Source organism: Apis florea, unplaced genomic scaffold, assembly GCF_048593485.1.
Source record: "Apis florea isolate Af1SG1 unplaced genomic scaffold, ASM4859348v1 contig_3325_pilon, whole genome shotgun sequence".
Classification (NCBI taxonomy): domain Eukaryota; kingdom Metazoa; phylum Arthropoda; class Insecta; order Hymenoptera; family Apidae; genus Apis; species Apis florea.
Window position 1 is genome coordinate 801,786 of NW_028256738.1, and position 239,676 is coordinate 1,041,461.

The 239,676-nt window shown below is 38.1% G+C and overlaps 15 protein-coding genes and 1 long non-coding RNA gene across 60 annotated transcripts; 6 read left to right on the forward strand and 10 right to left on the reverse strand.

Annotated features, from left to right (window-relative positions):
• Positions 1-1,588: 1,588 nt before the first annotated feature.
• LOC100863350 (ELAV-like protein 2) lies at positions 1,589-38,391 on the reverse strand. Of its 12 annotated transcripts, none has more exons than XM_086911565.1 (8): positions 37,716-38,391; positions 14,278-14,513; positions 12,930-13,033; positions 11,958-12,111; positions 9,918-9,956; positions 8,116-8,371; positions 5,509-5,550; positions 1,589-2,059 (listed from the first exon to the last, which is right to left on the reverse strand). In XM_086911565.1, the coding sequence occupies exons 2-8, from the start codon at positions 14,471-14,473 to the stop codon at positions 1,735-1,737; spliced, it is 1,116 nt and encodes a 371-aa protein (XP_086767691.1). In that variant the 5' UTR covers positions 14,474-14,513; positions 37,716-38,391; the 3' UTR covers positions 1,589-1,734. The 12 variants fall into 12 exon arrangements, with proteins under 12 accessions (XP_086767691.1, XP_086767692.1, XP_086767693.1 ...); XM_086911566.1 differs by lacking the exon at positions 37,716-38,391 and adding an exon at positions 24,808-25,763; XM_086911567.1 differs by lacking the exon at positions 37,716-38,391 and adding an exon at positions 24,808-24,925 and having other exon boundaries at positions 8,143-8,371.
• Positions 33,749-36,911, forward strand: LOC100866901 (cytosolic carboxypeptidase 6). The gene is made up of 6 exons (XM_086911606.1): positions 33,749-34,349; positions 34,434-34,870; positions 34,945-35,148; positions 35,274-35,497; positions 36,014-36,209; positions 36,452-36,911. The coding sequence occupies exons 1-6, from the start codon at positions 33,789-33,791 to the stop codon at positions 36,753-36,755; spliced, it is 1,926 nt and encodes a 641-aa protein (XP_086767732.1). The 5' UTR covers positions 33,749-33,788; the 3' UTR covers positions 36,756-36,911.
• Positions 38,392-41,366: 2,975 nt separating the features above from the next.
• On the forward strand, positions 41,367-48,334 carry LOC100863910 (RNA-binding protein 5). The gene is made up of 8 exons (XM_012491455.3): positions 41,367-41,482; positions 42,319-42,918; positions 43,016-43,085; positions 44,093-44,166; positions 45,104-45,217; positions 45,295-46,042; positions 46,121-46,284; positions 46,363-48,334. The coding sequence occupies exons 2-8, from the start codon at positions 42,334-42,336 to the stop codon at positions 47,380-47,382; spliced, it is 2,775 nt and encodes a 924-aa protein (XP_012346909.1). The 5' UTR covers positions 41,367-41,482; positions 42,319-42,333; the 3' UTR covers positions 47,383-48,334.
• Positions 43,125-51,406, reverse strand: LOC100864142 (beta1,4-N-acetylgalactosaminyltransferase B). 3 transcript variants are annotated; one of them, XM_003697216.4, is made up of 3 exons: positions 50,029-51,406; positions 49,754-49,953; positions 43,125-44,286 (listed from the first exon to the last, which is right to left on the reverse strand). In XM_003697216.4, the coding sequence occupies exons 1-2, from the start codon at positions 50,821-50,823 to the stop codon at positions 49,759-49,761; spliced, it is 990 nt and encodes a 329-aa protein (XP_003697264.1). In that variant the 5' UTR covers positions 50,824-51,406; the 3' UTR covers positions 43,125-44,286; positions 49,754-49,758. The 3 variants fall into 3 exon arrangements, with proteins under 3 accessions (XP_003697264.1, XP_086767719.1, XP_086767720.1); XM_086911593.1 differs by lacking the exon at positions 43,125-44,286 and adding an exon at positions 44,527-45,182; XM_086911594.1 differs by lacking the exon at positions 43,125-44,286 and adding an exon at positions 44,527-48,898.
• Positions 51,407-51,717: 311 nt separating this feature from the next.
• On the reverse strand, positions 51,718-56,241 carry LOC100867140 (uncharacterized). Of its 4 annotated transcripts, XM_086911581.1 has the most exons (9): positions 55,945-56,241; positions 55,652-55,760; positions 53,835-55,574; positions 53,691-53,705; positions 53,200-53,560; positions 52,827-53,116; positions 52,647-52,758; positions 52,416-52,568; positions 51,718-51,924 (listed from the first exon to the last, which is right to left on the reverse strand). In XM_086911581.1, the coding sequence occupies exons 1-8, from the start codon at positions 55,955-55,957 to the stop codon at positions 52,446-52,448; spliced, it is 2,763 nt and encodes a 920-aa protein (XP_086767707.1). In that variant the 5' UTR covers positions 55,958-56,241; the 3' UTR covers positions 51,718-51,924; positions 52,416-52,445. The 4 variants fall into 4 exon arrangements, with proteins under 4 accessions (XP_086767707.1, XP_086767709.1, XP_031774814.2 ...); XM_086911583.1 differs by lacking the exon at positions 53,691-53,705 and having other exon boundaries at positions 55,945-56,240; XM_031918954.2 differs by lacking the exon at positions 51,718-51,924 and having other exon boundaries at positions 52,307-52,568.
• Positions 56,242-56,467: 226 nt separating this feature from the next.
• On the forward strand, positions 56,468-69,008 carry Smox (Smad on X). Of its 6 annotated transcripts, none has more exons than XR_015293162.1 (7): positions 56,468-56,940; positions 62,822-63,030; positions 63,339-63,562; positions 63,653-63,876; positions 64,023-64,336; positions 64,420-65,847; positions 67,637-69,008. XR_015293162.1 is itself a non-coding variant. In XM_086911588.1 (7 exons), exons 2-7 carry the CDS (start codon positions 62,357-62,359, stop codon positions 64,686-64,688), a joined length of 1,302 nt encoding a protein of 433 aa, XP_086767714.1. In that variant the 5' UTR covers positions 56,519-56,940; positions 62,324-62,356; the 3' UTR covers positions 64,689-69,008. The 6 variants fall into 6 exon arrangements, 4 of the variants coding, with proteins under 4 accessions (XP_086767714.1, XP_003697263.1, XP_012346915.1 ...); XM_086911588.1 differs by adding an exon at positions 62,324-62,418 and having other exon boundaries at positions 56,519-56,940; positions 64,420-69,008; XM_003697215.4 differs by having other exon boundaries at positions 56,519-56,940; positions 64,420-64,689.
• Positions 57,868-61,122, reverse strand: LOC147657075 (uncharacterized). Its single transcript, XR_015293164.1, has 2 exons — positions 60,934-61,122; positions 57,868-60,735 (listed from the first exon to the last, which is right to left on the reverse strand). It is a non-coding gene; the product is annotated as an uncharacterized LOC147657075 (long non-coding RNA).
• A 229-nt stretch (positions 69,009-69,237) lies between the features above and the next one.
• On the reverse strand, positions 69,238-71,999 carry LOC116415026 (uncharacterized). Of its 3 annotated transcripts, none has more exons than XM_031918933.2 (3): positions 71,848-71,999; positions 70,248-70,325; positions 69,238-70,097 (listed from the first exon to the last, which is right to left on the reverse strand). In XM_031918933.2, exons 2-3 carry the CDS (start codon positions 70,296-70,298, stop codon positions 69,954-69,956), a joined length of 195 nt encoding a protein of 64 aa, XP_031774793.2. In that variant the 5' UTR covers positions 70,299-70,325; positions 71,848-71,999; the 3' UTR covers positions 69,238-69,953. The 3 variants fall into 3 exon arrangements, with proteins under 3 accessions (XP_031774793.2, XP_086767722.1, XP_086767721.1); XM_086911596.1 differs by having other exon boundaries at positions 71,415-71,923; XM_086911595.1 differs by having other exon boundaries at positions 70,707-71,864.
• A 371-nt stretch (positions 72,000-72,370) lies between these two features.
• LOC100867256 (integrin beta-PS) lies at positions 72,371-159,998 on the forward strand. Of its 6 annotated transcripts, none has more exons than XM_086911587.1 (15): positions 72,371-72,568; positions 72,660-72,864; positions 72,947-73,175; positions 73,255-73,357; positions 73,422-73,592; positions 73,679-73,777; positions 73,856-74,020; positions 74,109-74,267; positions 74,368-74,499; positions 74,603-74,902; positions 75,256-75,477; positions 75,548-75,667; positions 75,751-75,943; positions 76,007-76,146; positions 76,238-76,500. In XM_086911587.1, exons 1-15 carry the CDS (start codon positions 72,422-72,424, stop codon positions 76,310-76,312), a joined length of 2,460 nt encoding a protein of 819 aa, XP_086767713.1. In that variant the 5' UTR covers positions 72,371-72,421; the 3' UTR covers positions 76,313-76,500. The 6 variants fall into 6 exon arrangements, 1 of the variants encoding a protein (XP_086767713.1); XR_015293159.1 differs by lacking the exons at positions 72,371-72,568; positions 72,660-72,864 and adding exons at positions 79,848-80,162; positions 81,036-81,402 and having other exon boundaries at positions 72,896-73,175; positions 76,238-76,556; XR_015293160.1 differs by lacking the exons at positions 72,371-72,568; positions 72,660-72,864 and adding exons at positions 79,848-80,162; positions 81,036-81,402 and having other exon boundaries at positions 72,896-73,175; positions 74,112-74,267; positions 76,238-76,556.
• On the reverse strand, positions 94,701-163,053 carry LOC105736026 (aristaless-related homeobox protein A). Of its 2 annotated transcripts, XM_086911590.1 has the most exons (4): positions 161,291-163,053; positions 107,131-107,518; positions 99,216-99,261; positions 94,701-95,632 (listed from the first exon to the last, which is right to left on the reverse strand). In XM_086911590.1, exons 1-4 carry the CDS (start codon positions 161,439-161,441, stop codon positions 95,045-95,047), a joined length of 1,173 nt encoding a protein of 390 aa, XP_086767716.1. In that variant the 5' UTR covers positions 161,442-163,053; the 3' UTR covers positions 94,701-95,044. The 2 variants fall into 2 exon arrangements, with proteins under 2 accessions (XP_086767716.1, XP_086767718.1); XM_086911592.1 differs by lacking the exon at positions 99,216-99,261.
• Positions 163,054-163,173: 120 nt separating this feature from the next.
• On the reverse strand, positions 163,174-189,559 carry Lrch (Leucine-rich-repeats and calponin homology domain protein). Of its 4 annotated transcripts, XM_086911584.1 has the most exons (14): positions 189,151-189,559; positions 176,123-176,267; positions 175,794-176,026; positions 175,425-175,561; positions 175,114-175,329; positions 174,635-174,796; positions 174,144-174,265; positions 173,874-174,014; positions 173,378-173,778; positions 173,112-173,263; positions 172,876-173,013; positions 172,714-172,791; positions 171,585-171,726; positions 166,341-167,862 (listed from the first exon to the last, which is right to left on the reverse strand). In XM_086911584.1, exons 1-14 carry the CDS (start codon positions 189,335-189,337, stop codon positions 167,669-167,671), a joined length of 2,448 nt encoding a protein of 815 aa, XP_086767710.1. In that variant the 5' UTR covers positions 189,338-189,559; the 3' UTR covers positions 166,341-167,668. The 4 variants fall into 4 exon arrangements, with proteins under 4 accessions (XP_012344652.1, XP_086767710.1, XP_086767711.1 ...); XM_012489198.2 differs by lacking the exons at positions 166,341-167,862; positions 171,585-171,726 and adding an exon at positions 163,174-166,109; XM_086911585.1 differs by lacking the exon at positions 171,585-171,726 and having other exon boundaries at positions 167,732-167,862.
• A 126-nt stretch (positions 189,560-189,685) lies between these two features.
• mEFG1 (mitochondrial translation elongation factor G 1) lies at positions 189,686-193,239 on the reverse strand. The gene is made up of 9 exons (XM_012489167.3): positions 193,050-193,239; positions 192,803-192,961; positions 192,216-192,714; positions 191,747-192,008; positions 191,481-191,652; positions 191,125-191,415; positions 190,837-191,040; positions 190,438-190,749; positions 189,686-190,351 (listed from the first exon to the last, which is right to left on the reverse strand). Exons 1-9 carry the CDS (start codon positions 193,122-193,124, stop codon positions 190,088-190,090), a joined length of 2,238 nt encoding a protein of 745 aa, XP_012344621.1. The 5' UTR covers positions 193,125-193,239; the 3' UTR covers positions 189,686-190,087.
• A 95-nt stretch (positions 193,240-193,334) lies between these two features.
• On the reverse strand, positions 193,335-198,764 carry wit (kinase protein wishful thinking). 3 transcript variants are annotated; one of them, XM_086911578.1, is made up of 11 exons: positions 198,567-198,764; positions 197,723-198,470; positions 197,544-197,646; positions 197,259-197,456; positions 196,939-197,175; positions 196,682-196,837; positions 196,416-196,598; positions 196,174-196,343; positions 195,697-196,093; positions 195,389-195,610; positions 193,335-195,314 (listed from the first exon to the last, which is right to left on the reverse strand). In XM_086911578.1, the coding sequence occupies exons 2-11, from the start codon at positions 197,900-197,902 to the stop codon at positions 194,284-194,286; spliced, it is 2,877 nt and encodes a 958-aa protein (XP_086767704.1). In that variant the 5' UTR covers positions 197,903-198,470; positions 198,567-198,764; the 3' UTR covers positions 193,335-194,283. The 3 variants fall into 3 exon arrangements, with proteins under 3 accessions (XP_086767704.1, XP_086767706.1, XP_012344613.3); XM_086911580.1 differs by having other exon boundaries at positions 197,723-197,992; positions 198,567-198,752; XM_012489159.3 differs by having other exon boundaries at positions 197,723-198,021; positions 198,567-198,752.
• A 429-nt stretch (positions 198,765-199,193) lies between these two features.
• Positions 199,194-204,252, forward strand: Jasper (JIL-1 anchoring and stabilizing protein). The gene is made up of 12 exons (XM_012489153.2): positions 199,194-199,498; positions 199,921-199,991; positions 200,066-200,223; positions 200,345-200,484; positions 200,767-200,968; positions 201,037-201,126; positions 201,208-201,556; positions 201,621-201,795; positions 201,883-201,936; positions 202,018-202,083; positions 202,235-202,367; positions 202,559-204,252. Exons 1-12 carry the CDS (start codon positions 199,418-199,420, stop codon positions 202,684-202,686), a joined length of 1,647 nt encoding a protein of 548 aa, XP_012344607.2. The 5' UTR covers positions 199,194-199,417; the 3' UTR covers positions 202,687-204,252.
• Positions 204,253-204,637: 385 nt separating this feature from the next.
• Positions 204,638-230,426, reverse strand: Ndae1 (Na[+]-driven anion exchanger 1). 10 transcript variants are annotated; one of them, XM_086911605.1, is made up of 24 exons: positions 227,134-227,511; positions 222,590-222,720; positions 221,997-222,131; positions 220,518-220,583; positions 219,023-219,161; positions 218,717-218,936; positions 218,474-218,597; positions 217,879-218,052; positions 217,491-217,553; positions 216,493-216,588; positions 215,668-215,771; positions 215,420-215,605; positions 214,761-214,967; positions 214,288-214,700; positions 214,054-214,219; positions 213,519-213,677; positions 213,240-213,389; positions 212,898-213,173; positions 212,421-212,810; positions 212,240-212,347; positions 211,967-212,101; positions 209,904-210,082; positions 209,695-209,818; positions 204,638-208,980 (listed from the first exon to the last, which is right to left on the reverse strand). In XM_086911605.1, exons 1-24 carry the CDS (start codon positions 227,163-227,165, stop codon positions 208,903-208,905), a joined length of 3,855 nt encoding a protein of 1,284 aa, XP_086767731.1. In that variant the 5' UTR covers positions 227,166-227,511; the 3' UTR covers positions 204,638-208,902. The 10 variants fall into 10 exon arrangements, 8 of the variants coding, with proteins under 8 accessions (XP_086767731.1, XP_086767727.1, XP_086767725.1 ...); XM_086911601.1 differs by lacking the exons at positions 216,493-216,588; positions 217,491-217,553; positions 220,518-220,583; positions 227,134-227,511 and adding exons at positions 229,122-229,353; positions 230,315-230,426; XM_086911599.1 differs by lacking the exons at positions 217,879-218,052; positions 220,518-220,583 and having other exon boundaries at positions 227,134-227,510.
• Positions 204,728-206,799, forward strand: LOC105736038 (uncharacterized). 2 transcript variants are annotated; one of them, XM_012489182.3, is made up of 4 exons: positions 204,728-205,711; positions 205,794-205,862; positions 205,933-206,022; positions 206,109-206,799. In XM_012489182.3, exons 1-4 carry the CDS (start codon positions 204,728-204,730, stop codon positions 206,202-206,204), a joined length of 1,239 nt encoding a protein of 412 aa, XP_012344636.3. In that variant the 3' UTR covers positions 206,205-206,799. The 2 variants fall into 2 exon arrangements, 1 of the variants encoding a protein (XP_012344636.3); XR_015293167.1 differs by having other exon boundaries at positions 204,728-206,022.
• Positions 230,427-239,676: the final 9,250 nt, after the last annotated feature.

Here is a 239,676-nt window from a genome sequence, read left to right on the forward strand (position 1 = left end):
TCCTTTCCTCCATCGTAATCGATATAAGTAAGCCAATCTAATTAGGAAAACGCGAGATACCATCCTGTTCTCTCTCTCTCTCTCTCTCTCTCTCTTCGTCCTCTCGTGATTTGATCTCGAGATTTTGGGAAAAAATTCCATCAGGTCCTGCCTTTTCTTAAATTTCACATCAATCTCGTAGCATTGACTTGTCGTTGTGACATCTTTTTTTTGATCAGAGCAGAGAGAAGACGGAGCCCTCCCTTCAAGCATTTTTTCACTTGACACAAATGCGGTTGATTCAATTGATCAGAGATTCACTCTTCTCTCCAGATTCGGAAATATTCGCCAACTCGCATGGCTCGTGCACTCGCGGTACATATACATAAATTGGCAAAACATATGTACAATATTCGCAGCGGTCGCACGAGCCACGCTTCATCGGCCACGAACATTCCTTTCTCTCTTCATTCTCTGTTTATTTTTAATTTCCAGGGATTGAGCGGAATTACAGTTAACGAATTCCTCGTCGAGAAACGAGACAGGATCCCGCGTTATCCTTTCGTCATGGACGACCAATAAGTGGGAGAAAAGAAACGAGCGAGCAGAGATGAGGAGAGAGGGAGAGGGTAAAAAAATGTAAAGAAGCGAAGAAAGGAAGGAAAGAAGGAAGGAAGGAAAGAAGGAAGGAAGGAAGGAAGGAAGGAAGGAAGGAAGGAAGGAAGGAAGGAAGGAAGGAAAGAAAGAAAGAAGGAAAGAAAAAGGCGAGACGACTTCTCCTCTCTCTCTCTCTCTCTCTCTCTCTCCTCTTCCCCTTTCGATCCAACACGCCCGCTTACGCAGTTACGATAATCGAACGACTGGAACACATCATCACGACCTACCTCTCTCCATCTTCGCCACCTCTTCCTCCTCGTCTCTCCGCATCCCTCCCCCGCTCTCAGCCACGCGCACCTACTACACACGCAACGTACAGACGCACGTATACACGCACCACACGCGCACGAGACTATCCCTTATCATTCTCCCCTTTCTTCTATCTCTCACTCTCCATTCTTTCCTCTATATATATTTTTTTTTTATTTTTTTTTTCTCCCCCTCTCTCGACCGAGCTTTTCTCCAGGGAGCTCTCAGCATCCTTCTCATTTATTCTACTTGTATTCGTCATTCGTGGTTCTCGTAATCGTATCTGCCGCCCCAACGACATCTCTTCGACGAGGCCGTACCCCTAATTATCATTTCATAGCCGGACATCGAGTTGTAACCTTTCAACGGATGATACTGGTTAAGTAACTGTTGATGGTAGTTATGGTGGTGATGGTGGTGGTGGTGGTGATGGTGGTGGTGGTGGTGGTGGTAGTGGTGGTGGTGGTGATTACGATGGTTCTCTCCGCGGTCACGACTGTTGAGGATGTCGATCACGGAATCAATGGGGAGATGGTGGTGGTGGTCGATCTTCTTAGTGGAAGCATAGGCAGTCGCGAGCGCTTGGACGGTCGCGGGCGTGACCAGAGCCGCGGCCGCAGCCGCAGCGGCGGCGGTCGCTGTGGCGGCGACCACCGCGGCTGCCGCGGTCGTTGAGCCGAGGATGACCTTGGTGGCGGTCGCTCGACCGATCATGGCCGCCACAGCCGGCGTCGTGGCTGCTGCTACCGCCGCCGCTGCTGCCGCTGTCCCCGCTGCCCGACGATGGTGGTGGTGGTGGTGGTGGTGGTGGTTGTGGTGGTGGTGATCGTGATGCTGTTGCTTGTCGTCCTACGCCGCCTTGCTCTTGTTCGTCTTGAAGCTCACTTGGAGAACCCGGTTACCGAGCGTGTAACCGTTCAAGCTCTGGATGGCGACCACCGCCTCGTCATAGTTGGTCATCGTCACGAAACCGAAGCCTTTGCACTTGTTCGTCTGCAGGTCGCGGATCACTTTGACCGATTGGACGGCGCCGAACGGACCGAATAACTGCCACAGCACGTTCTCCTCGGTCTCTGGGGCGAGATTATACACGAAGATACACCAGCCGGAACCATTCATCGCGTTCCCGGGTAGCATCGAGTTTGCCAAGAGATCGCCTGCCAGCGGGCTGTACCTGAAACAGTTCCATTCGTCGCGTGAAAACGTTACACCCGATCTCCCACTAATTTTCGCATTGCGCGCCGATCCTTGTCGTTCTATCGTCGTTTCAATCCCCCTCCCCGCGTTTTCACGATACAACAAGGCAAGAAAAACGTTCTGCGTTTTGCGTGCTACGGCGTTTTGTCGTCGATTCGTCGAAACGAAAAACGATGAAGTTGAAGAAAATTGAAATTGTTCCGGGTTGTCGATTAATTTCGCGAATTTATTATTTTCCCCCGTTTCGATCGATTTTTACTAGAAAGAATTTCTCTATGCCTGCTATGATTATTTTTTACTGTTCGAATTAAAAAAAAAAAAAAAAAAAAAGAAACAACGGACGAGACTTTCATTGTTGACTGATTGATCGTGCACACATTGCCAATTAATAATTTATGAACAAATAATAAAAAATTCGAATAAACTCGACCGAAAAAGATTTTCTTTCGCAATACATCCTTTTGATCTTGTTATTGTAAAAAAAAAAAAAAAAAAAAAAAAAAAGAAAAGAAAAGAAAAGAAAAATATCACATGGACAAATTAAAGTCGTGCACAAACATTGTAAACATATAATAAAGTTACTCGCATTAAAAAAGAAAAAAAAAATCATCGTTAAATCGTGCTTGAAATTCGGTGAAAAAAAAAAAAAATGGCACAAACAGACCGTTACGAGTTAACCGAACGAGATTAATTATCGCGTTGCAAAAAAAGAGAGAAAAAAAAAAAAAAAGAAGAAAGAAATCGTAATTTCGCTTTCGTTGAAATTAACGTCGACAAGAGACTCTTGGGAGAAGAGTTGCGCAACACTGCATGCAATTCTACGGTAAAAGCGTTCTAAACGAACTAGGCGCGGCTCGATGCTAACTACTTGACTTGAAATTTTTCAATTTTTATTATTAATTAAAAACGAGAACGAAGAACGGAACAAGGAATGAAAAAGTAGAGGGTAGAATCAGTAAATGAGAATCGAGGGGGAGGAAGTCAGTCGCATGCACGCGGCGGGGGGACATCGTTAAATCGGCATGCTGAAAAATTACGAATTGAATGCGAGGGGAACGAAAAAGAGGGAAAACACGTTTACGAGGTGGGGTATTATTTACAGAGATGTAAAAATGTAATCTACGTACCTACTTGACGTCACAAGCCGCGTTAAAACAGGGCACATCTCAGTGAGTATTCATTATAGGGCCGAGGTGACAGTAATTACGCAATGGCGCATTCGTTACGAACGAACGCTCATTAGGAATCGCGTTTTCTTTTTCTTTTTTTTTTTTTCTCTATATACGCACGCGTATATATATATGTACAACGCGTCTTTGGGATGTGGTTTTTTTTTTCTTTAACGACGAACCCTCGAACGACGAACCCTAAACTCGATTCATCTGTTTCATCTCTTCGTTTTATTTTCATTCCTCTTTTCTTTCTTTCTTTTTTTATTATTGTTATTATTAATTATTATCGTTCATCGAAACACGATATCTTTGATATTTGATATTAAAGGAAAAGAAGTGAAATGGAACGATCGAGTTAAAGGTTCAAGTTGGGTCGAGTTGTTCAATAGAAGCGAGGCGTTCTCTCGTGAAAGAAGAATCCACGTGTTTCGTTCAACTATCCGATATATATATATATATATACACTCGTTCGACTATCGTTTAGTTAACTTTATATATTTGTAGAAACGTTCGATCGGAAATGTATCTAATTTCTCAGGAATCGGAATCTAAAACCGGGATCCACAACGTCGAAAGAAACGAAAAATTTATTTATTATCGACGATCGATCGTTTCAATTACGAAAGTCGACACATCGGTGCATTGTTCTCTAACGATAATCAAGTGCGATTCTCTTGCATTGGTGTGTGCCAACAAAAATACATATATCTATATATGTATATATATATGTATGTATGTATATCTATGGTTCACGTGAATTCACGTGATTGCTTTTTCAGAGATCGTGCACCTAACGTTGTTCTCAGCTCTACACCAATAATCTAAATGAACCATCTTTCAATAAATATCGCTACTAGTATCTATTAGATAGATGCTCTACCACCATTAAACCGTTGATCGCTCGATGCAAAGCGATTCGTGTTTTTTTTTTTTTTTTTTCTTTTTCGTATTTTTATCTATATCATCAAATCGAACGTTAATATCCTTCGTTAATTTTTGAAAATTCACCGATTGATCGTCGGTGGAGAGGCCGAGATATCGCAGGTGCACAGTCTTGAGTCGAACACGACCGATGAAGGCAAAGAATCAAAGAAAAGAAATAGTGAAGAAGGAGAAGAAAATGCGAGCCTGTCGAGGAACGTTGATTCGAGTCTCTATTTGCAATTTTTTTCTATTTTTCTCCTTTTCTTTTTTTTTTTTTTTTTTTTTTTAGGCATAACGATCTGTAGTTTCGCGAGAACGATTTTAGAATCTATGATTTTCATTCGATTTTTCATTCTTCTTTCGACAACGATTGAAAAATCGGTCGAAATCCGTCTGTACAGTCCGTACATGTTTGACTAACTATATATTATTCTCTTAGTCAGGATATTAGATCAGAAGCTTGAAAGCTAACAGGTTAAAAGAAAAAAAGAAAATTCTACGGTTGTATATTGAAATATCGATAAATCAGAGTGAAACTTATATACTCGAAACTCGCGAAACTGAGAATAAAGTAACAGTTTTTTAATTCTCCGATATAGAACGTAGAGATGATTAGAAAAAAAAGAAACGAGGTAATCGAAAAAAGAGAGTAGAGGCATGTTTCGTCCTTTTTTCTTTCTCTTCCGAGTATATATACCAAAGGAAATGTGAAAAATTATGAAATCGTGAAATTGCAAACCCGAATCGATTCGCATTCTCGAGAAAGCGGTAAGATATATATGCTTTGTGACGTTTTGTGGGTAGAGAAGCGTTTGAAGGATGACAATTAAACGAAACGAAAGAAGGCAACGAAGAAGGCAAAGAAGAGAAAGAGAAAGTAGAATAGTGTGAGTCGAGGGGGGAAGAGAGAAAGGCCTTAAAAATTTCATATAAGACATTTGTTATATTGAAAAAAAAGAAAAGCAACCGAAAAATAAATTTCGATTAATTTCGATAAAATGTAATACTTCGAACAATGAACAATCGAATTATGAACCGCATTATTAAAATATGTATATGCAACGTAAAATATTTCGAACGTATATAATTTACGAGGGAAAAAGAAAAAAAAAGAAAAAGAAAGGAAAAAAAAAAAAATAAGATGAAAAGAATCTTGGTTCAAATTGAGAAAAAAAAAAAAAAAAAAAAAAAAGATCGCACCATATGAAATTTTTAACGCGGAGCGTGTGTGAAAAGTAAGAGAACGAAGCCACGCAAGAATAGAAATCAATTATCGAAAAAATGAAAAACCGGGAGGGAACGTAGTGGTAGTAACGAAAAAAATACTGACCTCTGTAAGCCTTTGTTAATGGCAAGCATGGCCTTGCCAGTGCTAAAACAAAACACAAAAAGAACAACGTAAGAAGAGAGATACTCCGGGAACGAGCCAATAAAAATCGGGATAAGAGTCAGTCGCTTCCTTGTGCTTCCATTTTCTTTTCATTATTTTTCTTTCTTTCTTTTTTCTCTCACGGAACTACCATCTATGGTGCCTCTCCGTTTTCTTTTCTCACCATGGATAACGCAATAGAAAAGGATAGAAATAGAGACAGAACAAAGATAAAAGAAAATAAAGAAGATAAAAGAAAGAGAAAGAGAGAAAGAGAGAGAGAAAGAGAAAAAATGGTTAACAAAATTCGAACAGAGAAGAAGTAAGAAAGATAGAAAATGGAAAATTCTGGGAAAATTTTTTCCTTTTGGTTTTTTTTTTTTTTTTTTTTTTAAAGGAAAGGAGAGACGAGGAAGCGTATAAAGTCCAAGGTTGCGGCGACGCGATATCGATTCGAAAGGAAATGAAAAAATACGGAATAGAGGCAAGCGAAAAAGCGAAGCGTATTATCAATCTACTATATCTCTTTTTTTTTTTTCTTTCTTAAACTTTTTTTCTTAATTGAGATACCAATTCGAATCGTCGAATCCACGTATTCGATTCGAACGATCGAACGAGTTTTAAACGAGTCTTAACGAGTTTCTCAATTTTTCTCGCGTTCGACTGACATGGACATACAGACGGACCTGAAGTATTTGCGTACAACAATCCGGATTTTTCGTTAAATAATAATAATGCTCGAAAAAGACACAAGGGAAAGTTTTAATCGTCATCTTCGTTCGTTATATCATGTCTTGGAATGATAATTTTTTTTTTTTTTTTTCTGTCTTTCTTTTCTTTTCACGCGTCTTTTTTGCAGAGGCACGGAACGAAGGACGAGACGAGAAATTATACGTATTTCTAGTCTGTTCGCTATCGACGTTTCTCAACTCCATTTTAATTGAATTCGTCGTCAGCCTCGCATCCACGGTAATGTTTCCGAGGACCAGAAATTCCGTCCTCCCGATTTCTACGAATGAAAAATTATTCAAACAACAATTTTCATGTTCACATAATTATCATTCAAATGAATATGTCATTCGTGCTAGAAAAAAAGAGAGAAAAAAAAAAAGAGAGAGAGTGTAAAATCATATCGACGAGCCAGCTTACCGTGGATCGCGAAGACAAAAAATCAAGAAAACTTACAGAAATAACAGAACGTTTGTATGTGCCTTGCTCCTCCATGTTTCCAGAGTGGTCAAGGATCAGTCTTCTGTGTTTGCACGCGCAATTAAATGCGATTCTTTCTCGTATGTATATTAAATTCGACTTACATCTAAATAATTAGTAATTATTCTTTAAAAAGACCACCTTGTACCACTCGTTTATCGGGAAAGGGAGATCGGATGGGTGATCTTTGAAGGGATGGAGTTTAAAAAAAAAAAAAAAAGAATCAAGTAAAAGATATAAGAAAATCAAAGAAATAAATTGATCGATGTTGAAGCGATGCGTCGAAGAAAGGTCGAATTACCGAACGTTTACCTTTTTAAACATATATCAGTGATTCATCGGGTATCTTGGATTTCGATTGGATTAAACCTTGACACATGCATACGGCGAACACATGTTGAAATATTGATATCGAAACATCGATTCCACGGTCGATCGAAAGGTTTCTAACCGAATATTCGAGCGTGACACTTGTTCGAACCGCAATTTTTCCAACGTATACTTGTTTCGGATCCTTTTTATTACATCTCTCATATCTTCTAAACTCGTCACGAGTTTATATTCGATTTTTCAGTAGTTATCGAATTCGATCGTTTTTTTTTTTTTTTCTCCACAACTCTCTACGACACGTAACATCGTAACAACGACCATTCTTCAACGATTCGATTGAAAAAAGATTGATGCCTCGAATAGAAATGTGCGCTCGTCAAAGATAGATCGAGCAACGTGAAACTTTAACCGCGGCGAAACGTGCTCGTTGCGTAAATGAATACCGAATCGGCGACGAATTTGAGACGAAAAGAAAGAAAAAGATAAAGGAAAAGAAAATAAAAATGATCGAAGATGAGGTAATAGATCATATGGCAAGATGAGGTGCAGAAGGAGGAGCCTGCAGTGTACTCAGGTACTCAAACGGTGAGTGCGTAAACAAAGAGAAAGGTACAGACGATTCTAGTAGATCGATCGATCGATCCTTTTTTTTTTTTTTTTTTTTTACCAACCGATTTAAATTTCTTTCATCGTTAAAACCGATCATCGATCGATCCATGCGATCTGCACGAAAAACCATAAAAAAAAAAAGAAAGAAAGAAAGAAAGAAAGAAGGAAAGAAAAATATCTAAAAAAAAAAGAAAAAAAAATGGAAAAGAGAAAACACAATTGAAAAGCAGAACAGAATCGAACTAAAGAGAAGAAGAAGTAGAAGAAGAAACAAAAAAAGAAGAAGAAGAAGAAGAAGAAGAAAAAGATATAGAAGAAAACAAAAGAGAAAATGATAAGAGAGAAGAAGAGAGAAAGAGAGAAAGAGAAAGAGAGAGAGAGAGAGATCTTTGGGTAGAGCGAGTAGAGGCGAGTAGGTACCTGGATAGTGGCGACAGTGGAATGTACCTGAAGCGGCCGGTCGGATGGTGGATTGGGCCGCCGTATCGTCGGGTCGCCTGCGGCGTCAGATAGGCCAACGGCGGTATCGCCTTGTTGTTGTTGCTCGGATTGTTGGCGAACTTGACGGTGATCGGCTCGGACGAGCCCTTCGGAATGGTACCGTTTAATTCTTGGATCGCCCTCTCGGCCTCGACCCGCTGGTCGAACCTTATGAAACCGACCCCTTTCGACAATCCTGTCGGTAATCGGTTCAAGTTATTCAACGGATCCATCCTCTCTGTGAATTTTTGTTGGACGAATATATCGGGCAACGAAGCGAGAACATTGCCAGATTCCTCGTTGACTGTTGAGTGACTACGCGTACACGCGTGCGTAGGTTCTTGGTGTAGGTTGTAAGGATAAGTTATTTTCCCAAGATGATCCAAGATGTTCCGGTTAAATCGGAAAGCAATTGATCGTTTTCGAATATAAAAAAGAATGTATTATATTGGATTTGAGTTGGAACGAATGTGGCGTGATATAATAAAATGGCTGAAGAGAATTGCGGCGCATCGTCACTCAGGCGCAATGAAAATGGGTGATTTTATATTATATTATTATACAAGGGAAGTTGTTATACGAGGAAAACACTCGTGAATCCAGATTAATGTTAGTTGTATCTTCTATATATATATATGTACATATATATATATACATATATAAAAGATAACGGTGCAATTTAGTAGGAAAATCTTGGAACACTTAAAAAAACGTTAATAACAAGGAGACAATCCTTTTACATCGCATTGCGATTAATAATAATAGAATAGAAATCCAATTCGTCGAAGAAAGTTGCCTTTGCATTAACGATAATTCCCGATTTCTAATAAATCGATCGTGAATGCTAAACGAACCTTCTTCTTGCAAACATTTTCCACCCCGTGATCAACGACGAATTCTGTGTGGAATGCAATCGTCAAGTGCATTCGAACGAGTGGCTCGGTGCGCGCAGATTCGTTTCTTTACACCGATGTCGTGTGTTCTCGAGTGAGTCGATCATGTTTTCTTCCACCAAGCTGAATGAGTTTGATAACGCGCTAAAAGAGGGGGGGGGGAGGGCGAAAAGGTGTATTTATGCGTGTGTACGTGTATGTGTGTGTGTGTGTGTGTGTATATGTGTTTTGCGTGTGTAAGTGTGTACCATGTGAGTCGAGGGCACGGTCGCAAAATAATAATAATAATAACAATAATAATAATAATAATAATAATAATAATAATAATAATAATAATAATAATAATAATAATAATAACAATAATAATAATAATAATAATCATAACGAACGACAAAAAGCGTAAAGAAACAAAAACGGCGCTCAGGAGGAAAAGTTCGGTTTTGTAACTGTTGCGGTCACGTGAACAAAGCAGCCAGTAAAAAAAAAATAAAGAGAAAAAAAATATATATATATAGTAAAATTGAAAAAAAAGAAAAAACAGAAAGCGGTATTTATTCCTTTTTTTTGGATCGTAAGTAGTCGATCGTTCGACCACTCGCGAAACGATGATAACTACTTGAAGAAGAAAAAAATATTGGTATGCTCGTCTCTAATTTTCTTTCTGTTAAACGTATTAAACATGGGTGACAATCTAATTGTTTCGCGAGTTGAACAAAAATTAAAATATAAGAAAAGAAAATGAAAAAAAAAAAAAAAAAAGGGTAAAAATTAAAAGAGAGAAAAACGGCTGCTTTTGTTTGAGCTGGACGTAATAAGGGAAAAGAAAAAAGAGTTGTATGAGTTACGTACCGGGCAAATAGTCTCCGCCGCCGGTCACAAACTGTCGTACTAAACAGAAACGGAAAAAATCATATCACGTTAACAGTCAACTGATAGCATAAGCGATTCGCTCGCCCCTGATTCGTCCTCAGATGGGAGGATATGTAATAATAATAATAATAATAATAATAATAATAATAATAATAATAATAATAATAACAATAACAATAATAACAATAATAATAATAATAATAATAATAATAATAATAACAATAATAACGAATAGTCAGAAGAAAGAATAAAAATTAACGATTAAAAAAAATGAATAAATAAATAGATAAAAAAAAAAGTGTAAAGAAAGTAAAGACAGAACGTTTTTTTTCTCGGAAAGTATTGAATCATGATTGACTCATGATTAATCGGAGGGAAAAAAAAAAAAAAAAAGAGGAAGAAATAAATAAATTGAATATGGATTCAACACTGGCAAAGAGAAAAAATTCGTTCGTTTTTTGTAATTAAATATCATAACGTTTCTCATATATGATTTTCGATTTTTTTCATAATGTTTAAATAATTAAAATAATTGGTATATAATCGGTGTTTGGAAAAAAATAATAAAACAAAATTGGTCGCAATGAGATGAATAAGGGGCGAGCGATCTTTCTGTTGAAAAATTTTACGCTATTCTTTTTCTTTCTTTCTTTTTTTTTTTTTTTGTATTTTTTTGTCCTTAAATATGCAAAAAAGTTTCAGTTTCATTTCTCAGTTGTTTCAAACGCAAAGAAGCAAACAATTCTCGAAGATGAACTAAGAAAAAATGCAAGGAAAAGAAACGCAACAATAACGAAAAAACATAAATTGACCGTTCGAGTCGAGGATCGCACTGTGGACCGAATGTAATAAAAGCAAGCCAGGAACGAAGGAAGTAACAGAGGAAGGTTTCACACGTGTCCTGGCACTGAAACCAATGTCTCAACGTATTGAAAAAAAAAAAAAAAAAAAAATCAAACGAAATCAATGGAATCGTAGTAAACATTAATGGGATCAATCAAAAATCAATCAAACGATAATTATATTACGAATAAAGGAGAAGAAAGAAAAAAAAAAACGAAAAAATAGAATTCATTAATTCAGCGAACGATGGTATCGATACAAGATACATATATATGTATATATATATATATATATATATATATAAAACTCGAAGGAATATAATAACAAAAATAGCCAATGTGGATATAAAAGAAATATAACGGTATAAGGGTGGCATAGGCCATGAGGCTGTGCGTGAAACTGGGGATGCAAATAGAATGCACTGCTAACAAAAATATAAGCTGAGAACGTAAACAATAACGAGCGAAAAAAAGACAAAAAAGTATGGAATCAAAAACGAGAGTTTGCGATCGTGTGTCCTCTCGAATGATCTCGAATACAAAGTGTCCTCTTGTTCGATTATGCAATAGTATCTAACGACAGTAGTAGGAAAGACAAATAGTTGAACGATAAAAGGACGAAGAAAAAAAAAAGAAGAGAGAGACAGAGAGAGAGAGAGAGAGAAAAAAAGGAAAAAAAAAAACAAATAAGAGGAAAGAATTAACATCGATCGGAATGAAAAGATGCGTAAACGAGATCACGCAGCTCCGAGACGACATCGACCAACATCGAAAAGTGTGTAAGTACAGCGTTCACGTCCGCTGGCTAAAATTTAATCAAAATATTCGTCACTCGTTCACCACGATCGTGTCCGTTCTCGCTCTGATTGCAGGCGCACCGATCCACCCCACAATACGACTAGAACCCCATGGCCTACTCTTTTTTCTTTTTTTCTTTCTTTTTTTTTCCTTTAATCCTTGAGATCACCACCAGAAGCTTTCTACTAACCAATCTTCTACTCAACAGGCACGAGTCTGACTCGTGCGATCCCAATCTACTTTGCTCTCGGAACAAAGTGAGAGAAGAGTACGCTGTTTCCCCTACAATTCCCGTATTCCATGGCCTTCCACAGGGCACGCGACATACAACTACTGGCCGATACGATCCTCGTCAGTTGTCGGGAATTTAACAACTTACCGGTGATGTTGTCGCAAAGTATCCGCGACGTGATGATTCTGCCGTACGGGCTGAATAGATTCTCCAGATCTTGTTGCGTCATGTTCTTCGGCAAACCGCTCACGTACAAGTTTGCGCCTTTGATCGCCTCGCTGCTCGGTCTCGCGTACGATACCTGTTCAAGGTATGATAATAATCGTTAATCGCGACAATCGAGAAAATTTCCCTATTGTGCAACTCTCTTCTGCGATTTTTTTGAATTTTTTTTTCTTTTTTTTTCCTTCCTTCCCTCTACCAAAATTCGATGGTGGTGCATCGACAAAATTCGAGATGTTCAACGATTTGAAAGTTTGGTGGTAGTCGGTTTCTCTTTTTCGACGAGATTCACATCACGTTACGTGAAAAACGTGGGGAAGAATTTTGACTCTTTCTCGTACAGTTAATAAATAGCAGATGCGATAATGTCTTTGAATTCACGCCAATCTATTTCGATCATTGCAACACTGTGGCGTATCGTGCGTAATCTCACTTGAGACACATTTTCTGAAAATTCTTCTTCGATAAAAACCGATTCGAAAGCGTACCCACTACTATTCCGTAAACAAAAAGCGATACGAATAGAAATCTTTTCGCGAGATTTCTTTCCGAGTCACGGCCAATTTGTTTTTACTAACTATTGTAAATATTTTAACCATAACAATTTGTTATAAAACTAACTTGCGCGAAATCCAAGCACGAATTAACGAAATACTCTGGAGTAGAAGTTAATCCAAGAAATTGAATTGAACAATGAAAGTATCGCTAAAGTGTTTTGCTTATAAATAGCTGACAGAGATCGTTACGAACTTTTGACTCTCGAATCTTTCACGAAAACTCTAGATATCGTGCTCGCTCGCGTGCGCGCGCGATTCAGTATTTACTTCCAAATGCTAATCTAGAAGGATCCTTATAAATAGATAGTTCACTATGTTCATCCAACTAGGGAGAACGAACCTTGATCGTTTTATTTTGCAGACGAAGACCGTTGAGCGTGTTTATCGCCTTCTCAGCATCCTCAGGCCGGTGATAGTTAACGAAACCGTAACCTAAACTCTGACCTGCAACACACAAAACAAAATACCATCGAATTAAACGATTTTGCGCTTAAAAGAAAGAAAGAAAAAAAAAGGAGAAAAAAGAGAAAAAAAAGAAAAGAACCTCCTTCTCTCGTAGACCTTTTAATTTCCACTTATAATAAATAATAAATTGATCGACGAGAGAGTGGGAGTGAGGACGGTTCTCTCTCTCTCTCGAGAGAGAGAGAGAGAGAGAGAGAAAATTCGCGAACGATAAACGTGTCTGAACGTGTCCGTTCATTGAGTAAACAGATACGGCGACAGCGGCGAGTGTTTTTCGAAAACAGGAAACGCAGACGGTGCAATACGGCCCTGAGATCGCGCGGCGAGGTCGAATATAAAGCGGCAGAGGCTCAAACCAAACGACGCCCCCGCTACTCCGACGCTCGAAATAGCGTCGCGACGTCCACGCACGTGCTCTCCACTAACGCACGGAATTCAGAGGCGCGAGTACGCCAGCCCGAAATTACGCTGGATTACGCGCACTCGAATGGTCACTCGGCATGGGGAGAAAAAATCCCTCGACGATGGGAACGCAACGTTGCGTAATCGCTCTCCCTTCCCCTCGATCTTCCACGCTTGGCCCGTGAGTAATCGAAAAATCGATGACGAAAAACACGCGTTCTTTCCTCCCAAAACTTTCCAACGAGACGAAGTTATTGGAAGTTGGAGAAAAAAATTCTTTCCGATCGGTCGATGGAGTGTCGCTCGTTCTACGCGATTTTTGCGTTTCGAATATCGCGATAAGAATGGGCTGGTGAGTGGAAAAACGATAACACCACAGGCGTACGTAACACGAATTATTGAATTCTCATTTTTCCTCTCCCGTGCCCTCCAACTCCCCCCTCCCCCGACTTTGTATCTTTAACAGATTCTATTTGGTTTCCAAAGATTCTCTATCTCTTTCTATCCCCCTCAAATAAGGCTGATACAAAATAAACAGGCAGCAGACGAATCGATGCCGACTACTCAACCAAGACTAAACACCCGTTCCTCGGTAACGTCTAGAAATCGATAAACAAATGAACTGTGTAGAAAGACTTATTCTTTCGTTCCACACCTGTCCGTGTATTAACTGTAATAACAGGTTTCCATGAAAATTATCATAACAATACAAAACGCTATCTATTCGGTCAAACACGAAAGAAACGTATGGCCGGGCTTCGTGATAATTTATTGTTTAGCTTGTTAGCTATGATAATGAATGAAGAGAACGTTCGACTTACCGGTGAGTTTATCACGAATCAACTTGCAACTCTCAACCTCGCCGATGCTCGAGAACAGGGATCGAATCTCATCCTGTGTCATACTCTGTGGCAAATAATTTACTATGAGATTCGTCTTCGACTCTTCCTGCGAAGCCTGTCCGAGGGTGGATCCACCATTTTGTTGTACGACTGTGTCCATTCCGTTCGCCATCATTGCACTCTTCAACCGGGTCCTTTCTAACTACGTACGAAATCTGAAACGAGAAAGCGTCCTTTTATTATCACGTAACAACGGGCAACCGATTATATTTCGCCTTTAACTTTTATCTTAGTTAGAACAGTTTCGTCTTCTAGTTATTCTCGATTATTTTTCTTTTCGATCAACATCGACCGTAATCTCCTTCTAAACCTTTTTATTGAATGGGTGGCGTAATCGATCGCCCAATTTGTAAAAGTTTCGTTGTAAAAGGAAAGAAGAGAGATATTACTGGAAACGCAAGGAACGCAAGCCGACGCTCAACCATTGCAACTTCCTTCGAATATTTTTCCAAATATATAATATATTCCTGTGTTTTTCGATTCAATGATTCGTAACTCCTTTTTCATAATTACTTTTTTGTTTTTTTTTTTTGGTTTTTTTTTTTTTTTTGGTTTTTTTTTTCGAGGGAATAAATATTCAAATGATAAGAAAATTTCGATCGTTGGAGATTCTCAAGATACTCGAACGACACGTTGAAATTTATCGAAACAATCGGTCGACGAGAATATATGTAGAAGAATATATATAGGAAGTAACAGACAAGTATAAACACGGGCCAAGCAAGAACTTCTGTGTCGACAGAATTTTGAAGGACGTAAAAACGTGTTAATCAACACGTCGTACACATGTCGATGCACATGTTCACAGAGAACACAAGTTCGAAAAGAAAATCAGTTTTTGCTTATTTCTGTATAAATATTCGCGTGGCAACAACAAGTATAGTTTTTGAGAAAACCAGAGAAAACAAAATATTCTGTGATTAGATATTTCGTAATGGTCGGAATTATTCAAACCTGTTTCGCCCATATTGGAGAAAGTTTTTATAGTTTCAAAAAGATTTTGTTACGTTTAAATACGACGAAGAAGATCATTATCTATTCCATACATTAAATTACAAGCAGCTGGACGCGGGCAGGGCGCGTGGCTTGATTATGGACAACGAAATGCGAAAAATTCATGGTTCGCGCAACTGGATGCTGACGTAATCTGACAATGACTTTCAAAATACAGCGTGAAAAGAACAGGCGGAGGTGGTAGTTGGTAGGGAACGAGGGTAAGATCCAATAGAAACGCGGATTTAAAGGGGCGACGACCCCCCCCCCCTTTCTGGTTTAAAGAGCTCGCCTCCCTCGTGCCTCTTCCCTTTTTCTTTCTGGCAAAACCACCGTGTTCGATACGTTTACAGGGTGTTCAATATCGATCATATCGCTTTATACTCTCTTTAAAAATTTTCCAAATTTTCCTTTCCTCTCCAAGATACGATAGCCTTTTTTTTTTTTCTTATTATCCAATTATCCATAACTCATAATTTTAAAAATAAATTCTAATCGAATTACACAATACACAACAACTGAGAGAAGGTTAATTTCTAATTTTCTCTGCTGGAGTTCAGAGTTGCTGGTAGTTTCGATCGATTAGAAAAGAGGATCTAAATTTCTCACGAATATATCTATTAATCTTTTCTATGCGCGTGCGTGGAAGAAATTAAATAATTTTATTCGGGACACCCGGTATGTGGTCGCACATGCCTCGAGCGAAAGGGACGAAAACCGAGCAAAATAGGAGAAGGAGAAGAAAAGGGAAGAGAGAAAGGGGAATTATACGCGATGGCCGTAGGGTGCCGATAGCGTTCATGGTTAAGGCTTATACACACAGCTGCCACGACACATATATCAAGCAGGCACGAGCTACCACTGGTGTACATTTTAATTCTCTCTTTCCCCTTCCGCCTCCTCCTCGTCCCTGTCAGTTGTTCAACGTAGTCATCAGCTGTCCTTAGGACCACCCCACACGGGGAGAGACTTCGAGTTTCATGACTGCGGTCACCCCACGATCCAACTGACCACGTCCTCTCTTGAGATACCTTTTATTACATGCGATAGATAGCTTTTATTATATGCATCAAATGTGCCAGGGCCCACGATATGAAATAAACGTAGTGGGGAAATAAACGGGGACAATGAACAACTATAAATTCCAATTTTTTACATTAAACTCCTTTTATATCCTATCTTCCCTAAAACTTTTCAATGGCAACAATTTATTATTATTACCATTATTATTATCATTATTAAAGAAGAAGAAGAAGAAGAAGAATATATCCCTCTCAGCTCAAAATGGATGAATCTTACAGAAGAATCTTAACTCACAATGGATGACGCTACGAGATCTATCTCCCTTGTATCTGTATTTATAATATATTTTATATATATATATATATATATAGTATCGATAATTTTATGTTGTAAAAACGAGTTTTCCGCGTGTAACGTAACAAGATCGAACTTGTCGACGCTATTTTTCATCAACGAATCGTTCGGTGTTTACGAACGAGGCGAAGAAAACAGGCGCGTTCAGCAGTCGGAGAAAATGTCGGAGCCAGCAGTTATCGTAGCCCCGCATCTTCCGTAGTTATCGATCCATCCTCTCCCTGTCTCTCTCTCTCTCTTTCTGCTCGGCATCGCGATATTTTAGGACGGCACAATGGAAGCCGAGAGACCCCATTGTCGGGCGAGGAGAAGAGTAACGCATCGGAAAAGTATCGTTCGCCGTTGACTTCGAAACGCGACTCCTGTGCCACCGTCATTATCCAACGACAATGGACGTTACGCATGGCTGCGTATACGCGCAAACTGGGGTTATCCGCGACACAATGCGGAAAGCCACCCCTTTTCGCCAGACCCGGGGTTCGCAAAAGTCGATCTCTGTCTGACCGACCATCTTCCAGGGAATCGCGCCGCGACAAACGTTTACGTAGCACGCTTTCTACTTTGATTTTTGATTGCTTCTAATTAAGGAAGAAGAAGAAGAAGAAGAATAATTTAAATTTAAATCCAATATCTCGAAAACAAAAGAAACTCGATTTGAAAATCTATATTATACTCTGCCGTTAGATATGAGAATATTATATAAGATAGAGACATGAAAATGTTATTGATGCGATCTGAAATATAACGTATAAACGTAATAACGGAACGAAGTGAAAAAAATTATTGGCGAAATAAATTGAAATATATTGCTCGGTTTCGGGTTAGAGATAATTAAAGATTTCCACGAAGACAATATAAATTTGCAACGAAGGTTAGCAGGTGGGTCAAGCCGAGGGTTAAAGTTTGATTTTTACGTACGCTTGGCAGATACGATCTTCGGCCGGTGGCCAGGTGGCCATGGCGACGGATCGTGAAAATCGCGTGGCCGGGACCGATCAATACGAGCGCGACTCCTCGGTCTCTGCCTCGCTCGTTCTCCCCTACCACCCCTTCTCTCGCTCATTCTCGCTCGCTCGCTCGCTCGCTCGTGTCCAGGAGCTCTCTCTCTCTCTCTCTCTCTCTCTCTCTCTCTCTCTCTCTCTCTCTCTCTCTCTCCCTTTTTCTCTCCGTTGCGCACACGAGACTCTCTCTCTTTCTCTACTCTGGCTACGATTCCAAGGGAATCCCCTCCCGCGCCCTTCAAGTACGCCCCTTTCCTCGCGAGAAAACACACACACACTCACACACACACACACACACACACACACGCACGCACGCACGCACGCACGCACACACGAAAACGTACACGCGACACGGGAAAACGCAATAAGTCGTTCTGTTATCGAAAAGAAATAGCGAAGCGGCGGTAGAGGAGAAAGGGGTGAAGAGCGAAGGCAAGTGGCAGTCGCAGCGGAGGTGGGAGGAGTGGAGGAGGGGAAGGGTGGCGTGGAAAAAGAAAGACGACGACGACGACGACGACGAAAGCACGCAGGAAGCAAAGGGTGAGAATGAGAATGTGTCACGAAACTCGCAAGGCACGTGCTCTGAAACCTCCTTGAAGGACGTTACTGCTCCGCGTACAACATCTGTGTGTATATCATTCGACCGAAATGTTTTTGTGACTCAACTCGAGCTTACCTTTTCTCCACTGTCTTTACAGGATCCACCTTTTTATCGATGCACGCGAGGGCACACGACACACATCCACACAATAAACACAGAAAACACCTTTTCTTTCTTTTTTCCCGAGACGCGACACTCTCTCTTCCCGTACTTCTTTTCTCTCCCTCTCTCCACGTTACTTTTCCTCTTTTCTTTTCCTTCCTTCGAAAACTCTTTTCAATCGCACGCGAAACCGAGCAACGTGCAACTATTACACGACTGGTCGATGAATCGTGCCGGTCCCTGCTCTTCTCTCTGACTCTCTCTTTACGTGCACCTACTATCACGCTCTCGCACCGCCGCCCGGAACAGAAGGGGAAATCAATGAAAGAAAAGTACGACGCGAGCGCTCGTAAATCGGCATTTATGCTCGCCTCCTGGTCGACAGTCCTTTGGTTTCACTTTGACGAGCACATATGTGTGAGTGTACGTGTAAATGTACGAGCGGCGAGCCGAAAATTATTCACGTCCGATATCGTCGAAAAACGAGATCACCAAATTTCCTCGATCGTGAAAAAGAAAACGAGGGAGTACATACAGTGTGTGTAACGTGTGTATGTGTGCGTGTGTGTATGTGTGTGTGTATATATGTGTGTGAAAGAGAGCGCGCGGATTTAAAGAATAGAATGCAATATACGCGTATATATGTGTATGTATATATGTGTGAATGTGTGTAGAGGGTTACGCGAGACTAGAAATTAAAGCGTTAAACACTATACTAAGGAAACGGAAATAACGATATAACACGGGCGGAGGCTGCCTAGAGACTGGACACACCAGCCGCTTTCAAGCGGCTTGCACAGCCCGACGAGCTCGATCGGCCGAACTCGGCCTAGCTCGGGCGCGGTCGCGCACCCTCGGCTAAGCTCGTTGCCAACCCACTGCAAACCCCTCGTTATTACGTATCTCCTCCTACCTACTCGCACGTATGTACTCGTATGATGCGAGGGGTTGCCGATCGAACTAATAAGAGACGTATGCGCGTTCTTAAATAAACTGTGACCTCCCATCGTCGATCGAACTGGCTCCCCTGCCCTCCCTCCCCTTCATCCTTTTCTCCTTTGTCGAATTTTAATAAATCTCGAATCTCCACCACGTTATACTTTATCCTAAGATTTTAAATTTTTCTCCTTTTACTCCCTCGTATCCTCGCAATTGTTGCTTAAGGGTTGAGTAAACGCGTCGCGATTTTTTTTTTTTTTTGCTTATTCCGGTGTTAAAACGATTAAAAAAAAAAAAAAAAAAATAACACCTGTCATTTTGTTTAAATTGCATCCAGTTAACAAGAGGGGTGACAAGCTAGGGGCCGTTCACGCGCAATATTTCAGTATCCCCCTCAAGATATTTGCAGGGGTTTGTTCGTTAGGAAATGTTTGCAACATGGCTCCCTGGCATTACGAGGCAGAAGGTATGCCGCCCTCTTGCCTCCCTCTCGCCGCTTGCATCACCCCTTGCATCAGATCATGACCACCCCTTCACGGTTTTTGACCCCCGTCGTCTCAGCGCGCTATCGCGTCGATACAAGAGTCCTTTTACCCCTTACGAGGCCGCACTCGATCGGTAGTGAACTCGAAACCATGAATTACATCGTCGAAACTTATTGGTGGCCATTTGCCAAAGACCATGAAATTGAATCTTTCTCGAAGAGAGAAAAAAATACACAACTTCAGCGAGAGTCAAAGTCCAATGATGAAAAATCTCGAGGATAAAAGTCGATGAACTCGTCTGAATCTACCGCTTCGCCATCTCATTTCAATCGTTCCCCTTCGATTTATGCATCGCTTCTTCCTACATCGCACGTTTCTCCTAAATTTATTGAATTTATCTAATGAAGTTGACGCAAATTTCATTTCGTTCGTTATTCGTGTGGATAATTCATTCGAATCATTTTCTACAAAAACAAAAAAAAAAAAAAAGATGCATGTGAATACGAGTGAACATCCAAGCTGCATCCCTGACCTTACCTTGGCTTTATCTTCGAAGATCGAGAGAAGGCAGTCTCTAAAATGACGGCGAGCCAAAATTATGCGATGCTGACGAAACAAGCCGAGCAACACTTGGCGGTCGTGCCAATAACCGCGAGTTCGTGTTTTCGGAAATTCGTTTCCCTTGTATTACATCATCATACAGAATGAACTATTTTGTCAGAACTTCCTGAAGAACTCCATTGTATAATGTACTTTCACTTTAAAATTCGTCTAATTAAAACTTAACGCACAGCGGCGTTCAGATGAATTCTTCTTCAATAATTTGTTGTTGTTCTTCTTTAAAAAGATACCGAGAAGTCATTGTCAGTCATCGATTCAAAACCACGAATACATTGCACTATCACTAAAATTAAAATTAAAATTAAATATGTTCACGTATAAATACGAAGAAATATCTATCATCGATCCATTCAATCGAATTTCATAGATCCAAGTATATAATTTGTACTTCACCGACCCTATATTTCTTATTCTAATCGCTGCAAAAAAAAAAAAAAAATCAATCTTTGCATATCCGCTAATCCTCGTAATCAAAGGAACGATCTTTTCGATTGACTTCCTGCTTTTGTTAGACACGAACGATTGACCAGGTTCTTTGCATATTACGTACATGACCGGACCTAACATCGACCAAAGAAAGAGAAAGAGGGAGCAAGCCTGTATTGTATCTTGCCGCATGAGAAAAAAGGGAACGAAACTGGGCACAGGACTTGCAACAGATGCGAAACGGTATGCAAAAAAAAAAAAGAAAAAAAAAATAGGGACATAGTGGACGCATATGTGAACGTGTTCCATTATGCTCGGTGGCTTTAAAACCGGCCACACGGTGCGACAGGAAGTTGTCACCGCATTACCGTTGGAATTATGAAAGTTTGCCGGCCTCTGATCGCCTTAACGACAACGAACAGCGAAACAATATTCAGACCATCGAACCGAGAGGGAAATTTATTCAAAATCATTCTAATCGCTGCTTCGATCGTCCATACGTGAATCAATCCTCCGTAATTTTCACTAAGTCGTATATATTTTCCGATGCGTTTAGAGAATGCGGAGAATAGCACGTGCCAACGACGATTGACGATTTACCATTTTCCGGTACAGGATCAAAGCCATTTATGAAGAGACATAAATTGTGAATCATTCGTCGAGACTACAAAACGTAGTATCGAACAACCCTCCTCTTTCGTTCCTGGTTATGATCCAGCTGTCGAAGCAACGTTTTTGGGGTTTGGCCCCACCTTCATCATCGATCCGCCAGTACGCTCGTGCACGAGCATAATTCCACCCAGCTCCGCCACGGGAGTAATAATTCTGCCCGTGAAGTTTTTCCACAGTCGCTGAACCCTTGACGAGATTCGTCGATAATCTATCGACCATCCTATTCCTCTATCCTATCGATATTCTCACGAATCCTATTAATGGGATCCTATTCGAGGCGTGACAAAGGCACGAGTTTCGAGCCAATGGAACTAACAGGAGGATCAATGGCAAACGTTAGTGAAAATAGCTCCCTAAATATGCGAGTTAAATATGCAAGGGGACAAAATAATTATAAGGGGCTTATAAATAATTTCTATCCTAGGAGGAAATCCTTCGATGAGATCGATATATTTGGATATGTTTCGTTAGAAAATAGGGTATCGTTGGAATATAGGAATGATTAACAAACATTTGCGTCAAAATGGACGAACCAACCCCACCTAGGAAATATAACGAAGATCGATCAAACGAGCATCGCCGTGCTAATTAAGGTGCAACCGATCGATTTGTTTTTCCTTGTAGTAGCTCTTCATTTTTTTTTTTTTTCCTCCCCGTTTCCTCGTAAAATAAATATGCATCGATTCGTGATCAGTTTCTCTCTCGTCAGGGAATGATCGCATCACTAAATATTCAGGGAAACCTTACGACGTCTTCTCGAAGTCCACAAAGGGTGATTACGTAAAGTAAACATAAATGTGGAGAGGAAAGAAATGTTGGTTCGGTCGTGATGAAATAATATCGTGACTTTCGTGCATCTCGAACTAATGAAAATTTCAATCTATTGAAATGATATGGATGATATCACCGACATCCACGAACTCTGATACGCATGATGATTGACGCAGAAAGAAAAAAGGAAATTAATTGGAGACTCACGCGCAATCTTTCCTCGCAGAATGAAATTCGAATGAAATTAGCGATAAAAATGACCGATTAATATCAAACGAAGCAGAACAATTTTTGCGATATTTTTCTCGTTGACGACATTATTCGTTCAAAGGCCAAGGATAAAGTTAATAGGCGAGCGGTAACGATTACCTCCGCAACCCTATATATTCTTATCGTTATCGTCCTCGAGAACTCGTTAGGAGAATTAGCATTGGCTCTATTTAAACTCGAACGAACGAAGTTTCGACGGATTATCGGTACGTACGGGATCCGTAAGGGTGGGATTGGACACTCGCCGTTGTCAAGTATTAATACCGTAAATCCGTGAAGGGGGACGATGCGTGTGTGCGATATTACGTATGATGGACGAAGAATCGCGGAAAATCGAGAGAAAAAGAATGACGAATGGACGGAGGGAGAGGGAAAGAGAGGAAACAGGGTGAGACACAGAGGTAGAGAAGCTCCATTGATTGGTCGGTGGCATGGTAGAACGTTGCAGTTGCCCTGGGGGTATATGAACCCCGGCACGGCTCTCTCTGTCCCTCTCCGCTTCTCACTCTTTCCCACCCTCCTTCCCACAGTTTACCCTCGCTACGATTCTACCCCACGGCAAAACGCAGGCGCGTCACATGGACCCAGAAACGATCAATACGAGCTTCCCCAACTAGACCTAGTCTCTCTCTCTCTCTCTCTCCCACTCTCTGTTTTTCTCTATCCTTCTTTCTCGCATATACATTCTGCTCTATCATCCTCCTACCCGGGCTCGCAACCCTCGGTCAATCTTTGATATCGCGTTAGTCGGTTGAGAATTTTCATTGGAAAATATCTGAAAGAGAAGAACATTATTAGTATCCATAGACAGATACTCGAAATTAATATCGTTTCTCTCATTTTTCTTTTCTTCTCGCTATATAATTATTAATTTTCTTTCCTTCCCTTGGTACAAATAATGAAATGAAATAATTTCACGAGCGAAACGGCTAAACAAAAGATGGCTCCCAGAAAAAGAACGGAACGGAAATAGTTAGAACGAAACATAGGAAGCGATAAGACCGTATTCTTTGAAAACGTTCATTGGCACACTATCTAACACCCCTTTATCCCTCTCACGCACCATTGTGATCGAGGCCATCGCGGACGGAAGTGTCCCTCTCGAGACTTCCTGCTTGTCCTCGACGAGGACCCGCAGTGCCAGTTGCTCCATCCTGGATCTGCTTGATCCTTCATGCACACTCTCGCCGTTTTCCATCACTTGTTATACCGAATATATTCAACGTGTTTCGCTCGAACGAAGTGTTTTTTTTTTTTTTTAAGATGTCTTTCTCTCTCTCTCTCTCTCTCTCTTTCGTTTTTCGTTTCTCGTCTTTCTTTTTTCCTCGTTTAATTACGACGCTTTTTTTTCTTTTGATTTCTTTTTTTTTTTTTTTTTCCGTTTTTTTTTTCTCTCGCCGGTTGCTCCGCAAGTCAAAAGAAGGATTCGAACTGAAAGTTGGCCGGAGAATTGTGGGTTTGGAGGCTGCGTTCGCGTTCTCCTGGCCACGTTGCTTTCGGCTGCCACGCCCAAACTTCTCTGGCCCGTGATAATGCGCCGTAGCTGAACGGTCAGCTGTTACACGCTGATATTTTCACCATATTTTCACGGATAAACGTTTTATATTGTTCTTATCGTAATTGAGAAACATTAGCCGCAATGATCAATCGGTTTCTATAACGAATTAATATTTTAACTTTTTTTTTTTTTTTATTTCGGGTAGATTTTTTTTTCTTTCTTCTTCTTTTTTTTTTTTTTTTTTTTTTTATCTGATAGAATAACGATAAATTTAAATCAATTTGAATTTGAAAAAATGAATCTGAAACGAATTAAAAAATTTGTAAAATACTTTTCTACTGAAGCAAATAACAACAGAGGGGGGAAAAACAACCCCTTGATCGGCCAAGAGAACGCGATAAAAATAAGTTCGATAAAAGGAGGAATGATCGTGGACTGCCGGAAGGATCCTTCGATTGGTCCTGTATAAAGGATGTTCCGGCAAAGGGGGTTACAAACATATATTATAATGAATCGGCACCTGATAGTGCCCTACCAAAACACATAGATCGGTATACATAGAGATCGATAATAATGTAATTATAACGGTAATAATAACAACAATAATAACAAGATAAGAATAGAACGATAATAATAATAATTCGAACGTCGGAATCACAGAAGCAACAAAAGTAAAGAAACAAATGAACATACCGGTTAACGATGAAAATCAGTGGTTGGAGGATGCCGATATCTGGGCGTAGAACGAAACGACGGTGGGTTAAATGTTTTTTTTTTTTTTTTCGTTTTAATTAGCTTTTTTTTTTCTTTCTTTAACGGAGAGTTATTTCTTTTTTTTTTTTCTTTCTTTCTTTTATATTAATATTATCTATATCGCTAGATTTTCATTTCGTTGTTATCTCGTTTTGATGCCCGTTTCTTTGTTCTATTCCGTTTTTAATTTTTGTTTCTTTTAAACGACGTGTGCGTGTTTCGTTTTCCCGTTTTTTTATCTTTTTTTTTTTTTTTTGTTTTGTTCGAACCGTGTTTATGCGTTTTATCCGTGTTTTATCCGTTTAATTTTATTAACACGATCAATTTTATCAAACGGTCGAGTTTACCGAATTACCAAGACGAAGTTTTACGTTTTTAAGTTTTCCTCGAGATTTTTTTTGCACTTTCTCCGATTGATTACGATGGATTACAGTCTATATTTTATGAAAAAAAACCTTTGGGATACACGTATGTACGACACTTAATTTCTTAATGTATCGACGAAACGAAAGGAAAAAAGAGGGCGAAGAAAACCCGCGGAACACACCCTCGAGTGTCTCTCTTTCACTCCCACCGGCCAACACTGTTATATCTGTTTCTCTCCTCCCTCTATCTCTGCTTTTCTCGTCCGAACGTTTGCCTTTTCCTTTTCTTTTCTTTTTTTTTTTTTCTTTTTTCTCTTTCACTCTTCCGTCGAATAAAGAATCTTCCAGATGACGATTGACGATTGCCTCGATATTATTATACACCAATCTCGTTAATGATTATGCACTGAATTTATCTTCGTGGAGAACCGGCGACGTTGCGTTCAATTATCTCTTTCCTCTTTCCCTTTTTCTCTTTCTTTATTCTTTTTTCCTTTTTTTTTCCTTTTTTAAGCGAAGTTAGAATGGGAACCGCGTGCGCGTCGATCAAGATCAATCTTCGAGAAGCTGACTGTTCCAGGGGGTGAAAGGAGATAATAGAGTAAGGTTTCGGGAAGGACGGTCGAAATGGACGAACGAAACCATAAGATCCCCGCCGAAGACGCACGTGAAGAAACGTGGCACGACAATCCAAGTATATATATATATATATGTGTGTGTATATATATATATATATATATATATTCTTGAAGAAATTTCTTCCTCTGTTGACGACCGATCGATTCGTACTTCGATTATTTCGTTTTTTTTTTTTTACTTCGTAGCTTCTATTACTTCGTTTCGATTACTTTTTCTTTTTTTTTTTTGTTGCTCTTCGATTATTCTTTATTTTAGTTTCTTTTTTTTTTTTTTCCTCGTGTATTTATTATTAAACCCGGATCGAAGATGCGTTGTGCGTGGACACACACGACGATTTTTTTTTCTCTCGATTAAAATGTTTTTCGTTGACACGTGGGCGGGATAAAGCAAGAATGATTAATCGGTGAGGACGATTCTTATATATATAGATATATATATATATATGTATGTATGTATGTATCAACGATACGAACGTATTTGTCGAATTAAAGGGTCAGAAATGAAGATATACAAGCAAATAGTAAGAATGTTGCGGGTATAACGGTGTCTACAACGCAATGCCTTTATGTGGTGCGGTAACTAAACTGACGGAGCCAGGCCCTGCCGCCAATCGCTGCACCCTCTGCTGCCCGCTACCACCACCGCCCCCGACGCTACTAGTTCTGCCTAGGCTAGAGGGGTGGGAGCTGCGAGGAGGATAGAGGTCGAAAGAAACGATCAAGGAAAACCCGTTGAACAGAGCAGGAGCGACGAGCGTGGCGGAATGTACGCAGGCGCCGAAAAGAGGCAATGACTGCACCCTCTCCCTTGGATCGCTACCACCGAGCTATCTCGTGGCACGCCACCTTTCGTTGGGGAGGGGTTGCGATGGCGGCGAATACGCGCCGGCAGAGGGGGAGAGGGAGGAGGAGGAGGAGGTGGAAGAAACGGTTAAGAAAAAAAAAAAGAAGAAGAAGGATAAAGTCGAAAGTATAAATAATAACGGGGGGAGGGGTGGAAGTCGAGGGGAAGGAAAGAAAGGAGAAGGCGTGCGAATGAAACTCGAATAAAACAACTCGAGAAACGGTATCTTCTCCAGACCCTGGCCGAGTGCTCGTCGACGCGATTCGGGAGATGGAAAAACCGGGGCACGAAGAGTGGCGAGAGAGAGAGAGAGAGAGAGAGAGGCGGAGAAAAACGCGCGAGGGGGCGGAATCTACGCAGGCGTCGAATAACGGAGAAGCGAGTAATCCCTTGCTTCGAAATCGTCGTGACGTTAACTCGTTAAGTGTGAAAAGTCGCAGGGATGTAACCACGGATTCATGGATTCATTATTTCGTCACAGACAAAATTCCTGGAAGATAGAATTTATATTTTTTTTTATGAGGAATTTATTAATTATTATTATTATTATTATGCAAATATAAATTCTTCTAGACACAATTTTCAAAAGTTTGATAATTTGAAAACAATTATGTATCGAAAAATTCGTTTCCGACGAAAGAAGAAGATTAGAAAGTTGGCAGATAGAAGCGTATCCGCATCGGACAGAGATAGAAAAATGAGAAGACTACTCTTTGAAATCTCTGGATCATTACGATCGCTGTACGAAGACTGTAAAGACAAAGAAGTAGAAAAAGAGAGAAAAAACGAAATCGAGGGTAGTTGCGAGGCACGCAGGCGCTGCGGAAGGGTCGTGAACAATGGCTGCTCCCTCCGGAGATCCTCTGGACCTTGCAACCATCGATACTGATTGAAAGAAAACTCTCAAATGGTGTATGTGCAAGGGAGAAAGAAAGAGACGAATAAGAAGATTGAAATCCAGTTAATGGACAGCTGTTGATCGAACCATTACGAGTGAAACGAAAATTTTGAAAGAAAAAGGGAAAAAAAAAAGACTATTTGGCCTAAAATAATAGGATAATTTGCATAGAGATGACAGAAAAAAAAGGTAAGAGTGAAACGAAAATTTTGAAAGAAAAAGGAAAAAAAAAAAAAAAGACTATTTGGCCTAAAATAATAGGATAATTTGCATACAGATGACAGAAAAAAGGGTAAAAGATTGAAATCAGTTTGAAAAAGCAAGCCAGATGATCCGAAAAAAAGATATTAATTGCGAACTCGAGTGAAACCTGATGATTCTCTCGTAGACAAGATTCTTTCTCGAATCACAATGTTCGTACAAAAACCTGCTAAAAAGTGATAAAAAAATGAAAGATAATAGAAAAGAAAGAAGGAAAAGAAAAATATTAACACGTTTCTATAGATGGATAGAGTTCGAAAAACGATGAAAACTTTGTCGTAAAAATATATTTGAATATTTCGTGGGAGAAGTTTGTCTCGCTGTCGCGCTTCGAGAGACAGGGGTTGAATTCGAAGGGGGAAAAGAAAAAATGGCCAGACGTGCGGGGGAGGGCACGTGCGCAAGCGCTGCACTCGAGGGATAGAGAAGAAGGGGTGGATATTCAGGGTCCACGAGCAAGAGAAAGAAAGAAAGAAGTGGAGTGGAGGCTTGAAAAGGAGAAACGAGTGGGGGAGAGAGGGTTGGTGGAGCCCGTGCAGAGCTCGAGAACGCAGGCGCCACGTTGAAAATGGAAACCGTCGTCCCAGGGGTTGACCTCCCTCTTGTGCGAGAGAGCTTTTCGACCGTGCGAATGCGGCCAAATTTCGCCGTGCCTTTACCACATAGTTCATCCCCATTCCCCCCCTTTTAACCATCCCCCCTCCCCTCTTTTTAACGTGCACGGATATTCAACAAATTTTCCAGAAAGTTAAACTCGAACCGAGATTCGATATTCAAAATCCGACAATTCGCTTTTTTTTTGTCCCCCCTCCCCCCCTCCCTCCCTCGTTCCCTCGTTGAATATAATATAATCGTTTTAACTTCTCGACTTCTCTGTGTTTACCCCCGTCCTTTGCCTCCTCTTTTTTTCTTACCTCTTTTTCGTTGTAGACACAAGATATTAGAGGCCTCGAATTGAATCCCCCCCTCTTTTCTTTTTTTTTCTGGGAACCCTAGCTACCTGGAGGAGCATTCATCACGGGATATTGTAACGTTACCCCCGGTGGAATCTTGAGAAGACACGTGCTGCATAAATGAATCCACGTGCCTCAGGTATCGGTTAGTCATACAATAGGTGCACCGATAATGAAACTTTAACGAAAAAATAAAAATCGAATAAAACGCTTTTCTATTAAAACGCTTCTTTCCTCTCAATTTCTACTTAAATAAACGATATTATTATAATATAATAAAAAAAAAAAAAAAGAAAACTATCAGAAGGAGAACGTAAATATGCACAATGTATAAAACGTCTCCTTTCCCTTTTTAAACGAGCCGAATCATAATGTGCACTTGATCGACGTTTATCTTATCTAGGATCGAGTCTAAACGAGGAAAGGTATCAATCGATAAGGGACGCGGTAGTATGCAACGCGAATATCATTCTCACTCGAACGACGCGGTAGTCGATGTTAATGAACACCCTTGCAAAGACTCGTTCGCTAATGACTCGGCCACTCCGGAATTACGAACGTCGAATCGATCATCGCGGTGGAAATAATTGGTTTGCTCGTCGCCGCCCGTTACATTTGCAACGCGAGATACGAGATACGTGGATGAAAAAAAAAAAAAAAAAAGTGTTGCGCTGAGAAAAGAGCCGCCCAGAAGGGGACGAAAGAAAGCACGAATGCGGCGAAGTAGGGGAGAGACGAAAAAATGAGGGGGATGATAATCTAATGGTAAATAGCATGCATACGAGGGCAGGCAGCAGCGTAGACTGCGAAAAATTCTATTCTATCCTTCTCTCCGATCGAATCCCGGGAGAGAAGTTTTTCCAATCATAATTTTATTAAAAATCTTAATTCTCGATCCGAGGAATTGAAACATCTATCCATCTATCCAAAGAATGAACGAATAATAAATAAATAAATAAATAACAAGAAATAATACTCGTAATATCGTAATTCTACGTACCGAAATCGATGTGAGAGTAAGAAAATTGAAATTAAAACATTATCTCGGGGTTGGATGAAAATTCGATGAGAGCATAAAAGAGAAAAATAGGCAGACAGAAACGGGGGAGACGGCAGCATCGCCTAACTCCCGAATCTCGTCTCGGCCAATTTATAACGCTCCTCCTCTTTGTCCCAAACTTCCGTTTGTCGAGTATCCTGGGAACAGGCATTCTGGTACGTAGTCCAATTGCCCCCCCCTTGCTACGCCATTGGGCGTGGGGTGGCGAGAGGAGCTCGGTGCCCAACGGCACAGGGGTTTCGAATATCGATCTCTCGCGTTCTCCTAGTCATTCACTCTCTCTTCCACACTTCCACCGCTCTCTCTTTCTCCTCGTTTCCCTCCCTCCCTCCCTCCCACCACCTCGGCACACAGCTCGGCTGCGAACAGCTCTGAGGGGAGGGGGTGGGAAGGAGGGGAGGCAGGGAGGGACGAGGAAGGGTTCACCAGGAAGTCCCAGCCAAAGCCCAGGAGCGGAGGACATTCACCAGTCGAACAAACACACGCACATGCACCTACCACCGATTCGAAACTTTGCCCGGACCGCAGCCCCTCCACAACCTTCAAATTTCACCATTTTTCCCCATTCTTTTGATTCCGCGGTTTCGCCCAGCTCCAATTTCGGAAATATGCGATTCTCTCTTCGTTGAGAGATGTGTTTCTCGACGCACGTTTGTTCGTAAGATCGTGCGAGATGCTTCGAAAATTCGACGAAAATGATAGAACGATAAGCATGCTCCTCTCCCTGTCGAATCGTGAATCTTGGAGGAATCACCTTTCGAGAAGTTTACACGGTAAATCTCATCGAATATGGGAGCAAAAGTTTCCAATATTATATCTGAAAATTATGCAAGTTCGTTGATTGATTACACAGTTAACATACAGTAGTTATTTGCATTTGTTGGAGAATTATCCGATAGAAAGATAATTCTTTTAGGATGTGGTTCGCGAGCTTCCATAATTCTATCCCCTCTCTTCTCGATGACGCGCCATATTTGCTCGGCCGGGAGCCGGGTCAAAGATAAATATGCGTGACTTAAGCCCGTTTTGCATGTTGCACGAAATCCGTATATCCGGGAACGAGGTTGCACACGTGCAAGGGAGGCTGCATCTATGCGCCTTCTTGATAATCGAGCTGCGGTTGCGTATGCGGATTACGTAGCTCCACCACTCCCGCGTGCAACCGCCGCGTTCCACCCTCGCGTTTAATCCGCGCTCGTTCCCAAATCGCGGATCTTTCGTTTCGCAAGAACGAGACGAAATTATCTATTATTCCAGGATAATGCAGTTCGAATGGATATTTAAAAAATGATTCTTACTCGATTATATACGAAGAAAAGAAAAAAAGAACAAACATTTGCGACGGAAGAGAGCGGTCGATCTTCCTGCTATCATCGGTTGATGGATTGTGTTTCAAGGGGGGGGGGAGGGGTAAAATCCTCAGCTTTTATCCAACTGAAACATAACACCGCGTGTTACAACTGACTCTTTGTGTCCTTCTTTGTATCCTCTTCCCCGTATCTTTCTCATGTTCGTAAAAAAAAAAACTCGTGCATTAGTTCCATTTCGAATTTTCGAACGTTGGAACGTGATCAAGGTTAAGACACGCGAGACACGAGTCGAAGGGAAAAAAAGGAAAAGAAACGGGTGCAGGGACATCGTATCGATTCAACAAACCAAGGAAACCGACGCGTGTGGATTCGCCACTACTAGTGTCGTCCAGTCGGGCAGGCAAGAGGTTGAGGATCGTGTGGACCAGTTAATGGAATAAATTCAATCATTTTCCTCCGCAATGTCCGACGCCGAAGAGACAGGTACGTGCCATGTATACGCCCGATTCGTCTTCGAGAGTTTACTGCTAATAAGCTCGAAATTCGGTTCCGTGACTGGAGCGCGAGACACGTGAACATCGTGCCGCACCGTCTATCTGCGTGATCGCACCTTCACACAACACCACCGTTTTATGCATCAACGTGTATGTATTCCCTATATCCATCCATTTCCCAATGGATCTTGTGCGATCCGTCAAATCGATCGAATCTCCGACTTAAGAAACAGTCACGCAACAACCTCGACTCGCTTATTGCACTTTGACATTTGCCAAGTGTTCCTCTTTAAAGATCAAGTCAAGCTCATGGAACGTATAGATCGCCGGAGGAATAATTCTTCGCTGCTTTGAAATTCGTAGCTACCTATATTCTTTCCATTACCCACTTCGAGGGTATTTCTTTCTCTCTTTCTTTTGATCTAACTTCCGTTTTCCACGTCACAAAAAATAGGAGAAATCTTGTTTATAACGTCGTAGACATTTAATTAGGTCGCTTCGCAAAAATCAAAATTGACTCTCCTTGTTATTTTTTTTTTTTTTCTTTCTTTCTTATTACTGAAAGATTTAATAGAAATTCAACGGTGCGTGTTACAGTGTGTCCTTATTCCTTGATCGTTCCACGCTTTTCTACTCTTTGGTCTCTTTGTCCTCGCTTCTAATTGCTCTTCTCGACCATCAGTTCTAGCAGCGTCCTCAGACCTCTTTTCCCTCCAATTTCCCAGGAATTTTCTCTCTCTTTTTCTCTTACTTGCCTGACCGTAATTGCGGCGTGGCAATATGCCACAGACATTTGTCCAAATTATACGAAGCTTTCCTTTGGAGAGAAAGATGAAAATTATTCCGATCTCGGACGTTGTAATATTACCGTTTTATCATCGATATCCAATTTTGAGAAAAAGCGATTTCCGACACGAAAAAAACCAACGATCGGAAATCGTTTTCGATGAATTTTCCAAGAAACGAGAATTTCTCGTTAATTTTTATCTTCTTGGAACGTTAATCGTGTCGCTGTCAGTCACTAACCATTGACTGATTACACAAAGTTCACGTGACAATACAACACGTCGCGACGAGTTCTGCGTCGATCGGTGAATCATTGATAACGAAATCGCGCAATGGAAAGTCACTATAAGCCCGATCGACAGCCTCTAATTTTCCTTTTTTCCTTCCTACCTTCCGGCTATAGGCGCGCAACTTTTCGACGTGTCATTTACCACAGGCATCGTGCGGACTGCACGGAAATAGATATCGAACAATCCTGATTTAGAAATCCGCACGCGACGCGTTATATGCACCCTCTCCCCCCCTCCTCTCACTGATAAAGAATAATGCATAAGAGAACGGAGTTGAGCTTCGGATACGGCGACGCGACGTGGTACACGTCGAAGACGTGACGTGTACCTTTCCGCCTCTGCTTCTTCCGTCTTCGTGCACGCGCCACGTGGATAAAGTCTTCGATGGTAACGACAAATTCTTCTTCGATATTTCCACCTCGAATCGTTGATAATCGAGAGGAAAACGGAGAGCAGGAAAGGAAGGAAGGAAATGGAAGTTTTGGGAAAAGCGTTGGCGTTTGAAATCGGTTCGATTCGGGGTTTCGTGACGGGGAGCAACAGCTCTTTCACCATCGTTCGTTCCCACGAACGGAAAATTGCGATGAGCGAAAGATTATTCCGTTTTTAGAAAAGGATCAGCGGTTCGCAAATTTGCGGGCATCAACATCAAAAGTAAATTGCCGGTGGACTGACTCTCCTCTTCATTTAGATTTCGATCAACTAGCATCTCGTGACCGCAAACGACTTGGATCGTTTCGCTAAACCCCGTTCTAGAGATCTCTGACGCGTGGCAGCCACGCGAATTCCCGCCAATCTCGTTCGATTGAACCGCGCGAAATCACGAACACGAGAGATTCCTCGCACGAGAACCGACACGGGAATTAACCTAACGTGCTGATCCATAAGGCACGATCAGGCCTTATTCACGTAGGTGGTAACACCCGCCATAAAAGGTAGCTAAACTTTCCAAAGGGAGGTCAGTCTGTTCCCGCGTCTTCTGCTTGCTGGATCTGTTCCGCGTTGTTCTCTTCAGGACGAGGATGGATCCGTTGGAGCATACTAGCCTTTATCAAAGAGCTGGTTGTCACGTCGTTTCTTTCTTTCTTCTTTCCTTCCTTTTTTATTTATATCTTGAATCGAAATTCGTTCCTTTTATCGCTTGTTGCATCGGATTTTTCGAAAATCTTTTCGGATCGTCAAAGGGGAAATTCAAAGGGATCATTTGTCATTGCGCAGAGAGCGAAGACAGCGATGCGGAAGGAGGGTTGGGCAACGTGAACAAGATGATAATACGACCGCCAGGCCATAGCGGGAAGGCGAAGAAAGGACACATCTGCTTCGACGCCTCGTTCGAGACTGGCAACTTGGGCAGGGTGGACCTTATCTCGGAATTCGAGTACGATCTGTTCATCAGGCCGGACACTTGCAACCCCCGACTTCGTTTGTGGTTCAACTTCACCGTGGACAACGTGAAGGCTGACCAACGAGTGATCTTCAACATAGTTAACATATCAAAAAGCGCGAATCTGTTTCGAAATGGGATGACACCGTTGGTAAAGAGTAGCAGTAGATCGAAATGGCAAAGGATACCCAGAGACCATGTGAGTCATCGTGGCGGAGCAAAAAAAAAAAATACGTATATCGTATACGAATTATTTTCCAAAAGTGTAAAATTTTTATCCTAGGTTTTCTACTACAAATCGGCGCAACATCAAAACCATTACGTCCTCAGCTTCGCATTTTCTTTCGACCGTGAGGAGGACGTATATCAATTCGCCTTGACGTATCCGTACTCGTACAGCCGTTACTTGGCGCATCTGGATAATCTTTGCACCAGGTTAACGTGTACGAAGAGAGAAACTATAGCCACGTCGATACAAAAGAGGAAGATCGAGCTGGTGACGATAACTTCGAATCTGGACGACGTTCAAGATCGTTCGAGAAAGGTGGTGGTTGTCCTCGCGAGGGTGTATCCAGGCGAATCACCCTCTTCGTTCGTTTGCCAAGGTCTAATGGACTTTCTGGTCAGTTCTCACCCCATCGCCCAAGTGTTGAGGAATTACGTCGTTTTCAAGATAGTGCCAATGTTGAATCCCGATGGTGTGTTCCTTGGTAATTATAGGTAAATATATAGAGAATTTTCTGCCGAGGAGATATAAGATATGACGGTGAAAGTGATGCTTATCCTTGTTGAAGATCCACCTTAATAGGGGCCGACTTGAATCGCTCGTGGAACAAAATATCCGAATGGCTTCATCCTGCATTGGTGGCGATTAAACCGATATTGAAGAATCTCGATAAGAATTCCCGCACGCCGTTAGACTGCGTCTTGGATTTGCACGCTCATACCAACGCAACAGGGATTTTCGTTTACGGAAACACGTACGACGATGTGTACAGGTACGTTCTTCTTTACGTTCTTACGTTCTTTTGATTTTTTCCTTTTTTAAATAGAATCCTGTGTTTATGAACGTACGTTTCATTCATGTATGACACTATCTAATCAATGGCTGCCAGCCTCTCAGGTACGAAAGGCACATCGTGTTACCAAAATTATTGGCGCAGCACGTTGAAGACTATGAAATAGGAAACACGATGTACAATCAGGATCCTCATAAGGCTGGAACTGCGCGACGTTATCTGTGTTCTATTCTGAAGGAGCACGTGAATTGCTACAGCATCGAGGTATCGATGTACGGATACAATAGGAAAGCGATACCTGGAATATTCCCATACACCGAGGAAGGATGTATCCTTCGATATATACCTCCACGAGTAGATTATTTTCCGTATAAACAACTTTTTTTCTATATATAAACGAAAAGCTTTCCCGTTTCGAAGAATTCCTATCTTAAGAGATCGTGGTAATTTAACATTCGATGAAATTGTAGAATCTGGAATAATACAAAAAAAAGTTGAAACATCATGTTCGATGATAATAAACCGACAGATACGGTTGAAACTAGGTAACCAACCAACCAAATTTAGAGTGCCACAAAGTCTTGACAAAGATAATTAATCGAAAAACAAGCCGTCTTAAGAGTCCTTCTTCGCGAATGGAGAACCGCTGTTAACCCGGCCGTTTATTCTGCCCCTTCGTCCCGTTTTTCGAAGGAAATTAAGCAAAGTGCCGTTGAATAATTTATATCACGTTCAATTAAAGCTAAAGGCTCGCGTTAAAAAGTTTTAACTCAGTCAATCGATTATCTCAACGTAGGCCCGGCTGGAAATCAATCGATGACTTGACTAGCCAATTAAATCACAGATTACAGATTAGGCCGTAATCTGGCCCGCGTCTTCTTAGAATATTACAAATTAATGGGCATCATCCCGACCGGCCTTCCCGATCAACCGTCCACCAAACGACAGAGACAGTCACGGCCAAGGCATCGCATTCTTAGAGAGCCTAGGCCAAAGACCTGCAGGAAACCAGCGCCTATACATCTTGCCAGCATTCACGAGTAATTTAAATCGCATTGCTTTTCTTTTTCATCGTCCAATACGTAGAGAATTCACCGTTTCTTTCCTTTCCTTTCGATTCACCTTTATCTTAAGAAAACTTTCAACCTCTGATTTTCGATTAAACCGTAACGCAAGAGCATCGAACATTGCCGCTAATTCTACCATTCTTTTCACTCTTCAAGATTCACGATTTCGAGTAAAAAATGAACGAGTTAGATGACACGCGAAATGTGACTGGCAGGTACTTTCAAGAGGAGACGGAGATGGCCGCGAGCGGCGGTTGTCGATCGATGAGCGGCACGCGGATGAGCCAGCTTGGGACCGGAACTGGAAGTGGAACGGGCGTCGGCGGGTGCAGGAACCGGAGCTACAGGTTCCGGAGCCCCGGGGCACCGCTCGACAGGGTGCAGGCCCTGTCCAGACATCCCGCCGAGCCGAGGCTCACCATTATCGATTTCAATCAGCTGACAAGGGGCGGTTTGGAACTTGCTACCAGCAAGAACAGGGCAAAGGTCGCTCGAAAACCCGTGAAATCGAACAGATAGCGATCTTCCATGCGCTTATTCTACGCGCTAATGCGATGAGATAAACTAAGATTCTTCGAAACAATTTGATTCCGTTCGTAAAAATTTTCGTAACAATATTCTCGAAATTTTTAAATGATTCCTAGAAAAAAAAAAAAAAAAAAGAAGAAGAATAAAGGAATGAAATAAAGGAAGCGTGTGTAATGTGAGCTCGTAATCGACGTAATCGTATAAATTTCGTGAAAAAAGTTTCTTTACGCGGTTATATAGGTTAACAACTATCTCCGTATAAAAATAAAATTGATAGATAGCGATATAAAAAGTCGGTAATGGCAACAACGATATGATCCAATGATTCAAGCGCGCGATATCAAATCATAAAGGATTGATTTGTAGGGTTGTTACGTTCTTCTGATGCCATACACGCGTTCATTTTTTTTACGTATTTTTCAGAATACCCCCTTGATTTTATTCATCAAGGATAATTTTTATAAACATGTTTACGCTTTCTTAATTTAAAAATAATAATAAATAATAATAATAATAGTAATAATAATAATAATAATAATCGAGGATCGTATTATAATTTAAAAATTATCACTATAAAATAAATGTATAAACGTTAAGAAATAAAAGAATGAAAAACATGCACAATCTCTTTTAGTTTCTGTTATATTAATTACATGAAAACAATACCCCTAAACGAGACACATTTTATTCTATTCGCTAACCATAATTTGATTTCCTGTTTCTTAAAACGAAAATCTCGCAAAAGAAAGTAAAATATTCAAATAAAATTTCTTATGTTATGATGATAATGGTGCAAATAAAATCAGATAAAACGGTAATCTCGTCTAAGGGTTTTTCCACATCCACTCGTCTCTATTATTGAGAGTTTCGTGGAGGAAATCACGAAAACGACAAATAGAATGCAAAAGCAACAGCTTTTGCAGATCACATAATAGAAATTTGTTCACGTACCTGAATGCGAGAATTACTTTTCCTAAAACTCAAGTAACCCGCGGGCTTGTTGCACGCGCATTGGATGGACAGAAGACGCAGGTACTACGGGATCTGTACACTTAATCAGGTACGGATCTAAATATACGCTAACTGATCGCGATTGTATCCGTACATTGAGCATATGACAAACAGGAAAGCCGGGATAATGATTATCGAACGTGTTATTCGTCAATCACAACAAACCAATCAACGAATGATTCCTTTTTTTTCTTTTATATACGGATTTCTTTCGTTTCTTTTATCTTTCTTTTTTTTTTTCCTTTTCTATACGTGACCAAATTATATATTCAAAAAATGTTATCCGTTGTACGCGCTCGCGCACGCTTCTGTATACGTTTGTATACGTGTAATATGCGTGTATATGCAGGTGTATGCGTGACGGGAATTAACGTGATCACGTACATATATGTTGTATGTATCACCGGTGTATGAATGTGTCGCGCGCAACCTTTTTATAATATATTATTATGCATGTATATATGTGTATGTGTGTACTCGTGTATGTATGTGTATCAACGTGTCAATCAATCGGAACTGAAGAATGAACTAAAACGGAAAGAAATGAAACTATAGCGAAAGAAGGGAGCAGATAAGCGGCCAGTAGCTCTTCTACTCCTGGGCTCGAGACGGAACTGGCCCGTGGGCCGTTCCGCTCAACACCACTTCGACTCTTCTCCCTCTACAACCTCCCCGGCTAACCCATTCCCTAAACTTCCCCACTCCAATCCCCCAGAACCCCCTACCTTCGTTTCAACCTCCTCCACTCCCCTAATCTAGTATCCAGTGCGACCACCGAGCCGTCCGGTACTTCGGGGTTGGATGATACTAGGGCGGTGGTCGTTGAACCAAGTATATAGACGAGCTGTCTGCGTCGTACTGGTTGCGCAGGGAAGCTTGTTTGTCTCTTTCTCTATCCCTTTTTTTGTATCTTCGTTCTATCCCTCGTTTCAGTTTGCTTCGCACCCCCAGCTCGTAATTTGCATTTTCCTATCTCTTCCTCAATTTCCTTTCTTTCTCTTTCCATTATTTTCCCCTCTTTACCCTCTGTTTCACCAATCTCATTCCCAATATACTGCCACTCTATTTCTGTCTTTTTTCTTCTCCACAATTCACTATTCTTTATTTTTTTATACTTGTTTTTTCAATTTCATTCCTAGCATTTTTTTTTTTTTTTTTTTACTTTCTTTTTTCTTCTCTTTCAATATCTTCAAACTTCTCTCACTCATTCTCTCTCGGTCTCTCGTTCATTTTCATTTATCTCTCACACTCTTTCGATCAGGCATACATTCAAATATTCTTCGTCTTCTCCATCTTCGTGCAATCTTGAACATGTCCCCAGGTATAACTAGCGACCTCTATAAAACCGAATAAACGCAAGCGGATTGCGACGAGGAGCTACTATTACGCTTGTGAACTAATAATGGAGTAATTCTGGATCATATGTTGAAATTAGAGAAATCCTTTGCAAAAAATCTTGTTTCTTGATTTTTTATTAACCATTGTGTTTTTCATGAATCGTATATTGTTAGATGTTATCATTTCTTTTTTCATGAGTTATGATATATAATTGAAAAGTACTCAAACTTTCAAATATCAAATATAAAAATTTGAACAAAATAGAATTTATATATATTATCATATAAATTGATCGAAATTTTATTTAGTTATGATCTAAAAATCTTAACATTATGTATTATACGATATATTTTGTTTATATTTCTATAAATATTTATGAGATATCTACAATTTTTATTTAAAAAACACAAACAATTTGTAAAATTTAGAAAAATAATAGAATACAATTACAATAAGTATATTGCTAAATTTATAAAATGTGGTATTATATATGAAATCAGACATACTGTGAAATAGCAACCACCTACCGAGTAAAGCCGAATTTTCACGAAATCGCGCGATCAGAATAGGTATAATGTGGACAGAAGCCGACCCTGATTATCTAAACTTAACCCTTTTGCAAATATTTTTCATATGTTGCATACAACAAAGAATTCTATTATTTGAAAGAGAAGCTATATTGTTATAAAAAAAATTCAATTGAATATCTTGTATAAATAATAGAAATTTTATAAACATATCATAAATGTAAAAAATTTAATTTGGATAACCTATCTAATGTGTATATATTTCGTATAATCAATAAAAGAAAGAGATCGGAACTAGTTGCATTCATAAAAATTGATTGGCTTATTGTTATAAATTTCTTTAGTTTTGAAATAATTATTATTAATATTATTATTAATAAATTTTCATTCAAAATACTCTTTCTACATTTTAGAGACAAAAATCAATTTTTAATTATGAATAAAAATAATTTGTTTAAATTTCAATAACAATGAATAAAATATATATGTATATATTATATTAATATGAAATTTTTCTATATATACTCACCGAATACAGCTACGTTATACATTTTCTTCAAGATGAAACTATTAACTTCATTTGATTGGCGATTTGAACCTTTGAACGTTTTTACTACTTGTTTGATTGTATCTCTTAGTGATAGATTTTAATACAATGCACCGATACATTGACCGTTAAATTTTTTAATACGTTATTTGAGGTTATATTTTACAAAATTATTTACACCGTAGATTGAATAACGATTATACACTTTTGTAATTAAAATTTATATTTAAATTAAAAAAACATTTTATGTATACGTTTTTATATCTATTCGACGAAGATAACTATCAACAATTTTAAAAAATGATAGTTGAACGCAATAACACATTATTGACAACGTTTTTTGTCTGAATATTAACTTCTTTAATCTCATTGAATAATATTCATTGAATTAACAATATATATATATATATATATATTATAACAACACTCTTATAAAAAATAAGCACATTTCGAAATGTATAAAAAACTAATTTTTATGAATATAATATATCATATTACAGCAGTTAACAGAACAAATGTTCAAATTTTTTATAAATGATCACAACAAAAAATTACTATTTTGTCAACAGAATATTTATCGTAAAAACGAATAAACTTGAAAATTAATTGAAAGTTTAGATTTATTCAATCATACACAACGACTTTATTATACACTCTAGTTGTTCAATTTCAACATCTTAACGCGGGAAATCGACATAGTCTACTGACGCCATCTTGCGTTCTTCTTACTAAAGTTTCCTTTTTTGGAAAATTTAAATTTATTTTTAACTATATATATTTATGCGATAAAATTATCTTTCTAAATTTATAACTTTTAAGTTTTTTAAATTTATATAATTTAATAATATAATGTATGTTTATTCGCGAAAATCATTCTATATTTATATATCATATTATTTTTTGCGATATTTTCATGAAAACTGCTTAAAAACTGAATTTGAACTACTTCACATCTATAAAGTATAATTATAATCCTATTAAATACAATATTTAAAGTATTATAAGTGATATATGAATATTTAATTTACAAAATTAAAATTATTTGATCTCTATAAATATTGAACTGATTTTAATAAAATTCTAAAATAAAATTTCTCCTTTTAATAAAATAAAACGTTATTGAATGAATTAAAGCGCCATCTGGAAAATATTTCTAGATAGAAAATATTTCTTGAACACGTAATGGGTTCGTCTTTCACATATGACGCCATATTGTTCAAGAGGAACAGAAGGTGTAACCACGCCATTGTGCACATCATATTAATTTTCGACTATTTGCGTAAATAAGAAGTAAAGTAAGTGAAAAAGAAATTCATGTAGATTTGCTAGAGCATAAAATTCATTTGATTAAAAATCAAATATATTTAAAAAGATTTGTGATATCAATCTCATGATATTTCGTTCGTCTTTGCAAATCAAAGTTCGATATTTTTGCTTTATTGTTTTTTATTTTATTTTTTAATAGAATCTTATTATACAATTTTTATCTTGCTAGAAATAATAATAAAATTCATATTTCTACGTTTCATATCATTACGTTTTTTCATCGTAAAAATGCTTTTAATATTTTAAGAGAAATCTGTCATGTTAATTTAAAATGATCGCGCACAATATATTATTTTTTGTTAGAAACAAACTTAGCTATTCTTTAAATCTATTTCTAAAAAATAATACATATATTTTTTTTAAATTTAATATTTTTACGAATAATTTGATTTCGTTGAATATATATTAAATGTACTATATATATATACATGCATATACATACATACATATATATAATATATGCATATACATACATACATACATATATATATATATACATTCAGCGCACACAAGCGCGCTCATGTGCGCATATTTAACTTGAATAAAATTAATTTATTTTCATTTAAAATACTTTGTTTTACATCATAAAATTATAAATTACATATATATATATATTTAATATTTTTTTGATCTTGTAATTTAATATAATATTATATGTTACCATCTTTAATTTAATGAATTATACTAATTATTACTATTTATTATTAGTAATTTTCTGAATTTCATAGTAATATGTAAATTAATTAAATTTATATTTCTTACTTTTTAATATATATAACTGTAACTAAAATTTGATTTGTTTCAGAAATTAATCGAGTACATGGATAACATGTACAGTAATAATATTGACCCCTGGGAACCAGGTTATGGTCCTGAAAGAAGAGGCCATAATTCAGATTATGATTATCGTAATGACTATGGAAGTAGTAGATCACCAGAGTATGGAGAACATCGTGAAAATGATCATAGAGATAGAGATCATCGTAGTCCAGAATATAGAAATCATAGAGGTCGAGATAGAGACCGCGAAAGAGATCGTTCAAGGGATAGAAGGGATCGTAGCAGAGATGACAGAGATCGTAATTATAGAGACAGAGAAGATCGTTACGGAAGGCAAAGAGACAGAGATTCTGTAGAAAGAGAGAGAGATCGGGATCGCGATCGCGATAGAGATAGAGATCGTTCTAGAAGAGACAGAGATAGAGAAAGAGATCGAGATCGTAGAGGGAAACGCGAGGAAAGAGATCGGGATCGCGATGACGATCATAGCCGTGAAAGTATGGATTTTGAGCATGACCATGGACGTACTTATGGTTCGTCCATGGAAGGCATCCACTACAAATCTCAATCTCCAAACAACACCATAATGATTCGTGGGCTTGCTCAGCACATTACAGAAAATGACGTAGGTTGTCAACTTAGCGGCCCAACATAATTGGCCACTCGTGAGCCAGCATTTGCAAGCATACATCACTATTATTATTATGATGTGTGTATCACAGGTGCGGCAAGACATCCTCAACTGTGGTCTCATGCCCAAGGACATCAGGCTAATTCGTAAAAAGGATACAGGTAATTATCTTCATTTTTATAAATCAATTTCCCCTAAAATTAATATGCAAATTAGTGAATTGCTTTTTATTTAAGCAAATTACATTAGATCTGTGTAGCATAAGTTATTATTGTATTTTTATGATCATTTTAAAAAATTGTTTGAAATTGTTAATAATAGAATGTCTTTTGATCAAAAAAAATTTCAAACAATTTTTTATAATAGTATTCAAACATTGATATTAGTATTATATCGGTACCAATCATACATACCCCAAAATTATTACAAAATAATCAATATAATAGCTGTCAATTGAATATCATTCATTAATTAATTTGTTGATCTTAAAATCAGGTAAGTTTATACCAAGAACAGAATTTGTTACATAGGAAGAATATTTTGAGGGAAATCAAATCATCATTATTCATCTTACAAGGGTGATATAAAATATTTCTGAAAATTGTTAAAATTTTATATTTAAAATAATTGGAAAATGAGATTACCAACCAATTCTATATAAATTTCTAATTTTAAAATATAATGAAAATCATTGAGATTTTTATATTCTATTGTATAAAATAGATATAATAGAATATGTGACCCTTTTTAACAAAATATAGCTGTATTTTTGTATGAAATATCAAATTTACTTTTTATAATACTATTAACAATTGTATAATATAGAAATTATTGGGAAGAAAAGTATTTTCTATACAATTCTTATTATATCTTTGATCTATTCACGATTGCGAAAAAAAAGGAGATTAAAAGATTTTAGTAGGTTTATCATTAAAGTAAACTAAAGTTCGCGTAAAGATACCAAAGAAATCGTCTGTCACCCGTGTAGAATTCATTCTGCTGAGCTTTAGGCAAATGGAAATGAAAGCAAGCGACGAAGCGAAGAAAATACTTCGTTCAAAACTCAGTCTGTCAATGGTTGGTGCTGTGATTGCCTGCCCTCTCAGAGTAGAGACTCCCAGGCAAAACGTGGATTAACTTTGGATATGTGTGTATTTGCTCTGTATAGGTGCTTCGCGAGGTTTTGCATTCGTCGAGTTTAACGCGACTCAGGAGGCCGCACGGTGGATGGAGATGAAACAGGTAGAAAGAAGTTCAGTCCAGATACCCAACCGATGCGTTGTACGCGTGCCACCGACGCCCCGTGGCGGCAAGGCACGGTAACGCAGCCCTTTGGCCTTCCCCATGGCCATGGCTGTGCACCTATCAAAAAAGGCTACTTCAATCTACCGTACCTAATTATTTATCTAGGAGTCCCCATATACTTTGCAGATTTTTCTTATAACTCGCTCGCAATTCCGTCTATTGGATTATAAAATTACATTATATTGAAAGGTCGCGTCGCGAGCTTTTTACCTATCCTCTATCTATCATAAAAGTTTGTGGACTAACAATGAAGATTGGAGGAGGGTCATTCCAATCGTCTTATCTTCATACAATGTATATATTCTATTCGGCATGATTTATTTTAAAAATTATATTTTGCTACGTTTATAATATTACATAAAATGCTTCTTTTTTATTATATTTAAGTCTGCTTTTACTATTTTAATTTTATTCTTTTGATGCAGTTATTCATTGATTAAGCATTTTAAAAGAATGAAAATTTTGATGCACGATTTTTTTCTTGTTTACATAAATTTATATGCAAACAAATTATTGTATGTTTGCTTCTTTTCATAAATTCGATTTTTTGATCGAAAAAAATTTTCGCGCATGTACATATATATATATATATATATATATATATATATATATATATGTATGTATGTATGTATGTATTTATATATAAAATATATATATATATACACACACACATACTATGTAATCGGTCCGCAAGTCGTGTGGAATGGCCCACATTATAAAACCAAGACATTTTCTTTATTGTTCATTCGAGACGGAAAGCTATGAAGTAGAAAAAAAAAAACTATAATTTCGTCAACCAAGAAGAAAGTTTACGGGATAAACAACTGCTTTGGGAGGATATTGGACGGGATAACACTGAAATTCTCTGTTTCAGGGAGTACTGATGCTGCAGGACCAATATCGTGCCTTGATGCAGTACAGTATACCAAAAGATTGCCATGTAGATAAACCACCTGCAAAAAATACACAAGATTGGCATTGTGTTAAGGTAAATTTATTTATATGATTTATTTTATTACTTATCTAATAGAATGTAAATTTTACAATACTATATTTTTGTTATAGTGTGGTGCACATAATTTTAAGAGGCGTGAAACATGTTTCAAGTGTTCTGCCTCTCGAGCAGAGAGTGAAGAAGGTGGAGAGGGTAGTGATGAAATTAGTCCTCATCCTACGAATACAGTTCTTCTTCGTGGATTGGATGTATTGACGACCGAAGATTCAGTTTTACAAGCTATGAAAAATCTTTCATCAATGCCGATACGTAGCATCCGTATTGGACGTGATTCACTTACAAATACATCAAGAGGTGTTTGTTACTTGGAAATGGGCAATGTTGTTGACGCTATGTATTTGCACACTGCTCTTACAAAACAAGGATTGGTAGTAGATGGCAGAAAAGTGGAAATTACTTATTGTAAACTTCATCAAATAAATAATACCAATACATGGAAAGGAAATGATAATCAACCACAAAGATATACTTTAGACGATGTTGCTCAATTAGCAGAATATAGCGCTAATTTATACGCTAAAACACCTGCACAGAAAGCTCACTATCTTCAGTATTATACGCAATATTACCAAAATCAAATAATGCAAGGATCTGCTATTACTTTGCCATCTTTAAATCAGACTGATCGAGTAAATGCAGCTGCAGCTGTAGCACAATCTGCCATACAACAATTACAAGCCTCCAGAAAATTAGGAGATTCTGAAGAAATGAAAAATAGACCAACACCTACAGCACCTACTAGTACTGCTTTAGCAACTGGAAGAGTGCCCGCACATGGTAGCGATGGTAAAATATATTGTTAGTTTCGATTTAATAACACAATTTCAAATAAATTAATTATGATATGAATTTTTGTAACATTTATATTTTTTACAGCTGTACCAGATGTTAGCACTTATCATTATGATGAATCATCAGGTTATTATTACGATCCAAGTACAGGATTATATTATGATCCTAATTCACAATATTATTATAATAGTCATACGCAACAATTTTTATATTGGGATGCTGAATCATTTTCATATCAACCAGCAAAAGTAATTAAAAACTATATTTTTTTACTATATATAATTATTATTAAAGTTTTTAAATCTTAAATTATTTTTTATATGCAGACTGCTACAACTGTAGCTCAAGCAACAGGAACTACATCTAGTGGAACTACAATAACTGCGACAGCTAGTAATACTGATTCAACAAACACAATTACGAATCAAGCAACAACTTCGTCAGTTACTACTGTGACTCAAGAAATTTCAAAAGAAGATGAAAATAAAAAGAAAGATAGCAAACAGGATAAAGTTAAAGTGGCAAAGAAAATAGCAAAGGATATGGAACGTTGGGCAAAGACTTTGAATCAAAAGAAAGAAAATGCAAAAAGTAATTGGAATTCTGAATTTGCTGGTGGTGATGGCAATCAAGGTGTTGGAAGTGGAGCTGCGGATGCAGGATATGCGATATTAGAGAAAAAATCTCTTGCAAATTCTTATCATGAAGATGAAGATCAGAGTGGAAATAATGGTTTGGTTGCTGCTTATGGTGGCGGTAGCGATACAGAAGAAGAAATAGAAGATGTGCAACAAGAAGAAAGACAACATACAGATTGGAGTAAATTAGCATGTTTATTATGTAAACGACAATTTCCAAGCAAAGAAGCATTGCTTCGTCATCAACAACTATCTGATCTTCACAAACAAAATTTGGAGAATTGGTATCAAGTACGCGGTTTGGATCCAAACGATCCACAACAAAGAAACAATAAATATCGCGATCGAGCTAAGGAAAGGAGAGCGAAGTATGGTGAGCCAGAACCTCCACAGCCAAATAAACTTAAAGAAAAATATTTAAAAACTAGAGTTGAAGAAATACCAGTATCGTACGAAGAACCAACAAGAGCTGGTATTGGTTCAGATAATGTTGGTAATAAGCTTTTACAAAAAATGGGATGGAGCGAAGGTATGGGACTTGGCAAGTCAAATCAAGGTAGGACAAGTATTATCGAAGCGGAAAGAAGGGTTCCTACAGCTGGTTTAGGAGCGAAATCATCTTCATATAGTGCATTACCGGGAGATACATATAAAGATTGCGTAAAGAAAATGATGTATGCGCGTTATCAAGAATTATCTGATACATAATATCTTGAGATCATTGAAAATAGATTTTATATATAAATAATACTTGTACTCAATTTTTCATAGATAAATAGGTATATATATATGCATTATCTGAATATGCTGGTTGTATCTGGTAATTAAAGCGTGATAATCCATTCTTAGGAATACATAGAATTTTTTTATTATCTTTTTTTCTTTTACATTTTGGTATTATATTTTATCATTTTAGGATTTTTGAAGACAACAAAGAATAATTATGTTATTAGATATATTTTTTGCATTGAACCTTAATATGTTATCTTATGAGCTGGCAGAAAAAATACAATGTTTTGACACTTTATTCATATGACTTTTGAAGTTTATGATATAATAATATGCAATATGTTTCTTTATTTAAAAAAAATTATATATACTTAAAAAATATATACCTAAGAATGTATCACAAGTACCAGTAACTAAATAATAATTCTCTCACTCAGCGATTTTTGTCTAACTATTTGTGCACAATATAGTACTTTTCGTACTTTATACTGAAGCATTATGAAATATTTAACGAGAATTAATTTATATCATTCCATTTAAATTTCGTAATGCTTATTAAATAAAAATTAATTCACATACTTATGATTCAGTACAATTAAATTCACCACTAGTGTATCGTATATTTATTAATTATACTGATTTACATTAAATTTCATGATTTATGATGTAATTATGTCAATTTTACGTGCATACATATATATGTATATATATATAAGAAGATAGTTATATTTATACTCTTACATATATATTTCATATTTCTTTTTATTATGATTTATTCCGTATTTTTGGAGATCACACAATCTTCACTATACATACACATTTCTACAGTCATTCATACATTTTATCGTTATTTTTTTAAATTACACATGCTAAACCCATGTAATAAATAACAAGTTGAAAGATAATAAAAATAAGGCGTTATTGCTTAAAATACACTCCTATTTATCTTTAAATAATCAAAAATATTTTGTTTTAGTAATTAAAATTTAAATATTAGATTTACAAAAAATAGCGTATTTTTTAATGTTCAATTAATTATACTTATATTATATTCTTCAAAATCAAAAAATTATTCATTAAAATATATAACTTTAAATGCTTTGAAGAAAAATTATATATTATTTTCTAAACAAATCTTACAACCTTATTTTTACATTTCTTTTTTGAAACATATTCTAATATCCACTAGGCAATTGTTCAAATATTTTCAACAATGTAAAATTTTTAATTTAATCATACTAGACATAAGCTCTAAATCTTATTCTTCTTTACATATATATATATACATAAATTTATCACATTATTTATTCAAAAATTAGTTTAATAAGTAATATTTATAAACTCAAATATTACTTAAAATATATCTATTATTATATTTCAAATTTATAATTATTCAAATTAATAACTTAATGTATCTTAGATTTTCATTCAATATTTGCATTGATTGATGGCATTATAATAATACTAGTTTTTTTCTGTTGATATAAATATAATACTAAAAAAGTAATATTAAAAATTTAAATTAATATTAATATACTAGAAATAATATATAATTCACATTAGAAATATCATTATTATTATATTATTATTATATCACTATTACTTCGATTTTTTAAAATTATTAGAGAAACAAATTGCAATTTATTTATATAATGAATTTTCATATTATTAAATCTGCATTTGCTTCCAAAAAAATTACTTTCATAAAATATTACATATCTATATAATACATTCTTTAAATATATTATATAGTATTTGGAAAATTATATTATAAAAATTTTGTATCTAAACTGAATTTTAATATCATATTACAATATTAATGATTAATTAACTATTATCTTGATTAATAGTTTGTCTGCTTAATTATATACTTGCAACTTATTTCCTAATATTACTATGATATCTTTTGTTTGATTTACATTATGATGAAATGTCAAAGAATTTATATTTTCTAAATTGCAAAATTAATAAAATATTATGTATTAACATAAAAATCATATGTAAATTTCAAGAAAATTTAATGACTTTAATTAAAATAATGAAATTACCAACTAAATTTTTACAAAATTTTTTCATATAATAATTCATAAAAATTATTACAAATTTTTAAATGGAAATAATATGGAAATAAATTCTATTATTTTAATAAAATAAAAATAATAAAAATATAATTAATAAAATATTATATTATATATAATATTAAATATTATATTTATTTTATTAGTAATAATAATAAAATAAATATTATATTTATTTTATTAGTAATAATAAAATAAATATTATATTTATTTTATTAGTAATAATAAAAAATAGCTAATAATAATGTAACAATAGAAAAGAAAATACAAACCAAAACTAAACATCTGCTAAAATCCAAGAATACAATGGCCTTAGTTGATGATTCAGAACTCTGTATTCTAAATTACTAATTCCATCAGTATCATATCTTTTAGCGCTATTTTCAAGATTTTCAAACCTAGCACTACTTGGAGATTCTTTTTTGTGTACTAACATATAATACTGAGCAATATCAGGTCCAAAACGTGTAACCTAAAATTTAATTTAAATAGAAACAATTTAATATTTTTATGATATTATAATTAATGATATTGATTACTAACGTACTTGAAGACCTTTTGATTGTAAACGGCTATAAAAATCATCATCTTCTCCACCCCATCCATAGAAAACATTTGAAAATCCATTAACTCTTTCAAATTGTTTTCGAGTTAATGCTATTGCACCTCCAAATAAACCACTATATGGTAAATTGTAACGAAATGTATTTACACTTGAACTCATATGTCTGGGCATCTTAGTGCAAGCATAAATGTTATCAGGATTCTGAGGTATGAGATCTACATCTTGAAAGATGAAACAATGAAAGTCATTTACTTTAGTTGCTTCTGCATATCCAACATTGAAAAGTTTAGCACGATTAAATTCACGCATTGGACTTTGTTCTATCACAAATATTCTATAATCAAGATTTTGGGCTTGTAGAAAAGGATGAATATAATTCATAAAAATAGTAAGTTGTGTTTGACGATTTCTATATGGTAAAATAATAGCCACATTGAAAAGAGGGTGACAATTTAATGGTTTCCATTGTCCTCCAGGTAATATACCTAATCGTCGCGCCATTGCTATAGGGTCTTCTCGAGGATGTTCTTCGGGATAAAGCAATTGAGATTTTTGATGATTGATCGTGATTGTGCATGAATTATCCCTTGCTGGATAAGATTTTTCCATTTCATCGTAAATATCTTCTGTTTTTATAAAAGTATAATGTGAAGCAAATCGAGCCGGGTGTAAACAATAACCCAAAACCAAAATCGTAATAATAGTGTACGATAATCCTCGTGCATAATCATAAAAAAAAGCGACAAAAATTTTCAAAATGTTAACAATACTTCTCATTCTAACCTTCGTTTCACTTAGCTATTTTATTTAAACCATTACATTATATTTCTTAAGATTGCCTTTTTTGATAATTTCGTTAATAAAAATCAACATAATTTAAAATATTTATATAACTTTTTTTTAAACATAAATATAGAACTTGGATTGAAATAAAAATATTTTATAAAAACACCTTTCGAATATATAAATATAGGAACTCAATTTTGACACCGATACCGGAATGATATTACACCACGGATAAAATATGGAATAGATTTCTCATACAATGTTTTTTTTGTCTCGAGGATTATATGACCTTACTATTTTGTCATGTATAATATTATCGATTCAATATAAAATAAAATTATAATCGGACAAGAATAGACATGACATTTTATGGAATTTTATACTCCATGTTCTGAACCGATCCTGAAAAAAATTTTTTATAACGTCAGACAAGAATAATAGATGTTAAAAATAAAACAGAAATAGGATAAAAATTATAAAATTAATGCCATTTTTAGAATACTGTAGATATAATATAAACAAAGAAAACAAATAATGAAAGAAAAATAGACATTTCTTTAAAAACAACATAAAGTAAAACAAAAATTGAGGATCAGTGCCATCTTTTGAGTATTAATAACATCTTTCTAAAAGATGCATATCTCAAACACTCAAAAGATGGCGCTGACGATCAATTCTTATTCTACTTCTATCCTTTTTCTACTATTTGCTTTTTTTTCTTTATATGTTTGTAATTTGTAACATTCTGAAAATGGCGCCGATTTTAATATTTTTATGTACCTGTTTTTTTTCCATTTTCACACTTTTTCTATTTGCTCTGTATAATTTATGCGTTCGAGATATTATTGTTATAGATTTTTATTGTTTTCCTAGTATAAACTATTATTAAAAATTTTAACAGATTTTATTTTATTCAATTATTATACATTGTAAGTATAATTTTGATAAAAAAATAACTATCTGGAAAATATTAACAAGATTATTCTTAGCAAAATATGAAATACAACTTCTGTAGATTCTTAGAATCAGCTTGAAATTGCGCAGATTTTCCACCAATATGCGATGCGATAAAATAAGAATCATCACTTTTATCTATAAAAAATAAAATTTATTTTATTAATTTTATATATACAAATTAAATTTTTTTAAAATTATATTAGACTCGTATTATTTCTTAAAATCTAAATTAAATTAATTTAAAAAATCTTAAGTAAATTTTGGACTCTAAAATTTAGATTTTTTTAATTTTTTTATTTGTTAATTTTTTTATTTTCATCATTGAATAATATTTGTAATAAATTTTGATCTATAAATATATATTACTTAACTTTTAAGAAATTAAAATTTAGATAAAATATATTACAAATTATTTTTTATAATTTAAGTTTTAAATACTCAAATATAAATAATAATTTAGATTACGAATAAATTGCGCTAATATTTAAGTTGTGTTTTAATAAAAATAAAGTGAACATGTATCGAACATTTTTATTAAGCACAATTGTGTATGCGATTATAATCTTAAGTTACAATTTAGTATCAGAATTATTGATTTCTGTGCATAATTACACAAGATATATCACCTTTGTTATAATAATTAAAAAATTTTGAAGTCATAATGACATTTTACGGCCTTCAATAGATATATCCACAGCTCTTCTAGTTGCTTTTATTCGTTTACTATCTATATAATTTTTCATGTGCCTTTCAAATCTATTCATTTGTTTCTTAGTACTCTGTAATATTATATCAGGTAAAAATATTAAATTATGTTAATAATAATGAAATATATAAAATAAAATATGTATATTTACCCTACTAATATCGACATCAGATTTCCAATCTGGTCTTATAACATAATCTTTATTAGAAGGTCTAGGAACTCTAGCTCTTCCAACCCAACCAGGATCTCCAGGCCTCAATGGTCTAAATCAAGAAATTAATTGAATTATTCAAATGAAATTTTTAATATTAGAAGTGTAAAGAATTCATACTTAGCGTCTCCTTTCAAAGCTTTATTAATATCTTGTGATTTTTGAGACGAACTACCATCATCAGTTTTTCTTCGTTTTTGAGGTGTCTGTTCTAAATCTCTTTGCATTCTTTCTTCTTTTGATAAGGCTTTGAAATCTGCAGATAAATTAAATATTGGACGTGCCCATTCATTAATTAATTTTCCTGCACGTTCTTTATTTTCTTTAGTTTCTTTAGGATGCTTATAAAGATACATTACAGCTTTACCAATACCAGATTGTTTTAAAGAAGCTTGATCAATTCGTGGAAACTGAAATATATTAATTTTATATTTCATATGTAAATATTATGTAATTTTATATTTCTATATACATGACTAAAGAATACACTTACTTCCCACAAAAGTTTCAAAAGACTATCTCGAATTTTCAAAGATGGTAAAGAACGATCAGGCATAGGTGCCAACCAATCAGTTAAAACTGATAATACATTGTGTTCCAAAAAAGCCAACTGAAGATCATGTTTTTTAAGTTGTGATAATACTTTTGGTAACATTGCTATTTTATTAGTAGCTGGTTTGTTTTGTTGATTTAATTTTCTATCTTCTTCCGATGCAGATTTCATATCAGATAACAATTGAGCTATAATGTCATCATTATCATTAATTATATCAATATCCTTTCTTTTGCGTCGTCGTGATTGTTCTTCTTTTTTACGAGCCATCATGCGATCAAAATCTGATAATGAATCATCTCTAAAAAAATCAATATATTTATTGTTAGTTTAATTATATTTTATAAAATTTTTTAATTTAAATATTTTTTTTAAATTAACATTAATAATATTTCATTATAATTTTTAATTTATTATTATATGTTACTCACAGATATCTGCTACTCCTGATAAGCATAAAATATTAAAATTATAAAATACAAATTATAAAATACAAATTAAAAAATATTAAATATTATATATATTAAATTGTATGTATAATTCAAATATATTCTATTTTATTCTGAATCACTTACATTCCTCCATCTACCATTACTCCATCGTCTGAATCTTCATTTTCTTGTTGTTCATTAGCTGTAACATCTTGAAATTGTTTGTTTTCTGTTTCTTCACCTTCTTCTTCTTGTTCATCTTCAGCTTTTTTCATTTTTGTTACATCATCATCTACTTCATTTTCTGAATCTGTTATTTCATGTTTTGTTTTTTTTGTTGCTTTAACACCATCTTCATCTTCAGAATCGGATAGAACTCTTTTTTTTTTTCTAATAGCATCTTCAGAATCTTCACTACGACTTCTTGATCTTCTAGATTTTGATGCTGAACGAGATCTCGATCTTGATTTGGATCGTGATGAACGTCTAGATCGGGCAACTGAAACTGATCTTGATCGTGAACGCGTTGGTGAACGTGACCTTGAATGTGATCTAGATGGCGAACCTGAAAGCGATCTTGATTTTGATCTCGATTTTGATCGCGATCCGGAACGTGATCTAGAGCGAGATACTTTTGAACTGGAACGAGATCGAGATCGGGATTTAGATGATCTAGAACTAGATCTTGATCGCGAACGAGAACTTTTCCTTGAATTAGGGGAGTGTGATCCTTTACGCGATCCAGATATAGATCTTGATTTTGATCTTGAAATTGATTTTCTTGAACCAGATCTTGAACGTGATCTAGATTTTGATGCATGTCTCGATTTTGATGGTGTTCTTGAACATAATATTTTATGCTCCGCTGAAGGTGATCTAGATAAAGATCCTTTTTGGGATATATTAGATGATTGTTTTCTTGATCCAGAAACTGATTTTGATCGAGAACGAGAACGAGAGCGAGAGCGAGAGCGAGAACGAGAACGAGAACGAGAACGAGAACGAGAACGAGAACGAGAACGAGAACGAGAACGAGATCGAGATCGAGATCGAGATCGAGATTTATGTTTGCCATCAGGAGATCTCGAAAGAGATTTCGAATGAGATTTTGAATGTATACTATTGTCCAAATTAGGAGAATTTCTTCTTGATCTATCTATCGATTGAGATTTTGATCTCGAATGTGATCGAGAATTTCTAATAGGTGATGGTGAATGTTTTTCTTCCAATGATGAAGAAAGTGTTATTTTTTTTTCATCTAAAGGTGATCTGGATCTACTATGTGATTTTCGACTTGGACTGTTTGATGGCGATCGAGATAGAATTTCTGGAGATTTTTGCGAATTTGATCGTGAACGAGATCTAGCAATTACTTTTGGTGATACAGAAGGAGAGTGAGAATTTGATCGGGAGTGTGGTTTAAATGATGAAGGAGATCTTGAACAGGAACGAGAATTCACTTTTGGGGAAGAACATTTAGATGGAGGATTACTTCGTTTAGTTGAAGTAGATCTGGATCTAGATCGTGAATTTTCTCGAGATGCTAAATTGAAACTTTTTCTAGATTCTGCTAAAGAAGAACTTCTTGACCTTGATCGTGATCTTCTTGAACATGGTGAACCACCAGGTGATTGTGATTCACTTTGAACAATTTTCCCATCTATTTCTGGTGATGGAGATCTAGAAGGTGATCTTGAAGTACTTTTTCTCCCACCAGATTTTGAACTAGATCTTGATGATCTCTGATTTTTAATAGAGGAAGGTGATATTGATCGATTTCTTGAAGGTGAACGGGAAGGTGATCTAGAATATGATTTTCTAGAGTTGGCATTGGATAGCACAGAAGCTGGTGACCTTGCTTGTACAGGTGATGAATGATTGGACCTGAAAGAAAATTTTTAATTATGATATATTAAAAATAGAATTTTATAATTACTTTAAAAAAATATAATCATTTAAACCTTGGAGAAGGACTGATAGAATTTGATTTTGATCTACTTTTAACAGATCTTTGAGAATCCACTGATGGGCTTCTAGATTTCTCGTGTTCTTCTTCTGATTCACTTCTCTCTTTTTTAAAAAAATGATCATTTATTAAGATTTTAGAAATACATAAAATATTTTTAATATATTTCTTTTTATGCACATTAGAAAAGAAAAAGTTAATTTTATTAATTAAGTTCAAATTTATTTTTTATATTTTTTAATAATTATTTTTTAAATGAATTTGAAAAAATTTAACAATATAACTTACCTTCACGATTCATTGCACTTATTTATAAATACAATTGTACTTGTCAAAAATAATTACTAGATACTTCTTTTTCTAAAATGATAATACACGAGTTTCATCAAGGTCCTGCTAAATTATAAAATATCTTCTTGTTTTTAATAATAAATCAAAATTGTTAAACATATTCAAGAAATACATTTACGTTAAAATAACTTAAGAAATAAAAAAATTTTTTTGTGATGCATATAACTGGCTACTTCAGTTTAGACTTATTTTGTTAGGTTAGGTATATAGAATTATATACACGCACAACCAATTGCTATATTTCTTGAATTGAATGCAACTTTTATTATATGACTACAATATGATTCTATATTATGAACATTATTATAGTTTTATTATAAAATTATTAAATCTAATTTTTTTAGTTACATTAAATATTTACATTATTATAAAAAAAATATTTATAAATAAGAATAATTTATAAATTGTTTTAAATAAATATGTAAAATTTGATAAAATTAAATTAAAGTTGTTGCATTCTATTGTATGCGTATTCAATGGTTTGATCGAAATTGGCCGAAGGCTTCCGATTTTCATCGAATGTACTTAAAGAACAATATGGCGGCTGTGGCAAAGTTTTCGCCGCCCGTATGAGAAATTCGCATTCATTCAAGATTGAATAGTTCACGATAAACGCTAAGCGTATTAAGCCTATTTAGATTACGTAGTTAACATCGCGAGTGAAAATTCGTTCGTGTCGTAACACGTCGAAACAGCCCGATGCAGGTCGCGCGTAATTCTCGTAGCTTAAATCATGACTTCGATGCTGTCCAGCTTTAACCCGCCTATCGTTAAGCGATTGTTGGGTTGGAAAAAAGCAGAAGGAGAAGACAAATGGAGTGAAAAAGCTGTTAAAAGTCTTGTAAAGAAGTTAAAAAAGTCCACCGGCCTCGACGAGCTCGAGAAGGCTATTACTACGCAAAGTTGCAACACTAAGTGCATTACTATACCGAGGTACGCTTATTTTACATGCTTCTTTTGTGTGTACATAAATATTGCAATTGATAGAATTTATATTTTTTGTATTATTATTTATTTATTTTCATGTATATTTCATAATGCATACAATGTCAGTGTAAAGATTTTAAGCATTACATTAATTTATATCATGTAAATTGAAATTTGAAGAAATAGAAAGTAAATCGCGTGTACTTTGCAGTTCATATATACGTATCATGAATTTGTATGTATAATGTCACATTTCATATTCATTGACAGTTCTTTTTATTGCTGAAAATAAAAACTGTAAATGAAAACTGATTTTTCATTTTCTTAAAGTATTTAAAATCAAATCCGATATTTTATTAATTATGATATATTTTTCCATAATTATATTATAATAAGAATTTTATTTGTAGTATTATAATTTTAATTGTGATCGACAAAGATGAATGATATTTATTAATCAGTGTAGTTTTTAATGTTGAAAAGAAGTAAACTTCAAAATTCTTGAAATTTGTAGATGATTTTAATCGATTTTAACTAAATTCGACATAAATTCAATATGTATTTTTTCAAAATAAATGTAATTTAGAAAGTTTTATATTTTGACTTATATTATCAGCTACTAATATTTCTTTCCCAAAAATTCTCACATGTATCATTTTTCTAACCTTGATTTTTTTTTTATTAGATTATTAGAATTAATCGATTTAAAATGCAATCTTGCAAATGCTTATCTGCGAGTATACAATTCTATTTTTATATTTTTCTATATTTTTGAGAATTAATGCTACGATATTTTTTTGTCTAAAATAAAAGTTTAAGACTGTTTTTCAATTGAATTAAGAATTTTGAGTTTCTTTTGGACTTCAAACAATTTATCTATTCATTATCTGAAATACTTTGTAATAATTAATATACATTAAAATAAATCCAATATTTTATTTATGTTATGACATATGGTTATTTATTTGTTTATTTTTTGTAGGTATAATGCAATAGACAATATGATAGTTGTACGTGCCGATAGTTGTACATCGTTATCTTAGTAGTTATGTAATAATCTTAACAAAGATGTGATCGCAAACAAATGAATAGACAAACGATGCGTAACAATCTTCGATATGCAAAATGGTACAAACGAAATTTTTTTTTTTTATTTTTTGCATTTCCGGTTAAAATAAGCAATGATCAACGTATGCAACATCTGTTTCGATTGAAATGGGTGCTGTGAATGAAACTCACGTGTGAGTCACGTTGCTATAGGATCTATCCTTTTACATACGAGTATTTTCTTTGTGATTACTATTTTGTGATCCTTTTATTTTTCGTTTAGTAATCAGTGTACTAGAAGCACGTATATTCTCAGTATATTTACTTACTTACATGATTTATCATCATTAATGTTTTTCACAAGTAGATATATCACTTATATGATATTTATAATTCTACGTGTTTTAAGAAATGTTGTTAGAAATGATATCGCGATAGGATTTAAAGAATAATTACATGACGTGTTAATAATAATTAGAATTGATAATATGAGCGATAATATAAGAATATAATACTTGTGATGTAATAATTCTTTTTCACGTATGTTATATATACTGTTTATTAATTCATTAAATGTTATGTTCGATGATAGGATAAATATCGATAATCTAATCAGGATACGCGTTCGAAACAGCCTGCGCGAATAAATCGCATATCGAAATCGATTGTAGCTCGGCGCGCAGCTCGTAACGATTTTATTAATAGTAATCCTAGCCATGTTGTCGCGCGTTCAAGGATATTCGAGGAAGAGAGGGAAAGTCTATCATCGAGAAAGGCAGATCCTTTTGTAACTTGAACGAAATATGTTTGCTTCGCGGTTCGCTTCGTTTTGCTTTGCATTACGTTTTCCATTTCTCGACGTTGCGTTAGGGAATCTCTCTCTCTTGCAGTTTTTTCGATCGATCAAGATCGCATAGTACGCGTGCGATACCGTCCGGAAATTCGATTTCATTCCGTTATCTGACTCTATACGATGTCGTGTTTCGATTAAATAATCATCTACCTGGAAAATACTTGATCATTAACTAATGTTTGATTTCGTGCTACGATTTACACACGGATTCGTTTCTAATTCACGATTCCTACTCGAGGAAATTACATTTTTGTTTGTCACGCATATACATCGACCGAGTTGTAATGCCAACGAAATTATTCTTCCGATTTCTTTTGTTCTATCAGTAGAAAAATAGATAGATATTTATGAGAGATAAATTGGCAGATTAGTCAATAGATTTGTAATATAAAATTTTTTTTCTCTAAATAGGAATTTTCATATTATTATTTCTAATATGAGTTATTTATTTATTCTTAAATAATCATTCATTACAAATGTAAAAATTACAAAAAAAAAAAAAAAGATTCAAAGAATAAATTGTGCTTTGTTGAATGAAAATTTTGTGCATTATTATTTGTTTTTTATCTATATATTATCTATAAAAAAATTTTGTTTGCTACTATCATAAAGCTTAATTCTTTCGTACATTAAAACTAAAAGAAACAGAATTGTATCATTTTGTTTAGATCGGTGGAGTTTGATAAAAATGTTCCATTTGGATTACAGAATTGTACGTTTTATCGAGAATATTTCTCCGTGATACCTAGGTTAATCAATGTTTACGTAACACAATCGATACAACAAGGGATATTTATGTAGAAAATGAATGACACAGATTTCGCAACAACGCATTTTTTTCGTCAAGAGAAAAGCATGACTTGTAGCAGGGGCAATTACGTAAGTTCGTAATACCGTGTCAATTCTCGTCGAATCACGTTTTCCGAATGCACTCATAGCACTTGCGAGATGTGATCATTTTTTGATGACCTTGTTATTTTTATACGACTGTACAAGTTGTTTGAAGATAAGAGATAAAAGAGATGCATCATTACGATTTTTATTGAAAACGTATAGAAAAATATTGATTGTTTCGATGCTTGAATCAGTATGTAAAAGCTGTTTTGTTTTAACAAGTATTCTAATTATCTTTATAAACCATTATGCGTGTGTGCATCGAAGAGTGAATAATTTCGTTCAAGATATATAATTCATTACGATTCGTTTAACTGATTTATTATTAAAACATTTTTTTTTTTTGTTTTATTTGATTATTGATTATAAGAGAAATTTATTGTTATCATTGACACAATAATCAAAAATTCGTGTTTTCTTATATTTCACGATATAAAACATTTTTCATTTTCGCTTTAACACTCGATTATATTCGAGAAGTCGATAGATCGGATTTTGTCTATCAATCGAATGCTTCGTTAACAAGCTTGCTGTTCCTATACAGTGAACTCAGTCTTTCGAAGTACTTTCACATTTTCGAAAACGAAATAGCTATCCATCTGTCGCAAATTTTGTGTTTATTCGGATATATATAACGATAAAATCAGCTAAAATGATATAAGATAGAAAAATGGTCAATCACGCAGGATCTCTCTCTCTCTCTCTCTTTTCTCTTATGTCTTTTCATGTTCACATGAATATATGCATATGTAAATCGAAGAGAGATGAGAAGGATCGCTATACATATATCGCAGTCAGTGCGAATAAGTGAGTACAGCTCACGTACCGTCTGTTTTCTTTCCTTTCTTCCTTTTAAAAAACGTGGGAGCGCACTCCGTCTGGTTGTCCGTGCAATCGACGATTAAACCCGATTAAGTCGCGCCTCTCGTTTGATGCATACGTGGAAAGAATTTCACGGTGACGCGATTCTCTGTCCTCGAGTAGGCAACGGTGCGTCAGCAAGATGACTGAAATTGCAGAAGAAACGAGATCGTAGATCGTTATGTTCCTCTCTTTTTCGAATAGAGAATATTTCGTCTAGCCATGATTCGCGTTTTCTCTTTCTCTCTCTCTCACTCTCTCTTCTTCCGTTTAATTTACGCATCATTGTTATTTTCTTGGTGGTGATCGCGTTTATTCTACTTTCTAATGATCGCTTCTCTTACCTTTGTCGATGATTATCGAAGAACCAGTCTGAAATCTTATATTAGTCGCTTTTGTTATCGATCGATCGAAAGATTGCTGAATCGATGTATCGACAGGACTCTCGATTGAATGCGATACGCGCGGTGGCTCGTACGGGACATCTTTCAAAATGGTCGATAAACGGCATACGGGCAACGTACAGATGGATCATCGAAACGTTGGAGGTTACTTGATATTGCTAAAAAAAAAATCAATGATATTGTTGTCAGTATACATTGTTGTTATGCATGTAACTATTGGATAAAAGAGATGGAGCAGTCGTATACTCACGATTTTGTACAAAACGTTTCCTCGAATATCTTTGAAAAGACACCAGTGATGATTTCGTTTTTCTACTTTCGTCTACATGGAACATGGAATGGTTTGTATTTTCCGAATAACGTAAATCATGTTAAAAAATCGTAAAGTTGCGTAAGATGCGTGTTTCATTCATGATCATTTTCAGTTTAAAAACCGCTTCGAATATTTATTACATTTCGTTCGAGCGTCGCATTTATTTGCTATCGAAATGATGGTGAGATCATCAGCGATGAAATATGAAACTTTTATTCGAATGTTATTGTTCGATGTCTTCTGAAACTATAACTTTCTCCTATGATATTTTAGTTCATTCGACAAGCATGGTGGATCATAGTGATAATATTCCACGCGCGAATTCAGGTCTGAAATTGAGATCGAGATCGCGCAGGAAACAACCATATAAATTCCGTGCGAGCGTTTCTGAATTATTATGTAACGAAAAGTAGCGTTGAGCGATTTCAATTGAGGGTCACACGTATATGTAGACTATACGTAATGAGGATAGATAGATAGGCAGAGAAAGCGAGTGAGAGAGAGATTGGATAGAGGGGGAGAAATGGAGAATCGGCGAAATGAAGCGAGAAAAAGAAAAAAAAAGAAAAAAAAAAAAAGAAAAAAATTCAAGAATCGTGGCACGGAAAACGATACGCGTATAACGCAGTAAGTTTGTATGCTTCGTGTTATTTACGATTAATTGTAAACTTCTCGAAAATTTACGTCCGACTGGCAGCGATTGTAAAATTGCCAATAGGGTAAAATTGTACTGTCACTTCCGCGTTGATCATTCACCTCGCGTTTCCTTCGTTTGACAGCAATCAGTTCCTCCGTTTCCGGTGAATCTCCCTCGAGTTCGTTCGAGTCAGTTGATTTCAAGAAAGTTATTAGGAATGGGGAGAGGAGGAGGAGCAGGAGGAGGAGGAGGGAGGGGGGGGGGGAAGATCTGAAAAAGAAACGATGCGTTACAATTTTCGATCAAACGAGTCGATTCGTTAGTTACCCTTGTCAAGAGAAAAATGTTATACCTAATATATAGTAGTTTCTTTTTGTCAGTAGGCGCCACCGCTTCCGGCGCGGCAGACGCGAATGCAGGAGTTTAAAGCGAACGAGGAGGAGGGAGAGAGAGCAAAGGAAGCAGAAGGAAGTTGGTTGGGAGCGTATACATACTATACTTACATTAAAGAGAGTTTTACGACTTGGTTTCGCGCCTAGCACTCCCGCCCAACTCGCCGAACTTTGATGTTTCGGCAATCCTACCCTCTTTGCGGTACAGTCAATAAACGCAGAGTATTGTTTCGTAATTCTCGTTTCTTAAATTATCAAATTATGCGATCGATATATAGGATTCAATTTTGTTTAAAGTTCGGGATGATGCGATCACGTCAAAATTATTAATTAAGAGGGAGGCGGGGACAGATCGTGAGAGCGTTGTGTGATGATAATTCGCCGAATCCATTCGTCGATTAAGACTGTTTTTTAATGTTAGAGAAAGATAAGATAAGATTGATTTGTTGATCGATCATTTCCTCGTGTTTTGTTTTTGGACGAAAGGCCTAGCCCAGGCGGTGTCGGAGACAACGGTGTCCAAGGAGTGCGCGGCAAAGGTTTGCCGCACGTGATCTACTGCCGACTTTGGCGTTGGCCAGATTTGCAATCGCACCACGAACTAAGAGCAATCGAGCATTGCGAATACGCGTTTACGCAGAAACGAGACGAAGTCTGCATTAACCCGTATCATTATCAACGAATACAAACACCAGGTATGTAGATTGTTTATTTTAATGACTTTGCATATGATTTTTTGTCTATATTTACACGTGTTACCTGCGTGATTTGAGAACAAACATTTTTGGCTATTCTTTTTTTTTTTTTTTCCGTCAGTTTAATATATATATTCTTGCCTTGCATATATTCGTTAGATTCAAGATTTCAATTCAATCACTGCTTTTCATTTTATTAAAAAGCCATCGTCAAAATCATCGTTTACGACGATGAAAGTATCATTAATCGCTTTTTTACAAAAATTAAAATAGAAGATTATATGATTATTGTTGGTAAAACTTTACAGTTTTGCCAGCTATTCTCGTACCTCGGCATAATTTAGCCGGGGACGAGTCCGTCCTTTATAACACTTCCATCGAGGAGCTCAGTGTCAGTGTGCCAGAAAACACGAGTTTCCACGCGACTTTAAATCACCAGCATCATAATCAACAAAGTATACCACAATCACCGCAACAGCAACAACAGCAACAACAGCAACAGCCACCGAACAATCCATATCAAGGAATGCAGGTTAGTAATCGAATATATATATTTTCTTCTTGGTCTGAGTAACAACATCCGAAAAAATATTGGATTGAAAATTGTTATTTTCCTTTGTAGAGTATGCAGGCGACAAGTCCGGCTAGTGTTGGTAGTCTAGGAAGCGTTCAGGGTTCACCACATCCGGCACCTGGATCTATGGATCCACCTGCTGATACTCCTCCTCCGGGATATATAAGTGAAGATGGTGATAACATGGATCACAACGATAATATGTCCTTATCGCGTTTGTCTCCCAGTCCTGTAGATGCACAACCAGTGATGTACTGTGAACCAGCATTTTGGTGAGAGATCCTCTATAAATTATTTACTTTATTTACTTGTGCCAAATAAATTCAAATTGTCTTATTTTGATTGCACGATTAATTCTTGATTGATTGAAGCAATTTCTTTTTAATATGTATTTTATCTTTTTTCTTTTTTTCCTTAGGTGTTCAATAAGTTACTATGAACTAAATACGAGAGTAGGCGAGACTTTTCATGCATCGCAACCGAGCATAACGGTGGATGGATTCACTGATCCCAGTAATTCCGAACGTTTCTGTTTGGGTTTATTATCGAACGTAAACCGAAACACCGTAGTCGAGCAGACGAGACGACATATCGGTAAAGGAGCTAGATTATATTATATCGGTGGTGAAGTATTTGCCGAATGTTTATCCGATTCGAGCATTTTTGTGCAAAGTCCTAATTGTAATCAACGTTATGGTTGGCATCCAGCCACTGTTTGTAAAATACCACCTGGTAAGGATATAATTCAACGAATGTGAATGTTCATTGATGAAGAAATCGAAGCATATTTTACGGATGGTTTTTTTCCTTCCCAGGTTGCAATTTGAAGATATTCAACAATCAAGAATTTGCGGCACTGTTATCGCAATCAGTTTCACAAGGATTCGAAGCTGTGTATCAATTGACTCGAATGTGTACGATTCGAATGAGTTTTGTAAAAGGTTGGGGAGCGGCATATCGTCGGCAAACCGTGACGTCGACTCCTTGTTGGATCGAGTTGCATTTAAATGGTCCATTACAGTGGCTCGATAGAGTACTCACGCAGATGGGATCGCCGCGTTTACCCTGTTCCTCGATGTCATAAGGTTGTATGCTTTTCTCATTGATGGAAAACAGGGACGATTTGCGTGCTGTCATTGTCGTCATCGTCGTTGTGTAAATTGGTTTTTCTTACCGCGGATTCATTGTTTTATCTGAATATTTTCCAACCACCGACCACAGTGATAAACAGTGCAACAAAAAAAAAAATATATACGATTACTGTTTTCATGAAGCGTGTATGTGTATCCTACCTTGAAAAGTGTACGGAATACGAAATCGTTTTCGTGTCTTTTTCAAAGTGCCAGGAAAGCATTCGATCGGACGAATGGAAATAAAACTGGCGTTTGATTAGCTTATAGGAATGTTCAAGTGCTCAAATCGCGATGGTTCATCGATGTTTCCTATGAAGATAAGGAAAGGACGATGTGTGGGCAAAAGAGTGCAGACAAGACCGGTTCAAAATAACATTAACACAGGTATCACCTATACAGAAAACCATTTTTTCATTAAACTGGAACATTATGATCGAGAATATTAAATAACAAAATAAATAGATATTGTTGACTCACTTATCGCACTTTTGTGTGGATATAGTGCTACGATCCAGGGTTACGAATCCGATTTTAACCGAATTAAAAGAGTGAAAAACAAGCGCGATTCTATACGTATATATGTGTATACATATATACATATTTGCTTATATTTATAATCAACAAATGTAAGTGCATATATATGTATATATATATATGTATATTACATTAAAAAAGAAACTCAGTCTTTACATATTTTTATCGCTTGTTAAGCAACGCACTCCAATCGTACAGTATACGTTAAACATTACTTACAAAATGATACATATTATGTACATTTACACAATTTATAGTCAACTGAAAATAATTTCTATAGAAATGGGTAAACATGTATACCCGTTGAAAAGTTTCTAACTGGTCTATTCAGAGTCATTGTCAGTGTTTTTTCCTACGAATAAAACGTTAGAAAAGAAATACATCTGTGAAGTCTATTTCTTTTATATAATAAATGATAAGGAAAGATTACAGTGTTCAATATGTACGTAACTATTTACACGGTTTGTTAACATTACTGCATCTTCGAATGGACCAGAATGTTCAAATATTCTCCCAATGGATCGCTTCAGGACGGATAATTATGTTTCTACTGTATTTGGAGGTTTTGAATGAATGGTTAGTCATTTGAGATAAATCATTCAGCACATAGTACGAACAACGTTTGAACAAACATTTTTGAACTGAAATTGAAAATGTTGTTGTGTATTATGGTGTCTTATATTGATATGATAATTGATATTCTTATTAAGAATAAGCGCTATATTTCTTAACGTTGATAGAATTATTAAGCGCACGAAGTCTGTGGCAGACAAAAATATCTATTTACTTGATATCGCATGGAAAAAAAAATTGATCAATACATAATAAGTGAGAAAACTATGTACGTATATCTAATCTATATCGATTGTCCAAAACTTTATGCGCTGCATAGCACATGTTAACCGTTTGAGTGCTACGAGTTACTGCAAGAATCTGATCGAAGAATGTTTAAATACATATTATAGCTTACAATTATGAGTTGATATTGAACGCTAAGATATTTGTGTTTTATAATGTAAAATTATTATCAAAACTTTTGTATTTATTAATGCTTATAGCATAGAAGGAAACATTTCAGTAAAACTAGCATTTGCGGCATTTTTCGATGATAGATTACGAGCAGCGCTGTTGTACTACGTGGCGCTTAAATTGTTAAAAGTACACATTTAGGTGTTGATGTTCAGTATAAACAAAGCACTTGTTGGTTGAGAATTAATTGCAAAAGTGTTTAGTTCGTTGTATAGAATTATAAACAATGTTTTTTACAAAGAAAATCTTAATCATTTCGATTATATACATATATGTATGTTTCGATATAAGTTTCGAAAAAAAAAAAAAAAAATAGAAAAAGATATAAATAATGCATTTTTAAAGATTTTATACGAAAATGAATATGAATACATGATAAGCGCATACAGTTTTCAAACGATACGAAAAATATGATGAATTAGAAATTTGTTAACGCAAAAAAATTTTATCATGAAGATAGAATACAGAAAAATAATAGTCTGGCCTTGAATGTGAGATACTTTTAGATATATCGAATACATTGTTTGTATACTATTTTAAATTTATTTACAAATTGTTTCAGAGTCAAGTGTATTAAAAGTTTCTATTTTATTGCAGATTTTATAAAATATTTTATATTTGAAATTAAAACCAAGACAAAAGAACCATTTTTTAAAAATTTTAACGTCTTTCACGTAGAATATATGAACAAAGTGAGATAACGAAGTTACGTATTTTATCATATTGCAAAAAATATATTTATATCAACGTATGAACATTTTTGCATTATTGCATAGATTCAGTTTTTTTTTTTTTTTTTTTTTTTTAATGAATAAGATAATACATGCACGACTTCTATGGAGTCTTTACGTATGATGGGGGCCAATTGTACGCATAAAATGCGAACTTCAATTTTATCAAGAACGTGAAACGTTATGAAGAATTGGTTCTCTTTATAATTTTTTGCCTCAATATCGATTATTTTATGTTGGTTTTAATTAAATTTTTAAATAGCGAATATTCGATTAATTTATTAATTTATGAATAAATCTGTATAAATTATATCAAGTAGGGAAAAAAAAAAAGAAAAAAAGCGAATGTTTTAATTAATATTTAAGTAAGAATACTTCGTCGCGAATAATTGTAAATGCGAAATTTATTTTTTTAATAATATCTTAATCGTTTTAATGAAAAAAATTAACTATTTAACTATTTATATTGTAAAGATGAGTGATTTATCTATTTTATATAGATAAAATTTATCATGATTCGTTCAACGTTTTTTGTTCGTATTGTGCAGCTGATAATTTTTTATTATTCTATCTATTCTAATTTTTTTTCTTTTTACTGTTTACAGACTTACCTTTTTTTACATCGTTAAGATCAAGAGATATGACAGTGACAACGATGATTCGTGAACTTACCAATTACAAATTTTTGACGAATGAATAATGTTCCAACTGTATGTTGCACTACCAATTCTAGAAGAATATCGAAGAGAGGACAAGCTTGGGCAGTAGCTATGGAAAAAATAGTCTAAAAGATGCAAGATTTCAAATCATATTATATTGATTCTTAGATAGTGTTTTAATTACATAGCCTAATGGCACGAATATGTTCGTCTTTTACGAGGATATTTTTTTATTTTTAATCAGCATACATCTAATATAATACTTTATTCATGAGAAAAGATTGATAATATCGTAAAAAGTTATTCAAAATTAATGTATTTTCAAATAAAACCGAATAAATTAAATACACTTCGTGAAAGTCGAACACAATATCGTCGGGCAGCTCGAATAATCGAATAGTAGTAAGAAAGAAGTGAAAAAGAAAATAGCTGTTTATTACCAAGATACAAGATTCATACCTCTCAGAATTCATAGTAATTGGTACTGTCTCGCATAAGAAAAAAATTAAAATTTCTAATCATTGAATACAATATTTAATAACCACTTGCCTCTCTGCCAGACTGCCATTAGCGTATTAATTAAGGAAATGTAACTAGAGGAATCGAAGAACTCGTCCTCATTTTTCTTCGTTGTCCTCGGATTCCTACTCGTTCATTTTATGTTAGCATAAGATCAAAATATGTCTATAAGATGAAAGAAGAGACAGACCATTAAGAAACGCGTTTAATTCGCCAAAGTATATTAAGTGTAGCAATTGCCAAAGTTTTTTCTGTAAATACAAGAATGTCGAGTCGATTAGTTTACAGTAGTTGTGATTCAATCGTGCACGAATTATTAAATTATCAGCGCTGTCGTGCTTTCTTTCTTGGAAATTCATAATTGTTATCATTGTTATAATCGTACTATATTGTTATGTTTTTTTCATTTTGTATGTTTAATGTCTTGACCTGCCGAAAAATCGAGCGGTCCGACGATTATGTATTTTTAATTCTATAGCTACTTATATATTTTGTGTGCTAATAGCTGCATGCACACAAAGGGAAGGATCGACTAAAGAATAATTTCTACAAAACAAATATTTTTTTACATATTAAGACGACGTGAAATTCTTTTACGTACGATATATATGTATTTGACGACGATTAAATCGGTCGATGTTTCCCTGGTGTGGATGAGATTTTTGAGAATACGAGTTAAAAGTAAGAAGTTGCAAAAACGTATGTATGTAGGAATGTATGAATGAGACTGCGTCAAGAAATATAGAGTGTGAGACTGTAAAATAATTATAAATAAATATATACGTTATAAGTCTAATAACTATGATTTTGTCGCTTTTTATTATTTCATAATTACGGAAAAACTATTCCTAACAATGCTAAAAAATTTAATGTATCCACAAATATATGTTTTAATAATTTCATTCAATATCTTTACATGTTTACAAATATCATAAATTTTACTACAATTATAGGAACATAATGGGACTAGGAGATAAAAAAAAAAAAAAAAAAAAAAAAAAAAACAAATTTTCTAATAAAGACTCAACTTTGTGTAGCAAAAATTTTGTATCATTGACTACGATATAATGAATACAATCTATACACGTATACAATGTTGCGCTTATATAACTTGATTATTAGTATTCGTGACTTAATAACAGCAACAATTGCAGTAAGATTCTCTTGACAAGATATTGGTTTTGCATTCAGAAAATAACATTTTTAAATCGAATTCTTACAAATTACCGTCCAAAATCGCATTTATATATATATATATTTTTGTGAAACAACTTATATGAGACATTGATCAAGTAAATAAAAAGCTTCAAAATATAAAACAATTGCCGATTTATCGCTTAAGCGAAATTATATTATTGCACGCTTAATACAATTTTTTTCTACTTTCTAGTTACTTTAACTGTTTTTTTAAAGCTTTGAAGTACGTATTAAAATGCGAAATCGCATATAAGTTTGCTATAATTAATATGCTACATTAGGAAATGTTCAATATTTAGGAGACGATAATAGATCAATTATAAAAGATTAGTTCAACAATACAAGACAACTGATTTCCGATATATAAAATAAGTATACATTTCGGCGTGAATGTGATGTTAAAATTCGATGAAAAATTTCCGTTGCCAATAATGATTCGGATATAATGAATTCTAATATTTTTTTCCTTCTTTCTTTTTTATCTATTCTCTTATCGTTCCCTTTCTTTTTATAACTGTATTTGTTGCTGCTGATTTTAATAAACTTGTTACAAATGACGTCCGTGTTTAGAGGTTAACATTTTTCTCACAGAAAATATACTCATAGATAGGCCAACAGTTGCAAGGATATACGCTGATTTGGTCATATTACGTTCGACCATATTTCTACGAAATACAGACGAAACAGTTCCCTGTGATAAAAAATATATTAATTTTTTTTTCATATAAGATTAAAGTTCAAACAAATTAAATATATAATGTTTCAGACTTAAGAAAATATCACAGCATATGTTATTACATAATGTTTATCTTTTTACAACAGTTAAATATGTTTTTTTTACCTGTTGCAATGATAATCTGAGAGCATAGAGAGTGGCAGGAGTCAGATACATCTCTACACCAAGGCTTTGCTTCGTATTCTAAAAAAAAATATAAATTATTATCAATCAGATAATATATTTGTTATATAAGATATAATATATATATATAAGAGACAAATATTGAATTCACAAATGAAGGATATATAGAATTGGATTATATCCAAAAATGATGATTATCTTAAAAAATTTGAATAGTATATTTGTTCTAAACAGTATATTTGTATATCAATATTTAAATTTTTATTAAAAAATGATAGCATTAATGTCTTGTTTATAAAATTGTACTTTATTATTTTTTTTTTAATTTTTTTACTATTAATTTATTTTAATTTTTTAAATTAAAAATACATGAAAAATAATGACATAAAATAAATGACATAAAATTAATGGTGAATACATAAAAAAATGACGAATGCATACCCTTGTTTAATTCAAAAATTAATGCGTATTAAAAGATAATGTATGAAATATTGTAATCTCCTTAATATAAAGATTTATGTGAATCCGTTTGTTTTTGCTCTTATTTGATTTGCAATGACATTTCATTGAGGTTACCAAAAAGTGCGACTGATGTCGCACATCATTAACACAGTGACTATTAAATATATAAACAAAAATCATTTTGTAAGTAAAGTTAGTATTACATCAAACAACGCACATCGTTAGATTAACTAGGCTTGGCGCCGTTTAAAATTATAAAATGTTATTCTATATTTTAGTATCTTTATATAATCATATGGGATATTTTCAGCCATTGATAGATAAGTATAATAAAATATATCTTTTTTCGATTCAATATTATTTACGTGTATCACATAAAATAAGAAAAAAAGATTATTTATTTATTTATAATAAATTATTTAAAATATAAACACTCAATTTTATTGTAACGTTTTTATTTTTAGTTTTATAAATTTCTATTAAAAATGTCCAAAGATTAAATTTTATAGTATATGAGAAGTATTTAAATATACGAATGATATACTACTAGTTCGAATATTATCAGCCATAACAGTTTTTCTTTAAAACCACGTTTGCGGCACACTTATCGTTCCATTTGTATATAAGGTTTTATATACGCCGATATGATATGTATAAGATATATGAAAATAATGAAACATATCTTACACTATGAAATTTATTGTTGAAATTTAATTTTTATTCGAACGAAGTTCAAATAAAGTAAATTTAATTAATTATTTTCATTATTAGCAGAGAAATACTATGTGCGACATGATTAACCTATAAAATTCACACGAAGAACACACTAGAACATTGTTAAGATAGACATAGACAAATAAATTTTTTTATTCTAACATCTTTTTAATCAACTTCTTTGATTAATTTTAAAAACTTGATACAATATTTTCATTTTAATCAAACACTTTTAACGGATGAAGTCCATTAGTTATATTAGATAAAAATTAATGAAATAGATAAAATAACTTTCTTGACTGTCCTCTTATGTAATCAACAATAATACTCCTATGCGTAATGAAAGAAAAATTTTAAAATTATAATTAATTTAAAGTAAAACTACATTCCGCATTAAGACACGTACCGTCGTGAGCGAAACTTGCCGATGAAAGAGACGATCACCGAAGGTACACGATCCTTCGTCTCAAGTTGTTTCCTCACCACTGTCGATTTTACATTTCTAATTTCTACATATTGATTCATTCGTGTTACGCCATCTTTCAACGCTTGAATATACTTCCTGTATCATTTCAACTTATATCTGGAAATTCCTGCATTTCCAGAACATGGTATGTACTTATCATACGTGATATGACAAATAAAACTTTTTTTACCAGCTAAGAGATGTCACTCTATGTTATATTTTAACTTAATAAATTAAATATTTAAATATATCATAATAATATTTTTATAACGTGTGCGTAATAATTTATTAAAATGTTCATCTAAACACCGTATTATTTTATAATAAATTCTGATGCTTTAATTTCTTTGTTTAACGTTCACTTTCTGATTAAAATATAATCATCAGAGAAAATAGTTACCTAATGACGCACACTCCTTTTATCTGTGATATATTTCCGTGGAATACCATATACATCCTTTAAAGTGGTCAGCCACATTTCGCTTTGTTTAAAACTAAATTAATATTTAAAACAATGACCAACTGGACGATACTTTTTTTTTGTGTTCAACTTTTTCCATTTATATTTTGCGAATATAAGGATTCAGAAATCCTTTGTGCATCTCAACAATCTTGCAAAAATTGCTTGCAAATCCCGCGATGCGTTTGGTGTTCTACTCCGGTTCATAATCATCGTTATTACAATTGTTTATGAAAAATATTTCACTTTGTTATAAAATAATAACAGATTTGTTTTTTTCTTTTTTTTCTAGGTCTCTAATCAAAGCGTGAACAATCCACTGATTCGCTGTATCACCAGAGAAAAATTTTCAAACGAAGGTGATCATTGGTGTCGAACGTCGGACGTGATAATTGAGGCGAATAAGATGTTGATTCTCGAAAATCGTCCACTTTCCTTAACGAAAGGCAGGGATCCTGTTCAAATTCAACCTCAAAAAATTAATTTGAGACTCAGGCGTGGGAAGTATATCTATAATCGAGATTAAACGAAATTCGTATCTCTTCGATGATAATATAATTCTACTTTCACCGTTTATAGGCGAGGAATATCGATTGACTTTAAAATACAGTCAAGCAGAGGATTATCCGGTTGATTTGTATTATCTGATGGATTTATCAAAGTCCATGGAAGATTACAGGGATCAATTATCAGAATTGGGATTTCAACTGGCCGAAGCTATGCGAAACTTGACTTCAAATTTTCGCCTAGGATTTGGCAGTTTCGTGGATAAAGTTGTACTACCTATGACTAGTACGCAACCGGACAAGTATCTTGAAATTTAGTTTTCACGTCCCATCGATATCGCTACGATCTGATATGATCCGTCATATCATTTTCCCTTCCAGATTGAAATCACCGTGTAACTTGGATAAAACTAAGAAACCATGCGCACCACCATACGGATACAAGAATCAGATGCCTCTTACCGAAAACATTGCTCTTTTCAAAGTAATCCTGTCATCTGTTTTGCGTATTGCATTAATCTTTAATCCCTTGATTGATTAATTTTCAGACGCGCGTACAAGAAGCTCCGGTGTCTGGCAACTTGGATTCACCCGAGGGTGGGCTCGACGCGATGATGCAAGCGATGGTTTGCACCAAGGAAATTGGCTGGCGGCAGAATGCTCGGCATTTTATCGTTTTCTCAACAGACGCTAATTTTCACATCGCTGGAGACGGTAGAGTATGTAAACGTAATTGGAAGATTGGAAGATTGTTTCCTTTTAATTTGTATGATCAAAAATAAAAAAAAACACGATCGCGTTTCAGCTTGCGGGAATCATCGAACCCAATGATTGTCTCTGCCATTTGGACTCGGAAGGGTTCTACACGTACTCGCTTCTTCAAGATTATCCATCTATATCTCAGGTGTGTCAAATCTTTCTTTCTTCGAGAATCGAAATATTTAAATTAACGATTACATTTTACATTTGTGTTACGATTAAGATCAACAAAATGGCTCGCGAGAACAACATGAACATCATATTTGCTGTTACGAGCAATCGAAACGAGACGTATCAATTATTGAGCAGAAGTATCAGAGGCTCTTCTATCGGAACGATAGAAAGGAATTCTAAAAACGTAGTTGCTCTTGTCAGCAGAGAATACGAGGTATTCTCTCTCATTTCATCAATTTTCGAATCGCGATTATTATTTATTATACGTTATCGTAAACGAAAATATTAATTATTTGTTTCAGAAGCTGGTCAACACCATAATAATGACGGACGATGCGCCAAAAATGATCGATGTGAAATATTTCTCACGATGTTTGGATAAAAATGGTGAATTAAAAGAACGGCAAGAATGCGGAGGTTTACGAGCGGGGAATATCGTGGAATTTGAAGTAACGTTACAGGTAATTTGCATAAATCGGCATATTCGTCGTACACGTTCCGTTGCATAATAATATATCATATCGTTTTGTAAATTTATTATTTTTTGTCAATTTTTCGCAGGCGATCGAATGTCCAAGGGATTCCGACGAATGGCAGACGAGTATGCATATTAAACCCAGGGGTATAAACGAAAGTCTGACGATCGATCTGAGCGTTGCATGCGATTGTCCTTGCGAACGGCCAGGGCATCCGGTAAAAATTAAACGCGAATCTTCTCATTAAAAATAATTACGTCTTCGTATATTTCTCTATTTAAATCGTTTTTCTTTTTCGCGCGTTTCGATTGAAAATGTAGGGATACACGCCAGCTTCGGAAAATTGCAGAGGAAACGGTACTCTGGTTTGCGGTGTATGTTCCTGCGATGATGGGTTTTATGGGAAGCAGTGCGAATGCGAGGGAAACGATGCCAGGGCCGAGAGCGCAGCTGCCATGGCTGATTGCAAGCCTAACAACGAGACCATTGAAATTTGTAGCGATCATGGTGTTTGCAAGTGCGGTGTATGCGAGTGCACGAAGCGTCCCAATCCGCAAGAAGTTTTCTACGGGAAATATTGCGAATGCGATAATTTCTCTTGCAAGCGCAAAGAGGGATTAGTAAGTGAATACTTTTTGCCTCGATTAAATGGCAGGAAGAAAAGGATGGGTTTTTCCACGACTCGAATAGTTATCGAGAGATATTTTAAAGTATTTAGAGAAGAATGACAGTTAAACGATTTCTCTGCACGTAGGTAAAATTGGTATTTACCCCTTGTTATCAGTTACGGGCGAAACGTGCAGTTCGTGGATCGTAAACTTTACTTCGGAATCGTTTATTCGTATGGCGAAATTGCTCGAGTAATTTCCCTTTTAAGGAAACCTGCACGCACACCTCTCGAAAGTGGCGATAGATAAATTACACGTGTTTACGTGTATTATTCCATCCGACGTTGTTGTTTCTCGCGTTTAAGGTTTGCGGCGGGCGGGGGAAGTGTGAATGCGGTACTTGCAATTGCTTGCCGGGATGGGGTGGCGAGATGTGCGATTGCAAAGAAACGAATAGCACATGCATCTCGAGCAACGGCGAAACTGTGCAGATTTGTAGCGGACGTGGTGACTGCATTTGCGGTAGCTGTTACTGCCACGAGAAAGACAATGTTCGATATTCCGGCCAGTATTGCGAAGAATGTCCCGTAAGTCTTCTTTCAAGCTTGGCGCTTCATACACACGTATATTTATCAAAGATATAAATGTCGTTTTTAGGTATGCCCTGATCAACGATGCGAGCAATTGAAGAATTGCGTCGAATGTGTGGTGCACAAGTCCGGTCCTCTTGCTAGAAGTGAAAAATGTGACGAATTGTGCATGCATCAAATAGATATTGTGAGACAATCTTCTCTAGAAATGTTCTTTAATGTAATTAAAGTAATAATTTTTTTTTTTTTATGCAATTTTCAATTGAACAGGTAGATAAGATCGTAGAAGATCCAAAAAAAGATCAAGAAAGCGGAGCTCGTATTTGTCGAACTGCTGGGGATGCCGGATGCATATTTGTGTTTAAATACGAATATCACAGAGACGGTACTGGGGGAGATATTAAGATATTCAAGATCCTAGCTGAGAGAGAGAAGTCATGTCCTGTACCTATCAACGCTCTTGGTAAGTGCGTAACAAATCAATGATACTACGTATCATATCGAGTGAATTAATTTCGTATTGTAGGTGTTGCTGTGGGATTAATAATTAGTACTGTAATTATTGGTTTTTTGATTCTTCTTGCTTGGAAGATATTGACAATGATTCGCGATAATCGCGAATTCAAAAAATTCGAGCGTGAACAACGTATGGTTAGATGGACTAGGGTAAGCGTTATTTTTTTTTTTTTTTTTCATTTTAAATCTATAAATGTAGATATTATTATTTTAATTGTGCATTTGACATTTGTTAATTTAGAGGGATAATCCGCTTTATAAGGAAGCTACATCTACATTCAACAATCCGACATTCAACACGAATAGGATTAGATAAAATTTATTTTCATAAAACGAATGTTGGCGCGCGAAATATTTCCATGGAAAGAATCTTATTTTATTAAATGGTAGACGCTCCGACAGGTAGCGCCACCATATTCAAATCGAGAGTGACGACGCCATGTTGGTTAATTGCTTTGTGAGAAGACGGTTTCTAGTCGAAGTGATAAAACATTTATTCTTTTCCTTTCGATCTTCTGGAAAACAACCTCTGTCAACCTTTACTCCTGCATTCCTATCTAGTAAGTGATAAATATTATTCATTACCTTTCCATTTTTTCCGCAAAACTCTTCCAAGTTTTATCAATCCTCTATTTTGCGATTCTTATGTCTCAAACATTGTTGTTTCCCGTTGGTGGCAATTAATTTGCGCGCGTAAAATATAATATTTCGCGAGCTAGGTGCAGCCAGGAAGTGAAATAAATGCGATTAGAATAGATTGGGAAGACAAAGATCGATAAATGATCGTTCATAAATCAATTTTAAATTTGATCCGAGGATTTTGCGCGGAGATAGGTCCTGGCCTTTCCGACGATTGTTTCGAATATCCTCTGGCCTCGTACTTTATTGCTCGCTATGCTCGAAGAAGGCAGCCTTGTAAGGAGCTCGTAAATTCGTCACCATAGTCGGCTCCTGCTGCAAAACCCTGCGGCGACTCGGTGTATTTCCCACCAGAAACCTAAAGCTCTACCCACATTGAATCCGCCCATACGACTTGATTACTCGACCCTAATTATATCCTCGGTCTTCATTACAGCGATGCTTGTTTTATAAAGATAAAGGCGTGTCAAGAAATTGACGACAAAATTTTCGATGACTTTTTGCTTCGACATTACACTGCGAATAATAGTTAAATAATTGTCATTCGTGCGAACAACGAGCAATTTTTTTATAATTTTTTCTGCCCCTTTTTTGTTTATATTTTTAACATTTTTTTCATATTAAAACATTTGATTTCACAACGCAATAATAATTGAATCGTATTTTTCAATAAATAACGTTTCAATAAATCTCGAATGATAATTCGAATATCACACCAATACTTCGTTTCGTGACTTGATAAAAACGTTTAATTTCGAAATATTGGAAACGATAAAAATACCATTTCTTGTTTCAGAATTCTGAAACAAATTAACGTAAAATTTCACAAAATACATAGGATTTATCCGCGTAATCGGGCCTTAAGTCTAGCACAGAAAAACAGTCGAAGGAAGGAGAGAATAGCAGAGCCGGCGCTCCGCATACTAAATCATTGCCGCACGTCTGTTTCTTTACATTGTACAGATTTTATTGATTATTTTACGGCCGGGAACATTGTAAATCTCTTCATCCTGTATCGGCGTCTCACCTCGCTCTGCCGTAAGATGCTCCCACCGGGTGCCCATGGCGCCAATTATGCGAGTCGAACAGTATTGTTGTCGTATTCGTTCTGATCTGTCAGCCACGGCCTCACGTGTATCTCTTACGAACTAACGATTACTTTTCACGTCTACCATAGTTCTCCCCTCTATGGAATTTTAAGATGGAGTTAGTTGTACCACGGCAAAGGCCAGTGTACTCGCAACAATAATCGTGAATTGGGGAGGTTAGGCATGTATCGCGATTAAATTTTTTAAAAATATACAAATAAATAAGTGCATTTCCCGTATTTACATCTTAATTCCACGATTTAAAGATTTCGGTTCATCGTTTTAAAATTTGGTTATAATATCAGTTCGCGTTGAATGATACCGTTCACATTTCTTGCCCGCGGAACAATGTTGTTCGTTTTCACGGTTGCTAATGGCCGCCGCCGGTGCCTTAATTACAGCCAAATACGACCCAATCAGCCCTCGGGGGCCGGCAATGTCGGCCTATTCCCGAGCTTTCAACTCGTTTGGCATATTGTCGGATTCAACCTTTTGATTGATTTTCATTTCTTCTCGATGCATCATCCATTCCTATCAGTTTCTGGAACAATAAAGAGCGATACACGATACACGAATGGATGACAATTGATGTTTCGAAATACACTCGAAATTTCAAAGAGACTCTCAAATAAATAAAGGAGGAAACGAGTGAGTTTATCTTTGCGTTCGAGTGAAAGAATACGAGTTATCTTTCGCTACGTTATTTTTTTTTTTTCGCGAATAAGAACGTTGTTTATGATACGTCGAAGAATCGACTGTTCGCATCGTATTTAGATAGTTGGACGGTTGATGGGCATGGAATAAATTTAGGCGATACTGCCGATCGTGGTGCATCGTGCAGTCAGCCCTGTTGGACGATCGAGAGTTGGTGAACGGAGCTGCACCACCTCTTCGCGTTTGACGCAGGCCGAGGCTCGTTAGTGCGCGCCCGTAAATCAAGCCGCAGGGGTGCCAACCCGCTAATATTACCGGGGTTCCTTTAGGATAGGAGGAGCACGTTCGCACCGCCGACGCGCACAGTAAACGTTCGATATATCTCATCGATAATGAGTTTGTTAAATGGATTAATATTCCACTTTTTCTTTTCCCTCCTTTTCCCTGCCGTTTAAACGGATATTCCGGTCCAACTATACGAAACTTTTATTTCGGAATACATTTCGACGCTTTCTTTCGTTGTTAACAATTCGAAAACGGTTTTACGATCGAATATACGAAGGATCGAATATCGTTTGGATACATCGAATCCTGATATCAAGATCATTTTGAAGGGGAAAAAATTGAAAGAAGCAAGAATTTTAGCGTTCGATGATCCGATTTAATGGGAAAATGAGAATCGTCGAATTTTTTTCGCCGTTTAATATCCTGTTGTAAAGTATTTTTTTCCAACTCGTTGGCAACGTATTGCCATGTTTCGATCTTACGATTAGCGCGATCCTAACGATCCTCTGCTAACTAATAAACGAGATAGTGAACTGTTTCGTATCGATTATATCGAGGATATCGGTTCGAATCTTATGGAATCTGGTGCGCTCTTAGAGGCTGTATATAACTCGTATATACAACCGGATAATTAATGGAGCCGGTAATGAGCTGATTATTATTAATAATATTTAGTCGAGGTTAAGCCGAGGCGACCCCGCCGTGCTGGAGCCCGGCTGCTCGTTAATTGAATCTGCCAATCATCGTAATGAGCGTCAGCGCCGGATCTGCTGTCCGTTCTTCGTTGTTGCTCTTTAGGGCCTGAAAGCTTGATGCTCGTTGCTTTCGAAAAACGAAATACGCGTGTTGCACTCTGCAACCCTATCCTAAGAAATGTGAGCAATTTTCTTCACCGACCGCCTTTCGAGAACTTGATCGATATCGCGAACCCTGTCTAGAACCTTCTCGTAATTGTTGCTATTCGTTTACATTAATTACACCACGCGCGTCAACCAAACTTTTACTTTGGAATTCGAACGATCGTATTGTTTATAGATAAATAATCAAATAATCGCGAATCAATAGCGCGTTTTTCTTTTTTTCTTATTTCAACCTATTCTTATTTTATTTTCTTATTTCAATATCTTTCGAATATATAAAGCTTGCGTCCTTTTAAAAATTCTTTTCCTCTCTCTCTTTTTCCAGCGCCAAGAGTGAACCTATTTCTCGTCGAATGCAATACTCGAAAATGGAATTGTTAGTCACGGAACAGAAGTAGCCACGATAAGTCGGACAAGGGACAAATGTTTCTCCTCTTTCGAAGATAACTTTGCCCCGATCTCTACACTCTTACGCTCCAACCAGAATCCTTCTAAGAATGCGTTCTTATCTCTCGAGTTTCGTCGTTCGAAACCAGGATTTCCGGCAAGGATTTTCGTAAAGTAGAAATGCCAATCCACGAAAAGATGAGTGTTCCATCTAGTTTCCTCTTCTGTTCCAATATCGCGCGTACAAGTAAAAGTAAGTTTTCGAAACTAAGTAGTAGTAGTAGTAGTAGTAGTAGTAGTATCACGATAATCGTGATTTACGTAATAACACACGTTGTGGATAAAGAGAGAGAGAAAAATGAAGAGAAAGTAAAGGGAAACAAAAGAGGGGGGGAGAAAAAAAAAAAAGGAGAATACACGATGGAAGCGGTTTCGCGAAAACTCGTTCCTGTCGACGCCCGCTGGTAATTTCGTTGTATAGGAATTAATAGATTAGCGAAGAGCACGTTTCCTCTTAATTCCAGCCCATTACGGGTTCGGTTTCTCGGCGTAAGGCGGGTCTGCTCGATTATGGAAGATAGCCAAAATCACCGGTGGATCGCGGAATTAGATCGAATTACCCAGACGCGAGATGATCGCCGTACAGTGTAATTTCTCGATAGAATGACGAGCAACTGCGTCATCGTAAGCCACTGGTCTCGCGTTTTTCACGCTAGCCAATTTTTATCCAATCTTTATTTTTCGTTGTCCCGGCTAATTTCTTCACTCGAAAAACCACGAGGAATATCCTCTTTCCGCCAACCAGATACCATTTCCTCTTGTTTCTTCTTCTTCCCTTTTTTTTCTCCCCTTGATTCCGCATAGATTTCAATTACAACGAAATTAGATGCGAATCGCGTTTCACGTGAATATATCGGCGGCACGACTCCGGCTACCGAATGACGGGAGAAATTAATCAAAATAATCATCTCTGGGGCCCGAAGCGGCCACCGGGGCCTGTCATTTACTCCCCTCGAACTCTTCTCCTCCTGCCTTAGGATACTCGATGTATATGTATATATATATATGTATATATATATATATATATATATATGTATATATATATAGTATATATATATTCCGGTAGCCAAGCGAAACGGTTCTTCAGCCTTTACACGGGAATCTAGAAGTCCGATGGAACCATTATTCCGAATCTCCCTAGCTAGAATTTTAAATCATAACCATCCCGTGTCCCCGACTCCCCGAAGGAAATTTCATTTCGAAGAAGATTTTCGACCGTTCCGAGAGTAAAGATCAGGCCTCGAATCACGCTCGATTAACATTTATACGATTCGGATGCGATTACTTAAAAGTCATACTAACATAAGAAGAAACTGCTGCTTAATTTAAACGCAATCGCGAGTTACACGCGCGTAACACTTGTTTCCCTTGATATTTATCTTTACCTTGTAATTTCATTAATAAATCGAGAAGAATGTTTTTTCGTCGATTTATACGCGATATACTCGTTCTCTCGGATGGACACGATTATAACGGATGATTCGAATCGATCGTTTTTACGCTCGTGGTCGTTTTGCGGATGTTTGAAAAGAGTCGAGATAACTCGATTGGAGATGGGAGGGAAAAAAAGAAGATTGAAAGAGAGAGAAAAGAGAGAGAGAGAGAGACGGTTTTGGAGAAAGTTGGGGAGGAAAGGGTGGGATTCGAGGGCGCAAAGTAACGCCATCAGACACGCGAATGAGAAACGGGACGGTGTTTCGTGGAGGCAGGAGGTCCGAATGGGCCAATAACTTTGCGAGCTTATGTTCTTGAATATAAAGGGGACATTGGTACTTTGCGGGACGATGTCGCTTAACTGTCCCCCATGGCACCCTTCCTATTATTCCCTGTTGCCCCCCGTTCCGTAGGAACGTATCCTGATGCACGACTCTCGCTTTTTATTCAAATGCACGCCCCTGCAAACCGAACGCGATGCCTCTCGCAAATTTGCCCAATGATTCACGATTCGCCGTTCCACGTCGCGACGGGGTCGAAGAAGCGTCAAGATTATGCCATCTCTCGATCGAGACTCCAACCTTTCCCTTCCTTTTCCAGACTTTTACTCGTTATACAATTTCCACCAGAAATCCAAACTATTCCGACTCGCTTGTACACCGAGTGCCGATCATTCGAGTTCGAGAATGTCGGAAATCGATCGAAATAAAATCGATGATCCGATCGGGGACGATCGGGGACGATTCGATTGCATTTGTTGGAGGAGGGGGAGGAGGGTCGGCGGTACTCGTCCACGGGCACGCGGCACGTTGGCCGCGAGCTCCTGTGGCGCTCACCGGGTTTCGACACCCACACGCCGTGTCGCCTCACCAAACACATAAATAACGACAGTTTCTTGGAGACTCCGCGTCACCAGCCATTTTCGATTCGACCGAGAATCACACTCTCTGAAAATGTACTCTCTCCCCGTGATTCCTTTTTCAAAATTTTCCTTTTTCCTCGCAATTTTTGAATCCGATTACTTCTACGATTTTTCGAATTCAAGGGAATTAAATTAGGAGAGTTTAATCGTCGATCGATTCGCCGAAACGAGCGGAGCATAGCTTTAACGCGATACCCTTTTCTCGATCGTTCGCCACCTGTTATGCGTGAAACTTATCCTATCTCGTCGTGTGAATGAAAACGCGCGTTCGATGTAGATATCCAGAGATTGGATCGAGCGTTGGCAGGAGTTGTCGGCGGTTGCTCCAAGTATTTTCAAGTTTGTTTCTTCAACGGGAGGGAGGGAGGGAGGAAGGGAATTGTTCGAAGAGCAAAACGAGGTCGAGCTTTTGGATTTGACGTGTTCATTAGAAAAGCTTGGAGACTGTTTCGTGTTAATAACCGAGTGCGCGAGGAACGCGTCAAAAGCAAAGGGATATTTTGCGACACGCCTACGCGCGGATCTCGCGTGGCTTCGGGCATTAAATTAATCGTGCGTTTCGTTTGTCGAGAACCGCGGTTACAATCGTATACAACGGATACTATGTTGCCGCTGTCACGAAACTGACGTTTTGCATTTACCGTGCACGACGAACGACAAGTCCCTGTATCTCGTTCTCTATTACTTCGACGACGCCTCTCTCGATCGTATCTCGGCCGGGTCGGGAAACTATCTATTCAGAATTTATTCGTTTACTCGATACGAATAACGGTTTTCGTATCCACTCGATATTACGCCATGAATTTAAAGAAAATTGGATCGATAGTGCGCGGTAGAATGGACGAGAAACGTTGAATCCGTTATTTGACGTATTAATTATTGGAGTTATTGGAATTCTAAGCCTAGTGGAGAGATCTATGCTGCAAAAGCGATCGATTCGAAATTCTTCAAAGACCAACCCACGTAAATGCAAAATAATCCTCTAACACGGAAACTCGAATGTACGTATACTAAATTGGTTAAACTTAATAACAGAATTTGGTATATAAAATACGATAGGCTCGATGATTCGATATTTCTTCCGTCCAATTCCGTTCTTTCCGAGGAAAAATTTCGAAAACGATTATTTACGTCGAAACCTTCCCACCAAGAGCTCGAGCTCTCCAATCTTTTCCCAAGGAAAGGTCGCCGACTCACGAGCGACTTCACGAAGGAATTCTAATCTTCGGCCCCGATTGAACGTGGGTCTTAATAACGAGTCTATCTTAATTAAATTAAAATTCTCATCCCAAGCCCGCCACCAAGCTCTCTCTCCTCTTAGGGCGTGTCTCTTCGTGATCCCTCGTTCGAGCGAGGCGAAGTTTCGAGCCATGGAGCCACAAACCTCCGTGCCTAGACAGATATCGAGACAGAGAAAGAGAGAGAGAGAGAGCACGAAAAAACAGTTGTCGAAAAATCGTTCGATCCGATGCACTCGTACGGATACACACAAATTACCATGGTAAATTAATCTATCCCGGAGGAGATAATGGCTAATCGACGAATTTACTTTGTAGTTTCCACGCCTTTCGCTCCGAACCACGTCTCGGGGCCAACACGAACCCCCTCCTCTCTCTCTCTCTCTCTCTCTCTCTCGGAGCATAGCATCCGCGAGGCATAATATTACCATTCTTTATTCTTTAACGATCGGCAGCCAGCCGAGTGTTTCATGGTCGGACCTCTCGTCTGCCTTCCTCCTCCTCCTTCGTTCTTCCTTCTTTACGATTCCGTCCCAATTTATTACGAAACCGAGGGCTTTTCCCGCGAGAGTCGAACGATCGAGTTGGCTCTAGCCACTCGTCCACTCCTCTCGGCCCCTCTCGAACGCGCCCTCATTTCGTATTCATAAAGATGGTGGGTTCCGAGGATCCTCTCTTAATATACGAAGAATACGACGAGGCCTTCCTCTCGACGACCCTGAACAATCTTCCTCGACTAATTACCGTGAAATATGACTGATCGAGAAATTTTTGGGGGAAGCGCGAACTCTCGTAAATCGAACGATATAAGGTAATTCCGGGGAGGAGGGCATGGTTTTACAAGTCGAATTGTAATTCAAACGTTTTTGTTTGCGTGTCTTGCGTGTCGAAAGAATTTGTATAATAATAAATAAAATTGCGATATTTTTTCGTTTTAAAAATTACCGATCCATCGTATCGTGGATCGAATCGTAGCAGCAATGTATCAAGACGATTGATTAGAAATGCTTGTAATATTAAATCAACCTCTATTTATACTATGGTTCGTCAAGTACGATGTGTAATCTGTGATCTATCTCGCTCGTTCACGGAATTTATCTCTCTCTCCCCCCCTCCCCCCAAGATTTATCCTAATATACGTTTTTCACAATCGTCGCAGTAATGGATAACGCGCTTTCTTAGATACTTTCGAGTGAAAAAGAAACGGCGCGTAGTTGAAGAAGAAGAAGAAAAAGAACTGGACGAGACGAACGGGTTATTTCGATCGAGGAATCAAAGTCGCGTTAAGGTCCCGCGCGTGGAACGAAAGGCGAAGCATCAATTACCGTTGGGACTCGTTTCGGCGGACGTTCGGTTAAAATTTTCGAAAAAATCTCGTTTCGTAATTGTTTATTGTGATCGAGGGTTCGGCTGGAACTCGGCGGCCCCCCCGTGGCGCATCGCGAATGGGATCTAAAAGGACGAGAGGAGTGGAACGTGGGTTCCTACCGTTAACATCCGACTTTACGACGCATCCTGGTCGCACGAGGCGTGCACCTCGCGGGGCCTTGTACAAGCCCCCGTAATTTGATAATATAGGGTTATGGTGGCGCCAAGCTGAGCCGTTTAAATTCATAACATTGTTTATTCCTATTAGACCGACCTATTGGGCCCGTTCCGCGCGATATTTCATTCGAAAGGGAAGGCCGGTGCCGCGCGTGGACGAGTCCTTTTCTCCTCGATTCCTCCATCCGCCCTGCCCGACATTTTATTTTATGTTGTACCCGGCCCACGAATTTTCTCCCTTATAGCCTCTCTATAACCTAGAAATAGTTTTCCAAATGAAATATTCACCCAACTCTGATAGACCGAAGTGATAATCCCAACGATCGAGAAGAAAATCATCATCGGTTCCCATCGATAAACGCATCTTATCCCTCTCTGATGACGATATTTGATGATATTTTATCCCCTCCGATCCCGTGGACGTATTCGTAATGCAACACAGCGTATGGAATAAGGAGGAGGGGGAATATTAAAAATCGTTGCCTCGTTTCCTCAAAATTTTTCCTGTTTACGCGCGTTGCACACGCGTTTCGCAAATGTTTTAAATTCTTCTTAAGGTTTTGATCGAGCTGTTGGGTATCGTTTACGAGCCCAAGCCGCGTTTCGAGCTCCTCGCGCGGGACGGAACGTTCAACGTCCTTATTGCTCTTGGCCGGTTAGCTGTCAGCGAGAACGTGAAATATCGTCCTGCCCAACTAGTATCCAATAATTAGTTTACTCCTCATTACGGTTGGCCCGCGTTATTAGGAGGTCCACGGGGTGGAGAGACAGAGAGAGAGAGAGAGAGAGAAACGGAGCAGACCGAGGGGAAAGGGAACGGACAGGAGGGAGAGCTCTAATTAACTGAACGTTTAGGGGTTACTCGACCGGTCGACTCGCGGCCACGCCCGATCGGTTAACCAATTCCTTTCTTACCTGGTTTGTGCACCTTTCGGATACTTTGTGCCAATCTGCTGCCATCCTATGTTTGGCCAGTCCATCATTTTTTCCTTTCTCCCTTTTTTTTTTCCCCCTTCCACGCGTGTAACACCACCGTGGATATACCCCTCCTCGCGTACTGCGCCTCTCGATCGAAAAATTCGAGTTTAATCTTTTTCTCGAGTCAACAGTCTCGTACACCTTCGTCCCTACATCGTCGAAACGTCGTAAATTTAAAGAAACGGGGGGAGGAGGGAGGGATCGAGAGGAATAAAGATAAAGAGCGAGTTGATGATGCAATAAAAAGAGAGAGAGAGAGAACCAGGGTGCTCGCGCGCAAAGGGTTATCTCTCATCTTTGATCTTGGTTGGAAGCGGTTGAATCGAGGGGATCCTTCTCGAGGAGAGATAGAACAACAGGGAAGGGGAAGGGACGGAGAGGATGGGTCCGTAGGAGGTATGATGCGCGGGAGCCATCTCTGTTAATCATCGCGTAATTACCGCTCCAATTATCAGATACTGAGATACGAGCACGCAGGACCCGAAGAATCTGTTAGCTCGATCGTAGAGGCCTCTCCGATCCGGGATCTGGTTTGCGGCGGAGCCGCTCGTCATTCTAAACGAGCGACCGGCAACAACATCTCGCCCGATCTCGATCGCTCACCGTGCTTGGCAACCGCCGCGAGAAAGTGTCAATTACTGCTAGCCGCCGATGGATCATGCCGAGGAGATTAATCCGCCTCGATCGTGCACAACAACGCGAAACGAATTTTAAACGATTCGAATTTCAGGAGGGGACAGGAGGAATTGTTGCACGAATTTCGTAAAAAACGAATTTCATTCTCTCTCGCAGGCCCCGTCGGGGTTGAACAAGGGGCGGGACAATACTTGTCCGGCGGCCGGTAGGTTGAACAGGGCGTTACCCGGCATTCCTTGGTAAATTAACTTAGCGGGCGGCTGCAGCGAGCGGCGCGTCTCTCCCGCCAAATATTCATTTAAAAAGGTAAATGCAATTTTGCCGTTTTACGTGATTGAGATAATGCCCCCCCGATTAACGGGGGGCATCTCTTCCTCGCTTCCTTCGTATCTCTTTTCCTCCTCTTCTTCTTCTCCTCCTCTTTTTTCCCTTCCTTCCCGCGTCTCTTGCTTCCACGTCCCCCTCTTTTGTCTTGCTCGGTAGCAAACGCGTCATTACCAAAATTCGGATCGACCGTCCCACACGAGCATCTGCGTCGAATGGAAGTAAGCAGCTCGACTTCAATTTTCTCCGCGTTCGAATTTTTCGAATTTTGAATTTCGCGCTCACCTCGACTCGAACACCGTTCTTCTCGTTTTCCCAAGAAAGATTTCGAAGGAAATTTTCTCTCTTCGGGATCGGGACGAACGGAGCGAACGAAGAATTATTATAAACGTTGAGTCGTGACTCGTCTCTCTTCTCGGCTAAAAACTAAAAATTCTCGGGGAGAGAGAGAGAGAGAGAGAGAGAGAGAGAGAGATCGGTGATCGGTTGAACGATCTGGAACGATCGTTCGGTGGCTAAAAAGGGCCAAGAGATTCCAAGGAGAGACGAGCCGACGAGTAATTCGCGGAGGTCGTACATCATCCCCCGTGAACGGTTGTCCGCCTATATTCGGTCGCTTCGTTTGGGCTTAAATCAAATTTACTAATTAACACCATTTACCAGGATCTATAGCGGAGGGACTCGCGCGCTGTCCGCCGTCCGTGACTCTCTAAGCTCCTTTTTGTTTCCTCTTCAACGTCGGTACGCGTTATTGATGATGCTCGTTAAAGAGCTCTCACGTGCCTGTGGGGGCAGTTCTTCTTCGTCCCGATATACACCTCCTCTCGCCCTCCCCCGTATAACCCGTCTCTCCTGGACTCCTGGTACGCATCCTCCTCCTGTGATCCATCCTCGTGCCACTCGGCCTAGCTGCCGCGGGACATTAGTCATCGACAATCAAGATGAATTCACTCTTAAACAATGACGCTTAATTTCAAGAAGCCACCGAACAACACGAACAATCGCCCAATTCTCCAGGACTCGCCTCTCTCCCTCCCCTCTCTTTCTCCCCGCTTCATCAACAATCCTCCATGCCAACCTGCTCCTCCTCGCCTCCTCCTCGCCTCGAGAATCTTTTCCATCCACCTGTGCACGTTTCTCTCGCGTTATTACTACGAACACACACGAGCACACCTTTCGTAGGGGGTTAGATTTATGGCGCGTCGCATTATCACGTAAGGTAACGCGACACCGCAATTCCACTCGCCGGCCAAACGCGCAAATTACCATCGCGATTGCGGCTAACTCGCCCCTTTACGCTAATAACGCAACACCACGCGGCGAATCGCAAACAAGGACGTGGAATACTACGCTCGCGGGACAAGCAATCTTTCCCACCGAGGGCGTAAACCGCAAAATCTGCCGCTAAATCATCCCATCCTCGAATATTTATTTGTCCGCTCGATCATCCGCGCATTTCACATTTCACTTTTGTTATTTTTATCTTACCATTATCCGTATATATATATATATATTTCTTAGAAAGAAGAGTTTTAGATCCTCGCTGGAAAATGCTGAGAGAAATTGAATCGTTCTAATTGAATCGAAGATATTAATGGATGGAACTTCTTCCATGCATGGACGACGGATTTTATTTATTGCGGAAGAAACCGCAATTCACGTCGTTACGATCCTCCGATTTTAGAATCTAGATCATTTCATCCTTTCTCAATTTTTACACACAGGAATGAGGAATTATTTTCAATCGAAACCAAAAAAAAAAAGAGAAAATACACAATTTCCAAGTACACGGAGAATGCGTAAAGGATCGTCATCGTTCTCGCGCATGTTCGAACTCGCTACGTTCCTCGTCACGACGAGCAGAAAAGCATCGAACCTGATGCGACTTACCATCGAAAGGAAAAGGGTCGTTTCGGTCGTAATCGTAGGCGTTCGTTATTTATCAGTCGTGACGTACACACCACGCGTGTATATAGTTTTACGTGTATATACAAGACCCAGTGGGGTTGCGTATCCGCGATCGAATGCAAATATCGCGAGACACGGAATTATATCATTATTTCTCCAGTTCCAGCGGTGTGCGTGTCTTTTTTCAAATAAGGAAATAAATTAAGACGTAATGGGCTTAATAAGGCTCCAAGCCGGATAGCATTCCGCGACCATGCCGGTAACTAATGGCGGCATTTGCGCGTTTTATACCGTATCTCCGGGGAAAGATCTCTCTGGTCTCGACTGGTCTCCCTGCAAATTTCCAAAACTCCGCTCCTTTTCTTTTTTTCCTCTCCCCTCTTTCTCTCGTTCGATCTTCGAACGAAGTGTTTTTTCCATGTCTTTAATAATTTTAATCAGACCATCTTTAATCGCGACGATTAAATCGGATCGTTGGAAAATTGAAAAGGATTCTCGCGAATCCCGGTTACACGGGGAACCGGTTGTAATCGTGTCGTCAAAACTCGAGCATCGTTCGGCATTCGATGATCGATTGTATAAGCAACGCTTTATATCGGATGATCAGGAGCAAAGAGTAGTATCGAGGAGGAATGAAGCGGATCGTATATCCCTCCCTTCCTTTATTTTCCTTTATTTTGTCCACGTTCTTTGTGCGTTAACGAGAAACTTTACACAATGTGTGTACAATGTGCTTACACGCTTGTTATGCTTCGTATCTTAAACCGGTGAAACTCGATCTCCTCGATGAAAATAGAAGGGGGAGGGGGGGGAGAGGTGGATGAAACAGGGAGATACAAAAGAGAAAAGCAAATGGAGAAAATGGAGCGAAGAGGGGGGAGGAGGGGGGGAGAGGGGACGAAAAGAAACGGAGAAGGTGGAAGCAGAAGCAGCCAGGGCCGAATATGATGTGGATCCGCTACACGAGACTGATACTGGATATACCTGGGATACAGGAGGCCGTGCAGCGGTGTAAATGCAATCAAGAAGGCCTCAATTAGACCGTCACGCCGTACATCCCTCATCTCCGAGTCTCTCTCTCTCTCTCTCTCTCTCTCGCCGCTCCTCCTCCCTCTTCATCGTCTTCGTTTCGTCGTCGTCCACCTCCCTCCTTCTTCCTCATCTTCTTTTCTTTCAACTTCTCTTCGTCTCTTTTGCCTCTCTCCTTCCACCTTCATTTTCCCTTGCCAAGTTACCGGAGAGATTCCTCTTCTACCTTGCTGCCACTCGGGTATTAAAATTTAAAATGAAAAGAGGAAGAAAAGCGCGGACGGATAATATATTTTTAAAACTTGTTGCGAAACTTGTTGCACGATAATGAAAAGCGTGATGGGAAACTTTGACACCTTATGGCTAATCGAATTATAAAATTGGAGACATAATTGGAGACGTAATTCGAGGAAGGAGAGAGAGGGCCGATTACGGCCGATTAACTGCGAGTCGAGGGCTCGAATCGGCCACGATTTTGTCGTAAACCGTCCACTTTCCCTATCGTTAGACCCTATTAAACCAACTATACGAGAGAGTTACACAAGGGAGGTCTACGAAAGCGTTTCGAAGCGAGCTTGCGGAGGTCGAGATTAAGGGGGCTGTTTAATCTGCATCCATCGCGATGATAGGTAACGGTTGGAGAGAATCATCGCGGAGGCCTTCACGTTTAACCGAGTTAGTTACAGCAAACCCTGCAATTAGGGATTGTTAACTGGATAAAACCTTACGCGTGCTGCGCGTGAAGGGGGAAAAAACGAGGACCGTTTAAAAGATGAGGAGTAATCGCGGCTGCTGATCAAGCTGGTCAAACGATCGATTCTTTATCCTATATAAATTTCATCGGGACGAGAAGACGATCGATCCTCGAATCGAATGTATATATATATATATATATATATTTTTTTTTCGTGCGTTATATCTCGAACTTATTCTTTGGAAAAAGTACCGCTTTTTATAAGAACAAACATTCCAAGATTGTGATCCAACCAGCAAGTTTCTCTCTCTCTCTCTCTCACGGATAAGATGCACGTTGACCGTGTAACTATAACCTTAACTGGTATCGAAACAAATCACTGTTTCGAGATCGCATTCTTCTCGTCTAACGTTTCTTTTTTCGGCGAACGTAGCCGGTTTGGAAGCCGGTTGCTACCGATCGCTAAATTCATTCCGATGTAGACAGTTATTAGGTGGCTAGAGCCGGTGTAAAACGTCGCTATAATGATCGGTTACTAACTAACTGCCTTTCTCCACTATCCCCCGCGCCACGTACAAACATCCAACGCATGTGTATAACGCATACGTATACGCGGTGCACTTAGCCCATAACCCGAGGGCACCCTCGATACTGTTTACACCGTAGTAATTTGCTAATGGCCAGGCCAACACGATGAATTCGGGATCGAGCCGGTTGCGTGGTCTGCATTTCGGATCGCGCTCGACCACGCGGCGGCCACGGAACGATCGCCATCCACCAGGCCGACCGACACGCCTCCGCTCGTTCTCGTCCGCCTTTTATCGTTCCTCCGCGCGTTATCGAGTCAACTTCTTAGGAAAAATTGTTATCGGCTACTCTCCAACGTCTGATTATCACCCGACCGTGATTCCATATTTCAGAAATGGTGCGCGCACAATGGCCTCGTCTCCTTCGAAAAGGAAAGAAGAATTTCATCCTGTTGTATTTTTTTTTTTTTTTTTTTTTTTCTTAGATCGGAAAGTCAGCGATCCAGAGTCGTATCGAGTTTTAGTTCCGACCGGAGTAACAAGAGACACGAGGTTAAAAAAGATGACGCGTTTAAACATTCGTCTACGATGTTGATGAAACGTTTCTTTGGCGGGGACGAAGCGAGAGACGAAGCGAGTTAAGTAAAGACACAGCGTGGTCAGTTTTGATCAGTTCTGCCGGTAATCGTTCGATTTATCAACCTCAAGATCGTTAGCACTCGGCGGGGAACGAAGGTATTCACGGTGCTGTTAATTAGCTGACGCGCATTAATGGGTCGAGACTCCATTAAACTGTAAAATATTTAAATAAGTCGACGACGGGCGTGCCTGGCTGCGAATTACTTACTCGTCGTAAGTCAATCGACCAAGTCTTGAAAACTTTGCATAGTGAAGTAGTAGTATACGGAGTTGTAACGTATGTGTTGGGATAATACAGGATGTTTTTCTTTCTTTTTTCCCCGCGCCCTCTCTTTGTCTCCTTTTTCCTTTGAAATTCGTCGAGCCTGTAAATTAATATTCTTTTTTCTCTTACCCACCCGTGCATCGTGAGATCTTTATTCATCGGATAATCGATAGATAGATAGGTTCGTTTAATTAAAGAACGACGCTCATTCTCTTTTTTCTTCTTTCTTTCCGCCCCGCTTCATTCTCTTTTTCTTTCTTCTTGCAATGATTTTTATTCGTCGTGTAAAGAGGAGGATGAATAAAAGGGTGAATCATGAAATCAAGTAGTACAATGGACACCCAATGCTCGTTTTACTCGTGGAAAATGGAACGTGAAATTGTTCGACGACGTTGCATTTTTTTCTTCGTTTTCGATCGAGATCCTTGAACAAATTTGAATAATAAATTTTTGTTAGAAGAACGTTAGAACGGATTGATCGACTCTTATCTCGTTCGTTTTTTTCTTTTTTTTTTTTTTTTTTTTTTAGAAATGGATTTTTTTTTTAAAAAATCCTAACGTTCCTTCTCGCGCGATATCGACGAACACGTGCAACGTTATTCCGTTTTGAAAAGCTGAGGGTTGTTTCGAGAGAGAGAAAAAAAAAAAAAAAAAAAACATTGATAATATTGTCGTACACGATGCACACGATCGGATATGTACTTGCAAGATCTCTTCAACAAAGTTACGCATACGTCGTTAATTATTTACAGGCAACTTACACGCTAAATATGCTTATACAGTCGTAAAACTTATAATATATGAACATCCAAGAATTAAAGAACGCGTGTATAAATACTTTCTCTTATCTAAATTGCGTATAACGCGTCTGTGTAAAAGTAATCGAATCACACGAGCTGTCCTCGTTTTTATAGGTCATCATCGTTAATTAAATAATCTCGACGGATGAATTTTTGTTTAAAAAAAATATTTCAACTCACGTTTAACGTTGCAACGTGACATTTTCTCGACTTTTTCTTTTTTTTTTTCTTTCCTTTTTTTTTTCTTTTCTTTTCTTCTTTTTTTTTTTAAACAAGAAATTTTTCATATATTTACAATAAAAATTATGCAGCAAATGTTAAAAAAATTATTATTCGAGAGCAAATTTTTTTTTTTTTATCGCAATGCTAAGAATTCTTTCTGTGGACGGACATCTTTCGATGATGCTTTTGCTTTATAGAATTAATCCTACTATGATATAATAATAATAATTGGTAGTAGACGATTCTACTAGTTCACGATTCGCCAAACACGATGCTTGACGATTGTTTTCCAGATTATTTTTCAAATTTGTTCAAATTAAAAATTTGTCTCGTTGTGCATGCCCAATTTTATTTCAAAATTTTATTTTCGGACGAAAATTCAAGAAAAGTACAACAGTTTCTCGCGAATAAATAACTCTCGCGATAATTCTTTCGCGGTTATGTATCCGCGAGAAATTTCGTCGTGAATTTTCGTCGGGATTTCGACAAATTTGAAAAATACTCCGACAACATTCACGCGAACGCGTGTTAAGTGTTATTTATTACAGTTCGTTCGTATCTCGTCGTTAAATGTAAAAGTTATATACAAAACGTTGTATATACGAAGAAATACAAATTCGCTTAATTCCGTGTTTTCTCGCAATCTTCGTTCTTTAAACGCAGAATTCGTATTGTGACGAACGAAAGGAAGGTTTCTTCTATCACGAGGAAGGTATCGAAAGAAACTCGTTTGTACACGGACAGGTATATGTCGTTGTTTCTCTCTGTAACGAACGACATTGTAAAAACTGTCACCAAAGTGATTCATTGGGTCACGATCCACGCAAAAGAGCAATGACACTTCTAAACATCCACTAAAAAAACTAATTGTACACTAATTGTGCGTTTCTTAAATGGTCGTCGAAGTTGTCAACGTGGACATGACGCACGGAATCGTTGGTTTATTTACGAGTGTGTGTATGTGTGTGTGTATGCGCGTGTATATATATATATATATATCTGTATCTGTATAATTGTATAATTGCAAGAAACATTTTCGCGAAAAACACGTTGCCTAAACAAGAGTTGCTCGAGAATCTTCGAAACTCGTTCGTAAACGTCGATGATCGGTCGAACAACGATCGATGTAAAAATATAATGCGATCGAGGATAATCGTATATACGATTTACATTTTTCGATCGTTTTCTAATCGCCGATGATCGTCGATACGCGATTCGAGAGAGGAGAAAAAAAAAAAAAAAAAAAAAAAAGAATCGAGCCAGCGTCTTCTAACGTATTTTATATATACATATATATATTAAGTAACAAAGGCACAAGTGATCACAGAAAGAAGGATAACTAACGATTCAACCTTCCTTCGCGGTACACGGTTATTAATTAACAAACGGTACAAAGTGTTCAACCACTTCGAAGCGAGTTCTTTGGTTCGTATCTTGTACGAAACATACAAAATATGCGGACTTAAAGAAGGTGCGCATATATACGACTTCGTATTATCGGTCCATGTGTAATCACACCGACGTACCGACATAACCCGGCATCTCCCTCCCTCCCTCCCCCCCTCCCCGAACAACGACGAAGAAAAACAATTGTTAATTGTTCTTCGAACCTCGCGTACATACATATTCGACGAGATCGACGATCAGTCGAAAGTTTGAAATCCATCTTATTTTAAAAGTTTTTTAACTCCTCCGTAACTCCCAGTTTCTTTTCTTTTCTATTTTTTTATACTCGATTCGAAGACGAAAGAAAAGGGATTGATTCACGATCGACGGGACGAGAAGAGATCACGATGAAATTTGGACGACGCGGAGGCACGTTTACCGGTAAGAAAAACGGTGAAATAAAAAAAATCTAAATCTTAGCCAACGATTTTCAACAAACTTGTCTAGGATCTAAGAAACTATAACTCTTCAGCTGATGAGATCCCCGTTCTTGCGAAGCATCTCGAGGTGTAGCTCGTACTCCCTGGCCTTGAGTCTGAGGGAGGCGATGCTGTTGGTCCGTCTGTCGATGTCGGGCAGCCCCACGGTGGCTGTGGGCGAGCCCTGGGGCGAGGTGGCGGTCGGCGGAGGCGGCGGGACCTGCGGATGCGGCAGGCCGATCGCGGGCGCCGGCGGGGGCGGGGGTGGCGGCGAGCCGCGGACCAATTTCGGCCGCTGGGCCGCCGATATGTTGGCCAGCAGGCTTTGAAAGGACGCCGCCGACGTGTAGGGCAGAGGCATCCCGGGTGGTAGCAAAGGTGGCGGCGCCCGATGATAGGGATGAGCGGTGTAACTACCGGGGAGGACCGGCCCGTGACCCAGAGGTGGGTAACGAAACGCGTCGAACGGTTTCCGCAGGGCAAACGTGCCCAGGTGGGCGAAAGGGTTGGGCAAGGTCGGCGCGACGACCGCCGATGCTGGTGGCGCACTCGATCCCAAGTACGGATTGTACGGATGTGCCTGGGGCCCGACCTTCTCCTGCTTCCGCCACTTTGCGCGTCGATTCTGAAACCAAACCTGTAACCAAACCACCCTGTATTATTTATCTTTCTCTCTTCTTCCTTCCTTCCTTCCTCACCTCTCGTCCATCGCGCAAAGCTGTGTGTGTGTGTGTGTGTGTGTGTGTGTATACCGAGGTAATAATCATCACTTTTCCGCTTCTGCGTACGCCTATTTTTGGAATATCGTTCGAGGAAAGGCGAAGGACGAGGAGAGGACGATTGAGGATTTCGAGAAACCGATCGATCCGGGTCGGGGAGCGAATATAATGTATAGCGCTTTTGTTTCTCTGGAAGTTGTTGGAATCGTGCAAGTGCGAATTCTGGTTAACGCGACGCGTTTCTCCTTCTCTCAGGAAACTGGCGGTGTATCATTATCGGCGAGGATGGAAGGAAGCCGAAGAAGATCGTTGCAGAGGCAGATCTTTCTTCCTTCGTCTATATACCTGGTTGTCTTTATTTTTCTCTTTGAAAAATCAACCAGAAATATCGATAAGTAAAACCGTTACTCGCCATTCTTTTGGCCCACTTTTACAACCACGTTCACAGAAATTACGAAAAGATTAGATTTTCTCCTCTCCTCTTCCAGATTCTCTTTTCACGAGAGCGACGAGAATCGAATCAAATTCTTGTATCGGTTACTTGAATAGGAAAGGGTGGTTTCAGGGATTTATCGAAACGAGACGAACACTCGTTCGTGATGCGTCCACCATTCGAACGCATTCCATCGCGAAAGTTCCTCGAAAACACTTCTCGAGCTCTAATCAGTTCAACGGAAGCTCTCCTCCCTTTCTCCTTTCTCTTTTTCCCCTCCCGTTTCGTTTCTTTAACGGACTTTAATTCCTCGTTTTCGGTTGTTGGGTCGATTTCGTTTCGTGGTTGAGACACGAAAACGAAACCCGCGTATATATACTTGGATTTCACGTTATCGTCGAGAGAAGATTTCTCGCGGAGAAGACGAACGATTCCACTCCAACAAATTGCTTTCATATATCTCGTGACAGAGCGTAATGACGACAATCCAACTTGGTTCAATAACCGCAAGCTTTGTCGTTAAACATCTGCTCGTTTCTGGAAGAAGATATCCCCCTCTCCCCCCCCCCCCCCTTCAAAAAGGAAAAAAGAAAAAGAAAGAACCTCGTACACGGTACGTTTCGTAATACAAGGATTCAAGGTTTGAGCGGAGAAAAGATTTTTAGAAAGTAATTTGTCTCGAAAGACAGTTTTATAGGCTCAGCGACACGCGACAAATTACCTTCCTAGGATCGTTCTCGAGATCGGAATATATACGTTTTCGTTTCGCGATATCTTTTTTTAGATGCTGTTTTTTTTTTTTTTTTTTCCATTTTATTTTCTTTGTTAGGCCAGGAAATCAAAAGGACCGCCGGAAGATGTAGACACTCCCCATGTACACGATCGACGACCAGTTGCAGCCTCGTCATTGCACGGGGAAGGGAATGGGAGCGTGTGTTGGAAGGATATTTCGAGATGACTTTGCGATTCGAAAATCGATTCGATCGATCAACACGTAGAAAAGTTCTATTCTATGACTCGTGAGATTATGAGATATTCTATCCTGCTACCACTACTAATCTCTCTCTCTCTCTCTCTCTCTCTCTCTCTTTCTCCCCCTCTCTTCTTCCCCAAAAAATTTCCATCCATCGAAAAACAATTCTCTCTTCGACGCACAAAGTTCTCTCGAACTTCAATTCCTCGTACGGAGTAGTATAAACGAGAACAAGAACGAGAACAAGAGACGACAGAGAGAACAAAGTTAAGAATAAAGAAACGAAAACGCGCGTGAAAACGTATGCGAGTGATAAATCGTTTCTTCGTTAATCGAGAAAGGATTGGAGTCAAAGGATTGCGTAACCGTAGAAAAGAAACCGTATAACCACGAAAAAAAAAGGGGGGGGGGAAAAGGAGCAAGAGTAAGAGGTAATGACAATAATAAGGTAAGAGAAGGTAGAAGAAGGAAACGTGTGTGTGTTCGAACGGGTGAATCGAACGATCAAACGGACACGATGGAACATGCAAACTCGTTGCTAGGCTGTATGGAGAGTTAAAGGTGAATGGGGTGTGGGGGGTCGGGTGCCAGGACCCCCCACAGCGAGCAGGATTGCCCCCAGCAGGGAGCTAAACATCCGAGTTGCGGCTTTTAAAACAAAACGTAACCACGATTCGCCGCCGGAACCTAGTCGTTTCGTGCTTAATCGTGCCGCATTAATTACGCGGACGCCGGCTCTCTCTCTCTCTCTCTCTTTCTCCCCTCCCTTTCATCGGCTCTCTTCCCTTATTCCCTCTTCCAGAGGGGAGAGGGACACCACGCGCAACTTCCTCAAACGAAACCTCCGTTTCCTCTTTAAATGATCACGCTTCGCGGATAGATCGGGAATTAATATCCCGTGAAATATTCCTCGACTCGTGTTCCTCCTGAGAACATCGATCAAAATTAACGTTTGGACAAGGACGACGTTAAGGTAATTAAATATTTGAACGGTCAATCGGTCACGAAAATCTTTGTATCCCGGTTCGTTGAGCGAGGAAAAAAAGAAAATTGTAATATTTTTTTTTGATATACGGATTATATGATCGCGATGTTTTTCCTCGAATTATTATATTCGTTTCGAATTAGTAATTTTTACTTGGAAATATTTTTTGTATAATAGGAGAGCAGAGTTATCGAAAAAGTTAAATATTTCGTAATAATTGTTGTTAATTATCCGATTCCGATAAGTTTTCAGTTCTCGCTAATGAAACGATTATTTTTGACATCGCGATTTTATTACGAAGATTTTTATGACCGATTATACAATATAACAGTCGTATAGTTTTATCATAGAACGAACGTTTGGTTCACGTTCTTTCGATTAAATTAAAGACGTATAAGGAAAGAAGATTTCTAAAAATGATTAGCAGTGGGAATCCTTGATATTATGTCATCCTTAATAACATTCTTCGTTGTATGGCGTGCGCTCGTATAATAAACTCTAAATTCTGAATAAATTGTCGATTTGCGACGGATGATGACGTATTTGCAAGTATAATGAAAAATGAAGTTCCATGGGGCGCGAGAAAGACACGTGTAAATACGGGCCCCGCGTCAGAATAAGATAAACGCGTCGCGCGAGAGAGGAGAAAAGAAGAGGGAAGAAGAGGTCGTGAAGTAAGAAGAAAGTAGATAGCCACGAGGACTAAAGGGAAGGACGAGGTAAATATTGGGAATAAATTAAATTAATCGAGTAAATTAACCGGTTGTCCATCCACCAAAATTTTATGGACGCGCTCTTATTGGTTGGCAACGTGACACTGATATCACGCAAACAATTTACTCATTTTTCCTCTACCGGTGTTCATTTAATTCAATAGATCTCCATTTACGTTATATCAATGTGTATCGCGTATAATCGAATAATCGTAAAAAAAAAAAAAAAAAAAAAAGAAAAAAAAATGCAAATGCGAAATACAGGCGATAAAAAGTATTAATTGGAGGAAAATAAATAAATATAATAATAATAATAATGAGTAATAATAACGGAAACGAGAATGGAAGAAAAATTAGCGAGATCGAGGGAAAAATTGACGTACGATTTATTACTAACCTGTATCCGTGCTTCTGTAAGACCGATCTTCATAGCTAATTCCTCTCTGAAAGAAAGAAAAAAAAAAGAAATAAATTTGCAAGGTTAACGAATGGGCGTATAAGAGAGAGAGTGTGTATATCTCGTATATTCGACGGATAAAATATATAGTTTTTAGAGAAAATTGAGACGTGAAATATATCGATACAGGATCGTGAATAATAGCAATAAAGAAACTATGAAATCTCGGCAACACGAGTAATCATACATCCATTAAGTTAATTAGAACGTTTGTAAGAAATCAATTAATTTCATTACGTCTTCCAACAACGTGTGATTTTCAATCCGATTGCCATTCGCATAAATTAGTGTGACGAGTGTAACGCATTGTAGCACGGCATTTTCATAATTATTCACCACTGCCCGAGTAATAGATCGTATCTCGGCCTCACAAACACCCACACACACACACACACACACACACACGCGTGCATACATAGTTAACGAATTTGCAGCAACGCGACGACTATGTTTCCCCGGATAGATATATTATATACGCATATCATTATTTACAATAAATTAAACGACTATTAGCCAGGATTGCACACAATTTAAAATGCAACAGTTTATATAACGTGTGCAAAAATCATTGGCGTTTGCTGTGGAATAATGAATAATTATTTTTTCGCTCCGTCTTTCTTCTTCTTCTTCTTCTTTTTTTCTCTTCCTCCCCTCCTCGATAACTTTTTTTATCATTCCTTCTTTTCTCTCTCTCTCTCTCTCTCTCTCTCTCTCTCTCTCTCTGCCACCGACTCCTTGAACCGTGATCACGTGATCGCGTCAAGGGAAAAATGGAGAGATCGTATCGAGCGCGTGTCGCGCTCGTCGTACGGATCAGGGTTAAACAAAATTCCGGAAGCCAAGCCCCCTCTCTCTCTCTCTCTCTCTCTCTCGTTTCTCGATTTCTACTCGGTTTCTAAGATTTTTTGTCGGTCGGTCTCAGGAAAAGGAAAAAGGGGGGCCGCGATTATTATCATCGATCCGATGTCCGATTATATACGAAATATATCCTGATCCTCCTCGCTCACGCTGTCTCGCTAGACGGCCTGCGGGGTTTCTCATCTCGCACGCAAATTGCCCAGATGTTCCACGAAATCGCGAGGAAATATCGGTGATTATATCGCGCACAGAAGCTGCTTCCTCCCTTCCCCGATTCGGTCCCCCGATCTCGTGTTTAGCTCGAATTTGAGCATTATACACGAGGTTACGTTTCAGTTAGTGGCCGCTCGAAATTACAGGGACTTTGGAAACAACCTCTCGAAAATTGACCCAACTGATTTATGCCGTTTTTATATCGTCGCGCTTCTCTCGGGTGATTAATAGACGTTGAACCCGTTCGCGTGATCTTCTCTTCTTATTGGAAATCGAGTCGGATTAACGTAACGTTTTATCTCAGAGACGGTAAAAAAAATCACGTTTATACATTTTTCTATTGAAAAAAAAGAGAGAGAGAGAGAAAAAAAAAGGAAAAAAGAACGTACATCCATTTTATCGTAAATCTTGGAATTTACATTATCCAATTCCTGTCAGTTTCCGCAACGTGTTAAAGATTAAAGATATTAAGCCTTCTAAGACGATTAATTCTTTCAAGACATCTTACTCCATTTCGTAAATATTTCGATAACTAATTAATAAGATATATATATATATATATATATATATATAGTAGAGAGAGAGAGAGAGGGGGGGGGGACCATTCGTTCGAATTTTTTTTTTTTTTTTTTTTCCCAGAAAATTAGAAACATCTTGTTTCTAAAGCTGTTTCATAAATTGTCGTTATTATTAACAAAATTGGCCATTTCATAATCGATTTCCAAGATTATAATATTATAAAATCGGTGTGCGTCTAAGCGGAATCTCGAGGAACGGCCGAGATCCGAGCCGGGCACCTTGGCCTGCGAGTAATAATAATTTAGCCTTTCCCTTTTTCTCCTCCAACACTCACGAACGTCCTTCTGGATTTAATAAGATCACGAAATTTCGCGGTTAGACGGGCGTCCCTAATTACACCCGCCGTTCACTGGCGACTCGGTTTATCCTCGATTCGCGTATCGTTATTATTACGTATCTCTCCCTTCCTCGATGTCCTTGCCATGGGAAATGCACGGCTCGCCGCTCTTCGAAGTGGAGTACGCACGCGCGCGTACACACGCACACAGATGGAGAGGGCCGACGAGATTAGTCGTATCTAACCGTTCGACGTAACAGACTTGTGCAACTTCTTTCACGAATCCTCTCCTCTGCAATTTATCGCTGCGTAATTTTTTAACAGGCTCATCTATCTCCGCTCTCAACGAGCTCTCGCGCGATGACGTCAGGCATATTTGTATCGTAAAACCGCTCCTTCCTTCGTCGAGGTTGAAACACGCGTTAATAACGTTTGCTTCGATCGTGCGAACGAGGTGTCCGTGTACAAGTCCACGTGGAGAGAGGAGAGGAAGTAAATAGTTTCCATACGATAGGATGTTGTTAATGCGATTTAAACCGCGATCGACTTTGCCGTTTCGCAATCGTTATTCGCGATACAAGCTATTCGCGCTCCTCCTCAATCCGAAGCTGAGCTAAGCTAAGGGTAGAGAGAGAGAGAGAGACAGAGAGAGAGGTTCGCATCACTCTGCTTTTTCTTTCTCTCTTTTTTTTTTTTTTTTTTTTCGCGATGAACACACTTCTTCTCTTCCTTCCCTTTATTCTTCACCCTTCACGCAAGAGAGAAAGAGTGCGAATATTCCTCTTCTCCCCCCCTCCCCAATAATCGTTCATTCTCAACCAATTACCAACCAATTTCTCGTCAACATGTTAGAATTTTTCTCTGTGTCACTTGTCCTGTCTCGTTACGTTTCTCGTTTCGCCTCATTAAAATCGAATGTTTTTCTGGGACGAATAATGAATAAACATGGCGAGCGTAGATAAAGGATTAAAACTTATGCGAAATATATGTGCGGTTGACGCGCGAGATATGAAAAGTTATTCCAATCAAGAGTCACCGCTTTCAACCGGTCTGTCATTCAACTTGTACGTGTTTCCTTTCTTTTCTTTTTTTTTTTTTTTTTTTTTTTTTCCTCTCCTCGAAACGCGGCACGCGTGTGTTGAGTTTGTGTCATTTTTCAACCACGCGTATATAACGCGTTCGTCCCGTTCGCGTCCCTCAAGTAGATCTGGTAATATAAATACGTGGGTTCGAAACGAGGAAAAGATAGAGGAAAATGATAGGCGGCATAGGCGATCAAGGCGAAGCGAGAAAAGGATGGAGTTGGTATTAACGTGAAAGGGAGGGAAAGAGAGAGAAGAGAGAGAGAGAGAGAGAGAGAGAGAGAGACGGAGGGAACGTTAGCACGAGACGTTAGCGTGCGTTGTGCCGTGTTGTGTCGATGCAGCCAGGAGAGGCTTGGCGCGCGAGTAATTCGAGTAATTGCCGGACAATTACATTATCTAATTAACCTCGGAGGTCGAATCGGGCAGCCGGTCTGCGCGCTCTCGAGCTCATGATTGTCCCTCGTGGCGCAACCTTAATCGTTATTGTTTAACATGCTCGAAATTGTCGCCGTCCGTGATCGACGGCGATTGCCTCGTTCACGGAAACTCCAAAGTTTAAAAATAAAAATTAGATCTCGTTCCTTTTAATCAAAACGTTTATTTCCGCGCAATTGTGCTCGACACGAGATTCGAGTCTCGAGCAAAACAGATCGGAAACGCAGATTCTTTTTCAGAAGTGAAAAAAAAAAAAAAAAAAAAAAAAAAAGAAAAGAAAAGAGAAAAAAGAAAAACACCTTTTAAGGACTTTTTTTTTACCCGTTTCGCTCTTCGAAATTCATCGATCGAATATCGATCGAGCTTCGGATTCGCGACTAAATCAGGAAAAATCGGGGGGAAAGAGGACACTCGATACGTGGCAGATCTGTGTCGTATCGCAAGACGATAGAGAAGCAGGTAGCTACGAGGTAATATCCGTGCATAATGCGATGCAATCCATCTCCGCTCTAACGATCGGGTTGGTCAACGAACAACCCTTGGAATTTGCCATTAATCTCGGTATAAATCATACACCGTCCCGACTTCTGCTAGAAAGCTACGTTCGAAACGGCAATTACCAATGGAATGACACGGCATTACGGACTATTTCGACGGTAGCGCGCCGCCACTTTCGAAGCGTACTCGGTGAAGCGTAAGGGCGGGCGGAAATTAATTTGCCCGTAATCGTAATAAAATCGTAAACGGTGTTCGTATCCGCGGAGCTGAGGGACCGTTTTCGAGACCGTTTTGACCGGTCGAAGGAGGGGGAGAATTCGCGGCAAGAGGATCGGCGCGGATAGAGGCGGAAGGAAGGAGCAAAGTCGGTAGCCAAGTCGTGTAATGTGTGCGAAATGCGTGCGTAATATGTGCTTAACACGCGTACGCCGTGAAGGGCCAATTACCGATTAGCCACACTGTCGTCGATCGAATCGAGAACGAGCTCTCTCTCTCTCTCTCTCTCTCTCTCTCTCTCCTTCTCCCTCCCTCTTTTTCTCTGGAGGAACGTCCAACATCCGTTTCTCTCGGAACGCTTCGCTCGAGAATCGGTGGAAAGGAATGGGTTGGGTTGGTCGGAGGAGGAAGCCTGCAAAAAATTCGGTTCTGCGATTAGCGTGGAATGGATATAAAAAAAAAAAAAAGAAGAAAGAAAGAAAGAAAAAAAGAAGAAAGAAAGAGAAGGGGAAGAAAAAAGATTTAAGCGCAACGGGATTATGCTCGTGTAACGAAACGGACAATAAGAGAACGAGCGAGCGAACGAAACGAAAATTAGAGAGAGAGAGAGAGAGTTGACGAAGCGTTGATTTTCGAGCGTGGCCCCGTCGCCGGTTCTAATTAGCGATCACACACACAGGGGCTACTAATCTCATTTGCCAAGGAACGGAATAACGGGTCGGAGAGAGAAAGCTGGCGGCATTTCTAATCGGGAGCATGACTCGTCGGTCGATTAATGACAGGAGAAGTTACGGGAGAAGAGTCGGGACCAGGGTATGGGGAAAGAGAGCGATGAGAGGTTGGAGACGAAGAGAGGGACAAGACTCGAGGAGAGGCAGAGGAGAAGAGGCGGTCTGTGGAACTGGTTCCGTTCCATGGATCACTGGAAACAATCATCCTTATTAAACTCACCACCGACCCACCCCACGGATGTAAAGCTATTCTTCGGAATGATTTACCGGGAACCGTCGAAACAGGTGGATATCGTTTCAACCGACGTAATAAATTTTATACTTGTACCTAAAACTTGTACCGCCACCATCTTCCGTTCTCTCCCCCGTTCTATCCATTATTCTATCCATCCCTTGAGTTTTTATCGCGATAAAAACAAGAGGGGTGAAAGGAGGGAAGGAGAAAGGAAAGGAGAAAAAAGTGAAAACCAATAGCGAGCTGTTCGTATGGAACGTAGGTAGGTGGGATGATTAGTCGAGGCACGGTAGCTCGAGCCACACGATTCTAATCTAAATTAGATCTTAAGAGGTCGTAAAAGTAAGTGGCCACGTTTGAAGGCTTACAACATCCTCTCTCTCCCCCCCCCCCTCTCCCCGCCGTGTCTCGACGTTTCATCGTTCGGATTTCTTTGACCTCGTCGATCGGGGCGTCGACGATTCGCGATCGACCGATACCGATCGATCGATCCGACGTTGCGAAAAAACGGCGCGTTTCCGAGCCGTTTTGCTGAAAATTCGTAAAGGGACATTCGATGGATCGATGGTGGATCGTGGTAGACGATTCGATGGAGCGAACCAATCGCGAGTTACCTCGCCGTAAAAACAGCTAATGAATATGCATCGTGATCGAGCGAGCTACCTCCTCTCGGTCAGCTAGTCAATAAACCTAAGCGGCCATAAAATCCAATTAGTGTGAAATTAATACTCCAACACGGTGAATCGAGAGACGGTGAAAGAGAGAGGGGGGGGGGGGGGAGAGAAGGGACAAGAAACGAACGATCGGGGAAGGGATTAATTTATATGAAAACGGCAAAAAGATATGGAACGATCTGTGTCGAGGAAATGATCCCCGATTACGAAACGATGGATTACGCGGCGAGGCGAAATTGCTCGACAAAAATTCGATCGACTTCTTCTTTATTATATATTCGAGCCGCGATCTATTCGACGCGCTCTTCTCGGAAATTACGAAATTAAATCCCGTACCGTCCCGTGTTTTTCCCGATCAGGAAAGTAAAAGCGGCCCGCACGGGGTTAGAGGATCTCGACGAGATGCCGGCGGACATTAGGCTTTATCTCGAAACGCGAGTCCGAACGTTGAAATTTTCGATAAGTTAGCGGACCACTCGTCGTCCGTCCGCTAACACCGCTAACAGTATAATAAGATAAGCCTTTGAAATTTTTACGCCAAGTATTACGGCTGCCAAATATTCCTTGCACCACTGCCAAATATTCCGTCCCGTGGCTGCCAAATAATCAGATAAAATACTCGTTAAAATTACTACCACGATACTTCATTGTGGCCGATTATTACCGAATGATCGTGTTGAAAATTATTCTTTTGACAAATTGTTACGCAATCGTGCACTTTTGGCTGGCTAAAAATAACCATGTTCAAGTTGTTCTCAATTCTTCCCAAGCGTTGTAAAATTATTTTCCAAGACTGCTTTGAATCGTGAACAGGAATGCCGATACGATTTCTCGAAGTGGCCACTTTAAAATTATAATTCAGCAACGGAATGCGAATAAACCATGAAAACGCAAACTATTCTTCAACGTTCCTTCAGATCGGATTCTTCCTCGTATTTCATCACGTAGCGAGATTCGCGTAGCGTGAACAGTACACGTTCAACCTTTCAAGCTGGTGAATTTGCGGCAAAGCTCGATCGTTGTTTATTCTATCAATGGTGTGTACCACGCAGGCGTGTATATCTGCTTCTCTTCTCTGCATATCCCCTCTACTTAATTACGAGAACCTATGCCGTAAGGCCACAGGACCGGGCCTATTACGAGCGATTACACCGCTATTAGTTACCTACCGGGTGTTCCACTGCCACGAAAGGAAGAAAAAGGAGGCGAAAAGAAAAAGCTATCCGGATAAATTGCGCTACGCTCCGTTGTAGCTGGCACCAACGCGACTCGATCCAACAGCCGGGAACTTAATAACGCGAAATCATAGTTTTGACGCGGCGAGGCAAAATTTACGCGACAACCATTCCTCCCCAAGGGGAGTGGGATGATCGATGGGAACGCGTGATCGTTTCCCCGAATCGATACATCTCGCGAGGTTTCTCGCATTCCTCGTCGACCACAACGATCGTCCTTGCAATTAACCGTTATTTTTCCTATCCAATTTCATCCTATCTCTCAAGTTTCACTCTTTTTCCTTCCTTCAAGTATATACACACACGTACCGCGCGTATATTTTCGCGAATCGAAAGAGAAGAATTCTCTTCGACCGACAATAGACGGAATATTTCGTAGTATCGAAACTTCAGTGGCGAAACACCCGGATTCGTTTTATGATCGTGCTCAAGATCCGTCCATATTTTATCGTACGTAAATTCCACGGAATCCATTAAAAAAAAAAAAATGGTCGATGGTAATTTCGTTCCTAGATTCGGATGGAAAGCGCACGGGAGCCCTGTCACGAAATATTTCGGCTCGATGGAAGCTAATAGCTTGCTCCGCAACTTCCTACCGTATCTTGATCCCGTTACACCGTCGGGAAGGTTGACGAACACTAGACTCTATCGTCTACAGGTCTTCCAGTCTTATCGGTTAGAACGGAGATACGGGTTGAAGAGCTTCTTCTCGGTTAAGAAGCTCAACGAGGGGGTAGGGGAGAGGAGTTTCCATATTTTCGTGGTTTTCGATCTGCGAGGGAAGGGCAAGGTGAAAACGAAACGTTTTGGTTTCTGTACCTGGTGAACACGTCGGGATAATGAGTTCTCGAGAAAGCTTTCTCGAGTTCCTCCAATTGGAAGCTGGTGAAGGTAGTCCTATATCTGCGCTGTTTCCTTTTCGGTGCAAAGTCGTCGACCTCGGTCTCGCTTTCAGGGCTGGTCGGCGCTGCTCTAGGGTGGTTGCTCTCTTCCTCGGCTCTCACCTCTTCCGTAGAGATTCCCATTTGAGTCGATTGAGGCGTTGTCGTAGTAGGTGGCGCAGCTTGTTGGTGAGCTTGCTGGCTCACCTGTTGTAGGCTCACCTGATTCACCTGGCTCGAGCTGCTCGTGCTGCTCGCAGGACTTGTCTGCGGGACAGCTTGCTCGCCCCCGCCTCCTCCTCCTCCTCCTCCTCGTATCGAATGATCTGCGACCAGAAAGTTTACATTACTCGTGGATCGACGATCATCGATATTATCGATGAAAGAATAATGCGATACAGCGGTCGAGTTATCAACGCTTGGATTATAACTGGATATCCGAATAGATAAGGAGATCCTGTTGGTTTGGCTTCCTCTCGTTATAGTCTTATAGCTTTTTTAATTTTTTCCTCGCGTAATATATAAACACAGAGAAATTGCAATTGCTCGAACCGTTCACCTAACATCAATGTCAGCCACACTGTGTACCTTCACAGAACAGCTGGAATCGAACGTACACACGCGATACAAGATGTTTCAAAGATACGTACGTATGAAGTGTCGGTGGATTAATAGCCTTCGCGTCGAAATAACGTGTAAAATTAGAATGGATCGACGATGTAATTAGACGATACGGCGTGTCTGGGTGACGTCGATATTATTCAACGATGATCGGTCGCCGCTTCTCGAGATCGGTCGGTTATTTTTGAATCGAATTATACGTGGACACGGCTACTACGGCGGGCACGGGAGGAGATGGAGACACCGGGATCGAGGTATACGGAGGAGGAGGAGGACAGAGTTATCGTTCCTTTCACCGACCTTGCTGCATTAATGATCCCTACAAGCCCACACTTCGGCACGTTCGGCGCTGTGAGTGATCATGTAACAACGTTCGATTCGCTTGTAACGACCAGAATCATTTTCACGCGCGATCGATACTTGGACATACCAGCCGATGGATCCTACCTCGTGCTTACAAGCTGCTACTGATAATCCCCATCCGCAATTTGCAATGGTATTTTACTCCTCGCTCGAACCGGTTCCCCGCCCGGTAATAAATTTCGTCAACTCGATTCGCCGCTTAATTCCTCGTTATTGAAATTCGACCGTTCGAATCGGCCCTTAAAGGTTTAAGCATTCTCATTACCATCCCATACATCTGAATCTATATTGTTCGATCATATCTGTACTTGTAGGATAAACCAATTCGAATGGAATTTTCGATTTTTTTTTTTTTTTGAGATCGTCGTATGACGCCTCGAAATCGAAGGTAGGGCGAGACGTAGAAGGGGAAGGGAACAAGTAGAAAGATCGAAGCGGTTCGCGCGGTGCGAATCGAGCAGCTGTTTTTCTTCTTCTTCTTCTTTTTTTTTTCCTCTTTTTTTTTCTCTTATTTGGGCCGATTTATCGGAAATGAGTTTATAATGCAGGTAGCCTGAACGTAATGCGAACGATAAGCGAGATCTAAGGTTGGCAAAGGTTGTTTTTTTCTCTTTTTTTTTTTTTTTTTTTTTTTTCCATTGGATTTCACCATGAAATCCATCGAGTACACGTGCAGGTTCGTGTTTCTCCAAGACGGAGAAGGAGCGTAAGAGAGGAACGCGTAGGTAGCCTTTTACATTATAATAGCATTAATGGGCTCGAAGCCGCACTTAATGCTCGTTCGTTCGTTGGCCAGTTCGCTTCGTTATTAACTGAAAATTACCGAAACCGAAATCTAATTCGCGTAAACACTGTAATTTCGTGGCGGGAGGAAGAAGCGACTGTTCGTGGCTGGCACGGATCGGCGCGAACCCGAGGTCCAACAGAAGCGTATCCTCCACTTTTTTGGCTTGGTCTTTGAAAATTCGAAAATTTCTCTCTCTTTCTCTCTCTCTCTCTCTCTTCTACGTTTCTCTCCTCGATTTCTCGCTCGATTTCCCCTCTCTCCCCGATTTAATTAATAAATCGAAACCGGAATAACCGGTGCTCGAGGGAAGGAAGGGTTGCGTATTGACTGGGTTGTTAATTGATCGTCCGTATTGAAAATTTTACTATGTTAATTTGTATCCGTTCCAACGATTGCAAACTCTTACTCTGTGTATCGCGAATACGGGCGATTAGATGCGTCACGCTCGATTAGATCCTTCGGATGGAGTGATTTCCGAGAGAGCGGCTTGGAAATCCGCTAGTCATTTCTGTCATATTTACACGCTACTACGAGCGCTCCGTGTACGTGTCCACGGTGAAACAGTCAACGTTGTATACGCACGTATACCCTCTGTGTGTACACATTCACTCCGGTACATTACGCGTACCTATGATCACGATTTATGGGCATACAAATTAGCGCGGCGTAATAAACTAATTAGCCAACTCATTGAGGCCGCGTGTGTTTCTCGTGGACGTGTTATAATGGGCGAGTCGACTCGTATAATATTTTTCAACGATGACATTCACTTACACCGAGCTCTCCAGAATTTTCTATAATTTTCTCTCGTCGCATTCGCAACGAAAAGAATAAGAAAAATCTCTCGAAACTCGTTCCTCAAACTTATTTTTCCCTCCCCCCCTTCCTCCTCCAGTGAAAGTTGGTCCCCTCTCGGAGACAGAGTTGCACAAATGCGCAAGAGAGTGTACAGATCCGATTCCGTGAGAATTATTATTATTATTATTATTATTATCATCATCACCGATTTTACCCACGATCTAACAACAACCACTTTTCGCCACCACTTTTCTCGGCTTCTCTCTTTCCGCTTCTCGGGAAAAAAAAGAATTCCCTCGGGCGAAAAATACCCAATTGGACGATCGAAACGATAATAAAGCTGTTGCAAGCGGCGCTGCTTTGCAACAAGCGAAGCATCATTATTCCCGAGAGCGCGCGTATACGAATCGTGGAATCCGAGACGTCGGTGTTACATCGAAAAAAAGGTGTTCCTCCATCGAATCATACTTGCAAATTCCCCCTAATAGACGCATCAATGCATCCTGTGACAAGAACCGGCGACGGTTGGACGTGTTCGATTTCTCGCCACGATAATAACGAGCAATTACGAATTATCGGCAATCCTTTGTAGCCGCTGGCTGCTCACGCGATAGCGCCTCCGATAACGACGGCTCACCGATATTTACCTTCCGGATGCAGGTTACGCCCGCACCGCATGCGCTTGTTTCAACCTTTCCACCTGTATTAATTAGCCCGTATAACGCTGCCCTCCGATAATAATTGAACAACAATGAAGAGAGAGAGAGTGAGAGAGAGGGGGGGGGCGGTTCGCGTAGGAGTATTAAAAGATGTAAAAAGGGGAGATGAGCCGAGGCGAACGCTCGACCCGTGTCGATGCGAGGCGTGTCGAGGGAAGACGAAAGGAAAGAGAGGGCCCTGTATACCGTATTACCTTCGTGTCTAACGTTTTTATATATATATATATATATATATATATATATATACATACTCTGACAATTATCTTACGCTCGATCGTAAGAGAGGGTAATTAAGTTGGCAACAATCGATTTTTTTCTTACTTCGAACTCTCCAACGAACGAGACTTTCCCATGGAGAGTCGCGGATCGAAAGATAAATTCTTATTCGAAACGATCGATGATGGAGCCAATGGTTTAATCACGTTTAATCATCGGCTCATTGTCAACGAGAAATAAAGGTTCGTCGATTGGAACCGCTAACCGGATCGAATTTCTCGGAGAACGTGTACGCGCTTCGTGGACGAAACGATCGATTCGATCGTGTGATTCGTTCCTCCGCTGGTCGTGAATTATACGCGATACGCTTTTATATATTATCTCGTTATTGGATTTCAACCCGATGAATCTATTTTGATCTGATAGATGGTGAAAAGGGAAGAGCGTTAATTACTGGTTAATACACTTTTACGCGTTGGATCGATTGCGCTATTCGACTCGAAAGTGCGTTTAAAATTTAAAGGATTTTGGATTAATTCCAAAATACCTTTCTCTCTCTCTCTCTCTCTCTCTCTCTCTTTCATACGCGATTTTGATTAATAATAAAATTTCTAAAGGAGTTAATGTGTCGATTTTTGAGATGTAATGTAATGAAGGCAATTTTGAGCGTAACGTGTATAATATATGAGACAAGATAATTTAAAGTTTTGCGTTTTATACGGAATATATAATAATAATAATAAAATGTTCGCTCGATAAGAAAACGGTGGAAAGATATATATATATATTTGAAAATAAACAAGGAAAATTTTCACTCCGTGAAAAAGAAAAAAGGAAAAGATGTTTGTAATTATTATTTGTCGCGGGTAATAAAGCAACATTCTTCACCGATCAAACGATAAAAAAACCGGATTGTGCGTGTTTGTCGTTGAACGTGTAATGAGTTACAAGACAATTATTTTCCAGTATAATTAACTCAATCGCGATATTATTTTATTTATCTATCCAACAATCACGTAATATATTTTTTGCGTTCCTATTCGTAATTAATAAAACGCGGTCTCACTCCATGGTTCAAACAAACCATTTAATTTACACGATTATTACGGCGATTCACAATGACCGCCTCAAACTTTTCGCCGATTTACATCACGTGTACTCCACCACCGGTTACGTCATCATCACGCGCATACGTATGAACCGATTAAAAAAATTAATTGTCTGCTACCATTACCATCATCCGTTCGCGTAAAATAAAATCCAACGATAATTACGAATCGTGTTAGTTAATTCTTGGAATTGCGATGCACGTTGCAACACACGCCAGCCAACGTTCCGCTCCTCCGATGAAAATCTCGTGACGGCTGCGATTATAATTTGCAAATTACTCTATTAAGGGAACGGGTAAAGCCGGATCAACGTTTCCAGCCCGCGAAATCAATTAACGATCGAGAGATATCGTTGAAATAATTTGTCGACGTCAGGGAAATTGGTGGATCATCGATCATCCATGAACCACTCGAGAGAGAGAAAGAGTGGCTTCGCGGATAAAAAAAAATACTCTCGTCTCGTATCTCGAGGATATTAATGACGATGATCGGATATAACGTAACGCGTGTCGGTAAATCGCGACCGATATACATTTGTTCGATCGATGCCTCGACCTGCTCATTTTGTTACAAATTGCGCGTAATATTTCAATGTTGGACGAGGAAGCGGGGAACATTAGAGTGATCTTTGAACTGGGACAGGAAAAAAAGAAGAAGAAAAGAAGTCGAATAGCGCGTGACGGTATGTCGTGAAATTATGCGTATGTCACAGGATCGTAAAACTCGATGAATCTCTCTCTCTCTCTCTCTCTCTCTCGATCTCTCCAACGTCCGGTAGAGCGAGGATCGTGCCACGAATTGACGAACGCCAACGACGTTTTGTCCGTCGATAATGATCCGCAAACGGTCATTAAGACGATCGCGAGAGAGATGTGTTTCGTTGTACGCACGATAAATCACGTTCGGGCACCACGATGTGCAATTTACAAGCGCGGTATAACGTAATTGCACGCATCCTAAATCTACATCTAAATACACAAGCAACGGGAACGTTGGTTGCCTTGTCATAAGTGGCCGATAAGTGTCCCTACTTTCTTTCGCTATTGCGGTTCAATGAACTTTTGAAGATTTCGCGATACGAATTACACGCAAATCTTCTTCTAATTAATAATTGTTATTTAACTTTGTTATTTTTCTCTCTCGTTTATCAGATATTTTTGTCTTTTTTTTTTTTTTTTTTTTGTTTTTAACGTCTTAACGCTCGTGTCCGTGATATAAAAATATTGTTATTATTATTATTATCCATAGAACACGTGCAAAGTTATTAAAATTATTGCGAAATATCGTTTAAATTATTATTATTATATACGAAGATAGAAAACTAATAAGTATTAATAAGTAATGCGAAAATTTGAGGAAAATATTTTTTATCGTAAAAAAAAGAGAGAGAGAGAGATATAGAGATATAACTTATCATAAATATTTTTATCTTTTTAAATTTCATAAAATACACACACACACACACACATGTATACTATTTAAAATTACATAAAAGGAGCGATTAAACAAATACCTATATTATGACATTTATGATTGCAATGTTAAAGGAAAAAAAAAAAACAAATTCCATTAAATTATTAATGTTAATCATCAATAAATCAATAAGGTTATGCATAAAAATAGAAAATATCCGTTTATTTGACGAGTTGTAAATTAGTATACATATATGGGCTAGTAAATACACCTGCAATTTAATTGCTCACTTATTTTTGTCGTTGATTAAAATATTATATATAGCTCGTGAAAAGAATATCGCGCACGTGTTTCTTGTTTATTTTCAATTAAAAATATGTAATTTCCAATGTTTCCACGAAAATTGATCGAGAGAGAGAGAGAGAGAGAAAGAGAGAAGAAAAAGAAAAAGAGAAATATTTGAGCGTTAAAGCGTTAATCGTACTTGGCATACATATGCGTATACTGTTTCTTGGCCGTCGCGTGCATTAGTCTCTCGTCCTCGTAGCAATTCCAAGAACAGGCGCATCCTTGCTCGAACAAAGCGAGACCGGTGTCGGGGCTGTCGACAACGATGATGACGATCGCAATGACGGTGGCTCACCAGGTTCACCGGTGAAGAACACGCAACGGTGCATTCATCGTTTCTTTTTTCTTCTCTCTCTCTCTCTCTCTCTCTCTCTCTCTCTCTCTCTCTCGCCTTTTTTCCTCCCCTTTTTTTTCCCCTGCGAGAATAGCCGCGGCCAACAGATAGAACTTAAGCACAATTACAATTATTTACGGCAGTTAATTATCCGCAATGTCACCATTAATTACTAAATTGCAACGTTGGCCGCGGTTCCCCAGTTGGCGTATCACGGTCTTCATGCGTGGAAAATTGCGCGCATACGAGGCGTTGAAAAAGTTTAATAGAAACCGATAATTACTTGCACAGCGCTGACGATAAATTTTAAACACCAAGCTGGTAGTAGGCAACTAATTGTAAGATCGTGTGTTACTTAACCGATCGTGGCCGGCGCGTAACAGAATCTAATGGATAATTACACCGAATTCCTCTTCCCCCCCCTCCCCCCTTTTTGCCGACGATTTTAAAAGCAACGATTTAAATTCAAGCGATTTGAAAAAAAATTGTCGATACGAGACTTTTAAAAATATATGTATATATATATATATTTGTAATATATATGTAATTGTATATATATACTCGAGTAACAATATAAAGTCGATGAATGCGAACAAGTGTATAAATATAAATATATAGGTTAACAAAAATTAAAAATTGAAACTAAAAAGTTTAAAATTCAAATTGATATTGATTACGTTCGAATGTTGATTAGTTAGTTACAATGTATTAGTTTGTAGTTATGCCTGAGTCATGAAATTAAGTTGTCGCGTTTATCTTTTGGTATTATCTTCGGCCTTGTTCGCAATGTTTTCCGTGTTATTTTCCATAGAGTAAATATTTCGCGGTATTTGCGAATTAAGGTAATCGTTGTGGATAGAACTGGTAGCGGTGGCGGTGTGCTAGGGAACGAGTGGGTATAAACGTATAAAGTAAGTAAGAAAAAAGAGAGAGGAAAAAAAAAGAGGAAAAAAAGAACGCAGACACGTGCGAAAACGAGACAGGTAGTTGGTATAGGAAGTCGCGAAGAAGCGGGCGCAGACTCGTTGATTAATGGTGGATAATTACGCCTTTTTTTTTTTCGTCGTTTTTGTAATTGTTAATAATTGAACGTAATCTTAATGACTTTTTAATCGCATTAAAACTTGCGTGATATTGCGCAATCGCTCCAACAAAGAAAAGAATCATCGAACGTGCTCGTTTTCGTTTGGCGAATAATTATTATGACGACGGCGGAAACGCGTCATCGCAGCTGCCTGTCCTGTTTTTCCCGCATCCGGAATGAATTTAAACAGCACACAGCGATACTGCGATTAAACCGATGGTTCGAATTGGGATTAAAACTGGGATTCGACGCTTTTTACGCACTGATGTTGCAACATCAACGACGCGGCATCAACGACTTTGTAAGGCCGATACATTTGATATGAAGAAAAAAAAAAAAAGAAAAAGGAAAAAGAATGTAACGTATTTCGCGTCACATATTTCGGCGAAATGACGATATTCCTTCTCGTTTGTTCAACATCGAGAAAGGCATCGCGAGGAGGAATTATTATAGTTTTGTGGCGGAAGTGCATTATTCGTCGCTGCGTTTTTTGTTCTCTCCACGAGATAATAATAACAGCGTTGCGGGACGATGCGCCGGGGCGCGAATAAAAGGATGGCTGTTTTGCATAATTGTTGAACCGTATATACGGACGGTGTAATCAAGAAATGAGGCAGCTTTTTGGAAGCGGTCCGCATTACAAATTTCACCTTGTAAGTTCGATGCCGCCTCTCTTGGGCAGACCGATCTTGCCCATTAACTCTCATCTCTCCTCGCGTGAATAGTGGCGGCAGCGAAAAAGAAATTGAAAACTTTATAACGCGGCTAACCTTCGATACTTGGCCGCCGTAACCGATCGCCGTGTTTCCAACCGGCCTCTCCTTCCTCCCTTTCCATTTACCAATATTATGATACTTTTCGATCGTTCGGTAAAATCAATCCACTTTCGTACCCGATATTTCCGTAATTAATACGAGGCCATAAATTATCCAACAACTACAGACCCACTTCATTAAAGGTATCCAATCGTAAGCGCGCGAGCGTCATCGCGCGAGGAGATCCCCCCTAGGGAGGGAACGGGAGGGAGGTAATCAGGTTTTCTACCGGTTTTCCAAATCCACTTACGCATCGTTATGTCGTATACACATCGAGCAACCATCGCCTCTTTTCGCGATTGAATGAAGTCGTTTGATTTATGGACGACGGTTAAGGCCCGATTACTCTTACCTCCGCGATACTTTATCCGATCATCGATCAGAAACTAACTGCGTATCGTCGAACGAACGGGTCGAATCTTTTCTCCGCAAGTCTCGATACTCGAAGAAAACAAACGTCCGGGCAAAAGAGGGATACTTCGTAATCATCATCCACGTGAACGTTGGATGACGTTGCGAAGAGCGAGAGATTAGAGCTCGCGAATTACCGGCCACTTGGCGTACCATTGTTTTCGCCTTTCCAACGGAATTCTAATTAAGGAGATCGAACGATAAGCCAGAGGAGCGTGGCCTAGCGACTAGCGAGGCGAGCAGGTTATTAGACTTTTTTTTTTTTTTTCCTTTTTCTTTCTTCTTATTATTCCCCTCGAACCGCTGACGTGATGGAAGTGGAAGTGGTGTTTCCGAGGAAGGGAGGAGAGGGTGAGGCGAGGCCTGCAATTATTATTCAATTTCCGTAACTGCACCTATCTTAACCCGATGTCACAATCGCACACTATCGGCGCATTCCCTTGTGTTGTGCATCTCGCGCGCGTACGCAACATTGTGGCCACAAGCCTTTCCCTGTTCGCGTGTGTCGCGTGGTGGTGGTGGTAGTGGTGAACCGGTGGAAAAGAAAGAGTTGTTGCGCCGCGGAGGGTCACAATTAAAGCGCATTAGCGCACCAACCGTCGACTACGCTCGCGTCGAGCAATTTTCGAGTCACCGCACCACCTTGACATTCTTAACGCCACACCGTTCCTCCTTTACACCGACCTCCAACTCCACTTCCAACTCGTTCTCGTTCCGCACACGCTATTCCCATCCTTCGATCATCCCATCCTTCCAACGAAATATCCTTCTTCCCAAGAAATTTCATCGATTCCACCGACAACAGTCTAGGAGGAGGAGTCTATCGGACGTATCTCCCTCGGCTAGATACCTCTCGCTAGATTCAGGAAGCGGTCGAGTATACCGCAATTGTTTTCGTCGCTCGATAAGGATCGTCGCGGGTATATAAATATACGGTCGGTAATAGCGGTCGGTGGCCGTCGTTTGCGGCGACATGCGTCCTTTTAATCGCGTTCCGAAAGCCTGCCGAGCGCATCGAGGCGACAACCTGCATGACCCCTCGCATTCCGCGACACCGGAATAATTAGTCGGGGTAGCTGTGAATCCCCGTCCTCGTCGTTAACTCGCGTACGCAACGACGCAGGATATCCTCCTCCGTAGCCGGCCGATGGTACACGCGCGCCCCTTCGATACGCGCGCGACTCGATCGGATCTCGAAAATTGCCTCGTGTCTCGGGACGATAATTGCGAACGCGATATTTCTTTACCGAAGGATTTCGTTCGAGGAAGTCGGAAAAGTATTTTTAGGGAGAAAAGCGGCGGTGGTCTATCCTCGATCGGATCCGTAGAAATCCGGGGGGGAGGGCAAACACTCCTCGAGTTGGCAAAAATTCTCTCCGGGCGGAGAGAAGTTTCCGATTCCAATTCCATCTCTCGGCTCGCAGTTCCTTTTCTTTAATCTTCTCCCGCGGGCAACTTCTTCTCTCCTGCTTCGTGGAACCCGGGAGGATTAACCCGTCACAGATTCGGCGGAGGGCCAGGGACCAATTTAGCCTCTCTCTCTCCCCGCTCCTCTCCGCCGCCGTGTTTCTCTCTCTCTCTCTCTTTCTCTCTCTTGAGAGAGAGAGAAAGAGAGGGCAGCCCGGTCTACCACGGGCTTTCAACGAACCCGGGTGTCGGGTTCTTGGAGTTTCACGGTGGTTTTCGTGGCGCTATCCTACTGCTATCTGGAGCCACGGTAATGTGCTTGCCTTGTCCCCGATTAATCCGAGTCCTCAGGACCACTCTCGACTACAGATACGTGCACTGTCCTTCGACAGTGGCGGTCAAAACGTCGCTTCGAATTTTTTTTCGTAACCGGCCACCGGTGCACAGGAATTCAACCGTCCTTTCGTGTACTTCCAAAGTATGCCGCGTCTTTTCGGAACGAAACGATCCTATTAGTCGATGGAAAAGTGGCAAAAAGGCAGCCGTCCTTTCGATCCTTTCGCTTTTCTATTCCTTCTTCCCCCTTCTCGTTCCGAATTTCTTCCGAATCGGTCGCAATTATTGGATTCGTTCCAAGAAGGAACAACGAACGCTCGAGTAATCGAGGAGAAAATATCGGAGGAAGGAAGTCGACTCGAGTCGAAGAGTAAAAGAGTCGGTAGCCGTTACGACGGCGGAGGTCCTCGAGATGGAAACACGCTTACGTCCGCGTCCTGCGGTGCCGCGTCGTTTCGCGTCCCACCTCGTAACATCATCGGATGTTATCTGTGACGTGGAATGTCGCCGTAGGTACGAGATACAAATAAGGTCTCATGGCCTCCACGCTTCGAATTAGGATCGAGAACCTTTTTTAGATTCTTATCTCAGATTGGCGCACGCTGCGGAGCCACGTGCCCGCTCGTAACGACCGATTCCTCCGCTCTACCCTCACCCCTGAAAACCCTTCCCTCTTGCCGCCTTCTCTAATTAATCCACTCGTGTTCCAACTCTCTCCACTGAAATTTAAATATTTTTCCCTCCTAATGGAAATTCTAAACTTGCTCGAGTTTGCGCTAAACGCAAAGAAAAAGAGAGAGAGAGAGAGAGAGAGAGAGAGAGAGAGAGAGAGAGAGAGAAAGAAATCGTGATTAGAAATGTAATTAAACGGGATACGTTTTTGTCCCGTTTTTCAGAAATAGTTTTTTGCAGCAGGTGGATGTTTGCGGAACGAGCTGGCCTCCATTGGTCAGTATCGAGTTTTCCATTCGATTCGATAGATGGCAAACTCTCTATCGGCAACGTCTGGTCGAGCAATTAGAGCGGAAGAATGTTTAATCCGGTCGCGATCCACAATTCTTCGTATCTTGGCATTCCACGGTGACTTCTGGGAATGCGATCGTTTAGCGGGCATATGGGAGCAATTCATCGAGACAACGCATTCCGCTGTCTAATCCGTTTAACATAAAGCCGCCGTCCTCGTCCCGCCTCTTCTTGCCCGTCCTTTTTTCACCCGAAGAATCCGCGCGCGACGAGTCAATCCTACCCGCCGTGTCCCGGGAGAACGTTCCGTTCGCGAGACCGGCAACCATCACCCGATGGGTGGTCAACGAATTCTCCAACTGTTCGAGATGGAACGACCGGCCGTATAACGAGTAGAGACGGCCCTCGAAATCGAAATTGTTTTAGCATCTAGCGATCATCATCCAAACGTGGCGAGAATCCCTTTCCTTCCCTTTCTTGCTCTTTTCTTCCTCGTTTCTTTTTTTTTTTTTTTTTTTTTCCTTTTCCCCTCAACATCACATAAAACGCGAATGGCTGTTCGTTCTTCGTCTCTTGTCGCGTTTTTACGACGATATTTTTCTTTTTCTTTTTTTTGTTTTTCTTTCGCGAGATGAAAAACAAGAAAGAATTATTGCGATTTTCGCAATAAGAATCTGCCTGTTTTTCTTTTGAGAAAGTAAAGGCTCGGGTTCGAATCAGGGTCGCGGATCATGCGTATGGAATAAATAATAATAATATTAATAATAGTAACAAGAAGAGCCTATATATATATATATATATATATGTACGTATATATCTATGGAATTACTCAGGTTTATTACTCACGTACCTATCTCTTTCTACTATCTTTCGCAACGAAGTGGCGCACGAGGCGGCACATTTTCACGAGTTATCACCGTTTCAAACTGGCGAATAGTACTTTGTCCCCGACATTATTCTTCCATTCCGGCGTTGAACGCATCGGTGCACACCGTCCCCAAACCTGTCCTCCGTGCTATAACTATATCACGTTTGAGTCACGTTTATCATCGACCGTAATAATTCGTTTCAATCTCGCCTCTTATTATTATATATATATATATATGTATAAAATACACACGCACCTGATTCGTAGAAATTTTTGTCCACAGTTTTGAAATATTTCTACCTCCCTCTTTCTACCCGCCCGCTGTCGAGGATCGGCATCGGTTTTTTTTCTTTTTCTTTGCGCCGATCCTCGAGCGACGGAAGCACTTAATGCATCATTTCTGGCGACACTCGAGCACCGATTTCTTTTTCCGATCTCTCGTTCCCCTCGATGGGAGTGGGAGTGGGAGCGGGCACGTCCATAAAAGTCCGCACAGGTGTTCGACCTAAACATGGCAACCTTCGAGGAATCGACTAAAGTTTCTTCGTCCGTGTCGGAACCTTATAGGATGGAGCGCGGATTCCCCAACTATACGCGCCGGTTAAAGGCGCAAGAAAGTCCGCAAGATTATCGGTTTGCGGATCGGTCGTGGATCTCGTTCGGTTCATGAATTAAAGAGGGAGGCGCGCGCCATCGGCGATGACACGGTGCCGTGGCTGCGATTTCTTGCCTCTGCCCTCCTCTGCTCACGAGCGCTCGCTCCCTTCGATTTCCACTTGGACGATCGAGCCGCAAGATCGAGTTCGGCGTTCGTTTTGCGGTAATTGTTCCCCTCGACTCGTTTACCCCCTCGATCGCCTTCTCGTTGCCTCCGGTGCCATTAAGAGCTTTTCAGCCACGTCTACCTTCGCTTCTGTCCCTCCTCTATCCCTCTCCTTCCCTCTCCTCTCTCTCTCTCTCTCTCTCTCTCTATCTATCTCTCGTTCCCTTGCCTCCCCTGCATATCTCCACTCCTATTTGCTCCTCTCTTCGCGGATGGACCGTCCGCTTTTTGTCCACGAGCACGCATCCTGATTGGTAGTTCCCCTGATGAAGACGTCCGCTCGTACGGCTCGACAAAACTCGCGATACCTTTAATCCGGTTATATCCACCCCATGTCTTCAATATCGTCGTGTATCCTCTCTTCCAGGAAATTGGAAGTTGGAGGGAAACGCAGCGAGAAATATTAATTTATTTAGTTTTTTTCTTTCTTCCAATTTTTAATAAATCTCTCCAATCTTTATATCGTTTATATTTTTGAAAGAGAGGAGAGAAAGAAAAGAAAACTCGATAGATTTTATTTCTCTGTAATTTTTTCTTTTTCTCCGTTTCGTCGAGGATCGAGGGAATACACGGTGCGGAAGCGATAAGAAAGTAGTTTCGCCTCGTAAGTAGAAGGTAATGTCTCGTCTCATTAGTTTAGAATTACCTCGAGTTATTATCTTCGGGAGGAAATGGAATTTATTTTTCCCGTTTACCCATTCTTCCCTCCATTCCATCCGCGTAATTGCCAATAACACGTGCATTCGGTCAAACGTGTGCTGCTACCGTGCTACCTCTTTTAAATTAATATTTTCATGATCGATGGTATGCGAACAACTGGCACGTGTGAACTAGCTCTCTCGGCCTCGGTTCACTCTTGTTTTCATCGATACATCGAACGATTTATGCGATTTACATATCCACGCATTAGAAATGATAATCTCATTTCCTCCTCCCTCCCTCCCTCTCCCGCCAGACGTATGCCGCAATACATAGCATAGTTTTTACAACAAGCCTTTCAATTTGCTTGCACGGATTCTGTATTGAACACACACACACACACACACACACACACACACACACACACACACACACACACACACACACACACACACACACATATATATATATATATATATACAGTGTAGCTAAAGGAGATAATAAAATTAGCATAAGTTGCCAAAGAACGTTGCAAATAATCATGTCATACAACCGGTGAACGAGACACCATTTCTTGCGCCGTTCTCGATCGTACGAACGAGTATGGAAACGAGTATCGTTCAATTTCTTCGAATTCGTACGCGTTCTTCGGACGCGGATTCCGTTTCTCGATCGAAAACGCGATCGAGAGAAAAAAAAAAAAAGAAAAAAGAAAAAACGGAGAATGATGTTTTAATTTTCGTCCAACCCGGAGAGATTGGTTTTTCCAAAGGCGAGGTAGATCGCATTAAGGAAAACACCTGCGCGATTACAGGAAGGCTTGCTCGCTCGCGCGTTTAAACTCAATTAACCACGAAATTTCATTTCCTCCGCTGGTCGTCGTCCTACGCGGAGTCGCGTTCGCACGCATGGCTGCATTTCTCGAGAGTTAGAGGCTCGAGAAACGAAGGTAAAGAACGGAAAAGGAGTCGAGCGTCTTGGAACACGGATGTTGTTTGTTAATGGAAGGAACGCAGCTGTCCGTGAACGAAAAAGCCGAGCGATGAACCCCTCGCCTTTTTTCCTCCCCAATCTCATTCGCGGTGACTTACGATTAATGGAAATCGAACCAGAGTTACGATATAATACGCAATTTTTACGATTAAATTTATCCGCGAGATTTTCATTTTATTTCCCGATTAAAATCAAAACGAAACAACGTGTATATATATATATATATTTTAATAATATCTACGAGGAGAATCGAAATTGAATTACGGGAAACGATCACGGAGCGAGGGGGAGATGAGAAAAAGAGGAGAGAAAAAGAACGAAACGGGGAGGGAGGGGAGGGGAAAGGGCGCGCGTATCGGGTCTCGCGCATCCGCAACGATGTGCAACGGTATGCGTGCACGATTCGGTGCCCGAGGGCATACTTTTAATTTCGCGGGGCCCATTACGAAAAGTGATATGCACCATTCGGAAATAAATAGCCAGCAGCGAGCTCACGTGCTTTTTGTAATGAGCCGAAGAAGCGAGTTGCGAGCGGGCAACGGGCGGGGAGGGATAGCGAGGAAAATGAGCGCAGGTATGGTGGCAGGTAGTGGTTATCTCTCGAGTGAGCTCCCAGTTAATGACAACCCCTGCTCCAAAGCCTCTTCCCCTGCCTATCCCATGTATATCACCTGTCTCTACCATTTCGCATCTTCGCAACGACCGAGTTTCGTGATTTCGTTTACCGATTTCGCATCACCGCGCATCACCCCTCCATCGTTTCACCCCCTTGCTCCCCTTCCTACCCACCTCCTTCCACCGACACTCTTATCTAAATTCGCTTAATGCGCCTCCGATATCTAAGCTATATCCCCGAGGTATTCAAGCCGCAAGCGCAACTCCAAGATAGGATATAAACGCTGCGTTGGCGTAATTAAAAGTTAATCGGCCACGCGTTCCCAGAAGGGAGAGATTTTTCACGATTTCGTGGATCGACAGAGAGAGAGAGAGAGACGCGGATTCAAACGCATTCCAACCGATCTCGACCGATCCTTAAGAAAGAATCATGACAACCCGTTCGACCGGCTAAAATTAGTCGAAGCTTTAAATAACACCATTTTACGACGTGGAAATGTATAGCGTGGCAGCTGAAGCGACCGATGTCATAAAGCAATTTGTCGCCGAATGGCCCTATGCTGGTTTTTCCCTTTATTTTTTTTTCCCTTCCTTTCTTTTTCCCTTCCTTTCTTTTTTCCGTCACCGAACTATGGTTAAAAAACGATTAAATGGTCGCGACTCTGGCCAACACCGTTCTCTTCTGAAATGTGTTCGTTACGAAGTTATGCAAAATAATCGATAAAAGGTCGCACAGACAGTGTCGCAACGAACGCGGATTACGTTCAATTATTACCTGTTTTCAATAACACGATGCAACTGGTTGGAAACATATTTGCGCGATTTAATCCATTCAATTACGATCGTTCCCCGCCATCTGCATTTTCCACCGATTATTGGCCATCAATTATCCGGAATAGGGGTAGAGAAGCGTTTTTTAATTGAATATTCCGTCGAATTGCGGTAACGTTTTACCGAATTGCACTCGTACATTTATGTATACATTTGTTTGCAAGCGGAGATAATGCCCGCATAATGTGTTTTCGTCGCTTTTTCTCTGCAGCTGGACGCGATCGACGGTTAACGAAACGGAAACCTGCATCGCCACTTTCTTGACCGAACACTTGGGAACACTTCCACTATACTTTTGCTACCTTTTACTACTACTCGTGCTATTCAACCTCGCCTACAATAATTGCCTCACCTGTTCACCTGTATCGATTACCTCTATCTTTCGATGGTATCGAAGGAAGACATCTTCCTACGTCATTTTGTTTCTATCAGAAGGAATATAGGAGTGGCAAAAGCTCGTATGATTAGCGACGTTGCTTCCTACGTGAACGTGAACACACGTGAACACTTGAGACGCATCCGCGTTGGAATCGGCTTGGAGCATCGGCAAGCGAAACTCGGAATAAATTTGCACGCGATTAAATGGTTGATTTACCGCTGGAGGTGGATCGGCAGAAAAAGAAGGAAATTACGTCAAGGAATCTTTTTTGCTTGACAGTTGATCCTTTGAAAGATTTGATAGATGTGAAATGTAAATGTGAATTATATTTGAGCGTAAAAACTCTTGATAATCCTATTCTCTAGAATATTTCTCACGAGAGCGCTTCGCGGCAATGATTAACCCAGAGTTTTAACTTTTATTCTTAAGACAATTTCCCCTAGCAAAAATCTAGTGTACCCTAGACCAGCTTCGTAGTAGAATTATCAAATTCTATTATTCGCATCCCCGCTTGAAATGAGCGTATTATCAGATAATCGCTCTAAAGGCATCGTTTACGATAAAAAAAAAATAAATAAACCCACGAGAGCAATTTGTGAACTCTCTGTTACTCTCAAATCTATATCGGTTGAGGCGTATAACTCGACTCCTTCGTTTGATCGTCGATAATGGTTCGTGGCGTTGATTGGGTGTTTCGACAGGAACGAGGTTCGATTTATTGAAAAAAAGAAAAAAAAAATAGGAAAGGATCGGAGCTATCTGTGATTTATTTGTTGATTTCGTACGGTTGGCTGACGTTGTCGGGGTCAATCTGGTGTAATCGAGGGGGAGGTACCCGAGAGATTTACGAAGATGCACGCGATAATGAGTTCTTGTTAACGCTATCGACGTTTTGGCCGAGATACAAACGCAAAAATAATTTTTGTGGTCGGTGGCGATGCACGAGAGAGAGAGAGAGAGAGAGAGAGAGAGAGAGAGAGAGAGAGAGAGAGAGAGAGAGAAACTCGTGATCGTTCGAGCATGGAGAACGGCTTTATAGCGGCGTGAATTATTTACTCTCCCTGGTTTTTTTCTAACCAAATTATTATCCGCTGTTAGCGCAACGCAATGTAAAATCCTTTTGGTGAGTTTCGCGAGAACGAGTCAACGGCACGTTAATTAGAGCATAAACTTATTAAATTCACGAGGCCGTGCGCGAATTATGTATTATAATTGTTCGGCGAAAGGAACGATTATGTCGGTCGTCGAAATTGATCAGAGAATCAGGAAATCGATGAATGTTAAATTGGCTAAAAATAGTTTCAGCTTTCCATCAGTTTCACATCTATAAATGGAAATAACGAGTTAGAATATAAACAAGGAAAATCCGTTTCTTCGAATAAATTCGTTTGATCATTGATCAACTTCAATTCAATTTTGATTATATCTAGATAAGTGTTCCCTATTTTTCAAATCTTCGTCTATATTTCTAAAATTTATTCTTTGGCGAATAATTCCAATTTTAAAACTTTCTAACAATTTTCTAAAATTCATCTAAATATGATGTATGATACGAAGCTCTTTTTTTCTTTTCTTTTTTTTTTTTTTTTTTGACTACTATAACTCGATACTTTATTATCCATTTATTTTTATCGCGAATACCAATTCGATATTCACCCGTTGATAAATAAATAAATAAATAAACATGTCGATTTTCATCGTGATGGAATCACAGATCAATAGATGGAATAGATTTCAAGCGAAAGCATTTTCGACTTATCGATGCTCTCTCTTCGAACGAACAAGGGCTTGTGGAACGCGGTTACCCGACTGTAAAACTCGTAAACGGTAGTGGTCGCTTCGGAAACCGGAAGTGACGCAGTCCCGGTAAAGTGGCAGTTATCGATAGCCTGTAGTTAAGTTCGATGCGCGAGCTTCGTCCTGAAAGCCGAGAAGAAGGGAGAGAGGATATTCTGGGCTAGATTGTTGTTGAAAACGAACAAAGATCTTCTCTTTCTCTCTTTCTCGCGGAATGGAAACCGAACGAATCACACTCCTCCCTCCCTCCCTAAATAATAGGGCGGTCGGTCGGTCGAGCTGTAAACTTTTTACAACCCCCGTCAATCTTTTTCCTTTTTTTTCTCCCTTTCGTTTCTCTCTATTCCGCTCCAGTTGCTTTATCTCTGCCCGTTTCCGCTTCTATCCTCATCGTCGCCTTATATTGCTTGCTCTTTCATTCCTCCCCCTCCTCCTTCCCTTCCTCCCTCTTCCACTCCTCTCTAAACCGCGAATCGTTGCGCAGGAAAATGGATTTTCAACGGGAATTTAATAATCCACTCTCGATCGTAAATTCGCTCGTTAATGCCTGTCGTTCACGTCGCGAACGTTTGCCAGATTCGTGCAACATTCGCGCGACGCACTATGTGATTACAAGCGTTGCTTGTGCTACATTATCGTCACCGGTAATTACCGCGAATAAGGCATAATGATTATTATCGCCGGTTGATTAATGCGCCTGATTTCTGAACGCTTTTATCGAAGCCGCAATTTGTATATTCGAGAATATTGCAGGTTCTCGATTAATAAGCAACCGCGAATTATCGATTCGGAGGAGAGAGAGAAAAAAATCGGTCTAAGTCTATCGCCTTCCAGCTTTCCCTCGTATTTCAATCATCGCTAAGAGCTAAAACCGAAGCAAAACTCTTCAGCATGATGAAAATATCTGCGTTGTGGGATATTCAATGAGATCGATTTCCGAGTTTTGTTTTTCAAAAATTTTCAAACGATCCAATTATTACAAACTCGTTACATTAACATATCTGTTGATTTTTTTTTTTTTTTTTCATTTCTCAACTATTAATCTTCTATTCTTTATATGTTTGTTTATATTTTGTTTCATAATTATACCTATCGTGATCAGTGGCACGAAACGAGGATCGCTCGAGCTGCATAATAAACGCATAATATTTTCAATAACTATTTGAATTTTAGATTACAAATTAATATAGTTGTTGAGTTACAGAAAGAAAGAGAGAGAGAGAGAGAGAGAGATCTCCACGAGTTGATTTAATTTTTATTAATATTAATAAATTTTTAATGATCGTTTTAAAGATGCGTTTATCTTTTATAATATGCAAGAACTTATGTACGTATATATGTACCTTGTGTGTCGGAACAAAAAAAAAAGGAAAAAAAAAAAAAAAAAAAAGAAAACAGTTTCGAACGATATCGTTAAAATGTTTAGCAGCAGTTTCGATGTTTATCACGGTATATCCGTGATTTCGAAATCTCGATCTTTGATCCATCGATGCAAAACATTGGGAGATTCATTGCACACGTTTGCACAAACGCGATGGAAGTTTGCTCGCGTTGAGAAAACTCGTGACTCTCTCACGGTTCGCACAGTTATTTGCGGTTTGCAAAAAAACACCCGTTGCAAATCTCTTTAATTACCTCCGCACGGTGGTACTTGCAAAAGGATTTCACGAGATCTCTACCAGTAATTAACCAAATTTAACGCTCGCCTGCTCCGTTTCCTCCGTTGCCCTTGCTAGTAACGTTTCGCAATAAGTTTCGCGATGTCGTTGCCGTTCTTTTTTTTTTCTTTCGATAAGAACGAGCTTCCTCGATCGATCGATCGATAAGAATTCACTAATGCCTCGAATAAAAATTTAATTCAATCTCGTTTATTTAACCGGGTTAAAAGTTCCTTTCCAAGTAATTGCAATTAACGATTTAATAGAAAATACACAATAATTCATAATGATGAATTGAGTTAATATATTGATTCATGTATCTGATTTTATACCATTAAAAAAACATATCTAGTTTATCATAATCATAGTTATTATTTTTATTTATGAGTCTGCTTTCATACTATTTAATAAAAAAAAAAACATATCTAATTATCTTTATCCGTTTATATCATAATTATAAGTAATTATTACTTTTTTCCACGAGTTTGCTTCCATACTGTCAATTTAGAAATATTTATATTTTATGCAAAAATAATAATATTGCAATAATATTAGCAATAAGATTAGATCATTCCGTTGAAATCAATTAATGGAAATAACTGATCTGAAAATATCTTGTACTCTTCTTGTTATCCTTGTGGAACGTATTCAAGTCAAATTAATAATGCATGAAATATATTTTTTTCACGTGTTATAATAGCCTTTTCCATAAAAATATCAAACGTGTCGTTTCTTTTATTTTCCAACCACGTTTATTCCGTGTATAAATTAAAATCTAGATTAAATTAAAATCTATTCATAGATCATCCTTCTTTATATAACTTATACAATATCAAAGCAATTCTTTTCTCTCTCTCTCTCTCTCTCTCTCAATTCGATAGATAAATAATCTATACTCGATTGTTAACGCCAAGGTAACGTATAAATATACGCAGGCAACCAATCCAAATTCTTGTTGTCTTGTATATATATATATATATATATATATATATATATATATAAAAATGATCAATTAGATAGAAAAGTGTAACGAAGTCACGTACCGTTTTCTTTCGATCGGCAGAAGACAGAATAGGCAAAGTGCGGAACGGTATCGCGGTAAACGCAGAAAGACAAACGGCGATAAGCGTAGTCGGATCGAGCGAGTACGGGCGGCGGAGGTGGCCAGCAGGAGGATCGGTAGGATGCTTTTAGCCAGCACAGGGACAAGTTATTTATTGTTGCTATCTGCTCGTCCCGCGACAACCAAAGAGAGCCCACCGGTTCGTGGTAGTGCAGGTACGGGAACCTCTCAATCCTTCCTCTTATTAAAACCTGCCCTCGCTATCGGAACTTATACTTTAGTGCTGGCAAGCTGTACAGTCACTCATAGAAGTTGTTGCATCTACGAAATATCTCTCCTTCGTTTCTGAACGAGTCTCTTCCTCGAGAAAGAAGTTTTCGTTATCGTTCGCCACCTCGTGCGTTCGCGACCCGGAAATAGGAGGGGGAAAGGAAACAGCTTCAGCGATCGCGGAAACGGTGTAACGACGATCGAAGGAAAGAAAGGTTAGAAGGAAAAAAAAAAAAGGAATAAGAAAGAGTTGAGATGAGAAAGGGAGAGATTCAAAGAACGTGGATGGACAAAACGAAAATGAGAAAGTTCAAAGTGAGTGAGTGAGAGTGAATAAAAAGGGAGGGGGAGAAAAAGAAGGAAGAAAATTGCAAGACTTTTGACGTGATGTCAAAAAAAAAAAATAAATACGAAAGTGTGTTAGAAGAAATTCAGTGGATCGAGGACAAAGTGAGAGTGAAAAAAGAAGAGGAGGTCGAACGACGCGTGAAAAGAAAGAGGTGAAAGAAAATCGAGATTTGCGAGCAGCAGGGGTATTTGAGAAATTTGAAAAAAAAAAAGGTCCAAGAGAAAGGAATTATCGAGTGTAAGAGATCGAGAGAATTCGGCGAGTTAAATGCGAAGACTATACGGCAAGAGCCATTACGCTAATGGGACGAGCGAGAGAGCTGGTCTCTATCAGCTTCTCGAAGGGACGCGAGTAAAAGGTACTGAAGAAGAAGGTTTGAAAGAAAAAGGTACACCACAGGAGAACCACTGGCGGAGAACGTATTACTCATAATCTCAGGGTGAAGTGATTGCGCGAAAAAAACCGCAGCTCGATTATTCTCCGGATTTTGTTTCCATGTTTCCGCTTTGCGCGGGAATTTCTCGCGGCCAATTCTCCTTCCGTGCTTTGAATTCTTTGCAGCGTTAAAATACGCTATTATCGTTTCTTTCGTTCGTTCTGAAATACAGTGAAATTATTTCAAATCGAAGTCTTTTACTTAAACTTATTTCGTTTAACACGAAGAACACGAAGTTATATATAAAGTTTTCGAAGATATCTTTTTTTAGAAAAACGTTGGATCGGATCTCCTTTCTTGCGATTAACGAGATCGATAGATTTGATTCTTTCTTGGATTAAACACGTTCGACTCGTTTGTTACGTTATTTTATAATTATTCATCGATTTCCGCTCGTGAACGTTATATATATATATATATATATATATATATATCCTCTTTATTATAATGGATTTCGTTTACGCGGAAATTTTCACAGAAACGGATAACGATCTCTAACCGAGTCTCTAATTACTTCGTTTCTCGGAACAGAAAGCGCAAATGGGTAAAAGCGCGGTGTTTGTGAATGAAAGCAATTACAGAGGAAAGTGTTGTATCTCGTTGTCGAGGAGTAGAGTCCGACGGTAAGGGATCGCCTTTCTCTTTGCGTAATACGCCAATATGATTTAACGCAATGAGAATGTTGTATCGACAGGGATAGACAGGCGGATAATATTCGAAACTTCGAAGTTATGTAAATGATTAAACGTTGTATAAAGTTTATCGAGTGGGTTCGGGGCCCATTGGTGTATAACCAGAGTCGCATCTTATTAATTAGCAACTATCGAAAAACAAACATATGTCGGTAATTGCACGGGATTGTTGGCGAGGCTTAGCCATAAGCAGTTAAAATACTGAGTTATCGAGCCGTAAAAGCAAATGGTATTTTAACCGGCGGGGTATGTCGTAATAAACACGGACGTAAAGTTTCATTATCGCGTTTCCCGCGGTTTACGTTCAACGATATTGTAGTCCGCGATAAATTTCATTAAGGCGTAAATCGACGTAAAACACACTCGAAAGCAGGCATCCAGGCACAGAAAGGAAAGGGTGGAAAAGCATGTTAATAGCACAAGAAAGAAATGGAATGGCTTTAAACACCGGGAGATAAAGAGAAGGCGAGAGCGTGGTTGAAAAAGATGGAGGCGCGATTTTCCAGAGATTTTCTACCAACCTTGATGCGTCGACAGGATTGTTCCGGATGAGGCCGATCACCTCGATTAGCCTTCACGAGCACAGATATCTTGGTGGAACAAAAAATAGCGGCACACTGATAGCACACAGCTTCGACGATTACGACTTCGAGGATTAATGCGTTCGATCGCGCACCTTCAGGATGCGATCATCGACGACGGATGTATCGCGACGAATCGGCGGTACATTCCCACGCGTGGGCGCGTGGAAAACGAGGAAAACAAGAGAGTAAATAGAGAAGAGATCGACGCGCACTGGGACAGTTTTGCTCGCGTTTAAAAGAAGCGAGAGGCGTACGCTGCGGCTGCGCGAACCGGTGTGTGGGGCCGTTTCCTCGGCCGGATAGCTGGATGGAAGAGGCGACAAGGTAACTTCCCCCACTGCACCCGGGAACTTTCAAATGGTTCGCGCTTGTGCCGGAACACGTCCACCTTGCCGTGGGTCGTTGGGTAAACCGGTCGTTTTGAAACGCCCGCCTTCGAATCGCGACCCGCCTCGACACTCCTCGCACGGCCAATCCTGATTCAGCGTACCGGCGCCAATCGACGCCGTTCCATGGCTACGCCTTCTCTTCTCTCCTCTCTCCTCTGTCCTGCTCACTCTCTCTCTCTCTCTCTCTCTCTCTCTCTCTCTCTCTCTCTCTCTCTCTCTGCTCTCCGCTGTTTGCCTTCCCCTTCAACGTTCACACTACTTTCTTCTCTTACCTCGTCCAGAATGAATCTCGCCCAGAGGTTGCAACCACCAGCCGAAGGAATTATCTCGAAGGTTTAAAATGGCAACCGGACTATTTCCTTTCCTCTTTCGCTCCGAATCGTTTCGAACGTGTTATAACGAACGTTCCGCGGCCAAAATTCTAAGATTCTAAAGCCTGGATAATTCGTAACTAAACTCAACGATTCTCTTTCTGATTAATACTCGATGTATTGAAATGGCCGAGCGAATGATTCATCTCGCTTCCTTCGCGTTTCATCTTCGTATCTATGTATGCTTCGTATGTAGGCAAGTAGTTTACGGCGATTCTTGAAATTACCGCGACTTCTCACGGTCTAGTACAACAAGTTTGCACGTCGAGTCGTCGAGTGTTCTGGTCCGGGAAACGGGATCGTAATCGCGGATCGAATAACGACGATCATCTCGTTGGACGAGAAAGTTCAGCCGAAGAACGATCATGGTCGCATATTGTTTTTAATGGTCGTTTAACCGTTTTCCTCCTCCGTGCTATTATTAAACGCTCGACCGGATCGATTTATCGGAGGGGATCCGCGTTAAGAAAAACACGTTCGTTGATTATTGGACGGATCGGAAGAGGTGTAATACTCGCGATAAAGCGATACGATGCATACGAGTCCGGATGGAATTGGACTTTGCGCGCGATTCTCTCGAAGGACTTTGGAATGTTTAAGAGCCGTGCAAGTTGGAGAGTCGCGCGATATCGATGACGCGGCGGAACGAGTTGGCCGCGGAAAGATCATTGACCGTTCCTGTCTCGATAATTACGGATACCCCATGCGGCGAGAGCTTATCTTCAGTTTCACCTCCTCCTCCTCCTCCTCCTCCATCGGAGAAGAAGAGAGCCCGCTATCCTCCACACTCGTGTATCCGATGATCTCGATGATCGATTGCTGCTACCGACTCCCTCGAAATTACATACGGTTAACCATACGGCCACAAATAATTATCCTCGAGCTACTTTTCCGTTCCTTCTGGCGATTCACGTGATCCACATCCCACGGAGATGAACGCATTATCTTACGCTTAATCTCCCGTTACGAACAATAAATTATCCCTCTGTTATTCGACAAAAGGTAACCGGAAATTGTGATATTCGGATCTATCGTCCCTCGTATCTATCGTTCGTATCGCTATTCCTGTTCCTCCGGTTCCTCAATGATATTTTAATTAAAATCTTGCGATCTCGACGCAATCGTTGCAACCGATTGGCGTGCAACCGTTCAAAATGTGACGTGATGTAAATTAAACTCTGGAGGATGCATCGATCGATGCGTCGGTAGGTATGCACGGATCCGGTGTGCATTATTGTACTTTTTTTCTGGGTCGAACCGTGACTAACCTGCGCGCCCAATGATACAAACTCTCAAGCCTGGCTGATTTATTAACGGTTATAATTTATTTAGTAACTTGGTAATTATCTCGTTAGTATATTTTATAAAGAGATCGCGATCCAACATCTACAATGGTTAATGTCCGTCACGCGTGCTGATCGTGATTAAAAATTCATAAGAAGGATTCTTACGCTGCCGCGAGTAATTTATATATATATATATATATCTTGTTGTAAAGGATAGCCGAGTGTGGTGAGAGAGCGACAACGATACACCACGCCGGCAACTATTCACAGTTAAGTTGAAAAGTTGACGAGATATCTCCACGATTTTTCCTCGAGTTTCCAGTATTTTTGCATTAACGACAACTTTCAAATCGCGACCTTGATTGCCACGCGACCTTCTACATCTTTATTATTCGCTTCTCGAGTTAATACTCACCCGCGTTATCGAGCATTGCTTCTGTAAATCCAATTAGCAGTCAACACTTGGCAATCGAGCCAACGTGCTCGTTGATCATTCCAACGTTTTTACTTTACTTACTGATCAGAAAAGAAGAGAATTCCGTATTAAATATTGAATAACGTGATGCGCGAACGAATTAAAAGAGGAAAAAAATTTCAAAACGTTGTTAAATGTTAAAAACAAGAAATCATCGATGAAAGAGAAATTTAAAAAATATATAGGGGTGCAAAAAAAGGAATTTCAACAAAAAAGAACGAGTCTACTATTCATCTCTTCTGAAAAGAAGAGAAGAAAAAGAACACGCGAGATGCAAATTCCAAGATTTCCTCGAACGAAAATCAAATTATCCAATTCTAGATCTTCTTGATTCGATTCGATACACGCGAATTATGCGGGACCAGACACGACCGAAGAGAGAGAGAGAGAGAGAGAGAGAGAGAGAGAGAGAGAGAGAGATATTCGAGGATTTTATTCTCGATATTTCTGTATCACGGGTATCGTGACGACATGGACGGACGATCATCGTCCATTGTGATGACGTTTTCACGGTGTTGTTTTTACCGTGTCTGGATACACAATGACTGAAAGGAAACGATTACGTCACGATGATGTCATTAGCAAAGGCCACGCCCCCTACGGCGCTACCCCATTACGCCGAATCATCGACCGGATGAATTCTCCAGAATGCAACAGCCCCTCTCTCTCTCGGTCCATCCTCCTCTTCCCTCGACTCATCTTTGCCCGAGAATCGTCCCGAGGTGTAAGAAACTCCGCGGTTAATTCGAATTCGCGGACCTCCGCGCGCGCGTGGATGACCCAACACTATCAATGGTTAATTAAATAAAATTTTTTGCAAGACGACCGGTTAACGAACGATTCGATTTTTTTTTTTTTTCGTATCGTGTGCAAAAGCTCAAAGCTCGTGTACATTGCGGCATGCATTGTATAAATTTGAATTTCAATCGCGTTTCTTTTTATTTATTTATTTATTTTGAAGCTGTTCGCATCGAATCAACGAGATCGAGAGACATTGGAATTCTCTTCTTTCTCGACGAGAGAAAGCAATTCGATTTTTGATGATTGGTATCTCGGTGGTTGGAATGGTGGATCGAAAGCCTGATATAGATATCGAAACATCGCCGCTACCAAAAGAGAAATCTCGGTATCGTAATACGACGAAAAAAAAAAAAAGAAAGAAAAAGGAGAGGAAGTTAGTAGCAAAAGAAGAAGCCGAGGATGACGTAGAAAACGAAAGAAAGAGGGATCATTGATCAGATCGGACGATCGATAAAGGGCCCGGCTAACAGTCATTAAGTCGACTATTGTGAGGTAGCAACACCCGTTTGATTGGTTAATCTACACCTTGGTCCTTTCTGAAACACGATCGATAAAGTACAAAGGCCTGTTGGATGTAGTCGTTTCGACGCACGGCTAATAAATGTGCGTTCTAGCGGTATTGAATGAAACGTTCGTTTTGAATTTTATTTTTCAAACAGCGAGAGTTTCTCTCCCCATTGCTCGGCTTCCCGCTCGATTGTAAATCGGACAAGCCACTGTTCCGTCTCGATTAAATCGCGCATCCCGTATCTCCTTTTTCTCCGAGATACTTTGACTGGAACGAAGAGAGCAAGGTTTTAAAACCTTCACCTTCCGGTCGATGAATGAGCCATCCATCTCGGCGTGGTCGCAAGAACATTTTAATTTCGAATGTTCAAGTGTTCTATACCAGTGCGTTCAAATCGCGCTGGGAATAATTGTACAAAACTCCAACAAACAAAGAATAAATAATAAAGAGGTACAATGTTATCCGACGAATAATTTTTGTACGCACGTTTCTTTCGATCTCCGGCAATTTTCCATTCTCCCTTTCTCTCTCTCTCGTCCACCTTTTCGTTGTGTATTCTCGAACGCTCGTTGGCTCCTTTTATTTCGACTAGGGAGGAGGGGAGGATTGCTGCTTGATTTATTTCGAATCACCGATCGAACGAAGGACTTGCGGTCGGGTTTCGGGGGAAAAAATGGAGTAGGTATCGGCGCGAAGTTGCACGAACGAGCAGCGAAGATCTCGTTAAACAGGCGAAGGAAGTGCTCTGCGGTTTGCCAAAGAACGCGCCTCGCCTGTTTGTTTAACAGGAAGGAGAGTATATCGCGCGCGCACCTGTCCTCCTTCCTCCTCTCCTCGCTTCTTTCTTCTCTCCCTTCTTCCATTATCGAAGGGTTAAAGGGATGGAGAAAAATTCGATCGTTCGACAACATCCTCCTCCTCCTGACTCATCCTCGAATCGAGGGCGAGGAAGAAAGACTCGGCAAAGAAGTAATCGCGGACTCGAGCGAACTCGTGGGGGTGATTGCCACTGAAATGATCGGCGAGACGAGGCGAGGCGAGGCGATGATGCGAGCCGCTTAGCGCGGGGAGACGCGGTTAATAGAGGTAAACGTGGCGTTGAACTGGCGGCCGATTGTCAAATTATCGATAATATCGCTAAACCAACAAGATCATGCGGCCGGTGTCCGCGGGGAGATCGATGGCAATCGGGGAACGAAACCGCAAGCGCAGATTACGTGGATCGCGCTTTGGTCCGTGGCGCAAGAACAACACCACGAGACCGAACCTTCCACACGCGCTCCTTTCAACTTTCGATTCGACCAACAACAGCCTACCTGCATCATCCGTCTGCACGCATACACGCGCATCATCATCATCGCTCCTCTGCTCTCGGAGAACAACGTGTAATCCGCTATTTAACCGTATCGTTGCGCGTTCAACCCGCGCGAGATATAATGCAAGCCAGGCCTCGATAGAAACTCTGTCCGCTTGTGGTCAAACCGTTTCTGGAGGCGCAAGATACGATTACGCTCGATTTCCGACCATCATATCCCCGGCGTCGGATATGATAACGCATACACATCCGAGGATGTCCAATGGATGCAATGCAAATTGATGGGCGTGTCCCCGATCCCACGGATAATAACGATACCATAGGATATATATACGTGGCAGGCTAACGTTCTCACCGATACCTTCTCCAATGTGCGTGTTGCTACAAAGTGTCGATAACGTTGCGCGTAATGCGGATAAATGATACGCTGGACAAGGAATTTATGACTTTTTTATTACCCGATCTTTTCCGATCTCATTATCCGTCGGGAAGGAAGATTCTTCGAAAGATCGGCCAACGATTTCTTTTTGCTTTTCTTTCCACCGCGGTGAGGATTATCGTGCAAACGACCGTGTTTTCCGATCTTCGGGTCGAGTATTAAAATATGTATGCACGAAATCACGGAGAATCGAGAAAGGATAGAATTGAAAGGAGATGTAAATGTAAAGATCGAAATATCCGATTCGATCTCGTTCTTCCGTTCTTTCTCGTTCCTTCTTCCGCGCGTCTGGATTTCGTCCAACCTCGAATAACCTTCGTTTCCCTCCTCTCGTCCATTCTGATCGCTCGATCGTGCCAATTTCTTTCCTCCTTCCTTCTTCTATCCTTCCCATTCTCGCGTCGAGATATCAATTTGCGAACGTTGAATTAATTTCAACGTTCGATTCCTCGAATCGAATCAATGTAACTGGCGTGATGTATCCGGCCTCGAATAAAAACAGACTTTTCTCTCCCCGCACCTCTTCTGCGAACGAATTTTACAACGACAACGAGCAAAGACAATTCGTTTCTTCGCACGAAAATGAACGATAAATGAACGAACGAATTCCGTGGAGATTCGTGGTAAAAAATCGAGATGTGGTCGATGACGAGACAGGAAGACGCGTAAAATATCCAGTTAGCTCGTTTCTTTCGAAAGTAATTAAGTCGATTAAATTTTATTATTACTATGTACATTGCATCTCCGGGATCATAATCGACAAGGCGGGTATCGTAAAATGGTTATTAATCGAAGCCGCACACCGAAAGGGTTGAAAACAATTTTTCTTTCCTGATTTTTCTTTTCTCCGCTCTTTCTCTCTTTTCGTTTTTTCTTCTTCTTCTTCTTCTTCTTCTTCTTCTTCTTCTTCTTCTTCTCGACGCCGTGTTTGGCGCGATGGGGGGATAAATTATAATTCAACCGATAAAGAAGGGCGATGACGGGTCCGGGTAAAAAAAATGCCACGTCGTTTTAAGGATAATTCAGTTGAAAAGAATCTTGATTACGATCTAATTTTGTAGAAGAGGTAGGGAGGGAAGAGGTAGGGGACGGTATAGTTCTTAAACAAACACGGACCAAGCTGGACGAAGTGTCGGATCCTTTGGCGTTCCAGTTTGTATTATCGTATGCGGTGTGCGGGTTCGGAAGACGAGCCGATGCTGACTATGCGAATTCGATCGGCGTCAGTACGACTCCTAGCAATTTCACGCCGGATTAACCGCCACCACGATGGGACAGTGTTTTATCCACTTTATAGAAGCCAGATTGCTCGCGATGCGTGTCCCATTCCTCGATTGCTCAACGGCCACGCTTATTTCCATTTTTAATAAGATCATTACCGCCCCTGTTTTCGCCTCCTCCTCGTCCGAGATAAAACTTTCCTTTCGGGTCGAAAGGATACGAAACTTGCGAACAAGATCACGCCTCGTAAAATCAAACGATCGTGAATAATTTTAACGGATTCTCGAATGCATGCATATAATTATTCGATAAAAAAAAAAAAAAAAAGAAAGAAAAAGGAAAAGAAAAAATTCGAGCTCGATAAAAGACGCACGGTCCCGGAATTCGATGGCACGACGATACGACGGCGGTTCGGATAAGGAGGCGCAAAACCACTTTCTTAGCCGGTTCGCGACATCGCAAATTTCGTTATCCGTTCGGCCGTAATATTACGCGTATCGCAATACCGATAACGCTAATTATATTTTACGATACGATCATTATGGCGATCGGTACATTCAGAAGTCGCCGCCCAAGGTCATCATTCGATACGAGAATAAATTTCTGGTTTCCGTGAAAGCAGCGCGTTTAAACGCGAGGATAGGACGGTTGTTGCAAGCTTGAAACGAGGGAATCACGATAGGGAATCCGAGGAGCACGAGAAACACAAAGACGAGGTGAGGCGAGGCGAGGCGAGGCGAAACGGGACGGAAGAAATCACAATCCACACGATTGATTTTGTTCCTCGAATCGAGCTCGCTCTTCCCCTCCACGTCTAATTCCCCAATTTGAATTTGCACGCGCATGCGCTCGAAATCAGCCCGGATTCCCCGGCAATCAAAAGGAAATGGAGGGCCGATCGAACCGATCTTTCTCTGCTCGCCCGATCTCAACCGAAGGGACGATCATTTACCAAGACGTATATATAAGACGGGGTGTACGACTCTGTAGACAAAAATAATCAAGTGTGATTGCTCGTAATGACGGGGCTAAGCTGTCCAGCTTAACAAATGATAGTCCTTGGAGCAGAGGGAACGAGAAAAGTAGGAATAAAAGGGTGGACAGAGAGGAGAATGGGAGTCTGGTATCCAACCCGGGGCCAGATCGGTAATCGATCCGATCCGCATGGAAAACACCGCAACGATGCGCGGCCGTTTCTTATTAATAGGCAGCCTCTCTTCTTCCTTCGCCCCTCTCTCCTCTCTCCGCTTCCCCAAAATTCACCGATCCTCCATCTCGATCCTTTTCGAATAGAAGAGGTCGGAGATCGGCTCACACGCTCCTCCGTCTCCGCGTCCCAACTCCCCGCGTCTTTTCGATCCTCGTGTCAACGCAGAGTATTTATTTCTTTCTCGTTCCTCCTCCGTGAGAGAAACGTGCCACGAATACGCGTTCAAGTATTTCTGTCCTTGTTCGGCGAATGTGTTACGGCACCATCGATACTCTTTATCCGTTGCGTTTTATAATTCATCGGTAAAAGTTCCCGTGCGATCGATTCTTTTACGGAGAAATTAGAGACACTTTCATTCCATGTTTCTTAAACTTTCGCCGATCTTTCGTCTCAAAGTTGGGGCTTATCCTTTCGCTTCAAATATACGAGCCTCGAAATTTCGCTACAACAACGCTTCACGCTGCGTATTATTTTCTCCATTTTTCATCTTTTAAGCTGACAGTTACGGTTAGATCGCACGATTTTATCGCGAACACGATTGAAGAAAGGGTATAGATTTAACTCTTCCTCGCTGATTCGTTTTATTCCTCAAACATCGCAATGGTACACTATACTCTCTGGATACTTTGTCTTGTTTCTGCTTCTCTCGCGTTTATAGAAAATTTCGAGCAACAAACGTAAGCTCGTATACGTTCAAATGTTGCTTGTTCCCAACTTATTTAAACTGGTGCAAATGGAGTAAATTGTACGAATTGTATCATTCCCTTATATCGAACGAATGGTGCTCGGGTAATCAACATTTCCGTTTAACATTTCCGATTTTTTCACCCGAAATGAAATCATACAGGTGGATCGATCGGAAATTTTCTAAACGCGCAAAGGGAGGCGAATCGTTCTAGGAGGGAGACGAAGGAGGGAGAAAGAAAGGGAAGGAATGAAAAAGCGAAAGAGGAAGATAGAACTGGAGGAGTAACAGGCGGCTACCGTCCTCGGCAGCCTTAATGAAGGAGAACAGAGGGCGTGCTCGGGTGCACCGGCCAGTAAGCAATGTATCCAAACCTGTAATTATGTAGCTTGCTATACATCTCATCCATAACGGTTATTAACAGGAACCTGACGTCTCTTGCTACTCCCCCCTCCTCCCCTCGCCCCGCTCGTTCCATCTCCTTCTCACGCCTCGAGTTTCACGTTCGTTTCATTATATTTTCTTTTTCGTTCTACTCGATCGACTCGGCGACACATTGGCATGGGGCCCCGTATTAAAAATAATTTATCTCCTCTAACTCGCGCCCGAATTAGAAAATTACCGGTTCCGCGTAGTTCGTAACGCGTCGACTTATCGAAACTTATCGTTCGATCGATCAACAGAATTAGCCTCGTATATTTATCTATGGGGCGAGAAAATAGCAAAGCCGCCAGTTGGCCAGTTGGTATTCCAATTCCTCGAACCATCAAGCTCAATGTGATGGAAATACAATCGAATCTCGAAGAAAGAGGTAATTTTCGAGTTAAGATAATTGCTTCGTCTTAACTGAAATTTCCGAGAGAAGAGAGAAGTTTAAGGAAACGAAAATTCCATTCCATACAAAAGGATTGATATTTTTTCAATTCAAAAAAAAAAAAAAAAAAGAAAAATTCGTAAAGAATCGTCTTTCGCGTCCAAAATTCCACTCGAGACTTTTCACGGCATCTCACGCAGAAAGAGGACAATATATCAATTGCTCGAATCGTGACACATGTACAGGGACAAATTTCGAATCGTACAAGTTAAAGTATTCGAGTTTAAATAACGTTCCTAACCATGTGTCAAATAATCCAAGTTAAATCGAGTTTATATTTCAACTTTCAAGAGGCTTTCGGAGCGCGGCAATAAAGGAACAAATGAACAAATCGTATACAGCTTTATACAGGTCCCCGCGTAAATGGAACGAAACGAGTTAACCTCGTTGTTACTAAACTCGAGAAGGGAATAAAAGAGTAAAACGCGGCTATGATTTACGTGATTGACGAGATGTTCTCCAAGAACGAGTTGTACGCGTAAAATACGAAGGAGACAGGCCGAATAAATTTCGAGACAATAACGCGTTCCCGCCACCTTGGCCAGGAAATATTATACCGGGAACACCGTTCGATGTTGCGGTATCGAGCGGCTGACGAGCATCGGCCAACGTAATTTTCCCTCTTCGGTAATGATCGTTTATAGCCAATCAAGATCGCGTTAAGTTCAGTAACGAGCACCGTGTCAACCGGTGACAGCGATCCTAGAAAATTACAAGGCTGGAACGTTGTATCTATCCGTGAAATACGAGGCAACGAGTCTCGTGGCAATTAATTCACGCGCGGGAAGAAAACTTTACTTTTCGATAATCGACCTTCGGGGCGTGGATTATTTTACACGCCGCGTGATGATCTCGATTCAAGTTCTTCGGGATACACGATTTTTTGCCGATATGATCACCGTGTCGATCATCGTTGCAACTCGAGAAGAAATTCTATTGTGAAATTACACACCCGATATTATTTTTTATAACAACGAAATAATGGATTCGACGACGCTTATTCGATAATCTACGTTCTCTCCATTCTTCTTGCCCCCTTGTATAAATTCCAAAGTGAGTCGCGGTAAAATATATTTGTTCCGCGAAGCAATTCCGAATGTTTCGCAGCTCTCCCTGGAAATCGCAAATCGTCGTTTGGCTCCTCGAAGTTAGGAACGAGGACACGGAACGGGGAAGAGGAATCAGAGACCGGAAACCGCGGCCAACTAATTTTACGATATAAAAAGAGGGCCGGAGCAACTGTATAGCGTTCGAAGGTAGACAAAGAACTGGCAACCTGTCATCTACGGGTAATCTAACCTCGCCTCGGTGTGGGTGGATGCCCGAGCCAGAGGAGAGCGAGATCAACGAAGGACGTAGCCGTCCCCCCTTCTCCCCACGTTTTTTCGTTTCCTTCATCTTCCTCGAATATGGAAGAAAAATGTCGAATCGACGATGTTCGACGGGGGACAATCTCGGTTTCGGTTTTCGAGAACGAAGCGGAAAGTAAGCGAAGCGATTTATATGGGCCGCGGTACAGGCAGGGAAAGGTGTCTTATTATAGAGCAAGGGTGTAGGGACGACAGAGGTCAGGGGGGGGAGGGAAAGGGGATAAATTTTTTTTTTTTCCTCGAGGTTTATTGCCGAGGCCGTAGTCACAGTCGGCGCAAAAAACGGGCAGTTACCTAATGAGCGGCAATTGAGTGGCGACCAATTACAGGAGAGGCCGGTCCAGCGCATAAAATGCAACCGTCCAATGAGCACTGTTCACCATCTCTGCCCTTTCCTTCTCCTCTCCTTCTTTCTGCCCGCGCTCCTTCACTCTTTTCCTTTTCTCTTTCCTTCCACCTCTGCCATTCGTACACCGATCCTCTTCGTTCGAATCTGTTCTGCTCGCCAGGGAGCGAGCACGAAGTCGCGATCGTCGACGATATGGAAAATCGTGCAGGAACGAAAGGGAGAGAAGCGGGAGGAGGGGAGGAGAGGGAAGAGGACGCGCGCACACACGTGTGTCGTTTCGTTTTCGTTTCGTTCCTCGCGCTTGGTTAACGCGTACGAGGCAGAGCGGTACCGGAAATTGGCGTACGTCACGAAATCGAAGGCTCGGTAGCCTCTAATATGCTCGATCGAATCAACGAGGTGGTGGTGGCTCGCCGCCGGTTACGGAAATAATGCACACGCCTCCCTCCCTCTCTCTCTCTCTCTCTCTCTCTCTCTCGGTTTCGTGAATTTCCCCGCGTTCGATCACCGCGGTTGATAAAGTCAACGTTGGTTTATGACTCGATGCTCGAATCGTTTTTCTGCACGAAAAACCCTTATCGACCGAGTTTCGTTATTGGATTATGATCGTTATTCCCGAGGCGAGGATCATATACCAGGATCAAGAATTTTTGCATGGTACGACGAAGGCCGGTTTGCGTTTCATTAAAACGCGTCTCTTAAGAGGCTGTTGGAGAGGCGACGAAGCGATAAATCTTGTTCGATATTTAATCGATCTTGTCGAAAAGGCGGTAATCATGGTTAAAAAAGGAGAGGCGACGTGATGGATAATAGCATGAATTTTTGAACGAGATCATAGCGTATCATCATCGAAGATAGTGCCTTTTGGTCACGAAACCGATCGAAAACGATTATTGTACGAGAAGCTACGAGGGACAAAAGTGAAGACGTCAACGCGACTAGTGACGTTGATTCGACACGCCACCCCGTGTTCGTTAAATCGTTTCGTATATATCTTTGGTACAGAATGTGAGAAAGAAAGCGTAACGCTTTATATTCTCTTTTTATCTCTCCATCTTCTTCCACTTACTCTGCTCTGGAAGTAATTTCGTGCACCGATTTTCTCCACGTTCGAAACTCTTCGGGTTCGGTCCGTTACTCATTCCATCGCATCGACGAGTCGAATAAATCGTAATAGAATTTTTAAAAGCTCGATGCATCCCTGACTGAATTAACCGCACGCAACGACAACCGCTTCCTTTTAGATAGGTTCTCTTTAGCCGCAACTATCGCCAACTATTCCCACTTTTTATTTTTTCCATCCTTCGTATAATGCCTCTCTGTCAGTTTATCGCGGAATTAAAAAATTGAAATTGCGAAAAAAAGTGTTTACTTTTTTTCGAGCAGACGCAACGAGAAGAAAAACGGCGACGAATATTGGTCGAACGATAGATCGAATCCGAGCCTTCTCCTAGAAAGCTGCGATCGGAATCAACGTTGCGGAATCATTCTCATTGCTTGAGCGTTAATGGATTATTAATAAGAATTTATACCGCGTGTACGCCGATATACTCGAGAAAATGTACGATTTGCGTTCACGGCCGCGGCAACCATTAGAGGAAAGGTAATAATATTTAATTGCATTTTACGACATCCCCGGTTTGCTGTTAATTGTAATTGCCATCAAAGATGGCCGCGCGGTTAGCATACAGTGTTGCCACGATAAGCAGATCTTCGGTACACTGTCACGCGAACCGGCGATATCTTATCCGTCCTTAGCTTTCCCCTATTTTTCTTAACTCGTTCATGGCAACGCGTTTATATTCCCTTCTTTTCTCCGTCCTTTCCTCCTTGCTTCCAGATTAGGGGAGAAAAATAATCTGGAAACATGGCGGGGCAACAATGTTACTGACCCCGTAAATGTCACCCGCCACGTTTCACGTCGCGCACGCAAATTCTCCACGCTGTACCGCGCAATGTCGCGCTAATCAAGTCGCCTTGCTATAAATTTGTTCCACGTCTCTGCGGTTTTACAGCCCGCGCTAATTCCGGTGACAAGCGTCAAGAGCATTTTCGAGCATGCCCCCGATTCGTCGATTAAACTTGCGTTTATAATCGATACACTTCAAATTCTTTGTTCCATTTGATTGAAATTGCGAGAGGAATTGTATATTTCCAATTATAAATTTAAACTTTCGCTCGTTTAAAACAAGTCTCATCGACTTTCATCGCGATTCGCATATATATATATATATATTCCGCATAATCTCACGTGTAATGTAAATAATAACGTAGAATAGAATGTTCATTTTGCGCACATCCTGTGAAAAGTTTCTATCTGAACTACTCGCACGGTAAATTACGACTGATAAGCAACAACGTGATGGTATCGCATAAGGGGAAGTAAACATGCGCGATGCGCCATACGCGTGCCTAGTCGTGTAAATAAACACTAAAAGAAAGAATAAACGATACGAATATACGAAATACTGACATTAAATTACAAGAAAATAATCTTCGATAATCATTTAGCCGTTAAGAGACGTATATTAAATATACGCCAAGTAGAAACGATTTATTATTCGAAAATTGCAGAGATTAACGCGATGATTTCGCAAAAATTGTTTCGTTCGAAAGATAATTATCTCTGCGTTGTAGCGCAAAGGAATCTTTTCTTGTTTCACGTAAAAATTGTTTTCTTTTATCCATTCCGTAATTCGTTCCTCGATACATGTATATTTATACTCTTCCCTCCTAACTAAAAATAGTGGAAAAAAGAGGATTCTTTTGAGAATTTTCTCTGATCAAAGAAGTTTCTTTGATCTTTCCGATCGATCGATCGAAAAAAAAAAAAAAAAAGAAAACACACATTCCTCTCGCTGCACACACACACACACACACACACACACACACACACACACACACTTGCTCAATTAAACTCATTGTCGCGAGCTTCAATTTTCAATAAAGACGTTACGTTCAACTATTTCAACGGTTTCAAAGATTTTTTCTCGCGATAAGATTAACTCCTTGCTAACTTAATGTTCACTCCTTATCTCAACGATTCACCCAGTCGACAAACTCTCGACATTTTCATTAAAACGACGCATCGGTCCCTCCCCGCCGCCAACCGTTTCCGCGAAACGGTGGATGAATACGCCAGTGGACGGCTCGCGTGCATTCGCCTTCCTCGAACTACGCCACTGTGATATATGCTAATTGCAATTACACCGCGTGTACGGTATCGGCCGACGACTGCACGATGCACCGTGAGCTCCCTATTCTCGGTGCCCCGCGTGACGGACCGCGGAGTTCCGCCAACTTTCCGCTAACTTACTAAACTCAAATTTAACCGGATCTCATTTACCTCCACTTGTTCCACCCTACACCTTATACTACCCCCCTGCCCCTCGTCCAAGTAAGCCGGATTAACTCTGCCACGAATTGAATTATATCGCCGTTCCAAGACATTATCTCCGCCTAGTCTCAGCGATTCTTACCCTCCCCTACCTCCTCTTGCCTCCCGTGTTTTTCCAGCCCCTTCCACAAGTCACGAAGAAGAAAACGACGACATTGATTTATCGCGGTGAAATCGCGGGAGGAGAAAAGAAATTGGAAGAAATCTTTTGGAAAGAGAGAGAGAGAGAGAGAGAGAGAGAGAGAGAGAGAGAGAGAGAGAGGAAGAGAATTGGAAAATTGAAATATTATTATTAAATAATATTTTCGTTTAAAGATTAAACGAACACGGGGAAATATATTATTTTCTATTTACACCTTGGATTTCTGGTTAATTAAAATAATAAAAAGCGCAAGATGATTATCGATTACGTTTTATCTTTCGTTTTTTTTTTATTTCCTAGTGTTTAAAAAGAGATTAAGTTTTTTTTTTACACGTTATGTAAATGCACATCGAGCATATCACGTTATGTAAAATAATATTACTTCGATACACTATGTATTATGATTTAATGATATTAAAGGTAGAAAGATTATTTATTCCAAGTCTCTATTTAAATCTCTATTCATATCATGTGTGATGATAATATATATATCGTATCGTATCGATAATATATATCGTGTGACAAAAGAAAGAATATGCGAAGAAAATCACACATCAAATACAAATGAAACGTATTAAAATCTCAATTACGCGTGACTCGTGCGTGACTCGTTTATTATTTGAAATTTTTATTTCTTCTGGTATAATTCTAATTATTTCAAAAAAAAAAAAAAAAATTTTCCTGCTCCAAAAATAAAATAAAATTTATTTTAAAATTTATTTTCTCCAACCTTGGCGACGAACAAAAACGAGGAATTTCACGCTGCCGGACACCGTTCCGCATTTTACACGGTCGGATTAATCATAAAAGGAATAATAAATTTATTTCGCGATCAAGTACTACTCGTTGAGATTTATAATAATGTTCCTAATCGTTGTTACCGGGCATGATTAAATTCGTTCGTTCGTTGCCGGTCGTTAGAAAAGTTTATCGTGCAAAATGATCGACATTTTTATGCAAACGTTCGTGCCCCGAATGCATTAGAAAAACATACAATGGGATCGTACCAAGCGGCATTATATCGACGTTAAATAAAACGAAACAAAGCACGCGACTCGATACGAGATAGACTCGTTTGCTTTCCCGATTATCGTTTTATGAAATCGATTCTTCTCCTATCTCTCCTATACATCCTATTTACTTAATTCCGTTTCGCGAAACGTATAAATAAAATAAAAGAACAAGTCAAAAATTGGTCAAGAAGACAATCTCTTTTATCACCGATCGTGTCGACGATCATAATAATTTTTCATTGGCGAAGGAAAAGAAATTTCTTTTATCACCGATCGTGTCGCGTCTACCTTCTTTACCAAATTTCTTTACCATTGTTAACTCGTGCCGACTCGTGGAAAAATCTCAACGAGAAATATCTCGCAACGATCGTGACCAGACTTTTCTTTCTTCTTATCAAGATAAAGAAATTAACTAGGATAAAAGTGTCGGAATCGATCGAGACGATCGAGACAAAACTAGAGAGATTTCGCGTCGACAACGATTGGCAGACAGTTAGTGGAATGGCAGCAGGATTATCCGTATTCGCCAAGGCACGCTCACGATAGATAATATCGGTAGGGGCACGCAACCGTAATAGATTTGCCACGATTTGGCACGGTTCATCGAATCTACCAGACTACGTTTCGTCATTCACGGATTGACGGATTGATCTCACGATCGGCCACGTTCGCGATTTTTGTGCCGCTTTTTCAATCCCCAATCGAGAAGAAGGAGTAATTGAGTCGTCAAAAGTCGTCGTTTTAACTCTGTACGTGCGAGGGGCACCACGATTTACACGTGGAGTCACGATCGTACCATTTTTCATCGATTTTAGGCATCCATTTGTCGCTCGTTTTATACGTTTCGCGAGGAGCTGCTTCGCATTACAGTTTAATTAACTCGTTCGTTCGAGGAAAAATAGATACGAAAATGTTTACGTTATCCTTGTATAGCGGGCCGGGACGTTCGCGTTGCAATAAACTTAATCGAGAAAAAGAAGGGTACACGTTACGTTTCCTCAAAAATCGTAAATACATTAGTATTTACGCAACGATTCGGTAAATAAAGCCGTAACCGATAAAAATATCCGATGTTCGCATGTTTGTCGAAGGGGGGCGAAGGAAAAGGAAAGAAAAGAGGAGCGAAAGCGGACGGTTGGAGAACAGCTCGTTTCACCGTGCAATATCTGAATTATATACGCACTCGTAAAACTTGTAATACTTCCTAATTGCGCGTCGTTCCTTCTTGGCCGCGCGTTTTGTAATTATTAGCCGGCGCGTATATCGGCGTAATTATGCGACACTTTGATTTGCCCGAGCATTCATCGATTTACACGCGTTTATAATACGCGTCCCTCCCTTCGGATCGTCCCCGCCCATTCGGCCGAGCTACCACATTTTATCTACGCCTTTCGTTAATCGAAACGCCGAGCGCATTTCTTTCACGGGCCTTTTACTTTATCTACAGCTTCGGAGAAACACGTGTAACAGAAGATGCAGTTTGCTTTTACGATACAGAGTACTACGCTCCACGATTAACTCTTAACGCGACCTTATCGATAACCAATCATCGACAATTCGATGACAAAATACTATTTTCCAATTATTATCAAGAGTCTCTAATAATAAGCATTATCCGTTATTAGTCTTTCCTCTAACGCTTAGCGATTAAGTAGATTCTATCGCAAATAGATTCGAACATTGACAAATCAGATTCCTTTGTAAAAGAGGTTTTAAAAGAGAAGCGATATTTTTATATAATAGACTTGAATTAAGAAAACAAGTTCAAGTGGATAGAATCGAACATTTGTCGAATAGATTTAGAAGTTTGATGAGTAAAAATTCTTCGTTGAAAAATCAATTTTCCTTTGAATCGATCCTTTTGCATCGAAATTTGATACAGTTTTTTATAAACGCACGTATTGAACTTGATCCCATCATCGATTATCGCTCTTCGTTTCATCCTAATTACGTTAATTTCAAGGGACGGGAAAATTTTTCCTCGCCCGATTCGTAACCGATTCCTTTTCATCCTTCTCTCGTCGTCTACCGTCCGACTTATTCTTTCCTCCTTCGCGATAAGCACCGCCGAACCACGACCAGTTATTCTGTTGCAAGGGACCACTTAAACACCCAAATGGACTCGATAATTTCATATTGATTTACCGTTCATCCCTCCACCACGCCTTCCTCTTTTTAATCCCTCTCCTCCTCTTCTTAAATCGTACGAGTTTTTCGTCGTGCAAAAGACTAGCGAGACAGAATCTGACCCGAATACGAGAAAATTCGCCCCTCGTGTTCTCAACGTCGGGCAATGACGATAATTATCGTGCCAATGATCGAGAAAAAGCATCGAGCTGCCCAGGTTGAATCGGGTCTGACGGTATGCGAACTCGTGACGCAAGAATTCTGGAATATCTATTCGATGCCCGATCGTTGCTCCACGTAATTGCACGTAATTGATCGTCCGGCCGAATTCTCGATACGTTCGTTAAATATCGATCGTCACGTAGCAGGGCAAAAAGGAACACCTTTCGCGGTTGCCTACGCGATAAACAAACTTCTCTCATTTTTAGTTGGACCGTGTGGCCAAATGATTTAAGGCAATGTCCGACCAATGGCCAATTAAATGCGGGCACGTAAATGCATGTCAATCTTGCGACAAAGCTTGGGAAAACAGATTTTTTGAAACGATGGATTTTAGCGGGAAATTTAATAAATCAGCTTTTCACTTCGACGAGATAAACGATTTTACCGACGATTTTTTCCTTATTATTTACAAATTCGATTAGATGTTAATTAAATTATCTTGATTGTCTTTGGTAAAGAAGAAAGTTATTGACAAAAAAATTTGACAAAATATAGAATAGTTTACACGTGTCGAATATTCGGTCAAGATTTATTGTATGCACGTCACGAACGGACAGTGAACGTGTTAAATTGATATTAGATATATAAAAGAAAGTACAAATCCAACTGTTCCTTATGGAAAGAATTTACGAAATAAAGTAATTCGTAATAAACATTTTCAAATGATATTTCCTTATGGAAACACTTCATTCCGTTTGATTATGATTATTCTCTAGCTTCGTCCTATATATCCGCGTGTTTTTGCCCGGTTATCTTTCAATGGCTACGCAACGCGACCCGATTCTCATAGAAATCTTTGATCTAGGCAACAAGTTGCACGCGAGCAACGAAGGAAGTCGCACGGTGGAATCATAGTCAACTCGTTAAACACGCGCTCGTCCCCCTTTCTCCCTTTGAAATCAACGAAACGCGTAAAACGCTTTATAAAAAAAAAATATACGTCTGATTTTTTTCGTTTTTCGTTTCAAACGAATGAAATACATTAGCATGAATCGTTAAACGTTAAACGTTTCCGCGAGGATTGGATGATAATTAAGCGTTTTATTGGAGGTAGATAAGAATTACCTGAGAGGGGGGTTAATCAACGCGGTGAATGTTTGCTGGTTCCTCGGCTAAATTCACGTAACTGCCGACAATTACTAATCATCCGTGCGACCAAGATCTGCTGCAAGAAAATACTGACAAATAGACTCGTAAAATCCATCCTCTTTTTTGCCATCCACCGTGATTGGAATAATCGTATACGCTTTTACGTTTTGTACTCAACTTATGTTCATCGATATTTCTTTCGTGTATTTATATTTATATTTATATTCCGTGAAAAATTTGCGAAGAGTAGAAGATAAGACGAGTAACAACGTATCACGTTGCCTCTGTAAAATAAGAACGCGATATTTCTTTCTTGAAATCACGAAATTCACTTGATCACTTCGTCGTTCGATCATCCGTCTTAAAAAGATTCATTCGCCTTTAATGAATGAATTCTTTCTTTCTCTTGTAATTTTTGTTGGTTGATTGGTCGAGAAAAGAAACACGTTTGGAATTTTTCTACTCCCCGGTCAATTAGGCATACAATTTTCTGTAAAACGTGAAAAGTCAATTTGTTGCACGTCCCTCTATAAAATATGTCTTGCAAGAAGAAGAATGTATGAATTGGCCACGCGAGGAAGGGTGGCGAGACGACCTTTCGAGCCTTGGCTGCGTAAACCCAACTCGGCTCTAATCGTCGCTCGCACACGCTCGGTTCACGTTCTCTCGTTGTTCGCCGCTTCAGACCGAGGACTTTGATAACGATAATTAATGTTGCCCGGCGTTGATTAACCCACACGCGATACCCATGTGCCCTTCCGCCACTTCCTCCACTCGTTCCTTTCTTCCTTTCCCCCAACGGTAACCACACCTTCGTTCCAATCCCCTTTCGCCCCTCGTTTCCTTCGTATTTCTATTCACATGTGATCGCGTTCCTCCGTTGTTGCCTCTACGATCACGTTCTACGTGGTCTCTTTTAGGATTAGAAAATTATTATTATTACCTTCCAATCTTATCATAAAAATTGTGAAACGCGCACGATAGATGGTAGGCTTATCGGCGAGGATCGATCGATATTATATTTACATTAGAAGTTAGTTTTGGAAAAGATGGAGCAGCAACTTTCTCCGTTTCTCAATTTCTTCGCGGCCCATCGATGCGAAATTAATCATGCGAGCTAACAAGTAAGTTCTGAGAATCCATTAAGCGGCGTGGCCGGGGACCATGGCCATATTAACTGGCTTCCACGATATCGTCATTAGGAATCTTAATATACGGGCCAAACAACCGAGGTGATCCATGATTCCCGACAAGTGCGATTGTCCGCTAAAATGAATATAAATCAAACGTTCCGTCTTCGAGAGGGCCGGAGTGCCGTGTAATGGCCTCGCGACCGAATCGCCCGGGTAAACGACCCTTATTTGTTTTGCAACAACCAAAATGGCCGAACGCCCGAATGGAGGAATGGATCGACCCTTGATGCCATTTCGTGCCTCGTAGCCATACGAATCCGAGAAGGTCGAATTCTGAAGGAGGAAAAAGCAAACTTGGTGGTCAAAGTTAGGCCGTGAGTGAAAGTTCGAATCGAAGGCGTTTTATCTCTTTTCGGTGAGTCGTCTAGACGGCGATGGGCCGACAGAAAAATTCTCCGGGGAAATGCTCGCGTTCGGGTCGATTTACGAGCACCGCCAACTTTTAGTGGACCATCGCGTAAGTGGATCTTCGAAAGGTCTAATCGTAAGTGCCTCTTCATTGCTTCAGTGCGTGCACCCGTCCACCAGATAGCGGAATATCTCGGTAGAAAAAAAAAAAAAAGAAAAAAAGAAAGAAGGTGAGGAAAGGAAGAAAACGAGTGGCTACTCTTTACTAACTGATCAAGACCGTGGCATCTAATGGCTTTGCCACGCCACGTGACCCTCGAACGCTTAATGCGGGTCAGCAGGTGATCGCTGCAGGTCGCTCGACGACAGAGCTCTACGCTACGAAAATTCCTCGACAAATTGCTCGAAAACGAGCGTAACATATTGACTCGATTCCAATATCGAAACGATTTATCGCGTTATGTGAAAATTCGTGGCGTAAATTTCTCTCGAAAACATTTGCAAGAGTTTGACGTATCGTCGATGTCGGTATCCTTCCTCCCAGTATCGTTAACGAATCGCGATTTTAAAATGGAAAGGTCGAAGCGAATAAATTCGCGGTCTATAAATTTGTCTATAGATTGGTAAAGGTATCGAGGTAAAAAGTTGACAGGCGGGGAAGGTTGTTGAAAAGGCGACGCAAAGCTGGTCGTGGCGTTATCGAGGTGGAATAGCGGGACGACTTCGTGGTGGGCCTGCTATCTTAACCGAATTTAGGGAAAACACTTTGCTCGGTGGCCACCGTCGCCAGGAATGCTTGTCCTGCCACCGAGAAGCGGTCGGTATTCCTGGCATCCTCCCTCGGGTCGAGGGCCGATGCGCTTCCAAATCGACGATCGTGTTAAACTCGTGTTTCCTAATGGATTCTCGGAATCGTCATTCGCTCCTCGAATCACTCAAAACGATTGGTCGGAACGAGCAGCAGTTTATTCCATTCGCGATTCGTTCGAGTTCTTCGGGAAACGGTCGATTCGCCGGAAAACAATGTCTGTCTCTATCGTTTCTTCATCGATGCCTTCTAAATTATCCTTTTCTCTTTTCACTCTTTATCTCCACTTCTATCTTTAACATATATATATATATACTTCATTCGCTTCGTAAAAAGTATCTATCGAGTCGACGATATTAACGAAAATAGAGATCGTGTGAATCGCTACAACCCCAAATCAAATTTCGACTCTATCTCGTTTTCTCGTTTCCGTGTGATATTCGAATCGAATGAGAGCCGAGCTGGTCCCCAAAGATAATTCGAGCGAAGTTTTCTCCTCGACGAGATAATTCGTTCGAAGCGAAGCGAAGTATCCGTGCTATCCTCCTTCGAATTCGTCCTCTGGAATGAGAGTTTCTCGTGGAAGGACGACGGACGATGGCTTAGATGGCTCGTTCGTGGCGCGGAACTAATGACGAACACGGTGACGAACGACGACAAAGAACTGTTAGCGCGGCGGGCACGAGGAGGAGGGAGATTGGCAGCGCGACGAACAGGAGAACGGAGATCCGATAAAACGGCGCGTTTTGCTACGCTGCCTTTCGACCAGCTAACACCTGCGGCCTCGGCTACTCAACCACCTTGCCCGCCTCTCTATTGTTCGCGATTAAAGGACAAATCGAATTGGATGCTCGTAGCGCGGGACGAAAAAAAAAAAAAAGAAAAAAGAAAGAAAAGAAAAAAACAAAAACCCGATCGGGACTCGTCTCTATTAGCGCGACTCCACTCGAGGGAGATGGAGACGCACAACAGATCGACCATCGAAATTCGTTGGTGGCGATAATGTTGAAGCGTTTCGTTTCATGCGCAATCAGATACCGGACGAATTAACCGACCACTCGGACAACATATGTCAGCAACGTTGTAACCAACTTTATCGAGATCGCGGTAACGACCACTTACGTTCTTAAGACCATAAATTAGGATATTTCTTTTCAGTTCAATTTATCTACGCGGTAAAGCGAGTCTAATGGGTCGGCGTAGTCGAAGAAGTCATCCGCCGTTGTATCGTTGTGGTCGTTGTCGAAAGAGTGGAGAGAGAGAGAGAGAGAGAGGAATACCGGCGTGTCCCGTCAAGCACGACCATTAAAAAACTTTTTCCTCGGGAGAGAAAAATTTAGTCGTAGAGGGTTGCCGAAAAAATGCAAACAGTGTCCGTCCAACCGGATGAGAGGAGATTGAATCGAAGGAAAGAAGCGATCAGACGCGCCACGAGTCCCGTCCAATTCTCGTCTCGCGAACGCGGAAAAAGAAGAACAATCTCTTCGGTCTGGCGAAGCGTGTCCAACCTCGTTAACAAAAAACTGCCCCCCAGAAAATCGATCGACACGCGCTTTCCGTGTTCCTTTAATTGACTCGGGAATATTAACGAGAATTCCACGAGATTCGAGATCTCTTTTTCGTGGCTAATCGACGCGATTTAAAAAAAAAAAAAAAAAAAAAAAATGGAAAAGAAGAAGAGAAGAAAGAAAAAGAAAGAAAGAGAGAAAAAAGAAACACAATGTGGCAAACTTTTATCCTCGTGACACGTAATCCCTAATATCAAAGTAAATGTCGTATTTCGGAAACGACACTTTCCGCCCTATCTCTGCAAAGAATCTCCACAGTCTTGCGCGTATTTTTAGGACGTCCGTAATTACGAGTATAATTTTACCGGTCGTTAAGGCACGCACCTGCCGATAATCTAAACAATCTTGTCCTACGAAGAGATCTGATAAGGATATTACCGTACCTCTCGCGGTACATGACTTCGTTGTTTCAACGTTGCGTTACTCGAACTCTAAGTATTATAAAACGAGTACAATACCCGGTTGCAACGAGGTATCAACCGTGCTTCTGACTAAATTGGTTAACCCCTTGTCGCTTTACAATCGTATTTCATTAAGACCGGACATTGTAATTTATTATTTGATCGCACGGCACCGAATTACATCGATGCTGAAAGATACTGGAAGGAAGGAAAGAAGGAAACAAAAAAAAAAAAAAAGGAATATTGAAACTTCAAACGTGACTGGATTGTTGACCGTTGGTAATTGTTCCGTGCTCGAGGCGTTCCTAGATCTATCTAAATACCGCGTAAATATGGCGTGATATCTAAATATTAGAGTTTAAATATTAGTGTTTCACGAAAGATGGATAAGAAATAGATTATTATTACTATATCGTATTTTTTTGCATATTATGAAATATGGCGAAAGATACCAACCGTTATCTTTCATCGTGGAACTCTTTTTTCTTAATTAACCGGACGGTTTTTTAATCGAAGTTTTTTTTCTTTTTTTCTTTCTTCCGAGCGTGTCTCTGCTCATCGCGATTTTTGCCCTTTTATTCGCTACTTCCTTTGCTTCTTTTCTTCGTTGGATGTCGATGCAATCTCGACGAGCGAGGAACAAGTTAACGAGGTGAACGCTACGTTTGATATTTACTCGGGTCCCGCCTTGGGTCTCGTTTTATTGAGTCATATATCAAAACTCGGCGGTTGAAAATGTCAGAGAAGGGGGGAGGGAAAGCGACGATATCGTGCCCTTCGAATTCCCGGATCCGTTAAGTGAATATTACCGATGTTTCGACAGTTGATGATAAAATGAATAAAAAGAATAAAAAGAAATTATTTTGCGAATTTTAAACATCCCCGAGACTCCTACGTGCCTATTGATGATGATCTTGGATATAATTCTCTCGGGATATAGAATCTTTCCACTCGAATCATCATCGAAGAATTCGAAGAAGAGTTCAAATTTAATTGAAAGAAATTGTTCAAATCGCATAGAAAAATATATATGAATTTTAGCTAAAAGTATAACGAATAACATATTTAGATGGGCGGATAAAAATCGAGGCATCGAGTTAACGGGCCAATGGCAAAGATTAAATCGAATTCGTCCGATTCATACGATTATTTTACGAATTTTAATTGGGATTGGCCCGCGGACACACTGGTTCCCTGGTTGAAACGGCGCGGTGGATAGATTGAAACGTTCGAAAGGAGTACACGATTCCTCGATACAAGCGTGGGTTTCCTCCAGCCCGTGGCCCACATTCCAATAAATAACGAAACAAAGGAGCTGGAAATTTCACCCCTCCCCATCTGCCGTTTCGGGCTGCCGCCATATTTACATCCGATAACGAGCCGCCAGCAGATATTTACATTTTTAATAGCATAAACCTACAGACCTGACGGCCCGTTCCAATAATATTTCCCTTCCACTCCGACCTTCCCTTCCTCCCTCGTCATCAACGACCCCACCGTGGACGCCATTTATTAGCCCTAATTGATCGAAAGGGGTACGTAAACCTTTCCTCCTCCTCTCCCTCCCTCTCCCCCTCCCTTTTCCTTTCCTTTTCTTCTTCTTTTCTTTTCCCTCGTTCCGCGCATATGGGGCTGTTTTACCCGCGCTTCTCCGAGAGAGGACCTTCCTTTTCGAGAGAGTAAACGAGAGAGGGGGGGATAACGAACTAGGGAGGCTGAAATCGCACCCTCGTTCACCGCACGGCACATGACGCGCCGGCAAACTATCAAGCCCCGAGTTAACAGGTGATCGTTATAAAAATGAAGAAAACTACTATATTTCGAAAGCTAGCCCCCCCCTTCTCTCCTTCTTTCCTTCCTCATTTTTTTCGAGGGAAAAGCGAAATAGGGAGGAGGAGAGGATAAAGATAGAGGAGAATTGCCTAATGGACTCGTCACGGTGGAAAAAAGTCGGTAATTTACGATCGATGGTTCAAGCCTGTCTCGGTTCAAACTGGGAGGGATGAAATCGAGGGTGAAAAATAAGGAGGGATAGCGAAACATGGTGGTGAAACATCGTTGCGTCGAGTCTAATCCGAGCGGTGGGAGGGTTAATTGGATGGAGTGTTTGAGCTCGCAATTAGCGATTAGCAATTACTCGGTATCGAAATGGATGGAAACGAAACGGTGGGGAGGGGAGGGAAGGGTGGCTCGGCCTGTCTCGAGCCGACGGAGCGATTAATGAGCCAATCGGCTAATAACGCGTCACGCAAGAATACGCGGTAACCGTTTCGGTTCGCGACGCGTTCTCGTTCGTTTCGATATTGTTACCGTTATTAGGGCCTGGAACCTCGAGAACGCTATGGCGATGCCCTCCCTCCTCATCCTCACTCCCACGAGGATCGTGGCTCGTTACCACGATTAGACCGCGTTTATTACACGAGCGGATACGGTCTCTTGAAACGGAGCCGCGCTGAAAGATCGATGTTCCGCGATAGATAAGCTTTCCTCTCCTCTATATCTCCGCCTCTTCCAGTTCCTCCTTCTCCTCTTCCTCTTTTTCTCCCCTCGTTCTATTTTACAATCGAGTATTAGCCGAGTAATGCGCTTTAATGGGCCCGCGTTCGGAGAATGGATCGACTCCGGCGCGTCCATGTTCGCGCGCGCTCCAACTCGTTCGATTAACCCCTTCGCTCGTGAGTCCAGCATCCGCCAAGATATAGAACCCTCCTTCTCTACGAGGAATAAATGGCGTCGTTTCGCCGCCGCTGAAGGGAATCGGTACGCATTTCTATGACTATGCGCCACTTCCTTATCGCTTCAAACGATGTTTTGAAAACGAGAATTCATCGCCTTTTTTTTCTATTTTTTCCTTTTTCGTCGGCCAGTTAAAACGAATAAATATTCGACTAGTCGAAAACGAAATTAAGATCGATGAGGCTGATCTTGAAAAATTGGGAGAAAAATTGGGGGGCGAAGGAATGAATCGCGAAGGAATGGAAAGGAAAGGAGGGATGGCGGTCCGGCGAATTTCTCGGAAAACGATAGGTAACTGGCCCAGGTGAAATATGCTCGAGGCCCAAACGGGATAAAGCTTTGCTAATTGGTAGCGAGGACGAGTGGTGTGCGCCTACACTAGCATCGGACTTCGCGAGTCGCGTAATTCCGGCTAATTTATTTGATTGCGCCAGCATGCCCGACTCTGCTCGCCGTAATAAGACTTGCCCTCGCCCCTTTTACGCTGCTCCTTCTCCTCCTCCTCTTCATCTTTCTTCTCCCCCCTGCTTCTTCTTGTCCTTTTGTAGAATCCTCGTCCCCCCTACCCTCCTCCCCTGAGAGGACGAAAAGGAAATTGGCGAGCTTGTCTCCGCCTTCTTTTTCGAATTCGAGTTTACCTCGTTCTCGTCGAAACTCCCAAACACGGACGCATCCTCTTTTTTTCTTTCCTCTCGCGATCGAAGGAAAAAAACAAGTCGAAGACTCGAAAAATGATTTTTTTTTCGAACGAATGATCGACGAATAGGGTTGGAGGCCTCGAATATATATATATATATATATGTACCTTCTTCTTAAAAGCCCTTAACGAGCGAGCGAAGAGGTAGCGAGCGGCGTGTCCACGCGCATTTTATACGCACGCGAGCGGTTGTGTGGCCCTTGGATACAGCGTAAGGAGTCTTAATAACAATGTCGTTTATAGTTAGTACATGGGCGGAGGTTAGTTAGCGTGGATCGCGGATGTTTCGCGGCGAGGGGAAAGAGAACGCTAATAAAACACAATTAGCGGCTCTACCGAGCCGACCAATCACCGGATCCCGCCACTCTCTATCCTCTACGCACGCGTAAAACTCCGGCTCTGGTTATTTATGGCTTCCTTGCCACGCATTATTGAGAGAAGGGTGTCCTTCTTTTTTTTTCGCAATCAGCTCGCTCCTTGTTGTTGTTGTACCGCCCCTCTCAACCTCGTTCGAAATATTTGACGATATTAAATCGCCGTACGTTTGATACAGGCGAATACAGGGGATGGATGAAGATGAAGAAACGTGGGGACACTTCCGCCATTTCTCTTTTGGAGGGTGAACTCGATTAGGGAGAAACGACGACCCTCTCCTGCCTCCAAGCCAATCGACCGCGAATCACCCCCTCGTTCGAATAGTCTCGTTGGGCCGACGTTCCTCATTGGTCGCTATTTCCGGCCAACGGTGGAGGAACCCTGTGTGTAGCGACCGATTAATTCTATCGTTTAAACCGTTGTTTTCTGAAAATTATATGGATAAATTTAGAGAGGAGAAATAAACGATCGTTAACTTACGTTAACGTATCCATAAGGTAAACGATTCATTCAATAAACCGATAACTTGAATGTTTTCGAATAATAATTTCAAGATATTTTTTCGCATTAGAAGAATTAAATTATTAACTATTAGAAGAGTTAATCGATTGTTAACTATTTTTCTATACTTTTTTTTCCAGACAAATTGTTAAAAAGTAAAAGACATATCGATTAAAATCGTAAAAATCAATCGTAAAATTACGTAAATTCGATTTGACGTAATAATATTTTCCATATTTTCCAAAAAGGAAGTTAACGTCGTAATGATTTATACAAGCGAATGACGAGTTGATTTTTATCTTAAAAAAAAAAAATATAGAATAGATAATTATCTCGTATCTCTTTCCTAATTTTTATAAAATCTATCGATTATTCGGATCGAATTTTATTCTGTTTACCAAATTAACCGTATAAAGGAGATGTTAACGATCGAACGATAAGTGCACGTCGCATTTTTTTTTTTTTTTGTTGGTGAAACCTGAATTGTACAATGTTTCAAATTTCAGTTTAAAAATTATTACACGTCGTATATTTTTATCCAAGCCGTTAAACCGTTTCAGGGTTTATGTCATATTACGAACTGTTTACCAAAGCTCATTGATCGACAAGGACAAGCGATATAGGCGATGGCTAAAGCGCGCGAGGGCAACACCGTCTCGATGACGACCCCGCGTTCGTAATTTGTTAATCGGCGCGCTATCTTGTTAATTACCCGATAACGAAGCGATACCGTATGCCCGTAGAATGAGATTCCATTATCGCTTGAGCTCGTTTCGGTTTATCGCCAACGGTTAAATGGTAATTTGCTATTTATTTTGCGAGAGAGGAAAGTCGAGTAACGCGAGTTATCGCGGTCGCCGGCTATTTTGCATATCGACCAGCCTAGGAACTCGCCTCGACTAGGAGTCGCGTTTCGAACGCGTTTCCGAAACGAACCACGTTTCGAAATCTCGAGGAATGAATTTCTTCGAAGAAGAGGATCGATCTCTTGTACGCGTTGTCGCGTCGTGTCTCCTTACAAACGAATCAAACGCTATATTGTACACGCTCGTGATACGAATTTTTGATTTTCTACATCTCGAATTGTTGTTCTTTTTTAGAATTATTAAGTTGAAACGTTGATGAGTTCGTATCGTATTGTTTACATATCTAGAAAATAAAAATTGTTCATTTTCTTTTTTGTTCAAAATTATTAACAATTACGTTGATTATCTTCCTTACTTAGCATTATCTAACTCTATCATTAAAAAAATTTTATATATAGATTATTTCTATATCCGATAATTAAAATATAATAAGTTTTTACGTTGTCACTATTGCAGCAAATGAGCAATATGCCTGCACCCATTATGCAAATTATAGGTCTTCAGGGTTGTTATATTTAAAACGTTAAATATATTTAGACGTTAGATTCCTATCGGCAGAATTCGTAATTATGGTATACATATATATATATATATATACACAGAAAAACCGAACACTCGTTAAGCTCCATTGCTAAATGTAAATGTCTCTTTCGTAGACAGACATTCTTCGACTATCGCCCAATTTTTCAAATTGATACGGTTATCGGGCTACAATTTATTATATATATACCGATTAAAATTATACGAAAAAAAAAAAAATAAATCCCAAGACTCTGAGAATGATAATAAACCTGGGAATGTAAACGTGTCGTATCGAAATCTGCGCAACCCTCGATCCATCCCGAGAACACGACCAATCCGTCGTCCGATCAATCCGTCGTTGGGGCAAAGAAAGCCAGCTCGTTTCGTGTAACGTTTAATTGGAGCGGTCGGAAACGAGTATTAATTTACCTTCGATACGTGTCGGCAATAACGACATTGATACACTTTTTGCCGGGCCCCAGGGGGGCAGGGAACTAATTTCAACTTAATCGTCGTCTTATCGCAATTTACCGAGTATAAGTGAGCCTTAATTGACTCGATTGCTCTACAAGGACTGGTTGTTCCCGGCGAAGCAGCGGGCACAAAAGGCGCTCGCCCGCAAAAAAGTTCTCTTCAACGAGCATTTCTCGGTCGTGGAATGTCGAACGGCTCCGCGGTTCCTAGAACCGCTCGTCTCATCGATCGTCCCGATCTCTTTCCGATCGTTGGGAGGAAAAATGGCCTCCGAGGGATCGATGACGACGCCCTGGAATTTCTGACACCGGACGAGGCAGACGCTTCGATCGAATCGAGGGGGGATATCTTTTATACTCGAGTTGCTAATCCCTTTTCAATGAGTCGTGTTTACACGAATATCATACAATTCTATGTATCGTATACGAGAATGAGAGTATACATACATACATACATACATACATACACGATTGTATGTATGCTCGTGATATACCTCGGTTAATAAGAGAATCTCGTCAACAAGCCTTTCGTACGGAACGTGGAACGTTACAGGGAGGGGGGAAAGAAAAAAAGATCGAAGATATTGTTGCGTGGCAAGAACTCACTTTGTATCTTCTCGTTGTCTTCGACCTCGGAAAGATCCGTGTCCCCGACATCGACCAAACTCCGGATACTGAAGACGCTTTTCGCGACGCGGGTCTTCTGAAGGTCCGCCACACCCTCCGTTATTCTTCTCGGCGTTGTGCTGAGATCCATCGTTGCCCGCCGCGCGTGTTTTCACTGGTCGACGAATCGTGACGAAGGGAAGAGAAGAGGCATGTATTGGACGTCCCTTTCACAACGTACACCGATATTTCACCGTTCTTTTGTCGGTCCGCATCGTAAACACCGCGTAATCTTTAACGATTTTGGTATCGTTACTTCGGTTCGGTACCCGATCTTTTATTATCGCCGAGTCTAAATATAATACGCTCTACTACACTCGTTTCCGTGTTTCGAAAACTTCTCGTGCTCGGGGAGAACTTGATTGCTCGCAAAAAAGTAAGATTCGTAGAGAGACATTTGTCGCGGAGGTTCGACGGCTCGTTTGCAACGCTTGGTCGTCGTCAACTTCGCGATTTCAACAGATTGGTTTCGCGTATACGAACGCAAACTTGAAACGTGGGGTTTGATCGCCACAAGCGATACGAATCGACCATGTGCTCTCCTCTTATCGCGTTTTCAATGAAATATCAAAAATATTCTTATCGATCTCCTTGATCGGATACACAGGAAATTTGATATTTATCCTACATTTAAGCGATTAATCAGTTCGATTCAATTAGTAGATTTCGCGACTCGCCAAATTTACACAACATTCCGATTTCAATTCTCGCAAATCTGTTGCTCGATTCCGAAAATTGTACTATCCTTGGAAATTCGGTTGAATCCATATCCTCTTGAGAATCCCGCGAAACATGGAATAAGAATGGAGAGTGCTCGGCGCGATTGTTAACAGCGGCGCGTAACATTGCACACTAATAGAATCGGTGCCAGTATCGTAGTAGTGCCGGTATATTGTTGCTTCGTGCACGATGTTTGTATACGTAGTGTAGCGCGTTACCTAATATTCAATGGAACTCGGGGATTCGAGTCGTGTTTGTCGCTCGACCTTTCCTCTGTTGTGATTATCGCTCGATAAGAAGAATTTCACGGGAGACGAATTTATCGTAATACGTCGATCAATGATCATCGCTTTCTTCTCCTTCCTCCCTTACATGCATCCTTCTCTATACTTTTTTATCCGTCCATTATATACTTCTCATCGTCATCGAATACTCCCCAATCAATATCTATCACATTTCTTTTTTTTTTTTTTTCTTTTTCTTTTCCTTCACATTTTTCAACAAATTGCGACGACGACACGACGAAAGATCACCAAAAATCGATGGCCGACGGAATCTCACGGTTGGTCCCGGATCAGTTTCGATGGTGGAAAGTGTGAGAATATCGCGCGAGTTGACAGTTGTTGACGAAGGGTCGAAGGAACAGGTGAGAATGACGAAGCCGCGGATTCCACGGAACCACGCGACGAACGGATACGAGAAGCGGCAGCAAGCACACGCGTATCGCGAACTCCTGTTCGGCAATGTTCGCGTCCGAGTTCCCTCCACCTCGAGGAGGGTCGATCGTGTCCCAAGGTGGTACCACCTGGTAGAGGGGAAGGTGGAACACCGAGACCGCCCTCCTCGAACAAAATGGAGTTTTCTCGAGGTTTCAACTCCGCCTACCATGGTCCACCCACGTCGTTTCTCCGTTGCTTTGATCGACCTCTCATTGTCCAACTACCGAACGATCTCTCTCTCTTCTCTCGAATTTTTCGTCCAGCGTCCATCGCGAGAGATCGAACGCGTTATGGAGAACCGCGAGATCGTTCCATCTTTTGTGAATTTCAGTTTGATAAATTTCAATGGGATCGAGGTTCTCCTAGGATCAATACAGGAAACAATTTTGAACGTATGTCGATTTTTTTCGATTTATTTCTTTTTTTTTTTTTTTTTATACACTGTATCCGTTAATCTTTAAATATATTACGTGCGGTGTATTTAGGTAGTATCAATCGAGAGGGCGAGCGTTCGATACGAATTGATCGACTGGATGAACACGATAATCACAACGGTGGATAGAAGAGATTCTTTGTCGGAACACGTTTAAAAAGGCCTGTATCGGTGGGATAATTGCTTGTAATACTGCTGATAACGATGATAGCCAGTCGATCGAGACGTTTCAAACGATGGCCAATTTAGCAGCGCGTTCGTTTTCGAGAAACGCGAACGTAATAATTTGAGCGAACGATACAATTCCGCAGCGATGCGTCGCTTGACGAATTCGCATATATTTATAAACGAGAAGTGCTGGTCCAATTAAACGTAAATATGAAATTGAGGTTGAGGGAGTGAGAAGGGAGGACAAAGAACGGAGAGAGAACGAGTGAGAGAGAGAGAGAGGGAAAATTCACGAAAAAAGACAAGTGAAAAATTCAGTTCACGATAATGCAGCCGTGATCAAAGGACGAATCGCGTCTAATTCCACTTGGAATTCGACGCAGGAGATTAGGACGTTCGATAGACAGACGAAGCGGCACGTGATCGTCGTATCGTCTTATTACTCCATTACTCCAAAATCTTGTCGAACAATCTTCGATATATCGTAGTAGTCTTCTTTCTTCGACGTTATTTCGTAAACATCGTTGCTTACCTGCAAAGATTCGTCCTTGATGAGAAATAGAGAGAAAAAATTAATATATATCTTTGGCACAATAAATACGAATACACGGTACAATCTTCCACATTGGATATCTCGTCGGGGTGAGCTTGGATCGGTAACGCGCATTATTTGTCGGAACACTCTGACGAGATATCGAGACGTAATCGCTCGATTCTTTACTGATCACGACATATGAGATCCTTCGTAATTCCTTCTACGCGATCATTCCTAAATTAAACGAAATAAAAATTAAAAAGAAAAAAAAAAAAGAAAAAAAAAGAGAGAATGAACAAAGTTTGCGACAATATAAGAAATTACAATTAATGATATAATGATACGTTTAGCACCTAACGGGGTTTTATCGTTTCAAGAAATATATTATCAAATCGTGGCAGTAGCTGGAATTGTCGTTTCAAGGATAAAGGATAACTCGATATATGCGTTGAAATTATAAAATAACGGAGAAGAATAAAATAATTTAGTATCGCGTACTAGACGTAAAGAAAATTGCAACGTTAACGATATACATTTTTGTGAACACCTAGGCCTTAATTTTACATAAAAGTATGAATGATATTCAATGATATATCAACGATTCGTTCGAGATCGTTGCCGACAATCAAAATTCTCAATCGAGCCTGTTATCGATCGTCGGTTATATTGGAAACGTACTAACTAACTAACTTACCATTCGTTCGCGCAGAAACCTACTTAATCCGCAGTAGATTGTGTATGCATCGTTCCGAGACTTAAAGATGGTTGGTTCAACTTCCTAGTATTTTCTTTGGAGGGGAACGTTAAATCGTTAAAGTAACCGCGGAACAAACGAATCAAATATCGCTTGTAAAACGAAATAATTGAGCTGATTCGCGTAAATTTTTACCAATATGGATTTCGTTTTAAACTACGCGAATTCATCTTTAGTTATATAGCGCATGCTCGATTCACAAGATACTTAATTGCAAGATAATTTAAATATGGATAAAATTCCAATAGGTATGTTTTGATCAAGTGCAAAATTGCGTTATCATTCATCGCGTGTTTCGATTTGATCGATTTAATCGATTATTGTTCCACGTTACGATATTGAAATGCCTCGTAATTACCAGCTATTAGAAAGCACGGATATACAGGCTGTTAATAGATATAGGAGACATTTTATTGGGATTGAACGGTGGAACACAACGAAAAAAGTTCGTAAAATTACGACTTTTTCCTCAGAAATCACTAAAAACAATTATCTTGCTAAAGATAATATGCTTGGCTTAATATCAATGTAAGAACTATAAAATATGATGATAACGCGTTATAATCAATATTCAGGAAGTAGGAACTTTTTTCATTGCTTCGAGATCTCGCAAAATCGAGCCCGAGAAAGTGTCTCCGATATTTACTAACTCTCTTTATACGGCTGTTCGCGCGTTCATATCTTATTTCTTTTACGAAACTAGGCTACTTTATATCCTAGTTTCCTGCTACTCTTTTTTTTTTTTTTTTTTTTTCTCTTTCTCGTACAAAGATACGTTTTGTTTTTTTCCGATATAAAAGTTTCGTACAGCTATAACAAATCAAGTGTCATGATTGATCGCAGTCTAACACGTTGCGTTAAATATTTTTGATGTCGCGTCGTTGTTTTTTTTTTCTTCTTTTTTTTTTTTTTTTTTTTTTCTTTTTTTTTGATTTAAAGAAAGTCGCCGATATACGACCAGACACGCGATTATCTGACGCGTACGTGTAACGAGTATAAAAATCTGAAGAGATTATCGATCCTCTATAGCGTTATTGTTCGATCTAGAAGAAGTTGGACCGAGAAGTGGTCTCGTCTTTTCGTTTAGGTGGCTGTACCTATTACAACGAAATCACGTGTCTCGAGTATTAGAAAAACGAATGACAAGACGTTGCTGTCGGGTCCATTCTTCTTTCCGGGTACACACATCGATCGGGTAAAACGTGGCCGCGAGTCCGTTTCTTTCATGGTCGACAAGATTATTTTATCCGATTACATCGTGTTTATATCGTTTGGCGCTAAGCGGACACGTGGTTCGGCACGTTCGAGGATGACGTGGTCTGCAACGGTGACCGTGACTGATGGAACCTGAGCAGCTCCGAGACCGTGACAGCCACACGTACCACTCCCCGACCTCCTTCCAGCACGTCGCTGGCACAGCACACGAGATTCTGAAAATGACAAGCATAACCGTGCGATCATCATTAATCCGTTCATCCGTGAAAAATTAATTTTTATATAACTCGAAAACTAAAAGGCCATTCACCGGTTATACGCATAGGAAAAAGTTGCTCAAAAGTCTTGTCCTTAATATCATACTTCAAGCTGATTGAAATCGGTGAGAAGGTAGCGTTTCGTCGGCAGAGATGATAATGCAGGGTGGCAACAACGACCGCTCGTCATCGTGGTGAAACAATTATATCAAAAGAATATTTTATTATCAGTGGAAATAGTATTACAATCGTTATGGTAGTCGTACAATCGGTGTTACACAGTACGTCTCTCTCGAGTGAAAAATCGAATATCATAGTAGCAATGTTATTCGATTAGGTGAGAAAAAGAGCTTCCCAACGATTGTTCTCCGGGACGCGAGATTATAGAACATATAGGAACGCAAAGAGATGCGCGACTCGAAATTTTCTTTTTTTTTTTCTCGAAGAGATCGAATTTGTACGAGTTCGCGCGTTTCATTCACTTTCACGCAATACAAAGTGTTGTAAAAACTTTAGGGGATTCGAGCCAAGTCCAGCGTAAAGGATTGAAGCCGATTTGACGATGGTGTACAATGATGTAAAAAAAGTCTTCGTACACTTTATACTGAATTCAATTAACAGTGAAATATCACTCTGAAACGTTAAAGTACTTAAGTACAGAAAGTATATTATTATAAAAAATATTCGCAGATGAGATTGTATTTGTCCAAAAAAACACGCTGAAACTGCACAGAATTTGATTTCATCCCCTCAAAGATTTTCCCCCAAAAGCTTCATTGCTCCACGTGGACGAAATTAAAATAATCAGGATTTTCAGGATTAAGTCGTAACGTGGTGTACGAAAATTTTTATCTTATTTTTCGATCGTGAATTGCAATCGCGTGAATCCACTCGCTCTGGCAGTGTAATCGGTGTTCTCTTTGTGCGTATAGCGTGTATAAATGAAGCAAGGGATACACCCACGCCCACACATTCACCGTGAAATCATTCGGCGAACGTGGTCGCGAATCCAGATTCGATCATAGAGAAAATAAAAGAGAGAGAGAGAGAGAGAGAGAGAGAGAGAGAGAGAGAGAGAGATACAGAAAGAACGATCGCGTTCCATTCAGCGATCGTGTCGCAGATCGTTCAACGATCACGAAGAAATTGCTCGTACGATGTGGACGATGTCGAATCGTTGGACGCACGCGATCGTTCGAAGAAATACGAATTAAATAAGATAGAGAAGAGGAAATCACTCCCTTTCCGATAAAATTGTATAAGAAAGCTTAAGCTTAAAAAAAAAACAACAAGATATAAAAAACGAAGCACCGAGTTTGGAAAAAGCGATTAAGATTTTAAGCTCACAGTCTGCGACGTATACAATTTACAAAAAACAAAAAACCAAAGAGAAACGTAGCATCAACGTACCATATATCTGTGTTCATACAATACAGTATGATATAATATAATAATATAATATAATATAATAATATATATAATATAATATAATATAATATAATATAATATAATATACTCTATTTATAATATGTATATATACGCTCTCTTTTCTCTCTGTTCTTTACAAAAATTATACAATTATACAAGCTAAAATGCAACGGAATGATCTCGTGTTCGGTCTCCTTATCGCGCCTCTTTTCTGTCATTTTCATCTTTCTGCGATTAAAGAGAGAGAGAAGGACGCAGCCTCTTACGGAAGCGACGACTAATCCTAAAGAAAAGAAAAGAAAATCATTGCGACAGGGCACAGAAGAGACGGTAAAAACTAAAATGAAATAAGCAGTCTTATGGTTGCGATTAATTCGATGCAATTAAGTCTTGTCCGATCTGTAACGAAGAAATAATACTGATACAATTATCGTCATTGAACTTGATGTTGTGGGGAACAACGTGTTTTAGTACGTGATAGTTTTGTTAAACGTGTTCTATTTTCGAGAACTTGAACGAGAATTTTACGCCCAAACAGTCGACGAATGACGACGAAATTGACCGGAAGAGGTGTGGAGGAAACATATAAAAGGAACGAACATAAAATTAAGTAACGAATTAAGCGTTAAGTCACCAGTGAATAAGAAACGTGAACGTATAACTTAGATGAAAACAAAGATTATAATAAAAAAAAAGAACAAGTCGAGCTTGACTAGAACTGAAGATAAACTTAATACCAACGATTAGAAATAATATTGTTCTTCTTGATTAAAATATAACCTATCTAGCTGCTTCGAAACGTACGTAAAAATTAAAGTTTTTATAAGAAAAATAAATTAGATCTTGTTCTCAGATCTGTTTAGATATTAGATAAATAAAATTTCCTAATGTTATACTTGAAAGTTAAAAGAATCTATCAAATATTTCAAGATGTTTTAAAAAATAAAAATGTACCAGATAGGACGTATCTAAGAAGGACAACATACAAAGGACTAGAAATAAAAAAACTTTCTGCCGTTGATCGATGCGACGAGCTGCGCGAATAAAAACGAAAAGAAATCGTATAAATGATTCTGGAAGATGCAGCTCGCCTTGGATTCGATGGTACGTTGACATACATAGTTTACAATATATGTATTCGTTCTTTACGTCATTACTGTTACCTTGTAAACACGCGCGATCATTTATAGATCAAAGTACAAAGAATATTTTCATATAAAAAGAGTCGATCGTATAAAAAAAAACTTTCCTACAAATAAATCATCGTATTAGACCGTAATGGAAACCATTTAGTTTCTCGTCTTTTTTTTTTCTTTTTTTTTTTTGCACATTCTCGATCGATTTCCCAGGATTGTTTCGTTTGTACGAATACGTTTTGGGAGCACGTGTTCACTCGTATCGTTTCGTTCAACATGCTAGCAGCAATGGGAGAAAGCATCTGGGAGAAACAGAGTCGCGATGCGTATTGTCTGCAAAAATTACTTACACGGTTCGACTGTCTGACGCGTTTGGCACTAAACTACTGCAAAACAATTCTCCTTTTTGAACTTGACGCGTGTCCGTGGAGCGACAACCGGAAGCAAAGATTTCTCGCGATTCGAAGACTCGATCCAAGGATGTCAATATATATTCAACGATAAAACTCTCGAGAATTGTTTGAATTGGGAAAACGATTTTCGAAAATTTTAATCTCAAATGTAATCGCATCCTAAAAGCGATTCGTTCCTCCTCAAATTCCTTATCATATACAATATAACCCTTATCGTACGAATATATGTAGAATAAATTAGACGCGTGTATATTCTAAACGATATACGTATTGTACGTCTACTACGAATTTTTTTTTTTTTTTTTTTAATTTTTTCTTTTTGTTCTTTCTTTTTTTTAAACGCGAATTATACGAAAATATGGAGATTATCTTAGGCTACGACCGAATTGCTTGGTCGGTGAGGTGTAAAGTGCTCTCGTTAGACGTTCCTCTTCCAACGAAAAAGATTTTCTTGTCTCATTTTCATCTCGAGAGCGAGAGAGAAAGCAAAATTTATCGTGGCCGCGCGATCCCTCCCTTCCCGTGGAGGGAGGACGCAATACTGCTCGTAACTCGTAAACAATAAAACAATGTCAAATAAGAATTCCTTTTCGAGTTCGAATTGTGCGTTAAACCTACGTACCAAAATAGGAAATCTTTGAACATAAAGAGATTTCTAGCACCTTGTTTGCGAATCCTGTAGTACTCGAAGGCTACCTATCACAGACCCATCAATCCTGAAAGAGCCGTAGGCGATTTATATTGGTCGAACAATAAAAAAATACTACCATTTGAGGTAAACACGAAGGTTCTTTCCCCTTTCATCTCTTTGAACTTCGCCAACCATTGTGGCGATTCAAGACACGTTACGTGTGCTGGATGATGCCGTTAAGAATAAAGATGTCCAGTTAAGAAATTCGTTTCGTTACTTTCCTATTGATTCCACAATAATGATTCTGTCGTCGAGAGAGATTATATTCGAAAGAAGAAAACAAAAGCGATCGAAAGACAGATGAGAGTAATTTTTTCTCGAACGAAATTATTTGGATACCACCGATTATTAACCATATTTCGGCCATCATCCCTTCGCGTAGAAAAAATACTATTTTTCTCGATAGATTTTGTTCGACGATAGATTCCACCGATCGTAACGATTCCAGCGATCAAAACGAACGATTCGTTCGTTCAAGGTACATACATACAGGCGATACCGTTTGATATGCGAGCGTTTTTTCAACTTTGATTACGCTCTTTGATTTTTTTTCTTTTTTTTTTTTTTTTTTTTTTTACCTTCTTTCATCGTGAAATAATCGTATTTAACGACCAAAACTCGAGGACAAAATACAATTTGCTCGAGTTCTTGTCGAAGACCTTATGCCAAAACAGAAACGGTTTAACTAACCTACGCACTACGTAGCGGTCTCTATATAACTATATAGGCGGACTAAATGTAAGATTCAAGCTGCCTTTCGACACTTAAGGGCTATCGAATACTAATTCGTCGAGGAATTTTTAAGCGTCTCCCTCAAGCCACAACATGGATGGAGGCAAACAAACGAACAACCCTAAGCTAACAACTTTAAGCTAACTAGAGCTGTGACGTAGTCGGTATAAATTAAATCGAACGTACAAAGCAAAGCGTTTTTTGAATAGCTTATTAGATTAAACTAACGTTTGATGAGAATATTTCTTCAAAAAGTTTCGAGTGTCTCGAATTCGATAGCGATTCATTCATCAACGAAAGAATTAAAAAAAATCACAATAGAAAGAAAAGAAGTAAGAAATTACATCGAATTGAAAGAACGAGACACTTCGAACAACGATAAATAGCTTCGATACAATTTTCCTCGTTTCTTATGTATCGGTTATATGGTTAAAATAAGCTCGCAATTAGCAACGATGCCAAGGAGGTGATTCCGCGCGACACTCGACCCCGTTTTCTTCACCCCGACATAAAGCGAACGAGAAGTCGTAAAGAAAAAGGAAGAGAGAGAGAGAGGGGGGGAGAGAGAGAGAGAGAGAGAAATTATAAAAATATCGTGCCGCTCTAAGAATACTAAATTGGATGGAAGAGACGAGGAGAGTGTCGTGCGATAAAATTATATCGGGCGACTCGACGGCTTGGCAAACGAATCGAGAAATACCAATTGAACTGATGAAACTATCTAAGAAATCGTTTCGGCCGAGTCGTTGTGTCGCGGCCACGTCGCGTCGCGTTTCGCGCTTGTCAAATCTCGTTATCAATACTCGATATATATGTATCGAAGAGTATAATCCCAGAGTAATCTTCGATTGTGCTTTTCTCTTGCGAGCGTCGTTCGTTCCATCGTTTTGCACTCTGGCGTGCTCGTCTTGGTCGCTCTTTTTTTCTTACTTTTAATCAGGAATGGGGAATAAATAGAGCAGAATGAGGGAGGACAGGAATGTGAGAAAAAGCATCGCGGATAAAACGCGATCCTGAATCGTATGGGATGAACCTGGGGCCGATTCTTCGTTCTTATCGTTCTCTCCCTCGTCACGGAAAAGGAGAAGAGCGGAGACGAGACGCGCCAGAGCCTCCAGCCCGTACGCGTCCATGTAACCCACGTCCATGATTGCGTCCGCGTCCATTAACACCTCCTGCAACACCAACAACGATACTACTCAGTCCCAGTCTCTACTACGTTCGCTGGACGTTTCTTATTTTTTTTTTTTTTTTTGATACAATGGATCTCTGCTCTCTTATCATTTTTACTTCTTCGAAGCGGTAACCTTCCTCGAAATCAACGATTCGAATCTTTTGCGATAATTTTGCTTCAAATTATTCGATTTAGATGCTTCATCGAGAATGATAGTGTTGCCAGATTTGGGTATCGTTTCGTTGTTTAATGATGAATATTAAAAAAAATATATATATATATATATATATATATATATACCCAATTCTGGTTCTTATCTCGAGAAGATGGAAATGCAAATAATTTAGTTTTAAAAAATTCTTCATTGTGTTTGGTCACAATTGATATATATGTGTATATATATATTGGTCACAATCGAAACGTTGATACGTGGTAGGAAAGCCGAGAAGTGAAGACACTAGAACGAGACGCGTTCAAAGCGTTCTCCGATGAAGCGACGAGCGACACAAAAGCGAATACGAGGCGCATGCAACTAAAGCTTCTTTCTTGGCTCCTCTCCACTTCCTCCTTCGAATTCTTGCATTTTTCTTCTTTCCGATATGTTTTTTTTTTTTTTCCTTTCTTTTGGAACAATAGAGATTTTGAAAAAAGACGAATCGACTGAATAAAAATCGGGGACTGACTAGTAGTTGTTGGAAATATCATGGACAAACGTACCGGCTGCTGTCGAAGCGTTAGTTACGATTTTGCGTTCGATCTTCCACGATTTTGACCGTGCTTCCACGATAAAGTGACCCGAACAGCGATGTTCGCAGGTTCGCAGATCGTATCGAGAATACGGTCAAATTATAGAAAAGAAAAATAATTTTGTTCCATGTAGAAGCAATTGGTTTAAAATACATGCCGCGGGAGACCATTAGCGAGAGACAAAGCACGAAAATTTTCGAAAGATTGGATTAATAAAGAATTTATCGAGTCGATAGCTCACCTCGTCAACGCCAATCTTTCGACACGCTTCGAGAAAATTGTCGACGTTACGCCTGCATCTTGCCATTGTCAACTTGGGCTGTGAAACGCAACATAATCATTTACACATTGATACTCGAGCGTGGGGATCATCGACTCGATTAGATTAGCCAAGAGCGCTTACCACAGCTGGCGAAGGAACGTGGATACTGGCAACCGATCGGGGTCTTACGTGATTTGCCAAGTGACAAAGTACAACTCCATCCGTTAGCGCCGGGGCGAGATCTTCCGGCAAAGCCATCTTCAACCGTGTCTCGATATGCTGCAAAAAAGAAACAAACTCAAATTTTAGTTCTTGTTGTAACTCGATTGATTAACGCGCGAAAGTTGATCCTTTCCTATATCCTTTCCTATACCCACGTTTCGAAGTTGCTCGATCAAGTCAGCTTCCTCCTTGGCACGCTCGAACTCTCTTCTCATGGTGAACGAATATTTTTCCGGCACGTTGCTGTTCCATGTAACCGACCGAGGTGACTTTGGACTTCCACCGTTCCTGTTCGGACTCTTGTTACCTGACACACAAATCATCACATATCCGCGTTTCAGTTGCACGCGACACCAAATCGTTATTCTATTTCTTTTTTTTTTTTTTTTCATTTTCATTTTCGCACGATGTTGTGTTTTACCTTCCACGTAACCAACAGCGGTTTTGACTAATCTAGGCGTGTGTCCTGGGCTTGCGTTGGAAGATAAAATGCTCGAAGACGTTTTGATTGGCGAATTAGGCTTCTTATACGGCTGCTCGAGGTATTTCCCGTTCTTATTGTTGTATTCGTTATTGCTACCGTTGATAATCGGCGTGTTCTGATAGTTGATGCGTGACGGAGTTACCTTCTGCACTGGTCTCTTGGTCGCGTTCTCCTCGTTGAAGATCTGTTTACCGGTCAAAGCAACCGCGTCTTTGTTACTAGCCGAGTCCGTCTCGTTGTTCTGCGATTCGTTGCCTGGCGGTGTAACTTGTTCTCGCGGCCTGTACACGCTTGGTCCTTCGTTCGCCCTTTGTTGTCTCAAAGCCTCTTTATACTCCCTGGAAAAATGGCAAAATATCGTTATGGCATAATAATAATATCGATTTATAGATCGATATCGATCTATTTCCAGATAAAAATAGCATACACACACCTGTAAGTTTGAATATGATTGAGCGGCCTTTTCTCGTCTCCGTTCATCAACGAGGTAGCGTTAGAGGTCGAAGTTTGCAACGGTTGCACGGATTGCGTGTTGGTCGATACCGTTTGATTCAGATGAGCGGATTCGAGGGGGCTGTAAAAGACGCGGGAAAGGATAGCTGATGCTTAAGCTCGTCCGTTAACGGGTAAAAATCACTACGCGTCCGTTGTAATGCAGTGTGACAGGAATGAACGGTGATTGGTTTACTAACGGCTCGCTTACCCGGGTGGCGTAATCGACGCGTGATAGAAGCCAGAGGTCATCGGTCTTCTGACATCGGCACCATTCTCCGAGGTGCTCCTTTCTAATTTCCTCTTTTCCAATTGATCGTGCAGTATCATTGCCTGTAAACATGGTACATCTTGGTGACGTAGAGAGAGAAAGACTGGAGAGAGGAAAGAGGGATCAACGGAGGAAAGGTGAGCGCATTCCTAGCGCGCCTAGGTTGGATGCCGTGCGCGTTAATCGCGAGAGACGATTCTGCAGACGAGTTCTTTCAATGGGTTAAGGTCATTCAACGAGGCTTGAACGACGGCCAAGCGCGCGACTCGACAACACAGATATCGTTTTCAAGGGGCGCGCGAGTTTCTATTCACACTCGCTAAATATAGACGTTGTATCATATACGCTCGGCTACAGTACTTGGAAAAGCGAGGTAAGGCTAAAACGTTCGAAAAGCTCGATGAACCGGTGAAGAATACCTCGATACCTACCTTGCCGAGCTCATCCTCGAGAGACGTGTGCTCGCCAGGCGAGATGGTACTAGGTGTCGAGGTTCCGCTGCAGGATCCATTCACGCCCGTCTCGTGCGGCAACGTGATCGAAAGGGGCGAGCATTCTTGACGCCACAGCCCTCGAATCTCGCCGTCGTGCACCTGCGCGCAAAAAGGTGTCCAGCAGGAGGTACTACGAGAAATCGTAGAATCGTGTACGTGGTTGCGTGCGTTTCAAAGTTTATTTTGCGTTTCGTTTTTCTACATGTTTGGATCGGTTAGTAGAAGTACAGAAGAATAGTTGCCAGGCAAAAGTTTCTACACGCTGGTTTCCGACGTAGGTATATACGTAGTCTGTGTTGTATCTACTGTACCGGGATTTACAAAGTTTCGTGGCCGAAAAGCTTGTTGTAGAGCCAGGCGAAGAAGAAGAAACGAAGAGATAGGAAGAGAGCGAGAAGAAGGACGAGGAAACTAACCGCGCTGTGAATCTCTTGAGACCAGCGTTTGTCGACGCCGTCGCTCGTGCTGTATCCACTGTCTACGTTGTGTCGCCTGTGGGTCCTCGTGTCCAAAGTCGCGTGACCTCTGACATCCAAAGGTGTTCTCCTAGCACGGCCACCTCTGGCCCTCTCGTGTTTCGCCGCCTGTCTCTCCAAATATTTAAAGATGTGCGTTCGCCCGCGAATGCATAACTGCGAAAAGAGAGGGGAAGGAGAAAAATCGTTGATCGATTGATAAATTCCACGTCTCGATCGCGTCTCAACTCCGAAAGCCAGCTAATGCTCACCGAGGCAGGTGGCGAGGTCAAAGGATTATCGGACAGCCGAAAATCGACCAGACTCTTCATTTTCCTCATCTCGTTTGGAAGCACGGATATCCGATTGCCGCTGATATCCAGCTTTACGAGTCTCAGGTACGTCAGTTCTGCGAAGAACGATCGGTTTTTCACCATTACGACGAATTTCGAACGTTTTATCGGTTCGATTTAATGAAAGAAGTCGTCGTGATAGAAAAAAAAATTACGTCGCGAGCATCGATGAAAAAAGCGATTTTATTTTCACGGATCATCACCGAAATTTTTATCTAAATAGTAGACGACAGTATTATTTTCGAAATGTTACAAAAAAAAAAAAAAGCGCAAAGCAGCATTACCTACCTATAGGCAGGTGCACGATCATGTTGCTCCTCAAATCTAAGGACCTAAGTCGCGCAAGATCGCCCATGCGGGGTGGCAGATTCGTGATTTCGTTGCATCCCGCATCGAGCTCGGCCAACGCGGACATCCTGCCCAATTCGTCCGGCAGAGATGCCAATCTGTTGTGAGCGACCAATAACGTTTGCAACGGTAGCCTGCATATCTCCCGAGGTAGAGAAGTCAATTGGTTGCGACTGCGAACAAAACGAACCGTCTCCGCTCTAAGTTAATTCTAAACCCGCATCACGCGGTGAACCAGGCCAGCCACTCGACTTCCTGTCCTTACCGACCTAAGATCGAGGTAGTTGAGCGACTGTAGCATCACCACAGTTTCCGGTATTATTCTTATGGCATTGTGGTAGAGATGAAGCTTTTCGAGGAACAGAAATTCCGTCACCTCTTCCGGCAATTCGGCGAAACGGTTCTTCGATAAATCTGCAACGAGAAGGAAAGAAAAGGAACGTTCATTCTTATATATATATATATATATCGGTTCGATAAGATCTACGCTATGGGAAAAAACACTAATACTTCTCGAGGAACCTCGATTAATTGGGAGACATCGTCAGGATTCTCGTAGCAACAGCTGTGCTCCGGTTAGGGTGGTGCTCGAGTTCGTTGGGGGTTCTTATGAATGGGGTGCGACGGTCACGTGCGCGTACAGTCTCGAAACGTAGGAAAAGGATAAGGGTGGCTCAGCTGCTACTGGCTTCGAGCCTCCTTTCTGATCAATAACTACCGCTTGTGTGTGCTTTCGTTTCCTCCTCCGGGAGTTGGTTAGCCAACAGTTCGTTTTCCTTCGCGCCATCGGCTTTTCAAACCCTCTGTGTTGTGTCTATCGATCGTTCGCATCGCTCCCTATGTGTCACCGATAATTTTTACGTTACAAATAAATGTGGGAAAAACGTTTCTCTTTTTCGAAACGGTATCGTCGAAAGAAAAGGTTACGCGGGATGATAAAACGATAATTCAAGGAAATTCTCTCCGATATTCCCTCGGAAATTGGATTTCGATTATCCAGTTTACGCGATCGGAGCACGGAAATTGCCAATTGATCGTCAACAGGATACACGAATTTTCTCCGTACGCCCCGTTCGTTATCGTTCGATCTCGGTCTGATTTACAAGTCTTATTCGCACGTGGACTTATTACGTATCGAGAAACAGTTGCGTATCCCTTGTGTACGCCCACCAGCGTAATGGGAACGAGTCCATGGGGTGGAAAGTAAAGCGTGGAACCATTGGTACACGGTCGATCGCATAATCGTCGGGCAAGGGCGTCGGCCCGTTGCTGATGGTACGACGAAAATAGCAACCCCTATTCCGTCTCTGTGTCATCGTCGCAACTCTCTCGTGCAACGAAACTAAACAATTTTTACTGTCCTCGCGATACTATATAACTCCCTCGGGAAAGAAATAGCACCTGACGATTAGGTCGTCGTGGACGAGGGTCGTCGATTCGAAAACGATCTCCAAAGCTGGAGGCCTCCCTTTGTGGAGTGAGAGACTCGCCATTGTGACTTAATTACAATAGAAGTCGTAATCGAAAAGTGACTGTGGCACGTATACAGGGTGTTTCACGAAGGGGTCGATGCACCAGGCGATTCCAAGGACCAAGGTCGAGGTCCAGTCGAGGGATCGATACCATACCATACGCGATAGATTTGCGTGACGCTGTGCAAACTTGCTAGACTGTCATTCGCCAACGGATGGGCGTGGCCTGCCGCGTTTTTTTACGATAAAGACATTAATTAAACGACGTTTAACCAAGCTGCCGGATCGAACACCTCCGAGCGTTAATAATACGACATAGGTGGAATACTAACTCTCGTCGATCGAAGTGTTTGCATTTTTATCGCACGGCCGCGCGCCCACTTGCTTATGCATACGCACAAGACAATAACGCCGGAAAGACGGTTCGCGCAATCATAAAGGGTTGGACGTATATGCCAGTGGAAAATGTCCGCCTAGTGATTTCCATGGTAATCAGAGAGAGGAGAGAGGGCAACGACCTGGTGGAATAAATTTATAATACTCCGGGGAAAAAATGGAGCAGTTTTTTTTTTCCTTTTTTTTTACCCCCCACGTTAATTAGTCGATCAATTGAGAACTTTGCAACGAAATCTATTTGTAAAAACTTTATGGAAATTGAAATTTCACTGCTCGTAAAATTATTACTTAACGTTAAAAAAAAAAAAGAAAAAAGAAAAACAGAATGAAACTGGATCTTGCTGCAAACTTTTCAATTTCTGGAAAATTTGTTTAATTTTTCAAGAATTTCTCTTTCTCCGAATAATAAACTTTGCGCTCGTTTCTCATTTTGCATAAATTCGCAGGAACGAGGAGAAAGAGTGGCGGCGTTGTTTGGGCGTGCCGCGTCGGCACGAAATCGTCGGTTAACTGATTCGGATACAAAACGTAGGGTCAACGATCATGGTCAAAAATTGGTCTTTGATGGTCGCCAATTCGAAGATAGAAACGGAGGAAAAGATAGATAGAGGTGTATAGAGCATTTAATAACTAGAAACCACTTTGACGACCGATTCTCTCGGAAGTTAGACGATAATAATGCAAGATCGATAATACGCAGAGGCCAATATGGTCGGGATAGAGGACGGAGGAAGGAAGAAGCGTGTTCCCTGGCAAGGAACGAGGGATAAAACGCAAGAGAAAATACCATAACGATGTTAAGTTATCCTTCTCGGGATATATGGGGTTATAAGAGCTCGCATAAGGGCCGCCGTGAAACCGTGGAAACAGAGGGTTTGGCCGATCGATAACGCCCCCATGGCAGATATCGTCCAGGGGGTTGGCTAGGAACAGCGCAAGGTGTCCCATGAGCTACCCTCTTCCCGAGCTTTTCTGCTGGAAAATAAAATCATTCGGGACGTGGCAAAATGCTTCGAGAAACTAATGATCGGTAACGACGTTAAAACTTCGTTAACGAGTCGCCGTGTTCCGCCGGGGAACACAAAATCGATTTAATTCCACTCTAGATACGTTGTCGACTTGATAACGCGTTTAACGATCGATTCTAAATGTGCAATTAATACCCGGAGAATAGGAATAGTATACGTGGCGCAGAAGAATTTTTTTCTCCTCGACGAATGATTAGAGGCGAGCTCGGTCGATCGATCGATCGGAGAGAAAGAGGAAGAACTTTGGTTGCACCTTGCGCGCAGACTAATTGACTCTTACCGTGATTCCCGACACGGAGATGGACGTCGTGGAAAGGAAGGAAAAGGGAGAAGGACGAAGCTGAGGACAAAGAAGGCAAAAAGGGAAGAAGGGTAAAGGGACAGGGAGGAAATTATGGTGTCTCGGAGTGGTGTCAAGACTGGGAACGGTCGGCTCGGCCTTGAACCATCGCTATTGCCGTGTCATTGGTGAAGAGATCGCGTCAAAAGCGAGGAGAGAGAAAAGTGTGCGAGGAATAAGCGAGGCGAGGGGGTGAGAAAGAACGTATGCCACGGTCGCTTTTGTAAGAGGCCGGCACCACTTCCGGCGACGAGGACGCGAGTGCCGACACGACTCGCATACTCGATCGAACTCGAGGCGGATGGGATCGAACAACCTCGAACGGAGTTTACGATTGACACGGCAACGCGCAGTTGCAAAACGAATCGATCGTTCCGAGAGATTTATCGTCGGAATACCGTGTTCTTGGTTCATGCTAGGTGACGCGTATTATCGTCAAAAGTCTCGTAGAATTTTGATGGACCGTGGAGAGGCGATATCGTCGCGTCTCGGACCGGTCGAAACTAGCAGGACGAGTCCGTCGAGCATCTGGTAGTTGGTGATTCAACGTAGCATGAATTAAACTCCGACGTGGGGAAATATCCAAGAGAGAGAGAGAGAGAGAGAGAAGAAGGTAAAATAAAGAAGGTAGTATCGGGCACAGCCGGTTTCCATACTCCTGCTGTCTGACCGTGGCAGCCAATACGTACCGAACAGTGCGTCGCATTGTATATGCTGCGTGTTCGAGCGTGCTGGTACGCATGCACGCTTTCGTGTACTTACACGCGTGTATATACGCCGAGCCGTATATACGACGAATCACGTTAGTCCAACAAACCACGCGTCCTCTTCCTCCTCTCTCTTTCTCTCTCTCTCTCTCTCTCTTGATTTCGTTTCGAGCCGGATATTATCGAGATTTAGTTAAGTTTAAATGGTAAATAGAAGGGGAGAGAGGGGGAGGGGGGGGGGGTGAATCGTCTATTACGCGCGTTAAACGTTTCGCGATGCATGAAATCCAAGGCGGAAGCGTGAACAATCGATTCATTCGTTGCGCGCTTTCACGAAGGCGTAAAAACTTCTTTCGTCCGTTGAAACGAGAGTTTGCCTCCCTTTCTTTCTTTCTTTCTTTCTTTCTTTCGCAACGACGGCGCTTCAATTATTGCAGTGCATCGTGGAAGGAAGAGCAGCGTTTGCTTTCTTTCAGCGTTGGCTACGAAAAGCCCGTTTCTCACTCAAGTGTTTCTCCTCCTCGTTCCTCTTCTCCCGTTTACCCAGCCTCCTCCTCACCCGTTTTCAGCGCGCGAACCGAGTTTCCAGCCTGCACTACTTCACCATCCTTGACCTAAAAACTAATACCCGAGGTAGAAAAAATCCCGAGCGACCTGGGGATAGGAAAGGTGCACAGGGTGTAACGAGACCACGCTCGATAACGAGTCGAAAGATCGCGTTACACCCGCGCGACCAACGCGTTTCGCTCGAATGGAGTATTTTTTTCAACGAGTTTGCACCTATCGGGTGACAGTTTGCCGTCTCTCGCCGTTAGAAAACACGTTATATCTCTATCAACGATTCGAGGTTGTTTCGCATTTACAATTTCGAACCCGAAGGAAGACGTCTTATTTTAAAGATTCGTATTTGCGTCTGGATAATTGATAATTGATAATGATTGAGCGGATAAGTGTTGAGAATGTGTCTATAATAACAATGATATCGTTCGTTGGTGGACAACAGTGTACGCGGATTATCGGTATATATACGGATCGTTATATATGATTTGCCGATCCAGAAAATACAACGAAATATAGGGAGCGAAAATGATCGAAAAATCTATGGTAATGGCTGGAAAGGGCCTGGTTCGATCGTACCGTAGAGTCCTTTTGTTCGCAACCATGCTGCGTAACCGCGAAACAAAGACCGTATATACAGGTTCGTCATCATTCCCCTAGAGACTAGAGCGAAGAACGCACTCTCTTGTCGACGTATCTTTTGTTCGATGTCATTGACGATGAATCGATGACACTTTCTTCACCGACCGTGTCACGCTACTCTAAACATCATCGCGATCGCGATGAGGATATCTCAAGAAGTGTGTGTAAGAGCGAGAAAAAAAAAATACGAGGGGACCTAAATATTTATGATTCAAACTCGGAATCCTCTTAACCAGCAATCCGGAACTTCACATCCAAGACGTTCTCTTGTTTATTCCTTATCTCTCGTATCGTTTACAGTTCGGCTAATCCTAATCCAACATTCGCTCTAGAACGCAAATCATATTTCAAAAGATCGAAATATCATTTCGCATCGTTTTCTTTCAACTCGATTTTTGAGATATATAAAAAAAAAAAAACACAAGAATGTAATAAGAATTTAAATTGATCGTGGACTCTATTCACACACGAAAATCGTAAATAAGCATGGATGTCCAATTCCATTTGTAGGAACTATAGGAAAACTACGAAGACTTAATAGGAAATTCAATTATCCGTGGAGTCCACGTCCACGTGCAAAACGTTCTCTTGCCTATTCGTCATTCGACTTTGTTTCTATATCCTGCACAATGTTCATACCACGATCATGACCATGCTTTGGATTTCTCGGAGACAAAGTGCATTTGGAACTGCTCGTTAACGAGCAGGCTAATTTAGGCTCTCGGATAACGAGATCGAGGAGAAACGGCAGCCTCGTACGATTTGTTTCCACGCGAATTATTCGGCCGGCTCTGAACCCGGTATCTTCTAATTGAAGTCACGGACGAAGCTTGGTAGATACAGATTCGGTTAGCCTTAATCGCGTGACGACCTAGTAATTATCCACGCTCGCGATTCTCCATCCACTTCAAACATCCGGAATCGGAGAAAGGTACTTAAATGGTACTTTTCCGTGGCCTATCGGGCTCTATCGTTTCGATCCCTGATATGCGTCCAAGTTTCGAGTGCATCGGTAAACTTCCGCGTCTTTATATTTCGCGTGATCCATTGTCATGGATCCCTGAACGCAACGCAATCAGTTAAATCTAGCTAACACTCTTTGACTCATCTAACTGTCTTCGTTCCGTCGTCTTATTGCGCCTCGGTATTGTCGTTCCTTTGAATGTCATCACGCTATTTATTCCTTGTTTAACATCGTTTAACGAACCGATCATTACGAAGCGAAGTAGCAATAAATAACCTAATAGAAATAGCTAATTGCACATTTCGAGTTTCCTCGAGATCCTTCCAAATGGAAATGAAGGAATTCTACGAATGGTCGAAAGGCGTTTGTGGTCGAGACGATAGAAAAAAAGAAGAGGCGCTTTGATCTTTGAAACGGTAATTTTCGGGCTACCGCGTGGTTAGGGTTGTGGCGGTCGGCGCATTCGAATCGAGCGTTCCCTTTTTATTTATTATTTTTTTTCTTTCTTTTTCCTCCCCTTTCCCTTGGAAAAGCGAAGAAAAACCGATGCATTAGCGAAATCAAAGGAATTAAAGCAGTTGGTAAACGACAGACAAGCCCTCGCAGTTGGCCGCGGCGAATGGAAGGCATAAGCGGTGAGGAAAGATTCGAAAAAGAAATGGATTAGGGTCGCGTCGCGGGATTCAAGGCTGTGCGACAGGTATAAAAGCGGCCGATCGTGCGGAACAGGTTCAAAGATTCGAGTTTGAAAAGGAGTGAGACAGTCCCTTGTCTCTATCGTTCGCGAGCAGAAAAAACCCGGTAAAGCTCGGTGATATGCAAACAAAGCATCGCGCGCGAAATTTACCCGCTCGTTCAACGGTGGAAAATCGTTTCGCGGAACAAAGCGGAGAAAATAAAAAAATTCCAGTCGTCTGGTGCAGATATGAAGTGTCGTACGAGAAGAGAACCCGCATAAATGTTGTCGCGTCTTCCACGAGGAGAGAGAGAGAGAGAGAGAGAGAGAAATATATATGCTTTCCCTCTGACGATTGCTCGTCAAGAATGCGTGTAACGTAATTTCGCGGCAGAAATTCGCACGTTTTCAGGAAAGACGCGAGAGCAGCAACGCGAGATAAAGGAGCGGCGCGGAATATAGGACAGCCACGAATAGAAGTGACACGGAAGAAAAAATTCAAACGAACCGTGTCATTTTCATTAAATCGCACGAATGGAGGTGGATTTCGCCACTAGTTTTACGTCTAACCATTTACGCCGCGACTCTAATCATCCTTTCGTCGTTTCTCGTTAAAAAATTAACGTCGAATGAATCGCGTATCATGCTCAATCCGATGCTCAATTCCGATTTTCCAATATCGATTCGCTGCGTTGAAAAGGATCCAACGCGTTAACCTCGCCAGATCATCTTGTATGGAAGCTTGGGACGGCTTATCGTACGACGACCCAAGAATAACTTGATTACATTCATTAGCCATCTATAACGTTAGCCTGTAACGATATAACACAGCCCGAACCATAACAGTATTCCGTACCATTTCAACTCGTGCCACGTAACAACACGTGCATAGACTGACAAACGAGATTACCTAGAACGATAATTAGCGATCGTCCCTTTCTTCTACCTGCCCCGACTATCGATACTCATCCAAGCTCCCATTTCCGAGAAGAGGGTACGTGTCCTCCGTACCGAATCACGGCCCGACCAAAAATTTCGCGTAAAACTGCCACCGCTTATATTCGCGTTTGGCGAAAAAAGCACCGAGGGAAGACTCGTTTCTCGCATCTGCAATGCGGCTAGGATTTATCGACGGACAAAACACGACTCGAGACAACCGCGCCAAGTTAAGCCCGCGGTCGATCGATGTATCTATCTTCCTTTCCCATCGAAACGGACTTAAGCGTTTTACCGCGTTTGCGGTTGTTGCACCATGCCGAGAAACGCGTTTCCGACTCGAGAGGATTCGATATCAATTCTTAAGAGAGATTTCGAATTCTAAAGGAATCGAGAAAGGCCGATCGACGATATATTAAAAAGCGAGGCGATAAACGATTGACCCCGATTTTTTAAAAGCTTTTCATCGAATATACGCCGTGCACTCGTGTTTTCAAGTGATCGATACGGGCAAATCCCGGCAAACATCTTTCACTCGAGTTACCCGATACACGGTGCCTCTTTACACGGATATATACCACCGGTTCGATAGTCGGTGAGATTTTCTAATATCGCTCGCCCTTGTACCGTTTGCAGAGCACTCGTCGATGCTCATCTCGACGCGGATTATCTTGCAACCCGAGAGTCGCGGGTGCGCGGTTTTTCACGCCGATCATCCGACTCCATCAACGCTGACCCAGTTCACCAACTCGTGGAACGCAAAGCGGAATGCGCGGAGGGCAATCCGATCGGCTCGGCCGCTAAGGTCGGCTAAGGTCGTGACCGTGAAATCCCTCTTGAATCGCAGCCGAACGGTGACGTAACAACGGATCGCGTAACCCCTTCACCAATAAAATGACACCTCCGTGTCCTCGGGCCGAGCGCGAAACGGCGCGATACGGCGGGACGTCCAAAGATTGCCGATTAAAAATACGGTGTGGGTTCGCGAGTAGACGGTAGACGGCCCTGCGACACTGCTAATTATAACTCGGCAACGAAACCACCGCGTTGACTCGCACGAGCGATACGCGCGCATACAATCGTAACCCGGTGCATATTAGCGACGTGTCGCAAAACGGGCAAAGCGCCGTTTTAAAACGGCACGTTTTCAACGATACTGTGGCTTCGCTTTTGGCGGTTTTACGCGCGACTACTCTCGTCCACCGCGCCCTTTCTTCTATCCGCCTTCGCCAACGCTAATTAGCGAACTCGACTTTTAATCCAAGGTGTTTAATTAATGTGTCTTTTTAACAACGATTCGTCGCTCGAGCGAACCTTGACGCGAGAGCTGTTACTACGGTTGTTGTAAAAAATCTTCGAGTTTCTGTTTTATCCGTAATTTCCCGTATAATTTTCGTAGACGTTGCACAAGAACTGATATTTTTCCAATAAGGTAAGGAAGTGACGATATCGGCAAATAATTATTTTTCTACGAATTATAAGAATGGTGGAATAAATAGACAGCTTGCGGGACGAAGCGTTGACGTTTAAAATTATCGCAAAAAAAATGTATGACCATTTATCGTTGAATCCTTTGGTTGAAGGAGTAAGTTTAAAATATTTGTTATACGGTTGTGTTGGCACTTGAACGAAAAAACAAATAGGGCATCGTATCTCGGGGGCATGCGAGATACTCGCTCATATCGGAAACATTCATCGCGTACTCTCGAAACGTGCGCGATATGATCTTTAGATGCAAGTCATGGCTACATCGTGTGATACGTAGCGACACGTTCCTTTTATAAAGACACGTCGCGTCATCGTTGTCATTTCCTATCCGCGATACTTATCGAGCGCCAAGTAGTAAAAGCACTCTTTTAAGAGTAAACGTGTAAAATTGCGTGCAAACGTTTTTGAAACGCGTGCTCGACCCGTCGTGTATGAAAGAAAACGCCGCCGACAGTTCGTCTTTACGACTTACTGGTAGTCAAGCGAGTCGTGGAATCCAAAGTTTCGCGAGTCCCTCTTGAGACGCGTGCCAGCCCATTCTTGGAAAGCTTCGGTTGCGAAATAGTCGTTCCCCGGTAGTACGATCGTTCGTCGGATAGTGGTTCGTTACTGGTAGTGGTCTGATGGACGGAAACAGGGAGAGGAGGCGACTTTTCCACCCCTTGGATGGGTGGCGAGCACTCGAGAGACTTCATCTTCGAGGAGTGCTCCTTTGGCAGAGAGACAAGAGCGCGAGATAACCGAGTAGCACCGGCGCTATCGCGATGCAAACGATGTAACGCGTTATGGAGTATCGACCTGTTGGCACCCCTGCCTCTGCAGCTGCGTCTCTATCTTTAGCTCGGACCGGCCCATACCATGGGACTCTCCCATAACCATGGTGGCTGCTCTCCCTTCGTCGTTCCTTTACTTTTTCTTTCTTTCTTTCTTTCTTTCTTTCTGTCATAACGCGTTCCTCGATATTCAGAGCGCTCATCATACTTGGCTTTTGTAAAGAGACTACCTCTGATGTCTTTTCATCGCGAAAGACTTTGTCGAGAATCTCGCTCACTGAAGACGCTGATTATTTTCTTCTTTTTTCCAAGATGGATCCTTGCCACGAATTAATCGAACGAATCCGTCTCGAGCATCGCAACGTCTCCGAGACTGAATTAGCCTCGAGCGATTCGAGAAGAAAACGCTTTCGATTCGCTAGACCGGTTCTCGGCCGAGAGACACCTGTCGCGAACTCGACCACGCTCAAAAAGAGACGACTAACTGGCCGCGGAACAAAGAGGGAAATGGAACGAACATTGACGAAAGACGAAGACCGATCGCTTCACTGTTCGATCGGCGCAGTCATTCCAATTCTTCCTTTCTTTTTATTAATTACGATATTCCTCCATCGACGTATCTTTATAAGGAGCTCGGATAAGTATTCATAATGATGAAAAATAATTAGATGTAATTACAGGTTGCCTGTAAGTCGCAACTTCATTTAGAATCTTACAATTTAGAGTTTGTTGAATTGAAATCGACGATGTGATTGAAATGTTGAACAAAAACGAGGGTTGGCAGAAAAAAAAAGAAAAAGAAAACAAAGAATTTTGTCCTTTTCCTCTCTTTCGTCATTTTCAAAGAAAGCATTAGTCACATCGTGACATAATTGATAAGAAGCTTTTTCCTCTGTATCATGAGCGTATCATGACGAATCTTTATTTATCTATATATCTTGTTATCTCTATGATACATATTTTCACCTTCTCGTTTCAATACATTACAATTCACTTCATTCAACTCGTGAAGTAAAGTCATTAATAATTGATACATTGACTACGAGGAAATAATTTGTTCGAAATAGTAATCGTCTTGCCAAGTCTCTCTATACCTGTCCGTTCGCGCATCCAACTCATTTCCTTTCTCTCTTTTCTCCTCAAATGGACCACCGTGTCGTGTGTTTGCTTTTACTGGTTCTTGTATGCGTCACGGACAATAGATCGACTCTTTCTTCGATAAAGGCGACATATCAAACCCACGGGTTTCTCCGGGTGAATGGAGACCACAGGATCTATTCCACGCGTTCGAGAAACTCTAAGCTGAAACTCGTTGGCGTACAATATAACGAGAGTTCGTAATTTTCCTTTACGAAGCATAGATTTGAGCAACGTAGAAACGCGTTTCGTCGAATCCCTCGTAGCGACGTGAACTGACCTGGGGTTCCTTAATGAAGTTACGTCCCCTTCTGTCATCGTCATACTTCATCGTAAGAAGGTCCGACATGAGCCATTCGGTTCGATAATATCCCGGCGAAATTGTAACATAGCATAAAATTTCTCTTTCTCTGAAGCTTCATCATTGCTCGAACATCAAGGAATTGCCGACCGAAATTGCCTTGTCCCCTTTCGTTCAATGAAAAATCACCATCGAAAACCGATAAACCTCATTTACCTGACAAAGCAATGCAACAGCGAGGCACCACGATGATTATTTGTTCCTTTGCAACGAGCGAACAATCACAACCTAGTCCTGATTAAAACTCATGGCATTGAATATATTTTCTCTTTACAAAAATAGATACGTTTTATATTTTAATGTATTTTAAAATTAATAGACATTTTTTAAAAAACAAATTTTTTGCCTGAAGGAATCTGTTATTATTCTTGTAAAGAAAAAATCTGAATCGATTAACAGAAAAAAATTTATAATAGATCGTGCACGCAAAAAAAATATAATCGATTAAAATAATTCTTCTTAATAGTTTATAAATTTATGATCTTAATTGTCGTTAATTTACGATCAATCTTCGTAGTTGCATATATTTTCAATTGTCATCTAACGTAAATACATAACATAGCATACATATGTATATATATACGTGGTACAATATACCATACGATCGATGCAAGTTCGAAATAACTTAACCTCGAAAAGAGTCCTAGCTGATAAAATTATCTTCCTGCTGTACACACGATATTAACTATATCTACCTGTATTCATTGTTATCAGGATTATCGGTAACATTCTTAGCGACAAATAATCGTGTTATCTTTATATTTGCGTCGCATATTTAATCATATTTAAAATTGAATCGGGATCAGAAAATCGATCGGTTTCTATATTTTTGCCAAAGTTTTTTTCAAGCAGGATGAGAGTTCTTAGATTAGTTGACAATAATATTGACAGTCAAAAAGTTGAAGTACTTTTACGCTTCTGTACACGTAATTCCTTCGTGGTGTACCGGTGATATGAACGGTAGTCGAATACATGATTATCGCGGTAACAGGAAACACCGGGTGTGTCATGATAATGTCTCTATGCGAATTTTTATTTTATACATAATCTTATATAATGTATTCTTTTAATCAATTATTTTTGTAAAAAAAAATATCAAAATAAGAAATTATTATCCATACTTCACTTATTTTATAATATGATTGTATGATCCATTTATGTAAATATTAATTGACAACTTATATACATTGTTCAAACAGATAGGAGAAAGTAAATTATATATAAATATTTTATTCTGCTTGCTACTGCTTGTACTGTATATATATATATATATATATATATATATAGCTTCTATATATTATGTAACACTTAAATATTTCATATTATTCATTATTCTAAGGAATCATGAAAAGAATATTGTATCTTTTCCCAAAAGACGATATTTCTTACTCGCGTTCGTTTGTTTTCTCTTTCAAGAGTAATACAGGGAGCTTAGTCGTTTCGAATCTGTTTTTATGTGTTTTTATAAGAAATAGCGAATGAAAAATGAATCGTAAAATATTGTAATCGAATGAAAGATATAATTGTAATCTGAACAACGTATACATGTTTAAAAAGTAATATTCGGCGTCACATAAATACGATCAAAACTAATACATATTTAAAAACTAAGATTAAGAAAGAAAGAAATTTTTTTCGGAATAATTTTTATGATATAATATTTAATCCGAAAATATTTGTGATATTCTTTAGATATAATTCTTTTTATCTTTCTTATTTTATATTTATCTATGTATATAAAATATGTATATAAATTTATGTATAAATGTCAATTCAAATGAAAGAAGAATGATTTATAGTTAGAGGTCAAAAAACTCACCGGCAATAACTGTATCCTGAAGATTATATTTACTAGAGCCTGTTTTTCCTACTTTTGGAAAATCCTTAAGTTTTCGACCGCTAAGCTTGAGCTCACCGCTTAAGTGTGCTTCCTCCAGGATTCGCTCAAGACTTCTAGTGAGCTGCTTTTGTATGTGGCCGCTCATGTTCGACGCGACCATCGCCATATTACATTTTTCGGGTACGTACACGCGGAAGCACAACAGCGAATATCTTTCCTGGCGTATCAGCCACTCGTCTTTTAGACGACGAGGTAAGATGTTATAAAAAAAAATTAACACCCACCAACTACTCCCGATACTTGCTTCTGCGCTACTGATCACAACTTAGTAAAGCGCATGGATGCAAACGATTATAGCGCCCCCATTTAGACGCCATTTTAAAAACAATATTCGATTTTATTCGAGTATCGCAATTGCAATCGATTTCTATAATTTCATTTAAAATATTCTTTTATTGATGCATCAAAAAATTAACGTTTAAAATATTTTTAATTTCAATAAAACCAAAGTAAATGCTCACAGGAAATAATATTTAATTTAAATATTTAAGAAATCGAAAAAATACAATTGATTCAAAATTAAAATTTGATAAAATCAAATCAGAATTCTGTATAGTTTCTATTCTTCTAAAAAAAAAAAATTATTTAGATTATTAATATATAGTTCATTGTTATTATTTTTAAAATAATTAATTTAAAACAATTTTAGACATTATCACTTTCATTGTCATAATTACTTACATTCATTCAGATCGAACTATCATACATTTTTTCACATATATATGTATATTTAAACTTACATTCACATTTTATATTCCTTCATTTCATTATACGTTTAATATACACCATTCATACACTATATAGAAAAAATTAAAATAATTCCTAACATAAATGTATTAAATTATTTCTGAATTCACTAATTTTTTTTTTGTTGCGAAAGTAAATTATTCGATTCTTGATATTCTCTTATTAATCGTTCTTCTACTTCTGGTAAACAAGGTGTATATCTTGCATATTCCATAGTAAATTCTCCTTTCCCTTGAGTAGTAGATCGCAATTCGCCAATATATCCAAACATTTCGTTTAATGGAACTTCTGCTTTTAATGTACACCATCCTTCATTGTTTTCTGTATTGGTTATGATACCATGCCGTCTAGTGATTTGAGCATTAACTATACCCTTTAATATAATAATATAAATTAATTTGAAATAATATAAAATATAATTTATTATCAAGTAATAGAAAAATATATATTCTTACTTACTTGAAATTCTATAGGAGTCGTTATTTCCACCGACATAATTGGTTCTAAAATTTGCCATGATCCATTTAAAAATGATTCTTTCATTGCACCTTCTGCAGCGAGAAAAAATGCTAATTCTGAAGAATCCACGATATGATGCATACCATCAAATAATGTAAATTTAACACCTGCTATTTTATGACCAGAGAGATATCCTTTTTCGCACATAGTTTTAAATCCTCTTTCTACACCAGGAACAAATTGTTTTGGAACATTTGTTCCTATTGTTTTATCAAGAAATATAAGTTCAGTATTTTTTTCCATCGGTAATGGCTATAAAAATATTATTGCAATGTAAATAATAAATATATAATACAGATATAACAAATATAACGAGATTCAAATAAATCAAATTATTACTTCTAATATCCCAATTATACGCGCGTATTGGCCAGCTCCTCCTGTTTGCTTTTTGTGGAGATAATCAAATTCGATAGGTTCACGTAATGTTTCGCGAAACGAAACTTTTGGTTTTCCAAGTATAATAGGACAACCATATTCACGTTCAAGTCTTTGAGCGTATATTTCTAAATGTAACTCTCCCATTCCAGAAATTAAAGATTCCTAAATCATAGTATTGTATTATAGTTTTCTCAAATATATATTCAATATATTAGTACATATACAACATAACTTTTCATATTTTACCTTATTATCTGTATCATAATGATATTTTAAAGTAGGATCTTCTTTGGTAAATCGTGCGATACCTTTTGAAAAATTATCCCGATCTTTTGAATTTTTTATTTGAATAGACATCGATACTACAGGCTCAGGTACATAAATAGATTCCATCGATAACTTTAGATTAGAATTACTGACAAATGTATCACCTGATGCACAATCTATTCCAAACAAAGCGAAAATATCCCCGGCATATACTTCGGATACATCTTCCATTTGATTTGAATGAAGTCTTACTAGTCTTTGAATTCGAACCTAAAAAATATTATATATATATAAAAATTTTATTTTTAAAAGTTATATTACATTTATATACAAACTTTTTTATTTGTTCTTGTATTAATTAAAGTATTTCCTTTGCTTATCATTCCTTGATAACAACGAAAATAAGTTAATTGACCAAATTTTCCAGCTTCTAATTTAAATGCTAATCCAATAAAAGGATGTTTGTTACTTCTTTCAGAATTTAACAAAATTTTAACAGTTTCATTTCTATAAATGAAAATTCATTATTATTCAATTATTATTATTCATTATTATTATTAATAATTCAAAAGCAATAAATAAATCATGATAAGAAACTCACTTATCCTCTTGAAGTGCATAGTTTTCAACTTCTCCAGGATTTGGCAGATAATTTATAACTGCATCTAATAACGGTTGAACACCTTTATTTTTTAAAGCAGTTCCAACTAGAACTGGTACAAAAGTTCTTTTTATACAACATCTTCTAATAGCATTTATTATATCTTTTTCAAGAATTTGTATTTCATTTAAATACATTTCTCCAAGATACTCATCAACATTGCTCAAATGTTCAATTAACTCTTGTCTTTTTTCTTGTGTTTCTATATAAAAAATATGTTTGATTTATTTAAAACATATGACGTTTTTTGTAAGATATTAATAACTTTTCTCTAAGATATTAATAAATTAAATATTTTGCATTTATAATTCATCTAGAAATTTAGCAAGATATGACATTTTGTGAATTTAATATTCATTGAATAATTTATGATTATACTATATCTCTAGATGAAGTACATATTATGTACCTGTTCTCATATCTGATGGAATTTCATCTTCTCTTACAACTTCACCAAAGTTTCCTTCAAAATATAAAGCTTTTAGATTAATTAAATCTATTACTCCTTTGTTGTTACTTTCTAAACCAATAGGTAATTGTAAAAATGCAGCATTAAGATTTAATTTTCCTCTTAATTGTTCTAAGATTCTCTTATGATTAGCACCTAATCTGTCCAATTTATTAATAAATGCTATGCGAGGTACATTATACCTTCTCATTTGTCGATCTACAGTTATTGTTTGTGATTGTACACCACCTACTGCACATAATACAAGTATAGCTCCATCTAAAACACGTAAAGATCGTTCTACTTCTACAGTAAAATCAACATGACCAGGAGTATCAATAATATTAATATTATGATCTTTCCATAAAGTGTAAGTTGCAGCAGATTGAATTGTAATGCCTCTTTGTCTTTCTAATTCCATACTATCCATTGTTGCTCCAACATTATCTTTACCTCTCACCTATTATAAATATTCTATTACAATTAAATAAAAAATTTATATTCTATTATATGAATAATAGTACAAATTAAAATTATTTTTTTTTCACCTCGTGCATTTTAGCTATTCTTCCAGTATAAAATAATATTCGTTCTGTTAAGGTGGTTTTTCCAGAATCAATATGTGCCGATATACCAATATTTCGAATCTTTTCCAATGATTTATGTTCTGCATATTTTGCAAATGATGATAAATATTGTAAATTGTTCTATTAGATATTCAATGATATAATTAATTATATAAATAACCTTAAATAATTGCTAAACAATTTAAATTTTGCAGGTTAGAATACTTACTTTTGAAATATGAGAGTAATAAGTTAAAAATGATTTTAAATTGATATCATGTCTTAAAATTGTTATTATAGACATAATAGTTAAGTATTTTATAATATACTGTAATATTTAGGAAAATAATTTAATAAAGAATAATATATATCGAAAATTTCTGGCAATTGAGCATAATCGGATGTATCCGTGAACAATTATGAAAATATGTATTTTATAAATATTAATAATAATGAAAATATTTATTATGCATATCTTAACTAATATTTAATAAATAAAAAATTTTAAAAATAATTTTATTATTTTTCATGTAATTATTTATTTCATTATTTGTTCACATTATTATTATAATACGATTTATTTTAACATAAATACTGCACACTGTAACATACCATTGTAACTTTATTAAAATAAAACATAACAAGCTTATTTAATGTATATATTAAAATGTTTATATACTACAAATATTTACATTGAGATTACAGAAAGTATGAATTTTGTGCTTAGATAATTATAAATTATCATTCAAATGTAAAGTACATTTTTACATTGTTTTTAATATTGTGTAATTATATTTTGTGATATATATTTTTTTAGTATAACATACAAGATATCTGAAGAAAAAAAAATAATTATATATTAGAAGGGATAAATTTATAATTATTTTTCTAATGCTCAGAAATATACCAATAAACTTTAATATTTTTATTTTATCGCATATTTCCATAAACAATTAACATCAATTTTCTTGGAATAATTCATATGTATAATTCATAAGAATTATAAATATATAAGATAATTATGTGCTGACAATGAGAATTATAATATACATTCACTATGTGTATCAAAATACATTTCTAGTGAATTTCTTATTTCTAGTTTGAACATATGAAACATTAATATTAACATTGATATAAGATTTATGAATATATATTTATTGTGAAGGAAAAAAAATCCTTCAAGCATAAAATATACTTATAAGAATCAAGTAATTAATTGAATATCCCCTTTAATATCTTAATGTTATTTTAGTACTTTTTCTTTCTCTTTTTAATTTTTTATTTTTTTTTTTATTTTATTTTCTTTAATATTTAAATTTTCAAAATGCATTCTTATTAAGAGTATAAAACCCTATTTATTATTATGTATATTTTCTCTGTACATACATATATTGAAGTTATAATACAGCTTAATTTATATTAATTTTTAAGAACATTTACAAATATGTTAGTATTTTATTCAATTAAAAGCAAGTAACATTTTTGGTATTAAATTTAGTCGGTGAATGTTTATCATCGCTATCACCAAGATCCATACCAAACGGTACTGAATTCCAAATAGCTTTGTCACTTCGATCATTTTCTTCACTTAAAATATTGCACATCATACGATCGTCATAAAGAGAAAATCTAGCGGTTGATTGTCCACGACCGCGAATTTTCCTTACTGAAGGTGGTAAATCTCCCGGTGTTTTTATTCTCATATGTGGATCTTTTAATACATTTACATTAGATCCTACATTAAAAACTTCGTTGAATTTATCGATGCTTTCTTGTCTATTGATATTTTCACTTTTTTTATTCCTTAAATTTACAAGGGGTAAGGTAGATGGTCGAGTATTTGTATTATTATCATTATCAAATTTTTGTTTACCAATTTGTATAGCATTTTTATCATTCTTATCTAGCGTAGAAGTAAAAGCAGGTGTTTTAGTAATAATACCATTTACATATTTTCCTGCCGGAGATATCGTTACATTAGTTTCTACAGTTTTGATCTGTACGTTCTGTTTTGACAATAAATTGGATTTAGAATCCTCTCGATCTATTTGATATTTATTATATGGATACATTTTCTTATTAACAAGTAATTTTTTAAAATTTGACCATCCGAATAATTTTTTTCGAGGGCTATCTTGCGAACAAATCTCATGTACATTTGTTTGTTTCCTTTTACCATACGAAGATGTACCATCATCCGAAATAACATTTTGAACGTATGGTATAGGTGTAGCTGGTCTCAACTGAGATAATTGCGTTGTGTGTTGACTCAAATAATCATGAGAAACAAGTCCTTGTGCTTCTGATACAATTCTATATTGATCATTACATGTATGTTTCATAGATTTATCAACAAGTACATTACCATTACATTCCAAATCTTCAAGTGAATCTGATTGTAACATTAAATTTCTTTCCATACAAGGATTTCGTCCTTGATAAGGTTGAAGTGTTTGAGTATGATTATATATTGCTATTTCATTTGAATTTTTAACTAAAATATAATAAAAACTTATATTATAATAATGAATTTTAAAACCTATTATATGATCTTAGTAAAATACTTACAGCTATGCTCATGAATAATGCTTTCAGAAGGTGATAATGTTACCAGATTTTCAACAACACCACCTTCATTGCTCGAACTATCTTGTGCTGCTTGTGATATAAGTTGAGTAGCATGGATATTGTCATGATGTGAAGATTCACTATAAAGACTATTTGTGGTTGAAGGCACTAGAGTACAATGGGAGTTTACCATTGGACTACCATCAGTAAAATGTATTGTTACTGAAAATTTATGAATTATTTTTTCTTTTAATATATAATATGTTTTTAATATACACATTATATAATGATAATGTAATGAAGACTACCTCGATGAGATTGTAATTCTGAGAGGCGTTCTTCTATACATAAAGCAGTTAATCGAGCTTCTGCATCTGCATCCCAACAATCTTCCATTGTTTCTTTAATCAAACGTACTCCTGGCCTATCCACTAAATTACCTTCTAATAGAGGTCTTGCTTTATTACGAGAAACTAAAACTTGCATTTGTTCAAATGTTGGATGAAGACCAATTTCTTTCTCATATGGTTGTCTATAGGGAGGTACTTCAGATCCTAATATGTAAATATCCGAGCATCTTGAAACTAATTCCCATATTACTAAACCCATTGCATAAACATCTATTTGTTTTAGAGAACTTTCGCAATCTCGTAAATTTACAGCACCTTCCAATATTTCTGGCGCCATATATCTCAAAGTACCGACCTAATTTAAATATGAGAAATACATATTTATAAGTTATTTTAAATGTTATATACTTTTTATACTAAAAGTTATTATCTTACATCATTGATTGATTTTATTTCGGCATGCTGTGCTTCTCCATTTGAATAGTATTTAGATCCAGAAATTTGAACTGCTAATCCTAAATCGCATATACAGCAAGTACCATCAGCTTTGATTAATATATTTCTTGAATTAATGTCTCTGTGTGCAATACATGGCTTAAATTTATCTGCAAATTAATTTTTTAAGAATAAAAATTTCTTTGATTTACCTTAAAATATTTTTTGTATCTTTTACTTACCACCTTTATGTATATCAGTATGTAAATAAGCAAGACCTTTCACCATAGAAAGACCCATTTTACAAAATGTGACCCAATCAATTGTATGTGTTCTTAAAAAATCTGTTAAAGTACCACCTGGTGCAAAACTAAGTACCAAAAGATATTCAATACTACCTTCCATACTAACTCTTTCATCCATACCTAAATAAGGATTACAAATATTTTTTTAATATTATATTTCAATAAATGATAAAATACTATTTGAAAATAAAAATAATATTAACCATAGTAACTTAAAAGAGACGAGTGTTCCATAAAGGGAAGACAATAAGTATCTCGTTCATTTTGGAAATAATTACGATAATGAGAAGGAAATATTTTTACAGCAACATCTTGATCTCCCATGCTACCTTGCCATACAGAACCATAGCGACCTTGACCTGAAATTATATAAATATATTATTATATGTTCAAAATCATCTATATTATTATAGATCAGAATAATCTATTTATTAAGAACATTAATTAATAAAGAACATACCTACAATTGTTGTGAGTTTCAAATGATCTACTGTGTAAGTACCAGTTCTTAATGCTGTACTATCCATAAATTGATCTGTATAGGAAAGTGGTTTTCCTAATCTTGCTAACATATTATTATGATATATACGATATATCATTAAAGCTACAATACATATTACTAATAATATGCATAATAAAACACTTGTTATGATAACAATCCATCTCCCAGAATCTGATTGCTCCAAATACTGAGTTGCTGTAAGATTTCATAAAAAATATTATGCATAATGAACTTATAAATTAATATAGAATATTATATTTTATGTCCTGAGTTCTTACTAGGCTGATTATTTTCTGCAGAAATAGAAGTATGTGCATTATTCTCAGAATATAAACTATTAGTACTATTGATATTAAGATTACAATAATCTCCATGGCAACAACAAAATTTTGTATTATTTAATGCTTTGGTGGAACTTTGAAGGGCAATGCATTCTGTTGTTTCACATTTTTGTTCACCAGACTGTTTCCAACAACCTAAATTATTATATATAAAAATATAATAAAAATTATAAATATTATAAATTAATACAATATTATAAATTATTGAATGAATTATTATACCTTGAGATAAAATGATAATTTTAGTTCCATTTGCAGTCTTTTCCTCTTGCCATAATGCATGACAAAAATTAGTACATGTTTCAAATTTAATATTATCATTTTTCTATAAAAAATTAAATTATTTTATTTAAATATATCTAAGAAGCAAAATCTATAAAAATATATAATATTAAACTTACTGCAGTATGAATTATATTACTGTCATTGAGAAAATCTTCAGGTACACTAAGTGTATTTTGTTTTAATGAAAAATTTTCATTATTCTTTTTCCTGCTGGCACATATTCTAATGGCACTGATGGGTACTGAGTTTATCCCATATAGTAGTACGATGAATGTAATTGATACAATGGCTTTCATTGTGCCTCAGCAGGCCTCTTGAACTTGAACACTTCAAAGGAAGCGTTGCTTCTCAAGAACTGGCATCTTTGATTATAACATCATATATTGCTGCCATGTGCACAATATAATATATTCATCTGTTTATTATATATGATTCAAATATATTTATTATAATAATAAGATTATTATAATCATAAGATTTTAAAGTAAAAGATAAAAACATATTTTTTTTTAACAAAAATAAAAAAATTAATTTATTAAAAGATTGTTTAGATATTAAAAAATTGATATAAATACTAATAAATAAAAGAAAATAGATGTAGTACAAAATATTATATATTACAAATTTTTATTCTGCAGAGGAAAAAGAAATTTTATTAGTAGTGCAAATATTAGTAAATAATATAAATTATAAATTTCACGGAATTTCCACGTAAGAATTATTGAAGCGATAAGAGTACAATAAAAAAAAATAGAAGTAATCGCAAAAAATTAGTTTTATACAATTATACGAGAAAGACTGAAATTTTCATAGAATTGAATATGCTGCACATGTAGATGTATATAAAAAGAATCATAATACATGCTGTAAAAAAAATGAAAAATTACAAAATGAAAAAGAAAAACAGTTTCGCAGAATGCATATTAATGCATACAAGCAAATTAAAAGAAGTATACTTACATTTTAAGGAAGAGATTTTTCAAATTTTTTAATTGAAAATTTTGAAAAAAATTGAATATCAATAAAAACATTGCACATATTTGCTAAATAATATGAAAATTTTTTTTTTTTTTACAATAAATATTCAATCAACATTAACACATTTGACATACAACCCGTATCCATTAAATTGTAATTCATTCACGTGTTCGCAAAGACAACATAAAACGTCAGATTTGTATCATTGCAAAAGGCAATATTAAGTTATTACTATTAAGTTATTATTATATATATATATATAAAATACATATATATAAATACATATTGATTTATTAAATTTTTTTTATTTTTATTTTGCTTTAATTGATATTAAATATAAGAAATAATCTTCGTTGTGCTATTCAATAATCAATATATTGTTATTATTTAATTTAAAATAACGTTTAATATAAAAGAACAAAAAAATTAACTCTATAATTTTTTTGCCAATAAAGTAAAGTTTTTTTATATATTAAATATAATTTTTAAAAAGGAATTTAATTAAAATCTTTGAAATAGAAATAATTAAAGGATTCACTAATATGCTATCGATATAGTTGAAAGTAACCAATAAGAGATTCAGTTTTACTTTAAGAGTTTTCAATCTATAGTGTATAAATTCATATGAGAATATTCGTAACTGAAGACTCACGAATTGGCGCGCAGCGTCTTATTCTGCGTGTTTTTGATATTATATCGTGCAAATGGTGGCTTTCGGGATGTTTTGTTCAATGTTTCTTAAAAATTAATGAGTCTCATTGTACGTCGTGTATAATAGGAATAGAAGTAGCGTTTGCTGTTTACTTCTGAACTTGTAAAAGCTTGTCGTCAACATGGTGAAGCTTCATAAGAAATTTTTTGCGGGTGACAAGGTTTTCGCAAAAGTTCGAGGTTATCCACCGTGGCCAGCAAAAGTAAGTTCTGTTATATATTTGACAATTATTTTTTATATTTTTGATGAAATTAATAATAATGAATATTTATATTAAAAATACTAGTAATAGTAACATTTTTAATTTTAATCTTATTAATTTTTTTTTATATTGCGGTATTCTAAGACATGATAATGATATTAATATATTATTTTAAAATCATGTTTATATGCGAAAATATATCATAAATTACATACATATATATATATATATATATTATATATATATATGAGGAAGAGTAAATTATACATTTTTTTTAAATTATAAATTATAAAAAGTAAATTATAAAATTTAAAAATTTAAAATATTTTTTAGAATTTTGAATAAAAGAAAAATTTAATTAAGTTTAGCAATCTATAAATGAATATACTTTATAACATAAGTAATTTTTCTTTTTTTTTTAGGTTGAGAAAGTTATTGATCCTAATTCAAAAAATTCAAAGTATAGTGTTTATTTTTATGGCACAGGAGAAACGTGAGTTTTTTCATTATACTATATACTTGTATAAAATAAAAGAATAAATTAAGATTTTTAAATATTTACTTTAGTGCTGTGTGTAAAGTGGAAGAATTATATACCTATATTGAAAATAAAGCAAAATTTGGCAAACCACTTCGAAGGAAATTTTTTCATGAAGGATTAGTACAACTAGAACAAGAGCTTAAAAATGATAGAAATAAGGCATCAAATCTTGCTGATCTTAAAGGTAAATATATAATATATATAATTATGTATAATATATAAGTATATATATTATATAAATATATAAAATTTGATATATATATATATAATGCTATATATAATTTTATATTTTAATTTAATTAAAGAAGCTGGAATTGAAGAAACGAGAAAAGAAGGTGATAATTTACCGACAGTTAGCGCTGCAGATAGTGATATGGATACAGGATCTCTTGTTATTGATGAAGAAAAAAAGAAATCTATGAAAAGGAGAACCTTCTCTACTGCTGTAATATATATTTAATTAATTAGATTTATTATTAAATATAAAGATACATAATATAAGTATATATTTCATTAGGAGTATTTTCTCATTCATACAATATTTTGTAAAGAAATAATTATTGTATTGAGCACTCCAATAATAATTTAGGAATTGCCGACAAATATTTATCAAGATTAAATAGTTTGTGCGATTGTTCCTTACATTTATATATACAATTTATTTATTATTTTAAAAATAATATTTATTGTTTATATTATGAGATATTAAAAAATTTTTTAAATTTAGGATGCACCTGAAGTGAAGAAAAGACGCGGAAAAGCAAAATCTTTATCTGCATCTACAAGTGATTCAGTGAAACAAGATGCATTGGATTCTCAAGGAGAAGAATCACCTAAAGAAGTTGTAAGTCGTAGCGGTAGAAAAATTAAACCCAAACGGTTTGCTGACTTTTCAAGTTCGGAAGAAACAGATGCTGCAGATAAAAATGGTATATATTATCAGCTTTATTTAATTAAACTGATAGAATTCTTTTTATAAATATTTTGTATATTGTAGAACATGGAAGAGGTCGTCCTAAAATTAAAATTGAAGATTCTAATGATCAAGTAACACCTAACACAATGCATAAAAAAAGAGCTTTGGAAAGTAAGTATATAAAAAGTATATAAAAACAATCTGTTATATAAAAATTAAATTATAAAGATTTAAATATCATATATTTTACAGAAAAAAATAATTTAGATGAAACACCTATATTGGAAGGTACTGTGGTTTCTGGTGCGACATCTTCAGATATCCCAGGACGAGTTCTATTAGCATTAACATTTGCTGGTGAATATGTAGGAATCAAATTAGATATGGATAAGCCAAAATCCTTTGAAAGCGAAAAGGCTCGAGCGCAATGGGAATGGTCTACTGCTAGAAATGCAATGAAAATGAAAGCACAATTAGAAAGCGGTGAAATTTTACCAGAACAAATAAAAGATTATCTCGATTTTAATGTGCATGTTCCAGATGAAGAAAAACGATTGTTAGCAAAAGATGGTGTACTTCATCGTAAAACGAATAAACTAAGGTAATAATAAGAATAATATTAATTTGACAAAATTTTAGATTTTAATTATGTATATTAATTTCAGATGGCTTCGTATTGAAGCACAACTTTTACAGTTGGATGCTCAAATTAAATCCAATCTTGGATTAGATCGAGCATATCCGGATAAGTGTTTGCAAGCAATGGATGAAATGTTATCACTTCCAATTGATCCCTTAATGTTGAAGAAACATCCACACATTGTCGGAACTGTTAAAAGGGTAAATGAATATAAATTATCGTTTTATTATTTAATTTATTCTTTATGATTATTCCAAATCTTTATGATTATTCAATTCAATTTTCAGTTGCGAAGATATATTGGTAATTTAGCTGATTGGAAATTAAATGATGAAGAAGAGGTATAATTTTTTTTTTCTCGTAAACTATAAAATATTTTATATAATACTTTTTTTATATTTCCTCTTAAATTTTATTTATAGGCAATTTTCAAACAAAAAGCGGAACAAATTAGACAAAAGTCTGAGCATATATATAACAAGTTTAAAGTAAGATTAAGTTAATTTAATCTTTATGTTTATTAAATTTATATATGTGATATATACATATCTAATATATTTGATATAAGATTTTCTAATAAAATTTATTTTTATATAATTGCATACTAAAATAAATAAATATATTATCATTTTCTTTTAGGCTATGTTTACTATACCCGAAGGACAGTCGTTTTGGCAATCATTTTCAGATCAGGTGGTTCATTTCAAAGAATTGACAAAGGATATGCCTGAAGAAAAAGTATTCTCTTTAATGTCTGATCCTGCTTGTCCAGGTAAAAATGTAAATTTATAATATATTAATTACCAATTTAGTTTATTATAAATGAATTAAAAGTTTTACCTATATATGTAAAATTTGTAAAAAATATGTTTAACTTATTAACATAAACAATGTGTTAAGCAAGATATATATAAATAAATATATATAATTTTTCATGTAAAATATAATAAATAATACTTACAGATGCAACCATATCAGAAGATTCACCTGCAGATGAAAGCGGTAGTCAACTAGATACAGATGCACCTACGGTAGTTAAATTGGAAGTGCCTACAAGGAGCGAGACTCCAAAAGAGTCAGAGGCCAAGTAACATAGTGACTTTTTGTATCTGATAATGTGAAAATCATACTTACTTTTTTTTGTACTAATATAGTACATTACATGAGTGTCTTAAAGTCGAAAAAGAATTCACTTTTTTTGCACTTGAATATCACTTTTGGATCAATTTTGACACTATATTTTTTTTATGGGTTCTCTAGTAAATTTTCTCATTATCATAACTCATCTTTTTTGTAATATCTGTAAACCTAGAAAACCCATTATTATATGAACGAACAGTCTGTACTCTGTACTCTGTTAAAAATGTTAAGAAGATTGTTTAATTATATAGCACCTAAGATTTAGAGTAGATGTCATTAATTATTTACTCTATTCAATAACATATTTCTTTAATAATTACAATTCTTTTTGCGTCATTAAGGCAATACCAAAAAAGAAAAAAATATTTCTGAAAAGTATATAGATGTCTTTGTTGTTTAACACCATGCTAAATTTATCTACTTAAGTAACGTCAAATACCAATGTACATATAAAAAAGAAAAATTGCAATACTCCTCTATATGTTAAAAATTAGAAACATAACATACTGTAGAGGTCAATAATAATCATATAATTGGTTGATTTCAATGCAAATTTTCAATAAGTTATTGAAATTAACATTTTGCATTTTCAATCAAGTGTTTTCATAGCACTTTAAAGGCATAATTGAATATCATTCAAATAAAAATAAAAATGTGCGGTTTATCATTTGTATAAAATATTTTTGAATCTCAGATAAAAATTTTTTTTTTTAATTTTTTTAAAATTAAAATTAAATTCAAACGTGTTCATAAAGCTGCTGCTGTTGTTACTGGATTGTACAAATTAGAAAAATGGTAATCTAAACATTTAAAAAAGAACATAAAAGACTTCATAACTTATATGTAATTTGAATAAATATTTGTTCTAAATAAGATTTTTTAGAACAGAAATTTTTGAACTCGTATAGCTTATTGTTATAAAATTACAATTGTAATGTAAATTATATTATCTCTTTTATACGGTTAAAAAATTATATAAATAAACATATTTATTTGCATCCAGTACTTTTCGTAATAGCACAATAATTGTTTAACCTCGCACACATTTATCGGTTCATTTTATTTAAATTAAGTACAGTATTTATCTTAACATAAATGTACTTTTGTAAACGTTTGTCGAAAAAAAGATGCTGTAAAAGTAATATTGTTAATAAAAACAAATTAATGTATTTTTTTCGTCGAATAATCAAAAAACCATTGTTACACTTATTTACTTACATTTTTTACATTTAAGTTTTTTTACATTTTTTTAAGTTAATTCGAAGAAATTATTAAAATGCCTTTGAAGTGCATTGAAAACGAAAAAGGTAAATAAATATTTTCTGTTTAGAGTTTTATGCTATTTTTAGTTGATTAATTATTTTTTTAATAATTATGTTAAAATTTATTGCGTATCCTTTAGAAAATAAACTGATAAGTATGTTATATATTACATAAATATTATGATTGCTAAAAAGATAAATGTTTCTTTCAAAATGTTAAAAAACAAATATTTTGAATAAAAAACTTTCTGTAGATTTTGATGGCTCTTTTAAAGTTTTATAAGTATTTTATTTCTTCGTATTTTATATCTATTATAATTTTTTTCTTATCTTTATGATTTTATCCAATTAGCATCGATCGCGTGTAGTATTAATAATAAATATAATAAACATCATATAAATTTTGTTGCATGCAAAGTAATTGCATGTATTTTTAATATGATTTAATATTTAATGTTGTTTTTCAAACAAGCTAGTATAAAATAAACCGTAAATCATGAAGTTTGTTTCATTTGTGCGTTACGTTGTTAGAAATGCAACAACTATTTTTTAAGAAAATGAAAATATCAAAAAATAAAAGTAACGAAATTAAAAAAAGTGATATTTGATAGTTGCATACGAATGAGAAGAAGACAAAGTATATTGTCCATAAATTTCTTCTATATTTAAATATAAGTGAGAATATATATTTTTAAGTAGTACATACATAATTTTTTTTCGGACATAAAAAATGATAGATAAATCATATTGGTCTCGAAATATGTATCGTTTAAGTTTGCTATTTTTTTTTTTCTTCAAATTTGCCGGTCTTGCCACGTTTTCTTTAAATAATCAGGCAAATTTAAACAAGAACTCGGAAAATATTATGTTTTTTATCAGTTCTAAATTGGGAATATTTTACAATTTGTTTGGCAGCTGTCTAATAATCCTATTGGGTTTGTACTCAATACAAGCAACAATATATTTAAAATTTGTTCACAAAACAGATGTAACATGTATCATAGAAATTTTCCAAATAATATTAGGCAGTTTTGTTATAATCTCAACTTTATTATTTTATTGTATATTTGAATCGGTTATCGTAAAAATTGGAAATTATTTAATTAATATTGAGAATGTGTTGCGTCGCTTGCAACAACCATTAAATCGAAGACATATTTTTAATATTTTATTTCTCATCTGTTTATTTATATTAATCTTATTTATCACTCTCTTGATTACTGAAATCAAACTTTTCAATTCTGAACCAGTAATAAAATTAATGGGAGATTTTATACCTTTGGTCTTTGTAGGTTTGCTTTTCATTCAATATTTTTTCGTGCTTAATTTAATATATGTAATTTTTGTAAAATTAAATTGCATTATACAAAGCTTTTGTCGAAGTAGATGCGATGATATAAATTTAAAAATTTTGAATCAGACTCAATGTGTGTTCATGAGTTATTCAAGAATTCATCTTTTTATTCAAATTCGAAACATTTACGATCATCTTTGCGATATTTGCAGAGAAGTTTCAGATTTTTATTCTTTTTCCATTCTCACAGCACTCTCTTTTATTTTTTTGGTAATATTATACAACCTTTATTATCTTTTTTTACTTTTTAACGATGAGGAAACAAATTTTTTACTTATTACAAATACCATAATTTGGATAATATTGCCGTTGTCTCTTCTTGCTTTGTTAACTTCGAAGGTAACCAAAGTGATAAACGAGGTAGGGAGATTTGATTTTTTTTTTTTTTTTTTTTTTTTTTTGGAAAATAATTATTCTAAAAACTTAACGCATTTTTTTGCAGACCGAAAAAACTGGATATATTATACATGCATTGTTAAATTGTACGATCGATCGAGAAACGAAAATAGAGGTAAAATGATATTTACAAATTCGATCGTCTTAACGATTTCGTTGTTTATAATATCATATACATCTTCTAGCTCGAACAGTTTTCACTTCAATTGCTACATCAAAAAGTGAAGTTTACAGCGAATGGATACTTCACATTAGATAACATTCTTTTTCATTCGGTGAGCGAAAACTGGCCAATTAATATAAATTTTGTTTCAATGTAACGAGCATACATTGCTTATTATTTGATATTTCTTGTCTTTAGATGATTAATACAGTAACCACGTATATGGTGATTTTGGTTCAATTTAAAGAGGAAGATTCGAAAATACACTTTAATTTCTGCAATAACACGCAATGATTATCGTAAAAAACACAGTTATCTTACAAATTGAATATTGTTTGGATTTTTGATACTTGGAAACAAGATGAGAAGAGAGGATACATAGGAAATTTATTTGGGACATGTATAAGAATTCATTTCTCCGTTTTATCCAAAAACGTTTATCCAAAAACGTTAATATATTTTATAAATATAAAAACATTAAATATGTAAAATAAAGATAAATTGAGAGAAATGAATTTTGTATCATAATCAATACTGTATTTTTTTTTTCTTTTTTTTTTTTTTTTATAATCAGAATTTATCAGCAATTCCGTTAAAGAGGACTAATACATCGATTGCATGCATGGCAGCGAATTATATGATTGCAGCTGATTATATACATTGTTGCTCGCAATGAGTTTCCTCGCTTATGTGTGTATGCACATTAATAGTCACAATTATGTGCAATTTGTTTATCCTTTAAAAATCCAAGTACATACTGCTTAGTTATTAACAAAATTATTCATTACACATTTTTATTCATGATGAAAATTAAATGATATCGAGAATAATGAACTGTAGTATATATATACAAAACAAACTGGTAATAAAACCTATATATTTGATACTATACGATATTATGCTTAAATTTATATTTTATATTTCTACGCTTTCATCAACTTCGATCGATCGATCATTATTTTTGAAAAATCTTTGGTATTTCATTGTGATTATGCTGGACTAGATCTTTTAAATAATGCACAATATACACTTATGATATTTTTATAAAAAAGACGCAGTAAACATATTTGCGATTTTTATAAAATATGCAAATTAAATATTACTATATGCAACTAATATATTATCTAGTAGAATACTGTTTCGCGTTTCTTCATCATTTTATTAATTTTTTACATGTATCTTTTAAAGAAGAGTTTCATTTATCTCGCGCATGATATACAAAATGGTGTTTTTTGTATCTTTAAAACAAAAGACGCAAATAATGGTCTTTCTCAATGGAAAATCTAATCACAACCAGTTAATATTTAAGCAGCAATTTAACAAATATATTTCTTAAACATCGTCAGAAAAGTTCGCGTATAGCTCCAATTAATGACTTCTTTCCCATTGCGAGCGTATACAGAACTGCAGATGATTTTCTTTCTTAAATATATATAAACACACGTAACATCAATACGAACGATTGCCTTGTTTCGTACTTTGTTGTAATTATATCAATGGAGATGTTCCAATATATGTTCTACAGAATGAGGCCTATTAATGCCTCTTATCACTCTTAGTCATTTAATTTACGACGTTTTTTCGCGAAATACAAAGAATTCAATCGTTCTTCGTTTATCGACTTATCACGCAATTTTCGAATGTATTTGTAAAGCCTTGGAAATTTAACGTGTATAATAACTTGATAACGTGTCATTTGAAAAATATCGTATTAAATATTCTCTTTTAATCTTCTCACACCAATCGTCTCGTTTCCATCGATCGGGTTGAAAATCGGAGAAGAAAAATGACAACTTATTCGTGCAACGATCGCGCATAAAGTTTTTATTTAAATTTTTAAAAATCGAGATCGTTACACTTACTATGTGAAAGACTGCAGTATGATAAAAATCTCATTGTTCGTTTCCCTTTCTTGAAAAAGAGGACATCCTTCAAGGGACGGCGGCGTTACATATGGAAAAATTCAGTCATGCTAAAATTTTGATAAAAAATATGGAAAATGGTTCTCTAATATTGATTCTTTCCGAATGAATTTTCATATAATTAAATTTCAGTGTAAAAAAGATGTACATTTACTCTATTAAATAATATAAATATTGTCGCTATTGGCCGGTATTAGACGTATTATATCGAAAATTTTCAGAAAATACTTTTTAAGAATTTGCATAAAAATCCAATCGAGTTAAAAAGAAAGTTGTTAATATTGCAATTTTTATTGGTCGAAAATGAATTTTATCAATCTTTCGACTTTTTCTTTTTTTATGAGCGAAGACATGTTTTCGCCAAGCTTCTCTACGAGACATCCCTCGAAGGAAAACGTCGATATATCAAAGGGGTTTTCTTGGCATATTTATCATGGACACGAACTATCTTTAATCCATATAATCGTTAAATTACAAATTACACGTTATTGCACACTGACAAGAATATTTTCATCAATAAATTCAATGATTCAATAAATAACACAATTCACGCATCAAATTATCAATGAATCGAATCTTAAAATCTAAAACATTTTATTTTAAATTTTAATCATGTGCGTTTCTTCGTTTTCTTCTTTTTTTTTTTCTTTTCTTTTTTTTTTATATGAATAAAATATGTTCATGTTAGTTACAATCTAGATATATGTCAGTGGCACTCATTAATTGCACTCGATCAAATTACAAATGCAATGAGATAAGATTAGAGTCTTGCATGCGATTTTGTTCTCTATAAAACAAAAAAAAATTATTTTTCACTTATTTTTATCGCTGTTTAAACTTTCATATAGTATCAAAGTGTATTTCTGTATGCTTCAACTTGGTTATTGTTCTTGTGATAATTTTTTTTTTTTTTTTTGACGATTCACCATAATTGTGTTTGTAACTTGGCTGGACAATAACGCGTACGATAAAAATTAAAACATATTGTGTGTCGATTAATTGGAATCTTCGGGATATTTTAACGATTAAAAACGATCTCGCGAATCGTTCCCAGTGCAGCGTTGTTTTCGTTAAACAGAAGTCTCGGCCGAAGTAGTGCCGTTAATCGTTAACGGGCTGATGCTTTCCTTCGATCGTATCAAGTCTACCTGAAACGACCAAACCAAATATTTCGCATAATTTGCCGAAACGCATCAAAGACAAGCCAATCGTTTTAAACAAGCATTTAACATACATGAAAATCTTTGAAATTTTCAAAAATTTAGCGGAGCATCGAATACACTGAACCGTGATGGCAAATATTCGTTTAAAAATTGAATTTAAGCATATGTTATTATATCAAAACTATGTCACACGCAGATTACATTATCGCAACAAATAATATTGTTTTTTCATACAAAAGGTCATGCAAATAATGGAATTAATCTACGAAGATGCAAACGATAAAGATCGCAAAGTGCAAGTGAATTGAAATTATCGTCAATATTGCAATATTAACATATGTAGAAAACAGAGATCAAATTCATCGAAATCTTTTCTGCTGCTTCTATTTTGATACTTATTGGCGAATATTGCATGCTGCAAATATTAATTATACAACGTATATAATACAATCGAAAGTGGATCCGAAAATAGATCTTCTTTTCTATCGGAATCGTCATGGCTCCTAAGGAAGAATCTATATCTAAAAGACGACTCCGTTCGAGGGTTCCGTGCAGCCCCCTTTTATACTCTTACTCACACAATATAGCGTACATGGGGGTATGTTGCATGCCGGTGTATTGGTGCTCTTGCTGTGTGACTTGCCATGTGATTTATCGGTTTGGTGATGGTGGTGGTGGCTAGAATTTAGAGTCATTTACGTTTGTCACCTTGATAGAGATCCCACTGTCATCTTCATCCTCTTCGGTCATCGTAGTCAGCCTCGTAGTCTCGTCGACCATCAAAAAGTTATCTTTCTTCGAGTGCTTTTTTTGCTTTCCCGCGCTAAATTCGAATCAATTTAACAATGTCACATTAGGCCACTACGTGAATGGTAACGGAATTACTTCGCTAAATCAGGTACACATACTTGATTAGTTTGACTTGTTTCATTTTCTCGTTGCCTTCATTTACTTGTTGCCAAATTCCTGTCTTATTCACTTCTTCGCTGATATTGATGCTCGCCATTGGGATTTTCATAATGTTGCCGTTCGCCAATGAGATTTGTATATTACCTGATGGGCCATATCCGATGGATTCGTTTTGTTCCTGAGAGACAGATTGTAAATTCAGCTTCAATGCTTAAACCACGTTAATTTAATAAAAGAAAAAAAAAAAAAAAAAAAAAAATCAAGCCATGCATTGAACTCAGCAAATCTCTCTGCACTACCATAGATTTTTATTCCATAGACTTCGAAGAACAGTGGATTTAGGTGTAAAAAAAAAGCGGTTATTTCGGTTAGCATCGTTCGAGCTGGAAGATGAAAAAAAAAAAAAAAAAAAAAGTGAAATTTGCATTCGGCTGAGAACGAGCAGGTGTCGCGTAGATAAATAGCCTTCGTGACTCGTGCCGAATCACCTCAATCATTCTATTATTTTTTTTAATATACTTATTTTATTAATTCATGATATTATAATTACACTACCGATAAAACGAATCGCTGGAAACGATGGTTGAGATCTATGCCATCATTGCCACGATCATAAAAAATATGTAATACACAGTGCACGACATCCGAAGTTCAGCGTAAAGGTGTAATCTTCAGCAGGGATGTAGATACAAATGTTAAAAATGTTTTCGATGCTGAGGAACTATGGACGTGCGCTTATGGTCACGTACCGATGACAGCCGCAGGATTCGACGACCACTGGGTACCTTTATGTCTCTGGTATTCTTTCATTTCCTCATCGATTTCTCTCTTATTCTCCGATTTTCTGAGGATTTTTTATCTTTTATATTTTTTTTTTCTCTCTCCCCTTTTCTACCCCTCGAAAATTATATATTTCTCCGTAATTGTGTATTCTTGTGGTGTTCTTGTGGTGTTTAGATCTTGCTTCTTTTAAAAAATATTTCGTGATTGAATGTCTGTTAAAAAAGGAGGAGGTATTTGATCGCTGTAGCAGCGAGAAAAGATTTCTGTTCGATATCGAAGATCCATCCGATTCTAATGTATAATCTACGTGTATCTTACACGTGTCGAAGGAGTTTGGTGATTACATGCAAACAAAGTGTATGTTATTTTGTATATTGTGTGCTGCACAATGTGTTGGTAAATACTAAAGGAAGAGTTGGGATTACAGATAGATTTGTGTGTGTTCTTAAACAACGATGTATTTTTTCATATGTTAAGGTAGGCAATGTGTTCGATGATACATTAAGCCGATACATCATGTGTGTCAAAAGATAATCGAAACATTGACTTCGTTATATTGTATTATGTCGTAAAATGATTTTTCAGAAACTTAATATAAAAAAAAAAAAGAAAAAAAGAAAAAATTTATTCCTGTTTTTTTTAATAAAAAACTTACGTCAATAATGGTCATATTATGATTAATTTCATGATGAATTTTTCGATGATATAAATATCTTTGATAAATATACTTTCATCTATAATCGGTATAATTTAACTACAATAACAAATTTATCTAAGTTTTAAAATAACTGTATCCAAAATGATATCATTCGAACGATGGCTATTACATGTAATTAATACTGGTCGGACCGAGTATTTTGACACGCGCAATTATGTATGTGCGACGAGATAACTATTTTAGTTGTAAACCAAAATCTTATGAAACCATCGGAATACATATCTATCTTTTTCATTAATTTTTGTGCAGGCCATCCTCGTCATTCAGGCACATTTAATGGCAAATTATTATTGCTTCGATCGGAAAGACATTAACGAGAACAGCGAAAAGACGACGTATGGCGAGGAATACTGTTTCGCTAGAACACGCGTAGCAAAATTTTTAGGCCATTTTCATACGATCAATCGTTAAAATATCGCGTTCTTCTCCGTGTTTCCGACAAAATGTGGGCTCGTCGCAGACAGTTACCGTGACCACGGGGCAAATATTAGCCACGCGATCACTTTTTGTGTGCTATTTACGACCAATGATGATATTTAGTATTCGTCTCACGGTGCTAACCTCGCCGCTCTCCAGTTGACGAAGATCTTCGGCATGTTTTTTGCTTGGTTCCGGCATTATATCGTCCAGGATCTTCAACTCCCGTTGTGTGAACATCAAATCTAAGGACTTGCGTATTCCAATCATCACCATCAGCTGCGTGAAATATCATTCGAGTAAGAAAAAATAATAAATAATAATAAATAATACAATATTCCTATAAGATAATAAAATACTCAATCAATATATATTAAATATCGTTCTTGATTTATCATCGTTTGATAAATATCTAACCATCAAAGGGAAGAGAATGGAAGTACTGCTGAAAGATTTGATGATCCACAAACATGCTAAACAAGTCAATTGTATCGTTGTAAATAGATGTACGCGTTTCAACGGTACCTGGAACATTTAGATCGTGAAACATTCGGATCGCACGAACAATATTTTACCCATATATTTTAATTTATCTCACCTGTCGAAGGAACATATAATCAGGTTGGTATTTAACCGGCATCAACATAATTAAAATTCTGTCGAAAAATTGAAGTCCTTTCAATGAAGCGACTCCCATATAAAGGAAAACGCCAAATAATACCGGCATAGGTATGTGTCTCAACATTGGAGTGAGTAGGACCGAACAACCGATCATCAAAAAGATTAGAATATGCGTTACTCGTTGCTCGCGAACACCAAGAAACTGTGGTTTTTCTCCTGGTGCGGCGCATTCCGATTCCAATTTCAACGAGTTCACATGATTAATCGAAAGCACCGTTGCAGCTACGAACCAGGGTAATCCCATTACCGAACAGATTTCTATCAGAATCGCGAGAATGAACAGATCCAAATGATAGCCGCATCCTTTCTATAAATAACGAACAACACAATTTATGAATAATTTTTTAGTAATACTTTGAGCATTTTAGAATCAAAAAATAATACATAATCTTGCCTTTAATTTGTTCTCTTTCCTATTTACTATCACGGCTGTGATTTGTTGATCCATAAAAATCAATATAGTACCTAATAGAGCTGGCAGACTTGCAACAATAGCGCTCCACCATGGATTACTTTGAAAAGGCCAGATTATCCATCCTCGATCGGCCAACGTTGGCTTGAATTCCGTTGGTACCTCGAGTTTCGGCGTCGGGATATTCGCGAAATGATCGAGAGTACTCATCGAAAAAATTGCTATGATCACCGCAAAATCACTAACGACTTGTCTGACCTATATGATACAACGCGAAGATTAAAAAAATCGATCGTAATTGGTTTTATTACGCGACATCTATACCTTTGATGGAAAGAAGAGAGCGTTTTTGAAGTCTTTGAGCTCAACGGATAACAAAAATGTGCCCATGAATAGTATAATTGACATGAGGAACACATCAGGTATATAGTGCGGTAGGTTGCAACCATCACCCACTAGCGTACCGTTGTAATTCTGAAAGAAAAACAGATTCATCAGTGGATATAACACTGCGCCGAGTCAGACACGGTCTTGAAATCAAGCTGCCGTTGCAAAGTTTGTAATTTCGGCTAACGAGTAGTTCAATGTCGCCGTTCAATTAACCTGGCACGTTTTTTGATCGAGCGCCGTCCAATTAACGTTGTCGTAGCTAGACGGTAGACTGCCATTCGGCGGCCTACACCAACACTCGTAATCGAACGGATCGTTTGTATGGGTATTAATAGGATATTTCTTGCCGATGGACAATACGTTTTCAATTGCCTGAAACATGGAAATTCTTAGTTGATTATAAATATCCTCTCTAAATCCTCGATTAAAAAGCTGATGAATCGAAATTAAAGCTTAAGAGAGTATTCTATTTTCGCGACCACTTTCTCATCAAGATCGAGGCCAATCGAAGTTTCGAGTTATTCAAGTTTTTGAAGCCCGCGCGAGAAGCGCTTCGATTAGACGCGTATACCTTGCAATTCGTGACCCAAATGCAGGCGATTTCGCTGATGATGCGATTCGCGAAGCACATACAGTTATATCCCATCCAATTAAGTCGTATCGCGTTAGAAGGACACGGTTGCGCAATTAAGATCCACCAAGGTAACAAAATTGCAAAGTAGTTGAGATATAAGAATCGATTACTTGCTTTGTAGATGAAGATAAACGCGATCAGGGTGGCGAAGTTTTCCTCTGTGAAACGTGTGATGTAGCACACGAAAGCACTAGCGTCGATCGCTACGAGAATTACCAAAATTAGGGTTATCCATGAGCCGATCCAAAAACGGAACGACATGTAGTTCCAATCCGATTTCCTATGAGCATATCGATACAATTTCGTTACGCCAACGAAAAACGCCTTATATCGAAAGAACTTACTTACTTGCAGAACTCATAGACTATCGTCTCGAAGACTAAAACGGGACCGGTTGAGCCGAGGATGGTTAAAGGTTGTCCAGAAAAGAATCCATATCCGATACCGCAAACGAAACCAGAAACTAACGACTCCATGGCGGCCATATTTTTTCCCGTAGCCTCGCCCAGTAAACCGCCAAATGTGATTATAGGCGAGAGACAGGCAAAGTATAGGAAGATAAAAGAGGCTACACATTGAAGAGCCAACGCGTCTTTGAAGTCAGAGAAGTAAAACGGCGCTTTCCTCTTGATATCGTTTATCAAACCACCGAAAAGCCTACCAGACCTCGAGAGTCCGGATTCTTCCCTCAATTTCTGTTCATCAGCTTCTTCGTCCAATTCTTCTTTCGGTTTTTCTTCTTTTGGTCGTTTTCTTATATCCTAAGCGAATTCATTATTAAAATGAATTCTTAAATGTTAGATTGTTCTTTCTCTACGTACCTGCGAAGGAATGGCAGCTGGCGGTTCTATTCTGATTGCAGGATCCCATTCTCCTGGTGGTAGAACCGTGACCGCATCTAAAAACTCGTCAATTCCGGCGAGAAGATGATTTCTGTTCTTCGCCTTGTAAGCCACATCGTGGAAGACCTCGTCAGACATCAAAGTAGCCATTGCACGACCAATCTCGTGGAAACCTGTGAGCCCTCCCTGAAAATGCATCGAATCATTATTATTCCATCTATTGGATTCGACTAGATTAATTTATTTACCTCGTGTTTCGCTATGATCGATAAGCGAAAGATAAAACAATTACCAAAACACGAAAACACGACAAACGATTGGAATGAATTGGAAAATAGAGACAATCTCAAATGACAGTTCTCGTTCAAATTAGGTAGAAATTGTTTTGTTGTATCGGACCCTCGAGATCGAGAATAGTTCGGGCAATCAGCGTGCACAATTACTTCGTTAAAACGTTAATTACTCGAAAGGAGCTTTTCATCGAGTTACCCGAGAATCTACATTTCTACCCGATAGATGTACACGATTGCTGTACTTTCAATGCTTCATCGTACAATTCCGATATCCGAATTCGTATCGATTTATTCTCAGACACGAATTACGTTTCCTTTCTGAAAAAAATCTTAAACAAATCTTACCGTTGGTCCAAGCAGAACAAATATGAATCTCGTTGGCACAGGAACTTCCGTCAAATCGCCCATTATTCCAGCTTGGCTCAATCGAATGAAAGCCGATAAAGTTTTATCTAAAAAATCGACCTCTCCTACGAGAATATTGCTCGCCTCGGCTCCTGCTGGTATCTTCCGCATAAAATGCGTGTTACCCTGAGGAGCGAATAAAGAATTATTTGACAGTGCGAATCGTTCGATCATTAAAGATTACGAACCTTGTGATTCGCGTCTCCATTTTCCAAGGCGGACGAACTGTGATTTCGGCTAATTGACACACTACTCGGACTTCGATCCATTCCATTGGAGCCTGGTTCTTGGCCTGAAAGAGATCTAGCTTACCGCCTACTGCGTCTTTTCAAGGTAAAATTATAAACGAGAAGGCGCGTAGGCATCATAATAATCGAGGGCTACATATTTTTCCGTTTCCTCTCAATTATCATTTCTATCCAAGACCATTAAAAGTTGGATAGCGACTCACATTCGATATGTCGAAAGCGTTTCCCAGTTGCAGGAATCCAATATCAAAGATTTTCCACAATTTCTCTTATTGGCGACATTCGTCGGGATTGCTAGATTGCTTTTACTCCCTGTTTTTTTTTTTTTTCAACACGAACGTTAATTTTCAATTCAAAGATATTCTGTGCACGAACAATTTTTTCTATTAAATGTCAAGACCACGTTGCACAACCCTTTCGAACGGTAACCAATACGGTAAAACTTTTCCGATAGATTGACCACGCAGCACTCGAGGACAGAGTTGATTTTGTTTCCCGTGTTTTCACTTGCTCTCGATAATCGTTTGTCGATATAAGGATGTTATTTTGAGCGATGGTACCAGTACTCTCATAATTTGAATCGTTGGATTCCGACAACTCACGACACTATTCGTCACACAGATTTTTAGGAATACGAAATATATATGTCGCATATATAGTATAGATATGCTACAGAAAATCTACAAGGTAACGAGAGATGGTTATTTATCCGATGTGTTAAAGAGTTAAAAGAAAATTGCAAGCACATTAAAGCAAGGAGATTACCAGGTATAGCAAGGAAACGGCTACCCGGATTCAACGCTGGCCCACTGCCGTGACTTGTTGCGCCGGCGATCGCCGGAGCGGAATTCGATTCCTCCACTAAAAATGAGCATGAAACATACACCAGGATCGTCCTTTATTTACAGAGGAAGGACCCAAGGAGGAAGAGGAAAATCCCATTTCGTCGATGCATTACGTATCGCGAACAGTTGCATTCCGAAACACTCGCTCGAAATCACAACTCGTTCGCGATAATTCGTACTTGTAGTAGTTTTTTTTTTTTTTTTTTTTTTTTTTTTTTTTTTAAGTAATCAAAATCGCGAAGAAATGAGAGGAAAATTAGTTGGAACTCTGAAAAGATAGATATTAGTCGATTAAAAAAGTGTGACAGTAGTACTAAGTATGATATCGAGTTAAAAGTATACATTAAGTCATATCGTGCATATTATACAATTAGAACGTAAGATCATGCCTCGTGATTAGTTGAATTGTAAAGGTTTCACCTACGCGTTCCCGCGATCGTGCACTTCCTCTGAATCGTTTCTACTTTAACGATCAGGAGAGACCATGTATCGCTCGTAGTGGTATTCCCGCGAATCCGTTGCTGCGTTACGATTGCAGTAGTAATAACTGATATTCGTCAGGCAATAGCGTTCTTTCTGAATCGGTTTCACGATCCCGACCGATAACAAATCCACTCTGTGCAGCAATACTTAACTACTGTAAACATCGAAAATTCCACAGAGGAAGGAAAACGAAAATAGAGGAATAAAACGACGTAAACGTCGATAAAGAAATGTTTATCGGGAAATATTATGTCATTACATTTCATAATATATACAAAAGAGTGGAAAAGAGATAGAAAAATACAAACTAAATGGAGAGAAATACGAAGTATAATAATAATAATAGTAGTAATAATACAAGAGAACGAAAAACATTGATTTTATACTCTATATCAATTAAAATTTATAAGAACAATAACCACCTGACAGTCTAACCTTTTAGTTGACACATCGCGAACCATGTTGTGAATCCGACCACGTGGGGAATGCCGAATTCGTCTGATTGAAAAATAAGAAACAGATGTCAATATCTTTATATCACGATCGAAACAAATTAAAAAGGATGGATTTATATCCGTTTCAATCATTTTCTTTTATACCGTGTTAATCAAATAATTTGCACGAATTTTGGCGTTTGCACGTTTATACAATATACAAATCGTCCGTGGGATAAAAATTGGTATTGATTAAAAATAGGTTAAAACTAATTGTCGATACATGAGGATTGAACACAGTTGGATAATGAGAAGGATCATTAGAAAGCTGCGAAAGCACCGTAACCCAAGGCGATCTAGGCTGCTTAACAGTCTAGCCTATGTTATACCTGGAACCAGAAGATACGGTCCTTTCAAATCTTTCGTTTCTTTCGAAAGTAGAGCTGTGTTTGGATTTGGACAACTGCTGCTGCGAGCGACGGAGGGCGCGTAGGCGTCCCTACCGCGACGCTCCTGTAAATCTGACGTCAACAACGCATGCAAACCACACGTACAGTCGTAATCTGAAAATGTCGAGTACGTTTTGCATGCGTTTAATGCGAATTGACCTTGGAAAATGTGAAATGGCATCGGATACTTCAGATATCAAGGTCACATACCGTAGATATACGTCCGATTTTTGTTCAACTTTGGCATATTAATGAATAAAAATAATAAAGTGGTTAAATATTTGGAATGGATGTTGGAATTTACAGAAAAACAAGATAAATAAATAAATAGATAAAATACGAAAAAAAAAAAAAAAAATACTCAAATGAATCGAAAAGGATCGCATTTTTAATTTCTAAAAGATTTCTAAAAAATCGCACATGTAACGATTAAATTATTAATATTCATGTTTAATAAAAATAATTATTAATATATTTAATAAAATAGTAATTAATCAAATTAAACTCGATTAAAAGTTGATGATAGCAAACTTACTCTTCGAAGAGGAATGATTTCGGCCTATTTCGGCCAATGATCTGATAATAGGTAGCCTAGACATGTTGTTATCTTTACGTCTCTCGTGTTGATGCCGATGCCTCACCAGAAGAGCTTCCCTGACCTGCTCTCCAAATACTTTTCTCGTTAGAATTTGCACTTAAATATATTATAAGAGATATAGAAAGACGACTCATTATCTATGAGTTATCTACTCCACGAGTAGAGTCTCTTTTCTCGTACCTTTTCCCTCGACTCGGCAGGCAACGAGCCTTTATTGATCATATTATCGAGAACCAAATCAGCAATCTGTTCAAGACTGTTCGCTTCCATGTCCAACATCACAGTTCCATTTAACAGCAAACTCCTCAGTTCGAAGAGGGCGTGTAGCGAGAGAGTCGCTACGTGTGGTTTGCTCCATCTATTTCCACCCTCCTCGACGTCTTCCTCAAATTTGATCCACCTATGGGTTAAGATGAATATATTTATCCCGGGAAAAACAAATTTTGTCGTTATCTAGAATAGAATTTAACAAGGGAATAAGATTACCTGGCTGTTTCCTTCCATTCCATCTCGTCGCCATCCTTGACGAGCTCCTCCATCTCGGAGAAGAGAGGATGGGATTCGTGTGCATCGTCGCCAACTTCTTCGCCCAGGATAAATTGCACCCTCTGGGCTGGGGGTGTAACTGTAATTTTAGATATTGCTTCGTGAATCGCGAATTCCTTTATTGCATGAAGGAAAAAACGAACGAAACATAGATAAGATTTCGCGCGTACATGTAGTACAACTACTTGTTTGATTTAAAATTGCTTGAAATGACGTTGAGTGATCTCCAAATATCTTGGAGAATAATCTGTAGAACAATTTCGAACATCGAAATGATTTTGAGATGATTTTGAATCAATCTTGAAATGATCTTCATACGACTTTGGGATGACCTTGAGATGACTCTGAACGACTTTTGAATGATATTAATATGATAAAAAGATTTCGAGATGACCATTACACATGACATGGTATGATTTTTTTACGATTGTCAAATGATCCTTGGTGTATATTTTATAAATGTATTTTTTGTCAATGCAACGAGACGTTCTCTGTCAGCTAAAAGCGCATTGTCTCCAGTAACAACAATAAAAATATGTTGTGCATATTGTTAAATAATTGGGAAGAAACGTAAAACATACAATTCACGGGAGATTGAAACGTTCGCACTTTTAAAAATGCGAATCATTTAATTAAAGAGTGAGTCTTTGAAAAAACTTTGAAAAAATAGGACAATATTAGATAGATCGAGCAGTGCAGAATGATCAACGCAAACTTTTGCGTGCACAATGACGCATGACACATGCATACGTCTAAGAAAAGTGTTGGAAATGAAAAATACATGAAAACCAGATGTACATAAAGAAAATATACATTTTCTTTATCGTTCCTTTCGATAATTACAAGCTGTTCAGTAATCACGGTATGAATCATAAATGAAATCGCGTGTCGATATCGAAAAATATTTAATGAGACCATTCGTATTTCATTCGATTTAAATTGTTACGAAATATTTTCCGTGAAAAAAATATCGCAAGACTATATCTGCATTAATAAAAGATAATATGCATTAATCACATCGCACCAACTATTGTAACGCTCTTTATATAACAGTAATAAACAAATTAATGATACATGAGTCACACAAGTTATACACAGAGCGATTTGATCTGATAAATATTAATCTTGTTCGGGATACATCACGCTATAACGTGAGATATTAATTACGAATCTAATCGAACTTAAATACCATCCCGCCAAATTGCCGAAGCGATTGCAACAACCTTGACGAGATATCCTTGAATGGTAATTCGTTTATGTAGTTTTTTTTTTAAATCAATGGCTCATCGCCGATAGTGCATTTAAATGATTAAGTAAGCAGTAAAATTTTGACGTGATATTTTTTCAGCTATCTTGATATTCACGTACGAATGATCTCTTCGTAAATGTGTCCGTGTAAATAGTACATAAAATTTTGTTGCGTGTTTGAGCTTACGTATCATCTCGCCGTCGGGATCGCAGATACTAGATAGTCGACTCCTTCGAGTCATCAGCAATTGTCCTGAAACGTCAACGATACAACAAACATTGACGCTAATGCAATTTCGATTCTCATAATTACTCTCTTCATAATTTGATATTTCACGATGATTCGACACAAGCGTCGTTTTTATTTTTATTTCACCACGATCATCTCCTCAAATTTATAGTCTGGAGCTAGATTTTTAATATTTATTCGAAATATTGCGACGTAAATTAAATTAACGAACGAAATTAAAAATCTCGATCGCAACACATTTTTCCGAACACCAAAGTGAATAGAGATTAAAAGCAACTATCGTATCGTAAATATTAAATCGTAGATAGCTGACTTTTATTAAAGTCAAACAATGAAACACATGCAAATAAAATTTTCTGAACGAAATATTAATCGAAAAGCTTTTTCCGACCCGAATTTATGACATATCATGTCAATCCAAAAACAGAATAAATAAACGCTTTCTACCATTCGTTCGCAAAGGAATACAAAAGGATGGCTGCACGATATCTCTCGAAGGAAGGGCTGAGACGGCCTTTGTCTCGATATCGGTCACTCTCTTGCATCCCGTGTGCCAAAGATAGGGTGAACAGCCGGAGAAGTCGTGACAAGTGGTTGGCTGGTTGCCACATACCGTTCAATAATGCCGCAAAGTGCAACATACCATGGAACGTTTACACGCGCACTCTACGGTAGCTACTTGAACGACACGGCCACCGCTAATGGGAATGAATCAACGGTGGGAATAGTTTTCAAAGTGATACGGTTCGTTTGAGAGTGCGCCTTCGTCATCCAACAGTATCGCTTTACCGTCATCCTTGTCGTTTCATTTTTTATCTCTAACAATACTTTCGCGAAAGCGCGCGGATAGGAGTCTCCTCTCGCTATTCCGCGATCTTTAATTTGAAGCGGTGCGGCGTGGCAAACTTTTAGCGGTCGGAACATCTCTATTTACGTCGATCGGACGAAATAGCCGAGAAGTTGGTGAGAATTTCCAGCTCTCCGTGTCTCGAGTTGGAGAGGCTTTCTTCCGTCGTTCTCACGAGAGCGATTAACTGAGTTCGGTGTAAAAGCGCCGAGAACTACTTTAACCTCGAAAACTCGTGACCTATAAGAGACATTTGTCTCTCGTTTCTATTCGCGTTCGTGGTTTTATCGATTATTCGGCGTGTGTCGTTCCTCCCTTAGCCAAAGAGAAACAACGAGAAATCGGCCGAGACGGGATTAGATTGGTCCTCGCGAGGGTAGCGTATTAATCGAAACGATGGGCGTGTCGCGATAGAATTTTATGGATTGGCCACCAACGTTGAGAAACGAGGGGAGAAAAGTTTTGTAATCTTGTTGCTGGAACACGATCCGTAGACGGAGCGAAGATTGCGGAGCGAGAGTGAAAAGCAAGAGTATATGGAAACAGAAATGCAAACGTCGACAACTTACTGGGCCTATCGTTGTCGACATTATCCTTATCGGCACTGTACGTTTGACGTTGAGAATGATGGTGCTTGTGATGACGACGATGTCTCCTTTCGCCTGGTAGATGCACGCCCACATACACCGTGTGCGCTCTGTGACCTGGAAGCAGATGAAAGAGAACTCGCGTCACACACATATTATCGTCTTTTCTCTATAAGTACATATTTCCCCTATGTCTTTGACATGGACAGATATTTGCTATCCTGCTGCCTCTTTAAATTTCTCTAATGTTTCTTAAATCTTTTACAATAATCGATAGTGATCCAGGCTGTTAATAATCGATTCAATCGTCGGATACAAGATCGCATCAGAACAGGTGACCTCGAGTCCGATGTTCTACGCAGACAAGAATCGCGATATTGGTGAACGAAATAATGATTTTCGAAGCACCAGCAACGCGTTTTATGAGCAAACAACGAAGCCAGATCTGTGTGTAGCTGACCTACGCATGAACAAGTATTATCGGGCTGATTAAAGCGTAAGGATGCGAAAGGAGATTTCGATCATCGACCAAGAGTTTTTATCGGTGAGAAAGAAATCGAAAGAAATTTAGATACCTTCGTAGTCTTTCTCGGTGAAAGGTTGATGAGTGATCCGAACACCGGGATCTTTCGGAGCTTCGTCGTCACCTGTCCCACCTGCGTGGGCCGCGCCACCTCCACCTCCGATACCCGGCTGCATCCACGGTCTAAAAAATAAATCCAACGCACACGTCAAATAAATATGATTAAAATAACAAGAAATTTTGATAAAATCGTTCCAACAAAAGTTTGAAATCGATCATCCGTCCCAATAATCGTATCCCTCCGCGAGAATTGAAACGATATTACCTTGGATCCGCCGCAGTTGCACCAAGATAATTGCAATATTCAAAAATGACTGGTTATCGAAGCGGTATCCGCGTGAACACGATAGCAACTCGTCAGCTTCGCTAACAGCTCTCGAATATACGCGACTCTACGCGAAAGTGACCGATAACGTGTAAATCGTTCCCCCGAATTCTTGCCTTTCAGCGGCGTTTATGAAGGAAAAACGCGCGTGGGATTGTGGAATATGTGCGGAGACGGTGCTCGCGATTACCGGCGATGCACACGCGATTTTATAATAATTAAACTTCCTCGACGGGAAGTACTTTATTTGCAGCACGAGCATGCACGTTCTCTTATTTCCCTCTTCTCGCTTACTTTCCAATCAATTTTTACACGTTATATCCTAAACGAAATTTATTGATTATTTCGAACAGAAGAACTTACAACGAACCACTTTTGAACGATCCCTCACGACGATCCATATCTTTTTCCGTACGAATTTAATTGTTCACGTAGACTCGAATCGCGATAATAGATTAAAACAATGCCTCACGTTTTATTCGCGAAACAATAGGAGTTGCGTGCGGATCGACTTTGATTCTTTCGATACTTCCAATTCGACTCGCGTCATCTTCATCGCGAGATAAGCGGGGATAAGGTGAAAACGCGCGACATCCGGTCGCTTAAAGAGACGCTTGTTTTCGAATCGATACCACTTATGAGTAAACAGAGAAGTTGCACATTGTAGATGCACCATGAAAATCTAACAAGTGAACGAAAATTACCGAGGAGAGTCACGCGATTACGCGTAATCAGTTGGCACGTGCGATCCTAGACACGGAGGTCGATTACTAAACCGAAGCAGTTTCGTTGGGCATGTGTCGCACATGTATCTCGCATAATAAAGCATCGTAAAAAGCGCGGCTCTTTTGGAACGATACGATTCTTTCGACTACGCAGATCCACCATGTTGTGCGAAGGATAATAATGATACCAAAGATGTTTAAAAACTCGACGAGAAGACGCGAATTTACGAGGGAATCGTGAACATTTTACGCTTTACGAAGAGCTTAACAGCATGACTCTACGCGACTTACGATCCTTTTTTACGAATTTTTGAAAACTTAATTTCGTTTTAAACTTTCTTTCATCTTCTTCGTTAATATAGTTTTCCAACTTTTCCGCAATATGCTGTTTGTGTATGTGTTAGGATAAATTACTTTATAACCTACAATTTACACTTTACGATTTAATACCGTCATAAAAATAACGAGGAAATTAATTCGTAACGCAATGAATGATTTAAAAGGCTATTGAAAAAAGCTGTATATACAAAGATGTATGTTACAATAGCTAACTATTAACGTGAGAAAGTATAAAGTTCATTATCGAGAGAATTATGTGTACAAGGATAATTATTATTTCATATTTACCATAATGTATTTTGCGTGTGTATCGCTATTGTTTTCTCCTTTCGATAATTAAATCATATTTTTGAACGAAAAGTCAGAGGAAAATGAATTAAAATTCTCGTTTAATTCTTATTATATTGAGATTCTTCTTTCTCCAAATTATCTCCAAAACTAAAAATAGAGAGTATTGAAGAAAAATCTTTTATTTCCCAAAATCTTAACTTTTATAATAAAATCAATATTTAAATAAATATAAATAAAAGTTTATTTTCTAAATCTCTTATATCTTCCTTTTTTATCACAAAAAAGTGATAAAACTTTCCTAGTTATCTTATAATATTTAATCGTCTAAATCCACAAGACTGCAAGATAATAATGAAATTGCAACACATTCAATGATCACATAGAACCATGACATTTTTCTCAACATGTATACGATACACATTATCGCGACAATTAGAATATATATATATATATTACATAGCAAATCATTTATAAGATAAACATCGTAAATGATAATCTTCAACAGGTTTCTCAGCCCATTTGAATTTCTCCATAGCTCGTGAAAGTATATATGGAAGTTTTCGAGGCTGATTGTCAGAATGTCAAGATCGTGACAAACGTTAAACGGTCAGCCGAGGATTAGCAGCTGTCAAGTGGATAATTACCACGCTATGATTATCTGCGTTCTACCTATGTGTACATGTAATATATGTAGTTTTACATAATAGACGGTCCCTCGTACGCAGTTACGATAAAGGGAGAGTGGGATAATAAATGAGGGGAGCAAACGATAATTGTTTAATTGTTGGAGGTCAACCTGGTACCTACCGATATAAAAGAAGATTAAAAATATCCACGAATACGAAGGAATTCGATTTCTCGGATTCGTTTCGACGCTTCTAATGGATATCTAATGGATTAAAATTCTTCGAGAGTTTCACCGAAGGACAAATGTCAAACGATCGATGCACACGATGAATTCGAGACATTCTTGAATAAAATCGCGTCGCGATACACGTTGCTGAAAGCGCACGAAATTTTCAACGATCGACTGTCAACGGGAAGATTCGTCAGACCAATGAGTGCATTAACGAGCCACAACAACGTCAAATGAAAAAGTCCTTGTGATATGATATTTTTTTGTGATTCGAGTAACGAGCATTGTCTGCAACAAAGTTGTACCACTCGTTCTGGATACTTATAATTGAAACGTAAAAATGTAACGATCGAAATAATAGTTCATTAACGTTCTTTATTACGATCTCGAGGCTCGAAATAAATTTCAAATATGTATTCATCGCGGAGCTTGGGACAATCCTTATTGTGTACCAGTTACTTTAAATTAAAAATAGATTTGAGATTAAAGTTGTTCATCATTGATAAGAATTAAAAAATTGATAAAGAATAGGAAAGATCGATCTTTTTGAATGTATTTGCGAACGTCTCAGAGAGAATCATTATTGAAACATCCGATAATGCGGATCAAGAGTCTGCTATGCGCCATTCGATTTATAGCATGCGGGAGAGATCGTAATCGAATTTGGATTTTTGCCAATTTCTTGACACCATCTCTTGAATTCCAACCGATTTCTAAATTCAAACACTTATCAGAGTATAATTTCTTCGTTGGAACCATTTATTTCCGAATAATTGGTCAACTAGATTGTTGGAACGACATTGTTCCGGAAAAACAACGATGCGTTTTTGAATTTATTTCCTTTACGCGAAGAAAATTTCGCAATGTAGTATGTTATAAACATTATTTGCGAGAATATCGATGGTATGAAATTAGCTACGATTTTAAACTTTGTTTAAAATTGAGAGGAAAATTATGAATAGATATAACGAAAACGAAGAGACGTGCAAGATATTCGATTTCACGAAATATACTTTATTGGGAATCAATTTCTTTGCTATAATGCTATGAAATCGAATGATTTATCATTGATAATTTGTTATTTTAAAATCTTCATATTTCGCGCTGTTGCGTACGTAAATTTCGTCTGTTTTTTCGCCCAGTATTTGTTTTATCTTTTTTTATCGATATACTTTCCGGCGTGAAATCACATAAAACGCGTCATTTTTCACAAATGATCTCTCCTCTTTTATTTACCAGACGAAGTTTTATTCAACGAATTTTCAATAATATCGTTTCTAAGTAAAAAGACAAAACGGATAATTTTATAATTTGGTATTCATTCAAAGTCCAGTGATGATAGACCGATGTGTGTACCACATAAGTCGAATGAATTGAAGGATAGACTACACAATAATGCTGATAAAAGATAATATAACATTATCTTTTAATATTTTTTTTAAATTTCAGTAATTCTTATTAAACAAACATATTAATCCAATGAAAATTTTAGGCCACGTATGATCCAGACGGAATGAAATAAATAAAAAATATTAAAATGGAAACTAAAATGGAATCTTATTGACTTATATATTAATAACGAAGATAAAATGCAAACTGTATACAAAACGTGTTTAATATTTAAACACTACGATAAGAAAAAATCAAACTTCGACAAGCGATAATAAATATTGCATTAAATAAAAATATATCTACAATATAGACTCTATGACGTCTCTTTTTTTCGAAGAATCAAGAAATTACTCTTAATTAACAAAAGAAACGTTCCCTTATCTCGCCCGGCTAAATTACCTTTCCATTTTTCCATTTTTAAAAAAGTAAAAACACATAAACGAGAAGATAAGACATATCAATCGTTTTCATTATATCGTTGGCGCAATAAGTCGGGAAGAAAGACACGAGCCGCGAAACGATGCTCAAAATCATTGAAAATTTGCATCCTACTTCACTCCACGCGTCTCGAATCCTTTGTAGATCGAATCAAGGATAAATCTCGTTACCTCGAGTCGTACGGATCGCACTTGGAATTCATGTCCGCCGATTCTTACGTCCGATCTTCGAGCAAAGAAGAGTAAGTGTAACACGGTTACGATCGAACGACGACCGTTCGGTTAAAGAGTTGGAAGTCGGTCGGTCAAAACGACGATTCTCATGGCCAAGTGTTAGAATAGCAAAGTAAATAAAGACGTAGGTGTAGGCGTGAATGCACACGCTGATAGGCTGATTCGCTGACACGTTGGTAGACACAATCGAGGTCCGCACCGGTTGATCGCACTCGCGCCCAATACACTCTTACACTCGTTACGTTGGTTACACACGCACCATTAACGTACGTCTAAGCAGTACGATGATCACCGATCGACTGTTTACCACCGGCTGACACTGGTGTCTCATTTGTGTCATAAAGGCTTTCCATCTATAATCGGAGCGGCAGTCGAGGAACGCTAGCAGGCCGGTAATCGCGCGTTTCCCTAGTAATGATCGGTCGTTCGTTTTACATAGCTACTGATAAGTCGACTCAAGATAATGATTACGTATTTTGATCCCGTGCTCCTCGAATGTGACTCACTTCGTATCACGATTCATAGATTTTCACTAAATTTACGCAAATGACCTGGCAACCGACCTTATGCGAGCGCGATAATCGATTTATCAATTTTTCGAATTTCCAGATCTTTGAACGAAACGATTTTTGTCCCCTTCGTGAAAGAGAAATTTCCCCTCTTTTCCATAGTCTATTGGCTACCAGATCAATAACCGATATTCCCTGAGAAGAAAATCGAGCATGTAAGCATTGCCACGCGTGTCGAGTAAATAGACGCAAGCAATTCTCGTATAATCCGTAAACGCTTACGCTGAGAAATTGATAACGCGTTTTCTATTTGTTCGCTCTTTACGGTTCTTCGTTAACTACTCTTTAAACGAACAATTTTTATTCGCTTACTTTTTTCATTATAATCTGAAGAAGCCTGTTTTCGAGTTACTTTACTCGTTCCTTCGTTGAACATTTTCGTAAACGAACAATCATAAATCGGATTGTTATGTATTGCAATTCGTAACCATTGAAAAATTACTGATTTGAGAACCATGATCTACCGGATATTAAAGAATCTAGATATAACAGATGAAAACTATTCGAAAGGTGACACCAATTAGCGTCAAGAGTCGAGATATGGATGATTATCGTAAAAAAATTTGATTAAGGTGAGAAAGTTGCAATTGAAGCGTCCCAAGAAACGTGTACGAGCTGCCGGCCTTTTACTCATTATCGAGATAATGACGATGAGCTGATAATCATCGATAAAAATAACACGGTTTGCAAGCAGATAGCTCGCGGAAAAACACAAGACAATTATAATGGGTGCGCCTTGAAAAAATTAAATTGTTGAAAATCCAAACGCTGCCAACTAGTTTGAATATTTTTATATATAATTATAGCGGATAACTACGATAACACAGGTTTACTTTCAATCCAAACAATAAAGGGATTTCGCTTTATCGTCGCATTAAGTCCTTCTTGAGTAACGTATCATAGTCTGTCTTTTTAGTGCTAATCAGTGCGACTGAATCTTTAACAAACGACGTTATGTCAAGTTGAAACGATGCTTGCCCGCTTTGTCCGTTTTTATCGTTCGATTAGATCCATTGTTTAACGACCGATTCAAGAAGAAGAATGTTAATAGCGTTTAAGTGGAATATAATAATAGATAAAGACTCGGAAATTCGATAAAAAGATTTTATAGAATGGTTACCGGAACTATTCCATTTATTATTTGTTCGATTTCAACGACAAGGAGGAGCTCTTGAACGTTGTATGTCTCGTTTCCGAATTTATCGATTAAATTCGCTTCGACCGGTCTCGTTAACAATCATTTCACCGATCTGTTCAAATATTTGAAGTTTCGCAAAAATTCTGGAATTTCTTTGATTAATTCGAACACTGATATTGTGACACTAAAAGAAGGAAAGCTCGTGTAGGATTACTCACCTTCTAATTTGCTGAAAGACTTGAACGTCCTTTGATCGCAAGTTGTTTTTTTTTTTTTTTTTTTCTCTCAACACGATCACGTTTTATCAGACAGCCCACATCGTCGCGCGAAATCTCGCACGTTGGCGCACGAATTCGAACAATTTTGCGATTTTGATCGTTCTTTACCGGAAGCACCGATATCCACAATTAAGATGTCATTTTATGTTTTTAACGAAAATACAGATGTGTGCTGCAAACAAAAACGGAACAAGATATAGGACATGTTTGTATCCTAGATAAGGAAACGCGAGTAAGATGTCACGAGTTATTTATCATATGTTGTATGAATAAAAAAAATCAGAAGAAGTTCAACGACGTGTTTTCGAAAAAAGAAATCCGTGAAAAATTTACGCCCCTCCCTATACAATATCTCCATCTTGCTGTTTCAGGATCGAAATACAAAAGCGATCGACTGCCTCGCCCTTTCTTTATCTCTAAATAGCAAAAAAAAAGCGCAATAATTTTCAAACATTGTACTTGCAATAAAAATAAAAAAAAGTTTATCTCTAAGATAAGCGAAATCTATAAAAATCTATCATAATACTTGTTAATTTTTTTAAAGATTAATATCTTCGTTATGAAGTATAGTTACTTAAAAAACGCGTAATTAAATCATCGTTCAAATCAGATGAACAGAGAAAAAGATTTTTTATCGTTTGATCGTTTTTTCATTGAAACATCGTGTGTTAAAATCTTTCCATGCTTTTTGGCATACGAGGAAGTACGATAATTTTTAATCCCTTTTCCATTTCTAAGCATTGTCTCGCTTTTCATCGATTCAACTTTTCATTCAATGATTAAAACGGATAATAAACTGAAGAAGAAGCGATAGAGCGACACTCGCTGAAAAGATAAAGTACAGTGGTAAATCGTTTGGCGAAAGAGTTGGCTGTGACAGGTGTCAGGCCGCGAAACGATTAGGAGAGGCAAGGGTCAAACACCGACAAAGTTTAACGCGTGAGATCTTCGAGTTTCTCTAAGGATCGTAGTTGAATGTCATCATGTTTTCACAGTTAGATGGAGAAAATAGATCGCAATGTTGAGTCGAGATTGAATCGATGATAATTGGAAAATCGAGTGGCTCGAATATACACGATTTATATTGATGGCATAGTCGTTGAACCCCTGGTGTTCTCTGTATTCTAGCTCACTGTATGCAAAGGCTCGAGCGAGGAACGTGCGGCGCGTATACGCGGCGCGAGCATACTGCTACTCGCGAGCGGTGGAGGCAGCTTCACCCTCTTCAGTATTGATCCACGTGGCCAGCTCGACTCTTTCCGCCACCAGCCCCACCGACTCCTCTTCGCGACCATCCACCGACCGATGGCTACCGATCCATCCACCTCAAACTGTTCATCCCCTTTTCTTCTCTTTTTTCTCATCGTTCTGTCGGTCCATTTGTCTTTCTTCCACCGCAATATTCCAAATAAGAAAAAATGGTAATCTTGATTGATTAGGCAACGTAAGATTTTAAATATGGAACTACTTAAAAATATTTAAATGGATGTATTAGAGATGAATTTTGTTCGCTTATTGACATTTAAATGCGAGAAAAGAGAATAAATTCATTTATAGAGAATCTCACTGATACGATTTTATGTTGATCTCGATAAAAAAAAATTACTAAACAAAAAACTACTAAACAAAAAAAATATATATATATATGTATATGAATAAAAGTTTCAGAATAGAAATTCGTGTTGTATTGCTGACGCTATTTTAGACTGAAGTCATATAAATAAGAACGTGCTCGTAGAATCGGAAGTTGAAGTTAGAGACATCATTCGCTTAAATGTAAGTCGCTGTCCTACTGTACAAAAATATCTTGAAATGAAAATATCTTATAATATATTATAAATATAATATATATTATAATATAATATATATATATTTCATTCCAGATAAATAAATTTTCAACATTCATTCCAGATTTTTCTTAAATCTTACTAGAATGATAGATGGCATACAACGTTAATTTGCAACACATTGATATTACTTCAAAAATGCTTTGAATTTCTTTAAAAAACTTTAAAGAAGAAGTAAAAAAATGAAAAAGTTGATAAGAAAATTTTAATAAAAACAATTTAATTATATTATAAAAACCTAATTGTATTATTGTAATTAAATGTATAATTTTATATTATCTCAAAACAATATATATTCTTAAAATATATATGAGTTATTTAAATGTTCAATTTTTTAGTGATCTATAAAATCACAAAAATTATCTTATAACGATATACTGCATCTAATTTAGATTAGACACGAACAAAATATCATACAGATTTATCTTACGAAAATTTATACTTCATATTCTAAAATATCGATCGGGTCTTTCAAGCCTTCCTATTATCGACGAAATATAAAACAGATTTCTAAAATATCGATATTTCAAAAAAAAAGAAGTTTTCTTCTATCCTTCATTACATACATAAATACTTACATTGTATACAAAACTTTTTTAAGATTCCTGACTGATATCTACTACAATGAATCTATTTTTTTTTTAAATTAATAATTACATAACCAAATTTTTCATTTTGAAATGAATGATTTATGTAATCTCAAATTAAAAAAAAAAAATTTTTCTTTCATTCACGAGTATTATTTAAGAAATCTAAACTAAACTCATTATTACAAATTATGAATACATTAATAAATATCTTAACTATGTTATATATATCTTAATGTAAAAGTATAAAATCAATAATCGCGATGGCAGCCAATTAGCTCATATTATTTGCTATATAATTTATAATTATACCACGACATTGCTATACATGATACGATTATAAATTGTACAACAAATAATAATGATTGCCCAGGTCTCACCTCGAGGAGGTTGCTGCAATGTTGGAGACCCATCCCTAGCCACGTCCCATCCACCCTCCTTTTACGCACAAATTTATTTATTTTTAAATTTATTTTCCTTTTGGTGTATGTTTGCAAAACGTTCAAATACTTGATCGTTGTGCAAAACAACGAAAGGAATTGTAAGGAAAACCGACGCGGAAAATAATAATTCTTAAAATAAAATTAAAACTATATTTAAAATTAATTACGTAATTAATTTACTTATGTGAGATGCTCTTTCATTGTATCATTATTTTATATTCTCATTGTAATGCAAATATAAAATAATTTCTAAAATATAATTTAATAATCAATAAATAGAGGCAAGAAACAAAAAAATAAACAAATGAAATGCATCTCACAAAGACTTATACTATCCACCACCATTTACTTATAATTATTGTTCTTAATAATTAAGCATGCACTTAATTATAAATATTATAACTAATTAATATATTTAAGAATAAATTAAATACTATATTCACCACCTACATCTACATCTACTATCCCTAATTGTACATGCATTAAGTATAAATATATCTTATTTAATAATTTGAATAGCATTGAAATTTCATGCTTTTTAATATTTTTATGTAATGATTTCTTACTAATGATTTCCTTTTTTTTTATATATATGTTATCGTATTATTTAAACAAATCCTATCTAATTACAAAAGCTAATATCTAGGAAACTATCTACCAAAAATTTAAACGTTTCTTTTCCTAATAAAACCTGCCTAACTAAATCAAGTAATTTATAAGCCCTATTTATTAAAACCTTTCATTTATGGATCCATAAAATATAATTTAATAATCCTATCGATATCCTATCTATATATTTATCCTATTTATGTATAAAAGGAAAGAATTGATGATATATATGCACAATTCTACCTATATAAAAAGTTATATTCAAATAAAGGACAAGGAACAAGGACAAGGGAGAGCGCATTACATAACAGAATATAACAATCTTCCTCATTGTTTTCTTCTTTGCTAAAATTTCGCAATGGTTCCTGAAACAAACTTAAACTTCAAGAATTTAGTAAAAATTTACAGCATAATAATCAATTAACAAGAGAAGATTATTATTTAATATATTTCAAAATTATAAATACATACCTATACTCTTTTCTATTCTTCTTTTTCTTTCACTCATAAAATTCCACTTAAGAACTGTAAATATATATCCGTACTTTTTCCCTTTTTTCTTTTCTTTTCATTCATGTTATTTCATTCAAAAACCGCTGATATAACATATTTATATACCTATTTGAAATGATACTATAAATTCTAGAAGTTAATAAATCTGAAACAAACTCATTTATTGGATTAGTACTTGAGAAAAAAAAAAAAAAAAAATAATACACCTGAAATAAAATATATTAATTATAAAAAAAACAAATTAACAAATTATTGTTAAATAATTCATAATCGTTCATTATTCATCAAAATTATAAAGATTTAAAAATATTCAAATTTAAATTTATATTACAAAATTTTAACATAAAAATTTTTATTTAATATGAATTGAAACAAATTAATAATATTATAAAAATAATAATATTTTAACATTAACAATAAAATGGAACAAACCAATTAAGATCAATTTGGTAGATAATTTATTTTTTAATAATCAAAAAATTTTATTAGAAATTTTCAAGATAAAAAATTTTTGAATAGTTTTTTTTCGTGAAATAAAATATAATTCTACCATAATGAGTTGTGAACCGAATTACATTCATTCAAAAAGTAATTTTATTAAAAGTAATTTTTTATTAAAAAATGAATGACGATTGTGAATTGCACATTCTGATTTATTAAAAAAATTTTAAATTGCACAATTCAAATATTTCATTATAATCGTAATAATTTTGAATAATAATGAAAGATTATTATTGGTAAAAACAAATATTTTTAACAATATTTCATGAAACAAATGCTCTATAATAAGGGGGTGCTGAAAAATAAAATACAAAGAAAAGATAGCCAGAAGGGCTACCAAATAATCCACTAAATTTAAACCCGAGAAAAAACCGAAAGTGGAGTATCTTTAATTTTTTCGCAACACTAATATACTAAATTCACAAAAGCAAACGCGATGAGTGCTTTATTATATTTGCAATCAATTTATTCTTAACAAAAAAAAAAAAAAAAAAAAAAGACTCCCGAATAAGACACCCTTAGTAGAGTGTTCTAGTTTTTTTACGCAACTCTACATACTAATTTATGCACTCATGTTTCATTATACGCAACACTAATGACGGGTCCATTACAGCCATAGGCAAAGGCTGTCGTTGTAAGATCACCAATGTGCAACTCTTGTAATTTGCACCGAGTGATCCAGAATCAGGAACATTTCCACCGTATCAGTGGAAGAACTTTGGGCATATTATAAACGCAACACTACTTCAAAAAACGCGACTATTCATTGACGCAACACTACTTCAAAAAACGCGACTATTCATTGACGCAACACTACATCGAAAAACGCGATCATTCGTTGACGCAACACTAATTTTTGAAATGAATTTAATAGAAATTTTGTATTCTATATATGAAAAGTTACTTCAAATACTTTCGATATTATAAATCGTAATAACTATAAAATAAATTGAAAATAAAAAAAAAAAAAATATATATATATATATATATATAAAAAATTATAGTACTTCATAATCAAATTAAAAACAATCGCGATAGTTTTTTTCATCGCAACACTAATACAAAACGCGAGTTTTGAAAACGCAACACTAATTCAAACCGTAATTTTTTTTCGCAACACTAATGCAAAAATCGCGATTTGCCCATGATGACTGGATAAACGATGGGCCAGCATGCAAATTGGCCAGACGATACAACAACATATACTACGTATTACTAAAACGAGCACAATGACAAAGTAGTAACAATGATTTCCCATCCTTTGGATCCAAAAAAGATCTAAAAAATGAGAAACCATTCGTTGCAGCCCTCTTCGTGACAGTTTGTCGGGCCTCTTCGGTCTTCCTCCTTCGGGCGCAATGCCCGCTGAAACTTAAATCTAGGCTCGAGATTCACTAATCGCAAACCAAGAAAAAAAAGAAAAAAAAATGACTAATTCGCGGAAACTAAGTGCACATGAACGACCAACGATAGCAATGATCATTCTCCGTACATATGCAGAATCTCGAGCACAACGTTCGTTTCGAAACACTTCGCGACCACGACCGCGAATTCGAAAAATCGACGAGCAGAACCAGAAACGAATGGCGAATAATCCATTCATCTCAGTTTTACCCTCGATTCTTCAAATTTTATTTCCTGAAACAGGTTGTCACGCGAAAAACGCGCCTACCCGATCGGAGACTGTGACAACCTGCCCGGCCCTACCTACTTATAATTAACAGACACACCAGAAGTATACTACCTATCCTACCTAGCCCTATATTTAAAAAATGGCAAAACAGGCACACCAACACATTCATTCCACGATTCTCACACATAATACTCGGGCGCAAATGCCTACACTAGGGAAAACGTCCCGGGACGCCTCCGACACCCGAGCTTGGCACACTACTCGCATACTCTAACTTTACGTACCATTTTCCTGAAATCGATTGACGATGGCTAGTGACCATTGCGTAAATTGCAATAAAAATATGCGTATATTATCGTTTTAACTATCTATAGTAATTATCTACAGTCATGATTAAAATAATATTCATGACTAAATGATATTATTATTTGATGATACAGCATTTGGTATCATTGTTATAATTTAATAAAAAAACTAATAAATTATTATTTATAATCCGCAGTATTCAATAATAGATATAAAATAGTTATTGTATGATATTGTATGATAATTGTGAATGGAATAATAATTACGAATAACGACGCAATTCCACAGCCTAATCACACACACAATGTGAAAAATACGTCGTGCACGATACACTAATACATCGTCAATCGCTGAAAAATTTTTATTAACTTATTAATTAGATTCATCATGCTCATTGCCTCTCCTTCATTCAAGTAGCACCTGGGCACGTGAGTGAGTTCCTGGCAATAAACACGGAAGGGGTTAAACCTGAAAATCCTGAGCTAAAAAAAGCATTAGTATCTATTTTTAATATTTCTAACGGGCTAATATTTCTTAATCTGCTTGTTTTATTTCAAATTTTAATAAATCTTTAAGATTTCTAAATTAAGAATAAATTATGAATAATTATTGATTTTAATTAAATAAAGAAAAAGTATGAACAATGAATATTTATTTATGATAATTAAAAATAAGAAATTATTGACTCTAGATCATTGACTCTAAATACTCAGAAAATAACCTCAGGCGATTTTTTTTATCAAAGCAGATTTTCGAAAATACTAAAGCAATGTTCAAAACTTGTGGCTTTGATTCAAAAATCTACCTGTCGCGAGATGTTTTCTTGCACTATATTTTATTACATTTTTGTACGGAAGAAACATGAAAAACTAAATATTTTTACATTTTGAATTTAAGTTTAGAATAAAATAATTAATTCTTTCGATGCATTATAATAAAATAGACGAAGAAATTAAATATTATGTTTATTATCATATAATAATAAACAACCATTATTATAATTTAATCATTATAATTATCATTATAATTATATACATTATTATTATAATTGTATAATTTCTAATATTACGTTAAAACTTATTCATATAACATTAATTATTAATATCGTTTTATTAAAAACGCGATGTGCAAGAAAACCTATCCTGATCTAATAAATAAATAAAACACAAATGAAATGTTACTACTCACGGGTATAACAAATACCCGCGGTCATTGTGCTCGTGAAAAAATCTACGTATACAACCAGTCACTCGTGTCGATTCGGATCTTTTATCCTACGACATGATTGAGTGACCAGAGGAACCAAAATGCATGCGACTCACCATTCGATGCGAAGAATCTGCGTTGCCATCAATGCTGTCATGAAGCCATCAAGAAGTTGTTATCAAGTAGGAGGATGAAAACTATAAAAAAAAAACGAATACCATAATTTAAAACACATATACTAATTAATAATATATATTAATTAATAAAAAAAACTAAAAAAAAAAAAAATGAAACTATACTGATGAAAAATATGCAAAGATAATTACCTCTTCGCGTGATGGATGATCGCCTTCCGTTCTTGAGATCACTGATTTTACCCTGTACCGAAAACGAAAATTTGTAAGAAAAAAAAAAAAAAATAAAAAAAAATGAACTACTAACGCGTCCGTATTTGATATTCGGCGAACAAACACTGACTCTAATTTCGCGAATGATTATTACAATTAAATTGAATTAGAGCAGTTGTGCTCTAAAAAATATTAAATATACTTTATTACGAAACAAACACTGATTCTACCAATCGCATTGCGCGCGATCACACAAAATTTTTTTTCAAAAGTCCAGAAGATGACACGATGATAATACCTTTAACAAAACATAAAATATTATTTTATTAACATGAAATTCTTTAATATATTTTAACAAATTTTATTAACATAAAATATTATTATTAATTTTTAAAAAAAACAACTTTAATTATTTAAAAATTTTTAAATATTATTTAAAATTTTTTAATTTTTAAATAATAGATTCAACTCTGTTAAGTTTCAAAATTCAATAAAAATAAAAAATCAAGATGTTATTAATCTTTAATAAAGATAAGAATTAAAATTTTACTACTCAAAATCTGAGAAATAAAAATCTATTAATTTATAAATTTTGTTGAAAAAATAATAAATTTTTCCAAAAAAGGGCGATTTATTTCTCGATTAATGATTAAAAAAAAAATGATTAAAAAAAATCAAATAATAAAATAAAATGATTAAAAATATACAAAGATAATTACCTCTTCGCGTGATGGATGATCGCCTTATGTTCTTGAGAGCACTGATTTTACCCTGTACCGAAAACGAAAATTTGTAAGAAAAAAAAAAAAAATAAATGAACTACTAACGCGTCCGTATTTGATATTCGGCGAACAAACACTGACTCTAATTTCGCGAATGATTATTATAATTAAATTGAATAAGAGCAGCTGTGCTCTAGAAAATATTAAAGATACTTTATTACGAAACAAACACTGATTCTACCGATCGCATTGCGCGCGATCACAAAAATTTTCTGAAAATAAATCTGGGTTAGTGGGAAAGGAATATCGAGCATTTGTTCATAAAAATTGTTATCTCTTGAAACTAAATATTAAATGAAAGCGAAAAATAAATTTAATCAACTCGAATTTAAAGAAATAATTTAATATATCCGAAATAAATATGTTGATGATTTGTTTAATCTATTCCATTTTTGTTTTTTGAAGCATTAACTATTATGAATTATTTAACATGTCAACAATAATAGAATAAAAAGTAAGTAAAAATATTTATTTTTAATACAAAAGATTAAATGTTACCGCTTTGCCATAAAAAAATCATCATTTGATTGTGGTCATCGATATTGAAATTATATCTTGAAAGTTATCTCAGCAATCAACTTTTAACCTGCACAAAAAAATAATCAAATCGTTAAAGTAAATATAAAAAAATATATATAATTAGAACGTATCGTATTAAAAATAAAATAATAAAAAACAACGATCAAATTCAAATCTTTTTTTTGAAATTCATACTATTTATAATTCTAACAATGCAATAAATTAATAAAAAAATATAATATTTAATAAATTAACGATTAAATATTAATATTAGTTAAATACGGGAAAGTAAAAAAATTACTATAGAAAGAATATTTTACACAATAGTCACGCACCTGTAGCAAAGCGTCCTACTAGTTCAACTTTCGGTAATAGAATGATACTACGCGACACGATTTTGTTTACGAAATTATAAATTGGAGTGGGAATTTGTTCGTGGAAAGTCGTACGACATATCGAACACGAATATAAACCGACAATTTCCTGGAAACGGATTATAGGAAATCGTAATACGTCTTAAGCGTAAAATCAAAAGGAAATAACACGAGTCGAGGACACAGAATAAATACACGAAACGATAGAAAGAAATATTCGAAATTACGTACATGGAAAATAAAATTGATATAATAATCTAACTATTTTTATTTCCGAACTAACGAATAAAAAGATTTAAAGAAAGAAAAAGTTAAAAAAGAAAAAGAAAAAATTATCGGATTATCTCTTAAATGCGTATAAACAATTACTCATTCAATATTATTTTACAACGATCGAACGATAATCTGCACGAATAAAAATCAAAATCGTAAATTAAACATACAAAATTAAAAAATTATATTGATAAAACACAATATTTAAATTCAAATTTTGACTCAAAGATTTATAATATAAATTATAAATTAATATAATTGTCGACAGACAAACTATATACGTCACAATAAAAGCGAATACAAAAAACTATTTAATTAAACGTATATCGAGTATTTTTTAGAAATACTCGCTATACGGTTAAACAAATATAATAATTAAACAAAATAAATAATAATTTATAAATTATAATAATATATTAATTACAAATTATACGTAGTTACTCACCCATTGTATCTCCATTCGTTCTATCCCCACGACGTCTAACAGCAGACTGACGCCGAACCTACTGATTCGTCGAGCGCTGGGCCGTAGCTGCTCTCTGATTGGCTGTAACA

Coding starts and splice junctions, on each gene's coding strand:
- LOC100867140 (XM_086911581.1), bottom strand. Junction 55,575..55,651: donor TCTATCAGTCCTTCTCCAAG/GTTTAAATGATT, acceptor ATTTTCTTTCAG/GTCCAATCATTCATCACCTG. Junction 52,569..52,646: donor CTGATGTCGATATTAGTAGG/GTAAATATACAT, acceptor ATAATATTACAG/AGTACTAAGAAACAAATGAA.
- LOC100863910 (XM_012491455.3), top strand. CDS start 42,334: ATGGATAACATGTACAGTAATAATATTGACCCCTGGGAACCAGGTTAT. Junction 42,919..43,015: donor AGCACATTACAGAAAATGAC/GTAGGTTGTCAA, acceptor TGTGTATCACAG/GTGCGGCAAGACATCCTCAA. Junction 46,285..46,362: donor TTTCATATCAACCAGCAAAA/GTAATTAAAAAC, acceptor TTTTATATGCAG/ACTGCTACAACTGTAGCTCA.
- Jasper (XM_012489153.2), top strand. CDS start 199,418: ATGGTGAAGCTTCATAAGAAATTTTTTGCGGGTGACAAGGTTTTCGCA. Junction 200,485..200,766: donor GGAGAACCTTCTCTACTGCT/GTAATATATATT, acceptor TTTTAAATTTAG/GATGCACCTGAAGTGAAGAA. Junction 201,127..201,207: donor TAAAAAAAGAGCTTTGGAAA/GTAAGTATATAA, acceptor TATATTTTACAG/AAAAAAATAATTTAGATGAA.
- Smox (XM_003697215.4), top strand. CDS start 56,741: ATGACTTCGATGCTGTCCAGCTTTAACCCGCCTATCGTTAAGCGATTG. Junction 63,563..63,652: donor ATCCATATCAAGGAATGCAG/GTTAGTAATCGA, acceptor TTTCCTTTGTAG/AGTATGCAGGCGACAAGTCC. Junction 63,877..64,022: donor TACTGTGAACCAGCATTTTG/GTGAGAGATCCT, acceptor TTTTTTCCTTAG/GTGTTCAATAAGTTACTATG.
- wit (XM_086911578.1), bottom strand. CDS start 197,902: ATGAAAGCCATTGTATCAATTACATTCATCGTACTACTATATGGGATA. Junction 197,176..197,258: donor TGCAGAAAATAATCAGCCTA/GTAAGAACTCAG, acceptor GAAATCTTACAG/CAACTCAGTATTTGGAGCAA. Junction 195,315..195,388: donor CATTATTCATGAGCATAGCT/GTAAGTATTTTA, acceptor ATTATATTTTAG/TTAAAAATTCAAATGAAATA.
- LOC116415026 (XM_031918933.2), bottom strand. CDS start 70,298: ATGTATCTGACTCCTGCCACTCTCTATGCTCTCAGATTATCATTGCAA. Junction 70,098..70,247: donor TCAGATTATCATTGCAACAG/GTAAAAAAAACA, acceptor TTTTTATCACAG/GGAACTGTTTCGTCTGTATT.
- Ndae1 (XM_086911605.1), bottom strand. CDS start 227,165: ATGAATTCCAAGTGCGATCCGTACGACTCGAG. Junction 222,132..222,589: donor CACCGAGAAAGACTACGAAG/GTATCTAAATTT, acceptor ATCTGCTTCCAG/GTCACAGAGCGCACACGGTG. Junction 218,937..219,022: donor GAATGGAAGGAAACAGCCAG/GTAATCTTATTC, acceptor CTTAACCCATAG/GTGGATCAAATTTGAGGAAG.
- Lrch (XM_086911584.1), bottom strand. CDS start 189,337: ATGGCGATGGTCGCGTCGAACATGAGCGGCCACATACAAAAGCAGCTC. Junction 176,268..189,150: donor TCAGGATACAGTTATTGCCG/GTGAGTTTTTTG, acceptor TTCTCGTTGCAG/ATTTATCGAAGAACCGTTTC. Junction 171,727..172,713: donor GAAAGATTGGCGTTGACGAG/GTGAGCTATCGA, acceptor TTGGTGTTGCAG/GAGGTGTTAATGGACGCGGA.
- LOC105736038 (XM_012489182.3), top strand. CDS start 204,728: ATGATAGATAAATCATATTGGTCTCGAAATATGTATCGTTTAAGTTTG. Junction 205,863..205,932: donor ATCGAGAAACGAAAATAGAG/GTAAAATGATAT, acceptor TACATCTTCTAG/CTCGAACAGTTTTCACTTCA. Junction 206,023..206,108: donor ATAACATTCTTTTTCATTCG/GTGAGCGAAAAC, acceptor TCTTGTCTTTAG/ATGATTAATACAGTAACCAC.
- LOC100867256 (XM_086911587.1), top strand. CDS start 72,422: ATGACCAACTGGACGATACTTTTTTTTTGTGTTCAACTTTTTCCATTT. Junction 73,593..73,678: donor ACATCGCTGGAGACGGTAGA/GTATGTAAACGT, acceptor ATCGCGTTTCAG/CTTGCGGGAATCATCGAACC. Junction 74,903..75,255: donor GCAAGCGCAAAGAGGGATTA/GTAAGTGAATAC, acceptor CTCGCGTTTAAG/GTTTGCGGCGGGCGGGGGAA.
- mEFG1 (XM_012489167.3), bottom strand. CDS start 193,124: ATGTCTATAATAACAATTTTAAGACATGATATCAATTTAAAATCATTT. Junction 192,009..192,215: donor TCCATCAGATATGAGAACAG/GTACATAATATG, acceptor TTTTTTATATAG/AAACACAAGAAAAAAGACAA. Junction 190,352..190,437: donor CGACTCCTATAGAATTTCAA/GTAAGTAAGAAT, acceptor ATTATATTAAAG/GGTATAGTTAATGCTCAAAT.
- LOC105736026 (XM_086911590.1), bottom strand. CDS start 161,441: ATGGATCTCAGCACAACGCCGAGAAGAATAACGGAGGGTGTGGCGGAC. Junction 107,519..161,290: donor AGACAACGAGAAGATACAAA/GTGAGTTCTTGC, acceptor TTCTGGTCGCAG/ATCATTCGATACGAGGAGGA. Junction 95,633..99,215: donor TTACAGAAGCACGGATACAG/GTTAGTAATAAA, acceptor GTTTGGTTACAG/GTTTGGTTTCAGAATCGACG.
- LOC100863350 (XM_086911565.1), bottom strand. CDS start 14,473: ATGATGGCGAACGGAATGGACACAGTCGTACAACAAAATGGTGGATCC. Junction 9,957..11,957: donor ACTTTGCGACAACATCACCG/GTAAGTTGTTAA, acceptor GTTTCTGTTTAG/TACGACAGTTTGTGACCGGC. Junction 8,372..9,917: donor CGGCGGAGACTATTTGCCCG/GTACGTAACTCA, acceptor GATTACCGACAG/GATTGTCGAAAGGGGTCGGT.
- LOC100864142 (XM_003697216.4), bottom strand. CDS start 50,823: ATGAGAAGTATTGTTAACATTTTGAAAATTTTTGTCGCTTTTTTTTAT. Junction 49,954..50,028: donor TACAATCAAAAGGTCTTCAA/GTACGTTAGTAA, acceptor ATTAAATTTTAG/GTTACACGTTTTGGACCTGA.
- LOC100866901 (XM_086911606.1), top strand. CDS start 33,789: ATGGATCCGTTGGAGCATACTAGCCTTTATCAAAGAGCTGGTTGTCAC. Junction 34,350..34,433: donor AAAGGATACCCAGAGACCAT/GTGAGTCATCGT, acceptor TTTTTATCCTAG/GTTTTCTACTACAAATCGGC. Junction 35,498..36,013: donor CCCATACACCGAGGAAGGAT/GTATCCTTCGAT, acceptor ATTAAATCACAG/ATTACAGATTAGGCCGTAAT.